Below are 286,556 nucleotides of genomic sequence, written 5' to 3'. Positions count from 1 at the left end.
AGGAGAAAAAAAATGATGGTGACTGCTTGTGTTGCGATCGAAACGATGTATTTGTTGTATGTTTTTGTTCCACGTGACTTTACCGAAAGACCCAAAGAATGCGTGGGGGTGGGGGGTGGGTGGTGGGGGGTGGGGGCCGGACGTCCGGCAGCCATGTTGGTTAGGTCAACCCCCCTCCTCCCCGAATCGAATCGCGTTTTGGGATCGACGTTTCGATTCGCTCGTGGCTCTTGTCCAAGGAGGGTTCCTGCCCAAGTAAAAACAAAGTTTAGTTTTAGTTTACTTCGTTTGAGCAATTTGTTTACCTTTCCTATACTTTGCACTCATATCGTGTTTTTTTAAAAAGATATATAGTTTCTTGTTGAAACTTTCTGACTTTGACGTCTGTGAAAAAAGAGCTTTACAGCTCATCGGATTCCTCCAGGACACACGAACACATTCTGATTCGGAAGTTTTCGCTGCAAGGGTGCGATGATTGGGATGTAACACTCCCGATAGAGTCTTTTGGGGGGTTAATCTTCAGTTTCTTCCTTTCACTCGGCGCGTGTGAGACGTGACGGCGGCGCTCGATGGTCAAATAGAGCAAGTCAAGATCTATAAGTATCTTGGGGTCATCCTGGATTCAAAACTGAATTTTGAAGATCACATTGATTATATTGGGAAAAAGACAAAAATTAAAATTGGTTTTCTATATCGACACAAGCACTGCTTCCCCCCTATGTTCCGTTTTGAATTGATTAAAGCTACCATACTGCCTCTACTTGATTACTGTGACATTGTGTATAAATCAGCCCCAAGTACTGTACTGAAGAAGCTTGACTCAATTTATCACTCGGCCTTAAGATTTGCATTGAACTGCCCATATAGGACTCACCACTGTGATCTCTACATTGGGTCAAACTTAACATCTCTGAATGTTCGACGGCTTGTGCACCAGATCTTATTTATTCATGATGTACTTGCAAAAAATCTGCAGATTACCTGCTGGATCTCGTCTCTGTTTCAAAGAACAAATTTGACCTAAGGTCTACACTCATTTACCAGCTTAATATTCCCTATTGCCGTACATATACTGGAGGAAGGGCCTTTGCTATTGATGCCCCCAGGGTCTGGAATGCTGTTGCAAATAAATTGAAACTTGAGTCACTACCTATGAGATCTTCACTCAAAACTGCTTTAGAGGAGTTGTACACCCCTAGCTGCCAGTGCTATTCAGTGACCTAAAATAAAATGTTTCGCTCCGGATGATCGCTACAAAGTATGACCTGTGTTTTGATTTAGTGTGCTGATCTTAAAGGTGCATTGAAAATTTACAATACTCCGATTGATGCTCCTGCTGTTGTGGGGTGACTCATGCAGCCAGCTATGGCTGCAGGGTTTTGGTAGTACATGTTGTTTATGCCATTTATTGTGAAAATTCCGTCACAGTTCCTATGATTGCTTTTTCATTGCTTTCATGGCTTTATTTTGGTGATTTCGAAAAGTGTATTGGTTTAGCCATGTTTGTTTGTTGTAGTACAGAGTTAGACTGATGGCCTTAATCTAAGTTGTCTTGTGGTTGTTGTTGTTGTTTGACTTGCATCCCACTGGGATTTTTGCACACAGCGTTGGTGTACGGTGTTTTTTCTGCAATATTTTTGCTGTCTTTTCTTGGATTTTCTGTTTGCACTTAGTCACATATTCACTTTAAGATGTTTTTTGTTCATGTTTTTGTTTTTTGTTTGTTGCGGTTGCACCCGATTCAAGAGCTGAATGGCTCACAGGGCTATACCTAATAAATGAACTTGAACTTGAACTCTTGCGACTGCCGCCACGGGGTCGCTGTCCAAGTAGCGGACGGGCCGCGCGATGGGAATGCGAATCGGTGTTTATACCGCGGGGGGAATCCGATGAGCTATAAAGCGCTTTTTCACGCATGTCGAGTAAGGGCACAGGGAGTCACAATGTTACAGCAATAATACAAAAATACACGATGGGTGTGCAATGTATCGAATAGAAAAGGCAGAAACTCGCTTAAAAATATACAAATAAAACTAAAAATGCTTTTTTTTATTTTAAGCAGGCAATGCCGACCGAGCTATTCACTTATTTTCCAGAAGCGACCTGGCAATCACAAATGATAGCTCAACAAAGTGGCTTAGCACGGGGACATTCATGACAGCCAAATAATCGATTAAATGTTCAAAAATAGCTTATTTTTGAACATTATTGTATGACATAGTTTTTTGTGTTTTATATTTGTTTACTATTTTAAATTGTCATAAACATACAAATAGACAAAAATAAATATCCTCCTGTAAAAAGTACTTACACGTACCGTGCCGACCACTCCAATCTCGAAGGTCCTGCATGTTGTGATGCAAGTGGCACCACTGCGTTCTTTGATTCAATACAACCGACGGTACTATTTGGATCTTGCGGTAAAATCACGTAGATATCAAATAAATAAAATCACGACGTTTCTATTGCAACACAAGCAATCATCATCAGGTGGGAAAACCACAGCAAGAAAATTGTTTGCTTAAGTGGGACATTTTTTTATTTTTGTGGTTTTCCCACCTGATGACGATTGCTTGTGTTGCAATCGAAACGTCGTGATTTAATTTAGTTTATAGCTACGTGACTTTACCGACAGAACCAAGGAGTATAGATCCCTGCAGTCACGAAAACTTCAAATCTAAATTATAACCGACGGTGTTTGACGATCGCCGGACCGATGCATCCTTTGAGAGCGGTGCTTCGGTGGAACTCCGAACGACACAACGCCGGATCGCAGTGTGTATATTTTATATTTGTATTACCGCGGTTATCAGTCACAAAATAATGTACATACGTGCATTATTGTCATCGTTTAACTCGTATGTATGGAGTGTATAATGTACTAACTACAGGCTACTTCAAAAAAATGTTAACACTTATATGGGACTATCGTTTTTAATGGAAAGAACGCATAATACACTAACATAGCAAATGTAATGTTAACAGTTTCAAAAGTCCACTTGTTCGCCATCATTGTGAACACATTCATGGAATCTTCTCCACGTGGTCTCTAGAGCCCAGAGGCACATTGCTTGTGGTATTGTTGCAAATTCTCAGAAGTGTTAAAAAAATGTTGAAGCACCTTGCAATTACAAGTTGCTACGAATTTCGCTGATCTCATTGTCGTGTGAGGCTCACATACCAGACATTGGAGAAGTATAATAACGATAATGCTAATTCATTGGTGGATTAAGGCCTCCCCCCCCCCCCCATGCCATGTTGGTCTGGGGTGGTCGGTTGACCGCAGTGTACTTCATTACGCGGTTCAAAGCAGGTTGGTGAAAGGGGATTAACCAGTTGGTGGGTGTCAACATTTTTTTGAAGCACCCTGAATATCTATATGTATCATGCACGTGGTGAAGATCGCCTTTGGAGCGGGTTTGCCGGTTTGGTTTGGGACCGCAGCCGGATAATGTTGGAAGCAGCAGGATAATCGCTGTTCATCTGTAAACCTGTTCTGAGTGGCCGTGTTTCGTCTTCTGCAGGCAAAAGACTTCACGCGAACCCGCCCCGTGCCACGAGGGGGCGCAACAGTCGCGCCGTGGCCACAGGCACCGCACAAAGCGTGGGGTGATGCAGCAACATCGTCGGCACGCTTCCAACTCCTGGGTGGATTGTTCGGCAGCATAATCGTTGTGTCCTGGAGGAATCCGATGAGCTATAAAGCTCGTTTTTACAGATGCCCAGTCGAGGCACGGGGATGAGAATTTTACAACAACAACAAACTACAAAACACGATAGGGTGGCTGGAAGGCTTTGATCTAGCAGTGGACTGATCATGGCTGATGACAGTCTGCTATATATATAAAACATCTACATGTCTCTGTAACTTCTCTATAAAAAAAACAATATCGCATCAATGACACCTACGTAACATGTGTTGTTTAACATCTCTGATATCGTTCTACACAACCACAGACCGCCACTCAATAGGAAGGAGACGATTATCTGCGCATCTAATTGGTTACATTCTCCAAAGCGACGCTCATGATCACTGTATTACAAAGTTATTACATTACAATATTGTTATGAAACGTAAGGTCGGCCATTCTAAGGCCATTTCATGTCTTCACTTGCTTGGCGGGTTTATTTGTAATAAATTGTACGATTGTGACAGAAAGCAGCATGTGATTGTCACACTCCTTGTAAAATACACGAGAAACTGGCTAAACGGGATAATCCGCGTAGCAAACAAACTTCGTTCGCATGAAAAATGGGAGCTTTTTGCCAGTACGAAAACACAAGTAAGTTTTACCCTTTCTGGCAATAAGGCAGGTGTTAAGATGTCCAAGCACCACATATAAACCTGTTTTATTGCCAGAAAGGGTAAAACTAATTCTTATTTTTTCATACTTATCATGGTCAGCAGTGTCGCCACAGTTAAATATAAACACTGCAGGACTTTCCAAGACAAGTTACGTTATCTTAACCGGTTCTGGGCAAAGCCACATTCAACCTGATTTCAAATGTATGGATGTTAAAGAATTACCACCATCCTTCAAATATCGAACAAATTATTGTTGACTAACGGTCTACTGTTTCGGTAAACTGATACATGTAATAATAGGGTTTTCATTTTTCGATTTAAAGCTTTCGTGACTGCAGGGATTCATCTTCTTGGTTCTTTCGATAAAGTCACGTAGAATGGAAATAATAAAATAATAAAAATAAAACATAATAAAACCAAATATATAATTAATTTATTAAGTTGTCTTTATTTATTTATTTACATTCTACGTGACTTTACCGAAAGAACCAAGAAGATGAATAGGGTTTTCCCTAATGATGGTTATACATGTACTTGATTAACCCCGCTAATTTTAGGAAATGTATTCTGAACACTGTATACTAATTCCCATCAGCAGTCAGACTTAACATATGCTGCTGGGTTGCCAGAAGAAATTGACAAAAGCACTCCATATCTAAGCGATGGGCCCTGTTAAACGCAATACATCAATAAGAATGCATGCGTTGCTGGCAAGCATTCTTTATAAAAGCAAACATTACCCCAGTGAGCGACATTAAACATAACTTGGCGAGGATTTTTAGATTAATTTAGTTTTTTTGTTTGGGGAAAAAAAGCAATTTAGTAAACTGTCCAGTGTAAATGACTCAAGTCCTTATTAATATCACACTTCATCACGTGTTTCTACTTTGTTTCAAATCGCTCAGGTTTAATTATATTAATGCAGGGTTTCCCAAACCCCAATCCTTACGATCCACACCGTGATGTCTTTCCGCGTTTACCAATTTACTAATTCAAATACAAACCAACTCGTTCCCCACTGCACGCGCCCAATGATTGTTAAACACGTCCCACGTGATGCGATTCAAATCAAGATTGATAACGCAGTGAGTGTACAAACTTGTTCCACGTAACGGAGAGTTAATTGCTTAACACTGCGTCACGTCAAACATGTTTCGCAATCATCGGACGTGTGCAGCTTGGAACGAGTCAATTAATATTTTGAATCGGGGGTGTAAATGGGTAAACGCGGATGGACGGAGCGCGGCGAGTCTTCAGGACCGGGGTTGCAGAAACCCTGCAGGACTCTGCACATCATTGTGCCCCTCCTAAAGGCGTTTAAAGCGCCCCCACGGGCTGAGAACCACTCACTGCTTGAGTTTCTGTTCTCTATCCATGCTGGAGTCAATCAAATACTGTGCCCATTAACTGAGAAAACATGAAGGAACATTCAAATCAAGATGAAGGAACATTCCTCTTAATTCAGTTCTGTATGTTACAAAAGGGATTTTAAGCATCATTCCAAAACACATTTTTTTGTTAGGAATGGAATAAAAATTAGCACGCGTCTGTTAAAATAGGAACGGAACAAAACTGTTCTTGTGAATCGGTCCCCATTAGTAATTAAGATCTTTAAACACTGGATGCAAACGGAAATAAACCGCAGAAACTGCGGCACACTTAAAAACCCTATGGTGGCATTACTGTTACAACGTGTTGCAATTGGCATATCCTTCCAGTGCTACAGCAGATTATTATCAGTTTCAATTAGCATTTGTCAGCCTCTTGAGTAGTATAAATAAAATTGCTAGCCGAGCTCTGAAGCGTGTCGTCTATCAGCTGAATACAAAATGCATCACTTCTATCCACCTTGTGTGCGAGGATATTGAGGTTCAGATTGTGACGATACCGTGAGCAGTAACAAGAGACCTAGGGATTAGTGTGGCAGAGACGAATAACACGGGGAGGAAAAATTCAGACAAAAGAAACTGGAATGTCTGACCAGATTAACTTGACCATGTGGCGACAAAGCACGTGTGCACAACACCAAGCCTTAAGGTGAATGCTGCAACTTTCCAGCACGTAAAAAAATTGACAGGGTCTATATTTAATAAACAAGACGTAATAAAATATCTCGCCAAGATGTTTCTCCCAAATGTAGTATTTTTATTTCTGGACGTTTCAACAGCCAATCCTGACACATTTTTACTCCTGTTAGTCCCTTGGCACTACACACTTTTACATTTTTATTTAAAGCTTTCGTGACTGCAGGGATTCATATTCTTGGTTATTTCGGTAAAGTCACGTAGAAGGGAAACAATATTTTTTATTATTTTATTGTTTCCCTTCGACGTGACTTTACCGAAAGAACCAATATGTATTACGTTAATTAGGCCATATGGTGTTCATGAAGGTCTCTTGCCGAAACAATCAGGAAACTCCGCAGCATTTATTGGTCAGCCTGCTCTCCCACTCAAATGTGTGGGTGCATTCAAACCCAGCTCTGGTAAGTGACAAGCCGATGATCACAGCAGGCGTGCGCTGTCTGCCCTCTGGTCGGGTGATCTCAGCAACCTCCAACTTCTCTCCTGGCTCCACCAGATCCATCTTCTTGCTTCACTCCACATGCTCCGTCGTGGCCTCTTTAGCCTGCCCCCACGAGTCCCGATTGGTCCGAGGTCATGGAATTTCACCACAAGATGTCATTTAATCCTGATCGAGATTACCTATACCATCTTTAGCACCAAATGTCAGTTATTTATATTAATTCCGTAACATGATCCTTATGGCGGTACCCCGGGGTACCAAATAATACAAACTGGCCGAGGCAATGAAATTTTTATTTCTGGGACACTATTTTTTCCCAGGGGTGTACTTAACTCCGCGACTGGGGTACCAACCAATCCGTTATCAGTGCCACACTCCGCGATGTCGAATCGCAGCGAGGACGATTGCGCCGAAACCCTGAACGCTCGTACGCCCCATCGTGGTGCATCGTGTACAGCTCGTCGAGATGAGTCGATTGCCGCATCGCCGACCATCAACAGACTGCATCACGGACATCGTACGAGAGCTGGGGTACTATGGTACCCCGGGGTTATCGCCTTAAAGTTCACGTGTAAATGTGCATACAGATTTAAGGGGCGTCGGGGGGGGGGGGCTGTGAACACAATTTTAGCCTGAATCAATGCACGGGTCTAAATTGAGCAAGTATCTCGGACTTTCTTCTAAGGCACACACACAAGCCCAGCTGGAATGTCTCTTTCCCAGACACAGCACTGACCACGTGTACATCATGTGTATTCCACCAGTGCTGACACCTCGACCGGGCTGCCGCTGAGAACACAGCTTACCACGAGCTTCTGCGAGGCACCAGATGTGTAATCATTCATTAAGAGCTTACTTGGTTCTAATCAGTTCATTGAATCAATCGCGACTCACACCCGACTACAAATAAATGGGAACGACCTCCTTGTGGATGGCGGTATTTCTGGCGATAGCCAAGCTTATTGTTGGTTGCTCCTCTGCCCATTGCTCAGAGATCTCATCCTTGACCCCTATTGAACTCAGTAGCTGTAGTGTGTGCAATTACTCATTATTCATGGACGTATTCTTTCTATGCACGTTTTTTCTCCCAAGGATCAGTGTAGTAAATAACGATATTGGTCCTGGACATCACCACGGACAAGAGATCTGTATAAACAGAACGTTGTGGGGTTAAGTTTACGTATCGCACTCCAGTCTGTGGCATGCGTTGTACAATCACCTACCACTTTGGGAACCCGCTCCAATTGCATCTCTTTCTGACGGGAACCATGAGGACAGGTACGACGCTCACGAATTGGTAAGCTCGGAAAATTGGGAGTGCAGCGTTGCACTGTTTCGGAAGAACGATCGCAATTGGTCATTAATATGCGTTTATTAATGCGCATTAAAATGTTGTGCACGGAAACAGGATACACACTACTGGCTGCTGAGAAAAATATCTTTAATGCAAGTTATGTCGCCACATCAGTAGTATTGTATAGTATATAAAATGCCATGCAAAAAGAGATGAGCATGGCTACTGAACATGGTAAAACTTTCAAAGGTCAGAGGAAGAAATGTAAAGGGTAGCGAGTTCGGAAAGTGTCGAATCTGGACGGCAGCAAGATGCCACGTTCTGTATGGAGGGGGTCGCTTGCAAATGAGGATTTCACCCAATACAAAACAATTCCAAATCAAGCTAAAATTGTATTCAAAGTGCTTCATAATGTCTCAAAGACTAAACTGGACTATTCTACGTCAAAATTGCTGGGTATGATGGTCCCTCTGGTGGAAACTCTTCGCCAGCAGTTGCATGAGCAAGCAATTGCAGGGCTGCACCATCACCTTTCACGGTGGTCAGAGTGGAGCTGCTAGTTCTGGCAGGAACTGCACGAGGTAAACACACATATATATCCAATCGAGCCTGAGGGGGAGGTTCTGCTGCAGTCATCACCCGATATCAAACACGGCCGCTTCCTCGCGAAGTCAGCACAGCAGCCGTCACGCACACCCACCCCCGCCCGCCCTGTCCTGAGACCTGCACCACGCCATGTATTTACCTACGGTTTACGCAACAGGTGAGAAGCAGTGGTGTGCATGCATGCATTTTCGGTGCACTAGAATTCCGGCGAGCGTGTCAGGGTTTTCAACGAGTTTAAAGGGTTTTAAAGGAATTCTTACCGACTTCTTGAATAATGTATTTGAAAAAAAAAATTGACTTATGACCACGTGTTTACCGGGTTTGCTATCAAGCAGACAGAAAACATTCATACACCAACACAAACATTCACGGCATGCACGACAACAGTACACAATACATTTTTCAAGGGCTAGTTAACGGGTGTTAACATAACCAAAAACATTTTTGTCCTAATGCATGTGCTCGTAGAAATGCAGTTTCTGCCAATATATCAATGGAAAAGGACATTTTCACTATTTTTGCAGATTTGGCAATTGTTGTTGGATACCGATTTCTCGCCACCACCAGCATTAGGTTCGATATCTTAAAGGCTTAAATCTACACCATTGACATATATTACCACACAACACTGCAGAAAGGCATAACGTAAAAAAAATATATAAAAGAATTGGTTCTTGTATCTAGGGCTCAAGCCTGTTCAATGACACAAAGTAGAAAACGCTGTGCAAGTACACAGTGAGGCAATTGTACATCAGGCATGTGACAGTGTAAGGTGTTTTGATGAATTTTATGTCAATTAAAAATGAAGAATTACACAGGCGTCACAGGAAATCAATTATTGGTAGACAGTGGGGTAAGTAGGTGGTGACCGATCTCATTTGCTCCAGAAGCCCCCTCCTCCCCTCCTGCACTCACAGCATCACATGGGCTGCATGAGCAGTTAGTCGGCTATGAATCACACACCACAACATTTAGGTCAATGCACAGAAAAATTAAGCCAGATTTATTGATTACACACAATAGGAGGCAAAGCCATGCACACACAATTAACTACACCATCGGGTGACATTTCCTTTGTACAATTTTCTGCATTATCTTTCTCATCCTCAACACACACACACATGCAGCAAATGAACAATTGATAGACTTGTTGACATGAAATGTTCACATTAGGTGTGCATTTAAGCAGCCTGTGTATGCCTTTGACCCTTTTTGATTGTGCAACACATTACTGCAGCCACCCAGTGAGCAAAGCCATGAAGACAACAAGCTTTTAAACTGGTTTGCCTACGCAAATTCGGGTCTTATAATCAGTCTGATGTAATTACAGATTAGTTCACAGTATGAATTATCTACAGTTTGTAACTGGATCTCTACATCGGAGTCATGTGTTAGCAATGTATATATACACTTAATGCTATGAAAAGTGGGATTTTCTTTAAATAATAGAACACACCTTGTACTCCCAATTATAACAAACACTGTTACGTTTAAACGCCTCTTTATCTGTAGCAAATTTGCTTCGAGGCACGGCAAAACTATTACAGTGAGTGCTGAGAGCAAAGAGATCAGTAGGTCGTCAAGGTAGCGTGGTCGCGGTTTGTCTCTGCGTCTCATTCAGACTGAGGAAGGCGGCAAGGGCTTGGAAGGGACAAGGGGATCAGGCGCACACAAACACAAATATACACACGCGCGAGTTCTGCAAAGGGGTGAGGCAGACACCCCTTCCCAAACACGCAGCCTATCGTCCGAGCCACAACGGTCCCCCCCCTCCTCAGTGCTCCTCTGCAGAGAAGCGGCGAATCTGCTGCAGGCGGTCGCTGGGCTGCACCCAGTTGTTGTCGTGCAGGCCCACCTTGCAGCCTGCGGCATCGCGGTCAGGCTTACGGCAGCACATCCAGTAGGAGCGGCCGTAGAGGAGGTCGCGGTGGTACGGCTTTGGATGCCAACGGCAGAGAGACACGTCCCCACGCTGGTACCGCTTTCGACACTGTTTGCAAGGGTCATCGCTGTAACGCGGGTCGTCACTCCAGCGAGAGTCCGTGGCTCGAATGTCGTACGCCTCGATAAGCCACTTGAAGTCGCGGCAGGTGCACTTGAGCGCCGCCAAGCAGCGTGTTGGAAGGTAACCGAACATCTGAGCGAGCACGTGGTCCGGTAGGGATAACATGTATTGCCGAGGCTCCAGAAGTTGCTGAATGCGGAAACGTGTTTCCAAAAACTCGTGCGACACGGCCTTTTTGCACTTGCTGGGTGACAGCTTTGGACTGCTTTGCTCTTCTATGCAATCACCTGATGTGACCTCCGATAAAGCCGGTGCTAAGCTTTTCTCCAAACCCTTTCCAGACACCGCAGGTGCTGCAAGCAGGAAGAGCTGGCCGGGAATCAAGTCGGCCAGCGAGGAGCCTTCATTGTTGGCACATCCGTCTGGTTCCGTTCTTGCCTCAGTGCAATGGGTGCTCTGCTCCGTTGCCCCGGCGACATCACCGTCCACAGCGAGCCGTATGGTGCTGGCGGCCTGCAAGCCAGTTAAGGCCATTCCCTTTGTGTCACCTGAAGAGGCGTCATTATACACCTCTGCGGGCTTTGTGGCAGTGCTTCCTGGAGGGCTACTGTCTCTTGTGCACAGGGACTTGCAGACAGATGAAAGGGCGACACAAAGAGAAGGCGAAGTTTTACAGACTTTTGGATCCTGACAAACGACGTCTGCAGGACTTTGACCTTCTGCTGAAGCCACATCCTGGGAACAAAATGGCCCCTTTTCGTGATCAATTTTACTCTCGCCATCTACTACTGCAGGAGAAGCAGGCGTAGAGGAAATTTGAACAAAGTTTTCTACAGTGGCACCTGCAGTCAAAGTGCATCTATCATTGCTTGGGCTGGTCTGAACAGCAGGAGAGCTGGCAAGGGACAATGAACAATCTTCACCAGCCAGTGCTTCTGCACTAAAAGTGTCAGTGGCGTCAGCGTCGCGTGCAGGCTGTGAGGCAGCCGAGGCAGAGGAGCAAGATGCGGCCGAGGACGAAATGGAGATCTTCTTGAAAGAGCGACGCAGGCTGCTGTTGCGAGAAAGGCTGCAGGATGTTCGGTCTCCGGGCTGCTGTTGCTTCAGGCTCTCCAATTCAAGCCGTGCGATTGCCTCCGTTACGCGCACAGACTCGGCAGGTAACTCCCCACACGCACTGGGCTGGGTGCCGCTGTCCACACGAACACGCTCGCACCACGTCTCCACGTGGGGCCTGTCGCACCAGGCCCTCGCTAAGCTGTCTCCCACAGAACAGGAAACAGGAGGTGAGCACGCAGCGTCTAGAGAATGTTTCTGAAGATCAGGTTCTTGGCTCACAGCCGCGGCATCAGACGCATGAGCCGACGAGCTGCTTCCAACTCGACTCCTGCCCACGCCTTCTCTTGCACTCTTACCCTCCAACAGTGCTACCTTTTCCAGCACGGACAGCATGTCACTCTCTGACAGCACATTCTCATTGCAGCTTTCAAGCCCGTCTGAGCAGGCATTTGCCATTCGCCCATCGGGCTCCTTAAACGCGCTTGTGGAGCATTGGCAGGCGGCCTCCGGCACAGACCGGGCATTCTGAGCCAACGCCACGTCAGAGTCCTGCGACTTGCGACGTCGCTTCGCCTTGGTGCAGCCCTGCTCCCAGGGGTTCTTCACCTTGAGCTGCCCGTTCCAGCTGTTACACTGGTTGCGAATGAAGAAGGCGATCTTCTCGCGAGTGTTGCCAGGCTTGATCACGGACAGTATATCCAGCTGCACGCGCTGCTCCTCTCCGCTGTGGGCTGCCGCCGCCGCCGCTGCTGCCGCCGCCATGCATGCCTCGCACACCACCTTGGGCTCCGCCTGTCGGTCCAAGCACCACTCGGCCGCGTCCCGCATCAGGCTGCGGCCGCCACCTCCGCCCGAACCACCCCCGTTGGCCTTGCCCCGGGCTGGCTTTCCACTGCAAGCCCTGCAGAAGGCGACGCCGCCGACCGCACCGCCCACAGCACCCCACACCACGCGACTCCCAAAGCCAGTGATGCTCATGCTAGACTGTGCGCTGCGGAAATAGCGCTTGGCCCGCTCGAAGAGCTGTGAGGAGGGGGACGCCGCCTTGCCATGGCTGCCCGCATATGGCTTCAGCTGCATGCTGAGCTGGCTGCGGAGACAAGGAAGAAGCACAGGAAACCGGCGTGAGCTTGAAAATGATGGTAAGAGTACAACAACGTTACATCCGAAATTATAATCACATCAGAACAGCACGCAAATAATAATTCATTCCATACGGAAACATTTTCATTGGTTAATGTCACTTTTTCATGCTTTTATTGAAGTAAAAAAAAACCCAAGTGGCTAAATGGTTAAAAAAAATGTTGCACAGTACTCATCTCCAACACCAATACCACGCTAGTGGTGGAAAAATTACACAATCTTACAAGAGGGCACACAGTTGCTGACGTCCCACCAAGTGGTTAACATTCATTGACCGTACTCATGTTCATGAACATGGATGGATGATGTGCAGATTCAACCCTGGCCATGATTTGAAAGTCATGATTTTAGAATTATGAGCTCAGATGTTATACCAGGTGTGCCATAAGTGAGCATGTACAGATATAATGGGCAAAATAGTTTAAACTACAGTAAAACCTTGGATTGCGAGCATAATTCGTTCCAAAAACGTGCTTGAAATCCAAAGCACTCGTATATCAGTTGTGATCACGTGACGCTCGGCAGACAAAGTGTATATGTACTACTCGTATTGCAAGACCTCGCTCGTTTACAAAATTAATATTTATTTAAAAATGTTGCTCGTCTTGCAAAACACTCACAGACCAAAGTTACTCGCAACCCAAGGTTTTACTGTATATGTAAGAACATTACGACCGATTCAACATTGCTCATCTTACAGAATGGTCCCTGCCATATAGAGTAATCATGGGTCATCCAACCCTGGCCTTTACAGATGACATGACCACAGTAGAAAGTATGTTTGGGTTTAAGGACTTTTAAACATGTACACAGGAGGACATATATATAACCTTACATTCCCACAGAGGTTTTGCACTTGGGTAAAATCTTGGTTCTTTAGGCCGTTCATCAATATTACTACATTACTGCCATATAACAGAAAACTAACATAGGCCGACACATTTCGGGGAATGAGAGGACTTACTAAATTTTGGTCAGAGACTACAATTTACACGGGGGGGGGGGGGTTTGAGAAAATGGGCAAGTTAAAAATAAGTTTATGAATGAACAGTTTTGAATCTACTGAAAATAGAACTTAAGTCACTGAGTTCACAGCACAGCACACGAACCTCTGCGCCACCGCTCACCCACCCCCATTTTTATTGGAGAAAATTTTACCGAAGCAAATTCATCAGCAAGAACATGACCAGTATTATGGCTGGTTAATTTGTCCATTGTACAGTTTATTTTGGATCAACTCTAGAATTATTTTTTACGTATTTTACTTTCCCCAGACTTTAGGCAGCACAGCTTATCAGCCTTCTGGAGGATGATGGGCACACAACATGCCTGCCAATAGGCCAGGGAAGTGAAAACACATTACTCAAATCAAAACTATAAATGATGTGAAAAATCCATAACAGAGCCCTTATTTGGATGAAATGGGTCTACATTTGTTGATCACTGCATCACTGTTGCTGTCAGTTGGTCACATTTGCTCAAATTGATCTAAGACAAGAGGACCAGACAGCACAGAGGGAATGCCGATGGGGTTTTTTTGGCCATATGCACAATGGCTGTGTGCTTTTTCACACGTCTTTTCAGTCTTGTTTGAAACGGAAGGTATCTTTACTGCACACAACTAAAGCATGGACCTGTGAACCTTGTCAAACATATCACCCCCGCAAGCCTGCCCTTGCTGCCCCCACAACTGCACTTAACTCAAAACCTGCAAAGAAAACCGAGACATCCCCACAGTGAGTGTACATTCGTTGCACAATAGCAGTAAGAATAGCAGGAAATCTACACTGCGCAGCACGCAACGGCTCAAACTAAAACAATGCTAGATTTGAAGTTTTCGTGACTGCAAGGATCCATACTCTTTGGTTCTCCCGGTAAGGTCACGTAGGTGAAAAAAAAAGAAAAATCGTGATTTCATTTGATTATGTCTATTTTTATTCTTATTTATTATTTTTCATCTACGTGACTTTTACCAAAAGAACGAAAGAGTATAAAACAATGCTCCGTACTTAACATATAAATTACAGAATGTACAAGTAATGTCACTCATCTGTCAGATCTTTAAATTTGGCAAAATGTTATCCCCTTAGAATAAAGCCACAGGTGCACGGTTTGGCTTGTCCTAAAATGCCGGTCACCCCGAGCATCTCTTTGAAGGTCAAACAAACGATTGTGAAAACCTCAGTCTACATGTGTCATCCACTAAAGGTAGAGAAGCTGTGGTTTGGCCAGCTTGTCGTTCCAACAAAGGCACATTTAATATTAAACAATGGTTGGCTTGTCAAACAGGTAACAGTATTATTAATATGTTTTAATATTATTAGTTTGTTTTAATAACATTTCTATTTGAGTATGTACATTGTGGGAGATGGAGTAAAAGTGTGCCACTAAAAGTAAAAATTAGTTTGTGCAAAATATGTTTTCCATCAAAAAAGTTTTTAATAAGGGCATGTTAACTGTGAGGACATACAGATTGAAAACTATGGACATTGTCAAAGAAAATGGGACAAAAGCACAACACAGTGTGACAATAAACATGGAGAGGTGCCCCGCTTTGGAGTTACAAAGCTACAGAACGAGGAGCACACTGACTAGAGAGCATTGCAAGTTACAGACATCTTTGAATGTTAAAAAAGTAAGTTGACTTGAGCAGGACACGTCCTTGTGAGGTTTGATGGCTGGTGGTCGAGACTAACGAGCGGCAGGCGAAGGAGGGAACACACCCGGAGAGACATCCACCATGGAAAAGGAATGATGAAATTAGTGTGTGCGCAGTAGATTAATTGTCGCATCACAATATTGAGAGATGGAAATGGCTTGGGGAACCCTTCATATCGCGGTGATAAAACTATTTGGAATGATCAAGAACGTATAGTAAAAGCAATCCCATCCCAAGACACTTTCCAATTAGAGATGGACTGACCGAGAAAGGAGAGAGAGCGTTTGTACATGTGGGGATTAAAATATTGAGGTATTGGATTACAGGATATAGAATGAAGAGTCTCTGGATACATGGTGGCAAGATATTAACTACTTCGCCTGGTATACAGGAGTTCGGAAGTTCGATCCCGACCCGGACTCCTGTATATTTTGAGTTTGCATGTTCACTCCGTGGTCGTGTAGATTTTTCTCCGGGTCCTCCAGATTTTCCCTCCACATTTACAAAGCACATGTTTAGAATATTTGACTGCTATAAATCTCCACCTGATGATAAGCCACTTCGTTGAGCTATCATTTGGGGCCAGGTCACCTTCTGAAAATAGATCGAGAGCTCAAGTGGGCCTTACCTGGTAAAATAACATTATTTTGTAAGTTAAATTTTCAAGAGTGCCACACGGAGGAGAAGGAAACCCTCAAAGTGTGGCTAGAACAGGTGAGGATAATGTGAATTACTTTATAAATGCAATGGTATTAGCTTCTCTACAAATTGCTCAATGGAAATTTGGAGTCACCAAAACTTTGTTAATAATTTTTCAAACATCGTTTTGCTGTAGACGACAACATTTTGACTCAGATGTAAAGACTTTCCAGAGGCTTCATTGGCTCAGAAGGCAAAACAGCATTTACTATTATACTCTCTCTGCACAAAACAACAACTGCTGCTATCACGCGATTGCATTTAATAATTATTATACGACATACATACAAACGTTATTGAGCAAACACCATCACGCTGATGATGGTGTACAACTGCCTTTGTGCAGAATGTCACTGAATTGGTTGTCAAAGCACGGTGCCAAAGTGTCACTCGCAGCCGCGTGGAAGCATTGCGGTTTTCGGAAACGAACCGGCTGGAGTTTGTGTTGCTCTAGCGTAAAGCTGTGATGAAATTCCTGGGGAAAGTCTTGTAGCCAATGAAATTTTTGATTGCGTGTTGCACATGGGGACACATGTATGCACACGTGAAAGCGACGTCAGGAAGCAGTTCATGTGATATAAGGACGGCTAAACAGACAATGCCATTAAGCCTAAAAGCTGAATCCATGAACAGCTGCTATTGTGGTGCTTTTATGGATATTACAAGTTTTTGTTGTTGTTTGGATTATTATCCACTTATGCTCAAGGTGTCACATCATTGAAATACATTTCCACTTGGAAATCTAACAGCAAGCAGTGCATCATGACCCATTGTCAGAGCAGCCCCTCGATGGCAACACCACAGAATGATCTCTGAAGTCCCTTCAATAGCCTCGTGTACACTCGGTGGTGTGCCTTTTTAGATGCCTTGTAGCATGGCAGTCAAACTAAAACACCATCTAGTTATTACTTTAAATATCCTGAATTAAATGGAATTATATTTCTAAGATTATTTTGTTATGCTGTTATGGGCGACTGGGCCAAAACCCTTAACTGGCTACACTTGAGAATCTGTTTTAATCATGGGTGGCTGCAGATTTTAACCCATGATCAGTGTCAGCTTAGTGCTCTGGCATGATATTAACCCCTCAGCTTCCCAGCCACCTCGCGGATCATAACATGTTATGGATACTATAATTGTTAACACTGTTTAATTACGACTAAAGATGAATATACGAGTGAGCGATAAACGGCAATAAGAGTGAACATTTACAATCGACTGCTGGATGTGGCCCTCCACAAACAACTCCATGTCTGTTGTGACTGTTGTCTGACCATACTTCAACATGATGGTGGCCAGAGCTGGTTCAGATATCATTTGCCACTGAGGGTTTGCCTTGGCCAGGAATCAAACTCAGATTTCTAGGTCCATAGCACAGTCCACCAACCACTGCCCTATCCAAATACAATATACACACCTAAAAAAAACTGTTACAGCTCTGACCACACCACCTGGAAAGCACCCAATCCCATCGAACCTCGAAAGCGAACGAGCTTGGATAGTGCTCGGATGGGTAACCACCAGGCACAACAAATCAGGTGTAATTCTAGATTTGAAGTGTAATAGGCGTTGGGGCAATTGAGGGCAGTGCAGCATAATCCATTGTAACTCTCCTCCTTCAAGTCGTCAATTTATTTTTGGTTCACACATGGCACCTTTCGGACAGCAATCTGTCCCCAAAAGCGACATCAACCTTCCCCAAATTGCACTCATCTGCATGGTGAAGTATGGTCAAATATTCCTCAAGGCCTGCAAAGCGTGGAGAAGCCCTCATCCAGCAATGAATTGACAAGATGGCTGTACACGAGCTTGATGCAGCTTCAGTAACGTTATGTGATATATAACAGACTAAGTACAATAACATTATTTTTTCTTGTACATATTTAAAAACTATCTTTTATAAAGCCCAATTGTGAAGCAATTAGAAAAAAAAGTGTCATAGTTATAAATGCAATAAGGTGATATGCACAGGTATCAGACCAACCATGTCATCAACATTGGTTCTTGTTTACAAGAAACCGCATCCAGTCACTCCTGAAATACACCACTGTTCCCAAAACAAACTGACAATGTTGCTGTATCAAATGTTCTTTCCTCTGCACAGAATATTCCTATTTCCACTGCCACTGGATATTTTTGGCCAGGTTACATCTACTTGCGTTAACACCCTCGTGGGCTACATTTCTAACACAGGCCTGGAAAATTCTCTCCACCACCTGTCCAATTCACTTTCACATTATGTGAGTGTGAGGCCCACCTCGAGAGACTCGCACGAATCCCTGTGACACTGCTGAGTCAGAATGTCTGCATGGTGTATTTCCTCCACAGGTGCCTACACATTAGTCTGACGGTGTTGGTCATAAAAGACATGACACCAGCGTGCAATTAGAATTTGGTAGCTGTGTCAAGCACAGATTTCGTCAACAGAAGCAAAACTGTAGGTAATGCTTTCAAAAAAGTTTGAAACTTAGTTACGCAGATAATCCAGATATAGGGTTGTAATCAAACACACTACCTCCTGCACCCCAGGCGAGGTAGTCAACATCTCGCCACCACGGCGCCCCAATTTCAGTAAGCAGTGTATCATCGTGTGTCCGAGACTTTCCTCGCGTAACTACTTCTGAAGTCGCTGTAATTGGGTCTCTTACCCACACTGCATGGCACTAGTTTAATTCCCTTCAAAGTGTTTGTTGCACAGTAAACATTCCACAATGTGTTACCATAACAAATTAAATGTCAAATTTAACTGAAAAAGTACATTTAATGCTTACTTTTTTGTACATCCATTAGTGACTATGTGAAATTGCTCAACTCCCTTCCCTTGAAACCCAGTTTCAATCTGACATTGCTACTCAGATTCAAACCCAGGAATTCTTTACCGTGCCAGCTCAGAGCTCTGATACAATGTGATGATATGTGATGCTTTGCTTACTTTTGAGTTTCAAATTTGTATTTTATCATAACCTGAGCAAAATAATAACTGTATATGACAATATAGAAAAATAGTAAAGTATATGAACCTGCCCTTGGCAACCTTACACTATACACAACCTAAAATGAGTACTTGGTATGGTGTGAACATCGGCATTCATGAAGACAATGACGGTGATTTGTAGTGTTGGTCACACCTTTTTTGTGTTGCGCTGAGCTTAATTGGTGCTTAAGAGCAATTGCCCAAGGAGGCCTTAAGATAATGTGCGGGATATTGCTTGTCTGTGTGTGCATACTGCTATAGGTACATGGTGCAGTGTCTTTGTGTGCCTTTCCAGCCTTCATAACTGCTTGCTCACAGAACTTGCCCCGACAGCTTGCATAGGAGCTACATGGGGATCTTTGTCTTGGTTTGTACCTGGATAAATACCTGCTGGTCTATGAACACAATACACTTGCCTGTGCTTGCAAGTGGCTGGTAGCGTTTTCCTCTGGAAAACAGCTGGTTATAATGTTTCAAGCTTCTAAGCCCAGTAATGATGACACCCAGAGCATGTCCCACTTCAATTACAACAACAAGATGACTCGTAACTCCCCCTCCACACCCTTTTCTGCTCCGTCTCTCGCCCTTCCTCCATTTTACTCAAGTGACAGCGTAAGTGAAACTATTTAGATAGATACGCAGAGAATAAGTGAGGTTAGAAGGTCATGTCACTCTATGAGTCTAGTTTCTCTGAAAACCAATACAGGTTGTCGAGGGCTATCTCCATACGCTAAAGAAACATCTGCAGGCGACAGCGAATAGTTGCCCGACAGTCAAGACAAACGAATGACTACAGCGGCAGTGTGAAAACTGACAAGCGCCTACCAAGACACGACAGAGAAAGCCAATGGAACGATCCTGAAAAACAAAGGCGCAGTGAGCTTGGGAGCTTTGCGTCGCCATGCTCAGTCTGACGACCGCACCGGCGCATTAGAACGAAGCCTGCGCGCACCTGCCATACCGCAAGCAGGGTCACCACGCCCAGCGAACCAGAGCTCCTCACGATCGTGCCCCGACTGGGAGGCCAACGGGCTGCTCGTCGTTGGCGCTCGTGCAGCCACATGCCACAGCGGTAACGCCCATGCGCACTTGCCCGCGGGTGAGCATACTAATGGTATATAAATAATGGCAAGCACACGGGAGGAACGCAGGACTTAAATAGAGCGCAGCTCTACTACGATCCACGGAGACGTACGCCAACTTAGCTTCCACATTTGACATCTATGTTATAATGAGCTGTTGGGTTTGTGCAGCATTTCAAGAAAATAGTGCATTGGAAACGTTTATTATGACTGCCGATGTGCTTTGAGACAGCATGCACAGTGAAAGACGCTTCGGAATAAGCCCAATGATGATGATAATGAGGAAAGGCTCCTGGTGAGCGTGACATCATGTGGCCACAGAAGCACCGCGACTCAGAGGGACCCTTGCGCCCTGTGGGCAACTTTTTGCCATAAATTTTATAATTCCTGCAAATTCATAGCCAATAAATCAGGGAAAGGTTGACTAATTATTGCGGATGGCAAACCACATGTAAAAACAACAACTCTCAAACGAGCATCACAGAAATAAATGTCAAATGTGCATCATCCTGAAATGCGTGGCTGACTTTATTTTTTTGTTAACCTCTCCACGAAAATAAAATTTGACAATGCCCAATTAATAACCGAATCAGAGATTGAGTAATATTTGGTAAATACATCCACGGCAATTTTACAACCTCCAGCCAAGGAGGGGCATGTTCCCCTTTGCTTGGTTCCCAGCCAACCTTCCCTTTCATCTCAATAAGACTTAATTACATAAATGTCACTCACAAAACAACAACGCCATTCATCACTACCGCTGTTGTCATTCCCATCACTATCATTATAATTTTAATGACCTCTTAAGTTACAAATGTGAACCTTTTCAACGGCAATGTCTTAAGTACTGTTTTCCCAGAGAGACATTCTTGTCACGGCTCTTTCTAAAAAAACAATCTAAATAAACTGTGGCGGAATGTAACCTTGGCAGATATCTTGATAAAAATAACATTTGTAATGGGCACGCACTTGTTTACACAGACATGTGGCTCTGTAAAATCTGCATACTGGCAGGGAAAGAAGTGCAATGCTCACTTCAGTCAAAAAATTATTCACACTGGATAACAGTAAATTTCCAATGTGTGATAAAAAATGTCCGAAAAATAGATGTTGATTTGGCGAGGTCTTTCACAACAGAAATGCCGGATAATGTTAAATTGCACCTCTTGTGAACTGCGCAGCTTGAGTAAGTTAGCGGTTTATGAATGCAAGGCTCCGTGTGGAGATTGTGAAGCTCTCGTGGGGATGTATAGCTGTGATTGCAAGTGTTGATTGAGGGGTCGCTGTGGGCAGAGACTATTCTTGGGGATATTTTCTGCGAGTTCTTAACAGCAACCGTGGACTTCGGTAAGCAATTTAATGGATCATTTTATAATAGGTGGTGCCATGTAATATTTATACATCAACGTAAACTACCCGCTGTTGCCTTGAAAGTGTAAATTTGGCATTAGGAAAAGCCTTGACTTGGTGTTTCTCTCATGGGAAGTTAGGTGCTGGAGGTACAGGGGGGGCTGGACTATGACATATCCACAGTGTTGAGGAGCATTAGAAATTCAATGAAGGCTTCGTGGGGTCTTGTGTCGCATATGGAGCTGGACGCCAGAAGCAGTGCCTTTTGAACAAATATGAGCATTGTAATTGGTTTAACTACCTTTTCATCACATTTGGATGATTATAACAGAAATGTTCGCATAGAAAGTGAATGCTTTCCTCCAATTGATTAGGCAGGAACTGAAATGGGCCTTGAAAGCAACTCTACTGAATCGAGTTAAGGCAGATCTCTGCGAGTGTTCACAATTTCTCTTTCGTACAGCGAGTGTGCACAGCCTCCTGCAGAGCCCAGGCTGCCCCTGCAGCGGCACTGGCAGACAGCCCCATGCTAACAAACTACGCTGCCACTAATCACTCTCGACACGACAGCATCAAACGATGCTTAATACAGCGTCTGCAACACTGGGTAAATAATCCCTCTGGGGAAACGAAAACAGCACATCCTTGCGTACAGAGGCGAGTGTGCGCCGTCAGCTGCGAGGAGCTGTGGGGCCGGCCAGGATGAAAACGCTACCCAAAAGTCATCTTTGCTAATTCTGTTACGACGCAATCTCCACAGATTCATAAATGTTAAATGCTTCACGCAGATATTGCTGCTGCCTCAACCACTTGCAACTTAACACGAAATCTGACCTCTCTATTCTTCACACTAGTTTGTGGGGTACAGGAAAATGTCCTCCTATGTGCGATGACATGCGGGGGCACCATCATTGGCCTTTAACTCCTCTCATTCGTGGGAAGAAGCGGAATATGGCTGAAAGGATTAACTTACCACCGCTTCCAAGTTACACATCTCATCTACGCTTGGATAACTTATTGGTCGGCGGGGGCCCTGGTGCAAATAATGAAATGGGGCCCCCTGGTGCCCCCAGTGCCCCGGTACGATCGCACATCCTGGACACTGGATGCTCCGCCACTGCGGCCAGAGCAGCGCACCACTGAGAAAGCTCAAGGCAAGGAGAGTAGCGGAGAGGGGGAAAGCTGAAACAAACGCAGTGGAGCCCGGGGCAATGTCAGGGCACGGAGCGGCAAGTGCGCTTGGGCCTCACTTCCTGGCGATGATGAAGGGGCTGCTGCAGGCCGAGGGCTGTGCGGGTGAGCGCTGGCCAGGACCATGGACCATGCCGAAAGCGCACGTCGTGAGAAGCCCACGCTGCACGCATCCGCAGCTCCTACATCGTTGACAGGAGTGGCGCCCTCCCTCGCTCGTGAGCCACGCGCACTCCCCGCGACGCTCCGCGCACTGCAGGACGGAACGCACACGCGCGCGCGTGCACATCGTCCGTCAGCTCGGAGCCGCGTACAAAAACTCTTCACGACACCAAGCCGATGGAGATAGGACGTCAAACGGCAGCGAGCTAAGATACATTCCACAAGGCTGTAAATATTTCTACAGCTGTTTCCACAAATGGTAAGACAATATTTATAAGACATTACTAGAGCTGAAACAGGAGAACAGGACATGTTCAGAAATACAGCAGCACGCTAAAGAAAATAACTATCAAGAAGGATTAATGTTCACTTAAGACTTTTTAGACAAGACATATGTACACGTGCATAGTAGTAACTAAAAGCAGGTCGATAGGCCACTGTGACAAATCATTTTGGAACGTTTGGGGTCAGACGCTTTCGGAAGACTTGATGTAGTTGTACCCAAAGATGATGACCCATTTTCCTGGCATAATACTTTATTCAGCTATGGGTGGTTCATTCTCAAATGAAATGAGTTTCAGAAACAACAGTGAACATGTCGCGTCTTAAGCCAAAAAAGGGGTTCAATGTGGGTTTGAAACAAAAACAAAGCCGATGTTTTTGGCGAATGTTCCTTATGCAAGCCTAATGGCGAAAGTCCATAGGCCTGAAGCATTAATTGTTTGATTATTTATATAAACTCTACCTCTAATTCATGCATAGAGCGGTCAAGCTCTTACACCTGATGCTTGAACGCGTGTAACCCGTACAACAAAATCAGGCGATGCCCATCTTCACTGACAGCTCTGAGCCAGTGGTGGAGATTCCACATTCCTATCATGATGGCCACTCCATAGGTCAACCATTGTGGACTTCAACAAAGTGGTATTTATTTTATTAACCCTTAAAAGGAAAGATGGTCTGATTCAGCCCTAGCTGATATTTGAACTTGGAACCTTACAGTTGTTAATAAAGCGCTTTTGACCGCAACTGCTTGTCTAAGTGCAAGAAAAAAGCCTTTATGCCAATTGACTGCTGGATGATGATCACTTGCCCAATGCCACGCGAGTCCTGGGGGTGAGTCGATCTACACCTAACCAGGCTGCTCCGTGTGGGTTAGTGAAGGTGGGGAGCATAGAAGTACAGGACAATAGATTTTGTTGCACTGCCCTTTGCTTTCTATTACATAAGCCCTGTATTTGTGCGGTGGTGGGACCACAGCGATATCCGACCAGACATGCCCTATTCCCTGTAATGTGGTACACACTGCTCTTATACACTGCATCTTCAAAATGCACAGATAATTATAACTGCTTCATGCATTCTCTGTTGCATGCAAAGTATGGTAATGCCCAAATGCTTTTTACACCTTGATTATTATTTTTAAACAGGCCAAGGTGCAAAATATTCCGGAGGAATGGTGACATTTTGTAAATATGGATTCTTTAAATATGTATCTAATTAATTATTGCTTATTTACATTATGGGAGAAGACACACTTTAATCAGCTCAAACATCACCATGATATCTTGGTGACAGTATAAATAATCGACATTGTTACATTTGAGGGATCATTCTCATAAAGTTAAGTTATTTCTGTGAAATGTACCAACCATTCCCTATATTACCTGTACTTTTTTTTCCGTCTTCATTTTTAAACCCTTGGACACTAACAGAATACCGAACATGGAGTTATCCAATATTTGGGCTACCAAGTGTCATTCTATTAGAAATATATCCCTCCAACAAAGAATGCACACTTACATTATTTAATGTTTCACTACCCCATTCTATTACGCATTTACAAATCATACAGAATGTACACTTACGTAATTTCGGGGTTGCAACAGCTAATGTTATATTAATAAATTGTGCAATCTGCTTCACTGTTTTCAGTGAACAAAAATATATGACGTACTCATTCATTACAATGAAAGAACAATCCTCTAGCAAGCTATAATCCTAGAGGCGTGGCTGAGTAAGAACTGGTCTGCCCGTGCCAAGTAAGCATGCTAGCTCATTGTAACAGCTCCTCCCCATTTGGGGAGGCCTTCATCCAGCAGCAGATTGATCATGGCTGATAATGATGGACCGACCGCCTGTTCAAAGGACATTTCTAAACTACTGTGTCTTCTGAACATTTCAAACTATTACATTTTGCAAACTAATCAGACGGACTCCATGTCTAAAAATTCAATTTAATTCAGTTATTTGCACTTTGGTTGACATTTAATAGAAATAGACTATGTGATCGCCATTCAGTGCAATTATTAGGTACTACACTAATATGGATAAAATAGCAAAAACAACATTATTTCAAACGTCTACATGTCTCCCACCAATTTCAAGAAACTAAGTTCATCTTCCATAATAATTGAGATGAGGTCAATCTCCTGATGAACATTGTCCAGCCCAGTTCCGGTGTCATTTGCTTACAACTTTCAATGATACATAGGCGAGGGTAACAGACCGCTTGCGGGTTTGTCGCACACATACACGATCTTTGATTAAACCACACAAGAAATCATCCATTGGGGTCATGTCAAGCAAATGCAGGGATCCACACAATTATTCCACCTTGGCCAATCCATCACACAGATTGTGTCATGAGAAATGTGGGGTGTCTAAAAACGGATCTCCTTGTATTATACACATTACTGTACGCTGTGCACATAGGTGGTTAAAGTGACTCATCTGCGCATGTAACAGCAGACCCAAGCACAGAACAATCCTCTCAGTCTATTCAATATTAACATCAATAACGATCAAGTAGAACTTCAAAGCCCATCTGAAAACATGCCATCTTGCATGACTCGATTACACATCAGATCACATTACTTAAAAAAATTAACCCGTAAAAACTAAGTTTTTCACTATAAATCCTTTATATGCGTGGCGGCTAGAGTCCTCTCGTCCTGGCTTGAGATGGCTGCCACCTATGGGTCAGATGATTGTCTGCCACCATTAAGCAATTGGTAATTAAATATTTTTAAAAAATTCCCTAAACAGTGTAACATTTTGGAAATTTTTTTCACGAAAATTAATTGTCACGCACAACGAGTCTGTGTGCAAAATGTCAGCTCGATTGGATCACGGGAAGTGGGTTAAAAAACGACCGAAAGGTTTGCACGGTCGTAAGCAAGCAAGCACGCAAGCAAGCACACTTAATATAAAGGATTTAAAAAGGGAGAGCCTTTTTTTATTCTGACTTTTGAGAAATCAGTTTTGTTAAACTCTTCACTAGCAACCCTCCCCAAACACCACAGCAAAAGAGTCCACAATGTAACCAGTGGCGGGCCATGTATTTTACATCTAGGCCTTCAGTGCTATCTTCCCGCAATTAAACCGCCTTCGAATAACCTCACCATGACACTAGGGCTATAGGCTATTTTCATTCGACGTAACCAGCCGATATTCAGTGACAGTAACCTTTATCGAGTGAAATAAAGTGTTTTAACACGAGGCTCAACACCTATGAGAGTTACGATACACTAATTGCAGAGAAATGAATACATGGTGACTGAAACCATCAAGGATGTACCACTATTACGCAGTATGACAGGATGCTGCATCACAAATAGACATCACATAGCCTAAATCGATGTCATTACCAAAGAAACAAGAACAAACTCACAACCAGTCACATTTACTCGTAGGACCACCAAGCAAGCAAAAATGCCGTAAAACACAAATAACACAATCATTATTCAACAGGCTTCCCCACAAAAAAAGACCTGAAGCACTACATCTAAAAATCTAAACGTCACGAAAGAAAGTTTAAATAAATCTGAGATGATGCTACGTTACGTTCTAGCTAGTTTTACTTCAGTTAGCCAAATGGCCCTCCGATCATGCCACACGAAAAATACCAACGTAGGCGGCTAGGCCAGCTAGAAGGCTCCGGCGTGTCAAAGAATCCACCCAACATGGCAAACTCGAAATCTGATTGGTTAAAGAATATGACAATCAACATCGTCCCCATTTGCTTCAACAGCAGAGGGGATTCACTCGACATTCTGAAGGCCTCAGGGTATATTTTTCACCCGGAGAGGTGGAAACAGCACAGGTGTAAAATCTGATTGGATAAAAGCTCTAATTTATGAGCTGGACTTGAAGCAGCACAACTGAGGGAGAGAGAGTAGCAATGAAATTACGTTAATAGACTGATTAAATTATACAAAATAAAATTTTCTGATTCTGAAAATCTCTAGGCCAGCAGAGAAGGCCTTGCTGGCCCTGACGGCCCACCTCTGGGCTTGACCCAGGTGACCACCTCCTCAACGGGCACAGCAATTCAGCTGGGGTGGGGACTCCACAGAAACAGCAAACCTTTACCACGGTAAAAAGACTTTCAATGTCCTCTTATCTCAACATTCGCCATGAGCTGTACACTTCCAGCTCAAGGCCTACCCAACCTGTCCATCACCTTCTTTTACGGTCTTGCAAAACAACAATCCATCTAGTTCCTGCACACGAGCTAATCTCAGCACTCCGTCTGCCCGGTTGATGTCGTGCCAGGGTGTGTTCCAATGCATTGGAAGGAAGAAGGCTAGAAGGCTGACAAAATTTGAGTGGTGCCAGTTATTTTATTTATTTTTTCCTCAGCCTAAAACCTCATTACTCTTTAGCTACCTCTTCCCTCCACCTGGCATGCGGAACTCTGCCATATTACAGCATCCTCCACAACGTGCGTGCGAGCGAATGCAGGGAAACAAAATCCCCATTGGACTGCTCGGCGAGGAGATGCTCCTGCTGGTGCCAACGCGTCGCACTTGCACGGCATTATGTTGTCAGCAACTTCCAATTGTGCAGCCCATCACAAAATGTGCTGTTGTTGTAAGAGCCCTGTTTAATCAATGAGAGATCCCATAAGCCTCGTTTTCATGTTTCAATCCCCAACGGCACTTGACGTATTCCAATAAGCATTCTTTCCTTGCAGGGAAGAAAATGGGTCTTTCATATTAATTTGAGTGTGTAGCTTTCTTTATCATGAATGAGGGATTCCTTGTTGTTAAGCATATGTCAGTGGCACTTTGTAGCTCAAAAACAAGGTTGAAAAATACCTCCAACAGACAAGAATACAATCACTCTCATAGAGCGCAGCTAAGTAAGGCATTGGGCACAGTAGTGCCCAAACTTTCCCCCATTATGTGTGCTGAAGTAATGGCCAAGAACAACACTAACACAGAATAAAACTCAAAAGGATTGTGTTGGCGGTGGTGTAGCAGAGCAGAATGAAAACACTTCACTAGGGTCGACTTTCACATTTCTCTATAAAATAGACCTTTATAAGGTAAATGTTTCTCAGAGATGTAGCGCAAACTTTTTAGAAGACAATGAGAGAACAAGTCACAAAGTGATATAAACAGCAGGGTCATCGGTCCATCCAGAACAAAGCACCAGGAAGTTCCGAATACATTTCTTGCAAAAGGAATGGAAACCCGCACTACGCCTTATTTGGCAAAGCCACTGAACGCAGCAGAAGCCACCACTTTGGCATAGACAGTAAGGCACGACACAGACTACAGTCAAACTCATACCACTATACAAATGTACATGCTCATGGAGTCCAAGTCCTTAGACGAGTGCTCCTCTGAAAATACCTGCCCTAATGACCCCTGCCAAGGCACAGGATTCTCCCTTCCGGGTTGTTTTAAGGAAATCTTCCACCTCAGAGACAATGAGTGACTGCTTAATTTTCTTCACAACACCACAATGCCAACAGCACAGAGGGAGTGAGGAAGGGTCTGGATGCAATGAAGAAAGAAAAGGCTGCCGGCAGAGATGGTATCCCCCCCCAGAATTCCTCCATCACTTAGGCCCTCGGGGACTCCAATGGCTGGCAAACCTGTACACAAAAAGCAAGAAATCCCAAAAGCATGGCGGGAGGCGATGGTCATTGCCATACTCAAACCAGGCAAGCAAACTGAAGACCTGGTAAGCTATAGGTCGATACCATTCCTGTGCACGGTCTATAAACTTCAGGAAAACATCATCCTCTGGAGAGTCAGCTTCCTCGTTGAGTCAGTAATCCCTGAAGAACAAGTGGGATTTCGGCCTGGACGCAGCTGCTTCGATCAAATTTTGGGCCTTGCGACACACACCGAGGTCAGATTTCAGAATAAATCCAAGACCGGCGCAAGCCTTTGATGATTTTTCATCGGACGACGACATAGTCTGGATTAAGGGCTTGATAAGTTCACAGGGATCATTGCCTGCCTCAAACAATACACCTGAAACGATGCTAAGCAATAGGTGACTGCGTGTGTATATTGGCAACAAATCCAGCTCACCCCGGTTCAATAATGGATTGCCACAAAGTTCAGTACTCGTGCCAATGCTCGTCAATGTCTATATGAGCGACATGCCACCCACCAGGTTACGCAAATTGGTATTTGCAGATGATCTTTCCAAGCAACACAAGCAGCCACTAACATCGAATCCACTCTGAACCAAGACATAAACACGATGGAGGAATATTTCCAGAAATTGAGGCTCAAGCCAAATCCCCACAAAACAACAGTTACTGCATCTCATTTTGATAATAGGAGCACCCAAGCACACTCTGAAAGCGATTTTCTGCGGCAACACTGTGCGACAGGACTCCACTCCAACATATCCTGGAGTGACCATCTGAAAAAGGTAGCTGCCAAGACCAAAACAAAACAAGGGATCAACCTGATCCAGACACTGGCAAGCACAAGCTGGGGAGCAGCAATCAGCACCAGTGTTACAGACATCAACAATTGCCCTTGTGTACTCTGGAATTGAGTAGTGTGCACCAGTATGGGCCAAGGTCACACTTGGCTTGTTGATGTCTAACTGAACAATGCAATGGGTTGTATCACTGGAATCCTCAAGTCGACCCCAACACCCTGGCTGGCCATGCTGTTACAAATCTCTCGCCCACCCATCTGCCAAAATGCTGCAACCCTCTGGGAACTCCTGCGAATCAAGGAAAACAGTTGTCTTCCAATTCGTCAGGACCTTAAAAATGTCCCCCGGCATTACTTGAAGTGACGCAAAACCTTTTTGGACCCATGACTTAACCTTCAACAATGCAAGTTCAACAGCAGTGAAGCTTGGGGAGTTGAGTGAAGTTCAAAATAACTTGCAAACAAACATCTTGTGAAAGACCCAATGCAGAAGAACTCCGAGTTTGATCTTCCACGAAGCTCATGGTCCACCCTAAACCACATCTGCACCAACCATGAAACCATGACAGATACCTGATGCACAAATGGAAAATGAAAAACTCCAGTGTTGTGCGACTGTGGTCATCCAGAACAGACCATACAACCTATAACAACGCAATGGCCGATCCACAAACACGGAAAAGACATCACAGCGATGATGATACACTCCGCTACTCCTGATGCGGTTAACTGGCTTGACCACCTGAATGTGAAATTGTAGTTGTTGCTCTGCATCTACATCAGCCGTACAAAAGAAGAAAACTGCTTAATGGCTGCCATTAAACCTCCAAGCCCAAAGGAGTTGTGACACACTATATCGAAGTTTACTAGCCTGCAGCACCTTTGGCCCTCCCCTTCCCCATGGCAACCTCCCAAAAAGCATCAAATTTTGGTGCCAAATTGTCTGTGGATGATATTGTTCAGACACTTGACTACAACTGGTAATAGGCCGGATCAGCTGACGCATGCTGCATTCCTTCAGGCCTTTCCAACTCATGCCGAGGCATTCCTTGAACGGCCCAGTACAGCATGGGTTGTCCCAATACGAGTTGTGGGCTCAGCCCTTCCCCTCCATACACTTCAACCCCTTGCCAATGGCATTTAAACGTTTAACATACACTTGGGTTAGTTTAAGCTGTCCCAATATAATACATACAAATTCGTGAATGTTTTATAATAAGAACATGGCTTTGAAGTCTAACCTATGCTACAGGCATCATTAACAGCTCAGTCTCTTCCGTGTTGAACCTGTAACATTTTCACTGATTCCGAGTGCAGTCTGTCTGACAGCGGCAGACCCCTAAGCAAAACGAAAAATCCACACAAATCGGTTGCTTGGTCTGGATACAGATCGCAGGCTGTTGTGAGAACGTGGCCTATAACGTGCTCATGGGAACTCGGCTACAGAAAGCGTCGGCCACTGTGTATATCCTCATCCCGTGCTTGTGTACGTTCAAACATGGCTACCAGTGTGATTGTACGGGGCAGCCTTGTGCCCCAAAGCAGGCAGCAACACAAAGGAATGGGCTCTGTGCCCGGGTGAACAGCTTTTCCAAACAGGAAGGTACCAACCTACACAAATCCGTTTTTTATTATTATGGTTGTTTTACACTTCTCGTTCGTCGCTGTTCCACTATGCAATCAGAAATATCTTTGTTTAATAATGTAGGGAACATTTTATAAAAGATATAACCTTTCCGTATGTGTGCATTTTCTAAATGTACTAAAATGTACTTAGTTTCATGGCACATTCTAGGATTATCAGCAGTGTCCTTAACTGGTTAAAATAGACAGAGGTTACAAGGTTATCAGAATACATTAAATGGTTAAAACCAGTGAAGAAGCCTTCCTAATCAGTCGCGATTGTATATGTGTTAAACAATCATTCACAGCCCTTTGCTCATCCACTGCTGGGGGATGTTTAATCATAATTCACATTGCTGGTCAGTGAGGTAGTCAAAGGGGGATTTAACTCAGGTTCCCTGGTTCAATGCGCAGGGAACTAAGCACTACACCACCATGGCTTCCCACAATAAACTGTGCAATAAACCTTTCTGAAATAGAAAGGCTTGTACTCTATGGGTCTTTCGGTAAAGTCACGTAAATTGAAAAATGATCAAATAAAAAATCACGACGTTTCGATCGCAACACAAGCAATCGTCTTCAGGTGAAAAAATACAGCAGGCAGACTGCTGAGGCAGGAATAAATATAGCGAGAGAGCTACTGGAGCCAAATGTTATATAGGTTTGAGATGGGTACAACCCAAGGGTAAGTGGGCGGGGCTAGAGATGGAATTTGCAAGTAAATGTAAGATCGCAGAGTGGCCATTGTATTGCAAGAGATTAGCATGTCAATCTGTTAATGTAACCCCATGGTTACGGTGCTGAAGAAGCCATTGTATTGCTCGAGATTAGAGATAAGCATGTCAATGTGAGACAGCTCCCACAGCAGCGGCTGTGTTAATAAGACATTCAGCCTATTAAACAACGAGCGCCACCGCCGCATCGAGGAAAAAGGGAGCAGCAGCTCGCTATGTTAGAAAGGTTGTACACAATGCATTAAACACAACCACATCTGTATTGAAAAAATAGACACACGATTGGCGTTGAAGGATTTTAAGCGGTTAAATAAATCAAAGCCTATTACTCTACATTGAGCGCATTCACATTGGTCGCCACATGTCAGCAGTCCTAAAGCTTCTGGACATTTTCCCCATCTCAACACAAATTACCCAGTTGGCAATTTGACAACGGTTCTCTTATGAGGTGGCATAAAATAAACCACACTGTCATGTTGTTCTAAGTGGCCGAACATCCGAAATAGCTTCGTTGTCTTCACGCTTGCCTGCCACAATGCAATTCAAAGTGGTTTGATTTGCGTCGGATATAGTTATTTTCGAAGGCACTGCTAAAGCATGCAAAGTCATGGACATTGAAGAATTAAGATAATAAGCATGTCTCTCATCGTGTAAATCAAAACCCTAAACATAACGTGTATCCACTAAATACATTGTAAAAAATATTGCCCTTTACTAACTAGTGACATGGGTAACCTTTGAAATTCAATTAATTTTAATGGGTTGTCGCGTTATTAAGGACACAACTCCAATCACTCTGGACTATATACAAAAGTTGCCTTTTCAACGAAACTCTAATTTAAAGATCATTCCTGTAGCAGTTACCCTGATTTTTTTTATAGACCATTAGTGGACCTAGTTGCAGCCAGAGCCACATCGATTTTTTTTTCCAGTTTTGCGTTCAATGCTCAACATTCAGCTAAAATGAGCTAAAGTGCTTTCCAGCAGCTTGACACAGACGTGAATTATGAGCGCAATAATTTTTGCAGTGCTTTGGAATCAGGGAATAATGATCCTGTAAAATATAACTTTAATGATTTGTACATACATAGCATGCATTAGGATAACAGAGCCAAGTAAAATATGTTCTGTTGTACATTGCCTTAAACCTAACTTTTATTTGTGTATGTACAGCATAAGCAGATGCATTTCACAAGCTGGTTAATTTCATGTTCTGCTTACATAATCCTTCCAAAAATCTGACATTGCAGGTTGGTTAAAATCAATATTGATCCCTCTTGCTTCCATGCATTTTCAAATCCCCATGTGGTGTCTAACGCTGCGTTCCCATGAGCACATACTAGAGCGCTTGGTTGGTTTGGGAACTAGTGAGTGGCTGAGCCCGGATCCCCTTGGCAGCCTGTGGGCAAGAGCTGAACGATTAATCGATTTCAAATCGAAATCACAATTTTAAACAATGTGATTAGCTAATCGCAAAGGCTGCCACTTTATGCGATTTGAAAAGTCCTATTACTTTCTTATTGGAATTGTTTTATTTGTTATATTATTTACTTTATTTATTTTACTTAACAATTGTTCTATGTTGGATTGTTCTATTTAAATTATGAGAATATATAGAGCAGTTCATATTTTGCAAGTATCATGTGGTAATGCTCCATAACATGTGTTAAATATATTACAAACTGAATATTGAACTGAAGCTTGACTTAAAAAAAATGTAATTGCAAATCAAATCGCAATATCTGTCAGAAAAATCGCAATTAGATATTTTCCCCAAATCGTTCAGCCCTACTATGGGCTGTATCCACACCACGCAACCCACTCACAATCTCCCTTTACTAAGGGGGGCTTCCCGCTTTTAGTAAAGCCAAACTCGGAACTAGTTGTGAGGGCGACGCAGAAAAGATGCACAATGTTAATGGTGTCCCTGTCTCGGGTTAGCTTCATTGGTGGAAATTACAAAAATAGCCAAAGCTGACACACAAGCTGAAACTCGTTAAAAATAAATAAAATACCATCGCTATCCCTGGCTGTGGATGGAGGCGATAGCCCACAATGGGACAGGACCCGAGCCATGCTGGTCTACTCCAGGAGTATTCCTGTGAAACACCGCCAAAGCTGAAAGTGGACAGTCTCCTCAGCAAAGGAGCTGCATCAGTGAGCTGGGCGGCCTGTGGGAATCAAGGCAATTGAGTGCCCGTGGGAACGCATCACTCGAAAAGACATCAGCTAGTTGTCATCATGACCATTTAGCAGGAAGACTTTGCACTGTTGGCTTAATCAGTAAATACATCCATGATTGGTGGGAATTACCATGTGCTTGTGGAGTAGTACATGCATCTCTACAGTGTGTATCGTTTTAATGGTACAAAACACATCCCACATTGTAAATTTAAACTATGGCACTGGTAGAAATGATCAAGCCCATAATGGACACGCGCAATACAGTATACAGAACACTTCCCTGTTCTATTCTGCCACTTCACCATGCTCGTAGGTTGTGAAAAAGGCACAACAGTCATCAGGTTCAACCTGCAGGCATGAGATAAAGGTCACAAACGCAGAACCACACGGTTCCTTTCTGAGGCTCGCATTTCGATATCTCGACAGTGAACGTCCCACCCTCATGTGCGAGCTGCTTGTGACCACTGCACACATGACTTTTCCTATCGAGGTGGGCAGCTTGGGTTTCCTAGTCAGCCATGCCAATGTACTGTACACACAAGGCTTCTGTGACTCCGGTCACTACTGTGCACAGACCCGAATGACAAGAAATCCTACCAAGGTTTCCCGAATACAACATGGAGCAACAAAACCGGATGTCTAAGTGCTATTGAGTTCATGCTAATTAATGGCAGATGTGTTAGCCAAGTATGAAATGCACTTTTGCCAAATATAAGTCTTGTATCAGTGAAAAATGGAATGCTGTGAAGGTGTGTCCATCACAAATGTTGAAGACGGAAGCTTGTGTTGCCTCCGAAACGTCGTGATTTTTATTTTATTTTACTTTTATTAATTTTAATGTTTTACCTACGTGACTTTACCGAAAAAACCTAAGAATATGAATCCTTGCAGTCACGAAAGCTTCAAATCTATAATAAATGTTGACAATAAATGCTTTTTGCATATCACACCTTGCTATGTTTAAGACTACGGTTAATTGACAATGCGATCATAAACTAATATTTTGACTACCTACGCAGGAATGTACAGGCTGAGGTTCAGGGTTTGTTTAATTTACTTTTGCTTATTCTTTGGTTCTTTCGGTAAAGTCACGTAGGTAGAAATCAAATCAAATAAATCACGACGTTTCGATCACAACACAAGCGACCGTCATCAGGCGGAACCGTTACAGCAGGACAACTGATGATTTAGAAGAAAGATCTGCTAACAACTTTTTACTTTTGCTTAGTCAGTAAAACGGACCACTGCATCCCATAATGGCACGTTACTCAAAATACATGTACTCATTAGGGGGCCACCAAAGCAATGGTACCAATGCTCCATCCCTTCCCGGATCATAAAAACAAATACAGTTTCAAAAACACACAATGTGTTCTTTACATTTTCAGTTGGTCACTTAGATTAACAGCCTGCTAGTGTAGTGGGTCCCATGGAGGCAGACACTTGTAACTTGGAGGCAACACGCTTATTATACACCCCAATAGAGTAACTACATAAACACTCGGGATAACTATGTGGTAACTACCACGAAGCCAGACCTCAACAAGGTCACTATATAAAGGGGTCAGGTCAGTAAAGTACTGCCTGACCCACGATGTCGAATGTGACGACCGAAGCCTGAAGAGCAAAGAGCGTAGTACGGCGGGTTGATTCCAGAAGACAGCCAAGAATGCTCCCGGGACTGCCCCTTTATCCTCCTGGGCGTGGCCTCGCCCCGCCCTTGACCGCACCCCCTTCGGGATCTTCCCAGAAGGTTCTGGGACCTTACATCTCCTATCACTTGGGTCCCCTTCTGGCCCCCGGCCTTATCCTCTGCAGGTCACGTGCCCTCTTGGGTTCACCTAGACTGTCACGTATGCCATACGTACTCTGGTGACAGAGAGAGGCTCTAAGACGCACAGTTACACTCTTCCCTCAATAGCTGGCGTAACGCCATTGTGACTCAATATATGTCCATACTCGTTGGTTCTTTTGGTAAAGTCACGTAGGTATAAAAATAAAATATACCTGACTTTACCGAAAAAAACAGAGAGTATGGATTCCTGCAGTCACGAAAGCTTCAAATCAAGATTCAATATATTTCACTACCTTAGTAACATGTTTTTTGGACTCAACACTTGTGCCAGGTATAAATAAAGTTGAACCAATGTGGTGACTCCTACTGGTTTAAATGTCACACCCAATACTTTTGCTTAAAATAAGGAAAGAACGGTCTTATAATTCAGAGAATATGTATAGCCTGTGAGGAGTAGAGCGCAGCTCTGGAAGTTCCATTATTAGATTGTACTTCTGATCATTGCTCCCTTTCTCCACAAACCGCAAAGCAGCAATTGAAAATATGGTAAAAAAAAATACAAGCTCCACGTGCTATCAGGGCTTCGGCAGTTACTGAAGAAGCTCGAACAGCACGTGGAGGTCAGAATAGAACATCACACCAAATTCAAGAGCTATGCACAGCGCAACTGTGGTAACCTACCCAGCATGGCCAAAAAAAACCCACAACCTGCAATGCTTGGGGAAGCTCTCACTGAGCAGCGGACTAACAAGGGACTGTACATGGAGTGCATCACACTATGTTACGTACAGTGTTCGTTTAAATAAAAGTATTGCACGAAGTTTCGCACCTGTGCGCAGCAAGTGCAGGTTCCACGCAGTTTCTAACAGGCACGAGTAATCTTGATGTGCCGTGTGCCAGTCTGTTCTCGCTTCACACTGCCTGCATACAGATGTTAGCATCCCACATAACAAGAGGTCCTCTGTAATAAGGCTCAACGGGTGGGACCGTTTGAAAGAAAAGCATTCACCCAGCACAACAAAGACGTCGCCACGTAACAACTGCCCAGCATACCATGACCACCAGCCAGGTGACACGATCTTCATCGATGCATTTCAAGCGATTCCACACTCTACCGCGTTTTACTTGGCTCCTCTGCTCAATCGTTTCCTTCCGTGTCGTGCCGGGCAGCGGCTTCAAACAGCGACGATTGCACACGCGCGGTAAGCGACAGCGCTGCCCCGGGTCAGATGCTACTCACATCTCTGCCTGCGCTGTTGTGGGGCACACAATGTCATCACTGAAGTGACGGGCAGGCGGGAGGACACCTTATCTGGGCCGGCTGCTGCCCGGGCAGCTCAAGTCTTGGCTGTCCTCTCCTTATCCACCGCACTCGTGAGCTTCATTCCACGGCTGCCATCAGTGGCGAGCTGAAGCTGTCCTGAACTCACCGCCATTCAACCCACACAGGGTCCAGAGTGGGTTAAAGTAGTCAAACGTCACCCATGGCTGGGCACGGTGGTGTAGCAATGTCTTCATCCAGGCAATTTACAAATGGATGACATTCATGATGTTACACATTTGCTGTTTGCTGTGGAATCAAAACATACCATTGCGTGCCCTTTGCGCTGTATGGGTTGCTGTTGGACTTGCGCTGTAACGCTAACCAATTAATTCTGCCACATTAAACACAACATCTACAACACTTGACAGTGCAACAACCGGTCGCCGCCGCTGACCGCGATAGGCAATGCAATTCAGCGAACACAGCAGCCACATGAGCAGTTCGGCCCCATAGAACGATGCGCACACGGACCGCATCACCACACGGAGTGTGTCCCATCTCGTTATTTATCATAAACTACGCGGGGTAGAGTATTAACATGGGTGCCCACCATGTACAAACAAGTTGTTGTGTTATCGGCTGCTACGTCGTGCGACTACGTAGTTCTGCACAAATTGCAGTGTCGTAAAATCAAGTACTGTACCGTACTTCTATGCTTCCACGTCTATGCACCCCCCACGCCGCCCGCCTTCACCAACCTGCTCGGAGCAGCGTCAAGTGCGGACGGTCAAGCAACCCGCACGGCGTAGGGAGTGGACTGAACAAGGGCTGTCGTCTACCATTCGTGCACTCTCAGCCAACAGCTCTCGCCGCACACCTCTCAGGCCACCCTGAACCATGACAGACAACAAAAAACCTTACACGGGTGGGTGGTGGGTGGGTGCAAGAGGCATTGCGCAAGCCGCTCGACCAGTAAACATTCGCGGGCGGCCGATCGCTACGGGCCTAATGGCTCGGCACCTAGCAAGCACCCTGCCGTGTCTCTCTCTCGTGGTGGTGGTGGTGGGGTGGGGGGAGACACACACCGGCGTTCAGGCCACGCTTGGCCGCCACCGGCCCGCGAGCCACCCGCGAGCCACGTACCTCGCGCCTCGCCCCGGGCCGCGGGCCCCGCTCACTCGGCTCGCTCCCAGCCGAGCGTGACGCCCCGCCCCCTGCACGAGACCACGCCCCCTGCACGAGGCCCCGCCCCCTACACGAGGCCCCGCCCCACAAGACGCCAACTCCTCCCACTTTGGGGTCCCCCCCCCCCCCCACCAGCGCGCGGTTGCTACAAGCGCCGCCCCCACGCACGCGAGGCCCCACCCACAACCCCCCCCCCCCCCCCTTTCGGTCCGGCGGACACCGGCGCGCTCGGGAACCAATGGGAGCGCTTTGTCTGCGGCGATTCCCTTATAAGGACCAGTGAGGCTCGGGAGGGGGCGGGGGGGTAGCGGAGTCCCCGAGCCTGCGCCCAAGCACCCAGCCCCCCCGCCCCGCCCCTCTCTCTTGTCCCGCCGTCCCCACTGCTTTAACGCGCCCGCCGGGCTCAGGCTGAGCGAGGAATGGCCAAACCAGTTGGGGTGAAGAAATAATAACCTGTGGTGGGCAGCCAACGCCGAGCGCCTGCGTTTGGGCTGTGCGCAAGAAGACGACAAGGGGCTGACCGGCGACACGAGCGTCAGTGTCGGGTGGACCCCCCCCCCCATAAGCCGTGGCACGTCCACGCGACTCGGCAAGGGGGAGGGAGTGCTGGGCCAGAATGACGCCCCCACTCACTCCATGCCACTTTTAATAAGCCGTTGCGTATCGTCAGCAGCCGCCACGGGATATTACGTCCGAGGTTCATGCACGGATGATGCCATGAATCACCAGACCGACATTAAACTGCTCCAATGAGCTGTGTTTATTACATTACCACGATACAGTGTCCCAACGAAAAATAATATCGGTGAAAACATGTCGAGGTCGCTTTGCGAGTTTGTGGCGGTGAATTAAACCATAGGGGAAGATGTCTGCATGGGTAAGGCGGCGACTCGTGACTTAAACAAAAGAGTTACTTTCTGCGGAGCCCAGCAGTAGCGCCTGGGGGCATCGCCACCACCCCACAGGAGGACGACACCCCTGGTGCTTAGCTGCTATCACATACAGTATGAATAAATCACACCGAATTAGCGCCTCCGCCATACATCAGCGGCTGGCTCCACGCTCTCGCCTGCCTGCCAACAGCGAACGTGGAGGGAAGGGAGGTCACGAGCCAATACCATACCCCACTCACCCACCCACTCACCCACTCCTCTTCCTGCAGGGCTCAAACCCTCGTGTCAGCCCAGATAGTGACGGCGCAGCGTGCCTGTGAACACGCGTTCGAATGCATCGTCAAGTTTCAACGTCACGCATCCGACCGTCACACACGCCCAGGACCCATTTGAAGCCACCACACACAGGGCAGCCTCTTTGCACGGCGTCAGAGTCGCTAATTAGGTGCACTTAGAACCCCACTCGCACGCGTGACAGCACGGTTTGCGGAGAGACGGTCATTGAATGTGTGCAAGTGCTGTTGCATTAACAAGTTAGGTCATTTTACAGCACCGCTAAAAATATCAGAGCACTTTCTTTCAAATAGACTGACAGCGTTATAGGAGGAAATAAAGAACTGCACGCGCAAATTACAAGAATATCTATGAAAAAAGCCCAGCGTTTCAGAAGGCCTGAATCTAAAGTTATAGAAAGTGCACCCCTCCCACCCCGATGTGGGGGGGGGGGTTGATCCAACAGGTTTACAACAATTGTCGACCCCCCCCCCAAAAAAAAGTATGTTGTAGGCATATATACCTACACACCCTCCATACAAGTCAGTAGTATCTGCAGACATTGGTGGAGAGGACATTTGTGGGGGCGACGGGAAAGGCGTGAAGCGCTGAGAAGCCCTGGGAATTTCGGCGGCGAGTGGCCGCCAAAATTCTAATTCACTAAAATGGGTCATACACTAAACATATACTACACTAATGGATGTAAACCAGACTTTTTGTTTATTGTAGCCGCAACAAGTTAACATACTTTACAGTGCCAAGGTCACATTGTCGTGGAAATGATACCAAACAATTCAGATTTCAATGACAAGGGGAATAAAGTCCCTCTTGGAATGTATGAGAACTTACTCTTTAGGATTGAGATCACTCCAGTGCTGAAAGTACACTGCGATTCAACATAAACCTTCCAAATTATCCCAGCCCTGCACACACCCATGGGAACGTACCCGACTGCCAAATACCTACGCCGAAACACGTGCATTGTGAGGTCAGAGCATTGCCTGATTGGTTGGCTCTTTGCAGGGAGAGAATGAGCCTTCGTACAGTACTTAAAATACCAGTATGTCTGACGAAGTTTGCAATCGGTGCATTATTACCCGCTATGACAAATGGATCAGAAACAGACACTTGTAAATGCAAATGTAACAACATCTTTAAAGTGTGTAAGGAAGGCTAGCTTGATGCAGGTTTGAAATTACAATGAGAGACAGGAAGAGGAATACGTGGATTGGGGAAACGACACACAAATTGGAAAGATTAAGGTAAGTGAGCTAGGGCAGGATGCACGGCGAGAATGAATGATGGCCGACAGACGATAATGGTCACAGAATGGTAACCAGAGGAGTAAAACACGCGAAAGACATGGACAACCCGCATGAAGTTGGAATCATGAGATCAGCTTGTAGACAGGAGTGAGAATAATTGTGGGATGGCATAGTTGCATGGGATGAAGATGGCGTGGGAGGGGTGATTCATCCCGCATCATGGCTGATGATGATGGTGATCAGATTGAATATGAAGCGCTATACTATATTAGCATGCACTGCCCAATAAGCGTACAGACTAACAGCACTACAAAGCAGCCCGTTTTACCAGCCTGTTCAGCAGAGGCTTGTGCTGTTCAAAGTTCGCACACGTGGCAAATAGCCATGACACACTTTTAATTTATGTAAAAATAGTTTTTTAGTACGGCACTGCATTGTACGTGTGTTGACCTTTTTCGCACCGTATGTAGACAATCGTGATAAACAGAGGTGCGGAAGGCCAACAATCATAATCAGTACGTGTTTGAAGAGACAGCACATGGAATTATTATTGATTTGTAGAGTATCTTGACTCCAGCTCACAACTGTGCTTAACAAGGCTTTACAAAAAAGCACTCCAACTTAAACCACTTCGATATGACACCAATGCCATTACAGTCATCATCATCAGCCAAGGTCAATCCACTGCTGGATGAATGACTCCCCAAGCCGCTGCCATATCTCAAGATCCTAAGATTCAACAGCCATTACAGTAATTATAAACAGCATTCTCCGTGTAGTGAAACATGAGCACACCATGCGTATCTCCATTCTGGTGAAGTGTTTAGCAGGGTGTGCTGCTGGCACTATTGAAGCCCGTGCGAAGAGTTAATATCTTGCAATTTGAGGATGTCCTATAGACATTTCTTCTTTCAACTGGTGTCCAAAAGAATGTCGAGTCTAAAATTAATTGTGGGAGTAGAGAAGTGGTGCGGTGGTTAGCGCACTGTGCTATTAACCAGGCCACCTGAATTGTATTCTCTGCCATGACTCGCATCAGTTATCAGGGTGACATCTGAACCTGTCCTGCCCCCACCCCATTCACCAAACCGCACTGGCAAGTTGAGTGAAGTACGGTGAGGGAAGACACTCATGCGGTAGTGGCTTTACAAAAGGGCTGTAAATCTTATTTACCAATATAAATGAAGATGGACAACACACAAATAATGTTGCACCAATTTCTCAGCCCTGAGAAAGCTGGAAAGCTGGGAGGTACTTAACAGTTGATTTATGCAAAAAATATTAGATGATCTTAATCTAATTCCATTTAAATAGGTATAGATAATAAACAGCATTCTCCAAACGAACCTTATGGCGGGACCCCAGGGTCCCATAAGCCCCCGGCTCTCGCATAAACTGCGTTGCGACGTCATTTATGTCTGTTTAAAGCGAACGATACGGCAATATATTCCCGTCGACTAGCTCTACACGAAGCGCTAATCAAATTTCAAAGTTTTGTGTATGACTATGGCAATTTTGGCAACGCCGGGTGCTTGGTGAAGAACGAGAGGATTGATTTCTGGTGGGTCGCGGTGTTTATGTGCGCGGTGGGACAGAGTCGCCCAAAATAAGTTAATTAATTATGATTTTGACTTCCGTTTGTTCGGGACCCCGGGGATCCACCATAAGGTTCAAATGTACAAACTAAACAAGCCGTGAAGCCAGTCTATTAAGGCATCCTCGACAGTGATGGGGGATTCGATTCGATCGCACAAAGAAATGCACGCGAGGGAAATTACAAAAACACAAATACAGGCTTATGCTGAGCATATACACTTACTAGTTACAGTAATGTTATAAAAAATACACATTTTAAATAGTATTTTTCACCAAACTTGCTCCAAGACAAGTTTAATTTTTGCTGAATTTCCCTGTGCATTTAATTGACGAATGCCACTGACATACCAGCTTTTGTAACGTTACGATTACTGCACCTCCTTGCTGGGCCCGAATGAAGCCGATTGTCCACGGCCACAAGCCATCTTCTGTTCCACGAGTGCGTGACCAACCAAGACACAAACCTGTCTGCTCAAGCAACCACCTCTGTCTCTTTAACACCCTGTCCTGCCTCCGTGCTTGTCTGGCATGATCATTTATTCTCTGAATATAAACCAATTCCATGGACACGTTATTACCAGAAAGTGTTGAAGATGCCAACAACAATAAAAAATAATATGGATTACTTTTACATTAATGACTATCACACTACAAGTGTGGCCACAACTGAAAATATTTTACTTAAGTACCAACTGGAAAGTTCTGAAATTAGGAGCATGACTAGGACAACCTCAACAGGTCTAAGTTGTGATGACTAAAGTAATTGTAAAAAATTGATATAAGCTAAGATTTGTCATAATTCCAATTCCAAAGCTGGGTTGAGACAATAACGCAGAGAACTTCAGGCTGGGTTAGGACCACTTGTACCGAAATTGTCAAAGTAAAAAAAAATAATTATATTCAAATTGTTACCACCAATAATGTACATTAATAACTATTTAACATGAATAATAAAATACACATTAAAACAAATACAGGAATCCCGCGCCCCTCTTTCCAACCAAGGTTTGATGTATACACGGTTTATTTGTATACCAATATACCAACCGCGGCCTGGATATTTGAGTGTCCACGGATTAGCACGGTGTTTAGGAACTCAAATTTCGTGTGTATTACGTCATTGCATCACAGCACGATATAATTGTAATGCGTGAAGCCATGAAAGAGGTGCCATACCCATACAGTAGTTTTATTTTTATATTCCAATTCCAGGAAAGGGTTAATTTGCCCTTAATCAAGGACCCGAAGCGTGGGGTGGGCTGAGCCCCTTCTCCTCCTTCTACCCAGCCCTTCCCCCATCATCTCATTGTCATCATCATCGTTCATATTCAAGGTATGTAAAGTGAATGTAATGTTTGCGTTTCATTGTGTTATTGTCTAACGTACTGTATGTTACTCAGTGTTTAGTTAATAAACAGGCAACTCTGTTAAGCTATGACGAGTCTGACCGTGGACGTGGTAACCTCTGACCCCCTATTTCCCATAGGCCCTGTACTTTACCGACTGCGGATTTGTCGACTGCGGCTTATTCCAGGAACCAAACCCCCCGTGGTTGGCGAGGGTGCGCTGTACTATTTACAGGACTTACCTCGGCCACACGCCGGCTAAAGTGCACGGAGGGTTGATGCAACGACGTCCATGTTGCATGAGTGACATCGTGGTGCTCATGTGACATGGTATGAAAAATATGGTTTTACCTTCACTGGAAATATTTGTCATACTTTGATACTGGCAACAAAAAGGTATCCCATGATATAGCTGCTCACCCCGAGCTATACATGCTCTGATACGTGCATTGTCCTTGTACTGTTCGCCTTTTGGCCTTCTCTGGTCTGACACTGGTGAGACTAGGCCATAAAGAAGGCTGCTGTCTCTGGTGTAGGCCAATCAACTTCAAATACAATGCCCATTATATTAATTATCAGAACACGTTTGTATGCATGTTCACCACAAGTACGTGCGGTTAATGCAGACTTGATTCCTTGCAAAATGAATCTATTTGGTGTTTGAACATCTTAACACCTGTTTTATTGCCAGAAAGGGTAAACCCTATTCATATTTTTCATACTTTGATACTGGCAAAAAGAGGTCCCATGATATGACATGTTGGTTGCCTTCCTGGCAGCTGATTGGCTGGTGCAGTGAGAGTGATGACGTATTCCCTAGAAACCGCTACCATGCCCCTACACTTGCACCATCACTAGGACACGCACATTTCCTTAGAATTACTTTACTTTACCTTATTAAATTTAATATATTTCTCCAATCGTAGGCTTCTGGATTGTAAGAGCATTTTCTGTAGTCTGCCACCAGAAGACTAAGTGCACATTACAGATGATAAGCCACTTTGTTGAACTATCATTTGTGGCCAGGTCGCTTCTAAAAAACAAGGTAATCCAGTACCTCAATGGGCTTTGCCTGGTAAGATAAAAAAAATATATAGTTGTATCTGTGCATTCTTTAAGTGATTTGGTTACCTTTCCTCTACTTTGCACTCCAATCGTGTTTTTGTATTGTTTGTTGTTGTAACGTTCTGACCCGCCCCTCCTGGACATCTGTGAAAAAGAGCTTTATAGCTCATCGGATTCCTCCAGTCTAAATAAATATTCTGATTGTGATGTTGAATGAAATTAAATTCGCTTATTACTTTAAATAACAAATTGTGATATTACACGAGTACTCTCCACACCTTAACACAATGCCTCAATGGGCTTGTCTGCACATGTAATCTCGAGGTTTCTTACAAAGTCTCTTGAGTCAACAGCTCAGATGAATAATCACAGCCGACACTGGAGGGGTGTTGCGGTGGGCCCTGTAACACTGTTTCACCCTTTGGCCCACCCAAAAACAAGCGGAGGACGAGGGCCATGACATTTCCTAGCTTCAGCTTGGAGACTCCCACAGACAGAATTAAAGACACTTCAGGTGGAAGTGCCAGCTGGACTCAGCCTGTATCTCCCTGTAGCTATTGTGTTAGGCCCAAGTTTCAGGGCCTTTAGTCTGTCTCTATATCTTCAACCATTCTCCTACAATACAAATCCTACCGTCTTACACACATTATTCCTCGTGTTTTAGATATTACCTCTAATCACTGACTAATCCATCACCATCAATGGGTAATCTCCCTTTCTCACAGAATAAATAAATATACATTATAAAATAATTGATCATCGTAAATTCATTATCCAGTACTATATTATGATGAACAATATTATTGTTATACAATTGTAGTAATTAGTGCCCAGTGACCAATTTTGCGTATGAGAATCAATCCGTGCACAATATAGGCTTTAACGGCTCGACCAGATCAGCAAACAATAGGCTTCTCAGCTAATAGGGTTACATATAACAGGCGTTCTACTGTAGATCAAACCACCCACCTGCCAGCACAATATACATTGACTTCATCCCCCCCCCCCCAACCTGCATTCAATCATCTGAACTTAGGAAATAGTCTATGTGCAATTACACATCCTACTGTCGTCTGTAAGAAAGGTGCAGAGAACCCCATCACGAATAAATGCTGTCAACCTTGAAGTACTGAAATGTTGTATGTTTATGCAAATGCGCATCTTTAGGTTTTGGAACGTTCACCTTGAAGCCTCAGTTTATTTCCTCGTATCTAAAAACTACAATGCCTCCCCCAAAGTCCAAGCAAATAAAGCTACATCATCTGCATACACCCAATTCTCTCAGGCGCAAATGCACTGCATCGCGTGCTTTCAGATGTGCTTCTGTGGCCGTCTGGAGTGCTCTTCTTATTTATTAAAATCTAATTAGAAAATTCAATTCTTTAGAACTTCTTTGTGTTTAGATTGTTGTCCTTCCCCCGCACCTCCGATGAGCACGGTTGGCTACGTACGGTCAGCTTATGACATTGCTGAAATTTTCCACCAATCTGATATCCTCCTTGATCTAAAAACAAAATATGATCGTTGAAATGTAATTCATTCCGAGGTGGTATCCACTCTGCAATATGGGCACCACTCAAAATTACTGGAGCACTAATAATTACCACATTTGAGCAAAATAATGACTCAAGACTACACGGGAAACAGACGCACGCCAAAGCACACAGATGGTGCAGCTTAAGTGTTGCAAGCTTTTTAAAAGCCTCGATAAACTCCCGCTCACCCCCCCGGTTTCTAACACTGGTCTCAATTTTCCATTTACCGCTGTCTGTTGTGTTAGTTTACATGTGTTTCCGTCGCTAGGACGTGGGCGCTAAAGTGTCGTGGGTGCCAGCATTGCCCCACCGGGCGGGGAGGGGAGGGCACGGGATGGGGGGCACGCGTCCCACAACCACCAGTGGAGTGGGGGCTGCTTTAAACCGACCGCAGGGTCTCATCACAAACATACTTTTATTTACGAAGCTTTGAACTGCACGCTTGCACTTTGAATCCGTATCCGCAAACATTACGTACGGAGTTCTTGTGTAAGAATAAGTGCACGTGCTGTTGAATAAGGCTCTTTACGTAGTTGCGTTTGCTAGTATTCTGAAAATTGTTCGTGCTCTTCAAATTTAAAACAAAATACACAAGCACACACAACTGGGAAGCACACAAATACATTTTCAAGCAGGTAGTACAAAAACTTTACGTGCATTGTAGAAATAATATTTTCTGCCAAAAGCAGTTATTACAATTTGCTATACATCTGGTAACCTGAGTTTTAGTTCCTAGTCAAGTCTAATATCAGACGTGTGATATATGAACATGTCCTGGGTCTTTCCATTTATCAACTCGTACTGGCCAGGATGATGAAGTATATGGCCAAACAACTACCATGACCGACATAGCATGGGGAGGCCTTTATCCAGCAGTGGATTAACAAAGTGGTAACATTTCATCATGTCTAAGAACATGTCCATAAAATATCAGAGTACTGACAGCATTAGCATTGATCTAAATGAAACTTGCTTACGAAGGTGGCAACCACATTTAAATAATGAGAAAACTCACAGTAAAGTTCACCCACAGACACATCAACCCGTGTTTACTCGTACAATATTGTGCTGGCATACATCATCTTTGCCTTTTTAAAGAGCACAATGCCGACACAGAGCCAGCCCTCTTAAAGACCTTATTTACAAAGAGCAGCACGTTTGGCACGCAAGCGGATGGCCGGAGAGATGGACTGAAATAGAAGCCGAGTGCTCATGGGCAGCACGTGCACAAAAGCCGAGAAGTGTGGGGCCCTGCACACAGATCCCTGGCCTTAATAGGAGCTGTCCCCGCTGCTGCCTGGAGCACGTGCAGTGGGCACTCCACGTGGCTCCGCTCACCATCTCCCACATCACTCACGCATTCACACAACTCGACAGCAGCACGCACTGCTCGAGATCAAATAAGTAAAATCTCTAAACTGAGTTTCGGAAACGAGTATGGTACAGATCGGAGGAAGAACTTCAGACACCGGATGTATTTTGATTATAATAATGTTAAGCAAATAATGTGACGGGTGGATGCAAACAATGTCCCTCGACTAAAATGATGGCCGATGGGAAAGAATGGTGACAGATTGGCTGCCAAAGAAGGGAACATGCCCGGGAGGATGACCACAGTGTAGGTCGAGTGACGAGATCACAGCTCGTGTCCACGAGTGAGGTGGATTGTGACATGACTTGACAGTGAGGGATGGTGACAACACGAGACAGCCTTCATCCAGAAGCGAATAAATCGTGGCTGACGATAATTGTAAACATTTACATGTGACAAAATCACTGTAATGTGGCTAATGAATATTACGAGCTGTTTAAAAAAAAACTGCTGAGAATGACATTCATTAAAAATTATCACCTACTTACAGATGGTAAAACAAAACATGAGCTTGCATACGCTCGGGAGCTGGATCTCCAAAAAGCATCACTGTTGAATTGTTAGCAAATAGCCACTCGCTGTATGGTGCTCGTGGTGGCAGGCTTAGGCCTGCAACATCATGCAGGGGTTGAAGACTGTGGAAGAGCAAAGCCACGGGTGACCCCAACAAGTCAACACACTCTGCCAGCCGTGTGACACCTCCCACCCCCAATCTCAACACATCCCTCTCATACTTTCCACTGACCAAGGACACACACACCGCAAATAAAGTAAAGTATAACCTCACGTGACATATATACAGTACATGTACACTCCTGTTGTCAAACCACTGCTGGATGAGGGTCTTCCCATGCCACGTGGGTCAAGGGGGTTATTCGGCCATACTTCACCACACTGGGTCAGTGTGGGTTGCTGAAGGCAAGGAGCATAGATGTGCCAGCATAGTACAGTATAATACTGGATTTTACAGACAGCTCTTTTCTGTTCACAGCATAGGCCCGCACCAGCCAATAACACCTGTTGTATACACCATGGTTGCCCACCTATCCAAGAATTATCCAGGCTCAACCTGCTTTGCTTCTGGGTTCTGATGGGACCGGGCATGTATACATTAAACGGAGACAATTGGGGTGTTTAGATTGTTCATATTAAAACTTAATGGGAAAATAAAATCAGAATGCATTGTTGTGGAATGAGCAGTACACTGTAAAGATGTTACACATCTCCCAATAAGCCGATGTATTGTTTCGTGCTTAAGTGACTTTTGTTGTCTTAGAAACACGCGTGGGTTTATTCAGGAGTCTGGGCAATGAGCCGAACATGGGGTGGCCCAGGGCACCAGTGAGCAGTGTGAATATCAGAACAAGAAAATGCCACCAGCGGCCTGAGCTCCATTCTCCTAAGACAACATTCTCTCCTTGGGCAGTCATGCCAATGCTAACCAATGCCAACAGGCGTATATAACCTGCACTCACATAAAGCCCAATAGCCAAACCAGTACTCTCCACAAATATCAATATCCTCTGCTGCCCCTGTGGTCTGCAACTCTCCTTGACCAGTAATCCATGCTGTCTACTCACAGCTCCTGTTAAAGTCCAGGCTCAAGCACTTCTTTTCTCATCTGCTGGTGACTGTTAATTTCCTTTCACAAAAGAACATTGTGAATACATATATGCCTCTTCTCCCAGTAAATCACATTAATCAATATTATATTGTTAAACCCACTGACATAGCCACGGTGTAAAATGAGTACGTTTCTACCCTTATCACCATCACCATACCAGAACCCACACAAAATATACTGTAATCCACACAAGCGCGCTATTATGGAGAGGGAAAAAAAACACGGTAAGGCACTTAACCAGGTGGGTTAACCTGCACAACCAAGCCACCCTTATCCACCGACAACACAGCGTTATCGACAATCGCACCCCTCCCCCCAGCGTCACGACACCATTACTTGGACAAATACAAGAAAAACGATTGTACGCACACACCCTTTCTTATAAACCCACCTTACCGGCTAAACCCAGGTGCATGCATCCGTGGTTGGTAGGGGGCCTGGGGGGGATGGCAGGGACAATATCGAAACACGGCTCACAGGGCAAACATTTATCTACCATTCGTACTCAGCTGTGCAAAAGAACATTTATCTACGAACACACTGTACGACTTCCTCGCGGCCCTGGGGTGACCCATTTGTGTTCTTTCCACACCGGAAACGCAGTCACAAAGCGCAGGCTCTACAGGTATGTAGCAGACTAGTGGGGGGGGGGGGGGTAAACCTGATGGGATTGCGTGACACTCCACTGACACGACCAAAGTTATTAAAAACCCGGGCGTTAAACGATAATAAATACAATCGAGTGCGGCCGGGTGGCTTCGGTCCGAGCTACTAAGGGGGTCTTCTTCAGCAGGGACTTGTGCCAAGGCCTCTGGGAGCCTGAATTCAAGGCATGGGTTTACCACTTGGGGTAAAAGTTGGTACGTAACGATTACCCCCTCGGGATTCGATGAATTGTCACACTTTTGTGAGTCACGGTTTAATAAATAAAAATACCGTGGTGAACGTAGGTAGCCCCTCTGCTGTCTGCAGTGGTCACGTAAGGCAATTATATACAGCGTATATACAATACAAATGTATTCTTCATATGCACGACACAATGCATGTTTTTTGAGCAGAAGAATCCATCTTAATTGATGAGTCAATGCATTGTCTAGGCGAAAGGTTCTCTCACCTTGATTCTCACAACTCATTCACCTGACATTGTATAGAACATGACCTTTTCCAGAAAAATGGCATTTGGGACCTAATTCAACCAAAACCAGGCATTGCACAACTACTAAGAACCTATTCAGCTATGAATGGACGAAGTAGGCTTGCTGGGGAAACGTTAATTTGTCGCTTTATGGCATTGTTCTACAGTTCTCCACGGTTGGCCGTCAGTAAGAGGTTTTTAGGTGAAGTGACACGTGACACCCCTCCACCCCGCTCCCAATTTTCTCCCGCTGGCTCCTTCGGCATCACAGAACTCACAGAACGAAACGAAGCCTACATTCAGGATCTCTCAGGGCACTGCCGCCGCCGCCACCATCTGCAGTGGGCAGCACTTTCCCACCCGCTCTGCTCCTAACAGTGACGGCGGTCAAACCGATTGTCGTTAATTCTCACAACTGAGATGTAGCCAAAGCAAGTGGCAAACCTAAATTTACCGCGATGCGTTTTTGCAGGGTTTGTTCAGAGCCATTGCTCAATCGAGCTCAGACAATGAAGTCACTTGAGAAGCTGGCTCAATCACTGGTGGCTGCCTGCACGTGAACCCAGGATTCTCAGCGGTGCCAAGCTCAGAACGCTGACCCGAGCCACCTGGCCACAGCTTGAGACGATTTCTGAAATAAACTCGGAAGGGCATCTGAGACTTGGGACAGCAAACAAAATTACAAGACGACTACACAATGCACTGTACGCCTGGCTCTACATCTATGTGCGCACACAGCTGCGTCTTACATAACAACTTCGATCGGGGGGGGGAGGGTTCCCCAAATCCCAATTGTTTCTCTGTACAAAAGAAAGAAAACACCAAGAAAACATGTTTTGCTATACAGAAACATTTAGTTACGTATGTAGAACTTCTTTCGTAGACAACCGTGCTAAATCGGAGGTTCAGGAAAATATTCGTTGTTCATAAAACGTTAGCAAAGGATAAAGACACGGATGAGTGATTGCTACTTCTATAATCGCAGTCACACAAGCCACTCTCTCTCCGATGACAAAATTTGCACTTTTTGTTTCCCTCGGAGATACAAAAAAAAGACATCTACTTGTAATCTGTGTAAACATTAACAGGTTATAAGTACCGTGACATTTCGCTTTGAATTTTAACACGATAAGGTCACTTTTTTGGCAACAGTGGTGGAATGGTCGCATAGATAAGAGGAGTTATATTCATGGTTTAACGTGAATAAAAGGTAACAGGCAGGCACTTTGAAGTATATTTAGTGTCTGAATTGCTGTCATTGACATACTGGTACTGCTCGTTCATCACATTAAGCCATGCTACAAATAAATCATGATTTAGTTTGCATCGTCTGATATTTTGCTACAAATAGCCTGGAGTCATGTGGCTTGCATGACATCTCGTGAGGTTGTGTGTATGCTTACAGAACAAGAAGTGTGGATGTAATCTTTGTCACTGTGGATTCATTCATTGGACTTGCATCAGTGTGTTGATGTGTATATAGGGTATTTTATTAACTGTTCTTGTGTCTCTAAAGACTATGCTAATAATGCTTTGTCCAGGAAAGACTTTGAATGACCTATCATTAAGTCAGCCTGCAAGGCCACGATCGGTGTTCCCACCTTTATAAATAATCCCATATGGCATGGCCATGAAGCTGACGTAATGAGGCCCAGGCGCTGGCCGAGTCTGTGAGTTGTCATGGCGGCATTTCAAGTTTAGGTGCATTAACTCCAAGCCAGATAGGGGTACTGATCACAAGCAACAAACCGAGATAACAGAGTACGACGCAGAACACACCACACATTCATCAGTATTAGAAGCCTGGCATGCTCACGGTGTTTAACTGTGGAACAATGATGGCATTTCAGTTCTCATTATTTTTTTTCACCAACAAAAAAAACAGGGCGTTAAATATTTAATTACTTCATGCAAACAGCCGGGAATCTTTTAACAGTGCTTTACTGCCTGGGTTGGGCTCACAGTAAACATTTTAATACGGGGTCCTACTTAGCTTGGCCTGACTTGTATCAGTCACCATTCTCTTCTGACAAGTAGGCACTCTTCACTCTTAGCTTAGTACTCCGTATATATATTGCCATATTCTACAAATATGCCAACACTTATTTTCCACACACATAGTAGTTTTCCTGCAGAGCCAGTAAAATCCCTCAAAACGCTGGCTTACTGCATCGACATTATGCATACTGCAAACACTGTCGTGGAAGTGTCCGGGGGACAGCCAAGGTAACTTCAGGAAGGCACGCAAATAAATTCGACTTCCCCTCGATTGGAAAGGTGCAACTTCACTTGGCAGGCCTGTTGCAGAACATGTAACAGGTTTGCAGGCATTTATGCTTTTCTTCACTCTCAGTGAAAGCTGTGACTTCGTGTTGGCAGCATTCGCATCTTGCGGGGGCAACACCCATTCCCCCCTGGAGAGTTTGAAGCCTGGATGAACATTGTTTTGATAGAAACAATAAAAGCCATTTTAATACCGCCTCTATCCATTACAAACCCACGTGGTACCATAACTCAAGAGCCACACACACTTAGCGGTAAGCCCGCACTTGTACAGCTCAGCATGAATCCGTGCAAACATTTTCAAGGCTTCATTTTGGTCTTGGAATTCTGCATCTTGAACAAGGACACTACAATGCTCTATTGGACTCAACGCCGCCACCATTTACAGCTTGCATTTAAATACAGCACTCTACTCATAATACTGTGTACGTTTATGTTTGTATGTGACCAACATCCACATTTTTTTGTAGACAGATTCACTGCTGTTTAAAAATATATAAGCATAACAAGTTAAAAACAAATACCTTTCGGGGATAATGTGGAAACACTATTTAAACACTTCCTGCTGGAGTTACGGTACTTGAAATTTTCTCCCCCACCTATTTAATATGTTCCCATCAGTGCCGGATTAAGCTAGTGCGGGGCCTGTAGCATATGTTATAAAGGGGCGCAAGATATAAAAAACGCACATAAATATGAAAACACAAATTTTTTACTTGCATAGTAAAGTAATTGTATTTTTTCATTTGCTATACAGCCAGATAATACGACAAATCGCTAACCTTAAACACCCAGTCGTTCATAAAAGTTGAAGGCAGTATAGGACTATAGTAATAGAGCAAGTGCAGAATCAATTAACCGGAATTAATAGCTTGAAAGCATTTAGCGCGGGGCACTTGAAAGTGCGGGGCCCGTAGCATATTCTACTTTTGTTACTTGGATAATTCCCATCCTGTACCTTGCACATGCAACAGCTTCCAGCAGAGCACACGAATACCACCAAACATTGAGGACACTCGCTCTCGTGCCTTCCAATCCTCATTCACCTGCATGCAACACCCAATCGGGGGGAGGGGGACGCACAGCGTCCACTGCAAAAGCAGTGCTGCTGCTGCACCAACAGCCTGACACTGGCCACAGCTGCGACTCATTTTGTACTCTCAAGGTACAGCACAGTGATGAATCACGCAAAACCATTTTTGTGAAATCAGGAAAGCATGGGGGCAGGATCATTAAACTCGGCGAACAATGAGAGCCATTTCAGAACGAGGAGGGGGTTTTTTTCACTTTAAATGAGCAGGACAGTTTTACTCACCCCACAGTGTTAGTCCAATGAGTCATCCAGTTACGTCTGACTGTTGTTTTAAATTGGTACAGTAGGGTGGGTAAATTTCACCCTGAAACAGGATCTGTTTCCGTTAGACAAAGACGTGCTCTGGCCATCCATTGAATCATTAACGAGAAAAGGCATTCGATACACATTTAACAAATACAACTTTTCCAGCCAAGACGAAAGGGTGGAAAACGTTGTCGTGTTTTTCGCAGTGATGCAAACTTGCAGACAAATACAATTTTAAATACCCCAAAGACTCCGTATTTGTCTAAACTATGCTGCGAAAATATTGAGCTTTATATACAACATAAAGTCCATTCTTAGCAGCGTAACGTGCGTTTCCAACTTTTAACATCCAGACCAACACTCGCTTACCATCTTCTACGTGTATTGCGTAACCTCCCTTGCAAAGATGTTTTGCTTCAGTAGGTCCTCACATGGTCAACGAAGACTAAAGCAGACATCAACGTTTCTAGTTAAGCAATTTCCCCCAAACAGCTTTCTTACAAAAATGGTGCATAGAAGTCTTAAGAAGTTTTTTTGTCTCGCTTTCCATTGTGTGCAACAGCATGCGCTGATGTCATATTGGTGGACAAGTGAATGAACGGCTAGCGCCCACTTTGTTGATTTTTGTTGGTGGCTAATCACGAGACCTATTAAAATTCCAGCAGCATCTTAGCAGCGGCGGTCACCCACGTGGATACTCTTGCACACGTCACGGACAAAAATCATGTAATTGCTACAATGCCACAGCCTTGGCCAATCAAGAACGCAATGCATCAACAACACAACGACATATCACAAACTGCCACGGAATTGTGCCACAATTAGTCTGTTTGGCAAGGTCAAAAGTATAAAACCCATTCGATGTTTACATCGAATTGCCACAACCTTACGCCAAAGCATGATTACACAGAGGAGGGCATTGTTAGGCACTTTGAGAAAAAACAATGGAAGCAATTCGAATGCATTAAGATGTACACGCGCACAAGTAGTATGCACTGTATATTTATTTCACCACCGGAGTGATACCATACCTACTTGACTTGTTTAAGGTGTAAAAACACACCTCGTCATAGATATTTGAGTGGGAGAAGCCCTCTTTCCTGTGGTCAACATTTTTTTGTTATACCAAAGGACGTATTAGTTTGTATACTCATTTCACGCTGAAGGCAATATGGTTGATGACCTGGTTACGGAGACGACACGATGAGATGAATGGTGAAGTAACCCGTGCCCTGTGTGTTGTGGCTCAGCGTCTGTACATTGGACTGTGCTCAAGATTCTGCGTGCTGGTGGTGCTGGGAGACAGCGTGCGGGCCATGCCACTCTCGAGGTCGCGGACTCTTTGGATGAAGCCATTATTATTCGTCTGGGCGATCACACGGCCCACTTCCCCTGCTTGAATGCTAGGAGGGGGGTCCACCACGGTACAACGCCACGCTGGTCTACCAGGCGGTCAGCAACGATGCCCGGCAGCCTCAAACCCTGAGGATTCTGTCGCTTGAAAAGGTCACAGACTGCTCAAGTACAACCACCACTACAGGAGAGGTGGGCACATCGGATTTCGTACGTGCAATTAACAAGGAGTGGACCAGTGGCGCATTGCATTGTCACGAACCCGGTGACCTAAGTTTGACTCCTGGCCACGGCTAACAGCAGCGGCCGAGTGATATCTGAACCAGCCTGAACTCCCTCGCACCACCACCCACTGACGAAGGTAATGAGGTCTGGTCAAATACATCCCATGACCGACACAGGATGGGAAGTTCTTCATCCAGCAGTGGACTTACATTTAACAAAAAAGTGGTTCAAATACTACTTCCAATAATAATGTGATGGGAACAATTTAAATAAATAGCTTCCATTAATTATTTGGAGATTGCTTAGTGATGCAACTACAGTTCAACAAATACCACGCAATCCTGGGTTAGTGTAAACTAAGTTCAGTGGCTGTCTTCCCTGCCCCTCAAAACAACGTTGCACATAGCGCTCTAAAAATATTAACTGGATACTTTTGCTGAAGGGGATAAACCTGATAGTCTTCCTGAAAACAATTGGATTTATATGAATTTGATTAGTGCTCGCTGAAGATAACGCAAATAAACTTTGCCTTAAGTTTTTGTACAAACAGAAACACGCCTTACGCTACGATATGCAGTCTGTGAGCAGCAGTGCACAAGCAAAATCTTGGCAGAAGCAGACATAGCAAAGGTCACACAGGTAGTCGACTACACAATGCATGGCCGGCTTGTCTGCTAATGGACTGGCATGCTACCACAATCGAGATATTTTTAACTCCTTTTTTTCAGCATTCAAAAATTAATCCCCACTAGGGGATTGTGTTGAGTATTTACATCGAATGTTAACAACACGGAACAGTGCACAGTAATTGACGTCACGAGCCACCAGGCCAGGGGGAAATGTAGGTGTGGTGCAGCGGCAGAAGAGTGCTATTTAGGAACCACTTAAGTCACCGAACCCAGGCAGATACCAGACCATTATGGAAAAGCATACCGACGGTCATCAGTCATCAGCTGCACGAGCCACGCCCAGGAAGGACATGAGCAAATCATCTCCTAGAATTATTATGTGAATTATCTCAAAGAGTTTTCCAGCTCCATCGAGGAAAGGCACAACGGGTGGAACAAATATTCATGCAGAGCAGCATTCCAGGGTGCAGTCTAAAGGACACGCAATATGCAACAACCTTTACGTTGGCGCAGTGTCATTTCCATTGCCTTGCCCAATGCTGTAAGAATGTAAAAATTCACCCACTTTAGATTATTTGTCAAGATTCTCGAAATAAACCCAGCTGCAGAACATGTGGACGAGATTCAAAAAACTTAAAAAACAACCATAAAGTCAACACATTCACCACTGGAGTGCTTTCGAATAAGTCCGAATATTAAACAAATATTTCTCTCAATTGCAAAATCCATATCCAATATAAAAACATTTCTATTGGTACCACCTTCCTCATCTTCATCAGTCTCTAATTTGTTTAATGTACAAACTAAAAATCCTCATTGGTCGGTGGCCCTGTGCCAGGAATAGTGAAGATGTATCTAACGCACATCGACTGCTAATGCTGTATTCCATGTGTTCTCTAATGCAGGACACATGCAGAATTGGCTGGTTGCTTAGCGGAGGTTAAAACTACATAAATGTATTGATCAATGGGCAGACTGTGAAGGGCAATCCACTCCCAGTCTGGATCCTGTCATGTGCACAATGTCTCAGAGTTGTCTTGTCCACACCAAACACGTCTCAACACAAACTTAAATCGACGCTGGCTCACGACCTACTAACATTCTATAACCCATGGCTCTCGGGCATGGCGAGAAGTGTGAGCTCAGATTTCCAGCCTTCAATTCAAGTACCTTCAGTTAAAGGCCCTTTAATTTAACACGGAAATATATGATGTAACTGTGCGAGATATCACGTGTCTTAATGATCCCAGTGCGGGAAAAAAACATTATGCGCTGGTCCATGTTGGGCTAAAGACAATCCATGAAATTCCAGAAGGTATATGACATTTGGAAATGACCCGTTGTCAGTCGCTTATGCGGCAGGGCACTTCATTTTCACACAAAGGATGATCGGTCAAGGTAACCACACACTGAGGACATCTTCTACAATTATGATGCAAACCAGCCTTAATGCGACCCCAAGTAAACAAGACAAAGGCGACGCTCATTCACGAATGTAGCAAGAAGCAGTAGCAATCGGTTTGAAATGTAGGAGTCCCTTTCTCATTGCTATTATTTCTGTTTTCTCTGCTGTTTGAGGAATCTTGTTTGGTCTGCCACTGGTGTCTATTAAACTCTTTGGCTTATTGTGGTTGTCTTGCTCCTGTTTGCTGTCTGTAGTTTAGTGTTCCAGCGATGTTTGTTATCCCACTGTTTGGTGTCTGTCTTCCGTTTGTTGTCCGATGTCTACTGCTTCACAGCGCATTTCACGTGGACACGGCGACAAAGCGGCGTAGGAGAGGGAAAGAGATACAAGACAGAGACACGGGGAGAGGATGGAGAGAGACACGGGGAGAGGGGGCAGAGAGACACGGGGAAAGGGGGGAGAGAGACACGGGGAGAGGGGGGAGAGAGACACGGGGAAAGGGGGGAGAGAGACACATGGAGAGGAGGGAGAGAGACACATGGAGAGGAGGGAGAGAGACACGGGGAGAGGAGGGAGAGAGACACGGGGAGAGGAGGGAGAGAGACACGGGGAGAGGGGGGAGAGACACGGGGAGAGGAGGGAGAGAGACACTGGGAAAGGGGGGAGAGAGACACGGGGGAGAGAGATACGGGGGAGAGGAGGGAGAGAGACACGGGGAGAGGAGGGACAGAGACACGGGGAGAGGGAGAGACACGGGGAGAGGGGGGAGAGGAGGGAGAGAGACACGGGGGAGAGAGACACGGGGGAGAGGGGGGGAGAGAGACACGGGGAGAGGGTCTGAGAGAGACACGGGGAAAGGAGGGAGAGAGACACAGGGAGAGGGGGGAGAGAGACACGGGGAGAGGGGGGAGAGAGACACGGGGAGAGGAGGGAGAGAGACACGGGGAGAGGGGGGAGAGACACGGGGAGAGGGGGGAGAGAGACACGGGGAGAGGGGGGAGAGACACGGGGAGAGGGGGGAGAGAGACACGGGGAGAGGGGGGAGAGAGACACAGGGAGAGGAGGGAGAGAGACACGGGGAGAGGAGGGAGAGAGACACGGGGAGAGGGGGGAGAGAGACACGGGGAGAGGAGGGGGAGAGGAGGGAGAGAGACACGGGGAGAGGGGGGAGAGAGACACGGGGAGAGGAGGGAGAGAGACAGGGGGGAGAGGAGGGGGAGAGGGGGGAGAGAGACACAGGGAGAGGAGGGAGAGAGACACGGGGAGAGGAGGGAGAGAGACACGGGGAGAGGGGGAGAGAGACACGGGGAGAGGAGGGAGAGAGACACGGAGAGAGGAGGGAGAGAGACACGGGGGAGAGGAGGGGGAGAGGGGGGAGAGAGACACGGGGAGAGGAGGGAGAGAGACACGGGGAGAGGGGGGAGAGAGACACGGGGAGAGGAGGGAGAGAGACACGGGGAGAGGAGGGAGAGAGACACGGGGGAGAGGAGGGGGAGAGGGGGGAGAGAGACACAGGGAGAGGAGGGAGAGAGACACGGGGAGAGGGGGAGAGAGACACGGGGAGAGGAGGGGGAGAGGAGGGAGAGAGACACGGGGAGAGGGGGAGAGAGACACGGGGAGAGAGACACGGGGAGAGGAGGGAGAGAGACACGGGGAGAGGGGGAGAGAGACACGGGGAGAGGGGGGAGAGAGACACGGGGAGAGGGGGGAGAGAGACACGGGGAGAGGGGGGAGAGAGACACGGGGAGAGGGGGGAGAGAGACACGGGGAGAGGGGGGAGAGAGACACGGGGAGAGGGGGGAGAGAGACACGGGGAGAGGGGGAGAGAGACACGGGGAGAGGGGGGAGAGAGACACGGGGAGAGGGGGGAGAGAGACACGGGGAGAGGGGGGAGAGAGACACGGGGAGAGGGGGGGAGAGAGACACCGTGTAGACGATGGGGAACAGAGACGAGAAGACCACGGGGGGCAAGGATGTGGAGGGATGCGGAAACCACGGGGCGCACTCAAGACACGACCACCAAGGAAATAGATACACGCAGGCCACGGTGCACGCAAACACGGAGATCGCGGGAGACGGAGGGGGGTCCTCACCACGACCAAAGCTCGGGCCTCACTCGATCCGGGGAGCGGGAGGCTCCAATCGACGGGACTCGGCTCGGCCGGGCCGCTCTGTGGCGGCTCCGTCTCGCTCCGTCTTCTCGCCCCCCGCTCGCGTGACGTCACGGACGCCGCTCGCGAGACGTCACGGACGCCGCTCGCGAGACGTCACGGACGCCGCTCGCGAGACGTCACGGACGCCGCTCGCGTGACGTCACGGACGCCGCTCGCGAGACGTCACGGACGCCGCTCGCGAGACGTCACGGACGCCGCTCGCGAGACGTCACGGACGCCGCTCGCGTGACGTCACGGACGCCGCTCGCGTGACGTCACGGACGCCGCTCGCGAGACGTCACGGACGCCGCTCGCGTGACGTCACGGACGCCGCTCGCGAGACGTCACGGACGCCGCTCGCGAGACGTCACGGACGCCGCTCGCGTGACGTCACGGACGCCGCTCGCGTGACGTCACGGACGCCGAGGTGGGGGGGGGGGTGCGAAAATTCTGAAAATAAAATTCCATTGGGAGCCGTCTATAAATGACGTCACTTGATTTTGGCCGATTTTTGACCCTCCCTCCCCCCCTCGTGACACCGCGTCACAAAAAGTCAGACCCCCCTCCAATATGACGTCACAAAGCTCTGCCCCCCTTCCTAAAACCAGACAGTATTTCCATTTTTAAAATAAAACAAGCTTCAAATCACTTTAAAATATTGTCATTGTAGTGCGTATTTAATGTGGCGCTGCACTCTGATGTTGTAGGGGAAAACATTTATTAAAAAGGAGGCGTTTGAAACTGAATTTAGCATAAAATTCACTTGAAAATATTAATCGTCTAACCAAAACTGCAGATGTTCAGAATATTACATTGAAATGCTCTTATAATTATCAAATATTAAAAGTAATTATAACTATTAAAACAAATACTTGAAACTTTATAATAGAACGAAGCAAAATGGAGTGTACAATTATAACAATCACATATTCATTTCACAGAATGAAAAGCCCTGGTCGAATCATTAGAATCAAAATGTTTAAGAACAATCATTTTTAAAAATGTCAAAATTTATGCTTCTCCATTCTCCCATGGAGAAGCAAAATGCTCCTTCATGGAATAAAAAAAAACTAAATTTTTTGCGCATGACATACTAAATTGTGCGCACGATATATACTGAATCGTGAGTGGTTTAAACAGAAAATGCATTTCCATAAGGGAATTCCGTCGTTAAATTAAGATCATAAATGGTTAAATTCAGTCACTCATGGTTCATAGTAGGACAATGGCGAAAAGAAGAATGACGACATTTTCTGGGTACAAAGAACTACAATTTCATGGAGGAATAACTAATCCTGGAGGACGCGTTGGCTATTGCACGCTTGCCGAATGACGTCGATTTAGTCGGTACTCGATGATTAATTATCCCTCCATGCTCAAAAATGGCTGTTTGATATCTTTGTACCCAAAAACTTCTCTCTATATTATCATAAATGTTATCGTAACATAATAGATAAAAAAAATTCATACTGATATTAAAAATTTATATTTAATAAACAAATGTGTGTGATTTTAAATTCTGTCGATTGATATGACAGGAATAATAGTACTTACGTTTAAAAAATCGTATTATAAACTATCAAGCGTTTTTAATATAACAACTGCATTAAAATTGTATTTGCACTTCCTCTTCCTGACGAAGTATTATTCTCTATTAAAGTGTGACGTAGTTTGACTTCCGGTTCATAAGTTTAACATTATAATATCTATACTAAAAATAAAAGGTGACCTTAATAAATGTAAATAATCAAAAAGTTAAATAATGAAAATTAATCAAAATTTGTGTTATTTTAACAATTATATTTAATTAAGTAGAACGTGTTGTTTATATTTATTTAAAGTTGCGCATTTTGATGTGACGTCACATTTATCAAACCTCCCCCCTCGTCACACTTCGTCACAAATGTCTGACCCCCCTCCCACCCCTAGGTGTGTGACGTCATTTATGGACGGCCCCTTGGGGCAATCAATAAAAAAACTTTGATTTATAAAAAAAAACACTGCGATTGAAATGAAAGGATTTTTAAGCTTAAATGACTTGCGTTTGCCTCTGGTCGTGTTTTGAGATTCCGCAATAAAGTGGTCAATGAACAATGAACAGGAGCATCCGTTCTAGGCATTGTGCGTGCCTACCAACGACCTTGTTACCGCTTAGAGCGTTTCACAACACAGCTCGGAATCCATAATTCAGGATTTTTGGGTTAGATCGCGTAAACATGTGTGTCGTTAAACCCGCTACCACCCGACAGCCAATTTAGTAAGGTTTGTCATGTCAACAGAACATGCCAATTCGTTACTAGTGTAAAGTAGGAGCCGACACCAGATTGCAGGGGTCTCGTCCTTTATTCCTTTCCTTCCATCCACACCTGTCCCCCAGCCGTCCCAATCTCGTTCCCGCCAAAGGCCCCCTCTTCCCGCCCGTTCTCTCCTTATATCTCTTCGATCACCCCTCCCACTAACCCATCTATTGGTGGGAATCCTTCCCCTGACACCCCTACATCACCCCCCCCCCCCCCCGGAGAAAAAATAACCGTCCTCGGTTCTGCCTCCCCCATGGACCATTTAAATCTCCCCATGCCTCCCCCCACTGACAGTGACGACAGCCCTTACCCCCCCCCCACAACCATACAATGCAACATAACACAACGATATCAATTGCGCGGCCTGCCCAGGTCTCCAGCCAGCATCCCGTAACAGCCCGGACATCCACAGGCAGCAGATGACCGTGGCGGCCCCCTCCTTCGAAGGCCCTCTCGTCGCGGTCCCTGGTTCGGTGGTGCCGGTGTCGCCTTGCCCGGCGCCGCTGTCTCTCCGGCCCCCGCTCGTGCCGCCGCTCCGTCAGGCCTCACATGGGGTGCTGTAGGTGACAAGGGAACACAGGGCACCGAACCCCCTGCCGGTCGGCGCGTGGTGGTCGGCGACCTTGGCCTGGGTAGGGATGATGATGATGTTGGCAGTGATGTTGGTGGTGATGTTGGTGAAGATGACGGTGGAGAGATGTATGGCTTAAGGCGGGTGGGGTGTACAAACCATCGTCGCTTACCCAGTTGGACCTGGACGCACTGCGGTCGGAGTGCTTTAATGACCTCGACCGGCCCTTTCCAGGGTCGGTGCAGCTTTGGTGAGAGGCCAACCGGCACCTGAGGACAGTGTAGCCATGCCTGGTCCCCGACTTTGAAGGGCTTGGCTGTCACTGTCCTCTCCCGTATCCGTACATTACTCTCTTGGCTCGTGGCCGATGCGGCCTCGGCTGCTTGGCGGGCCTCTCTCAAATAAATGAGGGAGGTCTTTAGTGCCTTCGGCCATGCGTCGGCTCTTGCGGGAATGTCCGTCAACTGCACCTCAATAGGCGGAACGGGATCCCGTCCGTACATCAGGAAAAACGGCGAGAACCCCATCGCCGCGTGTGGGGCCACCCTGTACGCCGCTAAGACAGATGGAATGTGGAGGTCCCAGTCGGAATGGTTTTCGTCCACCACTTGGGACAGCATGGCCGCTATGGTGCGGTTAAGCCGCTCTACCATCCCATCGGTCTGGGGATGATACGGAGATGTTCGGACCTTTTTAGTGCCCAGGATAGAGCAGACGTCCTTCAATAGCTGTGAGGAGAAATTCCTGCCCTGATCCGTGAGCAACCGCTCCGGTGCCCCCTTATCAAGGACATAGCCTCCCACGAAGGCATCGGCGATGGTCTGTGCCGTTTGGTCCGGGAGGGCCCACGCCATCGGCCACCTCGTGCAGTACTCGACTTCCGACCAACAGGTATTTATTTCCCCGTGGCGTGACCGGCAGTGGTCCCAGGATGTCCAACGCAACCAATTCGTTGACCCTGGTCACCGTGATGGGCTGTAGGGGCGCCCGGCTTACCCGGGGTGGCGGCTTTCGCCGCGCACATTCGACGCAGGTAGCGACCCATCGATGCACGTCAGCGGTCATACCTGGCCAAAAGTACCGACTCTGTAATGTGTACAGTGTCTTCCGCCCCGCCAGGTGCAGCAGCTGGCGGCCGTGTACGTCCATAACCAATTGTTGACGCAGCGACTCCGGAACTACCAGGCATCGTCGGCGCCCTGTCGGGTCCCATCGCATGAGGAGGTCCTCCCATACGATGTACTCCTCCCCCCCTGCCTCTGCTGAGGCGCGTAGCGTTCGCAGTGGGGCTTCCTCCAGCTGTAGCCGTCGCCAATCGTCCAAGGTCAGCCCCAGGTCGTGGTCGGTCAGCTGGACCTCACCCTGTGCGTCCTCCGCCGTGCGTACGGGAGCGATGACTGTCCCCTCCGGCCTCGCCTCCTTGCAGCGTGCCCCGCCTGTGGTGCATGCACAAGGGCCCTGGGGCGCCAGTCGGGACAATGCGTCTGCGTTGGCATGTCTGGTCCCTTTGCGATGCACTACTTGGTACCTGTACTCCTGCAGGCGCTCTATCCATCTGGCCAGCTGGCCCGAAGGCTGGTCGATGCGGAGCGAATACTGCAAGGCCGCGTGGTCAGTGCGGACCGTAAATTTGCGACCATACAGGTAGGGTCGAAATTGCTGCACGAAGTGAACGACTGCCAGGAGTTCCCTACGTGTGACGCAGTAGCGCTGCTCCGCTGATGAAAGCACGCGACTACCATAGGCGATAACCACCTCGCGACCCTGCTGGACTTGCGACAAAACACTGCCGATGCCCACATCGCTGGCGTCCGTGTCCAGGATAAAGGGGAGGCCAAAATCCGGAAAGGCCAATGGTGGTGCATCTGTCAGACGTGAGCGCAGCTGCTGGAATGCCTCTTCCTCCAGAGGGCCCCAATAAAACCTCTGGTTCTTCGCCGTCAACACGTGCAAGGGCTTGGCAATGGTTGCGAAGTTGGGTACGAACCGGCGGTAATAAGAAACGAAACCCACAAACCGGCGTACCTCTGGAACCGTTGTGGGAACAGCCCAGGCCCTCACGCAGGCCGTCTTTTCCGGGTCTGTAGCCACTCCAGACTCACTGACGACGTGGCCCAAGTAGCGTACCGACGACTGCATAAGGTGGCACTTCGACGGCTTGAGCTTCAAGTTCGCGTTCCGGAACCGCCGCAGCTGGAGACGGACCCCCGACGTCTGAGACGGAGCCATCGCTACGGGAGGTGTACGCGGCGATCCGGGGACTGGCGGAGCAGAGGGACCAGGGGCGCGACCAACCGCCGCGTCGCTGGCAGCCGCCTCTACAACATCGCGCCGAGCCCCCCCGACGGAACGCCCCGTGGGTCTGCCACCGTTGTGGTCGAGAGGGGCATGTGGCGAGGGGGTGCCGCACAGAGCCGGAGGCCGCCAACGTCACCTGGAACCCGCCGGGGCCGAACGCCGACAGGATCCAGGCGAGTGACGCCGTCCCGCCCGGCCTCTCGGTCGGGCCGAGCAATTATAATTCCGACGGCGCGACAGCACACTGATGTGTTGGGTAGCAAAGCCACTGCATTTCCAATCTGAGTACGACGTTTCGCCAGTAATTAAAACTAGCTTCATAAGGCGACAGCCTAAATAGAGGGGAAGTTGTGATGGCTATGTGGTGCCACGGCCGTGTAGCAACTCCGCAAATCCCCCCTGCCCCCCACTCTGAGCACACACACAGCACACACAGCGCACACACACACGCAGCACACGCAGCACACACACGCAGCACACACAGCGCACACACACACGCAGCACACACACACGCAGCACGCACACAGCACACACACAGCGCACACACAGCACACACTCACAGCACACACACACGCGCAGCACACACACAGCACACACACACGCAGCACACACACACACGCAGCACACACAGCACACACACGCAGCACACACACACGCAGCACACACACACGCAGCACACACACACACGCAGCACACACACAGCACACAGCACACACACAGCACACACACACAGCACACACACAGCACACACACAGCACACACACGCAGCACACACACACGTAGTGTCCCGGCGAGGGATCGCCTGGCACAACGGGTTTTCATCTGAGGTGGGAAGCAGTGACGTGCAGTGAGCTCAATGGCTGTGGAGGCACTGGCTCGTTTCAGAGCCAGATTCACACACTGAGGGGGGCGTGGCCTCACGGAGGGGCGTGGCCTCACTGAGGGGGCGTGTTAGACACCCCCCCCACCTCAGTGAGGCAGATGTGATTGCTGCCTCCCCTGGTGCTTTTTCATTGCAGTTTTATGACGAAACCAACGAGCCTAAATATCTTTATACACGCACGTGAAATAAGTTACCTGGAGTATGGATAGCGAGGACATGAAATTAAGGGGTCTACAAACATTACATTGGTGACATACTGAGATAGTAACAGACACACGCTTATTGCCCGCGCTCCATCCAGTTACTGAGGGGTTGCACAATCAGAGGGGAGGCTGAGCTCGTCGCTGCCTCACCTCTCGTCTCTTCCTGTATTTGCAAAGGAGCTCCACAAATGTGGCGATTTTGACTATAAAAATGATTGGAATCGTACAGAAATTACATTTCTAACACAGATCAGTGGAAAAATCTTAATATTTATTTTATTTGATTATTCTTTTTTTTTTTTATTTTCGGAACAGGTATTTTCATTGGAGTATGAGAGGTGAGGCTCTGCCTCCCCTGCCTCCCCTGACGGCACGATTCTGGTGGGAAGTCCCGCGGTTTCCCGGTGCCAGGAGCTTGGCCGACCCTCCCGGGACAAATCACATTGCGGCGCCCCTAAATTGCCTTGACATGGTATGGGCGCACAAAGGTTCACCGGGCCAGCCGCAATGAGTTCAGCACGACATCGGGGAGAGGGCTGGGGTGAAATATTAAGCGAGCAGAGCAAACGATGAGTTCAGGGGATCCCAGCGCCACAGACCAAGTACACACTAGCCGGGTGTGGATTCGCCAGCCGGACGCGCCCTTCCAGATTTAACAGGTTGAGTCACGGATTAATGAGTACGGGGCAGAGACAATGGGTCGAAAAATAACGTAACGTAACGCTCCATGTAAGGGTAGAGAAACGGTTGAAAATTACAGGTGGGCACACCAATGGCTGCGCAGGATAACGCAACTCTGGATTTCAAAAGTCAAGGGGATAAAAAGGGGAGCCAAAAAACAGTTCAAGTTAGTTATCATCTCCGACCGCTGTCCTGCCTCCTCGAGCCGCTCGCAGCGTCCGTGCGACGCCAGCGAGTGCAGCTACGAGACAGCGATGGGTCAAGTCTTCTCTCATCTCCATCCCTCCGACTCTGACAGCGTCCGTGCGATGCCGTGAGTGCGGCCGTGAGGTACGTAATAGGGCGTGTGAATATCTTGAGGAATTGGACAGTAGTAGGATAGGCTCTGCTCGCAGAATATTCTCTCCGGGTAGTGCAGGGTTTTGCGCCGCGAATAAAAACGTTAGCACAGAGCATCGGTGCAGTGTTTGTGATTTGAGTGTGCGTGGGACGACTGCCCGCTTCGCGTTAGTGGTGGTGTGTACGGGTGAGTGTGTGCTAACTCTGTACGGCGGTAAGCCAATAAGTCAGTCATGTCCTTCCGAGAGGGCGCTAGCGCGGGAGGGCCGATCACTCGTACCGCAGGGGCCCGGGGGGAGCTGAGCGAGGCGGTGGAGGGAGTGGAGGGGGCGAACGTAGCACCCTACCTGCCCGGCGAGGGCGGTGGGGTGGACGTCGGCCCCTACAGCATCACTTGTGAGCACTTCTTGCGCAAAGTGGGGGGGGGGGGGGGGGGGGGGGGGGGGTTAATGAATTTGTAATGACGACTTGACACACTTCTTTTGAGATGGCACTTTATTGAAAACACGTTCACTTGACATCAGGCGGAGACCCCACTGCCACAGCCCCGAGTCTCCCGCGCATTTCCCTTTTATACCAACCGAGGCCACGCCCCCCTTCTCGATCATTCTCGCTGACTGGACGCTCGCTCCACCGGCAGACTCTACCGTCCTCTTCCTTCACCTGACGACGTTCCCTCCCTTCTCGAACATTCCCGTAGCCACCAGTCCCTTTGCACTCACAACTGATACCCCTGTCGTTACCTCCCGTGGCCACGAGTTGATTCGCACCTCATGCAGGCTCTATTGTCATTACAAATGCATATAAATGACTGGGTATTCATTGCCGGTTGGGTTATTTATATGGTATTCAACGTATATTATGCATGTGCATAATGTACATTGCAATATCACTAAATTAGCTGTGACCGGACTGAGAGGTCGCTATGGAATCGGTTTATCATAGAATCTGAAAAGTTCAGACATTAAAGTTGGCTCAGTAAAATGTCGTGCTCTACTGTATCAATTCTTTTTTGATAGGTCAATCAAGAGGATGGCACAGAGGTGTTTATTACCAAGGTTGTTGAAGATAAAATGAAGACTGTTTAGCACTGCTAGGGTTGTGCTGAAGTTTTCCCTAAATCCTGATTGCTTGGGGTGGAGCAGGTTTTTATTTTGGATAAAGTCAGTAATTTGTGTTATTGTAGCTTTTTGAAGATTTTCATCAGTGGAGATGAGGTCAGAATTGGTCGGTAGTTATTTTGGTCATCAGTGGCACCTCCTTCGTGAAGACGACACAGTTCTCTATTCTTCTGGAACTGAAGAATCCGGGATGGAGAGGTTAAAGATGTGGGAGATGGGTTTTTGGCAATGTGGTTTGCCACACATTGAAGGGCAAAGGCAGGAGATCATCAGCACTATCCGAGGATGTAGTTAGCATGTTAGTGACATTTGAGGCAGAGATTGGTTTAAAGTCAAATATTGGAGGATTGGTGGAGGTCTTCGGAAGACTTGTGACAGGGATGTCGGAGGGGGCGTTTGATATTGCATTGGCAGTAGTGCATGAGGGCAAATAACAAACCAAACACATTAATCAATAACACTGCCTTAAGAGGAAACATAAAAAAAATATATAAATGTCCTATGAAGAAGAACCATTGTCCAAAAACATCACCTTTCATAACAGAGTTTTGGGCCAGGGCTGGAGTGAGGGAGGCCACGTGGAGCTTTGTGGTTGAACAAAAAGGGCTGTGGATACACCTGATTGAGAAAAGTGAAGGCAAAGTGGATTATAAAATGAGTGAGTGGGGAGGATTTGATAGGCACACCAGCATGAGTAGTAGCCATACCTGCAATGGATACTCATTGTCATTTATATGCATTCATTAATCCTCCCCCCCTACTTCACTCAAGAAGGGCTCACAAGTGACATAATCACATCTTCCCCTCTATTTAAGGAACGAAACAGGAGGATTTTTCCACAAATCTGGCTGCCGCCTGATGCTGCTGCTTGTAATTACTGGCGAAATGTCGTACTCAGATTGTAAATGTTGTCTCTTTGCTTTCCAACACATTGGTGTGATGTGCTAGTAACGAATAAGTATGTTCTGTTTACGTAACAACCCTTACTAATTGGCTGTGTCGGGTGGTCGCGGGTTTAACGACACATTTATATATTTACGTGATCTAACCCCCCAAAAAAACCTGTATTATGGAGGGTATAAGGACTATGTTGATTTGAAGTCTGTTCAGATGATTACTCTCTATTGAGAAGTCCTAAAAATGCAATACACCTATGAACTTCATAACCAGGTAAGAGCCCACTGAGGCAAGAGTCTCTTTGGGGCCTCAGTTCAGAATGACTTGTCATCACTCCGATTCAATGAGGGAGTTAAGATTATTATGTTTGATTAAACATTAGGAGAGATATTCGGGGTGGCTAGGACCATGATGACAATAAACCTAAAAACCTTTATTCTGAATAAATAATAATATAATTATCTCAGCCAGAGGCTGAAGCACATGAAGCTTGAACGTTACGTCACCCATGTTGCATGGGGTTGCATTCCTGACAGCTGATTGGCTAATCTATTGCTTTATCAATAGAAGAAATATAATTTCTTTGAAGTCTTTTACATTTTCTTTTCCGGCATTTCGGATCTTACTACAATCGCTGCCTACCATATTTAACGAGTAGTTTCTGTACTCGGGCCCCTTGGTTACAAAGTATGATAAATAAAACAAATCTCAGTGCAGAAAAACACACAAACCCCACAAAAATCAACGAAGATACGACCAATAATCCGAAGATTCATGTCTGATATGAGACACCAATAGTTACTGAGATGCATGAGCAAATTAAATAATATAATCAATTGTAGGTTCAGAATGGAAGAGGTTACAGTAGTCACACCAAATCAAACAAATTATTTGGCAACAATGTATTGGCAGTGGTGCATAAGCACAAGTAAAATGTATATTTCAACACACTGGTTCTAATACTACCTTGAGAGAATATATAATAGTTGACGTTTCAGGTAATTGCCCTTATTCATAGCAAAGAATATTTTAGGTCTGTTCAGATGATTACAATATTTTGAGAAGTACTAAAATTCAATACATGTGTAGTGAGCGACTTTCAAGACACGACGTGTAGAGGGCACCTTGTTTATTTCTCACACTTTACAGACACAATCACTGAGCAACATATATATATATTGGGCTGCGCATGGCTGACCCACTCATACAGCCCCATTGTCGGCGTCTATCTTTATAGCTGGCTGACTAATACAGCGACGACAAAGGGAGCCGTACAGTGGATCGGCCATGCGGCCGGGCGATGGAGAAGAGATGACGGTGAAGACAGCGATGGCAGCCAGGACCCGCACCCCCACGACAGCCCCAAACCTCCGGTTACGTCCCCCTTACATACTCTTCGGCGTGGCCAAGCCCCGCCTCCAGCCACGCCCCCTTCTAGAACCTTCGAGCAGGTTCCCAGAGTTTCCCGACTGATCCCCACCTCTGACTTTTAGCCCAGTTACGCCCCTCCTGATGGTTGGCTATTATATACGCACCCATACGCGTAATTATCTCTCCTGGTCAACAGATGGCACCCTGTCACTACACATATGTAAATCACAGCCACGAATTTAGAGCACAAGGAGCTAAGTCTCTTTGGCACCAGCGACTTGGGTTACAAAGTATAGTACAACACGTCTCAGTGCAGGAAAATGAACAAACACTCCTCAAAAGTCAACAAGATGAGAATAAAAAACCAAAGTCTTATGTCTGATACGAGACGCCAAGAGGTACTGAGATGCGCGTGTATTACACCACTATGCGTTGCAATATCAACGACCAATCGCTGTCACTTTGGCTGCAGGGAGACTCGGGGGGGCCCCTCGCCTGCCAGGGCACAGTGAAGGCCTGGTATCTGAGCAGTGTCACCAGCTGGGGCTTTGGCTGCACCCTCCCCAATCTTTTTTAGTACGGCTGATGTAGATGCAGAGCAACAACTCCAATTTCACATTCAGGTGGTCAAGCTAGATTATCTCATCAGGAGTAGCGGAGTGTATCACTTTGATGTTTCCTTCGTATTTGTGGATCGGGCATTGCGTCATTAAACATTAGTAATGAGTGGTCTCCGACACGGTAAGTAACTTTGGGTTGTTTATTTAAATAAAAGGTCGGTACAGCCACATGTCTCCATCTCTTCCTTTTTGCGGACGTCCACTCTCCGTGTGGCGCTCACCCGTTCTCCAACGCACCGCTGGCTGACAGTGCGCTAGGGAGCGGCTGGCGGCTAGAGGATGAGCCGTCACGTGGTGGATGGGGATGGCAGGGCAGCAGCGACGGGCTCCTCTTCAGTCTTCAACACCTGACCCCTTGTGTTGCTCTGTGTCCCGCTTATATCCCCCTACCCGGGCCTAAGCCCCGCCTCTGGCCACGCCCCTCCTGGAACTTTCCCGAACGTTCCCGAGGCTTCCCTGGTGGAACCGCCTCTCAACTTTCACCCAGATGTAAACCCCACTATGGATGAGCATGAACTGTAAAATTATATATGTCCCCTAATAATCCAGGCGATGGCGCTCTCATTACACATTGTATGGCCTGTTCTGGATGACCACAGTTGCACAACACTGGAGAGTTTTTAATGTTCCATCTGTGCATCAGGTCCATCACTGATGTCTGCAGCAGTAGTGCTGATGCTCCCCAGCTTGTGCTTGCCAGTTTCTGGCCCAGATTGACCCTTATTTTGGTCTTGGCAGCTACCTTTTTCAGTTGTTCATTGAAGGTTAGCGTATAGTCCAGCTTCACTCCAAGATATATTGGAGTGGTGTAATGGCACACAGTGTTTCTGCAGAAAGTCACTTTCAGAGTGTGCTTGATGCTCCTATTATCAAGATGCAATGCAGTGACAGTTGTGTTGCAGTGACAGTTGTTTTGTGGGGATTTGGCTTGAGCCTCCATTTATGGAAATATTCCCCCATGGTTACCTATTGCTCAGCATTGTTCATATCAGGCATATTGTTTTGAGGCAGGGAATGGTTCTTGCGAGCTTCAGTGTGAAGCCCTTAATCTAGACTGTATCGTATGCCGATGACACGTCCACAAAGGCCGTGCCCGTCATGGATTTCTTCTGAAATCCGGCCTCGATGTGTGTCGTAAGGGCCATTTTTGGTCACAGCAGCTGCGTCCAGGCCAGAATCCCACTTGTTCTTCAGGGATTACTGTCTCGACGAGGGAGCTGATTTTCTGCAGGATGGGTTCCCAGAGTTTATAGGCCATGCACAGGAGTAATATCAGCCAATAACTTCCCGGGTCGTCGGTTGGCTTGACTGGTTTTGGTATGGCAATGACCGTTTCCTCCCGCCATGCTTTTGGGATGCATCCTGTTTTCATGGTTATTGTGTACAGTTTTGCCAGCTATTGGAGTCTCCTAGGGCCTAAGTGATGGAGAAATTCTAGGGGGATACCATATCTGCTGAAAGCTTTGCCTGGCCTTCCCATGAAACCCGTAGTCTACACCAAGACCAGCAAGTTCCTACCGTTGATCAAGCAGCACACAGGCGTGCCTGAAGGATGAATGATGGTGGTATTTCTACAATGTCAATTTCTCCCCCTGACCACCAGATGGTGGTATTGACGAGCAGTTTGCGGCTTGCGTATATTGATTTTTAACAACATTCTGTGATATCTCAACAAAGTAAAAAAATATCATTTAAGGCTCAGACGCTAAGCATTCCTAACTTGATTTGGTGTTTTCCTATCTTAAATCAGTTTGGTTTTCATATCATTGTGTTCGTATATCATTGGGTGAAGGAAAATAAGCCCAATAGCTTGAAGTTTTTGGGACATTGATATAATATGCATCATTAAACTTCACATTCCAGGAATAGCATACATAACAGAAAACACACAGCCTCTGCTGCGGGGATATTGTCGGATTCCTGAGGACTGCACTGCTCCTTTCCAAGAACATCTCATTTCCAAATTGGTCTTACATAATTTTTGATTTTTCAGAAATAGTAATTCAAAGTATACATCATCTTAAGATACAAATAAATCAGGGAAGTATCGTTTACCTTTATTTAATTGAAAATATAAATAAGTGTTTTCACGCACATATAATGTAACTGCTGTTAGTGTAATTATCATAGCCGGAAATCTAAATAATTACGGATATTGCTTGTAGCAAGAAATGTCATGTTTACTGTTTTGTGTTCTGTTCATGGATCGATTAGTCAGCTAAAGTCTGTTTAATGCTACATTAGTGCCAGCTGCACCAGCTTAACCTAAATCGCTCAGGCTAATTGAAACTGGGCCTGCTATTAGACTTTATGGAAAGTTTTAGGCAGACGTAATTATTATAGTCCTAGCCTTTTGCCCGTCCAAGGACGGGTATATTGCAGTAAATCTGAAACTTGCAAGTGAAAAGCAGACCTGACGTGATATTCATTGCATTAATGCGTTTGCAATTTGTAAGGGCGCGGTGACAGAGATCTATTTCATTTAAAGGTTATAATCCATTGTTCATCATGACGTCCTTTTTACTTTCATGTCTCAACAGCGTGACGGAGATCGCGTGACGTGAGGGTTCTGCCTTTGTAGTGAGGGCTGTAAGTTGACGCCGAGGAGGGGGGAGGAGGCGCCTCGCCCCCCCATGTGGAGTGACGTCAGCCTCTAATTATTATGAATGGTGGGGGATGTCCATTTGGAGGACGTCACCTGATGATGATTATTAATTAGGGGCGCTGTTCGATGTGGAGTTATGTAACCTGCTCATGATTATTAATGAGGGGGAGGGTGCTTCATGTGGAGTGACGTCACCTGCTCATGATTATTAATGGGGGGGGGGGGTCCATGTGGAAGACGTAACCTGTTCATGATTATTGGAGTGACGTCACGAGCGATGCACACAGGCATTGTTGGCTCATAATAGTAGATAATAATAATGGGGGGGGGGGGGTCCATTTGGAGGACGTCACCCGCTCATGATTATTAATGAGGGGGGCTGGTCAATGTAGAGCAGGCATGTCCAAAGTCCGGTCCGTGGTCAGATTTCATACGGCCCGCAGCTTCGGTCTTATAATGTGTTATTTATGGCTCGCTAGCTCTGTCAGAATAAATAAATCATAAAACTTTAAAGATGTAATTCCTCCCTTCACCACACGGTGGCAGCACCATTCTAATGCTCTCTGGCTCTGCATCCGTGCCACGAACCCTTCTCGAATCATTTCTGCCATGGCGACTGCAAAAAAGAGAGAAAAGTTGACAGTGAGGACCGCCGCTTTCAGGAGCGGTGAGAATTACAATACTTCTTCAATGAAAATCGAGGCAATTGTGTTTGTCTAATTTGTAAAGAGACGGTTGCCTTGTTTAAGGATTTCAACGTAAAGAGACACTACGAGACTAAACATGATAAACATACGACAAGCTAACAGGGAGTGACCGCGCTAAAAAAGTGAAGCAACTCCAAAGTCAGCTACGAAGTGGCCATGTTAATAGCTAAACATGGCAAACCTTTTACTGAAGGTGCGTTTATCAAAGACTGGGTCATGAAAATGGTGGAGAACATTTGTCCCGAGAAGAAGCAAGAATTTATGAATGTTTGCCTGGCACGCAACACTGTGGCATTACTTATAACTCCTGTTTAAAATGTTCATGAGGCAAAGATATTTAACTCATGGAAATTTAAGGTATTCTATACAGTTTGTTTAATGTTATCTGACTGAATGAAAGGCAGAATTGTGTTTTTAGAGTTGTTCACGTCTGCCTGAGTGGCTTATATTTGGTTACATTGTCATTTGAAAAATAAAGGTAATTGTGACAATGAAAATTGTTTTATAACAGTGTGTATTTTCATGTAACTTCTGTGGTGAAAAAAACGTCAGAAGGAACTATTGGCCCCCGGGCATCTTCACTTGATCAAATTTGGCCTTCTTTGCAAAAGTTTGGACACCCCTGGTCTAATATGACCAGAGTGATTTGATTAATTACAATTAAGAACCCCCCCCCCCCCCCCAGTTCGCATAGCTGACCTGCGGTTCACATATAACATACATTAGAGTACAGTGTGATTCTAATAAGACCACAGCATACACACATACGAGCAGTGTGATTCTAAAAGTCTAATGCGATAATCCCTCACCTCAGTTTATGGTGTAACTCGTTGATAGTGTTATTGTGTAGAGGTTATAGTGTATTGTCAATTGAATGCAAAGATCATGAAAGGCAATGTCGAAAACAAAGGATTTGACTCTCCAGAGGGGATTGAGAGATAAATCACAAATGGGTAGGAAAATCCGAACCATGGTACACTTGAAGAAGACTTGATACACATCAAATTAACGAGTCAAATATTACGAACAATTCAATGCGTCTGGGGCATTAGTAGAGAATGAATTAGAATTGCGTGCATTGCTGTATTCAGCAGAACATACTTTCTTTGTTTTCCGTGCAAATGCCTTAAGACACACACAACAATTCAATGGCTTCTAGCACGTGTGCTTTTTGGTGCCTGTGAAGATGTGATTTACGTGCAAATGCCTTCTTGTCAGTGTGTGTGTGGCGCTCGGGAGAGACGTGGGGGCCGACATCCACCCCACCGCCCTCACCAGGCAGGTGAGGGCCCTCGCCGCGCGAGCGCCCGCGCTGAGAGACATGTTCGCGCTGCTGGCTCACGGCCGCACGGAGTTACCCCGCGCCCCCGCGCACACCACAGCTGCCGCTAACGTAGCCTCCAGCAGCACGCTCGCGCTCCCCAAGTGCGAGCGATGACCTCACCGCGCGCCCGTGCCGCGGCTCCGCGTGCACGCTCGCAGCGCGTCCCCCCACGCAGTCGCTGCACACACACATTACAGACACCACACCGATGCTCTGTATCTATTCGCGGCGCAAATACACACTCCCTGGGGGAATGTTTTGCGAGAAGTGTCTAGCCGACTGCTGCCTAAGTGCCCAGTCACTAAAACGTCCAACCACGTACCTCGAAGCTGTTGTGTATGGGCTAGGGTGTGTATAGCCTAGGCGCGACTGAAGGGTATGTGGAGGGAGATTGTCAGTATAATAAGTGCCTCCAAGCATTACTGCCTCCGAGTTGAACCACTACACATACACAGGAATGTGCTTAAACAGAGCAGTGTATACACACACACTCGTGTACATATAGAGCAGGGCACATACAGACATACACAGTAGTGTACATACACACGATTGTAAATACACGGTAGTGTACGTACACAAGATTTGCGTTCCACAAACACACGCAAGAATGTGCGAATAAACACGATTTTAATACATATTCTAACATGCTTGAACGAACACATGAGTGCATGTACAAACGCGCGTGTAATTTTTAACACATAGACTCTCGTGAACAAGATACATTATACAGGTTTTTTTTGGGTTAGATCACTTAAATATAAATGTATCGTTAAACCAACCACTACCCGACACAGGCAATGATTAAGGTATGTCACCCAAACATAACATGCCAATTCGTTAATAGTTTGGCATACCGGTGTGTTGGAGAGTAAATCTACAACATTTACAATCTGAGTACGACGTTTCTCCAGTAATCACAACTCGCAACATCATGCGACAGCCAGATATGTTGAGAAATCCTGTTTTGTTTCTTAAATGGAGGGATAGATGTGATGGCGTCACTTGTGAGCCCTTCACGAGCGAAGGTCGGAGGGAGCACATTGGGTATCCATCACCAAGAGGCATTCATATGCAAATAAACGTACATTTTGCATGCACATTATGCATGCACTAAAATAGTACCTGTTTTTGTCTGCTCACAGCTATTTCCAATTGGCGAATGGTGACCTGTATAGGCATGCATTTAAAGGGCATATTTTTTGTTGACTCGCTTCCAAGCAGCACTAAGCCTGTAGCTATCCGAAAGGTTAACATTATTTTTATTTCTCTCAAATTCGACAGATTATCTTGGCACATATCTTCAACTTTATCAAAATTATTCGAGCATACACACACAAACGAGTGTACAGCATTGTGCTATATACAGCAGTGTAGATACATACAGCAGTGTACATACACACGGGATAAAGTCTGCTACAGACTGAAAACGGATGGTTGCATTTATTGCATTATGTTGTAATGCTTACAAGCTAAACCAATCAGATGATTATTCTAAGTTCATGACAGCAAATGCAATCATTTTAATTGATCGAATATAACTATACCTTTAAGGAAAACCTGAAATCACCAGTATAATGATATTACGTGGTGAAAATGTGCTAATTAACTGAGTTATGCATGGAGATATTCAAACAAATGAAAGCGTACATTTATGCAGTGAGAGGTACATAGTATTAAGGCTTAAGCACGACGGCCAGATTAGCTGAGGTATGTTGCTAGATACGCGTATTGTAACTTCCGAAATTAACAATTGAATGCAAAGTTTATGAAAGCCGAGAGCAAAGGATTTGGATCCTCGCGGGGATTATGAGAAACATTCCGCAAATAATCAGGAGAATCCGAACCAGTGTGCTATGGCAAAGGCAAAAAACATGTAACTTTAAAAATACTTCACGCTCATTAATAAAACTACAGAATTTCCTACACTAATCGAACATACGGTGCTCCTTGATATTCAATGACGAGTGTACCAAGGGTTATCACGCTGAACGTGAGGCCAAGCTCAAGAGGAGGACAAATATGATAAATATTACGAATAATTCCATGCGTGCCGGGTATTAACAGAGAAGGAATTGGAATGCCACGCATTTTTGTCTTCAGCGTCACGTACTTTCTATAGTCTGGTTAACCTGTGAAAATAATCATATAAACCCGCTATCCTATTATGCTGTCCTGTGTATGTACTTGGGTGTGTACTGCTGTCTGTGTACATTCGTGTGCTTGTTCACTCGTGTAATTTAGACTCGTTCATGGATACATGTGGGTCTGTACACGCGTGTACAGTGAGGGAAAAAAGTATTTGATCCCCTGCTGATTTTGTACGTTTGCCCACTGACAAAGAAATGATCAGTCTATAATTTTAATGGTAGGTTTATTTGAACAGTGAGAGACAGAATAACAACAAGAAAATCCAGAAAAACGCATGTCAAAAATGTTACAAATTGATTTGCATTTTAATGAGGGAAATAAGTATTTGACCCCCTCTCAATCAGAAAGATTTCCGGCTCCCAGGTGTCTTTTATACAGGCAACGAGCTGAGATTAGGAGCACACTCTTAAAGGGAGTGCTCCTAATCTCAGCTTGTTACCTGTATAAAAAACACCTGTTCACAGAAGCAATCAATCAATCAGATTCCAAACTCTCCACCATGGCCAAGACCAAAGAGCTCTCCAAGGATGTCAGGGACAAGATTGTAGACCTACACAAGGCTGGGATGGGCTACAAGACCATCGCCAAGCAGCTTAGTGAGAAGGTGACAACAGTTGGTGCGATTATTCGCAAATGGAAGAAACACAAAAGAACTGTCAATCTCCCTCGGCCTGGGGCTCCATGCAAGATCTCACCTCGTGGCGTTGCAATGATCATGAGAACGGTGAGGAATCAGCCCAGAACTACACGGGAGGATCTTGTCAATGATCTCAAGGCAGCTGGGACCATAGTCACCAAAAAACAGTTGGTAACACACTAAGCCGTGAAGGACTGAAATTCTGCAGCGCCCGCAAGGTCCCCATGCTCAAGAAAGCACATATACATGCCTGTACGAAGTTTGCCAATGAACATCTGAATGATTCAGAGGACAACTGGGTGAAAGTGTTGTGGTCAGATGAGACCAAAATGGAGCTCTTTGGCATCAACTCAACTTGCCGTGTTTGGAGGAGGAGGAATGCTGTGTGGTGCCACAGCGACGGGGCCGCTCTGCCGAGCCAGGGAGCCGCCCGGCTTCCCCCACCGCACTTCTCCCCATCACCCCCCCCCCCCCCCCCCCCCACATAAGCACGCACCCGCACCCACATAGGGCCTCGTGGTCGGGTCACCTACCCTGAGTTTTCACCCGAGGGCCCCCTCGGGGGGTTACCCCACGGTTTCTCAGGACCAGGGAATTTGACAGGACCCTTCCCAGGCCAAGTAACACTGCGGCGCCGTGGGCGGATTTCAGATCGCACGACCACGGCGAGCTCAGAGAGCCCCGCAGTTAGAAACGCATACAAACACAAACACGGGACAGCATGAATAGCGGGACCGCATGGGCTCTGGCGGATAGTCATGGAGGGTTGGGATCATTACGCTTGAGCGCGCAGGCCCGATTGTTAGGAAGGGTAAGGGATTAATTAGGATTTACGCCTCCACGCCGCTCACTGATTAGCAGATCAAAAGCGCCCGGAACCGCCGTGCGCGGGCTCGAGGTGCACGAGCCCATTGTTCAGCGCAGCATCCCTTTGAGGTAGGGAGGATAAATAGGGGGGCGCAAAGGGGAAATCGCTCTCTTCTCTCCAGGCCAGCGGACCAGCAGCAGCTCCAGCCAGCGACCCGGACGTCCGTGCGACGCATCGAGGTGCGCGATCATAACGTGAGTGGAGTTGGAGTGCGAGGAGCGGCGTGTGTGTGGGAGTGCGCATACGTTCGTCACGTGTCGGATACGGATGCGCATTGGTAACGTGCCGCACAGGGCTATACTGCGAGCACGGCGTTTGATTGATGATGATGTGCGCACGTATGCTCGCAGCGTGGGAGCGCGGCGCGAGGCTGTAACAGTAGGGGCGTCGCGTTCGAATGCCGGCGAAACCGTAGCGGGTAATAGGGAGGTGGGGTAACGTAAACGGAATAGGGGATGCAGGCGGGAGGGACCCCGGGGGCCAACGGCCCCCACATATTGGTGTCAGAAGCGGTACGGACCCCCGCGTTACCTCACGCTAAAATAAGACTAATATTTACCGGCCGGGGGGCCCCTTCGTGGAAGGCATTCGCCCGCAATCTCTTGGGGGCCAAGGAAATTAATGGATGGACGGACGCGCAGGCAGTACGTCAACTTAATATGAATCTTGATGGGCGGGCAGCCGATTTTGTAGAAGCGTTACCCGCGAGCGCACAGACACAGCTAGAGGAGCTGATGCGCCGACTCGATCAGCGTTTTGGCACGCGTGACGAGGAGGAAGCAAAATCGGCCTTAGAGGCGCGCCGTCGCCAACCTGGTGAGGATTTACGTGATTACGCCGAGGATGTGCGCGAGTTAACAAAGATCGCACGCCCGGGGTACGCAACTGATGTTATTGAGGAACTGGCCGCCGAGAAAATCCAGCGGTACCTGTCTCGCACGGCGTGGTGGCAGCCAGACATGAGCTGCCCACGTCTTCCCTTTAACGCCCTTGTCGAGCGCGCACGTAAGTGTGAAAGAATTCACAGCGAACGCGCGCAGCTCCGGGGGCTGGGACGAGAGCGCGCCATTGCGAGCCTGCTCTCGGAAGACGAGGAGGAGGAACAGGAGCTCGCGAGGACGGTAAGGGGCCGGGAAAGAGAGCCTCCAGTGTCCCGCGAGACAACCCCGGGATGGGTTGCCGGTATACAAACGGGTATAAAGGATGTCTCCGGCCAGGTAACCCAGGTAGGCGACAGGGTAACCCAGGTAGGTGAAAGGGTAACCCAAGTAGACAACAAGGTAACCCAAGTACGGGCACACATGACTGCGCTGGAGACAATGGTAGAGACGGTCCAGGCCGAGGTAGGAGGATTAACTGGGAGAGTGGCTCGACTAGAGGCAGAGTCGGGGCAGCGGCGTGCCGGAGGGGGGATAGGGAACGGACGGGGGGGCTCCTACGGGACGGCCCCCCGTGCGTGTTACCTGTGTGACCGGCGAGGGCATCTCGTGAGAGACTGTCCGCAGATCGCCCGCGCTAGAAACGCGCCGGGGTTATAACCCCAACGCCCCCTAGAGAGTGGACCATCTGGGGGTGCAATCGAAGCGGTCCCGATGCAAAAAGACGGTAATAATGGCGAGCGAGTGATCCATAAACAGGTTACAACGACAACACCCAAGGGCGCGGGGACCTCGGGCGATTGGCTGCGGGAGCTGGTGGCAGGGATAACGGGAGCCACGTCGCTGGTGGAAGGCCAGGTGAACGGGCAGCGCACCCGGATCCTGCTGGACACGGGCGCCGTGGCCTCTCTCCTGAGCGCCGCGCACTGCAGCATGCTCGGGGTGGACGTGGGCTGCCTGCAGGCCCCGGATCGCGCGCTGCACACGGCAAGCGGAGCCGGGATGGGGTTGCTGGGGAAGGTCTCCCTCGAGGTCCGTCTAGGAAACCAGGTGTGCACACAGGAATTCTACGTTTCGAGTGTGTTGTGCCACGAGTGCATTGCAGGAACGGACCTCCTGGAAAAGTTGGGACTTAACGTACAGCCCCGGCAACGATGCGCTACGGTGGAGGGCAGCGGGGAGCGGATTCCGTTCCTAGGACAGGAGCCGAATCGCCCACGCTTCACACCCGTGGTTGCTACGCTGGTGTCGGCCGTCACCATCGGGCCTCTCGCCGAGATGCTGGTGCCAGTGGCAACCCTCTCCACCGACCCAACCCACCGACCATCGGGCGAGGTAATGCTGACTCCTCACCCGGAGTTGGCATCGCGATACGGGGTGGTAGGGTCAGCCACACTGGTAAACGCAGATGGGGGCCGGCTGTTTATACGTGTGTTTAACCCATACAGTACCCCGGCAATGATACGACGACGCACCCCGGTAGCCACCGTACACCCCCTGCACGCTCGCCACTCGAACGACTCGGTGTTCGCACTCTGGGCGGAGGACCCTGGCCGCCCCGAGGACAGCCAGGATCTGGCCTGGCGGGTCGGCCCGACCCCCCGAGCCGAGATTGTTCCACTGCAGGATGCGTTACATGTGCCTTGGGCAGCCTTACCTAAGGGGGAGGCCGATCAGCTGTGCGGGTTATTGCGGGAGTACGCCGACGTGTTCAGTGAGCACGATTCGGACGTGGGCCGGACCGACCTGGTCAAGCACCAAATTGACACAGGTGCAGCCCGACCCATCAAACTCCCCGCATACCGAGTGGGCGTGCCTGAACGGACCCAGATCAAAGAGGCAGTCACGGATATGCTACGCGATAACATAATCCAGCCCTCCGCGAGCCCTTGGTCTGCCCCGGTGGTACTGGTAACGAAAAAGGACGGATCGACTCGGTTCTGCGTTGATTACCGAAAATTGAACGCAGTCACCCTCGGCGACGCTTTTCCCATCCCACGCATCGACGACACCTTCGACAGTCTCGCAGGAGCGCGGTATTTTTCCACCCTCGATCTGGCATCCGGTTACTGGCAGGTGGAGATGACGGAGGAGGATCGGCCAAAAACAGCATTCACCACCCCGATGGGCCTGTTTGAGTTTCGAGTGTTGCCGTTCGGACTCACTAACGCGCCCGCGACGTTCCAACGGTTAATGGAGTTGGTGATGCGGGGCTTGCAGTGGGAACAGTGCCTGATTTACCTGGACGACGTAATAGTGTTCAGTAGGTCGCTGTCCGAACACTGGTCCAGGCTGCGGGAAGTATTCCAGCGACTGCGAGCAGCCCATCTCAAGCTCAAGCCGCGTAAGTGTTACATTGCGCAGCGCGAGGTGGGGTACCTCGGACACCGAGTCAGCGAGGCAGGGGTGAGCACCGATCCCGAGAAGGTGCGTGCCGTAGTGGATTGGCCGCGGCCGAGGAACCTGACGGAGATCAGGTCATTCTTGGGACTCGCCACTTATTACCGTCGATTTGTAAAGGGATTCAGTGAGATTGCACGCCCCCTCACCCAACTCACCTCCCCTAAGAACCCCTATCAGTGGTCGGAGGCCTGCCAGGCGGCTTTCACCACACTCAAAGACCACCTCACCCACACCCCCACCTTGGCTTTCCCAGATTTCACCACCGATTTTATTTTGGACACTGACGCCTGCAGCAGTGGGCTGGGCGCGGTGCTGTCGCAAGTGCAGGGTGGGACGGAGCGGGTCATCGCGTACGCCAGTCGGACCCTGAGCGGGGCCGAGCTGAACTATTGCGTAACCCATCAGGAACTGTATGCCGTGATTTTCGCGTGTAAACAGTTCTGACCGTACTTGTACGGCAGGAGATGTCGTGTGCGCACCGATCATTATGCACTGCAGTTCCTCCTTACATTCAAGGAACCGCGGGGGCAGATGGCTCGATGGCTGGCGCAGCTGCAGGAGTACAACCTGCAGATCGAGTACCGAGCAGGGCGGACACACGCGAACGCGGACGCCTTGTCAGGGCGGCCCGCGGTGCGCGCTGAGACGAGGGAGGGAGACGCCTGCCCGTGCTTCACGGGGGGACGCTGCCGACAGGCAGCAGAACCCAAGGAGCGCGCGGAAACTAAGCTCCCCCCCCCGAGAGAGAGTGCGGTGTGCGCCGCAGGAACCCCTGCAGCAGGAGCTCGGGGACAGACGAATCATCCCACCCCAACCGGCCGGATTCAAGAGGATGTCGGCTGCGCCTTCCCGGGCTTGGACGACGAGCAGCTGCGACAAACCCAGCAGCGGGATCCGGATCTGGCGGCGGTGGAGGCGGCACTGCGAGAGGAGAAGGATGCACTACCAGGGCCCTGGAGCGGTTTGTATGCCCAGTTGTGTGTAGAAAACGGGGTTGTGAGGGAACTGGCCGACGCTGGGCAGCCGGGGTGCATCTGCGTTCCCGCCCATGTGCGACCCCAACTACTACGACTGGTACACGACCACCCGCTCGGGGGCCATGATGGGGAACGGCGCACCCGGGAGACTCTGCGTCGCCAGTATCTCTGGCCTAAATTGGCGCAAGATGTGGCCGCCTGGGTGCAGGGCTGCCGGGCCTGTCAGCAGTGTGGGCATAAGCCGGCGAGGTACCAGGTACCCCTGAGGCCGTTCCGAGTCAGTCGGACGAATCAGTTAGTCGGAATCGACCTGCAGGGGCCCTTTCCGCGATCCCACCGGGGCAACCGATATATTCTCGTAGCGGTGGAGTACTTCACCCGCTACCCCGTGGCGGTGGCTATCCCGGATAAAACAGCCCTCGTAGTGGCCTGGGCCTTCGTGGAAAACTACGTACTTAAGTGCGGGATCCCCGAACGAGTCATTACCGACCAGGGTAGTGAATTCGAGGCAGAACTATTCCAGGCACTGTGCCGAGAGTTCGGGATCCAGAAGGACCGAACCACGGCGTATCACCCCCAGGCGAACGGGATGGTAGAGAGGATGAACCAGACTCTGGCCGGGAAGCTTAAATGCATGGCGGCCGCGAATCAACAGGATTGGGACGAACACCTCCCCTATGCCCTGTTCGCCTACACCACCGCCGTTCACACATCTACAGGACAGACCCCGTTCCTAATGATGTTTGGTCGCGAGTCTCGCCTACCCGCAGATCTGCTGTTCGGTGTCCTTCCGCCGCAACGGGAGGAAGGGAGCCACCCCGTGGAGCACTTGCTGGAGACCCTGCGAGGGGCCAGGGGCCGAGCCTACCCGCACGGAGAGGCCGCGCACCAGCGGCAAGAGCAGGGCGCCCGACCCCGCATGGAGCCCCCCTTCTACACTGCGGGCTCCGAGGTGTGGCTGTACACTCCCCGCGTCGGTGCCGGACAGGTGGGGAAGCTGACCACCTACTGGCGAGGACCCTGGATTGTGAGACGGCAGATCTCACCATGGACGGTGCTGATTCAGGGAGGAGAGAGGGGCCGGGAGATGGTGGTCAACATCCGCCGACTGAAGCCGTGGCGAGCAGCCCCCGAGGGGGGGAGCCCCGCCGTCCAAGTACCCCGAAACCCCGGGGTCCCCCCACCCCCCGTGCCCGGGGGCCTCGCGCAGTATATGGGCCCCACGGAGCCCCGGGCTCCGAGGGGCCCCGGGCGGGGCCGGGGGCGACGAGGACGGCGACCCTTAAACCCCACCGCCTCTGAGTTTGTTCCCCAGCCCGTAGGTGCCAGAGGCCGAGGGGAGCCGTTGGAATGGAGGAGGAGACCACCGCCGGAGCCCCAGGAGACGGAGCCGCCACCCCCGAGGCCAGCCACAAGGGCCGGGCGAATCCCGCGGACCCCGCGGCGATACCTCGTGGGGGCAACCCAGGCGAGGTGCTCCAGTCAACCCGGGACAGGGACTGGCACCCCGGGGGGCTATGTGGTGTCACAGCGACGGGGCCGCTCTGCCGAGCCAGGGAGCCACCCGGCTTCCCCCACCGCACTTCCCCCTATCACCCCCCCCCCCCCCCACATAAGCACGCACCCGCACCCACGTAGGGCCTCGTGGTCGGGTCACCTACCCTGAGTTTTCACCCGAGGGCCCCCTCGGGGGGTTACCCCACGGTTTCTCAGGGCCAGGGAATTTGACAGGACCCTTCCCAGGCCAAGTAACACTGCGGCGCCGTGGGCGGATTTCAGATCGCACGACCACGGCGAGCTCAGAGAGCCCCGCAGTTAGAAACGCATACAAACACAAACACGGGACAGCATGAATAGCGGGACCGCATGGGCTCTGGCGGATAGTCATGGAGGGTTGGGATCATTACGCTTGAGCGCGCAGGCCCGATTGTTAGGAAGGGTAAGGGATTAATTAGGATTTACGCCTCCACGCCGCTCACTGATTAGCAGATCTAAAGCGCCCGGAACCGCCGTGCGCGGGCTCGAGGTGCACGAGCCCATTATTCAGCGCAGCATCCCTTTGAGGTAGGGAGGATAAATAGGGGGGCGCAAAGGGGAAATCGCTCTCTTCTCTCCAGGCCAGCGGACCAGCAGCAGCTCCAGCCAGCGACCCGGACGTCCGTGCGACGCATTGAGGTGCGCGATCATAACGTGAGTGGAGTTGGAGTGCGCGGAGCGGCGTGTGTGTGGGAGTGCGCATACGTTCGTCACGTGTCGGATACGGATGCGCATTGGTAACGTGCCGCACAGGGCTATACTGCGAGCACGGCGTTTGATTGATGATGATGTGCGCACGTATGCTCGCAGCGTGGGAGCGCGGCACGAGGCTGTAACAGTAGGGGCGTCGCGTTCGAATGCCGGCGAAACCGTAGCGGGTAATAGGGAGGTGGGGTAACGTAAACGGAATAGGGGATGCAGGCGGGAGGGACCCCGGGGGCCAACGGCCCCCACAGCTGCCTATGACCCCAAGAACACCATCCCCACCGTCAAACACAGTGGCGGCTCCTGCAAAATCTCTCAGGGGGGGCAAATGTCTGGATTATTGATAAGGATAAGGTCCACCCATGCAATGGATAAATTAACAGCTTAAGCATGTAAAGGCAACTTCACTTCTTTAATATTAATGAAAAATAAAGTGACTCTTACAATACATCTTGTTTGTTTCTATACTCACTAATAAAACAAACCACTCAAGTTTATTTTATTAAAGATTCCACTAGGTGGCGACAAATTATATTGTTGGATGAAACGTGCTTACGTATGATGACGTAAGCACGTATGATGACGTAAGCACGTTAGGGCGAGCCCTCCCGGAAGCCATAGAGAATGCATTGCAGCGCCCCCGTTTGAAAAAAAACATCTTTGAATGTAAGTCTATGGGACCACTCTGGGCGATTCTCAGCTGGAGGGAAATCGCCCAAAAAGAGGCGGTACTCCACAGAACGTAGCATGACGCTGATTGGACTATATCCAGAGGCACAGTGACGGCTAGCGTGACTCTGTGGTTGAATGACATTGGTGGTGCGTCGCCCAATCGCCCTAATGAAGAAACCGCCCCTGGTCAAACATGGAGGTGGAAACATTATGCTTTGGGGGTGTTTTTCTGCTAAGGGGACAGGACAACTTCACCGCATCAAAGGGACGATGGACGGGGCCATGTAACGTCAAATCTTGGGTGAAAACCTCCTTTCCTCAGCCAGGGCATTGAAAATGGGTCGTGGATGGGTATTTCAGCATGACAATGACCCAAAACACACGGCCAAGGCAACAAAGGAGTGGCTCAAGAAGAAGAACATTAAGGTCCTGGAGTGGCCTAGCCAGTCTCCAGACCTTAATCCCATAGAAAATATGTGGAGGGAGCTGAAGGTTCGAGTTGCGAAACGTCAGCCTCAAAACCTTAATGATTTGGAGAATATCTGCAAAGAGGAGTGGGACAAAACCCGTTCTGAGATGCGTGCAAACCTGGTGGCCAACTACAAGAAAAGTCTGACCTCTGTGATTGCCAACAAGGGTTTTGCCACAAAGTACTAAGTCATGTTTTGCAGAGGGGTCAAATACGTATTTCCCTCATTAAAATGCAAATCAATTTATAACATTTTTGACATGCGTTTTTCTGGATTTTTGTTGTTTTTCTGTTTCTCACTGTTCAAATAAACCTACAAATAAAATTATAGACTGATCATTTCTTTGTCAGTGGGCAAACGTACAAAATCAGCAGGGGATCAAATACTTTTTTTCTCTCACTGTATGTACGTGCAGTTCTGTGTGTACTTCCAAGTTAGTGTATGCATGTACAATCGTGCGTGTTCTCATATTTCGTGTGTAGTGGAACGCAATCCCTGTGTATGCACACTGGTGTATATGTGCACTTGTGTTTATGTGCTTTTCTGCGTGTACTTACACTTGTGTATGTATCTACACCCTAATGTATTTACACTCATTTTTGCATCTCCACACGCGTGTATCCACGTGTGTGTGTGTACACTCGTGCGTGTACACTAGTGTGTGTGTACACTCGTGCGTGTGTATTTGAACACCGCTGTGTATTCTATTCTACTTAGGACGGTTGGGTGGAGCAGCTGTCAGTGAGGGAGGTGACGGAATGGATGGAGGGACATTGGCTGGGAATGGAGCTGATAATGTTACTGGCGTAGGGAAGGCGGAACAAGGTGGAATGTGATGGTGAGTGAGTCTGATGGGTGCAACGTGGGTGAGAGGTAGTGGGGAATGGGGGCACATGCGTGAAATGGTAAAATGGGCATGGCTGAGGGTAGGTGAAGGGTGGTAGGGGCAGAGGTGTAGTGGCCGGAGAGTTGAGCTGAATGAGGAGCACAGCGGAGGGCTGGGGTAGAGATGTAGTTAGGTGCACATAGAAAACGAGACGTGGGAGCCGGGTTAGGAATTAGGGTTGTTGGATGAAGAAGATCGGGGGACTGAGAGTGGGTTAGATGCGGGAGAAGAAACCAGTAGGTGGCGGAGGCAGTGGGAGAGAAAAATCAATGGAAAAAAGAAAGGACCTGTGGGCAGATCGAAAGGGGGAAAGAGAGGGTGAAAGTCTAATGTGGAGAGGGATTTTGCTCCGTGGTGCAACGGGGCAGGAAGAGAGAAAAAACGGAAGCGAGACTGGGCACAAGGAGGTGAAAGAACAGATAGGAAACGGGAATATTCAATTGTGTGTGGGTGTATGGACACGCCAGTGTATGTGTGTACTCGCGTGTGAGTGTGTAGTGCAGGGGTCCTCAAACTACGGCCCGCGGGCCACATGCGGCCCGCCGAGGACATTTATCCGGCCGCCGCTGCCTGTCTGTTACTTTTTTTTACATGAGAAGGACGGTCATTGGTGGAAGAGGGAGAGGGGGCGGAGTTCCCCCCAATCAGACTGCATTGATGGGCAGTGCAGTCTGTATGTCTCTGTGTGGGCAAAGTTATTGCTGGTATATTGTTTTTGTAGCGCTGTATATATATTGGTATTTTACTAATAGCAATTTTGACTACCTAGGAAACAATGATGTCAAGAAAGAGAAAAATTGACTCGGAGTGTAGGATATTCAAAGAACAGTGGACTTATGATTACTTTTTCATGCAGTACAAGGAAAGAGCTGTGTGTCTGATATGCCAGAATATAGTGTCTGTGTTCAAATAATACAATTTACGTCGACACTATGAAACTCAACATGAAAATAAATATGATTGTTTGGTCGGAGAAGTGATAAAAGATAAAATATTAAAACTGAAAAATACATTAACAACTCAGGAAAATACTTTTGTGAAGCAGAAGCAGCTAAATATTTCATCACTGCGAGCAAGTTTTCAAGTTGCCAAGCTAATAGCGTGCACTGGCAGACCATTCGTGGAGGGAGAATTTGTTAAAGAATGCCTTCTTTCTGTTGCCAAAGAGATGTGTCCAGAGAAGGCCGATTTATTTAGTACAGTGAGTCTTTCAGGACCTACAATTACACGGAGGATTGAAGAAATGGGAGACAATTTGCATCAGCATTTGCAAAACTCCACAAAAAAACTTTCCTATTTTTCCTTGGCACTCGACAAAAGCAATGATGTTCGTGATTCTGCACAACTTCTAATTTTTATTCGTGGGACGAATGACTATTTCGAAGTCACAGAAGAGCTTGCTGCACTGCAAAGCATCAAAGGAACAACTACAGGAGAGGATATCTATGAAAAGGTTTGCCAAACTGTGAATGGTTTGAAGCTGAACTGGGCTAAACTAGCCAGTGTGACAACTGATGGTGCTCCTAGCATGGTGGGGTCTAAGAAAGGAGTAATTGCTCGCATTAACCAAGAGATGGACAAACATAACCATTCTCATCCAATAGCCATACACTGCCTCATCCACCAACAAGCGCTGTGTAGTAAATCACTGAAGTGGGACTCTGTTATGAAATTTGTGGTATCTTGTGTTAACTTCATTAGAGCTCATGCACTAAACCACAGACAATTTCAGGAATTTCTGTCTGAGCTAAATGTTGACTATGAAGATGTTCTGTATCACACAGAAGTCCGTTGGCTGAGTCGAGGGAGAGTTTTGAAACGTTTCTATGACTTACTTCCACAGATTACAGCTTTTCTGCTTTAAAAAAACAAAGACGTACCAGAGCTCAATGATGCAGAATGGAAATGGCACCTTGCCTTTCTGACAGATGTAAAAGAGCTACTCAACAGTTTCAATGTGCAACTTCAAGGAAAGGGGAAGCTCATCTGTGATATGCAATCACATGTCAAAGCATTTGAAGTAAAATTAGGCCTCCTCATCAAACAAGTGAAGGAGGAAAACTTCTGCCATCTCCCCACAACTCAAAATCTGTTAGCGGAAAAACCATTGGTTGCATTCCCAAACAAAACATGTGTGGATTCACTGGAAAAATTGCAAAAGGAGTTCCAATTTTGATTTAAAGAGCTTCATCTCCATGAACAGGACATACAGCTTTTCCGTAACCCATTTTCTATTGACATTGAAAATGTGAATACAATTTACCAAATGGAACTGGCTGAACTGCAGAATTGTGACTCTCTGAAAGACGCATTCAAGTCAAGCAGCCTTCATAATTTCTATGCATCTCTCCCCTCTGAGACATATCATCATCTCAGGAACCATGCACTCAAAATGGCAACCATCTTTGACAGCACTTATGTCTGTGAACAGACTTTTTCCAGAATGAAACATTTGAAATCTCCAACCAGATCTAGACTAACGGATGCACACTTGCATCACTTGTTACGACTAGCAGTGACAAATATGGAACCGGACATTGACCATCTCATTAGCCAAAAGCAGGCCCATAGTTCCCATTGAAAGACTGGCAAGTTTGTTGATTTAACTTTACTTGTTCTTCATTTTAAATATTGTATATGTTCCCGTTTTGTTTCTTCACTTCAAAATAAGATATATGCAGTGTGCATAGGAATTTGTTCATAGTTTTTTTTTTAACTATAGTCCGGGCCCTCCAACGGTCTGAGGGACAGTGAACTGGCCCCCTGTTTAAAAAGTTTGAGGACCCCTGGTGTAGTGGGACGCACTACTTTTTATAGTATCGCCTCGTATGCAAAAAAATTGAAGGGATACGTGGTCAAGGATGCGGCACCACAACAGGGAACTACAGAGAAGAGACTCCAACTCGTGGTGCTGACTGAATGCAAACATTCGCACGGAGGGGACAGAGGTGAGGATACACTTGCGTGAAGGAGATGCTTCACGTGAAAACTACGCAATTTTATGCTATGAACATCGGAGCAATAACGGACGATCAGTCATCTTGAAAAAAAATCAGGTCTTTATTGATCTGCAATAATATCAGCGTTAAAATTCCTATCGAAATCTTTATTCATTACTAGACAAAGCCTTTCACTTCCACGAATTCAGTAAAAAAATCCAAATCAATACGGAAACAAAAAATGATGATTCCACATTGACTTCCTTATCGATTGAAGCCATTCGTCCAGAAATCCAAGCCACCAAACGTTTGACAAACGAAGGCGACATCCACAAATATCATGAAAACAATTATCTGAAGCAGTTTATTATTATTAAATAATAATACAAAAGTAAAACTTGAAAAAATGTGAGCTCACAACCGCTGCGCATCACACCACGTCAGCAAGTAATAAAACCACAAATCCTTAAACAAGACAGCACACCCAAGTTAGTAGCTTTGAGAAGATGACAACACAACTACCATACACACCACACATTTCACCGCCCCAATAAACCAACTACCACACGAAAGCAAGGAACTATCGAAGTATAAAATTTGTATACTCCTGAAATAAGATAACACTTCTGGGTCGTGAGTTACCACTGTGTGAAGAAGAATAACCCAATGGCATCCACAGGCGACTCTTTGTTTTTTACAAACACAGTGTGAACATTTGAAGACCGTGCAAATGCCTTCCCACACACCGAGCAATTGAATGGCATCTCGACCGTGTGTGTTTTCTGGTGTTTGTTAAGAGTTGATTTCCGTGCAAATGTCTTTCCACACACAGAGCAATTGAATGGCATCTAGACCGTGTGTGTTTTCTGGTATTTGTTAAGAGTTGATTTCCGTGCAAATGTCTTTCCACACACCGAGCAACTGAATGGCTTCTCGCCCGCGTGTGTACACTCGTGTGTGTGTACACTCGTGCGTGCGAATTTTAACACCGCTGTGGTTTCCAATTCTACTGAGGACGGTTGGGTGGAGCAGCTGTCAGTGAGAGAGGTGACGGAATGGATGGAGGGACATTGGCTGGGAATGGAGCTGATAATGTTACTGGCGTAGGGAAGGCGGAACAAGGTGGAATGTGATGGTGAGTGAGTCTGATGGGTGCAACGTGGGTGAGAGGTAGTGGGGAATGGGGGCACATGCGTAAAATGGTAAAATGGGCATGTCTGAAGGTAGGTGAAGGGTGGTAGGGGCAGAGGTGTAGTGGCCGGAGAGTTGAGCTGAATGAGGAGCACAGCGGAGGGTTGGGGTAGAGATGTAGTTAGGTGCACATAGAAAGCGAGACGTGGGAGCCGGGTTAGGAATTAGGGTTGTAGGATGAAGAAAATCGGAGGACTGGGAGTGGGTTAGAGGCGGGAGAAGAAACCAGTAGGTGGCGGAGGCAGTGGGAGAGAAAAAGCAATGGAAAAAAGAAAGGACCTGTGGGCAGATCGAAAGGGGGAAAGAGAGGGTGAAAGTCTAATGTGGAGAGGAATTTTGCTCCGTGGTGCAACGGGGCAGGAAGAGAGAAAAAACGGAAGCGAGACTGACACAAGGAGGTGAAAGAACAGATAGGAAACGGCAATATTCAATTGTGTGTGGGTGTATGGACACGCCAGTGTATGTGTGTACTCGCGTGTGAGTGTGTAGTGGAACGCACTACTTGTTATAGTATCGCCTCGTATGCAAATACATTTATGCAAAGAAACTGAAGAGATACGTGGTCAAGGATGCGGCACCACAACAGGGAACTACAGGGAAGAGACTAAAACTCGTGGTGCTGACTGAATGCAAACATTCGCACGGAGGGGACAGAGGTGAGGATACACTTGCGTGAAGGAGATGCTTCACGTGAAAGCTTCACAATTTTTCTGCTATGAACATCGGAGCAATAACGGACGATCAGTCATCTTGAAAAAAAAATCTGGTCTTTATTGATCTGCAATAATATCAGCGTTAAAATTCCTATCGAAATCTTTATTCATTACTAGACAAAGCCTTTCACTTCCACGAATTCAGTAAAACAATCCAAATCAATACGGAAACAAAAAATGATGATTCCACATTGACTTCCTTATCGATTGAAGCCATTCGTCCAGAAATCCAAGCCACCAAACGTTTGACAAACGAAGGTGACATCCACAAATATCCTGAAAACAATTATCTGAACCAGTTTTTTTATTATTAAATAATAATAAAAAAGTTAACTTAAAAAATGTGAGCTCACAACCGCTGCGCATCACACCACGTCAACAAGTAATAGGACCACAAATCCTAAAACAGTAGGTGGCGGAGGCAGTGGGAGAGAAAAAGCAATGGAAAAAAGAAATGACCTGTGGGCAGATCGAAAGGGGGAAAGAGAGGGTGAAAGTTTAATGTGGAGAGGGATTTTGCTCCGTGGGGCAACGGGGCAGGAAGAGAGAAAGAACGGAAGCGAGACTGGGCACAAGGAGGTGAAAGAACAGATAGGAAACGGGAATATTCAATTGTGTGTGGGTGTATGGACACGCCAGTGTATGTGTGTACTCGTGTGTGAGTGTGTAGTGCAGGCATGTCCAAAGTCCGGCCCGCGGGCCAATCACGGCCCGCGGTCAGATTTCATACGGCCCGCAGCTTCGGTCTTATAATGTGTTATTTATGGCTGTCAGAATAAATCATTAAACTTTAAAGATGTAATTCCTCCTTTCACCACACGGTGGCAGCACCATTCTAATGCTATCTGGCTCTGCATCCGTGCCACGAACCCTTCTCGAATCATTTATGTCATGGCGACTGCAAATAAAAAGAGAAAAGTTGACAGTGAGGGCCGCTGCTTTCAGGAGCGGTGGGAATTACAATACTTCTTCACTGAAAATCGAGGCAATTGTGTTTGTCTAATTTGTAAAGAGTCGGTTGCCTTGTTTAAGGATTTCAACATAAAGAGACACTACGAGACTAAACATGCTACAACATACGACAAGCTAACAGGGAGTGACCGCGCTGAAAAAGTGAAGCAACTCCAGCTGCTCTGGCATCGCAACAGCGATTCTTCACGCGAGCCTGTGACTCAAAGGAAAACATCACCAAAGTCAGCTACGAAGTGGCCATGTTAATAGCTAAACATGGCAAACCTTTTACTGAAGGTGCGTTTATCAAAGACTGGGTCATGAAAACGGTGGAGAACATTTGCCCCGAGAAGAAGCAAGAATTTATGAATGTTTGCCTGACACGCAACACTGTGGCACGGAGAGTTGAGGACATATCGTCAGATATTCAGAGACAACTAGGGGAAAGGGGAGTGGCTTTTGAATATTTCTTATTAGCCTGCGATGAAAGCACTGATGCATTTGACACTGCACAACTACTTATTTTTTTAAGAGGAGTTGATGACAACATGAACGTGACAGAGGAGTTGCTTGACCTCAAAAGCCTTAAAGGGCAAACCAGAGGAACAGATGTATTCGTTTCTGTTTGTGAAGCTGTTGATGATATTAAACTACCATGGAGTAAAGTTTCTGGGATCATAACCGATGGTGCGCCTGCCATGGCTGTTGAGCGAAGTGGATTGTCCATACTGATCTCCAATAATGTCAGCGAAAAAGCAGGTAACGCTATTAAACTTCACTGTATTATTCACCAGCAGGCTCTCTGCGCCAAACATCTCAAATTTGACGATGTTATGAAACCAGTGGCAAAGGCAATCAATTCTATTCGCTCTAAAGCTCTATACCACCGACAGTTTCAGCAGTTCTTGCGTGACATCCAGGCTGAATACGATGACGTAATATATCACAACGATGTGAGGTGGCTAAGTCGGGGGTCCGCACTGCAGCGATTTTTCTCTCTCAAAGAGGAAATTTGAGATTTTTGGGTGAGAAGGGACAACCAATGGAAGAACGGTCCGATCCTGTATGGCTGGCAAATCTGGCTTTTTTGGTTGACATAACGAAGCATCTGAATGCGCTGAAAGTTAATCTTCAAGGAAAAGTTGCAGTGGTGAGCCAGCTATACGCTCACATCAAGGCCTTTGGAACCAAACTGCAACTTTTCCAAAGACATTTGTCCCAAACAGAGCCCTGCACTGTGCACTTCCCAGCTTTGAAAGAGGTCATTGACAGTTTCCCACAGGACAACATTGGTGCGCAAATGAAGTTATGCAACAGCTATCGCATCTCTTTCTGTGGAATTTAACAAACGCTTTCGGGACTTTGCAGTTATTGAAAAGGACATATTGCTTTTCTCTTCTCCCTTCTCCGTGGACCCTGATGATGCTCCTCCACAGCTGCAGCTGGAGCTCATTGAGCTGCAGTGTGACGATGAGTGCCGCGGAAAACACCAGCAGTGTTCTCTTGTTGACTTTTACCGGCAGCTGGACAAAAGCAGGTTTCCAGAAATGCGGTCATTCGCTAAGAAAATGGTGAGCTTATTCGGCTCCACATATTTGTGTGAGCAAACATTCTCAGTCATGAATTTAAACAAGAACCGATTGAGGTCAAGGATGAGTGACTCCCACTTGCGTGACATTTTACGCATCTCAACCACTGCCCTCAAGCCAGACCTGGTCTCTTTACTGAAATCTAGATCTCAGTATCACCCTTCTCATTAGTGCCAGCAAGTTATCTGTTCCTTGATCAATCTGAAATTGAGTGTTTTGAACGGTAACATCTGTCACTATTAACAGTGAAAAGCCCAAAGCACACTAATGCACTTGGACTTATGGCACTTGTTTTATTAAACTCTTGAATAAGATTTGGTTATAACTATTGATGTTATGAACCTGTAGATGTGACACAAACTATTGCTTTCTGAAAGATCTTGTAAAACACAAGGGCAAACTTCACTTGTTTTAAAGTTTAATGATAACATACCACTTTGCATTACTTATAACTCCTGTTTAAAATGTTCATGAAGCAAAGATATTTAACTCATGAAAATTTAAGGTATTCTATACAGTTTGTTCAATGTTATCTGACTGAATGAACGGCAGAATTGTGTTTTTAGAGTTGTTCACGTCCGCCTGAGTGGCTTATATTTGGTTACATTGTCATTTGAAAAATAAAGGTAATTGTGACAATGAAAATTGTTTTATAACAGTGTGTATTTTCACGTAACTTTTGTGGTGAAAAAAAATATCAGAAGGAACTATTGGCCCCCGGGCATCTTCACTTTATCAAATTTGGCCCTCTTTGCAAAAAGTTTGGACACCCCTGATGTAGAGTGACGTCACGAGTGTTAAGGACATACCTGGGTGATTATAAGTAGGTATATCATAGTTGCTATTACATGGCTGGGATAACTTGTTATATATTACACCACGTGAAAATGATTCCGTCTTCTCAACAATTACTTATGGAAGTTGCACCATATAACAGGTAATGATAGCCGAGCCATGCGCTCTTGGAGGTTATGTGGTGGTTTTATTCGGAAAAAAATCACAGTTCATCAGAGGATTATTGTCTTTCAGGAGTTTGTTTCCAAATATGGTAGTTCGCCACACGTCTGCTCAAATACAAATGAAGTGATTACAAGCGTGGAGATCTCTGATTAAAATCGAGATGGAGATCGTGTGTGTACATGCGTTTGATTTATAGATGGGTCGTGGTGGGTGGCGAGGGCTGGAGTTTAAGAATCCATGCCATGGGCGATGCGTATCCTAAACACTTGCATCCTGATGCCACGTAGAAGCCAGACCTCGCCTGGAACAAAAAAGTGCGCAAGGCGTCATCTTCTACAGAGCTGGAGAGAAGACGATCCGAGCTGCAGTCTGCTGGGCTCGGAGGAGCTGATCAGTGGTGGACGGGAGTGTAGAGATGTTGGTCATACTTAGGGAGAATTATGTCTTCAAACATTTTGGGAGACAGAATCACGGACACAGGATCAGGTAAAACAAATCCTTATTGAATAATGCAGGTGTGCATGCGTGAGCCGTGCATCTGGGCCATATCCATTAAATAAGTTTGCAAATGTTATCTGTGGGTTCAGGGCAGATAGTGATTTTACATTAGTGATGTTTTAGGTTAACTGGTTAGGGTGTTTTCCAAATTTCAACAGGCGTACCTTGGTAAAGTACAGGCAGTCCCTGGGTTACGGAAGGGTTAGGTTCCCGAGAAATATCCGTAACTCGAATTTTCCGTATGTCGCAAAATGAACAATTTCCCCCCAAAATCAACGATAAAATCCCATATCCGGAAATAGTTGGGCCTCCAGTACCGTTTTCTCTCAGTACTGCATCGCGCTGTCGTCCATTTTCTACCGCCACCTGTATTTTATCGCAGTACATACGCTCTGCACTTCCTATATGATTATTGAATTTAATCGAATATCTACCCTAACACTACTCATAATTATACTAATGGAACATATACTGTGCTGTATCCAATTGTTTATGAATACCACGAAGCATAGAAAACAAACAATTACATAATGCTACAAAAGGAAAATAGACGATGTGGCGGATAGAGTATACTCAGGATAACAATGTAACAGCGTGTTGATCAGTACACCACTACCTTGATGAATATGCGGCCTCGCCTTACGCCTCGCTCCGCTGCATTCATCCACAACCTCACCGCGCTGCACTATTTGCACGTACATAACTAATGCAAACATTTACACCTACAGTTAAAAAATGAAATTGACACGATTTATGGGATAATTTCCATAAGTCCGTATTCCGTAAGTCTGGTCTCCCGTAACCCGGGGACTGCCTGCAATTTTTGAGGATGTTAGTTTTGAAAAGTACATTACTGGCCCATTTTGTGTGTGCCCATATTTTATATTTCAGTTATCAGGCAGAGAGAGTCAAATGAGAAACATTATTCACAGGTTGTTACAGAGTCCTTCAGGCAGAGAGTCTTGGAGCTGAATTTTCAGGTAGATTGTTTTACACAGGAAGTGTTTTGAACAGGTTTAAGTGTTTCAGGCCGAGTGTTTGATACAGGAAGTGTATCAGCAGGTTTCCAGGGTTACAGACCAGGTTGATGCAAGTGTAGAGGTGTAATTGCGCATGGCTACGAATGTTGAGGTGTGATTATGCATGGCCACGGATAGCCAACAAACACAAGGGGCGGGGTTACGGCCGTACACAAGGGTGGCGCTAGCACCGACGTCCGCATGTGTATCCCCCACGGGCCCCCCCTCGGGGACGAGTCCTATAAAAGGTGATGAGCTCGAGGGCTCGAGGTCGGGACTCAGCTTTAACCAGAGAAGACGGAAGACCAGCTAGTGTAGGCCCCAGAGCTCCCCTGGCTCGCTGTCCTTATAAGGGCCGACCAGGGCAAGCCGGTGGCGTGGCCCCGAGAGCCCAGACGAAGCTGGTCTGGTGACTCAGGGAGCCGGGATCCCAGCTTAACCAAGCTGGGACAGATAGCCTCCCCTAGTCCCGTAGTGGAGGAATTGGTATAGGTTAGAGGGGTTAGCTGTCGAGAATCCCTGTAGCCAAGTGACCTGTGATAACTGTGTTGGTGTAATAAATAAGTGTGCCTCCGATCCTGTCGTCAAGCCTCCATATATACTTACTACATCTGGTGTCAGAAGTGGGGTCTGCTGAGCGCCAAGCACAAGCCGTGACATCATCAACGCCGGCCGGCGCGTCAACATCGGAGCGACCGGCGATGCCATGTGCACGGCCCGCCCACACTGTATCATCGGCGGGGAGCGACGGAGAGCGTTCTGCGGCCACGGACGCCGCCTTACAACAGCGTCTGCCGCCTCTTAAAGAATTTGTCGGCGCTGACGGAGATTGGGGCGGCTTCAAGAGGCGGTTCATCGCTCATCAAGAGATGGCGAACTGGTCGGACGCCGAGGCCCTACGCGCGCTGCCAGCGATGCTGGACAACGACGCCCTGGCTACCCTCACCTCGGCGCCGAGGGAAAAGCGCGCCACTCTACACCTGGCGTTGCAGCTGCTGTCAGCCGTCTATGGGCCGCCTTCGGACTGCAGGCAGCTGTTCCACGATCGGAGTCGGGGCGCCAACGAGTCACCCCTGGCCTTCCGGACGGCCCTCCTGGCTCTGGCGAAGGCTGCTTTCCCAAGGATGGACGAGGAAGGAGTGGATGCCATGGTGGCCGAGAAGCTGCTGCTACTCGCTGACGAGCTGGACGTCAACGTCCTGGCTCAGGACGACGCGGAGATGTCGTCCCTGCTGGTCGCGCGCCACATCCACGGGGGCTTGCGGTCCCTGCGTCGAAAGGCGGCAAAGGGGGCGGCCAGCCATGCCATGGCGGCTACCGCCCTCCCATCGGAGGAGGTCTGCGGGGTGGAGCGGCGAGGGGAATGGAGAGCGGCGGCACCACAGGCTCGGAATGGACCGAGCCGCCAGGAGCAGCCCAGGACATCGGGGGCGCTCACACGCTGCTACAACTGTGGCCTGCAAGGCCACGTTGCGTCAGGATGCCGGGCTCCCCGTCAGCGCGGGGCGACACCTCGTCAGGACGCCACGCCGTCTCCTCCCAAGCTCCAGCAGAGAAATACGGCGAGTCGCGGCACCTCACACGTTTGGCCCACGCACACATCCGACACACACTCACGCGCTCAACCAAACAGGGCTCCAAATTCCCCGTCCGTCGCGCGCGATTGTTCTATAATGCGGCGAGCGCTCCAACCGGGTCAGTGGTCGGAGCTCGCCCATCGTGTCGTTGCTGCGTCGGCGGGATCATCGGTTGTGGTCGGTCATATTGATGGGGTAGAGGTGCGGATTTTAATTGACACAGGGGCATCGGCGACCATTATATCTGATTTGATTTATAACATCCTTCCCGTTCAAAGTCGTCCCTTGCTCCCTGTTGACGTGCCATGCTATGCTGCTAACGGGGCTCGCTGGGCATTATTGGGCAAATCCGCGCCACTATCTGCATTGGAGACATTAAATTATCCGGGCCTGTTTTGGTTTCCTCCTCACTCGCGGTTCCGTGCCTGTTGGGGACGGACTTCTTGGCCAAAATGCCCATCCGCATCCTGATTGACCAGGGGTGCATTGAGCTCCCATCGGGCCGACGCGTTACATTTTTGTCTTCCCCCACCACGGAGCGCTGGGCGTTTGCCACCGTGCAGGCGCTCGTGACAAAAACTGTGCGCGTACCTCCGGGGGCTCAGATGCTCGTCCCTCTTAGGTTGCGTCGGCCGTTTAATGAAGGGGTTGCGGATCGGGGGGTCTTGTTGGGACCATCTCGGGCCGGGGTAAATGGACCCGATTTGCTCGCGGCTCAGACCATGGTGAGAGGGGATGGGGACCCCTTCATTGCAGTCCTTAATGTGGGATCGCGAACGGCCGTGGTTCCTCAAGGGACCGTGCTTGCACACGCAACGCCGGTACCCTATGAGGAACCACTCGTGGGTCAGGTATCCACCGATCCTCCGTCGCGACCGCATTCGGACTGTGATGACGGATGGCTGGATGCGCTTTGCGCGGGTTCAGTGGACCTGTCCGACTCGCAGCGCGCGCAGCTGCGAGTTCTCCTGAGCGAATTTGCTGACGTTTTTAGTCAACACAAATTTGATATTGGTTGTACTAAATTGCTGCGACACCATATTGACACGGGTGACAGCGCGCCAATCCGCCAAAATCCCTTTCGGTTGAGTCCCGCCGAAAAGGATCATGTCAAATCGGCTGTTGATGACATGCTAGCCGCCGATATCATTTCCCCTTCCAACAGCCCGTGGGGCGCGCCGATCGTTTTGGTGAAAAAACATGACGGCTCACTGAGATTTTGTGTCGACTTTCGGCGTCTCAACAAAATCTCTGTGGCAGATGCGTACCCGCTTCCTCGGATGGATGAGTCGCTCGACGCCTTGGCCGGTGCGCGATTCTTTTCCACCCTCGATTTGCTATCAGGATTCTGGCAGCTTCCTCTGGATGACGAATCAAAACCTAAGACTGCTTTTCGTACACCGCAAGGTCTCTTCCAATTTAACCGCTTGCCGATGGGTTTACATTCTGCGCCGGCAACTTTTCAGCGGTTAATGGAATTGGTCTTGGCAGGTTTGCAATGGGATTCGTGTTTGATTTACTTAGACGATGTCATCGTCTTTAGCAAATCCTTCGAGGAACACCTCCAGAGGCTGCGTGCTGTTTTTCTCAAAATGCGGGCTGCCAATTTGAAATTTAAACCACAGAAGTGCCATTTACTCCGCGAATCGGTGCGATATTTGGGTCACATTGTTGGGCGCTCGGGGATATCCACTGATCCCGCCAAAACGGAATGCGTCAGCTCCTGGCCGACTCCCACCTCGGTGGGAGAGGTCAGGAGTTTCATTGGGTTCGCGTCGTATTATCGGCGATTTGTGGCTGACTTCGCTACGATTGCGAAACCATTGCATGCCTTGACGTCCAAGGGAGTCAGGTTTCATTGGGGGCCGGAGGAGGAGGCTTCTTTTCGCGCCCTCCGGAATGCTTTGGTGGGGGCTCCGCCGTTGAATTACCCGGATTTTTCACAACCCTTCTTGCTCGATACAGACGCAAGTAACACGGGCATCGGGGGCGTGCTGTCCCAGCTCATTGGGGGCGTAGAGCATGTGGTGGCTTACGGTAGTCGGGTACTGTCTCCAGCCGAACAGCGGTACTGCGTTACCCGTCGGGAATTATTGGCGATTGTTTATTTCATTCAGCAGTACCGCCCGTATCTGTACGGTCGGCGGTTCACCGTCCGTACGGATCATGCGGCCCTACAATACGCCCTGCGGGTTCAACAACCATCGGGCCAGTTGTCTCGATGGTTGGAGATTCTCCAAGACTATGACTTTGTCACCACATATCGTAAGGGTCTCCGCCACACGAACGCTGACGCCCTGTCGCGATTGCCACCCACTTCGGAGTGCGCGTGCCTCTTGGGTTCGGGGCGTTGTAGGTCTCCGAACGTCACCACCGATTCGGTCCTCGTGGCCGCTGCCGATGCGCCTTCGGTTTCGGGTCCTATCGAGCAAGAAGGGAGGGATTCGTTGCTGGGGTTGTCGGTCGCGGAATGGGGTCGCCTCCAAATGGAGGACACCTCCCTCCTCGCTCTGCGCCGTCGCGCCGGGGGGGTTGGCCAGGGGGTGAAAAACGTTGACTCGTGGGGGTTGTTCCAGGGACTTTTAATGCACTGGGATGGTAAAACCCGGCGCCAGCGGCTCGTGGTGCCTGCTGCTTTAAGGGGTAAGGTGGTATGGGCTGTTCATGAGCGGCTTCTGCACTTGGGGGTTCACAAGACCTTTGCCACGCTCCAGCTAGATTTTTTCTGGCCGGGCATGGAAAAGGACGTGGGGGATCTCCTGGGGTCATGCGCGCAATGCGCGCAGAGGAAGCCACCTGCTAGGGGGTCCAACCCTCCGCTGCAGTCCATAAAAGTTTCCCGGGTTAACGAGCTCGTCGCTCTGGACATACTTGGCCCATTTCCCGCTACACCCAGGGGCAATAGGTATTTACTAACGGGGGTTGAATACTTCACGAGATGGCCTATGGCCTGGCCCCTGGCGAACCAGTCGGCAGCAGCCATCGCGGAGGCCTTTGTCCAGGGCTATGTCCTCGACAAGGGTGCCCCGGAACGGCTGCTTACTGACCAGGGTAGGAATTTTTCTGGTAAACTCCTACGTGAGGTGTGCGACCTCTTGGGTACGGAGAAGGTTCGGACCTCTCCGTATCACCCACAAACTGACGGGATGGTGGAACGGCTGCATCGGACCATCACGTCCATGCTGTCCCAGCAGGTGTCGGTATCCCAGACGGATTGGGACCTCCGCATAGCCGGTGTGTTGCAGGCCTACAGAATGGCTCCCCATGCGGCCACCGGATTTTCCCCTTTCTTTTTAATGTATGGGCGCGAAGTTAACCCCCCTGTGGCGACCCAGCTGAAGCTCTCGGCGCTCCAGGCGAAGTCTAATTTGTCCGAACACGTTAAATTTAACATCGCTCAATTGTCTGAGGCGCGGGAAGCGGCCGTGCAAAATTCCGAACTCCGCCAGAAGGCGAACGAGAGGCTTCGGTTGGGGCGGGTGCAGGTGGTCAAATGGAAACCAGGGGACAGGGCGTGGTTGCACTGTCCCCAGGTGCCGCTGGCAACCTCGTCAAAATTGGTACGGCCGTGGCGGGGGCCAGTGGAGGTCGTACAGGTCTTGCGGCCGCAATGTGTTCGCGTCAAATGGGGGAGGCGCCGGTGGTATGTGCACCCCTCAAGGTTGAAACCATTCATCGCGCCGCCCCGTGGTTCACACACACACACGCATGGCCAAACGTGTGAGGGTTCCGCCGACTCCCCGACGTCGCTGCACTCGCCTAACCCGACATCAACTGTTCCGTCCCCAGGTGCAACAGGAGTGACGGGTCCACACCCACCAACCCCTCCCGGAGGGGTCGGGGGTCACTCGGCAGCGACGCCTGACTCTCTTGTACCCGGACCGTCAACAACCGTCACTGAGCGTGCCAGGACGGGCCCTTGTGACGGGCCCGCCGCGAGAACGCGCGCCAAAACGCGCAGACTATTGTGAGGTCGGCCGTTGGGGGGCCTTGCGGACAATGGGAGGGGTGGCGTCCGGAGTGTGTGTATATATGTTGGTTTTGGGGTATTTATTCGGGGGGGGGGGTGCGTCGGGTTATTTTTTTTCTCTCTCTCTCTCTCTCTTCCTGTTGTTGTTCTTGTTAAGGTTCTCTTGTTCTTGTTAAAAATTACGCGAGGCACACACACGGGGTTTTGTGAGGGATGCACCTTTATTCTGATTTTTTTTTGCAGCCAGGGACGGCTGCGAGCTGTACAGGGGGGGGGTGATGTAGAGGTGTAATTGCGCATGGCTACGAATGTTGAGTTGTGATTATGCATGGCCACGGATGGCCAACAAACACAAGGGGCGGGGTTACGGCCGTACACAAGGGTGGCGCTAGCACCGACGTCCGCATGTGTATCCCCCACGGGCCCCCCCTCGGGGGCGAGTCCTATAAAAGGTGATGAGCTCGAGGGCTCGAGGTCGGGACTCAGCTTTAACCAGAGAAGACGGAAGACCAGCTAGTGTAGGCCCCAGAGCTCCCCTGGCTCGCTGTCCTTATAAGGGCCGACCAGGGCAAGCCGGTGGCGTGGCCCCGAGAGCCCAGACGAAGCTGGTCTGGTGACTCAGGGAGCCGGGATCCCAGCTTAACCAAGCTGGGACAGATAGCCTCCCCTAGTCCCGTAGTGGAGGAATTGGTATAGGTTAGAGGGGTTAGCTGTCGAGAATCCCTGCAGCCAAGTGACCTGTGATAACTGTGTTGGTGTAATAAATAAGTGTGCCTCCGATCCTGTCGTCAAGCCTCCATATATACTTACTACACAAGTGTAGAGGTGTCGTGGGTGACATCACGTCACGCGCACCCTCGGAGAGAGTGGCGTCGCGGGACGTGACGTCAGGCGGGCCGTGGAGGACGATGACGTCATGGCCCGGGGGGGGGGGGGGTGGAGTACCTCACGCGTTGGCCTATGGCGTGGCCTCCTTGGGACGAAGAAGGTCCGCACCTCACCCTACCACCCCCAGTCCGACGGGATGGTAGAGCGACTGAACCGTACGCTCACGTCTATGTTGTGCCACCACGTGAGCGCGTCCCAATCGGACTGGGACCTGTTCATCCCTGGGATGCTGGCCGCGTACAGGTTGGCTCCTCATGGCTCAACGGGGTTCTCCCCATTTTATCTCATGTACGGGAGGGAACCCGAGCCCCCGATGCACGTCCAGTTGGACCTGGGGCTTTCCAGGAAGGGCTCGCCTGTCCCTGCGCCCATGAGGGTCACACTCGAACGGCTGCGCGAGGCGCGGCAAGCGGCGGTGGAAAATTCGGCCAGCCGGCAGGCAGCTAACGAGCGCCTGCCCAAACACCAGGCTGCCGGCCTACCGTGGGAGAGGAGCCAGTTAGCATGGCTGCACTGCCCTCAAGTGCCTGTTGGCACGTCCCCGAAGTTGCATCGCCCTTGGCAGGGTCCCGTCGAGGTGGTGGAGATTCGTCGGCCACAGTGTGTGCGTATTAGGTTGGGTCGCCGCTGGTGGTCGTTCACCCGGCTAGGCTCAAGCGGGTTGTACCGCCGGGCCTCCCGGATTCACCCCACTTCTGCAGCGGCCGCCGATTGATGCGCGCGACAAGCCGGGCCGTCTGGGTTCTGGTGACGAGGGCGATGCCCGGCCCGTGTTTGCGCCCACATAGCCCCCGCAGGTGAAGCCGGCGGCATCGGGCCATGCGGGGGGGGGGGGGTGCCTGCAACGGACCTGGGTCTGGCAGGCGGTCCACCTATTCCAACGGCTGAGGCCGCGTGGAGTAGCGGCCTGCCCGCGGGTGCGTCACCAGTGCCCCCACCGACAGCGCTGCCAGGGGTGCCTACACTGGTGGATGTGCCAGCGGCGCAGCTGCTTCCTGCCGACGCGCCGCCAGTTCCAACGGCCGGGGCCACGCGGGGTGGCGGGCCGGCGGCTCACACGCGCTCGAGGGGCATGCGTGTCCACTGACGGCCGGGGGCGGGACGGCTTCCCCATCCCCGACCCTCGGGGCCTCTTTCCATGGTCCGGGGGGGTGCCCGGTCCTTGTTTTATTACGTGACGCACTGCCCTAAGGTTGTGGGGTTCGAGTGGGCGCACGTGTGTCCCCGCTCTCGGGGTGATTGCAGCCGGGTCGGCTGTGTTTTTTCACGGCGGGGGGGGGGGGGGGGTTATGTAGTGGTGTAGTGGGTGACATCACGTCATGCGCGCCCTTGGAGAGAGTGGCGTCGCGGGATGTGACGTCAGGCGGGCCGTGGAGGACGGTGACGTCATGCCCCAGGGGGGTATTTAAAGGGGGACCCGGGATGGAACCGGGGTTCATCGGGGGTAGGAGTGGGGACTCAGGGAGTTGGTCCTCACACGAGGCTAGGGGAGCCTACTCCGTCCGACCGGCCGAGGTTGGGGGTAGTCTAGGGCCGGGGCAGGGTGGAGAGGCGAGTTAGCCGTAGTGTAGAGATCCCAGTACCCTGTTCCCTGGAGAGTTATTGGCTATGGGGGTATTGGTTCGGCGTAAGCCTTATCAACCTGGCGTAAGCCCTGAACAACCTGGCGCAACCCCTTAAATAAACGTGGCGTGAGCCCCTAACAGCAACCTGCCTCGGAGTCGTAAATTGCACCTCAACACAAGTTTAGTGAGTTCACAGGCGACAGAGACGGTGTAGTCGAGGCACACTATTTATTATAACTTTACATTCAGCACAGGGCAACGTATTCAAGACTTGAAGGGGTAACGGCCCCTTCACCTGTACTGGACTGGGATACACCCCTAGAGCTATTGCCCAACTGGTCTGCTCCCAGGTCCTCCGCTAGGGGTGCTAGGGGAGGCTATCTGACCCGGCCCTGGTCAAGGCACAGGTCACGACACCCAGCCAGACAGACTCGGCTCTTAGAAGAACATCGGCTCTGAGGCTCTGGGGCCGCACCACTGGCTTGCCCTGCTCGGTCCTGAGAAAGACGGCGAGTCAGAGGAGTTCCAGGGCCTATCTGCCGGTCTTCAGTCTTCACTGGTTCTTCACTCGTTAGCTTCCCAACACTGACCCCCACGAGCCCTCTCGCTCCCCGCCTTTTATACCAATTTGCCACCGAAGGGTGGGGCTGTGTGGGATCCCAGCATCCCCCCACAGCCCCCCAGGGTGTTAACCATTTGCGGACGTGGATGTGGACACCCCTGTGTGTTTGTCCGTTTCCCTCCCGTAAGACCCCTACATCACCCCCCCCCCCCTGTACAGCCCGCAGCCGTCCCGGCTGCAACAACATTTAACAATAAAGATGTAACAAACCCCAAAACCGTGTGTGCCTCATAACAATAACAACAACGACAACAACAACGGCTTCAAATGCGAGGGGTGCACGTACCAACGAGGTTTCCCCACTTAATACAGACACATTGGGGCCGCATGACTTGCACAACTTCCACGGGGCCCCTCCATGGCCGCAATAGTTTGGACGAGGTTGCCAATGGCACCTAGGGACAGTGTAACCACGCTTTGTCGCCCGGGTTCCATGCATGCGTATGTGACTGGCGCAATTTCAACCTTTCGTTCGCTTTTTGGCGGAAATCCGAGTTTTGGACGGCCGCCTCCTGTGCCTCGGTCAATTTTAAGATATAAAATTTGACATGGTCGGCCATTTTAGATGTAGCATGTGACGTGGAGACCCGCAGCTGGGTCACAACAGGCGGATCAACCTCACGGCCATACATCAATAAGAAGGGCGGGAATCCGGTTGCCGCATGAGGAGCCATCCTGTAAGCCGCCAAAACCCCCGGAATCTGAAGGTCCCAATCAGTCTGGGACTCAGACACTTGGTGACACAACATTGACGGGATAGTCCTATGAAGACGTTCCACCATCCCATCAGTTTGTGGGTAATATGGGGAGGTACGAATTTTCGTTTTACCAAGGAGCTCACATACCTCGTGTAGAAGTGAACTAGAGAAGTTCTTCCCCTGGTCAGTCAGCAGCCGTTCAGGAGCACCCAAGTCAAGAACATAGCCCTGGACAAAGGCCTCGGTGACGGCTGTTGCTGACTGGTTGGCGTGGGGCCAAGCCATAGGCCATCGCATAAAATATTCGACGCCAACCAGTAGGTACTTGTTACCCCTAAGTGTAGCAGAGAATGGGCCCAAAATATCGAGCGCAACGAGCTCATTAACCCGAGTAACCGAAATAGACTGTAGCGGCGGGCTGGCCCCCCTCGCTGGCGGCTTCCCTTGAGCACACTGGGTACATGCCCTCAGAGATCATCCACATCCCTTGTCATGCCCGGCCAGAAGAAATCAAGCTGGAGCATGGCAAGGGTTTTGTGGGTTCCCAGGTGCAGGAGCCGCTGATGAGCAGCCCACACAGCCTTACTCCGCAGCATAGAAGGCACCACCAGCCTGTGGCGGTGGGCCTTCCCAACCCAATGCATGAGGAGACCCTGATGTAACCCCCACAAGTCAATATTCGCCACCCCCTGAACGGATCCCTCTGCGCGATGCCGTAACGCGAGAAGGGAAGCGTCCTCCATCTGGAGGCGCCCCCACTCAGCAACGGACAACTCCAGCAAGGAGTCCTTCCCCTCTTGCTCAATAGGGCCCCCAACCGAAGGGCCTTCAGCGGCGGCGAAGGTGGCCAGCACCACGTCTGGCCGCCTTCTTCTCCCCCGTGGAAATGTTTTGTCCGCAAGAGCAGTAATGTAGCGGTTAAAGCGCTGCGTTACGAACCCAGCGACCCGAGTTCGATTCTCACTCACGGCTAACACCAGTGATGGTTTTCTGAACCAGTCATGCACCTCCCCGAGGTCGACTCAGCCTTAAATGAGTACCTGGTGCGATGTGTAAATGTTGCTACTAGGGAGACAAAGGCGGCCGAGTGTGGTGCTGGCTACGGTGCGAAATAGGTTCAACATACCCACTTCCTCATTTGCTGTGCCACCCTTCATAGATGCTCGCTAACAGAACTAGCCCAAAAATTATGGTTATAGGCTATATGGAGGGTCTTTGTCCCTGAGATGCTTGCAAATGTTGACGTGCCACTGACTGCTTCGCATCCATCGCTCACCGCGCACCACGGTATCAGTTAATGGTATGGTACTTCTGGGTACAGTATACTCGTGAAAGGCCAAAACCATCCCCGACAATAGCTAAATTTGTATACAAAGAGGTTTCCCACGATAGGTCAAAACCTCGAACGATAAACCTGCGATATTCAGTGCTCTCCTGTACAGTATTCAGTATTTATACGACTATTGTCGTGGAATGTTTTTGTATAGGGTTTTTTTATTTAAATTGTTTTGTTTATTTAGCATACAGTACAGTACTTATGTAGAGGAGTATTGTGAGTAATCAATGAAGGGGCGAGCAGAGGGAGGTGCGAACGGGTTGCCAATCAAGAATGACGTAACGTCACAGGTGATGGAACAGGCTTTGGAGAGCACCTTCGGGAACATAAGCAGAGCCGAGCTGAGGGGGAGGAGCCGCCCAAAGGGTTCTTAAGGGGAGCCCCGTGACGGAGGCGTGGTCGGCTGCAGAGGGTCTCTCCCTCCTCGTCACGGAGCGGTGTTGGCTGAACCCCCACTCCAGGCAGACGAGTGGGAGAGCCAAGGGGGTGGCCGAGGGTAGGGTCCCATAGTATTCATTAAGGGTCGGCTGGAAGAGGGTCTCTTTCTCCTCGTTGCGGAGCGGTGTTGGTTGAACCCCCGCTCCGGGCAGACGAGTGAGAGAGCCCAAAGGGAAGCCGAGGGTAGGACCCAAATAGTATTCTGTGTCCAGGGTAAAGGATCGAGATAGAGTGCACCTACACTGGTGTGAGCGTAGAATGTTGAGTGTAACAGTGTTTTATTAAACTGGCAACAGCTCTTATATACAGTGAGGGAAAAAAGTAGTTGATCCCCTGCTGATTTTGTACGTTTGCCCACTGAAAAAGAAACGATCAGTCTATAATTTTAATGGTAGGTTTATTTGAACAGTGAGAGACAGAATAACAACAAAAAAATCCAGAAAACGCATGTCAAAAATGTTATAAATTGATTTGCATTTTAATGAAGAAAATAAGTATTTGACCCCTCTGCAAAACATGACTTAGTACTTGGTGGCAAAACCCCTGTTGGAAATAACAGAGGTCAGACGTTTCTTGTAGTTGGCCACCAGGTTTGCACACATCTCAGGAGGGATTTTGTCCCACTCTTCTTTGCAGATCTTCTCCCAGTCATTAAGGTTTCGAGGCTGACGTTTGGCAACTCGAACCTTCAGCTCCCTCCACAGATTTTCTATGGGATTAAGGTCTGGAGACTGGCTAGGCCACTCCAGGACCTTAATGTGCTTCTTCTTGAGCCACTCTTTTGTTGCCTTGGCCGTGTGTTTTTGGGTCATTGTCATGCTGGAATACCCATCCACGACCCATTTTCAATGCCCTAGCTGAGGGAAGGAGGTTCCCACCCAAGATTTGACGGTACATAGCCCTGTCCATCGTCCCTTTGATGCGGTGAAGTTGTCCTGTCCCCTCAGCAGAAAAACACCCCCAAAGCATAATGTTTCCACCTCCATGTTTGACGGTGGGGATGGTGTTCTTGGGGTCATAGGCAGCATTCCTCCTCCTCCAAATACGGCGAGTTGATGCCAAAGAGCTCCATTTTGGTCTCATCTGACCACAACACTTTCACCCAGTTGTCCTCTGAATCAGTCAGATGTTCATTGGCAAACTTCAGACGGGCATGTATATGTGCTTTCTTGAGCAGGGGGACCTTGCGGGCGCTGTAGGATTTCAGTCCTTCACGGCGTAGTGTGTTACCAACTGTTTTCTTGGTGACTATGGTCCCAGCTACCTTTAGATCATTGACAATATCCTCCCGTGTAGTTCTGGGCTGATTCCTCACCGTTCTCATGATCATTGCAACTCCACGAGGTGAGATTTGCATGGAGCCCCAGGCCGAGGGAGATTGACAGTTCTTTTGTGTTTCTTCCATTTGCGAATAATCACACCAACTGTTGTCACCTTCTCATCAAGCTGCTTGGTGATGGTCTTGTAGTCCATTCCAGCCTTGTGTAGGTCTACAATCTTGTCCCTGACATTCTTGGAGAGTTCTTTGGTCTTGGCCATGGTGGAGAGTTTGGAATCTGTTGATTGATTGTTTCTGTGAACAGGTGTCTTTTATACAGGTAACAAGCTGAGATTAGGAGCACTCCCTTTAAGAGTGTGCTCCTAATCTCAGCTCGTTACCTGTATAAAAGACACCTGGGAGCCATAAATCTTCCTGATTGAGAGGGGGTCAAATACTTATTTCCCTCATTAAAATGCAAATCAATTTATAACATTTTTGACATGCGTTTTTCTGGATTTCGTTGTTGTTATTTTGTCTCTCACTGTTAAAATAAACCTACCATTAAAATTATAGACTGATCATTTATTTGTCAGTGGGCAAACGTACAAAATCAGCAGGGATCAAATACTTTTTCCCTCACTGTAATTCCTCGTCTCCACGCGGTTCTACTGCCCTACACTTATTTAAATTGTGATGTGTCTATTTTTTATTGCTGTGTAGCTAACCCCATTATTTAGGTAAGTCATCGTCGTCGGCGGCAGTCCCTCGGAGTTCGAGGATGACGTCCATCAGGTTTAGTGGTGGCTAATGAGGTAGCTGAGGAGTCCAATTCTGGATCCGTAGATCTTTGTCAATTGAGGGCATATGGGGAAGGACTTGAGGGTATCCTTGAACAACTTCCTTTGTCCTCCCCTCGTCTGCTGACCATTAGAGAGCTGGGATAAAAGGATCTGAAGGGAGAAGCGGTTCTCAGGCATGCGGATGCAGTGGCCGGTCCATCGGAGTTGTTTTTTTAGAAGTATCACATAAATGCTGGTGGTGTTAGCTTGAAGGAGAACACTCACATTAGTGCAGTGATCTTCCCACTTGATCCCTTGGCGGGGGCAACACTGTTGGAATTGCTCGAGCACAGTGACATGGCGCTGGTAGGTTATCCATGTTTTTCTGCAGTAGAGGAGTGTCGGGATGACAACGGCCCAGTAAACTCGGAACGTGTTCCCTTTCTTGAAGGTTGTTACTATGGTCGCATTCCTGAGGTCGCCGGGAAGGTCTTCTTCGTGCCAGATCCAGATGAACAGCTTGTAGAGCCTTGAAGTGAGCAGGTGGCTGCCAGCTTGGAAGACTTCAGCTGGGATTCCACCCTGTCCTTGCTAATAGTTCCACTCCAGACGCTGTGGTCACGCCCAACCCGGGCATTGAAGTCACCTTGTCGCTCCTTGGGATGGCAGTGAGGGTGTCATTGACATCGGAGTAGGACTGCTCTTTGATGCCGTTATCCACGTCGAGGGTCAGGGCATCGGTGCTGATGATAGTTGCGCATTGGTTTTGGCTGAAGTCGACGGCAGAGGATCATCAGCCTTTCGTTGACACCTGTGGGGAGTTCCAGTAACGCATCAGCAATTTTATTTTTGACTGCAAAGCCGACTCCATGGATCCGATGATTACTGTCCAGCTTCCCCTTCCAGAAGAAGGTATATCCTCTTTCTTCCTTCAGTTGCCCCTCTCCGGGAAGTCGTGTTTCACTGAGAGCAACAATATCAATGTTGTGTTTCGCTGACTCTCTGGATGCGATGGCTGTTCTTCACTCGGGGCAATCACTCTTGATGTTGTCCATGAATGTTCCTACATTTCAGGTGGCAAAATGTAACAATTTTTTGTTTCTTTTCATTAAATTTGTATTTAGTTTTTGCTCGACCGTAAGTATGGTGACCCCGCTGGGTGTGGTTTCCCAGCCAGGAAATGTGGGATAGCCTATGTTGATGGGACCTTTTCTAGCCCCTTCCTCCATTTGAGGGTGAGCAGAGGGCATCCTAAAGAGGACTGCTCTGCGGCGGATGTTGCTGCCGAAAGACACCTCTATCCCGGTGTTGGTGTCAAACGACCATCACACATCCACCGCATGCATGCAGAGTCTTAACTGAGGGCTTCTAGATTCACAGCCCTGACCCCTTTGCCAATCATCCATCGCTGCAGGACTAACCTGACGAAAACCTGTGCATGGAGTTGATTTACGTGGGGACCCCGGTGCGTGGGTGGGATCCACACAATCTTGACGGGTGAGTGGCTGGGTCCAGTGCCATGGCGAGCCGCGACGACTGGAGCCACTTTTCCCGCTGCAACCTTTGTCCGTCTTCACTGCCGTTGAGACCCAGAGTCTCTGCCTGTTCTGCCGTTGAGGATTTATTGAATCGCTTTTAGCCTGGAGCATCTCCTTTGACCTTGCCGCCATGGGTGACCCTACCAGGAGCACGAGGCTTCCGACGGCTTCGTTCTTGGGATCATTGAAACACGCAAACCTCTCCACCACAATAAGGTGGCGATCCTCAGAAAGGTAAGGCTTAAGTATTGAATATCGCAGGTTTGCTTTAGGGGCACTTTCCAAGAATGTAACCCCCGCGATATTCAAGGGTCTCCTGAAAAAAATTCTTTGTTTACAATATCAATTGTAAGTTATTCAGTATTTATGGTACTAAATAGTAAGTTGTGAAGGCTGGGAACGCATCTTCATCGTACTAATGTTAAATTATTTAATGTACGACTTCTGAATACTCGAATGAAGCTCCAGTAACGCTTCTACTTCGCCTATCGAGGTATTGCTGTTTGTTCTTCCAGAATGCCAGCTGACAGCCATGCATCCAAACAGGTCTTCTAAAACGATATTCCTCGAGTCACAAGATCCTGGATGCCGTTTAACGGCTAGCCAGGTGCCCGTGAACGTAAAGTTTGTTTACTTTCAAATCAGTTTCCCTGGTGTGACCGAGGGAAGGAACTAAGGCATTAGTCCTTTTATTTCAGTTGGAACGCATTGAAAAGGTGGCATAGTTATGGTTGTGTGCACCTTTATGACGCTCAGGTGACTCCATTGCTTTGACTCTGAAATATAAACACGTGCACGCGTGTTGTGACAAGCATGAATGTTAAACTCCTTGTGGATAAGCACAGCATGCTATGGTTATGACTCGATTTGAATATTTCCTCGTAGTTTTCTTTACACGATCACTAGGGCTCCTTTGTGAGCCAACCACTTCACAAAATCGCGTTGTATGCCAAGTTATGCCTTATACACAATAGTGATGTGCAAAGCACATGGGGATTCTTGCAAAGAGATGCAGTTACCTTAACGACGGCCAAACGAACGCACTCTATAATTCAAACAAGTGGCCGCACACAGTCTAAATGACACTATGCAAAACGCCACTCAAACGGTGCATGAAATAGCAACACATGATAAATTAATGTTTAAATAAGCGCATTTGCAATAACAATTAAAATGAAGCGACTTGAAAAATTAACCCTCCTATCCTGAGCACCCATACTGATAACACTATGTAACACAGTTTTTGTTCCTGGGTAGTAAGTGTTATTTCATAATTGCTTATGCCTAAAAAGTATAGAAAATGGCTATTATTCCCCACAAACTTTGCTTTTGTGACCAGGACAGTGATATTTTGAAATTTACCTATTTTCAATGAAAAAACGGGCGAATGTGTGTCTTTTAGTTCACGCAAAGTCATAAAAAAACAACATATGAATTAAAATTAACATGCATTTATACTAAAGTAATACAAAAATGACTACAAAAGCTTTAGGAGTAGTTTTTCGAGATTTACAATTATACTGTAAATCATTCACGAATCAGCCCCCAAATGTAGTCTCCCATCATGTTTTCGATATACTGTCCTTGGTAGCAGCGTTCAAAGTCCAGTATATCCTGGTGCTCCCATGTTCTCCTTGAATTTATCAAGATGAGCATCCTACAGCCCATTGTGCCGTAGTTCTTCACCAGTCTCAACCAGCTCCACATAGTTTTCGACCTTGTGATTGCCCAGGAAGCCACGAACCACTGTGACAAAGCTGTTCCAACCTGCTTTCTCCTTACTAGTGAGATTATTGGGGAATTCATTGCACTCCAGGATCTTCTTTATCTGTGGTCCGACGAAGACACCGGCTTTGACCTTTGCCTTAGACAGCTCAGGGAAGAAGTCTTGAAGGTACTTGAAGGCTGCCGACTCCTTATCTACAGCTCTGACAAATTGTTTCATAAGGCCCAATTTGATGTGCGGTGATGGCATCAGCACCTTCCGGGGGTCCACCAGTGGCTCCCACTTGACGTTGTTCCTCCTAACAGATAACTCGGTCCGCTGTGGCCAGTCCCGCCTGTGGTAGTGCGCCTTGATGTCTAAATCTTTTGTAGTCATTTTTGTATTACTTTAGTATAAATACATGTACATTTTTATTCATGTGTTTTTTTCTGACTTTATGTGAATGAAAAGACCCAAATACACCCGTTTTCTCATTGAAAATAGGTAAATTTTAAAATATCACTGTCCTGGTCACAAAAGCAAAGTTTGTGGGGAATAGACATTTTCTGTACTTTTGAGGCGTAAGCAATTAGGAAAAAACACTACCCAGGAACAAAAAAAATGTTACAGTGTAATTATATGCAATGATCACACACTTCTTCACACAATCGAGCCCCGTGGTGAAAGTTGCTAAACATTCGCTGTACTGTATATCTTAAACGTGTGAAGGGATATGCAAATAAATCTGAGATGTGACTTGGGTTTATAATTTAAAAAATACGAAATTCATAGGAGTGTCTCATTGAGTAGGGAGTTCCCCAGCATTGGTTCGAGCAAGCCGAACTCTGCTGATGAGATACACCGAATGTCAAAACCAGTCCAGAGTTTGCTTGTATTGAACCGTTTGTGTGAGAAAAAAAATTAGATTATTTCACGTGGAGTGACAGATATGTGAAGGAGTCATATTGTCTCCTTGTTGAGTGCGTTACTCATTGAGGAGGAATGCGTGGGCTGGATCTCAACGGCCTCACCCAATTATAACAAGGTGATGAGTGGTGAGGGTCGGGTGAGTTGTGAATGTCTGACGAAGGTCAGGAGTGCGCCATGTAACGCTGCCTCGTCCGTAGGACGGGATAACCGCCAGCATTGCTGCCATACGTGGGACGGAAGCGGGGGAACGAGCGTGGAGTCGTGGTGTGGCGGCTCCTCCCCCTTCATTTGCCTGTCGTCACCACTCAATAGAAACCGGGTTATATAAATGGAACCCAGTACGTGGTGTACACTTTAGAACTTGGCAGACTCAAGCTGTTCTGTGCCCTGAGCTGAGGCTGCAACTGAAGCGATTTCTTCCGCAGGTTCATGAGTCGAGATTAACGGAGGTAAGTCGAATTTAGATTGCTCGTTTCGTAATTTCCAAATGCCCCACCGCGTGGCTTTCTGAGTCTCATAAATATTCACGGCTCTTTGAGGAAAGCTGTATGAAAAAACATCGACAGACCAGTCTTCGGCCAGGTCATTCCACAACATTCGACAAACTAAGTCTCCTCTGATGGTTATTTTATTGCTAGACTACAGATCGACAAAATATAGTACAAGATACCCATGAATATCGTGGGGATTAAGTTCTTGGAACGTTCCGCGAAAGCCAAAACAGCGATATTCAAGACTTAAGCCTTATCAAAATGTAGAAGACCCTCGGGGGCGATAGGTCGAAACTGCAAACGACAGAACCGTGATATTCAAGGGTCTCCTGTATTGCCAAGTTAACATAAATAGCGCGAATAGATCTCTTTTAAGGGAGGTCTTTTTTTGCAGTTTTGAAATAGTTTGCAATATTTTCCAATGCAATCGAGGGAGTTTATGATAATGTGATGTTTTGTAAGCTGATTGGTAGAGCAGCAGGTTATCATGACCTTGTCAGTTTAAATCCCACTTGGGGTCAACTCCGCCCATAATGAGTACCATAGTCTAAGGCCCTACTATGCTGATATATATCACCATAATCAGCCGTGGTCAATCCACTACTTGATGGAGGATGTACCAATGGACAAACAATGCAAACACTGTGTGCTTTCCTTGGCTTGTATCAGCTCTGAACAGGGTCCCAGCTGCGCTCAAGATTTCCATGAGTTGAGCCAGAGCCGGCCCCATGCCTGAGCCGCTCATTTGAGATCAACTGAGTGACTCTAACCTAAGCTGAGCCGTGTTACAGGCCAATCAAGAGCCGAACCGCAGCTAAGATGCACGCCTTTATGTAAGCCTCGCATCTCTATGTTATATGGGTATGTATATTAATAATGGAACTTGTCATGTCTTTTAAGAGGTTATCATCTCAAGACTTGCGGCATGGACGGAAAGCAAGAGGCCACGTCTTCGCCAGCCTACACAGAAAGAGAGCAGGGTCCCGCCTCTGGCTACCATCAACCCCAGCAGCCGCCCATCACCAACCAATACCCAGTCCCCCCATACTCTAACCCAACACAACCGCAAGTGTATTTCACCCATCCAAATCAGGGAGTCATCTTTCCGCAGCCTCAGATGGTGATAACCACTCAGGCTATTAACCCCGGCCCGCCCGACTACCTGATTTTTTCCGTGTTCACGATGCTATGTTGTTTCTTTCCGACTGGGATCCCAGCACTGATTTTCTCCATCATGGTGAGTGCACACGCTTCGCGTGATCACGGCTGATGCGTTCTCATGCACCTAACGCATCTCGTACTTTGGCAACGCGAGATGTCCCTCCATACGAGTCCTAGTTTTACAGCTTTGGTGTAAACTGACACTTTTTCAACAAACTGAAGTCACGATCCAAATACCAGCTTGCTTATATGAATTAATATTTCCATTATTGTTTAGTACACTTTAGAGCAAAATCTGTTTTTGAGATCGACCATCTTGAATATGTCATGATGTCAGTAAAGTGTGGAAACATCTGAGTGGATGAAAAAGACATCTGTGAAAGAGAGCTTTATGGCTCATCGGATTCCTCTAGTATAAATAAATATTCTGATTTGACATCTGTGTCCATTGGGTGCCAACCAGTGCCGGATTAAGCTAGTGCGAGGCCTGTAGCATATGTTATAAAGGGGCACTAAATACAAAAACACATAAATATTAAAACACAGATTTGTAACTGGCATAGTAAAGTAATTGTATTTTTCTATTTGCTATACAGCCAGATAATACAACACATCGCTAAACTTAAACACCCAGTCGTTCATCAAAGTTGAAGGCAGTATAGTACTATGGTAATAGAGCAAGTGCAGAATAACTGAACCAGAATTGATAGTAATCTAGATTTGAAGTTTTCGTGAATGCAGGGATCCATACCCTTTGGTTCTTTCGGTAAAGCCACGAAGGTATAAAACAAATAAATTAAATCACGACGTTTCGGGCGCAACACAAGCGGCCGTCATCTATATTATACCTATGTGATGTTACCGAAAGAACCAAAGAGTACGGAATTGATAGCTTTAAAGAATTTAGCGCGGGGCCCTTGAAAGTGCGGGGCCCGTAGCATATGATACTTTTGCTACTAGGATTCCGGCACTGGTGCCAACAGTGTTAATAGAAGCCATTGAGCTCCCTGGATTCGCCTTTTGGCCAGATTCCTATGTGCAGTAAATGCAAGTTTTAAATATTCCTATTATTCATAACGTTTTCACCATTTTACAGTTTCATGCTTCGATCCATTTCATTTTTAGAAGACAACAGGCAAATTATAGCTCGCTGTTCTTCTAATGTGCAGTTATGCAACAGCACCAATAAATTTGACGCCATGATATGTTTGCTATCTTCCGACTTAATCAGGGAAAACGGTGGCTCATAAATTCAAGGTGTATGCCGCTTAAACTTAACCAAAATCGCATTGACATTGGCATTTGTCGAATTTAAACAACCTTGCACCAGCCCCAATTGATCTTTATTGCAAAAAATAACAATATAAGGAGTACAGGTCTGACATCACAATATTGCACTGCTTTTGTTACCAAACCTATTATTATTTTATTTAGTATTTATTATTTGTATTTATTTATAATTTTTTACCTACGTGACTTTACCGAGAAAACCTAAGAGTATGAATCCTTGCAGTCACGAAAGCTTCAAATCTAGAACTAGAAAGGGAAACAACGAAACGACAAAATCATGCATACTTGAACTTTAAATCTTGACTTAAAGCTTTCGTGACTGCAGTAATTAATATTTCTAAATTTGAAGCTTTCGTGACTGCAAGGATTCATACTCTTAGGTTTTTTCGGTAAAGTCACGTAGGTAAAAAAAATTAATAAAAGTAAAATAAAAATCACGACGTTTCGGAGGCAACACAAGCTTCCGTCTTCAGGTGGAACCGTCACAGCACGCTTGCTTTCGGTAAAGTCACGTAGATAGGTTCATATACGTGACTTTACAGTGATACCATGACGATGCAGGACACAGAGTAACATCAATGTGCTCCTTGTTTCTTGTACGCAGGTCCGAGACAACGTGTCGAAAGGAGACATGGAGCACGCCAGACACTGCTCCGTGACTGCTCGGAATCTCAACATCTGTGGACTCATTTTGGGATTGATTTGGATTATCATTTCAATTATTCTTTCTTTTGTATCTATTCGAAAGAGATGAGGTGATAATGAGTAATGATTGTAAGTGTGGCATGCGAGGAGTTACATCGTGCGTGGGCTAAATTGAATAATACAAGTGCAATTATGGTGATATTAATCATAAGTGAGCCTAATGTATTTGCTCGTGATATAATTAGTGAAAATGTTTCAATGTTGTGAAGGTAGAGATAATGCATTTATTATATTACGGTGGGGCCGATCGGAGCTAAGAGAATAGACGCAGGTGGACACGTGGGGGTAGTTGGCACAATCTGTTTTGTTTTAGATTGTTCTGGGTGAAGTTGATCATTGAGGGCCTTTGCTTTTCGATACGTTTGTGTGTGCGTTCTGTCCACCATGGAGGAATGCCATTCCGGGCCAGTAGCAGCCAGATTACACCACGGGCACAAATGGGTAGACGAGCCATGCTGTAATTAAGACACTCGATTGTCGCGTGGGAGGTGAGATGCATGGTTAGATAGGCATGATTGGTAAAGTTCATGTGCCAATGGTGAATTGTGAAGTCTGTCAGGAGATGGACGTTCTTAATAAGGGGTCAGGGTGGCGGTATTTGGGAATTCGAACACGGAGGCACCCTGTACTTGCTGTGTGGGTTGGAGCAGCCCCCCCTCTTTGAAAGTTGGGGCTGTCCTGCGTGTTTGTGTGTGTGCAGTGTGAAAGTGTATCATACAGTATTTAGACGCTGTAAAATCCAAATTACAGCGTATTGTATTTTATATTGACGAGTACAGTACTGTATGTGTTCGTGACTAGATTAAACATTTTTGTGAATTTTTTGGTCTGAACCCGATTTGGTCGTGGTCAGAAGCGTTCGTGACTAAGAGGTTCTACTGTATTGTTATACTGGTAGGAACGAAGTGGACCAGCCACCAATAGATTATTTCGTCCGTCCATCCGACCGTGTAGCAACATCGCCCCCTACTGCAAACACGTGGCATGACCCTACAAAAACATTTAGACTCAGTGACGCTTTCCTGGCTAAACAATGTAACATCCCCTTATAATTCCCTCAGATAGCTTTTAATTAAAACATTTAAATTAATGAGGCTTTCCTGGCTAAACACGTGTAACATTCCCTTATAATTCCCTGAGATAGCTTTTAATTAAAACTTTGAAATTAAATAAAAAACTCACAGCGCCCTAAAGCCTACAGCTAGGCCTAAAGCCTAGAACTAGGCCTGAAAGAGCCCTTCGTATCGTACCCCCGCGTGTGTGAAAGGGAGTTAATGTTTAACAATGTTACATTCCCTCATGTTTTTAAATAGAAACATTTACATTTAAAGCTTTTACATAAATAATTAAAACATTTAAATGAACAATTAACTCACAGCGCCCTAAAGGCTACAGCTAGGCCTAAAGCCTAGAACTAGGCCTCAAACTCTCCCTTCGTATCGTCCGATTTGGTGTAGCAACATCGCCCCCTACTGCAAACACTTGGCAGGACCCTACTTTGACTCAGTGGGGCTTTCCTGGCTAAACAAGTGTAATAATACATCTAACCTATATAATTCATTTTTTGTCCGTCCGTCCGTCCGTCCGTCCGCGTACGCTCCCTACCGGGGGATTTAGCTCTAGGACCGTGGGGTTCGGCGAGATTAAATTTTGCAGGTGGGCACGCCCCCGGCCCCGCGGTAAACTTAGGCATTTCCGATTTTTCGTCTCTAAACTTTAAATCGGACCGATTATCGATTTAGTGCGATTTATCTTTATTTATTTATTTAACGCTTTATTTATTTATTTACTCTTGCCGGCCGGCGCGGACCACGGCGGTTGCCCCTGGCAACGGGTAGACGCGTTCGCTGCGGGGTGGACGCCATTTTGAATTACCATTTAAAATATGCGCACGCATTAACACGCGATTCTGAGGTAAATTCATCAAAGTTTCACGTCCTCTTCACTCCCCTTCCACCCCAATGTGTGCAATTACTATTATAGGGTCGGTAGATAATAAAATTATAGCGATTAGACAGTATTATTGTAGCGCGTGGGGGGGGGGGGGTATTGGCCCCAGTACGGAGCCTCTGCTGGGTAGGCAATCTAGGCAAGGCCGGAGGCTCTGCACGGTACTAGGCATCGACACCCCACCCGTGTCAAGCGACGACTTTGTGGTATAAACTCGATATACCCGGCGTTGCCCGGGGGGAAAATACATTTAAAATCTTCTGAAAACTTTAAAACATTACATACCAATGAAAATACAAGTGTGTAATTACTTTTAAACCCGACGCGCCAAGAATCGATTCTCTGAATCGCGAAAAGGAATCGAAGGTTGTAGATTCCTTTAGATTCGGACGATTCCCGTTTACTATAAGTTGGTTAAAGTCGATATAAACTGCTACGAACGGGAAATATCCGGCGTTGACCGGGGCAAAAATGTTATTAAAAACTCCTGAAAACATTAAAACATAACATATCAATGAAAATAAAACTCTGTCGTTCAAAATGTAAACCCCCAACATGCCAGGAATCGATTCCTTGAATCGCACAAAGGACGAATCGAAGGTTGTAGATTCCTTTAGGAGGGGGAGAGTGGGGAGAGTGGTGAGAGTGGTGAGGGGGAGAGTGGGGAGAGTGGTGAGAGTGGTGAGGGGGAGAGTGGTGAGGGGGAGAGTGGTGAGGGGGAGAGTGGGGAGAGTGGTGAGAGTGGTGAGGGGGAGAGTGGTGAGGGGGAGAGTGGTGAGGGGGAGAGTGGGGAGAGTGGTGAGAGTGGTGAGGGGGAGAGTGGTGAGGGGGAGAGTGGTGAGGGGAGAGTGGTGAGAGTGGTGAGAGTGGTGAGAGTGGTGAGGGGGAGAGTGGGGAGGGGGAGAGTGGTGAGGGAGAGAGTGGTGAGGGGGAGAGTGTGAGGGGGAGAGTGGTGAGAGTGGTGAGAGTGGTGAGAGTGGTGAGGGGGAGAGTGGTGAGGGGGAGAGTGGTGAGGGGGAGAGTGGTGAGGGGGAGAGTGGTGAGGGGGAGAGTGGTGAGGGGGGAGAGTGGTGAGGGAGAGAGTGGTGAGGGGGAGAGTGGTGAGGGGGAGTGGTGAGGGGGAGAGTGGTGAGGGAGAGAGTGGTGAGGGGGAGAGTGGTGAGGGGGAGAGTGGTTGAGGGGAGGGAGAGTGGTGAGGGAGGAGAGTGGTGAGGGGGGAGAGTGGTGAGGGGGAGAGTGGTGAGGGGGAGAGTGGTGAGGGGAGAGTGGTGAGGGGGGAGAGTGGTGAGGGGGAGAGTGGTGAGGGGAGGAGTGGAGAGGGTGAGGGAGGAGAGTGGTGAGGGATGAGAGTGGTGAGGGAGAGAGTGGTGAGGGGGCGGAGAGTGGTGAGGGGGAGAGTGGTGAGGGGGAGAGTGTGAGGAGAGAGAGTGGTGAGGGGGGAGAGAGAGTGGTGAGGGGGAGAGTGGTGAGGGAGAGAGTAGGTGAGGGGGAGAGTGGTGAGGGGAGAGAGTGGTGAGGGGGAGAGTGGTTGAGGGAGAGAGTGGTGAGGGGGAGAGTGGTGAGGGGGGAGAGTGGTGAGGGGAGAGAGTGGTGAGGGGGAGAGTGGTGAGGGAGAGAGTGGTGAGGGGGGAGAGTGGTGAGGGGGGAGAGTGGTGAGGGAGAGAGTGGTGAGGGGGGAGAGTGGTGAGGGGGAGAGTGGTGAGGGGGGAGAGTGGTGAGAGTTGGTGAGGGTGAGTGGTGAGCGGTGAGGGTGAGTGTGAGGGTGAGTGGTGAGTGGTTAGGGTGAGTAGTGAGGGTGAGTGGTGAGCGTGAGTGGTGAGTGGTGAGCGTGACTGGTGAGCGAGAGTGGTGAGGGAGAGTGGTGAGGGAGAGTGGTGAGGGAGAGTGGTGAGGGAGAGTGGTGAGGGTGGTGAGTGGTGAGGGTGAGTGGTGATTGGTGAGGGTGAGTGGTGAGGGTGAGTGGGGAGGGTGAGTGGCGGTTGTTAGTGGTGATTAGTGAGGGATGAATGGTGAGGGTGAGCGTGAGTGGTGAGGTTGAGTGGTGAGCAGTGAGGGTGAGTGGTGATTGGTGAGGGTGTGATTGGTGAGGATGAGTGGTGAGGGTGAGTAGTGAGGGTGAGTGGTTGTTGTGAGGGTGAGTGGTTGTTGTGAGGGTGCGTGGTGAGGGTGAGTGGTAAGAGTGAGTGGTGAGGGTGAGTGACGGTTGTGAGAGGTGATTAGTGAGTGGTGAGGGTGAGTGGTGAGGGTTAGTGGTGAGGGTGAGTGGCGGTTGTGAGTGGTGATTAGTGAGGGGTGAGTGGTGAGGGTGAGCGTGAGTGGTGAGGGTGAGTGGTGAGGGTGAGCGGTGAGGGTGAGCAGTGAGGGTGAGTGGTGATTGGTGAGGATGTGATTGGTGAGGATGAGTGGTGAGTGGTCAGGGTGAGTGGTGATTGGTGAGGGTGAGTGCTGAGCGGTGAGGGTGAGTGGTTGTTGTGAGGGGTGAGTGGTGAGTGGTGAGAGTGAGTGGTGAGGGTGAGTTGTGAGGGTGAGTGGTGATTGTTGAGGGTGTGATTGGTGAGGATGAGTGGTGAGTAGTGAGGGTGAGTGGTCACGGTGAGTGGTGAGGGTGAGTGTTGAGGGTGAGTGGTGAGTGGTGAGGGTGAGTGGCGGTTATGAGTGGTGATTAGTGAGGGGTGAGTGGTGAGGGTGAGCGTGAGTGGTGAGGGTGAGCAGTGCGGGTGAGTGGTGATTGGTGAGGGTGTGATTGGTGAGGATGAGTGGTCAGGGTGAGTGGTGAGGGTGAGTGGTTGTTGTGAGGGTGAGTGGTGAGGATGAGTGGTGAAGGTGAGTGGCGGTTGTGAGTGGTGATGGGTGAGTGGTGAGCGGTGAGGGGTGAGTGGTGAGGGTGAGTGGTGAGGGTGAGTGGTGAGGGTGAGTGCTGAGTGGTGAGGGTGAGTGGTGAGAGAGTGGTTAGTTTTGAGGGTGAGTGGTGAGGTTGAGTGGTGAGGGTTAGTGGAGAGTGGTGAGTGGTGATTGGTCAGTGGTGATTGGTGAGGATGAATGGTGAGTAGTGAGGGTGAAGTTGAGTGGTGAGGGTGAGTGGTGGTTGTGACGGTGAGTGGTGAGGGTGAGTGGTGAGGGTGAGTGGTGAGGCTGAATGGTGAGGGTGAATGGTGAGAGTGAGTGGTGAGTGGTGAGGGAGAGTGGTGAGTGAGAGTGGTGAGGGTTAGTGGTGAGGGTTAGTGGTGAGAGTGAGGGGTGAGTGGTGATTGGTGAGTGGTGAGGGTGAGTGGTGAGGGTGAGTGGTGAGGGTGAGTGGTGAGGGAGATTGGTGAGGGAGGTTGGTGAGTGGTGAGTTGTGAGGGTGAATGGTGAATAGTGAGTGGGAGTGGTGAGTGGTGAGGATGAGTGGTAAGGGTGAGTTGTGAGTGGTGAATGGTGAGGGTGAATGATGAGTACAGTCAATATGCACTGCTGTTATCATACCAGGTACCACCACCACAATATGTACTCCTCTCATCATAGCAGATACCACCACAGCAGTATGCACTGCTGTAATCATAGCAGGTTCCACCACAATATGCACTGCTGTCATCATAACAGGTACCAACACAGCAGTATGCACTGCTGTAGTGATAGCAGGTACGACCTCAGTCGGTATACATTGCTGTAGTGATAGTAGATACTGCTATCGAGTTGGTAGATACCGCTATAGTAAATACTAAAACAGTCAGTATATACCGCTACAGTCAGTCAATACTGCTACAGTCAGTATATACTACTATACAGTCAGTACATACTACTATACAGTCAGTACATACTACCACGGTGAGTAGCTACTAGAGTCAGTAGATACTATTATAGAGTGAGTAGATACTGCTATAGATTTTGTAGTTACTACTATAGTCAGTGGATACAACTATAGAGTCAGCAGATACTATACAGTTAGTCGTTACGAGTATATAGTCGGTAGATACTACTGTAGGCCCAGTAAATACTACTATGGTCAGTAGTTATTACAGTCACTAAATACTACTACACAGTCAGTAGCTACTACTGGCTCAGTTGATACTACTGTACAGTCAGTAGATACTACTACAGAGTCAATAGATACCACTTCCTCTGTTGTATGTAAGGTGTTGTTAGTATATATACCTACGAGGGGTAAAGATATTTTTTGAGGGGGGGGGGGGGAGACCGCAATTTTCGGAAACCTTTTGACATCAACTATTTACCCCACACTTTCTACAACTTTTTGGACTTGTGAAAGCCTCTTATATATTTGTTGGTGGAGAAATGTACAAACAGCCCACCGGGCTTTGACAATACCTTAGTATCTGTGTGTATATATGTAAGGTTTTTAAGAAATATATTTTTCACCCGGGCAAAGCCGGGTACTTCCGCTAGTTGTTTATATTCTTTGGTTATTCGTTCCTACCAGCCCACCCCGCAGGGTCCTGTTTGGTAAAAGTTTCGTGGTTTGTTTGGGGATTTTTTACTTTTTGTGAAAAGAATACGGATTGTGCACAAACAAAAGAACGGACGGACACAAGATTTCCCCAGGATAACATTAAGTTGTCTGATGGTTCCCTTACGAACTGAAGGAAGAAGGGGCACGCGGCCACGCAGCACCACGCTGCTGCCGATGTCGCATCTGATGATGCCACATCAGCAACGAACGTCAGGCTGCGATGACCCCAGGCAATGCGCAGGCTGAATAAGACCTCATCCACCGGTGATGCGCACAACCATCAATCGGGCCCGGGTTGCCGTTTTATTTAGTGAATGCTTTTACACGTGACTTTCACACGGAGCACCAGATGTACAAGGAAATAAACAATGCAATAATACATACTGTATGCTTGTCAGTGTTATGTGTGAGTGGACATCAGCCCACGTCGCCACAAAGTCACGTGACAGCCTCCTCCTCCAGCACGTGCAGGACAACGAGTCTGCCCGGCACGCCCTGACGCACTTCACAGCCGGAGATGGTGTGCGCCATGGTCTCCTGCTCCCCGCATTCACACGAATGCCCCATCGATGTTTGAAAGCAGCGCACACAACCCCTGGTCACAGCGGAAGCGGTTCAACTGGACAGACGGATCACTGATGAGGTCCTTGTTCGCCAGTGTGGGTGCCCGCATACTCGAGTCCTGGGGCTGTGGTAATGGCCACACCGAGTGTCGGGCCTTCAGACGCACGGGTGGGAGGCTTGAAGATGTCGATGTGAAAGGGCAACTCCGATGCTGCATGTTCCTTAGGGGCCGTTCATAAATGACGTCACGCGATTTTGGACGATTTTTGACCCCCTCCCCCCCTTCGTCACACGGCGTCACAAAAAGTCAGACCCCCCCCTCAAATATGACGTCACAAAGCTCTGCCCACCCCCCCCCCCCAAATAAAACATGCTTCAAATCACTTTAAACTATTGTCATTGTAGTGCGTATTTAATGTGGCGCTGCACTCTGATGTTGTAGGAGAAAGCATTTATTAAAAAGTCTATTTAATTAAGTAGAACGTGTTGTCTATATTTATTTAAAGCTGTGCATTTGGATGTGACGTCACATTTCTCAAACACCCCCCCCCCCCCATCGTCACACATCGTCACAAATGCCTGACCCCCCCCCCCCCTAGGTGCGTGACGTCATTTATGGACGGCCCCTTATTTAGCAGCTTGGGCATTGCAGCTTGGCGGTAATTTTTTGGTGGAGGGATGTTGCAGAGTACGAGCAGCCACGGTTGTACTGATTGCAATGGAGATCGTTCTCATGGTGACATTCAGCTGAGTGTCTACCAATTTGGTGTGAGTTGATCGAGTCCATACAGGTGCGCAGTATTCTGCTACAGAGTAGCACAGAGAGAGGCCCACCGTACGTAGTGACCGGGCCCCTTGTTGAGCCAGACAGCCTGGCCAGAAGATAGTTCCGTGAGCTCAAAACTGTCTGGCTTGACTGGGGCCGGGACACGAATTGGCCAGTCAGGGCAAGTCGGTTCGCATGAGGTGAGAGCATTACTTGACGGAGCTGTGCGTGATTGGTGGAAAGTGAGCTCAACAAAAAGTCAGGGCTTATGTCATGATGTTACAGGGTTCTGATTGGGGGGTGCTGCACGAGCTAAGTTGATTGACAGAGGCTGTGAGAGCAAGATCACATTGGCGTATTTAAGTGAGCGCTATCCGTGTATGGGGGGAAGGGACGATCGACGCTGACGACGACCAAAGGACTCCAGTTCAAGACCAGCTGCTACTGCCGGGCGGGCGGCTCAGTGACCAACGCTGCAGCTGCGTTGAGTTCAAAGCGCTGTTGGAAGCACCAGCCAGGTCCCGAGAATGTCGCCGCGTGGATACATTTAGAGTACTGTTGTAAATGCAAACCAAGACCGAGGTTGAGTTGAATAGTGGGGGTGCTACACTACTGTTGGGTCCTGGGGAATCCCTAAGGTTGTACGCGACCTCGAGAACGGATTTGCATACCCTGGACTTCTGCTGAGTCTCGTAAGGTTTGGTGTCGCGGTTTGGTGCAAACGGTCGCGTTTTTCTGTATCTGTTTTGTTTCCACAGTGTTCTGTGATTGTTAACGCGGGGTGCTGTGTTTAGCTGGTGAACTACGAGGTGATACAAATGGGCTGTTACTTTTGCCGAAAGTTTGAAGAATTGTACTTGGTTAAGAATGTATCTGTCATAGTTGGTTGACGTCCTTGTGCAAAGTGTTTCAATAGTGCATAACGAATCAAGGCATAGTTAATACATTCCAAATCTTAAGATTCTTTGTATTCCGGATCGAGTTATTGTCCTTCTTTCTGTCGCCGTTAAAGCAAGTTTAAAAATCCGCATTGATACCCTATAAAACATATTGAGGGAATTGCATGGCAGAGAAAATGGATCCGAACTCCGCGCTCCGAAATATATTTTAACAACTCTCACCTACACTCTTCCATACACATACAGCACACACACAACATACACATGATCTGCATAACACAAATATAGTCCACTAGGACATGATGAACGCACAGGAACTTGCACTATACCTCTGTAGGTTAATTCAAACCCACGACATTCGTTTTGCCAGTCAGAGGTGAATAAAATCCTCACCTGTGAAGTCAATGTTACACTCCTGAAAATATTAGTCCGGCAAAGCCTGCCGGGTACGGTGGTGCTTCCATTGCAGATCTAGAGGCTGTCTCCAGTGCAGCCCTAAGATTCCTTAATACTGTGGGTAAAACTCTTTGGTTCTTTCGGTAAAGTCACGTATAAAGATAAAATAATAAATTTAATAATAACATACTGTGGGTAAAATGGGGTTATTATCATCAGTGGCGTCACTAGGGTTGGAGTCACCCAGTGTGGTAACTCATGGTGTCACCCCTCATGGACCTCCGCCCCTACTAGAACATTCAGAATCCTTAGCAATGTTTGTTGTACTGTTACTCGTAAATCGTAATTCCCGTATACCACTTAATGTAATGGCAATACTAGTAACAAACTAGCAAAATTAAAGCTTTAAATTACAATATTTCCTTTAATTACTACTTAATTCTCAAGCAAGTTATTGATATAGGTTCACAAATACTAATTACCACAATATTGTAGCTAAAACACCAGAAAATTAGACAAAATCAGCGACTATAAAAACGCCAGCAGCGACGATAACAGCGCGTGCTCGCAGCGCGTGCAGACGAAACCACGTGACTCGAAGCGTCATTGGAGTTGGAGCGCATTCGAAGGTTCAAAAAGTAAATTAGCACAGAGTTTTAGCCTTGTATGTATATTGTACATGTAAGCTGGGCTTACGAAAAATGGTTTTATTGTTATAATTAACTGCAGGGATATAAAAAAAAATTCTGCTGAAACACTGCACAAAAATTCTATAGCCATTTTGGTGTCACCCCCTGTGATGGTGTCACCCGGTGCGGTCCGCACCCATCTAGTGACGCTATGAGGTGAATAAGGGTGAAATAAAATAAGTATTACTAAAAGCCACTAATGTAGACTGCAGTCTATGTCGATTTATTCTTGTCGCAAAGTTTCGAACTTTTACCGTTAAAGAAAACGCCAGTTGTAATGTCCGTTTGCCCTGTGCTCTGCGTTCGTACCAGTGAGTCTGGAGATTTGTTTGTGAACTGTCCAAAACGTCCGTGGAGGTCGTGTCATATGGTCCTTTGACAATCTGGATATTTCCCAGATTATCATTAACCTCCCTTTGCCCCGGAGTTTATTATTTAATGGCTCTTTATGACCTTCCTCCAGTTGCTTTAATGTGGCAATGCAGCTGGGTGTGAGGGGTGGGGTGTGCCTTACCCTTTCATGCCCCATGCTCACCCGCATCGATTATAAAAAATAAATATTGGCAGAATTATTCTTAATGATTTTTTGGAAAAAGGCCTATATATACAACAGTACCACACCGTAATCCCCTCCGTGAGCAAGCGCTATTCCTTTTATCACATCGGTCAACTTCTAATAAGTTTAATTAGCGATTGTGATTTTTTGCGCTAGCTCTTTATTTATGACGCGTGCACGCCCATACCAACTCACGCGCCTTTGGTGGGGGGGGGGCATGCCAAGTCGCATGCCTTCGGTGGGAGTGAGGGGGACATTTTCTTTCGCGTTAAAAATGCTTTAAAAAATACATTAAACGCTGAGCTTAAATCTTCAGTCCCCTCCCCCCCACCCCGATGCGTGCAGTTACTAATCGCTAGATGCTACCACTATAGGCCGTAAATATTACCGGGGAGATCGTGGCTGGGGGGGGTCAGGTGTAGTAGTCCAGCCCCAGCCTGCCAAGGTGCCACCTCGGCCGGCTGGACAATCTAGGCGAGGCCGGAGGCTCTGCACGGGACTAGGCCTCACCACGCCACTCTGTCAGGTGAGTACTTTGTGCTATACAGTCGATAAATACTGCTATAGAGTCAGCATGTAATACTGTAGTGATAGCAGGTACAACCAGTCTGTATGCACTGCTGTAATCATAGCAGGTACCACCAGTCGGTATGCACTGCTGTAATGATAGCAGGTACCACCACAGTCGGTATGCTCTGCTGCAATCATAGCAGGTACCACCAGTCAGTACGTACTGCTGTCAGATTTTTAAGAGTAGTTTTGAAAAAAAATGTTGGCCCGGGCAACGCCGGGTATATAAGCTAGTTGTCAAATAAATCAGAAACAGTTTTTCCTGGATCATCAAAAATGAGGTATCCGGGATTTTTCGAGTTTTTGGATACATCTTAAATTGAGAAAAACATCTCAAGTACGGACTTGTGTTATCAACATCACATGCTGCTTGCAGTTTCATCGGTGTGCAGTATATTTCTAAACATTCTGCTGTAAGTTGTATGCTTCTTAACGAGTATATAAGAGTTTAAATAACCTGCAATGTTGCATACTCTACATTAAATCTAAAACTAAAAAAGTTAAATACCAATTTATTTGTAAAATTGTGGAGAAAAAAACATTGATGAACAAAATAGTTTGATAATTTTTGTAAAAAAATAGCTCAAAACACATGCTAATATTGCACACATTTCATTTTCAACTGAGGAACACATGCCCACAATGCGGTTTGAAATTACAAGTTTAAATTATAAAACAGTCATCAGTTTATTAACACCTCTCCTCTTATTACAAATCTCGAATTCTTTGACTTTTAACATGTAAACTTTACAATTACAACCACAAGACCTTATTACTTTCACGAATGGGAGTAGAGTCTGTTCATGTGCGGTGTTGGATGCTCTCCTGAAGCCACAGGCTGTCCAACACAGCAGGGTTCCTGAGATTCCAACACTGACCGCTGTATATCCAAACAATACCTATATTCCACGGGCAAGCGTCATTAAAACAGTTCAAGTTATAGAAACAATCAATATGGAAAAGATGAAAAATCGACTCGCTAATTTATGTTAATTGCACATGAGGTAAACACCAAGGAAAACCTAGGCACGAATAAAGAGACCAGTCTGCTCATAGTCCTAACGGGCTCGCAAGTGCTAATGTGTTCATGGCCACATGCGCAATTATGTACTCGATGGATGGACACCAGCAAGGAGGATCTGGGCAGAGCTGGGGTTGAAAGATCTATCATACTTGACGTGAGATCTCAACACCATTTTTGTTGCACAAACAATACATAACTTACTTCTGCGTTTACCCAAGTGGCCCAGACCTTGTTAAGTGTGAACACGTTTCACCAATTTATACTTAAAGAGTGCCCCTCTTCAGAGTAATCAGAGCCTTTGGAAAGGGTGCTCAAACTGTTCGGTTGGACAATGTTAATTTACATCCTGCTTTGGTTTACATTTTGAATTATTTACCAGCTCATGTAATAATCTCATGACCTTTCTAAAACAAGTTTCATCTTTTGAAATTCCAGTACATATGATTTGTGGAGTGGTGTTGCCACTGTGTTTGGTGTTAAGTGATGCTTCAGATGCTGTTAAGATATGGAACTGGCTGTGAAGTTAACTAAATTGTGTGCATTGACTTGAGTTGTAAGTTTATTTGAACTCTTAAAGTACACCTACATCAGTTCCAACTAACTTCACTGTGCCATTCAGGCCAGCTCAAAAGGTGGCACTACCAAGAGATGCAACTTCTGTAATGGTATAAAAACAAATGGCGCAACTGCAATCTGCTTAAAACCACTACTCTAAACGCTGCAACAGCAACCTCAACGAGATGTAATGACATCTACTTAAACGGCCACATAACAGTATAAGCCTAGAGAGCTTATTTCACCTGTAAGACACTGTAAAAATTGAAGAAAGTGCTTGGATGCACATGCTGTTATACATAGGTTCACCACTTAGGCAAACAAGTAGCTTTAAAGAAAGGTGACATGCTAGTAGGGCCCACCAATGTTAGTTTTCATTTTGATTAACTTTGTGAATAACTTACATTGGAAATGTTGCATTCCCTCGGGAGCAAATTTAAGTGCAAGATGTGATAACTTTTTTGTAAATTTCCCAAACATAGGGAACGATGGGTAAAAGTGTTTAAATGCAGTGTTCTGAGCATTTCCTTTAACATTGGTATGCATGCAACGCAAATGACTAAAACAGTCATGGTACTACCGCACAAAATCTACCTTGAATTCAATTGTAGTTTTGGCAAAAGGTATTTACTTTAAGCAAACCCAAACAAGTTAACATAACACTGATTAAACAAGTTATGAAATCAACATTTTACATTTAACAAATGTTTTAAATAAGCCCGTAACTACAATGTAAATGATTATTCCCCAATAGGAGGAAGATACCATTACGTTTAAGACATTTGTGCATAAAGTCCAGCACAACTGCCAAAATCTGTTCCACGCTGCTGAGAGCTGAAGCATCACAACAGCCAAAGTGCAAGGGCTGTGAAGAGCAGCAACTCACCTCACTTCATTCTTCATATATAGTCATGAGCACTGCTCAGACAAAATATAACGTCTTGGCCCAGAGACTAGCACACACCATAGTCACTTCAAGAGTGCGGTTCGCAAAAGCGTGCATCGTTATGCGCCACCAGCACTGGTTATAGCCAACACACACACGGTGGACACTGATGAAATATAATGCACACAACTGCAAACTGGTTTCGCGTTGAGTAGAGGGTACACACGAGGAAAAGCCACACAGGACAAGGTCTTTGCGATGCCGAGTCGCATCAGCGTGTGCCAGTGTACGCCCTCCAGATAGAGGCCATGGAGGCGACTGCGGAGGACACGAGACCGCCCGCGTTGCTCGCAGAGATTGGCCCCGAGTCCTGCAGGCTGGTGCCACCGGTGGTTGTGAGCGCAGTGCTCTGACTGGGGCTGCCTTCCAGTGCCCGTGACGGGATGTCCATGAAGCGTGGGTTGGGGACAGTTTCCCAGTCGAGCCCCAGGTCCGTCTCCTCGTCGGTCGTGTCCTCCCCATCGCTGCCCTCAGACTGACTGGCTGTGCTGGCGTCCACCAGCTCCATCGAGTCCTCCATGTCGGCCGTCACCTCAAATGGCCCGCTCCTGAAGGCAAGTGTGCGAAGCCAGTGAATTCAGAGGCGATACACACGCACTGCACTTTCGGCCCATGATAATACAGCCATGTGTTGTTTTGTTCGTACTACATGAAACAGTGTAGCATGTGAAAGGTTGCCAAGAAAATGTTACTTCAAAATTTTTGACAAAAACACGATGCTAGATTGGAAAAATATATTTGTTTTAACACTAAAAAGTTGTATCTCATGGCTAAAGGCACATACATATAGAATAAAATGTAAAGGATAACACAATGTAAAGGATGACATACTTTCAAGGATCTGCAAATCTCAACACGATCTGAAAATTGTCCAAAATTTTAAAAAATCCTAAAAATGGAAATCCAAAATCCATCCTTACTAGGTAATAATACAAATTATCACACTGTCATTGTATTCCAAGTACTCATCTGACAATTGAGTCATTGCACGAAGAGTACAATGACCACATTCACTGAAGGGACAAAGCATAATTGAAGGCAAACGTGCTAATACCATGCACAGAAAGTCTCACCTTCCTAGGCTGCTGTTGTCTGGCCTCACCATGTACATCAGGTTCTTGAGCGGACGTAATGGATGCAAAAGCTCAGGGTCCACATGCTGCAAGAATCAGTGTGGAGTGTGTCAGTAACTCATGGGAAACAGCAAGTGAAACAGGTGGCTGGCTGCTAATCTAAGACACTTGGATGTGAGCAATGCAGGTGTAAAGGTGGCTAAGAATGTACTGATCAATTTGCAGCATGTTCAAAATGTGGCTGCTAGGGTGTTAACCAGAACACCTTCACATCATATTACACCCGTGTTGGCCTCCCTGCACTGGGGCTTCCAGTTTCACATAGAATACCGTTTAAAATCCTATTGTTACCTTAGAAATCCGTGAACCATCTTGCCCCATTCTACATAATTGACATGCTGCACCCATGTCCCCTCAAGTTCCCTAAGATCTGTGGATGTAGATCTTCTCTTCATTGTCAGGTCAAGGCTTCGCTCTATGGGTGACCGAGCTTTTTTCCGTGTAGCCCCCAGGCTATGGAATGCTCATCCACGAGATATCAGGGATCTCCGAGTCTGTAGACATTTTAAAAATGCATCTTAAAACACATGTATACGCTTCCACTTATGAAACTTTAAAATTAATTTAGTAAGTGTATTTGTTTATGTATTTATAATATAAAAAATGTTATGCCGAGTGTCTGCTGCTGCTGTGTCCTGTACAGCACTTTGAGATCCTTGATGAAAAGCGCGACATTCATGGAATTATTATTATTAAATTCAACAGGGTGTGACTGGCACTGGAATAGAAATTGCAATTAAACAAAAAACTCAATTGACACATAAAGGGGGTCATATAATTAATTGTAGTGTCCTATGAATGCCTTTTGGCCAATAATAGAGTGTGCAATTCTCTATCCTCAACAGTGAGGTCTGGCAAGAGGTGGCCGGGTGTCTCAGAGGTCAGAGCGTTGAGTCCATGAAGCTGAGATACTGGATTCAAATACGGGTTTCGGCCACCCACGATTAAACTGGATACTAAAGTCGAAATGAGTGTTTCATCTTAGCCCAGTCACTGCAGAAAAGAAAAATCACGTAAAATTTGTTATTGAACATGAATTGGCTCAATTCAATCTGAGGAGTAAAATATCATTTTGACTGTGATGCTTACAATTGTACAATATGAAGTGTGCACCCCTACTGCTTGAAAACTAAAAAGATCACTTTAATGATTATTCAATAGTCATGTGAAAAATCTCTTCCACAGCCATTGTCTCATGCATGGAGCACACTGTCCAGTGTAATTTAGTTCATGCCATGATGCAGAGTATAATGGAATAAGTTGAGAAAAGAAAACCCAGAAACCTCTGGCATATGACACCTTATAATTTCAAACCAATAATTGTTTATAGCCTTTACATTTCTATACTTGTTAATTCAGCTTGCTTATACCAATTTGGCACCAACAATATTGATGCTAAGCAAACATTAAACTCTGGAAATGTAAGTGCGTCATCTGATAAACATGTGTGGTTACAACAATGCAATAACAGAGAATGTCCTGCTGGTTTCATGTTTAAAGGATGGCGCACTCCGATTGTTGTCCAACGAGTGTGGAGATATGAGCATGATTGTGTTTGGCAATGTCTTCTGTGTCATAATGAGTGAAAGGATAAAGTGGGGCAATTTACATCGACAATCTTGACCAGGCACCCTGTGAGAGTGGAGTGAAATGTGCAGGCCTCTTACGGCTGCTGTGGCTGTGGTTTACCTGGGAGCAGCAGAGGTGTAGAACATTGGTGTTGAGCTTCTGCACAGCCCGAATGAAGCGGTGACGGCTTATGTCCTCCCGGCAGAACTCACTGTGCACCAACAAACAAATCAGCATTACTGAAACATATTGCGACAACAGTAGTCTTCAGCTTCAACAGGCACACATGCTTTCAAGTAAATATATCAGTTTTGCTAAAGATCCATTTTATGCAATTGTAGTAGAGTTAACTACTCGATATTCACAAACTGGGAGAGCTAATCGTTGACAAGGTTTTCCCGCTCAAACTAACGGTCAGGGTCTCACAAGTTGTGAGAGCTGACCATAAACAAGGTTTTCCCGCGCCACCTAACGGTCAGGGTCAGATAGGGTGAATTGGGATCCTAAAGCAGATTGGGAACGACCAATCACAGGGTTCCACAAGGTGACCGGGGATTGGACAACCCGGCCACGAACAAGTATAAAGCCAGAGCGCTCAGAGCTCTCGGGGAGTTCGACTACACGAAGACCCAAGACGGCGGAAGAAGCCTAGGACCCTGGACCAAGCCCTCCAGCCCTTATAAGGGCTAGGGTTCAGAGTAACCAGTGGTCGGGGAGACATCTCCCTAGGTCCAGTCAGAGGACACTGAAAGAGCGGGATATTAAGTAGCCTGTAGGGTGCAGAGGCTTGTACGTTCTGAGTGTAACGGGTGAGGGGACCGTATACCCCTCAGTGCATAGGGACTGTGTTCATAAGACGAATAAAAGTGTGTGCTACAAAAGACGTTGAAGAGTCCGTCTGTACGACACTACACAATCATGAAATAGTGTTCAATATTCATACACAGTAGATTAGTAAATAATTCAATTTAAAACGTGAAACCGGCTAAGAAAATGTAATTCCTTTTGGATTTTGGAAAACAACCTTGATATATAATTTTTCAACCTTGTATCACTGATAAATGACATTCAAATTGATAAAACAGTGATACAATTGAGCAATTTTGGAATTGGCACAAGTTGTGCCTTAAATAAAGATAAAATTCAGATAGTTATCATATCAGGACAGATAAAATATCACATTCAAAAGACATTAGGAAAAGCTATATTTTGATAGTCTGTTGTTTTAAGAAACCAGTGTTAAATCCTGAGTGAGTGGGTGAAGGCTGGCCAGCCTTGGGACCTCACCTGTAGCAGAGCCTCTGGGGCAGGTTGATGCCCAGGATGTGAGACAGCACGGACACCAGCTGAGCCGTGTGGCACAGAGCGGCTGTGATGCGGTACGCCGGGCTGCCCTGCTCCAGCACTGAGACAGACACCCAGTCTCGTTATACAGGGGCATCTATCTATGAAGACTGGCTTTTTGCAGGATGGGGTGGTATGACCAGCAGCAACTACCTCGATTGACTCAGTGCTGATATAATGCACCAGGTACTCAATTTAGGCTAAGTCAACTTCCAAAAACGGCTGAGGTTATGTTTAGATCCCAATTGTTGGTCATCTTGACCGCAGCAGGGAGGTGAACCTCCATCGCTAGAACATATGCAAACATGTACCCTACAGAAGTATTTGCCCATTAGGCAGCACCATCATCACCATGAAATGCATGAACCCGCCAAACTCACCGGGTTCCTGCGTGGAATTCCTGCGTGCCTCCACCCAGCTGTAGTAAGGCGAGAAGTCTCCGTTTTGCGGCAGGAAGATGTGCGGCTGCACCACGGCCACACACACCTCCCCATTGCCCTCTGTGTAGACCCAGCGGCCAGACTGGTAATTGGTGCGCCGAGCCTCCGCCAGCTTGTCCACCGTGCTGCTCTGCATGGCCGCCTCTGTGCTCGTTCCCGCATGAGGCCTGCTGCACCGCCAGACAAGCGAGCACACGCACGACCATGCAAGCCATCACACACCCAGCACACAAGCATTCATGTTTGTGCACAAAAAACACAAAATATTTTTTCCGATAAATTCACGCATATATACATTTTCGTACATAATGAACAAGTGTACACATCTTATTATGTGGCGAATAAAAGCCCGGATATGCAAATTGATGGATAAAAAAGAGCGACCCAAAAAAACCTCTCAAACTCCTAGGTATGCACTTAGGCTGCATGCCCTTGGCTGTCCAACACGATTTAGAAGTCTCATGAATGAGAACTACACCAAATTAGTATGGCCTCCATTACAGTGTCCTAGTTGCCTAACAAACATTTACTATAGTGCCACTACAGCGGTTGTAATGGGGTATCAAAATTATTTTAAAGCATGTTGTTCTCAACGATAATTTCATGAAATTCTTGTTGTACAGCTCAAGACACATGGCCTAGGTACCTATCTACAAGAACTCTTTGATTTTATGGTTGCATCTTTATTCACAGACACAGCTGCTTATCGTTTTCATACTTAATTGCAACTCATTCAATGGCTAGAAAGCAGGAGTTAATTGGGATTCACTTAACATACATGAAGCTTAGGTGACTAGAACGGATAATACATCTTTGAATGAAATAATGCAAGTGGTATTACATTTCTCTCATTTTAATTAAACTTTATTATATGGAATGGATCATAGGCCTTTTACTGTAAACAATTTGCTCACTTCAGCAGCGGTAGGTTATGGATAACACAATTAACTTACCGTATCAGTGGGCCTCAGTTTTTATTTAACGTAAAAACATTGTATTTCAGATTAATCATATCACCTCAGTTACAGGATAATACTCATCGATGATTAATGTTGGCCTAAGGGATTTGGCATTAGACTATTAAATGATTTAAAATGTCTTATACCCAGAGATATTTCCCCTACTAGTAGCATTTATTTACAGGCTGTGTGTATTTAAACATAAAAATAGATAAGATCCATAACTACAAGGCCAACTGCAATACATTTGGCAGGTAATCAGATCTAGTCTTTGCAAACCCCAAATTTCAGCTCCTGAGATGGCCAAAATAAGGAAATCATGTCACCGCTTTACATAATGCAACAATACGAGAATGGACAGTGCACTGAAAGGAGGGGACAAAGTAAAAACGGCAGGCAACTAGCAATTAGAACCCACAAAATAAAGATTAAGAAAAAGAGGATTATGGAAATAGGGGAAAATACAAAATGGTAGAACACATAGAACTCTGCACAACCATTCGGAAACGACACACATTAAGATGCCATCCTAAGCAATGAGCATAAACGGTTGATGGTAGCCTTCGACAGCCAGATGAACCATCATGCACGACAGAGAATTATAAAACTAGTGGAGGAATTGTAAACAGATATCTATAAAAAACTCGCCATGGCATATTTGTTTGTATCAATATTGATGGTAATTAAACTCCCGCACGACTTAAATAACTGTTAATGGCAATGTGAAACAAAATGTGATCGCATTAAATAGAGGGGCACTCCTCCTCAACATGACCCTGTTACCTGCATTTCCTACGATTAGCTCAGGGGTCGGCAACCAAAATAACAAGAAGAGCCATTTCTTTCCAATTCGGTACAAAATTCAGTATTTAAAGAGCCGCAATGCATCTGAGTACATACTGTACATATTGCCAAGAAGCAGCCTGTAAAGAGCCGCATGCGGCTCCGGAGCCGTAGGTTGCCGACCCCTGGATTAGCTAATGAAATTAACACTGTATAAAGAGGTTTGCTGAAACCAATACATAGTGAATGTGCAAGTGATGTTTTAACGCATATGACAAATGAGCCCTCACAGTTGTATCCAACACCTTTCTTGGGATTTAAAATTTGCGAAATTATAGGTGGAAGCATGAAATAAAAAAAAACGTGTCAGGTTTCTCTTTTTTAAAACAGATTGATTATACCTTGGAAGAGCATTTCAATCTGGTGTTCCCTCTTAATAAAAATGCATTTGCACTACTTCATCATAACACAACATGGAGTAGAAGTCCATAATGGTTTTTACAGATACAACTAATCTATGAATAAAATACAATGTGCTGATTCCAAGAATTGTAACCACAAAACAAACAAGTGGTTTTAACGACATGTAAAAGGAACTAACATTATCCACTGAAAATGGTCCTTCAAAATTAGTGTAGCCTAGTGGCATTAGTTTTACGAAGGAAAACTTTGGACTGGTTTTCACTGTACTGGGTATTATCAACAGTGTGTGTTATTTTCAAAACGAATAGATGATGGGTCATCACTTGTGCAAGAATGGCAGAACTTCCCCTCGTATAAAGATGAGCAATATTCAGAACCATATGTGCGCGAGGCAAATCCTACACTCCACATCCAGAGCGACTGGCTGCTGTACAGATCTTCACACCTACAAGGACAAATCTTGGTCTATTGACAGTGATGGAGACTAGTGGCCACCTTTCTGATGCCAGATCAACGAGTCTTTCCGAGCACACCTTCCCATTTGTAACTCTGAAGAGTCAACGAGCTCGCGACCATCTTCCCAACCTCCTCCACCCACTGAAAACCCCAACAGAATATCACGGTGAGTAGGGTCAAGATGCGGAAGAACGAAAATTAAAATGTTGCAGTTAATGCACCAGTGTCACGCAAGTACGAAATCTCATGTTTCTCTTAATCAGCTTTCAGTAATTAGTGCGCCAGCATACTCAGAAGATTCCAACTCTGAGGTCTCCATATCAGAATATTTATTTATATTGGAGGAAACCGATGAGCTATAATCCTCTTTTTCACAGATGTCCAGTAGGGGTGGGTAAGAACGTTACAACAACAATACAAAAACACAATAGAAGTGCAAAGTATAGGAAAGGTAAGCAAATCACTAAAAGTATACAAATAAAATCTTGATTTGAAGCTTTCGTGACTGCAGGAATCCATACTCTTTGGTTCTTTCGGTAGGTAGAAAAATAATAGATCACGACGTTTCGATCGCAACACAAGCAATCGTCATCAGGTGGGACAACCACAGCAAGAAAAAACTGCTGAAGTAGGCGAGAGATCTGCCGTGGCACAAGGTTATATAGGCCTCGGCTGTAGGGGGGGGGGGGGAGAGAAGTGGGGGGGAGGGGAAGGAGGCGGGGCAGAAAGTGGACCCCGCAGCAGCACCCGGGTCACTGGAGCAAAGTGGACCACCACAGCAGCACTGCAGAGATCGGCTGTAGCGGGGGGGCGGAGAGAGAAAAGGGGGGGAGGAGGCGGGGCAGAAAGTGGACTCCGCAGCAGCACCCGGGTCACTGGAGCAAAGTGGACCACCGCAGCAGCACTGGAGAGATCGGCTGAAGGGGGGGGGGGGGAGGCGGGATAGAAAGTGGACCCCGCAGCAGCACCCGGGTCACTGGAGTAAAGTGGACCCGGGTGCTGCGGGGGGTCCACCTTCTGCCCCGCCTCCTCCCCCCCCCCCCACTTCTCTCCCCCCCCTACTGCCGAGGCCTATATAACCTCGTGCCACGGCAGATCTTTCGCCTACTTCAGCAGTTTTTTCTTGCTATGGTTGTCCCACCTGATGACGATTGCTTGTATTGCGATCGAAACGTCGTGATCTATTATTTTTCTACCTATGTGACTTTACCGAAAGAACCAAAGAGTATAAAATCTTGACCTAAAGCTTTCGTGTCTGCAGGAATCTATTCTATCATTTCATATTCTTATATTCTTTGGTTATTTCGGTAAAGGCACGTAGATAGGTTCAAATTAATAGAAATAAAATAAACAAAAAACTACGACGTTTCTATCGCAACACAAGCGATCGTCATCAGGAGGAAAAAAGAGGGGGAAAGCTGTTGAGGCAGGCTGTTTTTAAAGGTTTAAAATGGGTGTAGCCCAAGGGTCATACACGAAGTGGGCGGGGCTAGTGATGTTAATGTGAGAAATTATAAAGTTAATGTGAGATTGGAGAGCGGCCTCCATGGCGAGTATGCGTAGGTGGCTATGTTGGTGTGAGAAATTTAACCCGTTAATGTAAAATCGGAGAGCCGAAACCAAGCAGAAAATACTAAAATTTAAACTAACATCGGAAGGTGGCAGGATGGGTACATCAAAGCCACTTTCCGCTGTTAGTTTTTATTTTTCCCCATGGAACAATCAGTTTAAAAGACAATGCATATATTATCAGAGTATGTTTTTGTTTGCATTCTGACCACAAGTATTGTGGTTAATGCAGGCATGATTCCTTGTAAAATGTTTCAGTTTGGTGTTTTAACATCTTAACACCTGTTTTGGTGCCAGAAAAAAGGGGAAAACCTATTCTCATAATTATGAAATGGGACATAATTCCTTTCAAAAGGTTTATATTTGGTGTTTTAACATCATAACACCTGTTTTATTGCCAGAAATGTTAAAACTTATTCTTATTTTTTCAAACTGACATTTTTTAAAATCCATAATACATGTTTTTTTGGGTTAGATCACGTAAATATATGTGTCATTAAACCCGCCACCACCCGACACAGCCATTTAGTAAGGGTTGTCACAAACACAACATGCCAATTCGTTACGAGTACAGCACACCGGTGTATTGGAGAGCATGTCAACGAATTGGCATGTTCTGTTTACGTGACAAACCTTACTAATTGGCTGCGTCGGGTGGTGGCGGGTTTAACGACACATTTATATATTTACGCGATCTCACCAAAAAAACCTGTATTATGGATGATATTGGTCGTGAAAACGTACGTGTTAAACTATTTTTATTTTACCAGGTAAATCCCAGAGCTAATTGCTTCTTTTTCAGACACATGTCCAAGCCCAGCTTGATCAAAGTCTTTCAAGTTAGATAAGCCAAGGATTGTTTTGTTACAATGACATTTATTAATCTCAGCCATGATAAATCTTGCAGGTTATACACAGTATATACTAGAATAAGTTGGCCTCTGCACCTCCTTCAGCCATGGTCACATGCACACAAGCTTGGGAGCGCATGTTCTCAAACAATGATGCCTCCTCCTTTGTAAGCATTTACACCAACGCTTGCAACTTTAACACTTTCCCATTGCGATGACGCATGTACGTGTACGTCATTGGCATGGAATGGGAAGAAAAACTCAAATAAAATATCTGTATCTGTACGTGGTCGAAAGACGTACCAAGGCTCCCACAATGCCATGCGGGAGGGCATGTGGCACAGTTTGGCGCCAGCTATCGTAGTGTGATCGTGTCGCTAGTTCTCTCTAAATAAAATTTACACTAACCGCTTGCGCATTCCGAGATTCAGCAGTAATTGAGAAACCACCCTGCAACTTGCAGATGTCTCGGAATGGGGAAAGGGTTAAAAACAGACAATAAACTTTACATACATGAGGCTGTTCACATAACTCGTATGTGTATGACAAATAACAAGTGCACAACACAGACACAACGTACGAACGTCACACTCACATGTAAGTAGCCGTGCACAGAATGGGACAGCAGGCCAGCTCATTCACGGTGCACTTGTGAACAATATGGAAGGCAGTCTCAATTCTGAAACATCACACGCACACAAATACACGTGCAGATGAAAACTCAAGTCATTGTATTAGTGATCCCTATGGTCAGCCATGCACAGTGCAACAAACCGTTTAAATATTTAAGCTTGCAGGGCAACGTTAGTTTCTGCACCATGGAGCCACTTCTCTTTTTATCAACATGAGTAGATATGTGAGCAGCTTTCAATCATAATATGAAAACAAACCATCTCCAGTCAATCCAGTGCTTCCTGAACAGGGAATTGCTTGGGAGGGTCCTCGGATTTAAATTGGCAAAATTCAAACCAAAGTGAATCGTTGTTCAAGTAAGCCTCGGGGATATCATCTGCTGTGCGCAGCACTGAACCATTGGTGTAAATCCCACATTCCTTTCGCAGGGATGAGTCTAATCGGAGAAAAGCTAATGGTAGCTCTCCACAAAGTGCTACTCATCTTTTATTAACCGTGGAGATATGAAGGGCTCGTTCAACCAGTTTCTACCTCGAACTACGATGGGTTCTCCAACGTAGCTGCACGAGCTCTCCGCGAGTTACGCGCCATGGTGGTGTGCAGAAATGCTCTACTTCTCTCACTCCATTCATCTCCATGCCATATTGATGCTTCTCTCACTCCGTACATCTCCAAAATCTTACTTCCCACATCTCCGCACTACATCCGTCTCCGCCGCTCTATGCATGGCCTGGAGCTCACTTATGAAGCACCTCTATAAAGCTTCATGTCACACTGCGTTGTGACAACTCCAACTGTGATGCGCTATGATGAGATCACCCTGTGTCCTGCTATGTTGGGATGGCACTACTGTGTCTTTGTCAAGAGGACACCTGCTGTTTTGGGATGGCCCTGCTATGTCCTGCTGTGTGGGATCGACTCCTACTCGCAATATAAAACCAACTCCCGTTGTGTTGGAATAGCTCCTGCTTTGTCAGAACTCCTCCTGCTGTATTGAGCATCAAGCTGCATGTAGGAAATGGGGAGAAGAGCGTGGCGAAATGTATTAATAAAAATAGGTATATGTATTCAGAAGAGCTAGAAGACAGATTTATTTAATAGAGAGAAAATATTAAGAATAGAGATAGAGAGGAAAATAGAGATGTAATCATAATTGAGGTCGTAGTGAGAATGAATGTATGATTATAATAGCGTGCATATGCAGATCTCACGAATTTCATGTTGTGTGCATTGAATATTTTACCCGCTAGGCCATCTCCACTGACCTCCACCCCAAATCTCCATGTGCTATGAGTACAGACTACATGCTGGATAAGATGGTTATTAAATGAGTCTGCAAATAAAAACCTGTCCAGTTTCATAATAAAGGTTTCTGGGGCTGTTTGTGTAATGTGTTGTGTTTCTCTGATGTTTAACGACACGAACATCTGACTTGCAATGCAAATAATTGGATCTTGAATATTGGTCGCAAAAGCATGCATGTTAAATTGACCTCACGGTTTAACACATAGGCTTTCGCGACCAATATCATCCATAAAACATTTTTTTTTGGGTTAGATTGCGTAAATATATAAATGTGTCATTAAACCCGCCACCACCCGACACAGCCAATTAGTAAGGTTTCTTATGTAAACAAAACATGTCAATTCGTTACCAGTACAGCACACCGGTGTGTTGGAGAGCCAAGCCACAACATTTACAATCCGAGTACGTTGTTTCGCCAGTAATTACAACTAGCTTCATCAGGCGACTGCCAGATTTGTGGAGAAGTCCACCTGTTTCGTTCCTTAAAAAGAGGCGTAGATGTGATGACAACATTTGTGCGCTCTTCTTTCGCGAAGTGGGGGGGGGGGGGGGGATTAATGAATATGGTATTCAACGTAGATTATACATGCGCATTATGGGATTGTGTGTACGATAATAGCCTTACCAACGGTAATCGTTATTCAAGTAGGATGACCTGTTTAGGCATGCATTTAAACAATGTATTACTTGATGATTTGCTTCCAAGCAGCACTAAATATAAACGGTTAATATTTTTACTTCTCTCAATTTCGATAGATTCTCTAAGTCTTGGCCAGTAGTAACTAGCTTTGCACAGAACTTCAACATTATCAAAATCAATTGAGTGTCCTTGTTGGCACGCGTGTTCTGCTACTGCTGACAGTTGTATTTGGCAGTATTTAATATTTCTTTGGTGTTCTTTTTGTCTCGTGCTGATCATTCGTCCTGTTTGCTCAACATAGCATTTGCCACAAGTGCAATTAATCCGGTACACACCCTTTGTTGATAGCTTCAGTAATACATCTTTTGTACCAGATATTAATTTCTGTATTTTATGTACCATGCCAAATCTGACTCGGATGTTTTGTTTTTCCAAGCATCTGACTAGTTTATCAGTTACTCCTGCAATGTATGGTATTTTAATAGTTTTAATTACTTGGGCAGTTTCAATTTGGTTTTGGCATTTAATGCCCTGTTTATTTGTGCATCATTGTAACCATTCAATTGCAGCGCTTCTTTAACATGTTTAATTTCACTTCTCAGACTATCACCATCTGGCACTTTTTTAGCCCGATGATGGAGCGTATTGATGAGAGTGGACTTCTGTGCAGGGTGATGGTGCGACTCTGCATATAGATAGGTGTCAGTGTGCGTTTTCTTTCGTTAAACAGTACTTACTCATGATTGCGAAATCAGTCCTGCCAGGAGTTGACAGTTTCTAATTTTTTTGTTATCCACAGAAAGAAAGGATTGCCAGATTCCTACTAGATCCAAATTTAAACTGGATATTCAGTGTACCCCTAATATACAACAGAATAACTGACATGTCTCGACATAATGAATATCATTTGCAAAGGACCTCTCCAAATCAGGCAGCTCTTTGTGGTGTCGTTGAGGCACAAGTAGCCTAATAAATGTGGGGGTTTCCCATCCCAAAAATGTTCAAAGCCACATTGGCAACTGAAGTTCTGATTACAATATTACATGGTTCTAACTGAGAACTTGAGCAAAGTTCGTAACATTTCCATGGAGTGTTGTTTACACCTCCAAATGCTGTAAAAATGTAGATGCAGTTTGTAAAACTCTCATGTGCCAGAACCTCCCCAACTGTATGTTGATAAAAATAACTCTCCCTGTCGTTTGGGATACTCTTCATATCTTTCACACTCTCATTGAGGAATGTCAGAACTCATAATATCCACCATAACGTGCTGTTTTTGGGGAAGAATGTAATCCTTAATTGCTCAGTTCCAACAAAAAATGATGAAAGTTGCATTTTTTTTAACACAATGTAATTCACAAAGTCAAGCACAAATTATTCGTCATTAATCAAATTGTCACGGCTGTAAATACACATAGCATAAGAGCTGGATATGTTAAAATAACACTGAAGTTAATGATAATTTGTCATTCTTTTCTGATTTTATTACCATTTGGATTATAAGTGAGCCATTAATTTGCCGTCTACATATGTATGGCAAACACGGCATGTTGCCTTTTCCAAAGTTGCCAAATACGAGCACTTGGCCTCAGGATATTCTGCACAAACATGTCCTAACTCTCCGATACTGTGTTCAATAACAACACCACAAGTAAAAACACTGCTCTTTGTGATTTTTCCCTCACACTGCCCAACATGGGAATTCCCACTCATCGTCCTTTTCCGCAGGATTTTATAACCTTGCTCAATTCAAGAAACGTTTCAACTTAAGCCATTACAAATTTTACAGGATCGCTTGTGTTCGGCCATTTGGCATTTTTGGCCTCAGGGCCTGTCCTCAGTAGGGAGGGTAGTAATAAAAAAAACACCCCCCCTCCATCATGTGCACGCACGTACACATATCCACGCACAACGTCTGCACAAACATCCTATCCCGCTCACACGTGCACGTACACTTTCTGCTCACACACAAATAGCCCCGCGATGTACACGTCCGTGGGTGCACACACACATAAGACAGCAGGCCCTGTTCCACTTGCATCCCCCCCCCGCAGCGAGTGAGCGTACATACCCTGGGCGTGGCAGGGCCTCGGTGAGTGGGAAGATGGAGGAGGTGAGCTCACGGACGTGCATGCGCCGCGCCGTGCCCAGCGCCTTGAGGCGCTCAATCAGCTCCCGAAGCCGCGGCTCGAGCCAGTCCCGGCGGCGGCCTAGCCGGCGCCGCATCGTCTCCTCTTTCTCGGCGTGCTTGCGTGCACGCAGGGCATTCCGCACATTTTCATCCCGTTGGCGCTGCACGTGAGCGTTGTCTGGTGAACGCATGCACGTGCACACGCAGGCAACAGGGATGGAGGCCACACGAGCAGAAGGGTGTCCCATACAAGGGACTGCATGCGGGTAGAAAAATATGCATGCGCAGAATGGTATGTGCAGCTCTTTATCGCCAAATCTTAATGGTAAACATCACAATACATTCAATAGATTCTAATACTATTTGTAAACGATGAAAACCTCAATAGATAGAAAAGTGAGTGCAGGTCAAAGTCCCGAGAGTGATCATGAAGAGCTTGTCCATATAAAGTCCCTGAGGCATAAGACAACATAGGGGAATGACAGCTATACCCCATACTGATGTCACCAACAAGGATATACAGTTTATGCATGTTTTATCCATTTTCTTTCCGTCAAAAAATATAGCCACTATTTTGAGTTGTTGGTCGAAAAAAAGGCTGCGTGGATTGCACATGCATAATGGCGATATCACGTGACATGCAAGACATGATGGGAGGTGAGCCCGTGTTCAAAATTGTGCATTTTGCGGTCTAAAAATCACGTTTATTGTCTTATTATTACTATCAGAACATATTGGTGTGTCTGCTGTGTAATTAATGGCATAGACGGAGGCATTTTACAAGAGTCAAGACAAACGTGCATGAGGCAGCTTATTCTTGATAAAGGTAAACTTGATCGGTCTGCAATTGTGTGCTCAAGGGCATAAGAGTACCTTCAGTTAAAACTCCATCTTTAACGCTATGAAGTCTAAGCAATGCCTCCCAGGTGTTTTTGTAACAGCCAAATCCCAGTGGTAATGACTCAAGTCACGTGTGGTTCAAACAACTGCACCTTGCTGTTGCATGGTACATTTAAATACTGGTGTGGCCCTTTTGACAGCATGGGCAGAGTTTAAAAAAGACTTAGAAAGACAGAATTGTGCCTTAGTATAGCTGAGCACATGCTTCATAGGCATTCATGTCATGCTGGAGACTAATGTTGCACCAGCTCATGTTCAGATAGCCAATCCAAACAGAGTAAAAACAGAATAAACTTAAGTTATCTGGCATTGCAACAGGGTTTTTGCCAGGCTAGGATTGACCTCACAGGCAGTTCATAGGATAGATATATATATATATATTTTGGTTTAACTAAGGTAACTGGCAGATGTGCAACCTGTGCTCCACACTTTATCAACTCACTGTGCTTTAGCCACCTGATGCCCTGATATTTTGAGTAGTCCTTCTCTTCCTCCCCCCAACCATATGTGCTACCAACGCCCTGCCTCTACTACAGTCAAGGCTCAAGAACTTCTTCTTCTCATCTGCCTGTGACTGTCCCCAATCTTAAGTGTTTTCAAATGCACTTTACTTTATATACCTCCCTTTCAACATTGCAATGCATGTTTTGAAACACAGTTGAATTGTATGAAATATAACTTAAAATGTATGTTATGTGTACCGAATCGCCAGGTCCCAAATCACATCAGATCGTGACTCACCAATCAAGGTGTCTTTCTTCACTTGATCGATTGCCCTCTTGAGCAGATCAATCCGGCTCTTACAGCAAAGGATCTCCCACTTCTATGAAGACCACACGGGCACACATGTGGTCATTGGCATAAACATAGGTCCACATTCGTTTTTTGTACCTATGCATCGAGTCAGATTATAATAAATTATTTCACTCATCATACACGTTTCAAATTTTGCATATAGAGTATTTTAGTGGATTTAGTAGATAATCTTTTTTCCCCAAGAAAAACCACCAGCAAGTGGCCCTGATAAGACACCAGGGCCCTGGTGTTGTAGGGTTTTCCCTGGTGCCAAGAGAATATGCTGAAAGTAGAAGAGCCGGTGCTAACAAGATAGATTGGGAAAAATATCGATTACCAATTTATCCCAATTATATGTCGTGGACATCTATGGCAATGGAAAAAACAAGACATATAATACAATTGAGACAGGCAATACAAAGGAGACATAACATGAGACCATTTGTTTTATCTATGTGGCTTTACCGAAAGACCCAAAGAATATGAGAAAATAGATTCAAACAATTCAAACGTGACGAGAACATGAGTGAGTAAAGGAGACAACAGAGATAGACTGGTTGCTCCAATTCCAGGTACAGACTGGCCCTCCAAACCCGTGGATCTCAACCAGGGGTACTGCAAACCACTGGCGGTACGTGGCAATGTCCCAGGAGGTACGTGAGGTGATTTACAAATGTGTGAAATTATATCATTCATGAGTCATTGGTGACTAATCATGTATGAATCTGCCAAAATAAAATAACCACAGTAATATTAAAATCCATACGGTAACCTAGAAATATATCAAATACATTTAAAAACTCATTCATTTATTTGTATTCGCTTGCAGTAACTAACTAGTTAGTATACCTCACAAAATGGACAATTGGTTAAAATAGTGATGTTCATGTTCATTATTCATAAATGTATTTCTCAGAACCATGTTGGGTCAGGCACTGGGTTGAAACCAAATTCAACAAGGGGATACAGTAGCCATAAAAGGTTGAGAACCACTCCTCCAGACGATAGGAATACATTTTGCAGCATAGAAAAAAAACATTTGAAAGGTGTTTTGGATGGATTCATATAGCTTTATTACGCACCAACTTTTCCTTTTGTCTCTGAGCCTCAGCCACCTCACGAACCCTGCCAATGTCAAACACAAAGACAGCATGTAACCAAGCAGCTACTCAGTCATGCTGTCACTCATACACATTGGCATTATTACCACAGCACTCTGATTTATGCAAAATAAAATCACACTAAGTCAGCTGTGATAGGTTAACAATGCTCCTGCCCTCGGCATAATATCACAGCCATGCACAGCTGGAGGACAGAGGCTGGTGGACACCAGTGAAACGCACACTATGCAGGATAAGTTAATAGGAGTCCTGTTGTTTGTCCACAATTGGACAAAGGCTTCCCCACACCACGAGAGACATGGCAGTTGTATGATCCACTTCACCATGCTGGACATCTGTGAATACTGGACATCTGTAAAAAATGACCTTCATAGCTCCTCAGATTCCTCCAGTATGAATACATATACGGATTCAGAGTCAAAGGAAGGTCTAGGAATGGTGCAGGTATCACTCATCACTTATGTTTGCCGTGGCCGAGAATTGAGTTCATAGCAAATTGTGCTCGCACTACATCCCCGTTACACCCATAAGCATTCATAGCGTTATTTAAAACGCACTTCACAATCTTCGAGCATTGTTATTGATAAACATACAGGAATAATGGGTTGCTGTCTTCATATAGGGCACACTTATTTACCAAAATCCACAGATAACAAATGTACTGGTAATTGCTCTGAAGAGAATGTTAAAGAAAAATACAATTACTACCCCTACGACAAGGTTGAGTCAACACTGGACAGCAGCTATGGGACTGCCCTATGTTGGTTGGTAAGTCACCACGGTTGATCGGGGGTTTACTTTCAAATAATGTTGCGGAGGAATTATCATGTCACTCAATTTTCTTAATGCATTTATAGGATCTTTCAGCCCATGTGCAGCTGTATAAACAGTAAAACGTATAACTAAGTCACTTGTGCCCCTTACTTTTCCTGATATTGTTGCTTCTCTTTTTTTGCGATGTTCAGTTTCCCTTGCTTCTTGAAATAGCTGTAGAGATACAGGCACAAAACACATCTTACAATATAAATTCAATCCGCTAAAACATTAGTTTTACATATGTATTAATCATATTTACTATATGTAGGAATCTAATTATTCGGCATTCTCCTTATTGCTCATGTAAACCTCAATAAAAATAGTGTGATCATCAACTTCGAGCTTTAAATTGAATGTGGTAGCCAGATGACTCATAACGCTGAACCAGCGCTGCTAAAATCCTGGGTTTGAAGCTGGATTTCAGGAAACCGTAATGAAACCAGATTTCATACGTCTAGAGTTGGTTATTTCATAAATGAATGACTACACAAAGAATTACATGAAATGTATTTGTTAATTCAGTAAAATCCAGTTAAGAGAACATATATATGCACTTGTTGGAAAGTTTTCCTTAAGGCATAGTCTTGTTGCTTTACATTGTCCAATTCAGTCTTCCAAGAACACTGCATCCTACTCTTGTTGGCCTCTGTATTTCATATTGATCAAGACCAGGGGTCAGCAACCTGCGGCTCCAGACCTGCATACGCCTAAATAAGGATTGCTTCATGACATTATTTATTAAGGACCAACGTATCACATTCACCACTTGCATTGCGGCTCTTGAAATACTGAGTTTGTTGCTGAATTTGAAAAAAAATTCTCTTCTTGTTATTTTGGTTGCAGACCCCTGATCATGACAAAACTTTACTACCTGCCATAACTATACATATGATGCTGTGTTTTTCAGTAATGACCCTTCAAATTGATTATTTATGAGCAAATCTGTACGAGACTATTGTTTAGCTTTTGTCATTTATCTCACGTTCAATGTTTCAATCTTTTTTGTGAAATAATACATTATCATTGGTTGGTCACATATAAATACATACTATTAATTCTCGAATATCCAAATGGGTGAAAAATACTATGCCCACATTTTATCAACTCTGAAATGGCATTATAATTTAACAGTGAAAACTGAGGGAATAGTCCAAGTGCCAAAACAAAAATCAGCGAGAAGAGAGGATAAAATCATACATATCAGGAGTTGGGTAAGGAAGAGATTAAAAAAGAAACATCACAGCAACATTTAAATATCCCCCCCCCCAACTCCAAAAAAGAATGGGAATAGAAGCATTAACATAGACAAATAATTATACAGCTTAGATTTGTGGCCGTTTCTTACAGTGTCGTGAGGTCTGCTCAAATTTAGATGTTATACAAGTTACGATGACAACCATCGTCATAATCAACCATTATTATTCAGTCAGTCCGATGAACGTTTAGTGCCCTTAAATTTGTCTGCATGTTCACAGCATTACCACAGAAAAGATGCAGTATTCTGGTTTAGTTGCACCGTATCCACAGGACTGACAACAGTACTGTGGATAACACCATCGGGGCCACCATGAACATTAGGAAGATTTTAGTAAACAACAGAAAGGACTGATCTGCAGACAATAGAAAGACTCAATGAATGGCGCGACCCCACTAACAAGAGGAAGCATAGATGAAAAGGTTGCAGATTAAGAGTTACACAGAATGCACAGAGAGATGCGTGTACACACACACAGCTTATATTTTAATTTGAGACGTTTCGTTTGTAGTAAAGGGATCATAGTTATTGTATTCAGACTAAAATAAAAACGTCTCATTTTTTAAAATACTGTATAGGCACATCTGCTCCAACTTGTTGTCACGAGCTTGTACATTCCCAGCTACCCTCATTTAGGAGAGAACATCCCTATAATGACAACAGTTAAAAATAAGAATGGAAGTATTTCAACAATTTCTGTCGTATGTAACACATCCATTTTCCATTTGGATCAAATGTCTAATATTGGACTGGAGTTCCACAAAATAATAACTCAGCATTTTGACAGAGCAATAAACCACACAGCTGTGTGGAGGAGTTACCACATCCACCCATATAGGAGACCAAAGTCAAACATCAAAACATGCACATTACATAACACGAGCTATAAAAAAATATATATATAATCACCCTAAACAGCTTCTCTTTTTAGTAGTACAGTACGTGGCACGAAAGTAGAAATATTTAACTAAATAAAAAATAAGTTCACAGCAGTATTTTAATATAACGACTGATTTGTTCGAATTATCAGATGTGTGTGGTATTCCAAGGGGTAGAAATGTTAACATTGACAATGCTTACATTAATTTGCAAGTGGTTTTACATAAAGATATAGCACTGAAATGACAGGACCGTGTTCTCTAAGATATGTTCAAGTTAAATTTCGATTTAAAGCTTTCGTGACTGCAGGGATTCATCTTCTTGGTTCTTTCGGTAAAGTCACGTAGAAGGGAAGTAATAAAATAATAAAAATAAAACATAATAAAATTAAATAATTCTCACGACTGCTTGCGTTGTAGCCGAAACGTCGTGAGAATTATTTTATTTTATTATGTTTTATTTTTATTATTTTATTACTTCCCTTCTATATGTTCAAGTTATACAATTAGGTGTCATTATTAACACAAACGAAGCTATTTCATAGCGCTCCACTCTACTGATATACAAAATGTGATTAGAAGCCATATCGTTTCATGTTTTCTTGGAAAGCCATGGCAATCTGACAACTAAAATCCGAGCTATACGCGTGCGCCACGTGCTTTCATCAACATGTGAACATACACTTGTTGATGCTTTCACACTCCTGTCACGTGTATATATCACGAAATGCCAGACAAAAATAACATTTAAGTATCACCTCGTGAGACAAAACACGCCAAAAGTAACTCTGTTTCTCACACACACTCAGTGCTCACGTCAGAATACATAGCGGGCATTCCACCCCAACTCAATTCACGCGACACCCGTGTCTGTTGCTATCAGGTCCAGATGACCGCACAGTCAGCTTGACAATTCACAACCTCCTCACACCCCACACAGCTTGACAATTCACAACCTCCTCACATCCTACACAGCTTGACAATCCACAACCTCCTCACATCCCACACAGCTTGACAATCCACAACCTCCTCACATCCCACACAGCTTGACAATCCACAACCTCCTCACATCCCACACAACTTGACAATCTACATCCTCCTCACATCCCACACAACTTGACAATTCACAACCTCCTCACATCCCACACAACTTGACAATCCACAACCTCGTCACATCCCACACAGCTTGACAATCCACAACCTCGTCACATCCCACACAACTTGACAATCCACAACCTCCTCACATCCCACACAGCTTGACAATTCACAACCTCCTCACATCCCACACAACTTGACAATCTACATCCTCCTCACATCCCACACAGCTTGACAATTCACAACCTCCTCACATCCCACACAACTTGACAATCCACAACCTCCTCACATCCCACACAGCTTGACAATCCACAACCTCCTCACATCCCACACAGCTTGACAATTCACAACCTCCTCACATCCCACACAACTTGACAATCCACAACCTTCTTACATCCCACACAACTTGACAATCCACAACCTCCTCACATCCCACACAGCTTGACAATTCACAACCTCCTCACATCCCACACAACTTGACAATCTACATCCTCCTCACATCCTACACAGCTTGACAATCCACAACCTCCTCACATCCCACACAACTTGACAATCTACATCCTCCTCACATCCCACACAGCTTGACAATTCACAACCTCCTCACATCCCACACAACTTGACAATCCACAACCTCCTCACATCCCACACAACTTGACAATCCACAACCTCCTCACATCCCACACAGCTTGACAATTCACAACCTCCTCACATCCCACACAACTTGACAATCTACATCCTCCTCACATACCACACAACTTGACAATCCACAACCTCCTCACATCCCACACAGCTTGACAATCCACAACCTCCTCACATCCCACACAGCTTGACAATCCACATCCTCGTCACATCCCACACAGCTTGACAATCCACATCCTCGTCACATCCCACACAGCTTGACAATCCACAACCTCCTCACATCCCACACAACTTGACAATCCACATCCTCGTCACATCCCACACAACTTGACAATCCACATCCTCGTCACATCCCACACAACTTGACAATCCACATCCTCGTCACATCCCACACAGCTTGACAATCCACATCCTCGTCACATCCCACACAACTTGACAATCCACATCCTCGTCACATCCCACACAGCAAACAGACCGCACACATCTCCTGCACCATCGCTCACCCTCTCCATACCCCACATTTCACCGCTGTGACTCACATCATCACACAAAGACACCCTCCCCCCACGTATATCGTCAACAGAATGTTGGGCAAGTGCTTCTAGCGAGCACCTATGAAGGCCGGCACGGCACACGAGGGAGGAAGTGGCGATGTTTTACACTGAGGCTTAGTCGACCTCATCATCACACTCGCACACACCACCACATCCCACCACGAAAGGGAAACTCGCCACACGCCTCATGGAACCTGACGTCGCACAGCCCAGCGCCTGGCACTCCTCACACCGCGCCAGGCAAACCTCGTCTCGTCTCACGCCACTTCTCACACCTCGTCACTACGAACAATACTACAGAGGAGGCAAGTGCTGTTCGGGAGCACCGATCAACGCCAGAACGACGCCCGGCCGCCTTTGTCTCCCCAGTGGAGATGTTTACACACCGCACCAGCTACTCATTTGAGGCCGAGTCGACCTAGGGGAGGAGGCCCAGGACCGGGTGTTGGTGGCCGTGAGCGAGACTCGAACTCGGCTCGCCGGGTTCCGTGGCGCAGCGCGGCGCTCCCCACGACACCCCCGCTACTCGTCAGCCCTCACACCGGCGTGGGTCACCCCTCGTCACATCCACTCGTCACGCCGCGCCGCGGCCGCCTTTGTCTCGTCGCCGCGCACCTCTCGTCCCCCTTGCCGTCCATGTACGAGAAGTCGCCCTTGTGCACGCACGAGGCGCACGTCAGGCGGCGCCGCGAGCTGCTGCACAGCGGACATCGCTCCACGGCCACGGAGATGGCGAGCGGCGGCCCGTGCGGAGCCGGGGGCCGCGGCGGCCGCTGCGCGAGTCGCGCGCCGCCGCCGCCTCCTTCGCCTCCCGCTCCCCCCCGTGCTGCTCCCGTCGCCATCGCTCCCCCAGCGTCGTTCCACTTCCTCCTCCTGCTGCTGCTGCTGCCGCCCCCCACCACCACCACACCCGGGCAGCGGGCGTGCCCCCCCCTCCTCTCTCCTCCTCGTAGCCATTGGCTAACGCGCCGGCACGTGACCCGGCCCCGAGCTGTCTCCGCCCCCTCCACCAATCGCGACGCGCGCACGCGCATCGACACGCTCCCCGTGTCACGTGATGCTTTTGTTGTTGCCGCGAGACGGAAATTTGCGGTGACGTCGCCCGCGGGTCGCAGCCTCGCGTCGACGTCACCGGCCCGAGAGTGTAGTGGGTGACGTCACCCGCGTGGATGGGTTGCGGTGACGTCACAGGCGAGCGTGGCTGAGACGGCGCGTACTATCTACAAATTCTTACTTAGTGCTGCTGCGTCTGCGTTGGCAGTGGTGCACAAGCAACAAACTAAACACAAGTTTACCACGTCGTTTATCATAGCTCGCTCCTAATGACGTCACCGCCAAAAATGTAAGAAAGATCAACCCTGAAAATAGTGTCAGAATCTTTATTTAGAGTGGAGAAATCCAATGAGCTATGAGGCTCTTTTTTACAGATGTCCAGGTGTCCCCGTGTGGGAGCCGAGTATGGATGCCGACCCAGAGGTGTAGAGACCCGAAGAGGAAGGTTTCCACCTTTCCCATAGACCACATCCATACATATTCCTGTCAGCCAAGATCAGGAGTCGGCAACCGAAATAAGTTTTTTTTTTACAAAAAAACTCAATATGTCAAGAGTTGCAATGCATGTGAATAACGTCACGAAGCAGTCCTTAAAGATCCACACGCAGCTCCGGAGCCGCAGGTTGCCTTGATCATTGAACGCAGCACCACCAGATCCCGTAACAAATCGATTCCTGCCACCCGAACACAAATCCCAATTCCAGGATTAAACCCGGACAGGTGGCATCCTGCACGACGAAGAATCCCCAGTCACGTGGCAGGGCAGTTGTGCGACGCTGTGATGCCAAAACCACGTGGCAATTGGGACGGTTTGTGTGGCGTTGTAATGACATAGTCACGTGACAGGGCGGCTGTGTGACGCCGTGATGATTGAGTGTGGCTTCCTCCCACACTCGATAATGAAGTTGGCCAAATATCCCAATCGAGGACGACAAAACTTGGCAATTGTTAGCACCGGATCTGGCTGCGTTTCCACGTGTCTGTGGTTTCCCATGCTTCTGAATAGTTCTCACTCTGAGTGAACGAAAACTGTGCGCGCTACACATTATAAATCATGTTTTAATATGGCTTGCATATGGATGCTATTTCAGCTGTTATGTGGTATGTTCTCTGTGTGATTCAGCTCTTCTCTTCACCAAGGCTTCCTGGCTGGTATGCTCCTTCAGAGAGTCTCCATCCTGATGCTCCTGGTCCACCATTTCCTGCATCTCCTGATGCTAAGAGACCATACAGGTACTTCATTTAAACTTCTGGTTTAATCTTGACTTACAACAACGCTGATATTTACAAAAATCACTTTGCAAATGGATATGCAGCGGTTACTGATGTAGGGTACCTTCAATGCTTCCCTCCTCTGGAACTCGAGCTGTGCCATTCGCTCCAACACCCAATAAGGGATGTCAGGAATTGCCATGTGGATCACGTACTTAATAAGCAATGCAAAGTGCTGCACAAACACCAGACACCCAAACAGCACATAAACACTTCAGTATATAGCGTACAAGAGATTAAAGAGGGAAACCTGAGGCCTTGCTTAGAAATTTATAAAAATTTAAGGCAAATTATACCGTAGTTAACTGGTGAATATATAAAGGCTTTCTAGAGCTCCCTATAGAGAAGACCCTTCTGCAATCAGTGGCGTGAGCAGACAAATGCAGGAATGTTACCTTAACCAACTACTATTTGTAAACAAGTGGCTGCAGTAGAGCGAGCAGCTGGCAATCATAAGGTCGCAGGTTCAATTCCAGGTTGGGGTTGACTCAGTCTATTAATCCTCTGGGGTCAAAATAATGAATTCCACGTTGTGGGAAAGTGAAGTATTTGTCCTGTAGATACGCTTGCCCCACCCATAGGAAAGTGGAATTTCCATCAATGGCTCAGTGCGTAACTAGGATTTGAGCACCGCCCCCGTGTTCATTAGAGCAGGACATGACGTTGACTTTGACGACCGTTGGGTGCTGGGAAATGACATAATCACGAGCAGACACTCATCACAAAACGTAATCTATAAAGGTGAGCATTCGCAAAGCCACCGAGCAGTGTGTAAGTCGTGCGACTCACCTCCAAAGTCACAACCAGCAGCAGAGAGGTGTTGACCGGCAACCAGGGGAACAGCCTCTCTAGGTGGCCACCCTTGCTAATGAGTGCACAGTTCACCACAATGGCGATCACACCCATTGCCTCCATGATATTCTGGTTGTATGACAACAAAAGAATGGGAACAGAAACAGGTGCATAGCAGTCAAGTCAAAGTGTCTTCCTGCTTAAATGAGCAACAGTACTCGTCTACAGTCATTGTCCTAAGCCAATAGGAGGACATGCCAGATTTCCCAGCAATGTGTTCCTGAATTTTGGATTAATATTAAACATCCCAAAAATGTGAATGATCCAAAAAAAATTTCGTGCATTGATTTGAAGGTGTTATCATCACAGCACGGGTACATTTTGAATCACAACGTAATGTAAATGATTAGATGAAACCAATAAAAATACCAAAATAGTCCTAGAATTATCCTTAAATCAGATTTTTATTCGAAACGTAATTCATGCCTAACAGCCACCTAATATTCTGTATTTGCTTGATAGCTACAGATCGGCAAACCACTCACTGTATTTTAGGATATTTTTCCATTGCTTCAACTGCCGCGCTAGGACATCGAACGTCGACCTCCAGTGTGCCAACTTGCACCACAGCGGCAACTCATTTCTTTAGAACTTCTTTTTGTGTTTAGTTGTTGTCCTTCCACCCGCACCTCTGATTAGCACGGTTGGCTACGTACGGTGCAATAAAAGTTCAAAATACATACGTCCCCCACATATAATACCATACGTACAATCTAGATTGAAAACTAATTTTTTTAGAACTGCTTTTTGTGTTTAGTTGTTGTCCTTCCACCTGCACCTCTGATTAGCACCGTTGGCTACGTATGATGTTAAAGAAGTTAAACATACATACACACAAAACAATGACTATCGCACGTTACTCGCGGTCATGTCCACTAAGCCTGGACGAGCCACTGCACGAACGCACCTGCCACATGCCGATGTTCTTGACGCGCTGCCCGAACGGCCGCTGCAGGGCCGTGCACAGCTTGAACGCGTCCGTGCGAATCTCAGCGAGGTTGTTGAGAAACGCAAAGAGGGCCGTGAGCGGGAAAGTGGACGAGAACAGGGTGACGTAGCCAAACTGGATGAACATCTCGAGGTAATCCTGGAATGTGTCCTGCGCAAGCCACACGCATCACACGTAATATAAAGGTGCAGCCCTGCAAATGCTTGCTCATGCCACTACTAGCCCAAGGTGCTACATGACAAGAATCTTTAGATAGCCCCTCTGGTGGGTACTTGGTCTACACTGGCCATGCTTCTTGGAACATTATGTGCCGATCGATTTACTGTGGAGTTAGTATACTGTAAAAATTTAAACTTTTTCTTATTACTCTATAACACTATGAACTATATTTTATTTTTCTAAGTAAAGCTAAATGAGCTATATAGCTCTTTTCAGAAGAGACCTGGCCACAAATGATAGCTCAACGAAATGGCTTATCATGTGGAAATGCATTGCAACCAAATACTCTAAACGCACATTGATTCTAAATGTAGAGGGAAAAACCGAAGGACCCAGAGAAAAAGACACACGACCACGGGGAGAGAGACATGCAGACTAGTTAGTGAACACACGTCGAAGGGATTCAAGAAACTTTTACGAATGTTAAAAAATATTAACTAAATTTTATTTTACCAGGTAAAGCTCACTGAACTATGTAGCTCTTTTTCAGAACCGATCTGGTCACAAATGATCGCCCAATGAAGTGACTTATCATGTGGAGGGAAAAACCAGAGGACCCGGAGAAAATTCCACGCGACCTCGGACAGAGAGACACCGCAAACTCCAAATATACAGGCGTCAGGATCGGGATCGAAACAACAACCTCCTGTATACCAGGTCAGGTATTTGACATCTCGCCATCGGCAGTTGCAACTGCCGCGCCAGGAGATTAAACCGGTGACGTCAGGATGGCAAGTCCAATGTGCTAACTGCTAATTATTACACCGCGGCGGCAGCAGCATCCCCTACACATAATGGACGCACGTTGAATATCACACGTTGGATATCACACGTTACTCAAAGTGAAGTATGGGAATTGACGGCAGGAACTTCTTGACGGGTAACACACTTTTATTAAATCCTTTAGGTATCACAATACAACGTGTGGTCTTCCTTCTTCCTCCGACACACTCCACTAATCTCGTGTAAGCTCTAGGCCTCTGGCTACACACCCTATACTCGACTCGTGTAAGCCCTATGCCTCTGGCTACACAATACACTCGACTCGTGTAAGCCCTATGCCTCTGGCTACACAATACACTCGACTCGTGTAAGCCCTATGCCTCTGGCTACACAATACACTCGACTCGTGTAAGCCCTAAGGCTACACCCACTACACTCGCCTCTGGGTTACACAGAGTCCCGGTCCCCTTAGGACAGCGGGGCTAGGTACCGCAGGGCTCTAGGTCTTCATCCCCGTCTTCATTCTTCGCTGGTTACACACTGCCCTTACGCCTGTGTGCATCCCCTTTTATAGCCCCTGCTCACGAGGGACGGAGCTGATGCGGCGTCGACGTGTGCGTCGTTCCTTAATGACCCAATCACGACGCACTCTCTCTACGATCCGCTCTCCCCAGCGCGTGTTAACATTACTCCACCAATCACACTGCGCTGCCACCTAATCACTCCCTCTCAGCGCGTCACCGCCCACAGCCAATCGGTACCCCGTAACCCACGACCCCGCGCTGACCCCTGATCCTCCACCGTCAGCGCGCGTCACCACCTACACAGCCAATCATCACACACTGTGCATACGATCCTTAATCCCAGCGCGTATCACCTCTACATCACCCCCTCCCACATAGCTTGCAGCCGGCCCGGCTGTTAACCTACAACACAACATAACGCAACGCAGTAATAAAGAACTCCACATCCCAGTGTGCCCCGTAACACAACAACAACAACAACATAACACAACCTTAAATACGAAGCAATATACAGCCCGACGAACAACACAATAAAAGCGAACACCGTAAAACGAACGCGCCAAGTGTCACCGTGACCCACGCAGTGCCGAGGCGCTCCGGCTGCCTCGACTCCGCACGTGGTAGATTACACAAAGTAGCGCGACCTAGCGCGAGTCCGTCTGGCCGGTCCGTCGTACGGAACGGGACGTTGGCGACCGTCCGGTGTCTCCGGCAGCTCTAGACGGCACGGATCGGGCCTGGAAGGACCGGCCCCGCCGTGGAGATCCGGCCGCCGGTGGTCGGCAGCAGTCAGTTCCGAGACACCTGGGAGCGGGTCAGGCGGAGACATGTGAGGAGCAGGCAAGGACAATTCCCCCTCAGGGTCGTCGGTCACGTCACATGCTCGGCCCTCACGACACAAGGGGAGGCCATACGGAGGCGAGAACGGTTTCAGTCGGGAGGGGTGGACGTACCAACGGCGTTTCCCCCATTTTATCTGAACGCACTGGGGGCGCGCAACCCGCACGACCTCCACGGGTCCCCGCCACGGCTTCAACAATTTAGGCGACGTGGCCAAAGGTGCCTGAGGGCAATGCAGCCAGGCCTTGTCACCTGGTTCCCAATTGTGCACGGATACCTTCCGTGCCCGCAACCGCTCGTTCGCAATTTGGCGAGCCCGCGAATTAAGCCGTGCGGCCTCCCTTGCCTCTGTCAGTTTATGAATGTTAAATTTAATATGCTCTGCCAATTTAGAATTAGTTCGTGGTGCGGGCAGACCCAGCTGCGTTTCCATGGGCGGGTCGGCTTCCCGGCCGTACATTAGAAAAAACGGGGAAAACCCCGTAGCTGCATGGGGGGCCATTCTATACGCGGCAAGGACCCCAGAGACCTGCAGGTCCCAATCAACATGCGACTCACACACCTGCTGGCACAGCATAGAGGTCAATGTCCTGTTAAGCCTCTCCACCATCCCGTCTGTCTGCGGGTGGTACGGGGAGGTACGCACCTTTTTGGTACCCAACAGGTCGCACACCTCCTGCAGTAATTTACTCGAAAAATTTTTCCCTTGGTCAGTCAGCAAGCGTTCGGGAGCCCCCTTGTCCAGGACGTAGCCCTGGACAAAGGCGTCCGTCACAGCCGCCGCCGACTGGTTGGCGAGTGGCCACGCCATAGGCCACCGGGTAAAATATTCGACCCCCACCAACAGGTACTTATTACCCCTAGGCGTGACCGGAAAGGGCCCCAGAATATCGAGTGCAACGAGCTCGTTAATGCGCGAGACCTGAATAGATTGCAGCGGTGGATTAGCTGCCACGGGCGGTGGTTTCCGTCTGGCGCACTCAACACAACCCTTCAGAATATTCACCACGTCACCCCCCATTCCCGGCCAATAATAGTCACGCTGAAGCAGGGCAAGCGTTTTGTTAACTCCCAAATGCAAGAGGCGTTCGTGTGCGGCCAAGACAACCTTCCCCCTCACAGCAGAAGGCACCACAATCGAATGCCGCCGGGACAAACTGTCCCATCTCATCAACAGGCCCTGCTTAAGCTCGTAGGAGCCAGTTCGGTCGTGGCTACCTTCGGAACCCTCCGTCTTTCGGCGCAATGCCAGCAGGGAGCTGTCCGCCATTTGGAGACGGCCCCACTCAATCAACGACAGTGAGAGCAGCGAGTCCTGACCCCCTGGGGTAGCGGGACCATCCCCAATTGGTGTGCTCGCGGTCGCAACCAACGCCTCCCTACCTTCCGTAACCGGAGGTTTACAGCGCGCCGATCCCGATAAGCACGCACATTTGTGACAAGGCAACAACCGCGACAGGGCATCGGCATTCGTGTGTCGCAACCCTTTACGGTACGTAGTCGTGAACTGATAGTCCTGGAGGACTTCCAACCACCGCGACAATTGGCCCGAGGGCTGGGCAACCCGTAATGAATACTGGAGCGCCGCATGGTCCGTCCGGACCGTGAAATGACGACCATAGAGATATGGCCTGAATTGTTGTACAAAAAAAACAATGGCAAGTAGTTCACGACGGGTGACGCAGTAGCGCTGCTCTGCCGGCGACAACACCCTGCTACCATAGGCGACCACCCGTTCGACCCCTCCAATGACTTGGGACAGCACCCCCCCAATGCCCGTGTTGCTAGCATCCGTGTCTAGCAAGAAGGGACTCTCAATGTCCGGATAGCGCAAGGGTGGGGCCCTTACCAAGGCGTCCCGGAGGGAGCAGAATGCAGCCTCCTCCTCCGGTCCCCACCGGAACTTCACTCCTTTTGCCGTTAAAGCGTGCAAGGGCTTTGCAATGGTGGCGAAGTGCTCAACGAATCGGCGATAATACGAAGCAAAACCGATGAAACTGCGCACGTCTGACACTGACGTGGGCGTCGGCCACGAACTGACACAGTCCGTCTTCGCAGGATCGGTAGAAATCCCCGAAGAGTCGACAATGTGACCCAAGTACCTCACGGATTTACGAAAAAGATGGCATTTGGCCGGTTTAAACTTTAATTTAGCCGATCGCATTCGCGAGAACACCCCTCTCAATCGCTGGAGGTGTTCTTCGAACGTTTTACCGAAAACAATGACATCGTCAAGGTAAATGAGGCACGTTTCCCACTGCAAGCCCGACAAAACCAATTCCATAAGACGCTGAAACGTCGCAGGAGAGGAGTGAAGTCCCATGGGTAACCGGTTAAACTGAAACAGGCCCCCTGGAGTCCGGAATGCAGTCTTAGGCTTAGACTCCTCGTCGAGTGGCAACTGCCAAAATCCGGACAATAAATCAAGAGTTGAAAAGTATCGCGCACTGGACAATGCGTCGAGAGACTCGTCCATCCTGGGGAGCGGATACGCGTCGGCCACCGAGATCTTATTCAGGCGGCGGAAATCGACGCAAAATCGCAGGGACCCGTCCTGCTTTTTAACGAGCACAATAGGTGCTCCCCAAGGACTGGAAGAAGGCGAAATAATGTCGGCTTCCAGCATATCGTTAACTGCCGACTGAACATGTTCCTTCTCAGCAGGACTCAGTCGGAAGGGATTTTGCCTGACCGGTGCCGCATCGCCCGTTTCAATGTGGTGGCGTAGCAGGTCCGTGCATCCGATATCATACTTATGTTTACTGAAGACATCCGAAAATTCAATCAGCAACCCGCGCAACGCGCCCAACTGTACCGCTGACAAATCGTCAGAGTCCGCGCACAGCATATCAATCCAATCCAGGTCCTCCTTTGATGGTACGCTATTCGTGGGGCTCGGATCAACCTGCGCAACCAGCCTCTCCTCCGCAGGGACCCGTGCCGCGTGAGCCAGCACGGTGCCCTGCTGAATGACGGCCGGCCGCGCCCCAGCGTTTAAAACCATGACAAACGGATCCCTGTCTGCCCCAACCAAAGTGTGAGCCACCGATAAATCGAGACCTCCAACAGCCCTATTAGAAGGACCCAAAAGCATGGCCTGTTCCGAGGCCTCCTTCCCCCATGGCTTCCGTAACCGGAGGGGAATCAACATTTGTGAACCCGGGGGCACGTGCACGGTCTGTGTTGCTATCGCCTGAATGGTAGCGCACGCCGTCCGAATTACATTAGGGCTCGTCAAAAATGAAATACGGCGACCCGATGGTAGTTCAATGCAACGCTGATCAATGAGAATTTTGATGGGCATTTTCGCCAAAAAATCAGTGCCCAATAGGCAAGGAACCGCCAGGGAAGATGAAACGAAAACGGGTCCCGACAATTTGATATCACCAATGCAAATGGACGCCCTAATCTGACCGATAATGCCCAACGATCCCCCGTTAGCGGCGTAAAATGGCACATCCACCGGAAGAAGCGGACGACATTGTACCGGGAGAATATTATAAATGAGATCCGAAATAATAGTCGCCGATGCCCCCGTGTCCACTAACACCCTGACCTCGACCCCATCAATCGATCCGGTAACGACGGATGAACCCGCTGAGGCAGCCACAATTCTGTGCCCCAATTCCGACCATTTAATGTCTCCCCGGTCCCGGCCGAACCCCCCTCTCCGAACCGAATCTCCGAACTCTACTCGGCTCTCCCTCGTCGCAACGCGACGACCCATACGTGTCGAGTATGCGGGCCAAGCATGTGAGGTGCCGCGACTTGCCGGGGTTTGCAGTGATGACTTGGGGCCTTGGTCGTCGTCCCGCCGAGGTCCCATGGCGCGCTGACGTGGGGCACGGCAACCGGAGGCCACGTGGCCACGAAGGCCGCAGTTATAGCAGGTGATGACAGTAGTCGGAGATCTCGGTTGCTCCAGCTTGCGGGCCGCTCGCAGAGGCGAACGACCCCCCGACCTCCAGTCCCCCGCTCGTCCCGCGATGAACGCGTCCTCTCGTGGGCTGACGACTTGGGGCACGGTGTCAACCGGACCCGGAGTTGAGGCCACAGCAGCGTTGCAGACGACCCCCTGCTTTCGTTGAAGGACCTCGTGCGCTTGCATGCTCGTGGCGACCCGTAATGAAGAAATATCGGTGTCGTCGGCCGTGTTGATGGGGACCCCCAGGTCCTGCGCCAACTTGAGCAGCTGCTCCAAAACCATCGCATCTTGGCCCTCCTCGTCCATACGAGGGAACGCGGCGTCAGCGAGAGCGAGCAACGCCGTGCGGTAGGCGAGCACGGTCTCCGTGTCCGCCTTCCGTCTTGCGTAGAAATGATGGCGGCACGCCGAGGGAGGACCGTAGAGTTTTGCCATGAGAGCCAGCGCATCCTTGAGCGTGGAGCGGTCCGACCTGCGTGCGGACGTGAAGGCCGCGAGCGCGTTGTCGTCCAGCATGGCAGGCAGTGCCCGCAGTGCCGTAGCGTCGGACCAGGCGGACATCTCTTGATGCGCCAAAAATCTGCGCTGAAATAGGCTCCAATCCCCGCCTTCCGCCTTGAATGCTGACAACGTGGGAAGGCGCTGCTGAAAGATAAAGTCGTCCTCCTCCTCGTGCTTCCTCTCTGCACCCCCGTCGGTGTGTAAGATGGCGGCCCCAGTCGCGGGTGTGTGATGGCGGTCCGCCGCGCGCGTTGGTGACGTCAGCGGCCGCGCATGGAGAACCCCTGCCACGTGGTGATGGCCGTTCCCGCCAAAAGTTGGAGCGGATGAAATGGCGGGAATCGGCAAATCGTTTTGGCGGGAATCTGCAGGGCGACCATGTAGCACGTCGGCCGCCGTCCCCGCTCCTCCCGACGAGCTGATCTCCGCCAAGATGGACGCGGCGGCGAGCAGCAGGTCCGCCAGACGGGAGTGTGCCTCGCGAAGCACGGTGTCAGTCCCCCGTCGCTCGTCCGGCGCCGTCGGTGGATCCTGCCCCGTGGGCAGCTCCTCTTCCTCACCCCCTGATGCCCGCTGGCCCGCGTCGTCGAGGTTGTCCTCGTGGTCAATCCCGTGGGTCCGACGGTTCCTCCTTGTATCCATGCTTGGAGGACCGTTTCACTTCTGACGCCAGTTGAAGTATGGGAATTGACGGCAGGAACTTCTTGACGGGTAACACACTTTTATTAAATCCTTTAGGTATCACAATACAACGTGTGGTCTTCCTTCTTCCTCCGACACACTCCACTAATCTCGTGTAAGCTCTAGGCCTCTGGCTACACACCCTATACTCGACTCGTGTAAGCCCTATGCCTCTGGCTACACAATACACTCGACTCGTGTAAGCCCTATGCCTCTGGCTACACAATACACTCGACTCGTGTAAGCCCTATGCCTCTGGCTACACAATACACTCGACTCGTGTAAGCCCTATGGCTACACCCACTACACTCGCCTCTGGGTTACACAGAGTCCCGGTCCCCTTAGGACAGCGGGGCTAGGTACCGCAGGGCTCTAGGTCTTCATCCCCGTCTTCATTCTTCGCTGGTTACACACTGCCCTTACGCCTGTGTGCATCCCCTTTTATAGCCCCTGCTCACGAGGGACGGAGCTGATGCGGCGTCGACGTGTGCGTCGTTCCTTAATGACCCAATCACGACGCACTCTCTCTACGATCCGCTCTCCCCAGCGCGTGTTAACATTACTCCACCAATCACACTGCGCTGCCACCTAATCACTCCCTCTCAGCGCGTCACCGCCCACAGCCAATCGGTACCCCGTAACCCACGACCCCGCGCTGACCCCTGATCCTCCACCGTCAGCGCGCGTCACCACCTACACAGCCAATCATCACACACTGTGCATACGATCCTTAATCCCAGCGCGTATCACCTCTACAAAAGTATGTCCACCAACGGCGTCAGGCGGCACTGAATGTTGATGGGGATGTAATGTTGCGTATCATCCACATACTTAACATTCCGAGACTCAAAAACAATTAATCAGATCTAGTTATCTCATAAACACCCCGTTAAATCAGCTGCACTCACACTGCGAAGTGAATCATGAATAGGTCACCTGGTGTATGAGAACATGAGCAGACTTGGTCCGAATACAAGTGGTTAGAAATATAAAGGTGATTCAAATGAGTACGACTATGCAGATAACTAGTCCTGAAATATCACGATGCACAATTCCTGTTTTTTACATGTTTAGTGACATAGTGCTGACTGTTGGACAGCAGCAGCAACTACAGGTGGGTACTTAGCGCACACGCCGCTGAGCATATACGCCAGGGGTCCTCAAACTTTTTAAACAGGGGGCCAGTTCACTGTCCCTCAGACCGTTGGAGGGCCGGACTATAGTTAAAAAAAACTATGAACAAATTCCTATGCACACTGCATATATCTTATTTTGAAGTGAAGAAACAAAACGGGAACAAATACAATATTTAAAATGAAGAACAAGTAAAGTTAAATCAACAAACTTTCCAGTATTTCAATGGGAACTATGGGCCTGCTTTTGGCTAATGAGATGGTCAATGTCCGGTTCCATATTTGTCACTGCTAGTCGTAACAAGTGATGCAAGTGTGTATCCGTTAGTCTAGATCTGGTTGGAGATTTCAAATGTTTCATTCTGGTACAAGTCTGTTCACAGACATAAGTGCTGCCAAAGATGGTTGCCATTTTGAGTGCATGGTTCCTGAGATGAGGATATGTCTCAGAGGGGAGAGATGCATAGAAATTATGAAGGCAGTTCAGCCAGTTCCATTTGGTAAATTGTATTTACATTTTCAATGTCAATAGAAAATGGGTTGCGGAAAAGCTGTATGTCCTGTTCATGGAGATGAAGCTCTTTAAATCTAAATTGGAACTCCTTTTGCAATTTTTCCAATGAATCCACACATGTTTTGTTTGGGAATGCAACCAATGTTTTTTCTGATAACAGATTTTGAGTTGTGGGGAAATGGCAGAAGTTTTCCTCCTTCACTTGTTTGATGAGGAGGCCTTATTTTACTTCAAATGCTTTGACATGTGATTGCATATGACAGATGAGCTTCCCCTTTCCTTGAAGTTGCATATTGAAACTGTTGAGTAGCTCTGTTACATCTGTCAGAAAGGCAAGGTGCCATTTCCATTCTGCATCATTGAGCTCTGGTACTTCTTTGTTTTTTGAAAGCAGAAAAGCTGTAATCTGTGGAAGTAAGTCATAGAAACGTTTCAAAACTCTCCCTCGACTCAGCCAACGGACTTCTGTGTGGTACAGAACATCTTCATAGTCAACATTTAGCTCAGACAGAAATTCCTGAAATTGTCTGTGGTTTAGTGCATGAGCTCTAATGAAGTTAACACAAGATACCACCATTTTCATAACAGAGTCCCACTTCAGTGATTTACTACACAGCGCTTGTTGGTGGATGAGGCAGTGTATGGCTATTGGATGAGAATGGTTATGTTTGTCCATCTCTTGGTTAATGCGAGCAATTACTCCTTTCTTAGACCCCACCATGCTAGGAGCACCATCAGTTGTCACACTGGCTAGTTTAGCCCAGTTCAGTTCCAAACCATTCACAGTTTGGCAAACCTTTTCATAGATATCCTCTCCTGTAGTTGTTCCTTTGATGCTTTGCAGTGCAGCAAGCTCTTCTGTGACTTCGAAATAGTCATTCGACCCACGAATAAAAATTAGAAGTTGTGCAGAATCACGAACATCATTGCTTTCGTCGAGTGCCAAGGAAAAATAGGAAAGTTTTTTTGTGGAGTTTTGCAAATGCTGATGCAAATTGTCTCCCATTTCTTCAATCCTCCGTGTAATTGTAGGTCCTGAAAGACTCACTGTACTAAATAAATCGGCCTTCTCTGGACACATCTCTTTGGCAACAGAAAGAAGGAATTCTTTAACAAATTCTCCCTCCACGAATGGTCTGCCAGTGCACGCTATTAGCTTGGCAACTTGAAAACTTGCTCGCAGTGATGAAATATTTAGCTGCTTCTGCTTCACAAAAGTATTTTGCTGAGTTGTTAATGTATTTTTCAGTTTTAATATTTTATCTTTTCTCACTTCTCCGACCAAACAATCATATTTATCTTCATGTTGAGTTTCATAGTGTCGACGTAAATTGTATTCTTTGAACACAGACACTATATTCTGGCATATCAGACACACAGCTCTTTCCTTGTACTGCATGAAAAAGTAATCATAAGTCCACTGTTCTTTGAATATCCTACACTCCGAGTAAATGTTTCTCTTTCTTGACATCATTGTTTCCTAGGGAGTAAAAATTGCTATTAGTAAAATACCAATATATATACAGCGCTACAAAAACAATATACCAGCAATAACTTTGCCCACACAAGAGACATACAGACTGTACTGCCCATCAATGCAGTCTGATTGGGGGGAACTCCGCCCCCTCTCACTCTTCCACCAATGACCGTCCTTCTCATGCAGAAAAAAGTAACAGACAGGCACGGCGGCAAAAACACCCGGCGGGCCGGATAAATGTCCTCGGCGGGCCGCATGTGGCCCGCGGGCCGTAGTTTGAGGACCCCTGATATACGCTGATGTGCTGGCAGGGCAGAGTAAGTGGGGCAAGGGTCATGATAGACCTCATGTGGAAGCCCCTGGAACCGTCTAGAGGGTTCGAGAAGGTAGGCGTGGTTAGGGCGGAGCCAAGCCGCACCGAGGGGAATATAAGCAGGGGAGAGCGAGAGCTCTGGGCTGCCGGTTCTGGGATTGGACTGGTCTCGTCGTCGCTGTCATCGTCATCGCTCTCGTCGCTGCTGCTTTCATCTGATCACAGTAGTTGGCTGTCCCGATCGACACCGTCGGTGCAAAGCGGACAGGGTCGTGTTTGGGACGGGACGCACGGCAGCGGGGTCGTGTGTGAGAGAAAGAGGGGGCCTGAGTGGTGGCGTGAGCTCGGCAACAACAGCAACGAATAAAGAGAGCAGAGCGGTGCCTCCTGCGACCACCTTGTCTCCGGTTGACTGTGTGTGCAACGCACGCCACCCGCACGCCCAGACGACACTACACATGTAACATGTTTACATTTCCAGTAGAGTAAACGGAAATTATAATAGTGTACTGATGTCATTGTAATGTCATAGTAATCTTCATCTTCAATATTACTTTCCACGTGATTTTTGTTTTTAACAATTACAATATCACACTGCAGGTAGTTTCACTCACGATCTTTGTATGAATTTTAAACTCCATACGTCAGTGCATGTACAAATTGAATCCTCCTCACGTTTGCACCAAAAAAAGGCATCCTGGCGCATTCTCATTTGGTTAAAACACATTCCGAACCTCTATGCAGATATTTTCAATTCAAAGAATCGTAATTTTGTTCATTCAGAAACAGTTTTCAATTGCACAAATTTGAATGCAACTACAGTACTACACTCGGTGAAAGTGATCCGTGCAACGATGGGTTTTTACAAATTATTACAGATGTGGCAGATTTATAATAAGTTATTTATGGTTAGATCGCGTGAATATAAATGTGTCCTTAACCCATCACCATCCGACACAGCCAATGAGTAAGGTTTGTGACGTAAACAAAACGTGCCAATTAGTTACTACTTCAGTACACCGGTGTGTTGGAGAGTAAAACCACAACAATTACAATTTGGATATGACGTTTCCCTGGTAATTACAACCATACTCTTTGGTTCTTTCGGTAAAGTCACGTAGGTATAAAATTAAATAAAATTACAACCAGCTTCATTGGACGAATTGTGCCAGAATTGTGAGAAAGTCCTCCCGTTATCGGTCTTAAATAGGTGATGATATGACTGGTGGGTTAACGACACATTTATATTTACGCGGTCTAAACCAAAATAACATATCATGAATAACATTGTCACGAAATTCTACTTGCTAAATAGACGTAACAAACCGAAAGTCGGCACACCGTACCACCACCGCCTTACCTCGTACTTCTTCATGCAGCTCTCAATCACCACCTGGGACACTGGTGGAGCCTTTCCGTGCAGCTCCATCTCCGCCAGTAGCTTCACCTCTTGGTCAATCTCCACGGTCCGTATCAGCTGTATCTCCTCCATGCGTTCCTTCTCCCCCATCAGCTCTGCCACTGCTGTTAGCTGCTCCCCAGCTGCTGTCCCCTCACCAAGATCGTCACGGCTCAAGGGTACTGCCCCCTTTGACCTGGTCCAATTCACGATCTGCGCTGTGCCTATTTTGATCTCATTTTGCGTGCTCACATCTGAGGTGGAGCCATTTATTTTGTTGTCGTCGTTGTCATCGTCGATATTATCCTCGTGGGAGAGCATGTTCACGCAGGGGACAGCTCTTCCAATGCCATCCGCGCCCTGTGATACCTCACTACAACCACCGGGTTCTGAAACAAACAACGGCACTGCTGAAAGCATATCCCTTTGACCTACATTTAATCACTGGTTTTGTCCACCACTTTGCTTTCACTTTTGTGCAACTAATAATGATGCTATAGTAATGTGCATTCAACGTGCTGCGTGCTTTCACGTGTGTCACTGACGAGGGTCATAAAGCCATCAAGAAAAATCGCAATTAGATATTTTCCCCAAATCGTTCAGCCCTAGGTCAAGCAACGTCCGTGAATGAGGCCTCCATACAGTAGTGAACGGACGAAGCGATTAATAATATGATTATTGTCATTTAATTTTTTTTTACGATGGCACAGAGTCACTGACTGACTTCACAAGGCGAGGCTCACCGGTCTCGTGATTGTAGTACGTATGCGGTGGTGCTGCTGGCGTGGGGAAAATAGGTAGAGGGTTGGCGGGCCGGCAGCGTAGTGCAGCCAGGGCGGCGCTGCCCAAAGCGTGAAGAGCAGGCTTGAGTTGCCGCACGGTGATCCAGGGCATGCCTACGAGCTGCCAGGCACGGCACACGCAGGTACGCAGTGCAGAAACAGGCAGCCGTAGGTAGCTTTATAAACTACTAGCGGGAAGTACCCGGCGTTTCCCGGGGGAAAAATATATTTCAAAACTTCTCTTAAAAACATAACATATACATACACAAATACGAAGCTATTGTGAAAGCCCGACGTTCCGTTTGTCTGTCCATTTGTCTGTCAACAAAATTATAAGAAGCTTGCAGAAGTCCAAAAAGTAATAGAAAGTGGGGGGTAAAAAGTTGATCTAAAAGGTTTAGAAAATTATCGACCCCCCTCCTCAAAAAATATTTTTACCCCCGCGTAGGCATATATACCCACACATCCTACATACAATAGAATGAGTAGTATCTAGTGACTCTATAGTTGTTACTACTGACTCTGCAGCAGTATATACTGACTGTAGTGGAATCTACTGACTGTAGTATTATCTACGGACTATAGTAGTATCTACCGACTCTATGGTAGTATCTACCGACTCGATAGTAGTATCTACCGACTCTATAGCAGTAACTACTGACTCTGCAGGAGTATCTAATAACTATAGTAGTACCTACTGAATCTATAGTAGTGTAAGGGATGTCAGGGGAAGGATTCCCACCAAAAGGAGGGGGAGTGGGACGGTGACAGGGGAAGGGGGAAGAGCAGGCGAGGAGATATAAGAGAGGGAACGGGCGGGAAAAGAGGGAGAATTGGCGGGAACCGGATCGAGGAAGCTGGGGACGAGTGTGGACTGAAGGAAGAAATAAAAGATGAACCACATGCAACCTTGTGTCAGCTCTCCTTTACATCTGGTGGCAGCGGTGGGATCGACAATGGCTACAAGGAAGAATCTCCACGGAAGAGAGCCAACAGAAGTGGAAGCAGGGGCCGGGGATCCTCCACGTCCAGGGCAACAAGGGGGCTTGCTACCAGGAGCAGCAGCAGAGGTCCAGGACCCCATGGAGGACCCCAGGGAGGACCCCAGGGAGGACCCCTTGGAGGACCGCATGGCCCACTGGAGAGGGCACTCCAGGAGCTACTGCGTCGGCTCCTTATTGGGGGCCCACCAGTGCCGGGACCCCCTCTCCCACTCATACTACGGGAGGAGGCGCCACGGGACCCGGAGGCCGACCAGCCAGCCGGGCATGAGCCGCAACCAGCCCCGTCACGCCAGCCGCCGCTCCCGCTCCCGCCAAAGCCGCCAGGGCTAAACACCCAACAGGGGGAGCAGGTGGAGAAATTTGTGGCCGAGAGAGGTGATTGGGAGGCGTTTGTCCGCCGATTCGAGGCTGCATTCCACGCTCTCGAATGGTCAGACGAAGAAGCGCTACGAGTGTTGCCATCCGTTTTAGACGACGATGCGCTCGCCTCTTACACCTCCCTTCCCACGCACAGCAAGACCACGCTACAGGCGGCCTACGAGGTCTACTGCCCAGCTGAGGGCGCCTTTAGACGGTTCCAGGACTGCCAGCGGGGGACTAGAGAGTCCCCTTTAGCCTACATGGGTGCGCTGCTTGTGTTGGCGAGGAGGGCTTTCCCTCGCCTGGCCGACGAGGCGCTCGAGAACCTTGTGCTCGAGCACCTCATCGCCTACTCTTGCCGCGCCGGCGTCGTAATGCCAGTGGTCACGCCGGAGGAACATACCTCGCTGTGGGCCGCCCAGATCCTACAAGCCCATGAACAGGTCATGGGCCGGGCACTACCCGTGGGCCAGGTGGCTGGTGCGGCGGGGGGGGAGCAGCCGGGCCATTACCGCGGCGCTACCAGGGCCAGCGATGCCAATCGCTGAACCTGCACCATCGCCGCAGGCTGCCTATGTGGCAGCTGGGAACGGACCTCCAGTATCTGAGCCAGAGCCATCGCTGCAGGAGGTCTACATGGCGATCCGGGGGCTGGCAGAGCAGAGAGACCAGGGGCGCGACCAGCCGCCGCGCCACTGGCAGCCGCCTCTACAACACCGTGCCGAGCCACCCCAACGAAATGCCCCGTGGGTCTGCCACCATTGTGGTCGAGAGGGGCACGTGGCGAGTGGGTGCCGCATGGAGCCGGAGGCAGCCAACTCTACCTGGAACCCTCCGGGGCTGAACACCAACAGGAACCAAGTGAGTGACGCCGTCCTGACACCGCGACCTCACCGGTGGCCTCCTAGGGGTGAGCGCCATTGGTGTCGGGCCCCGGGCTCCACCGTCCTGGTCAGGGGAAGGGGATCGCGCCAGGGCCGGGGATCATGACGGGGACCGCGCCGGGGATGGGGATCGCGCCGGGGATGGGGATTGATTTACGGGCGGACGTGACGTCACGGCCAGACGTGACGTCACGGCCGGAAGTGGCTTCATGATCGGAAGTGGCCTCGCGGTCGGAAGTGACGTCGTGGCCGGAATTGGCATTGCGGTCGGAAGTGATGTCATGGCCAGAAGTGGCATTGCGGTCGGAAGTGGCCTCGCGGCCGGAGGTCACGTCGCGGTCGGAAGTGGCGTCGCGGCTGGGGGTTGCGTCGCGGCTGGGTGTGGTGTCACAACCGGGGGTGGTGTCACAGCCGGGGGTGGCGTCGCGGCCGCAAGTGATGTCGCGGCCGGGGGTGATGTTGCCGCGTGGGGTGACATCGCTATTTACCTGCAATGCTGGTTAGTTGCCAGGGGCAATTGCCTCGGGGCTGAGGCAGCACACGCAATTGCGGTGCACCGTGGAGCAGTTTCGCACACCGCCTCACCCTCGCAATGCGGCGGACCAAAACAGGACTGAGGGGGGCCACATCATAAAGAGGACACGCCCCCACGACAAAGGAAGGGGAGGGAGGAAGGGCTCACGGGAAGGCCCACCCCCTAATTCCCACCCCCCATTACAAAGGGGAGCACTTCGCACCACATGGAGAGCACAGCCCGCACCCCAGTGAGAAGCCCACATTCACCCTGCTGCGACACACCCTAAAGGAGGGAACCATATCTTCGGCCCGTTTAGACCCATCCCCCGTTATCTCGCCATACACCGCAGGATAGTGAGCCGCTGCCTGGTCAGTGGCCGGACTCAGACACACAATGGAGGAAGCTGGCAAGGCAGATGGTAGTGGCCGTGTTGGGAACCTCGGTCCTGGTCGGTGCGATCGCGAGAGTGTTGGCATACATACTGGTTGACACAGGGGCATCAGCCACGATCATCAGCACCATGCACGAGATGCTGCCGGATAAAAACCGGCCATTAGTCCCCGTCAAGACGGCGTTCGTCACAGAAAATGGAGGCAGCATGGGCTTCCTGGGCCAGGTAGAAGCCCCGATACAGATTGGGCAGCTTTCGGTAGCAGGACCCATCCTTGTCTCCGCAACGCTGCCTGTGACCTGCATGTTGGGGACGGACTTTCTGAGGCAAATGCCTATGAAAATCGATCTGGCCAACGGGTGGATGGAAGTCCAGGAAACACATCTCCATTTCCTGAAGGCGGAGGGGGCTCTGGTCAGTGAGTTTGTCTCCATTCCCCCGGCAGCCCAGATGCTGATACCGCTGCGATATCGGTCCTCCCTCATGACAGCCTGGCCGGACTCACTCACCCTAGTGTCTCTGGCACCAGCCGCCATGGATTGCCACGCACTGATAGAGGCTGAAACTATTGGCCAGGGGAACCAGCATCTGTTCATTAAAGTGCTAAACACCTCAAACAGAGCAGCAACGGTACAGGCGGGAACGGTTCTGGCCCACGTTAGTCCCTTGTCACTAGGAGCCCCCGGGATGGGGCCAGAGTTTGTGGGAAGTGTCAGCCAGTCCGAGAAAAGAGGGGACGACTCGTGGATAGACCAGCTGGCGGGGCCTGAGCCGGATTTGCCACCTGACCAGAAGCACCAGCTGCACTCATTACTGCAGGAGTTCTACAACGTGTTCAGCCGGGGACTGTTCGACCTAGGACGCACACATCTGTTGCAGCACCACATCAACATGGGAGACACCACACTCCTGCGCCAAAACACATATAGAATGAGCCCAATGGAAAAAGGACACATTCAACAAGAGGTGCAGGAGATGCTGCGGGCCGACATCATTTCCCCATCCTCGAGTCCCTGGGGGGCACCGGAAATCAGATGGGTCACTGAGATTCTGCATGGACTTCCGCCGCCTCAATGCCGTCACGCTTGCCGACGCATATCCCCTACCACGTATCGACGACTCACTTAATGCACTGGCAGGAGCAATATTTTTCAGTACGTGGATATATTGTCCGGTTTCTGGCAGGTCCCACTGGACGCGGACTCCCAGCCTAAAACAGCGTTCCGTACACCCCCCTCCCCCACCATCCCCCGGCTGCTCTACAGTAACATCTACTGACTATAGTAGTATCCACTGACTCTATAGTAGTGTAGTGTTGTGGATTCTGGAGACGTCGGACTCGGGTCTTGGAGGCAACACTATTAAGGTTTGTCACGTGAACAAGACGTGCCGATTAGTTACTTCACCACACCGGTGTGCTAGACAGCTAACCCACAACATTTACAATTTCAGTACGATAATATAGAATACATTTTACATGTTGCCGCTGTGTAAACAAAACCATGGAGATTCTTGCCTTGATCGATACAAATAGTGTCTTCCAAGAGAATGTGGCATTGTGTCCACCTACCAGGAGGTTATATCCCCGCAGGAAGTTAATGAGGAGGTGGAGCTTGAAGAGGAGGTGCGGTAGCAGCGCCGTCTTCACCTTGCGAGTTGCCTCGGTCACCAGAGAGAACGCCGCCAGTTGCTGCAGACAGAAAAAAAACTAAAACTAAACAATTTTTATTTTACCGCTTAAGTCCCACTGAGCTATACAGTATAGCTCTTTTTCAGAAGGGACCTGGCCACAAATGATAGCTCAACGAAGTGGCTTATCATGTGGAAATGTATAGCAGCCAAATACTCTAAACGCACGTTGATTCTAAATGTGGAGGGAAAAACCCGGGGACCTTGGGAAAAATCCATGCGACCACGGGGAGAGAGACGGACGCAAACTCCAAATATACAAGCGTAAGGGTCGAGATCGAACATACGACCTCCTGCATACCAGACGATGTTGTTAACATCTCCTAGCCACCATGGTATCAGTGCCCTGAGCAGTCATTTTCCAGGCCCTGCCACTCTCGAACACGACCGTGCAGACTCCTGTGTGGGCTGTGAGCTATTTCAACTCGATAAACAGTTCAACGCCTGTGACCTAATTGACCAGGAACGCGCCCGTGCCCATCAGATCTCGGAAGCTAAGCAAGTCGGAGCCTGCTCGTATGGGTGGCTCTCATGCACGATAAACTTGTCATAGGGTTGCACGGCTATGTTATGGGCAGAACAATTCATTGTTGTACCGTACTTCTGTGCTCTCCATCTTGACCAACCTGCAAGGTCTGTGGTCTTGTAGAGGAGGAATACCTGCTATGTATAATTCCAATTGGGTCATTTGTGGGTTATTTTTCTAATTTGTACCAAGACGTCCACTGTGAAACAGAGGATGTGTGTGTTTTTAATGGTTAATACACCCACCATATTAATCATGGCGGCCGCTGCAACAAGTGGCAAAACTCGCTTCAGTTAGGCACTGCCCCAGTGTCAACTCCATGCTCTGATACAGGCATTGGCTCTCTGAGCCCACCTCATTACCTCAACCGAATTACAATACTGTATACCATATTTAAAAGCAAGTACGGCAATTAGGGTGGTCCCCCTGCCTTGTTTGGTGCAGCTGGCTATGCTCTCCATCTTTCTATCTCCTGCTTTTCATAGCCGGTTTAGCCTACATCGACGGTTTGTGCACACGACACAGCGTGATGTAAGGTTATAAGAGTAACTGCAATGTAGCAAACACTGCCACCAGCTTCTGCTAAGTGACGAAGTTTATCACCTCCTTGAGCCTCTGCATGTCACCCAGGTAGAAGGCAATGTAGAAGAGGCTTGAGAAAGAATTCACAAACTGGAACTGGGCAAGAACAACAGACATTGCGTTAATGGCGAGTATACGCTGTAGCAGCAGTTTTTATTGACACCAGGTATAGACTGATAAATCAATCTTGATTTCACCAATTCAACAAAAACATTATGAAACATAATTCAATTGCAATAAAGAGAAATTTACTCTAAGTATCGCCAAAATAACATAAACGTACGAACCAAGAAACTACCCACTTAATCAATGTATGTATTGATGTTGAACTTCGTTCGCACCGTACATAGCCAACTGTGCTGATTGGAGGTACGTAGGATACCGCAGGGATATTGTTCACTCTCACCAAGTCGAAGCACAAAGCGAACTCACCGAGACGAGCTTGATTATCAGTTGCTTCTCATAAGCTTTCTGCAGTCTGTAATTTTCTGAGAAATTCGACAGAAAAAAATGGGTTGATGTTTTTAATGTTGTGCACATGTTTGTGCATGTGCACCAGGTGCATGTCATTATATACTCGGCAGGCACTTGAAAGGTTCACGATCTGCTATATATTTTAATTATGACGATGATTGTCACCACGGAAACAGCTATGATCGCACAGTTACCATATACACAGTAGTCATGTCACAGTCACCCCAGGAAGAGGCGCTTATCACCGTGATGTACCAAATATAAATTGTTGTCCTCGGCACGAGGGGTGCACTGCGCTGTACCGAGATGGTTGAGCCAGAACGCGATCCTCTTGTAGACCTCATCAAGGAGGGAAACCACCAGGGCCAGCAGCAGCTTCGGCAGGAACTGCATCAAGGGCGTCACGCCGTCAATAGCCTTCACGTACTCCTGTCGCGACCACGACCATGCGTGCACAGCACATGTCACAGTCTAGGAAATTCGATCGGAGTAATATCATAAGTCAACGGTTATTGCAACACATTTATAGTAGCCCCAGTGCAGAATTTGGTCCAAAAGTGGCTCAGTGTACCGGTCAGCAGACCACCAAAACAAACACTAACCTTTCCTTCATGAGCTCCCACACAATAACATATTTTGGAGGCTCCTGGTTCTAAAACATTGTTGGATCCTCCCTTTGACCTAACTATTCATTGTGGCCTCGCTGAGAGGGAGGGTTCCAGGGAGGTCATCTTTTATCCACCACAGGACATGACTCACCTGTAACTCAAAGCACGCAAACATGGCCAGAAAGACGGCCGACAGCGACAAGAGGCACAAGGGGATGCTGACGAGGTAGCGGAACATGCGTCGTCTCCACGGAGGGTAGTAGAACTCCTCGAGGCCTGTGATGGGGCTTATGCGCCTCCTGCCCTGTTAACATAGCACAAAGACAAAGATCCCAGATATAGCCATAACATACTTTTTTCGAGCAAGTCTGGTTAGAGAGCACCTATGAAGGCTTGCATGGCATGCTAAGAGGTGGGTGGCCAGCACCACGCCCGGCCGCCATTGTTTCCCTGGTGACAATGTTTGCACATTGCACCAGGTACTCATTTGAGACTGAGTCGGCCTAGGGAAGGCCCCAGGATTGGTTTAGATCACTGTCACTGGTGTTGGCCAGGAGTGGGACTCGAACTCGGGTGGGCGGGTTCGTAGCGTGGCGTGCTAACCGCATTCCATTCCGTGAGCATGTGTAATGACAATAGAGCCTGCATGCAGTGTGAGGGGACTCGTGGCCACAGGAGGTAATGACAGGGAAGTCAGCTTACAGTACGAATGCACTAGTGGCCACGGGAGGTAATGACAGGGGTATCAGTTGTGACTGCGAAGGGACTGGTGGCTACGGCAATGTTTGAGAAGGGAGCGTGGTCAGGTGACAGAAGAGGACGCTAGAGTCTGTTGGCAGAGCGAGCGTCCAGAGTCAGAGAGAATGATCGAGAAGGGGGGCGTGGCCTCGTGTTAATATATAAGGGAGATGCGTGGGAGACTCAGGGCTGTTGGAGTGGGATCTCCGCCTGATGTCAAGTGAACGTGTCTTCATTAAAGTGTCATCTCAAGAGAAGTGTATCAAGTCATCATTACATATGCATGGATCATATATTCCGCAACAGGGAGGACTTCCCATCGCCCATTATTGTCCATGAAAAAAAGGAACTGCGCAACAAATTCATCCACCTTTCCACATTTAGTCGCAGACCAGAAGGTGTTTTTTTGTGTGGCTACTCCTTTCATCTGCAATTTTCGTATCCGTGAACGACACCACCCATCTTCATCCCAGACAAGGGGGAGGGTCTCACTGCAGCTGTAAATGCTTATGTAGGTTGTGTCTCGGTGGCGGTGCTGCTGCTGATGATGCTGATGATGACGATGATGATGTTGTTGTTGTGCAGGTTGCCTTACACAAAACTGAGGGCGAGGCTCCTCCAGCAGGCCGGGCAGCGAGTCGAGGGTCCCCCACCTGTGAGAGGGATTCCACAGGGAGTCGGCGTCATTCCCGCTCACATGACGCCATGCCACGTCACGCTTCATCACAAGGCTTTGATTTGTTAACGAAGTCCCGTTGAAGTAATTTTACTCGTGACGATGTTACTGCCATTTGTCAATTCTGCTGCTGGATGAGCTCATGTGTGTATGCTGAATTTCTGTCACACCATATGTAGCCATCTGTGCTCATCGGAGGTGTGGGGGGAGGGATAACACACTAATCACAAAAAAGCAAGAAATTAGTATTTAATCTTGATTTAAAAAAACTCCATATCGGCCATGGGAATTCTGTGACCATACTCCCACCACGGTGACCTTTGAAGGTTGGCGATGTGAAAGCCCCGGCCCGTTTTGGATACAACTAGCCATTGATGGTAGCTGTGGCCAGGAATCAAATCAGGTCACTGGGTTTGCAGTGCAATGCAATGCTAACCACTGTGCCACTGCCCCACATTACTAAAATATGAATGCATGGAAGAATGTTGAGAATTTGTGTGGATTTTGACCATTATGGACCTTCAACTGCGAGGGTCAAACAAGCTATCAAAAATCATGGGACCTCCTTTGCCAGTATGAAAATATGAGAATAAGTTTTTCCCCTTTTATCTGGCAACAAACCAGATGTTAAGTTGTTAAAACACCAAACTTAAACATTTTACAAGGAATCATGTCTGCATTAACCACAATACTTGTGGTCAAAATGCAAACAAAAAACACACTCTGATAGTATATGCATTGTCTTTGAAACTGATTGGTCAACACTAGACACGGCTTTCTTTTGAGCCTCGTCTCAAACGGTGTTAGACCAGGGGACGCCAAAAGGCGTTGTTATCAGAAAGCTGTCTCTGGTGTGGACCAATCAGTTTCAAAGACTGCATATGCTACCAGAGTATGTTTTTTGTTTGCATTTTGACCACAAGTATTGTGGTTAATGCAGATATGATTCCTTGTAAAAGGTTTTAGTTTGGTGTTTTAACAACTTAACATCTGTTTTGTTGTCAGATAAAAGGGGAAAAACGTATTCTCAAGCTATCAAAAAACCTGCATAAAAATAAAGTATAATAATAATAATAGTACAATTTGTAACGCGCGCAAATTTGCAGACGTAGTGGCCGCAACTCAGAGGCGCGGAGCCAAGCTCAGAGTCGCTCAAAAGCATGATTGTAGAGGTGAGTTTTTAAGTGTCTCTTGAAGGAGGCGATTGAGGTGATGCTGCGAATGTGCAGAGGGATATCGTTCCAGACTGTTGGGGCTGCCACCGAGAAGCGGCGCGTAGACATGACCATCCTGGATCTTGGTATCAAGAGGAGGTCGTGAGTCGCGCTGCGCAGGCATCTGCCGTGTGCTGAGCTGCAAGTTGTCAGTAATGAAGAAAGATACGGCGGGCAGGCGGATATGAAGGCATTGTGGCAGAGGCAGGCGGTCTTGTATGTGACCCTACTGGCAATGGGGAGCCAGTTGAGAGCGCGGAGACGAGCTAGTGAGTCGAGGCGGGGATGAGTGTGGGCAATGACGACGCGTGCTAGGTTATTTTGTAGTCTTTGAAGCTTCCTTAGGTTGCCAGCGGAGGTCCGGACAAGGACGGAGTTACAATAGTCAAGGCGAGACCCAACTATGCAACATGCCAAAGTGTTGGCAATTTCAGTAGAGATGAGAGGACGTATGTGTCTAAGAGCCTTCAGGTGAAAGTTACATGAGCTGATGATATGGTTGGTTTGACGGTCGAAGGATAAAGTTGAATCTAGGATGACACCGAGGTAGCTGAAGTGGTTGGTGAACTTGATGCTATGACCGAAGATGTGTATGTGTGTGGGGAGTGCTGCTGAATTGAGACGTTGCTTGGTACCTAACATGATGGCCACTGACTTTTTCGGATTAAGGGCTAGGTTGTGTGCAGTGAACCATTGTTGCACGGCGGTGGTACATTCCGAGAGCCTCTCGAATCCAGATGCATTGCTAGAATCGATGGCGGTGAATAGAATCGTGTCATCCGCGTATGAGTGATGCTTAACACCGAAGCTTGCAATGAGTCGGCCGATCGGGGAAGTGTAGGCTGTGAAGAGCAGGGGACCTAGAACAGAGCCCTGGGGAACCCCGCATAATGCTCTTGTTTCAGGCGATGTGGACATGCCCACCCTGACTGAGGATTGCCGGTCAGAAAGGTACGAAGCTATCCACTTGAGTGCTGAGCCGCATATACCGAAGTCGGATTTCAGGAGGGAAGTAAGGAGCGAATGGTTGATGGTGTCGAAGGCTGACGAAATGTCCAGACTTACAAGTGCAACAGTTGAGCCGGAATCAACGATCGTTAAAATGTCATCGAGCACCCTGGTGAGTGCTGTTTCTGTGGAATAGTTTTGACGGTAAGCTGACTGGAAGTTGCAGTAGTTTGCGGAGGAGGTGACGTGTGGTTGTAGCTGGGCGAGGGCTAGTCGTTCAAGGAGTTTAGAGAGGTTCGAGAGGTTAGTGATGGGACGATAACTAGATGGGTCATCCGGATCTAGATTTGGTTTCTTTAACAAGGGAGAAACCAGGCCAGATTTGAGGTTGGACGGAAAACACCCCGAAGAGAAGGAGGCATTTGCGATGTTCCTGATCATGATGGCGAGTTCCGGAGCACATTGCTTGAACAAGGAACCTGGGAGCACGTCGAGTGGAGATGACTTCAAAGGAAGTGATTCAATTAAAGCGAAAACGTCTTTTGTAGACACAGGCTTTAGCATAGTTAGAAGAGTGTCTGGGTTAGTGCTTACAATTTTAGGTACCATGAGCGGGGTACAATGGTGCAATGTGTCAGTAGACGTGCACGAGTTTGCGACGGCGATTAGCTTGTTGTTGAAGTAAGTATTAAAAGAGGTGGCAAGTTTCAGTGAGGCAAGGGGATCGCTAAGGTGAGGGACCATGGTGCTACCAGGATGGAGAAGATCTTTGAGAGTTTTCCATAGAATGCGCGGGTTTCCGGTTGCTTTTTTGATGCGTTCCTCAATGTGGGAGGAACGTGAGACAAGGATCAGTTTGTTAGTTTTCCTGCAGGCGACTCTGTAAGCAAGTCGATCAGCAGGTAGACCACTGCGGGATGCGATACGTTCAAGACGCCTCCTGGTTCGCTTAGCAATGATGGCATCTCTTGAGAGCCAGTGAGTGTCGTGAGAAGACTGCCTAGCGGTTCGTGATTTTAATGGAGCTAGTTTGTCCAGCGCCGCCCTCATGTCAGCTTCTAGTTGGAGAGCGCAGACGGTTGGATCCGATGATGGGGATAACATTGAAAGCGAGTTTGCAAGGAGGTGACGAAAAGCAGAAAATTCGATACCCTTAAAATTACGCAAGTTGCGGGTGAATTTGATGGTGATTGGCTTCGGAAAATGGAGGGAAGAAAGTATAAGGCGGTGGTCGGAGTAACCAGTTTGGAAAACTCCCAGTGCAGTGATGCGTCGGTGCTGGTTAGGTTCCAGAACCAGGTCGAGCATGCTCTCAACGTTTGTTGACGAAGCTCTGGTGGGGCCTGAGTTTGTGATGACCAGGTTATGGCAGGCCAAAGTTGACTCAAGGTGACTATCGATGGAGGCTGGGGTATTGCCGGGGCAATTGAAGTCGCCTGTAAGCACGAGCCTGTGAGATGGGTTAGGAATCAGATATAGGAATTCCGAAAGCTCATTTACGAAGGTGTTGATGCTGCCATCTGGAGGGCGATAGATGGAAATAATGTTAAAGCACTCGTTGTTAGTAGTAAGGGATACGGACTGGACCTCGAATGTGGCCTGAGCCATTGGTAGATGGAGCTCTTTAATTTTCAAGTGAGCATTGTAAACGACCGCTAAGCCACCACCCCGCTGGTTAGTTGCGCGAGGTTTATGTAGAACCTTGTATCCTGGGGGCGCAACTTCCAGAGAGATAGCTGGCGGGGAGTCTTGCCTGCACCAGGTCTCAGTGATGAGCAAAAGGTCGATGTGGTGGTCCGAGATGGTATCATGAATCAGGGCTGATTTATTAGTGATGGAGCGTGCGTTGAGCAGACCGAGGCGGATATGTGAAGGTAGATGTGAAGATCCGTGCAGGTGAGGCGTCGAGGGAACAGAGGAGTTGGCTGGTTCGAGGTCGACCTGTGAACGGCGGCCCCTGCCACCTCTGCAACCACGGTGCCGATGCGGTCTCCGACGTTGGCCTCGGAGAAGCCCAAGGACAGAGAGCGTCCTCAGGAGTGCGGGTTGCAGGTGCAGATGATGAAGAGATGGTGCATGTCGTAGCCCTATTATATCAGCCCGTGCTGCAACGATGGTGCGGATGAAGGGGCCCGGATTCGGATGGACTCCAATCATATATGTTTATGTATATAAACATATATTCTGTGAAAGCTTTATGAAATGAACCCTCTTAGATTGTTTGATTTTTTTATAAAGAAAAATGTATACACTTTGAAAATGTTATTCGTTTGAAGTGCTTTGTAAGCAGAGAAATTAAATAGTGAAACTGGGGATCGAGGCATTCGACATTATTAACCCACCCAGAAATTGATAACATTTTCACAAATTAGGAATCGCGATTTGATAAAAAAAAGAATCACTCTTCTTTGCCTCATTTTACTATCTCATTTGTGTTGTTTCTCCAAATGTTTGTCTTAATTACACAATTTTTGTCACTTCCCAACTCTAAATTTTACCGCTTATAATATGCATGAATACTAAATATATAATAAATTCGAACACATGCACGATCCGATGCAGATGTAATGCGGGCGTAAACGGCCCTCCGGAGGTGACGTCAGGAGGGGAGGAGTTAGGTCACGTGGGGGGGTGAGGGGTTAGGCTATAGAAGGAGGGGAACCGGAAGAGGACGGGGAGTGACGGGGAACCAGGAACAGAGAGAGGCCACGAAGGGCGAAGCGGAGGGTGGCGAGATCGCCACGAACACGGGGGAGCGAGGATCGGCACCGTTGGCCAGCGGTGACCGACCCGAAGCAGCGAGGAGGCTGCAGTCAGCAGCGGGGCTGCATACAGAGTCAGCAGCGGGTCTGCATACGGTAGCAGCCAGAGGGTCTGCACATAGGGGTAGCAGCGGGAGTCTGCATAGAGGTAGCAGCGAGTCTGCAGGGAGGAGGTTACAGTAGATGAAGCAGAGAGTCAGAGGGAAGAAGGAGCTATAATAGCAGTGAATAGCCGGGGGCTACAAATACAGAGTTATAACAGAGTGCCGTGTGGGTGAGGACGAGAACCCAATAAAAGACACGAAGACAGAAGGAAGTGTCCGAGTCCTTTTATTACACTGGAGTCAGAAGTGAAACGGCATGGCGAAACAACTGAGGAAAAAGAATATTCCATCCCCGGCGTCGGCTTCATCTTCGGACGACGACGATCTTCCTCCTGAGGTCGGCTTCACTTCGGCGGAGGGAGAGATCCGTGAGGGCCCGGGCGTCGAGGAGGTGGCCCCTTCGTCCGACCCATCTGCGTTGAAGGACGAAGATTTAAGATGGATCCGGATGGCGGAGCAACTGGCAACCCTAAAAACCGTCATCACAGAGTTGTGTGACCTTGTCACGCCAAGGGCGGCGTTGGAAGGTGATGGTGGTGATCGGCAGGAGCCCGGGTCGTCTTTGATGGCGCCGCCATCGGCCACGCGGCGTGAAGACGCCATCTTGGGCGTGGCGCACCACGGAAGGCGGGAAGCCGCGATTTTGGGGCCGCCGCGAGGATCGTCCGCCATTTTGGCGACACAGCGTTGCGACGCCTTGCTGAACTTACCGCCGGAAGAGTCAGCGACGGACGGAAGCAAGCCAAGGAGTCGCAGTCGTCACCTTACAACCATCAAAGAGTTCTCCATCGGGGGCGATTGGAGTGCGTTCGCCTGCAGATTTTTGGCGGCGGTACGTACGGCAAGGTGGACGGACGCTGAGGCACTGGAGGTGCTCCCGACTCTTCTTGATGATGAGTCCGTTCGTTTTTTTCGCTCTATAAAAGCTGCGAAGAAGAAAACTCTGCGAGGGGTGTTCGAGGAAATGGCGGACGCGTACGAGCCACCCGATGACGCCCATCGCCGATTCGTGCAGCGGCAACGCGCACCTGAGGAGTCACCTGTAGCGTACAGGGGCGCCGTGTTGGAACTCGCTATGGCCGCTTACCCGGAGACGGAGCCTGACCTGCTGGAACCACTCATCTTGGGGAAGATGTTGGAGTTGTCCCGAGATCTCGGCATTCCCATGCAGGCATGCGGTCACGAAAAACTCACGTCCCGGACCGCGGCCAAGTGTTTGGACGCCCAGTTCAATCTCCGCCGCTGGAAACAGGTGACGGCGTGGACGGGCGGTCCTGTCGTCGATGGGGGGGCCGTAGGGTGGGACCCTACGAAGGCCGTGTACGTGTCGGATGCGACCGGCCCAAAGGAGTTGTCGGCCGCCTCCACTCCGTGGCCGGCTCGAAGCGGGCCAGGGCCGCGGGCTCCGCCGCCGGCGCGGCCGCGTCGGGACGGGGTGCCCGCTGCGCGCCGCCCCGACGTCGACTGCTTCCGCTGCGGCCGTCGGGGCCACTATGCCAGGGACTGCTGGGCCCGGGTTCCGGGGGCCGCCCCAGCAGGAGGCCTCGACAGCGGACGCCCCAAAGAAAGACCCTCCGGCACAGGCAAGTCGGTGCGCACCAGACACCCGGCAAGGCCTGACACCTCACTCATCGCCGTTGTTATGCGACGCGGATGTTGTAAAATACGGGAGGCCAGTAGCTGAGCCTTGTCGCTCGATAACGCAGTGGCGTAAGCTGGCTCGGCGGGTTGTCGCGGCCGCTACCGGTTCGTCCACTGTACCTGGGTCCATCCAAGGGGTGGACGTACGTATTTTGGTGGATTCCGGTGCGTCCGCGACCATTATTTCGGATGTGATATTCCATCTTTTGAACATCCCACTGGGGGCCGTGAGGCCGGCTTACGCTTCCTGCATCGCTGCGAACGGGGGTAGTATGGGCATCGTGGGACAGGTGGACGCTAACATTTCTATCGGGGGTGTCTCGGCCTCGGGCGTTGTGTTGATTTCGAGGTCCCTGGCGGTTCCTTGCCTGTTGGGTACGGATTTTTTGGCTAAGATGCCCATTCTAATTAGAATCAATGAAAATTGCATAGAACTACCGGGGGGCCGGAAATTGGAATTTTTACAGTCCGCCTGGGGGCGACCGGCTCCTGTCGCCCAGGTGCAGGCGCTATCGGAAGTTTCGGTTGATATTCCACCTGGCTCTCAGATGCTCATTCCCTTACGATACCGGAAGCCGGTTCCGGGTCGGCAGGGTGCTTTTGGGATTTTGCTGTCGCCGTCCGCCGCGGTTACGGGCGGCTTAGCGCTGGTAGGGGCGCAAACTATTGTCCGTCCAGATCAGCGCCCGTTTTTGCAGGTGTTAAATGCGAGTGCTGAAAGCGTGTGTGTGCCAGCTGGTACCGTTGTGGCACATGCCACTACGGCGTTTACGGCCCAGAGTGACCTGCCGGACGGGGGGCTTGTGGGTGGTGTTTCACACGATGGAGGGGTTGATGATCGTTGGATCGCCGAATTATGTGGGGAAAATTCGGCCCTTTCCACCGAGCAGCGTTGTGCGATTCATAAATTATTATCGAGCTATTCCGATGTGTTTAGCTCGGACGATTTGGACTTGGGACGCACCTCGCTTCTCTCTCATCATATCGACACGGGGGACGCTGCCCCTATCCGGTTGAACTCGCGTCGGATGAGTCCGGCTGAGCGTGAGCATGTTCGAGGGGCAGTGGAAGACATGTTGAAAGCGGATATTATATCTCCTGTCTAATAGCCCATGGGGCGCGCCTGTTGTGTTGGTTAAAAAGAAGGATGGTAAATTGCGATTTTGTGTGGATTTTCGGAAGCTGAATAAAGTGTCGGTGGCAGATGCGTATCCCCTGCCGCGTATGGACGATTCTCTCGACGCCTTGTCAGGGGCTAAGTTTTTTTCAACGCTAGATCTCTCTTCGGGCTTCTGGCAGCTCCCCCTTGACGAGCCCTCGCGAGAAAAGACAGCTTTCCGTACGCCGCAGGGGTTATTCCAATTTAACTGTCTTCCGATGGGGTTGAATGCTGCCCCTGCCACTTTTCAGAGGTTGATGGAGTTGGTGTTGACGGGGTTGCAGTGGGAGACATGTCTCATTTATTTAGATGATATTATAGTCTTCAGCCGCACATTTGATGAGCATTTACTGCGGTTGGAGGCTGTATTCGCCAGAATGCGTTCTGCTAAATTGAAATTCAAGCCTAAGAAATGTCATTTACTGCAACGCTCCGTTCGATACTTGGGACATATTGTTAGTGCGGACGGGGTGGCCACGGATCCAGAGAAAACTGCTTGTGTCCGGGATTGGGCAACCCCGGCCACGGTGGGTGATGTGCGTCGGTTTTTGGGGTTCGCCTCATATTATCGGAGGTTTGTTCCGAATTTCGCTACTATCGCCAGGCCTTTGCATCTCCTTACTGGGAAGGGGCATAAATTTGTGTGGGGACCGCCGGAGGAGGCGGCGTTTCGGAGCCTGCGCGATTTACTGGCTACTGCGCCGACGTTGGATTATCCGGATTTTGAACATCCCTTCATTCTGGATACTGATGCGAGTGACACTGGTATTGGGGCGGTGTTGTCCCAGTCAAAAGGTGGTGTTGAGCGTGTGGTGGCGTATGGGAGTCGGGTTTTATCTCCCGCGGAAACCCGTTACTGCGTCACTCGCAGGGAACTTTTGGCTATTGTGTTTTTTCTCCGACAATTTCGACCGTATCTGTACGGTCGGTCGTTTATTGTCCGCACGGACCATGCGGCCTTGCAGTACGCTCTTAAGATGGACCAGCCATCCGGACAATTGGCGAGATGGCTGGACACGTTGCAAGAATTCTCCTTCCAAATTCACCATCGGAAGGGTGTGCGTCACGCTAACGCGGACGCACTGTCCAGGTTGCCGCAACGATCCCCTTGTGCGTGTGCGTCGGGGACGCATAGGTGTGGACCGACTCAGCCCCCCCCTCAGCCTGTCGCGCTGGCAGTGGATGTTCCCGAAACTCCGCTTACACCGGGACCGGTTGATGGGGGACCGGCTGACGGGGTTTTGCGTCTTCCAAGGTCTGTGTGGATTCGGGAGCAAATGTTGGACGAATCTTTGGTGTCGTTGCGAAAACGAACGGAGAAGGCGGGTAAGGAAGTCGGTGCGGGTGGTATTTCGGAAACTGCTCTCCGAGATGGGTTACTGATGTGGAGGGAAGGGATACAGGAACACTGGCGTCTCGTTGTGCCTGCGTCATTGCGGTATGAGTTGATTAGATCTTTGCACTGTGACACACTTTTACACCTGGGGGTGCAGAAAACCCTATTGACGCTGCAACGAGACTATTATTGGCACGGCATGACGACGGATGTCGTCGGTCACGTTCGCGCGTGTCCCGATTGCGCCCGCCGTAAACCACCTAAACATCCATATGTTCCGCCGATACAATCGATTAAAGTATCTCGGGTTAATGAGCTGGTGGCGTTAGATATTTTGGGACCCTTTCCGCCATCCGCTAAGGGAAATAAGTATTTACTGGTGGGGGTTGAGTACCTCTCTCGCTGGCCGATGGCCTGGCCTTTGCCTGACCAGTCAGCGGCGTCTATCACTGACGCCTTTCTATTTGGGTATGTAATGGACAAAGGGGCGCCGGAGAGGCTCCTTACGGATCAAGGACGTAACTTTTCGTCCAAATTGTTGGGGGAGGTGTGTGCGGCTCTTGGAACTAAAAAGATACGGACGTCCCCCTACCACCCGCAAACGGATGGTATGGTGGAACGGTTGAATCGGACTCTGTCCGCCATGCTGTGCCATACAGTCGGGGAAAATCAATCTGATTGGGATTTGCATATCCCTGGGGTGCTTTCGGCGTATCGCATGACGCCGCACGCGGCTACTGGATACTCGCCGTTCTTCCTTATGTACGGCCGTGAGAATGTGCCGCCGATTAATGAACAGTTGGGAACCGGCGCGAGGGGGCCTGTTAAGCCTCTTCCTGAGTATATTAAGGACAACGTTCGGCGTGTCGCTGAGGCGAGGGAAAGTGCCCGCATGGCTACTGCCAAGGCTCAGGCCAGGAATGAGCGGTGTGCCCGACGATCAAAGGGGGAGTGCCCCTGGAAAAAGGGGGACCTGGCCTGGCTTCATTGCCCACAGGTGCGGCCAGGTACCTCTCCTAAATTACATAGACCTTGGCAGGGTCCGGTCCGCCTCATTGAGGTTCCCAACCCACAGTCGGCGCGTGTTCAGGTTGGTTCACGGCGCTGGTTCGTGCATACATCCCGGTTGAAGCCATACATTGCCCCGCGGCCGGATGCGTCATCTCCCGAAGTTGCCTTGCCGGGGTCTGTTGCTGCCGACTCGCCCTTGCCTGTGTCTGCTGACCTTGCGAGAGCGCCTGTCGTACCCTTCACAGACAAGCCGGCCGTGACAGCGCAGGGGGGAGGACGTTCCGCTCGTGGGACGTCGACTGGAGCCGCAGAACCCACGGGACCTGCAGCTCTTCCTATCCCTCCGCGGACGCGAGTACGGGATGTCTCTGGACGCGAGCGGGACAGTGGCGGGCCTCCAATGGCGACGGAAGAACTTGCGCCCGTCGCCCCTAAAACCCTTCCACGTTCCCGCTCGGCGGGTGGTCTGCCGACCGTCCGGGACGGCCCGGCTGCCCGTACTCGCTCGAAATCCCTCACGTTTCGTTAGATTGTGTTGTGTTGTGTTCTGGTTATATTGTTGTTGCATGCTTCGTGTCTTTTTACGTGTTGGCCCTTTACACCCGCATTTCTTGTCAGGTTGCAATTCAGCCGAGGTCGGCTGGATTTTCTTTATGGGGGAGGGTGATGTAATGCGGGCGTAAACGGCCCTCCGGAGGTGACAGTCAGGAGGGGAGGAGTTAGGTCACGTGGGGGGGTGAGGGGTTAGGCTATAGAAGGAGGGGAACCGGAAGAGGACGGGGAGTGACGGGGAACCAGGAACAGAGAGAGGCCACGAAGGGCGAAGCGGAGGGTGGCGAGATCGCCACGAACACGGGGGAGCGAGGATCGGCACCGTTGGCCAGCGGTGACCGACCCGAAGCAGCGAGGAGGCTGCAGTCAGCAGCGGGGCTGCATACAGAGTCAGCAGCGGGTCTGCATACGGTAGCAGCCAGAGGGTCTGCACATAGGGGTAGCAGCGGGAGTCTGCATAGAGGTAGCAGCGAGTCTGCAGGGAGGAGGTTACAGTAGATGAAGCAGAGAGTCAGAGGGAAGAAGGAGCTATAATAGCAGTGAATAGCCGGGGGCTACAAATACAGAGTTATAACAGAGTGCCGTGTGGGTGAGGACGAGAACCCAATAAAAGACACGAAGACAGAAGGAAGTGTCCGAGTCCTTTTATTACACATATGTAACACCGCCTAAATTTTGCTATATATAAACAGTAAGAAAACACTGACAATCGTGTATATTTTGTCCCCAGAATGGGTAACATAATTTAATACAATATATTATTTCACAATTGAAACAATCGGTAACTTGTTGTTTACACTAATATAGTTATTTATCCTATAACTTCCTATGGAGTTCTCACAACCTAGCCACTCCCATTATCTGCTCGAACCGACAGCCTCGTGGCTGCCCGTTAACTGCTCCAACTGATAACCTCGTGGCTGCCCATTAACTGCTCCAACTGACAACCTCGTGGCTGCCCATTAACTGCTCCAACTGACAACCTCGTGGCTGCCCGTTAACTGCCCCAACTGGCAGCCTCGTGGCTGCCCATTAACTGCCCCAACTGGCAGCCTCGTGGCTGTCCATTAATTGCCCCAACTGGCAGCCTCGTGGCTGCCCATTAACTGCCCCAACTGACAACCTCGTGGCTGCCCATTAACTGCTCCAACTGACAACCTCGTGGCTGCCCGTTAACTGCTCCAACCGACAGCCTCGTGGCTGCCCGTTAACTGCCCCAACTGACAGCCTCGTGGCTGCCCATTAACTGCCCCAACTGGCAGCCTCGTGGCTGCCCATTATCTGCCCCAACTGACAGCCTCGTGGCTGTCCATTAACTGCCCCAACTGGCAGCCTCGTGGCTGCCCATTAACTGCCCCAACTGACAGCCTCGTGGCTGCCCATTAACTGCCCCAACTGGCAGCCTAGTGGCTGCCCATTAACTGCCCCAACTGGCAGCCTCGTGGCTGCCCATTAACTGCCCCAACTGACAGCCTCGTGGCTGCCCATTAACTGCCCCAACTGACAGCCTCGTGGCTGCCCATTAACTGCCCCAAATGACAGCCTCGTGGCTGCCCGTGAACTGCCCCAACTGACAGCCTCGTGGCTGCCCATTAACTGCCCCAACTGACAGCCTCGTGGCTGCCCATTAACTGCCCCAACTGGCAGCCTAGTGGCTGCCCATTAACTGCCCCAACTGGCAGCCTCGTGGCTGCCCATTAACTGCCCCAACTGACAGCCTCGTGGCTGCCCATTAACTGCCCCAACTGACAGCCTCGTGGCTGCCCATTAACTGCCCCAAATGACAGCCTCGTGGCTGCCCGTGAACTGCCCCAACTGACAGCCTCGTGGCTGCCCATTAACTGCCCCAACTGACAGCCTCGTGGCTACCCATTAACTGCTCCAACCGACAGCCTCGTGGCTGCCCATTAACTGCTCCAACCGACAGCCTCGTGGCTGCCCATTAACTGCCCCAACTGACAGCCTCGTGGCTGCTCGTTAACTGCTCCATCTGACAGCCTCGTGGCTGCTCGTTAACTGCTCCATCTAACAGCTCCCGAAGCTGTCCACCGATCCCACTGCACCTCACACCCACGAACTTTAGGAACGGGGCTCTGTCCACTCAGTGGTGCTGATAACATTCACATTCAGCAACATAAGTCGAGAGCCTCATCCCCCAAGTTCCCTGCCGTGGCGTCACCTCCCTCCATAACACAGCCCCTCAATATCCAAATACATAAGTATTGTGTTTCACTACACATATATAACGAAAATTAACAACGTTAATCGACACATTTCTGCATCATTACACGCCGGTAAGGCAGTCATATTTACAGGTGTAATAACGATGAAGCAGAGGTTCTCGCAGAAGAGATCTCAATTTATATATTCCAGAGGACGGCGCAACGCTTCGCTCACCCCCACAAAGTGGAGGAGTGGAGCGTGAGTTCAGGGGCGCTGCAACTACCTATTTCAACGGGGGTATGCAAGATACGGATATTTTTAACCCGTATACAATAATATGTAGGATATAACACTCTCTATATATGTTATTTTAGTTGCACCGTGAATGGGGTTTAGAGGAAGACAGTCTCACAGTGACAATATTAATTAAATACAAATTGAAAGGTACAATATTCACAATTAAGTTATCGTGTGTCATGCCGGCCCCAATCGGTCTAAGCTTCTCTCAAAGGGGGTGGATCGTGCAACGTTATGCTGCTCTCTTGATATGATAGCCAGACGCGTTAGTTGGGCTTGGTGCATGGTAAACCACAGGTAATTTTTGAATGAACCTTTTTTAAAATAACTTTTCTTAACGTGTTTGTACTCGTTAATCTGTTGATTCGGGGCCTCCTTGTGGCCGACTGGAGCCCCTATGCATCGCCGCATAACACCCCCCCCCCCCACTCCGCAGTTGCGCCCCTGCGTGAGTTCACCTGTGAGAGAGCTCGGCACTGTGTCTCTTCCAGCCCTCCAGGAACAGCGTCGCCCACACCACATTGAACAGCGAGAACGCCACGCAGCTGATGTCCTGGCTCGTCTGCGGCACACGCAAGCAGAGTCCCACACCCGGTTTCCCATCTGCCATCACGAGGACGTTGCCGCCCGGGGTGTGATGGTGAGCACATTGGAGTTGCAATCCAGAGAACGACGGTTTGATTCGACCTCCCGGCGCGTCACTTGAAACAGTGATGCAAGGTTCTTAGATCCTCCCGCCCATGTCCACTCAGCAGGATACGGTAAGTGGGTGCACGACAGTCGATCGGCGGCAGGTCGCCTGTGGTGGGGTAAAGTGTGGGTACTCCCACCTCTTCCAAGATGAATGACCCAACGTGGAAGAGTAGGCCAAAGTATCCTCTAGAAGGGCTCTCTAGAGTTTCCACGAGTGGAGGACCTTCCGCCATCAGTGGCGTGAGCGAGCAATGGGAGGGCTGCGCCTTTACCTTCTAGCTGCACTTTTAGTCCATGAGCTCAAACACCAAACATTTTCACTTGTCGGTACCACCAGATGTGGCTTACCTTTTTCCCTTCTAATTTATTCACGCGGTCTGGAACGCCAATACGCCGATGACTAAATTATATAAAATGTATAACACCTGCATTTATACGGTGGTTAAATGCCTCAGAAACTCAAACTGCCTCTAATCACATCGAATATCAAAGATTGGAAGGACACCTCCAGTGGCAGCTGTCCCTGTGCAGCACAAGCTAACTCGGCAACAATCTGCCAGTGGGCGCTCGTCTGCCGGTAGCAGGGCATGACTGTGATGTGTTATCCATAATTAGCACTTTTATGTAGAGGCACAGATCAGAGCTCTCTTTGTACACAGAGTATGTTCGCATTCACATTAAGCACAGGTTCTATTCACAAATCACCTGGTCGGAGGTTGTGCAGAGCCAGAGCAGGAGCCCAAAGAATGCAGGGTAGAACATGGCCGACGTGTAGAAGCCCAGCCAAGCGAAGTACACGGCCACTTTCACCCCAAAGTACTCGCAAATCTGGTCTATTACACAAAAAATAGACAAGATCCCCCATATAGCTTTCAGCAGACTTGTTGGGGCAAGTGCTGTTAGCGATTGCCGAGGAGGTGGGTGGTCAGCACCGTGCCCGACAGCCTTTGTACTCCCTGATGTTTATGTTTACACACCCCACCAGGTACTCATTCAAGGCCGAGTCATCCTCGGGGAGGCCCAGGAGCAGTTCAGATATAATTACCACAAGCACAGACCACACAGTAACCAACATGCGTGCACTTTTACAGATGTCGATAATGTGACTTTGAGTCTGAGGAAGTGGGTCATCACTTTTCTAAACAGAGAGCATGGAATATACATGTTTTATGAGGAATATTCCATTATTTTATATATTTTTTTATCACTGATGATATTCCACTTATACGAATGGTAAAACCCTTTTAAAACACCACAAAGGCAGAGAGCATAATCTCAGAAGATGACAAAGTTAGAGATCAATAGGTATTTACTACCAACACTCAATAGCGCTGCTTCATACGGTGTAAGAAATGGTTTGTCAATATTTTTACGAAAGCCTTTTAGCCCTCACATATAAGCAGATTGCATTGAAGTAAGTAAGTAAATAGTTACTTGACATTTTCTTTTTGGTCCAGGAGAAAAGGCTGAGGTTGTCAACTCATTATAACTGATAAACTGGTTTCATCATAGGTAGCTGCCTGGATTTAAATTCAGACTCTGCATGGTGCTGACTCAGGGAATTCACGAGGCTAAGCCTGAGGACCCCTGGGTAACTAAGTCACTCGCCCATCCTGATTATTCTCTTCTTGTGCGCCATGTGTGCTCGAGTTTCCAACTTAAAATGTAACATAATATATGGACAGAGATCACACGTCAAATGGTTGTACTTCAAAATCACATATCGTGGCAATAGGTGTTTGAGGCACTGGTGTATTATACAGAGTGATCCAGATGTCTTGTGATCCTAAATACCATTCTCCAAAACTAAAAAAAATGTAAGTAAGGTTTATTTTAAACAGAAATTAATCTGCAAAGGGAAAACTGTTGGGGGTCAATTAATTGGGGTCACAAGACATCTGGACCACTCTCTATATTCGTGGTGGTGCTTGCTCATTGGGTCCAAAGTAGAACATGAGTACCGCACGACCCCCTTCCCCTTTTAATTTATAAACTCCTTGTGAGATGACAAAAGAGATATAGGCAATATTGATGTAGTAAGATTTGAGAAATGTAGACAAATATATAGATGAGTGTGATGTGGGAGAGACATGCAGAAAAGATAGAGGTCAGAGATATTAATGCGATTTAATTTAAATAGCTTGTTATATTGATTGGGATGTATGCCTCCACTGTTGTCCAAGCGCGTGTGCATGGGTGCCAACCGCAGTGTGGCAGTGTAGTTGTGGGGAGTGTTGACGGAGTTGTTACTTGCTGACCTAGCGGCTGCTTTTCCAAGAAGCCGTACATCCATGTCTTAGCGAAATGTGCCAGGGCCCGAGGCTCGTGGAGAGGGAAAATTTGAGCCACCATTCCCTTGGCCAGCAACTCTGGAACTGCACAAAATTACACGCGGAGGCGACGACCGTGAGCACAGAACGATGCAACGAGCGTGACGACGGCAGCCTGATTCGACTTCTTGAATTCAAACCCACTCGGTAAATTAGCAAAGACACAAAAACTGTTGCCTGCCCAAGGGGGCCGGGCGTGCGCGCTGCCACATTTCGCGCGAGTGTTTTCCTGGAAAGAGCCACCCGGGACGTACAGATGGCCTGTCCCTCCAGGAAGTTCACGTTGCCCACGCGTTCCCCTGAGCGGGCTCGCACGTTGTCCAGCGTGTGGCAGATGATGGCCTGACGCTCCTGTGGCACGCACACGCACACACGCGCGGCGGCACAGCCGGCTCTCTTGGTCGTCACGAGTGGCGGCACGCGCCCGCAGTTCAGTGGTTTGATGGCGGTTGTTCGTGTGCTATGCAGACACGTGCAATGGTGTCAGAAGCTATAATAAAGCAACGTGGCTCACTCCCTGCCCCCCCCCCCCCCTATACATCTTCTTGGTCTGGGGAGGGGGAAATAACTGGTTTACATTGCACGGTAGTACTGCTATTTATGGAGTGGCGAGTGTCTGTGTGTCTCTCTCTCCTATGTCCCAGTGTTTGTCTGCGTCTCTCTCTGGATGACAGATTTGCTGGGCCCCATACTTTGTAATCTGTACAGTCAGAGCATAGTACGGTACAGCATAATGTATCTACACATATAATTCGAATGTGTCAGCCTGTTGATATTTCCAAAAATAATGTTAACCAGCAGCAAGCAAACTCTGGGCAGGTTTCACCATTCTCGGCTTCATCAGCAGAATCATCTGATGAGCTAGATGCCAATAAGTGCCCTTTATCTCCACCATGTCCATTTTGTATTCTCAGCACTCACTAGTTACCGTAAACGGTGTTGCACGTGTGTGTTCTGTTGCTTAACATGAAGACTTCAACGCACCTGCGAGGTGAGGGGGTCCGTGTCGGGAGAATTGTAGGCGTGCACAAAGTTTGCAGCCTTCTTGGGAAACCAATTTTTTCGTAATTTCTGGAAATCGCAGTGCCTGTCCTTCCTCAGGCCCATGGTCTCCGCACCTCTCACCAGGCTACAAGCACGGAGTCGAGACGAAGGTCACGTGAGAGCCCGCTTAGTCTGATGACGCTTGTGCCAGATTGTGCTTTAACATTCGACAAACATTACAGTGTGATACAACAACGATGACAACAACAATAACAACCGCCAATTGCCACTAAGTGGCGGTGTAGTCACCACAGTTGTTGTGCCAAGTTAGGTGCACCTTCAGACCACATCAAGTGTCGACCGATCGCCTGTGTAACCTTAAATGTATTTATGATCTTACGATTAGGGATTTTTACCACACGCGCCACGCAGCGAAGACCATAAACTCATGATCGGTGTGCGAGGTAACAATAAAAACTGTCGTCTAAATGCTACGCGTGAAAGCAGCATACTTGAATTGTTTAAAGGTGGCAAATTTCCTCAAGAAAATCAGAGATTAATAATAATAATAAATATCTTAACATTAAAACATCCACGCCAAATGTGAGACAATGAGAAGCAGGGCAAGGTGGAATAAGAAGATGACAAGGCAAGGTGGGAGAAGGGTAAGGTGGGAGAAGGGCACGGCGGATTTCCTTACTCATTGTGGCTGGCCGTGAGGTGCAGCACGGTGCATGGGATGTGACTTATCTCCACCAATAGCTCCGGAGCCTTGGCCTTCAAAATGTCCAGCACCCACAGCACGGTGGGCATGGGAGTCTGGTCTGGGATGCCGACATGCAAATTGACATAGTACAGGGTGTAGAGAAGGGTTTTGCCAGCAGTTATGTACGAATATATGTTGAACTTCTTTCGCACCGTACGTAGCCAACCGCGCTAATGGGAGTTGCGGGGGAAGGACAAGAAACTAAACACAAAATGCAGTCCCTCCGGTCCTACATCCCATATCTCAACCAGACGTCACTAAATCTATGATTTTAAAATGTTAAAATATTAACAATTAGAATACACGGTCACCCACTATTTCAATGTTTTGACAATTATTTTGTTAACAATTTTATTTACTAGATTAGAGTTTGCATCGCTTCGTGATAACTGTGATCGGTCATTCTATGGCCGATCTGAATTCATCCAGTTCCTAAAGAAGCTCTCCAGCACGTGGAGCGAAACGTCGGACTTAATGCCAAACAACACGTGGTACAACCCCAAAAACACATTGGAGACCTAGCCAGCCGATTAACCCTCGCTAGAGACCATGAAGATGACGTCATATTATTATTATTCCCAAAGCACAAGACCAAATAATAACGTTGTTATTAATTTTAGATATTAAAGGCTGTCTGCAATAAACTTAATATGCAAATTGCATAACCCTAAATAAACTGGCGTTATTAAAAACAAAATAATCACCGAGTATTAGTGCTTGCAGCTGGTCTTAACACAGCCTGCCCATGTGGGATAATAATAAACTGTTGGTGCCGAGGGTTGCACAGCACTGCATTAGCCAAGTTTACATCAAGAGTCTCATATAATTCACCATTAGACCTCCTTTGCCAGTACCAAAATAAAATAATAGGGTTTTTTGGTGTGGACCAATCAGTTTCAAGGACAATGCATATATTATCATAGTGTGTTTTTTTTTTAATTTTGACTGCAAGTATTGTGGTTAATGCAGACATGAATCCTTGTAAAAAGATTTCAGTTTTGTTGCCAGAAAAAAGGGGAAAACCCCTATTATTAGTCTCATATAAATGTACAAATATGGACATTTGGCATCTAGTTAAATGTAAATAATTTAAATATTTAAGCAAACGTTATGACTATGGTATCGTGCACTGTGTTAATGATTGTAAATAGGAAAGTGGACTTATTTTTTTAAAACATTTGCTTGGACAATTATAGTAATGGGAGGAAAGAATTGTTGATGTGTTGCCATAAAACTGACGATGTTTACAGGGTGTTTTGAAAAATATAGACCCGATTTGAAATTGCAATATCTCTGAAACCACGAACCGCCCATGAATAAAACTCTTACCACTTGAAAGGGCGGGGCATAGAGTTTCAAATGAGTACTGCTAGATGCCTCTCCCAGCGCACAAACAGCCCCTAGCCCAGGGGTCGGGAACCTTTTTGATTGGGAGAGCCATAAAAGCCAAATATTTCTAAATATATTTAATTGAGAGCCATATAGTATTTTTAACGTATAATAAATTAAATATGTCTTACTTTTAATGCGACGTCTGGTGCTGCATAGTTTTGCTGATGGCCTTGTAGTCTGGTACATACGTGGTGAGGTTGAGCTTCATGCAGGCGTGACCCGTGAAATTTATCTTCAAAACTAATTTCTGTTCACTTTAAAATGACACAGTATTATTAAGTAATATCACAAGTATTTTAAAATCAGTTCCAAACAGATTTTTTAAAATTATTTTTTCAACTCAAAATTGTCTGGGAGCCATATGCCGTCACTGGAAGAGCCATATATGGCTCGCGAGCCATAGGTTCCCGACCGCTGCCCTAGCCTCAGTCATTTGCAAGACACACTGCTTCGATAGGTCGCACGGGACCCCAAGACTTGGCGCTACACTCTTGGCCCCCAAGATCCCCAGACATCACACCCTGCGACTTTTTCTTGTGGGGATACGTCAAAGAACGTGGTTTTGTGCCACCATTAGCGACTAATCTGGATGACCTCAAAAACAGAATCACGGCAGCGGTGACTTCAGTGGAAAAAGACACTTTGAGAGACGTTTGGGACGAATCAAACTATCGTCTCGATGTTGTCCGTGCAGCAGGTGGAGGGCATATAGAGCATTTATAAAATGGTTAGTAATACTTGATAACTCATTAAACCGTTTGTAACGTTTTGTGTAATTGTAACATGTTGCCATGGTGAAATATACTACTTTGAAATTTGGTTTATGTTTTTCAAACACCCTGTATTATAGATATACATTCCGTATAAATGGTAAGCGGCATGGATGAACAGAAATCAACACTTTATTTTTTACTCATGTATACATGAAGCTGCCCTGACCATAGTCCACAATCGAGGTCACACACGCACGGATGAAAAACAAACTTACCATGAAAAACGATAGCGACGTCGCACTCCATCCTGCTATTTAGAGGCACAGCACCCGTACCGCATGACACCGCGCGCCTTGGTATCTGCAATTCCTCCTGGATATGAACGAGAAATTGCACCAGGATAAAAACACATGCATTACAAGGATTCAAGTTGATGGGTTGCTTTTACATTGGACTGTTTTGATTCACATTGATTTAACAATTGAATGGTGAAATGTTTTTAAGAAAGTATTTTCCCCATCATTGTATTCACGGTGCACATTTTTCATCCTGCCATGAGACATGGCATCCATTCGGAACTCTTGATGAGCAATGTACGGGGTAGACCCGTGTGATGTAAGAGAAAAAAGTTTAGCTGGAAGCATATTATATTTTTTGCGACGTAGAATTGTAATGTATTACTTACTGTTAGTAGCTCAGCTTATTGGAAAGTATATTTAGTATACTGATGATACTATGTAGTTCATACTTTAGTTTTTTACGTGGTTGTTTAGTAACTGTAGCTACATACTATTCACATTCCTTCCCTTTGTTAATGCTACCCCCTTACCTTCCCTTTGATGCTGCTAATCCTGCATAATGCACGGGCATAATATGACTTTGAAACCTCCCGCCCACCTCCTACGCATTTTCCATAAATATGCTAAATTCCTCTTGATATGCAAATTATTTTGTCAAGGCGCTCTTCTTCCCCCCTCCAACCCAGCTTAAATATACGCTCCAAGCTTGGTGGTGTTTCATTCTTCACTTCTACGTGACCAAGAAGATCAATGTGGCCCTGTTTGTCCTGGAATGGCCGCACAACAGATTTTCATGGAAATTAATCTTAAACACATTCCTGCGGAGGGAGCTGGTAGGAACGTTGAGTTGCTCGGTCAATGGCCAGGGTCAACGGCGGCGTGGTCTATTCTGCAAATATGGCCGACTATGAGGGCGGGCACAAGCCGGCGTGAGTAGGTTAAACGTTGAGTTTTATAAGGGCACCACGGTGTGACCAGCTCCTCCCCTCCCTACCCAACCCCACCCCTCCCCCCCCTCTCCACTCAGCCCCACCCCTCCCATTTTTGGATGCACGACGGACGGACGGACACAATAATCCCCTGTGGGCTGGTGTAACCAGGAGGTTCCTACCAGTAAAAATGTAGCAAGTGGCCTCTTTTATCGTTGGACAATAGGGGGCGCAGATTCCCTGCAGATGCAACATTCAAACTGGATGTTGCATGATATTCAAACGGATACTGTAATTCTAAGAGTTGGACGTTGTATTTTTTGGAAACTTTTTTTATTCTGCAGAACAGTGGGCGTATTCACAAAATACACCCACTGTTCTGTACAATGTCTTGAAATATGGTTGCATTTAGAAGTTATGTAAGCCCACATTGTATTATAATGAAACAATTTCAGCCGCTATGATTTGTATTCAAACTTATTGTCTACAGCAGGGGTCGGCAACCTATGGCTCCGGAGCCGCATGCGGCTCTTTACGGGCTGCTTCTTGACGATGAGTACGTACTCAGATGCATTGCGGCTCTTGAAATACTGAATTTTGTACCGAATTGGAAAGAAATGGCTCTTCTTGTTATTTTGGTTGCCGACCCCTGGTCTACAGTAATTCTAGACATGATCACACTTGCAACGGGCATTCGGACTAATTTTATCTTTCACTCTTGCGCAGTTGAAACCGCACTGATTTGTGGTGTGTCAATTCTCACAATATATCCAGTGTCATCCACATAACTGAGGGTACTCTCACTCTTTTATTCACGATGTTCAGTCTCTCATTGAGTCCAACGGCTCACAATATCCTACCAGCTTCTCTTCCTTACCCGCTCCCCTTACAATTTTTCTGCACAATCATCCTCATCACCTCTCCAGCTGTGACCGTCTCAGAATATGTCCAGCATATGCCACCTTTCTTCTCAGTAATCATTGCTTGCGCAATTCTCTCTCAGCACATCTTATCACGTCAGCTCACTCATTCCATTCTTCCGTAACCCCACGTCTCAAGCGCATTTAGTTTGTGTTAGACACAGTCATTGACACTCGTTACGATGGTAATGTGGTGGTACGATACCAGTGCAGTGAGTTTCATCGGGGCATCGCATTTGGTGTTCGCTGAATTTTTCTTACAAATGCGAGGCTGTCGCGAAGGCGCTACGTTTAGCAGACGCTGTCTGTAGTAGTTTCACAGGAGTGGGCGATGTTGCTGCGTTTGATCCCAATTGAGTAATTTGCAGGTAATTAGCTAATTTTGCACCACAATACCTGTACGCAATGGGCTACTCCTTTTGAATGACGTCACAGGATCGTTAATGTCCAATGAAACAGACGAGGGGTATTTTAAGGTTAATACATCCGCAGTAATAACCAGGGCAGCCTACTGGATTGGAACCATGAACCTCTGCAACAAGCGGCGAACGCGCTACCGCTGGGCCAAGCATTACCACCTTGAGTGCATGAAGCCATTAACTGCTTGAGCATTCTGTGGTGATTTAATTTGTAAACTGTGCCATGGCATGTGAAGCAAAGTACATGAAGGTGTTATCGAGAGGGTTAGGATAGTTGTAACAATGGCGAGCGTTTGTTACGTCCTGGGATGTATAGCAAGTCATGCTGTGATTATGTCATGCGTGGAATTAGTTATTTTAGGATTGATCATGTCGGTATGATGTCAATTAGGGCTAAAACGCTCCACCACATCCAAACAAAACACATTCCTGGGGAGGGAGCTGGTAGGAACGTTGGGTTGCTCGGTCAATGGCCAGGGTCAACGGCGGCGTGGTGTATTCCGCAAATTTGCCCGACTGTGAGGACGGGCACAAGCCGGCGTGAGTAGGTTAAACGTTGAGTTTTATAAGGGCACCACGGGGTGACCAGTCCCTCCCCACCCAGCCCCACCCCTCCCACCCCCCACCCAGCCCCACCCTCCCCACCCAGCCCCTCCCCACCCTCCCCACCCAGCCCCTCCCCACCCTCCCCACCCAGCCCCTCCCCACCCTCCCCTCTCCACCCACCCCTCTCATTTTTGGATACACGACGGACGGACACAATAATCCCCTGTGGGCTGGGGGAACCAGGTGGTTCCTACCAGTATAAAAGTATCACCTGGACAAATGTGCCAGTTGAGTTTGTGTTTCAGCAATCTGGTTAATTTAAAAGCCAGCAAAATTTCACGCTTTTCTACGACGTTTCACCGGAGATTAAAATCAGCATCATCTGGTATTAACAAGATCGGGAATTTGCTTCCCGATCTTGGTCCTTAATTAAATGCACGTGTAATGAGTCATACTTCCCAGGAGAGCCTCTAGATAGTGCCTGAACTCACTACATATGCACTGTAGTGGTTATCCTTCTCTTGCATGTGCATGATCTCCTAATTAATCCCAGGACAAATCTTCACTGCATTTTAAATTGTATGCTCCCACTTTAAAGATCAACCGTGCTCGCAGATGTCTAATGTCGAGTGAGGTCTCCATCTATGTGACTCAATCAGGCTCAAGCTTGGATAGCTCCACCGTGTATCAGAATAATATGTATTTATACTGGAGGAATCTGTTGAGCTATAAAGCTCTTTTTCATATATGCCCAGTACAGGCGGGTCAGAAAGTTACAACACAAAAGCACAATTAATAGGAGTGCAATGTAAAGGAGAGGAAACTGGACTATTTGTTTGATTTTATTGCTCAATAATAATGATAATAATTTACATTTATAAGGTGCATTTCATCCGTAGATCCCAATGCGCCACAGTGTATGGAAAGCAGAAAATAAACAGCACCTAGAGGGTAAACGGCCAGAACGAGTGGGGATGAAGGCCAGTTTAAAGGGGCGCGTTTTCAATAGACTTAAAGAGCCCTAACGACTCCGATTGTCTTATTACCAAAGGCACAAAGCGTTGTTCCAAAGTCTGAGATCTGCACTGCCAACAGCCCGATCAGCCCAGGAACAGAGCCTTGACCTCACTGGAGTCCTTAGAAAAAGGCGATCCAAACATCTGAGGAACCCCGCTGGAGAGTAAACATGGATCAGTTCCTGCAAATACTCTGCCGATTGCACGGGGTGTTGAATTGCTTTATAAAATACGAGCAATGTAAGAAGTATTCACGAGGAAAATTGTTAATCACGCGGAGATAATAATAGTACTTCCATAATACAGGTTTTTTTTGGGTTAGATCACATAAATGTCAATGTGTCGTTAAACCCGCCATCACCCAACATACCATTAGTAAGGTTTGTCACGTAAACAGAACATGCCAATTCGTTACGAGTGTAGTGTGCTAATTCACAGACACTAGTAAGAGGTACTCTCACTCTTTTATTCCGGCCTTCACAGCCTTAGGGGGTAACCACACACTGGGTCGGGACAGCCAACATGCTGCCAGACCCACAGCTTGAAGAGGGCGAAGATCACAACGACGACTGCAAGACGCGTTCCACTCCAGATCGCAACAGCCCCGACTGTGAGTCGGAGCTCGCCTTATAGCCTGAACAGCGTGGCCAGGCTCCGCCCTCGGCCCAGCCAGAGGGCTCCGTGCCTTGCCCACAGGTGCAACTGGTAGAACGGGCTGTTACCCCGAATTTCATTGTCTACCAATCTCCCAGCGGCACGCGCTACAGTGACTCATCAATGTCACTACACTAGTACAGCACACCGGTGTGTTGGAGAGTAAATCCACAACATTTACAATCTGAGTACTTGGAGAGTAAATCCACAATATTTACAATCTGAGTATCACAATAAATATCTATTCGATAAAAAAAAATTCCATTCGATACAAAAATCTATTTAAAAATGTGTTCTCCTCTTCCTCTCCCGTGTTGTAACCCCCCCCTTCACCTCCCCCAACCCCCACGTCGTTCAACTTGAAGTGTCCGCCCAAGCTAACCCCCACAACACACAATGCGACTCAAAGGTCACTCAAAGGTCACAGCCCACTCGGGAGCCCCTCCCCACACCATTTACCTTTTGTGGTTGTTGTTTGGTACGAATGGGATCACATCCATCATAGCATTGGGCCATCACGCACTCACCTTGACCGCAGATAAACGCCGGGTGCCCTTGGGAAGACGATCATCGAGAACGTGCAACCGTGTTCCGTTTTAAAATATATACAGTATATAAATAAAGCTTAAAAAATAGGACATACGTTTCTTACGTGTCATTGTTCTTTTTCTATTATTCAAGGGCTGTGTATAATAATGTACTATAAGCATGATTATTACCGAAAGCGATGTATAATTTATAATTAAATATATGGTTACGGTGAAGTACATATCATTTTACAGCACCTCTATATATACACACACACGGTATGTGCTATTTTAAATGTTTCTAACTTAAGAGAAAAGTTAAAAGTAATGTCTATCATCAGTCCTTTATTTATAACATATTTGTTTAAATATATTGTCATATATGGCTAGATGATATATCACATGTCGCAGATGTTTAGTTAATAAGGCAATACGAATTGACGAAATTCTAATATAATACAGGAATGCAAAATACATTTTAGGAGGATGCACACGACAAACAACGGCCGTTTAAAGAGGGGACGCTGCCGTTTTGGATTTCGCCGGCGTCGACGAAGTTGTTTTAAAGAAACCACGAATGAGTCCCATCAGTGTACGGACACTCAACTGTCTGCCTTTTCGGTTGCTGCGCTTGCTCCCCGTTGCTGTTTGGGGGCAGGATAAATATCACCCGAGAGCGAGCCGCCATTGCCAGGCGCCACGCGTTCGTTCAACTTTGAAGTGGCCTCCAGGGGTGGTGCCACGGTGCCCCCCACACTGCCGCAAGCCCTCGACCCGCCTCAACTCCCGCAAACTCCGTTCACGCATTCGCTCTCTCTCGCTCGCAGAATGTTCTTCTTTTAAGTGGCACGGGCTGACCTCGTCCATCCGTTAAACTTAATATAGTAACGTGACGTTGCAAGCAACTATATTTTTCAGAGCACGTCTTTCAAATAGTTATTGTTAACCATACCTGTCAACCCCTTATTAGTGCCTATCTTATTACAGACCAATTCAGACCTTGTTGGTCACCCCCGTACCCCTTATACATCTCAACGTTCATCCTACAAAGTCCCATCACAAGGGAGAAACACACAAATAGACAAAACATGTTTTTTCCGTATTGAAACGGATGTACGCCGTATGGACCTGAAAACTACATTTCCCTGTACAATAATACGGTGTAAACCGTATAGGTTGACAGGTTTGTGTTATCCACACCGACGTTTTAAGGGATACTTTAAGGCATCGCCTCTGTTGCCTGGCTTATCGAGTGGACAACGCCTCACAGTGACCATCATTCATGCTTGTGCAATGTACGTCCTCTATGTTGAACTTATTTCGCACCGTACGTAGCCAACCGTGGTAATCGGAAGTGCTAATATAGGGTTACAAATGACATTATTGTTGTTATTATTGTAGGCGTGTTGCTGCCACGTCTTTGTGTGTGAGTTTCACGTTTTATAATCGTGCATTGTTCTTATCGTCGACCGATGTAGTCCGCATATCAAGCCTCAGCAAGCATCGCGGCACAACTAAACATTTGAGTTATTCTTTATAGTTAATGAAGTGTTCTTGAAGACGCGTGGACAACGGGGTAAGGCACACGTATTTATTTGCACAATGTCTTTACAATACTGGAGGGATGTATCGGCCCCCTCACCCGTACAACTGGGAATTCACCCCTAGCTAGCCTTCCTAGCTGAGTCCTCCGCTAACGGGCTAGGGGAGGCTGTCTGGCCCGACACTGGTTAGTCGGGCTACGGTACCCGGAATCCCAGAGGTCTGACTCTGGTTCCGGGACCACGCCACTGGCTCCAGCCTGCACTGCCCTTACAAGGGCGGCGTCCCAGGGGGAGTCCAGGGCCTATCTGGCCGGTCTTCTCTCTTCCCTTAACTACACTAAGACTGAGCCCCGAGCTCTCTGGCTCAACCCTTTTTATACCCCCCTAGAGGATCGAAACCCCCCTCACGCCGTCCAGTACGGACGTCGTTGCGGGCACCACCCCGTGTGCTCACGAAGTCCCCGCCCACTGTGTTTGTTATCCGTTAGCCCCTATGCAAACAGCCCTACACAAACAGCCCCTCTGTAACAGCCCTACATCACCCCCCCCTGTACAGCTCGCAGCCGTCCCGACTGCAACAACTTTAATAAAGGCTGTTTAACCCCTGGATACCCGCGTGTGCCTTAAAAAACGTTTTTAACGCTAACATGAAGGAACCAACAGCAACAACGACAACAACAACAACAATGACAACAACAAAACCCACAACCCCGAAGGGAACAATCCGACGCACCCCCCCTGAATAAATACGAATACCGTAAGAGTGACGCATATATACAGGTTAAGCAGGGAACTCGCAACACACATGCAACACAACACAAAGAAAAATGTGCTAGGAGCTCCCCACCGACGCAGCACCACGCAACCGTACGTAAGGGAGAAGAAGAAAAAAAAATGTTCGTCCAATGCGCTATAAGAGTCTGCGCATTTTTGCGCGTGTCCTTGCTGCAGGCCCGTCACACGGGGCAATCCCGGGTGGCGAACCCGCCGGTGGCGGTTGTTCGTTTTGTATAGAGTCCGCGTCTGACGTCGCGGGAACCGCGGCGTCCCTTGCAGCAGCAGGTGGGTGCGGGCTCGTCAGTCCCGATGCACCTGGAGGTGGCACGGCCGGCAAGGCATTAGGTGAGCGCGGTGGAGACGGAGCTAGCGAGTCGGTCGACCCCCCACACGTCTGGCCACGCATGTGTGAAGTGGGTTTGTGTACCGCGACGAAAGGTTTCAACCGAGAGGGGTGCACGAACCATCGCCGCTTCCCCCAACGAATGCGCACGCACTGTGGTCGCAAGACCTCGACCACTTCCACAGGGCCCCGCCACGGCCGCGCCAGCTTAGGGGAGGTGGCCAGGGGTACTTGGGGACAGTGCAACCATGCCCTGTCCCCCGGTTTCCACTGTATTACATGCGCCCGACCCAGCCTGAGGCGCTCGTTCGCCTTTTGACGGAGGTCCGAGTTCAACCTCGCAGCATCCCGCGCCTCTGTTAATTTAGCCAGATTAAATTTGACGTGGTCAGCCAATTTAGTTTTTCCTTGCGGGTCGGGGATCTGCAGCTGGGCGCGAACAGGCGGGTCGGGTTCGCGACCGTACATAAGGAAAAAGGGGGAAAATCCCGTAGCTGCATGGGGTGCCATCCGGTATGCCGCCAAGACCCCCTGAATATGCAGGTCCCAATCAGTCTGAGAATCTGAGACCTGCTGTGCCATCATAGACGAAATGGTGCGTTGCAGGCGCTCGACCATTCCGTCTGTCTGTGGGTGATACGGGGAGGTCCGAATTTTCTTTGTGCCTAAGAGGTCACAGACTTGTTTAAGCAATTTGCTTGAAAAATTTCTACCCTGGTCGGTCAGCAGCCGTTCCGGAGCACCTTTGTCCAGGACGTATCCCTGAACAAAGGCGTCCACGATGGCTGCTGCCGACTGGTTGGCAAGGGGCCAGGCCATGGGCCAGCGCGTAAAATACTCGACTCCTGTCAGCAAATACCTATTGCCCCTGGGGGTGGCGGGAAATGGGCCCAAGATGTCCAGCGCGACAAGCTCATTTATTCTGGACACCTTGATTGATTGTAAAGGCGGGTTAGACTCCCGTGCCGGCGGTTTCCGTTGCGCACACCGCGGGCATGAATTCAAAAGATCCCCAACATCCTTCGTCATACCAGGCCAAAAAAAATCTAGTTGTATCAGTGCAAGGGTCTTTAGAGTCCCCAGATGTAACAGGCGCTCATGCGCGGCCCACACCACTTTGCCTCGCAACTCCGAAGGGACGACCAGCCGATGTCGCTGCGATTTCGCGTCCCAATGCATGAGCAGACCCTGTACCATTTCCCATGCACCCGAATCACCTTTCACCCGGCCGGCACCCCCGACGCGACGACGCCACCCGAGGAGGGAGGTATCCTCCATTTGGAGGCGCCCCCACTCAGTGACGGGCAACCCCAACAGGGAATCCCTTCCCTGTTGTTCGATCGAATTATCAGGCAGTGGTTCGTCGTCGTCGGTGGCTGCCAGGATCGGAACCGATGCGTCCCCTGAAGGTCTGCAACGTCCCGACCCCAGGAGGCATGCACATTCCGAGGTGGTTGGCATGCGTGACAGAGCGTCCGCGTTGGTATGGCGAACGCCCTTACGGTAAGTGGTCTCAAAATCAAAATCCTGGAGGACCTCCAACCATCGAGACAACTGTCCCGATGGTTGTTGAACCCGCAGGGCATACTGTAGTGCCGCATGATCTGTGCGGACGGTGAAATGCCGACCGTACAGATATGGGCGATACTGTTGGATGAAAAAAACAATTGCCAACAGTTCTCTACGGGTGACACAATATCTCTGCTCCGCAGGAGACAACACCCGACTACCGTATGCGACCACCCGTTCAACGCCATCAACCACCTGGGAAAGCACACCCCCAATACCCGTGTTGCTCGCATCGGTGTCGAGCAAAAAGGGCTTCGAAAAATCAGGGTAGATCAAGGGAGGGGCTTTCACCAGGGCGTCCCGAAGGGAGCGGAACGCAGCCTCCTCCTCTTGACCCCAGTGGAACCGAACCCCTTTAGATGTTAGAGCGTGCAGGGGTTTAGCAATTGTCGCAAAATCAGCAACAAACCGTCGATAATACGACGCGAACCCAATGAAACTCCTGACCTCTCCCACCGAGGTGGGAGTCGGCCAGGAGCTGACACACTGCGTTTTGGCGGGATCGGTAGCAATACCTGAGCGTCCCACGATGTGCCCCAAATAACGCACCGAATCACGCAACAAATGGCATTTTTGGGGCTTGAATTTCAAATTAGCAGCCCGCATCTTTAGGAAAACCGCCCGCAACCTCTGGAGATGTTCATCAAAGGTTTTTCCAAAGACGATAACGTCATCCAAATAAATGAGGCACGACTCCCATTGCAGTCCAGCCAAAACCAATTCCATTAAGCGCTGGAAAGTTGCCGGCGCTGAGTGTAAGCCCATCGGCAACCGGTTGAATTGAAACAAGCCGTGCGGTGTACGAAAAGCAGTTTTAGGCTTTGACTCATCATCCAGAGGAAGCTGCCAGAATCCCGAAAGTAAATCGAGTGTGGAAAAGAATCGCGCTCCCGCCAAGGCGTCAAGCGATTCATCCATCCGAGGGAGCGGGTATGCGTCGGCAACCGAAATTTTATTAAGACGCCGGAAGTCAACGCAAAACCGCAACGAACCGTCCTGCTTTTTAACCAGGACGATCGGCGCTCCCCAAGGGCTGGTGGAAGGAGAAATGATGTCCGCGGCCAACATGTCATCAACAGCCGATTTGACATGGTCCTTTTCGGCGGGACTCAACCGAAACGGATTTTGGCGAATTGGCGCGCTGTCACCCGTGTCAATATGGTGACGCAGCAAGTGAGTGCAACCCAAATCATATTTATTTCGACTAAAAACGTCGGAAAATTCTCGCAGTAGTGTTTTAAGTTGTTGACGCTCTGAATCGGACAGGTCCGTCGATCCCGCACAAAGCGCCTCGAGCCACCCTTCATCGCTGTCCGAATGCGGTCGCGACGCAGGGACAGTGTTGACGCAATTTACGGCGGGTTCCTCACACGGCACCGGTGTTGCGTGAGCAAGCACGGTCCCCTGTGGGATCACCACCGTCCGCGAGCCCACATTAAGGACCGCGATGAAGGGTTCACCATCCCCTCTCACTATGGTCTGGGCCGGTAGTAAGTCAGGTCCACTAACCCCGGCCCTAGACGGTCCCAACAGTACCCCTTGTGCCCCAGCACCCTTAACGAGGGGCCGCCGAAGTTTCAAGGGTACCAGCATTTGCGTCCCCGGAGGAACGCGTACCGTTCTTTCCACGAGCGCCGGCACCGTCGCGAACGCCGTCCGAGTCGCAACCGGCGATGGCAGAAACGCCATGCGTCTGCCCGATGGAAGCTCTATGCACCCCTGGTCGATCAAAATTACAATCGGCATTTTGGCCAGGAAGTCCGTCCCCAGCAGGCACGGAACCGCCAGCGAGGAAGAAACAAAAATCGGCCCAGACAATTTTATTTCCCCGATGCAAATTTGGGCACGAATTTGTCCGATGATGCCAAGTGAGCCCCCGTTAGCCGCATAGAATGGTATGTTAACTGGCATCAAGGGACGACTCCGGACGGGGAGAATATTATAAATTAATTCCGAAATAATAGTCGCCGATGCTCCCGTATCGACCAGGATGCGCACTTCAACCCCGTCGATGTACCCCACAACGGCCGACGATCCCGACGATGCGGCAACCACACGATCGGCCAGCACGGACCACTGGCCGGGTTCGATATGGGTACCCGGAGTGGTGCGTGATGGTGCGATGGTGCGTGATACCGGCCCCCCTCTCGTCGCGGTGTTTGAGTGCGTGACGGGTGTGTGTGTGGGCCAAACGTGTGGGGTGCCGCGACTCGCCGGTTTTTGATGGTGGAGCTTGGGATGAGGCCCGTCGTCCCGGTGAGGTGTCGTCCCGCGCTGACGAGGAGAGCGGCACCCCGAGGCGACGTGGCCCCGGACGCCGCAGTTAAAACACCGCGGGAGCGACGTCGGAGGTGACGAATGGTCGGAACGGCCCGACCCGTCCTGGCCCGGCCGTGCACTCGTCGCCTGTTGCCGTCGGTGGTCGACGGCGTAGAGTTCCTCCGTCGGAAGGGTGGCTGCAGCCACCGCACGCCCCGCCGATGCCCTGCTGGCTTTTCGCCGGAGCGACAGGAGGTTTGCGTGGAGGAGCCGCGCCGCCTGGAGCGATGTCATTTCCGCGTCCTCCTGTGCGACGACAGCGATGTCAAGATCGTCAGCCAGGAGGAGTATTTTCTCCGTCACCATAGCGTCGATGCCGTCGTCATCCATACGGGGGAAGGCCGACTTGGCCAACGCCAGGAGGCTCGTTCGGTACGCCAGGGGCGACTCCTTTTCTCCCCGCTTGCGGTCGTAGAACTCCTGTCTACATTCCGCCGATGGTCCGTAGACCCCTCCCAGCAGCTGCAGCGCCATTGGTAACGTAGAGCGCCTTTCCTTCGGTGCCGATGTTAGAGCGGCAAGCGCGTCGCCGTCCAGGAGCGCCGGCAGGGCGTTGAGAGCTTCTGCGTCTGTCCATTTAGCCATTTCTTGGTGGGCGAGGAAGCGTCTTCGGAAGCCGCTCCAGTCGCCCTCTGCGCCCACGAATTCTTTAAGCGGGGGCAGCCTTTGATGCAGCGCAGCAGTTGCCGTGGAGTCCTCTGGGCTGCTGTCTCCCCGACCCGGCTGCGTCTCGGCGCGAACGGCAGATGGCATCGCCTGTCGCAGCTTTGATGACGCGCCCTCCTCCGTCGTTGATGCGGCAGCCCCAGCGCGGCCGATGTCGGACCCCAGGTTGAGGTTGGCCACGCCCCTAGCGGTCGCCGCGTCGATGGCGGGAAATTCAAAATTCGAATCTTCAGAAATGGCGGGAAGGCGCTCCGGACGCCGGTTCCCCTCGCCCCGCGGTGGACCACCAGCCCCCAGCCGTGTGATGTTCTCCAGCGTAGCGGCAGCGGCGTAGAGCAGTTCCGCCAGCCTCTCGTGAGCCAGCCTCAGGTGGTCTGTCCGCTGCTCCTCTCCATGGCGATGCTCCGGCAAGAACGCGTCCGGCCCCGGCTGCACGTCGTCTTGTTGAGCCATCTCGGGCTCGACAATTTCGGCGGCGTCTTCCGTTTGCTGTTCCCTGGCTCGAGCTGTTTGGCGCGTGTCCATGTTCTTGGTTCTTCTGACGCCAGATGAAGTGTTCTTGAAGACGCGTGGACAACGGGGTAAGGCACACGTATTTATTTGCACAATGTCTTTACAATACTGGAGGGATGTATCGGCCCCCTCACCCGTACAACTGGGAATTCACCCCTAGCTAGCCTTCCTAGCTGAGTCCTCCGCTAACGGGCTAGGGGAGGCTGTCTGGCCCGACACTGGTTAGTCGGGCTACGGTACCCGGAATCCCAGAGGTCTGACTCTGGTTCCGGGACCACGCCACTGGCTCCAGCCTGCACTGCCCTTACAAGGGCGGCGTCCCAGGGGGAGTCCAGGGCCTATCTGGCCGGTCTTCTCTCTTCCCTTAACTACACTAAGACTGAGCCCCGAGCTCTCTGGCTCAACCCTTTTTATACCCCCCTAGAGGATCGAAACCCCCCTCACGCCGTCCAGTACGGACGTCGTTGCGGGCACCACCCCGTGTGCTCACGGAGTCCCCGCCCACTGTGTTTGTTATCCGTTAGCCCCTATGCAAACAGCCCTACACAAACAGCCCCTCTGTAACAGCCCTACATTAAGAAAAAAATCATGAACGGGGTGTCCATTGGCTGAGGAAAGTTCTGCTGGTGTAAAATTCAACTTTCTGCGAAGACCAGCGTTGTCAGTTTGAGCAGAATTGTCAGAGTTCCTATCACGTCAGCGCCCCGTGGAATAACCTCCCACGTTACCAACCGGTCATCACCGCCGTCCACCCCCGCACAACGTAGAGGGCGTTCAATGAGTTAGAATGGACGAGCGCATCCGCCCACATTGCCGTTTATCGACACACCTGAGTGTGAATAAAGTTCAAGGTCGGAGCGTTGCCACCTGTCCAGATTTTCCCAGGATCATGCTCCTTTCCTGCATTTTCGTTTTGGGGTATTAGTCCTGGGAAATTAGAAAGTTTTCTCGGTATATATAAAAAAAAGTGTGAGTTGCATAATAAGACACCACTCAAGACAATGCATGTGCATGTTGTTCTCCCCTCTTCTGGTATTGTGAGATATTCTTAGTTCCATGATATGCCTCGAGTATTTTTGTGTATCTCAAAGGTGGCACCTTTCCAAGGGAAAGAATGCATCATGGACATTGTTGTTGTTGAATCCACGATCTCCACTGGCGATCCTGAGCAGCTGGGGAAATTCCAGATGTTTGAGGAAACCAGTCTCTCAAAAGGACATTGGCCTGGCCTACATCCTGACATGTAACCAATATCTTAAAAAGCTTTGACGTACGTTTGAATGTGGCCAGTAATTGTTTGAATAATAGTTTTAACCCCTTGCTTTTTTACGTAAAGAGCACGCCTAGGTTACTTCCCGGCTCTTACAGGTAGTAGGTGAAAGCTTGAAAATTTTTTACTGCGTAGACGGTGCTTAATATCAGCCGGAACGATCTCTGAAACGCTGTTCCGGAATTATGTTCGAACGCAGCATCCATCTCGCCTTATTTTATCCTCATAATACTGTACTGCGTGGTGTGTTCGGTGGTGGTGCTGGTGTGCAATGGATGGGCGTAGCTTGTATTCTAGTGGTAGTGCCTTAAGCCAGCCCAGCGATGTTGCAGGAAATATTGAATGAGAAAGTCTGTCCCGTGCAGAGACATAATGAGCTAGCGGTATTCATAAACACATTCTTAACACTTTATTTGTATAAAAACAGCAAGATTGAATCGCCTCTACGGGAGGGTTTCCACACATCTGTTAGAGCTTTTAACAGACTGCGAGACAAGAAGGCTCACCTGATCGAGTCGCTAACATTTCTCAAGAGATGCCGCGATAACAAGGTAATACCGATCACATTTTCACTCACATCTGCTGCTGTCACTTCTCCTAACGCTAAACGGATCTTGTTCAAAGCTAGCCTATCGCTACACTCAGAGAGAATAAAATTGCTCCGATTTGAACTTGATAATTTAGACAAGACTCTCTTACAATCACACTTAAAATTAACATAAAATGTCCACTTCTGATTGGGAACATGTAGAAAACATGACAGTCTCTTCTGCTACTTCAATGTCAACCAAATGTAAAGTTAACATGATTACTAAATTCAACCTCCTGTCAAAAAAGAAGCCAGAGCCACACGTTAAAAAGTTAGATGTTAACAAGATTGCCATCAATCAGAGTAACATCCCAATTTCCGACAGCCTAAAATTGGTACTAGCTAAAGGGTTGAATTTCGCAGTCATCCCCAAACATATCCCAGTGGATGATGTAATCGCCCAGGTTGACGTAGCCCTCAAAGGCTTGGAACACATCCCGGCAGACGTTGCTAGATCTGAAATCGCTGCTATCCTCAAAAACGCTAAGAAATCCATTAGCAACATCAGCAAGGACGAGCGTTTTGAACTCTCTAAATTAAAAAAAACAGATGACATTGTCAACCTCTCAGCTGACAAGGGCAATGCCACTGTCATCATGGATACAACCACTTACAACAACAAAATTCAGGACCTTCTTAATGATGGCAGCTATACCAAAATCAACAGAGATCCCACCAACTGCCTAGCTACAAAAACCAACAATATCATCACTAAATCGACTTCTCTAATCGATCAGACCAAGCAGAGCTCCCTAAACACTTCGGCTGCTAGACCACCCAGATTTTATGGCCTTCCAAAAATCCACAAAGTAGGTACCCCGCTCCGTCCTATCGTCTCCACCATTAACTCACCCACCTACAAACTGGCCTGATTTATGTCTGAGACCCTGCTTTCTTTCACGGGCAAGGCCACCTCAGCTGTACTTAACTTAGCTCACTTGGTTTCTCTAATCAAGGACATCTCACTGTCTCCGGATGATTTGCTTGTCAGTTTCGATGTAGTCTCTCTGTTCACCAATGTATCTGTACTTGACACCATTGCAATCATTGAACACTTGGTCCAACAAGGACTGAATCCAGATGTACCAACTTTGGTAAGGCATTGTCTTACCAACACATACTTCACCTGAAATGGTACATTCTACAAACAACGAGGGTACCCCAATGGGTTCTCCCTTATCGCCAGTGGTAGCGAATGTTTTCATGGAGAAATTTGAGACAGATGCCATCCAGACATCCACCCTACATCCTTCCTTGTGGAAGAGATACGTAGATGACACGTTCGTCATCTGGCCACATGGCCTGCCAGCACTGAACCAATTTAAAAAAAACACAAGATCCAGGTTCGTTTCAACACAGTATACAAAATCCGTGATTTAATCTCATCTGTAAAGGATTTGATTCCTGAAATGCAATACCCTGGTGTCTACAAACTGAGTTGTGGTTGCGGCAGCAGTTAGATTGGGGAAACGAAACGACATGTCTCGGACTGCGTTCGTGAACAGGCAGATCTGAAACACGGTAGGACTAATTCTAGATTTGAAGCTTTCGTGACTGCAAGGATTCATATTCTTAGGTTTTTTTTGGTAAAGTCACGTAGGTAAAAAATTCAAATTAATAAAAGTAAAATAAAATAAAAATCACGACGTTTCGGAGGCAACACAAGCTTCCGTCTTCAGGTGGAACCGTCACAGCCCGACAGCTGTATCAAGTAAATGAGAGATTACAGGAGATACCACTCCGTATATATATAATGTTTGAGGGGGGGGGGGAAGGGCCAGGACTGGCCCACTTTTTTATTATTATGGTAAGGTGCGGCTTGAGACTATGAATAGACTGCATAACAAAAGACTGAGCCTTTATTATGGAGAGGTTCGGTTTGTGACTACGCCAAGCCAACATAACAAAAGTGTGAAAAAAGAAAGCTAAACCTGGTAAAACCTTCTACAAACAGAATGAGGGTACCCCTATGGGCTCCCCCTTGTCACCAGTTATAGCCAACATGTTCATGGAAAAGTTTGAATCAGACGCCATCCAGACATCCACCCTGCGTCCTTCCCTGTGGAAGAGGTATGTGGATGGCACTTTCGTCATCTGGCCACATGGCCTCCCAGCATTGAACCACTTCTTGGACCACATCAATTCTAGACACCCATCCATTAGATTCACCATGGAAGTGGAGAAAGATGGTAAACTACCATTCTTGGATATTCTGTTTGAGAGGAGACCTGACGGATCCTTGGGACATTCTGTCTACAGGAAAGCCACCCACACAAATTCCTACTTGAAACCGGATTCCCACCACCACCCATCTCAAAAGAATTCTCTCATCAAAACGCTATACCACAGAGCCCATGGCATTTCTGACCAACACCACCTGGCCGGTGAATTAAGACATGTACATCGGGCCCTCAGGATGAACGGATACTCTGACCGCACCATCCGCCAAGCTGTTTCTCCCACCATACAGAAACAGCCACATGAAACTCCGACCAAAACTATCACGTTACCATACATAGCAGGCGTGACCAAAAAGATCTCCAAAATTCTAAACAAACATAAGATCCAAGTCCGATTCAGTACAGTGCATAAAATCCGTGATCTGATTCCATCTGTGAAGGATGTTGTTCCTGACTTACAGTATCCTGGAGTCTACAAATTGAGTTGCAGTTGTGGTGATTGCTACATTGGAGAAACGAAACGTCATGTTTCTGATCGTGTCCGCGAGCACAAGTCAGATCTGAAACACGGCAAAACTGATTCTTCGGCCGTTACCGATCATTGCTACAACTCTGTGGGCTCTCATGAAATTGTCTTTTCTGAGACCAAGGTGCTCTGCAAACCTCCTGGCTACCATCAAAGGTTTGTACACGAAGCCATACAAATATACAAACACATACATAATTTCAACCGTGATGATGGTTACAAACTGAGTAATCATTGGAAAGATGTGATTAACCATGCAAAAAAGATTTAACTACACTTATTTGGACCATCTTATTTGACAGAAAACTATTACAGGTTACTGATGAACAGCCAGTTTTGTTTTACCATGTTTAGCTTTCTACCAGGTTTAGCTTTCTTTTTTCACACTTTTGTTATGTAGGCTAGGCATAGTCACAAACCGAACCTCTCCATAATAAAGGCTCAGTCTTCTGTTATGCAGTCTATTCATAGTCTCAAGCCGCACCTTACCATAATAATAAAAAGTGGGCCAGTCCTGGCCCTTCCCCGCCCCCACTCAAACATTATATATACGGAATGGTATCTCCTGTAATCCTCTTATTTACTTGATACAGCTGTCGGGCTGTGACGGTTCCACCTGAAGACGGAAGCTTGTGTTGCCTCCTGAAACGTCGTGATTTTTATTTTATTTTACTTTTATTAATTTAAAATTTTTACCTACGTGACTTTACCGAAAAAACCTAAGAATACGGTAGGACTAATACCTCTGCCATTGTTGATCATTGTTTTAATGCTGTGGGCTCACATAAAATAGATTTTTCCAAAACGAAGGTACTCTGCAAACCTACCGGCTACCTTCAGAGATTTGTTCATGAAGCCATCCAGATATATAAACACGACACAACTTCAACGGAGAGGATGGGTACAAACTGAGCAATCATTGGAAGGACGTTATCAACCAGGTAAAGTCTTAACTGACTGTGATGTTTCCATCCTACCTGCCTATGTCAGCGGTTATTTCCGACTCTCTGTGTCTCTGTCTCTCTATGCCTCTCTCTTAGATCTCTCATGCTCACATGTCCATTGCATTGTACCTTCATGCCTTTGGATTGCACTCTCATACTCACATGCCCTTTGGATTGCACCCGTTGGGTTGCACTCCCTTGTCGAAGAGGCCGCTCTCCTTCTATCTTACAGTTACATGTTAATTTATCACATTAACATCACTAGCCCCGGCCACTTTTTTATGACCCTTGGGCTACACCCATTTCAATTTTTTTTAAAACAGTCTGCCTCAGCAGCAGACCATGCTTTCTCACCTGATGACAGACACTTGTGTTGCGCTCGAAACGTCGTGATTTATTTTATTTTATACCTACATGACTTTACTGAAAGAACCAAAGAGTATGAATTCCTGCAGTCACGAAAGCTTCAAATCAAAACTAGTAACTAATTGGCACTTTTGTTTACGTGATAAACCTTACTGATTGGCTGTATTGTATTTTTGTTAGTGATTTTACATGTTCAGGTCTTGCATGCAAAAATCTCACAGTGGCAATACCAACAGTCCATGCATCGCTTTGTGTTCCAGTCATTCACTCAGAGAAGTAACTTAGAATTCCCGCGATTCTTCACCTACTCATGGGGTGAATCTAACTCTTGTATTGTTTTCAGCAAAAAAAAAATACTAATTGAGGATTTTGATTGGAAAATCTGGCCTCCATGCCCCAATAAAAATACAATTTATTCATTTATTTTATCAGGTAAGGCACACTGAGCTGTGTATCCCTTTTTGAGTTGCGACTTGGCCACAAATGATAGTTCAACGAAGTGTCTAATCATGTGGAAATATATAGCAGCCAAATACTCTAAACGCATGTTTCTAAATGTGGAGGGAAAACCCGGAGGACCCCGAGAAAAATGCACACGACCACGGGGAGAGATACATGCAAACTCCAAATATACAGGCGTCAGTCAGGATCGAACCCACGACATCCTGTATATCAGACGGGGGAGATAACGTCTCTCCTCCGTGCCTCAATTTAGCCAAGCCACAATCCCCTTCACCACGGAGGGACAATGCTTTACTTCAAAACCTTACCCCTGACAAGACAAACATCGGTGCATTTATTGGTCAGAATGTGGGGGATTACAACATGTAATGTGGAGCAAGCTTTCCACTTTGTAATGTACAGGTATAGTTAATCTCATATTCTTAGGTTTTTTCGGTAAAGTCACGTAGGTAAAACATTAAAATTAATGAAAGTAAAATAAAATAAAAATCACGACGTTTCGGAGGCAACACAAGTCTCCGTCATCAGGTGAGACGGTCCCACCTGATGACGTTTCGGAGGCAACACATGTCTTCGTCATCAGGTGGGACGGTCCCACCTGATGACGGAGACTTGTGTTGCCTCCGAAACGTCGTGATTTTTATTTTATTTTACTTTCATTAATTTTAATGTTTTACCTACGTGACTTTATATAGAATATGAATCCTTGCAGTCACGAAAGCTTCAAATCTAGAAATAGTTAATCTCACTTTGACTAAAGGTTTGGATGGACATTCACAGCGGCCCCCAACTGTTGGGACTTAAGAAAAGCTTATCAGGGCAGTCTTCTTCTTCATCATCATCAGATTGAGTAGCAAATAGAAATGAGTCCCCACTCAAACTCGTGCCTTCGGAGAACGCTCGCAGTCAGGGCATCGCACAGTCGCATATCTGACTCGCTTGGAACTTAGGTGTAGGTAAATGTGTGAACATTAATGTCGAATACGTGAAAATCTATATAAAATTGCAGTTCACCATCGCACAAGTAGGTTACCGGACAGAAATAAAGTGCGAGATGCTGTGAACAATGGAAAGATGCTTTACCGTGAAGAAATGCGAAAGTGAATGCGAGATTACGCACGTATTTCTGAGTGGCAATAACGTGGAATTTGTGGACATCGACAGAGAACGATATTTACACCGTGCACCACAACTTGACTGGGTGTGGGCTGTTAATTGGTCCAGAGAGAATATGTTGATGGTTGGGTACGCAACGTTGCCCTCTCATACAATAACACAGATGACATGCATGGACACATTACAGTAATTTTACCATAATATTAAGTGATGTTAAATATATATACACTCTAAAATATCCCACGTACCTTATTAGCCTGTGCTGATTTTTTGCGCTAAAAGAATACACAACAAGAAACCCCCTCCCGTGATGAACTTCAGCCTTGGGTGCCGCAAATTATTTTATCAGAAGAAAAACGTGACTTTTTTTTACTTTGTGAACTCACTTTTAAACGACAAACTAAAAATCAGTTCTCCCGAGTCTGTGGAAATGCTTTTCGTATAATTCCGGGGCTCGTGTGGAAAAAAAAAAGAGCAACTGTCCTTGTTCGATCGGGGACAGGTTCTGCTGTAGAACGAGGCCGTCTATCGTAAATCTGTGCTGTGCAGACTGGGTGTTCTGTGTGTTGGCGGCAAGTGTCGGGAAGGGGATGGGTGCAATAGTGGGGGGCCTATCTTTAGCCCCTGATCCAATTTCAGTGGCACTGCACCCAGCCACGCACGTCGCACGTAAGCACATGCTGCAGAAATTGGCAAAACAGACACGTGATAATGATCGCACCGTTTATTAATTAGCTCACGGTCACCGTTTAGGCTGTTTCGTGTAACTTGCCTTGCCACTCAAGTCTCCAACGCTAACGATGATTAAAACATTGATTCTGCTATCTTGAATTAATTTTGTGGGTAAAAAAAACTAATTTGGTGACTTTTTTTCTTAACTGGAGCTGACACTCGATAATTTATTTAGAAGCAAACCTGCTATGGTGAAATAACAGTTCGGCACAATCTTGATTTGAAGCTTTCGTAACTACAGGAATCCATAGTCTTTGGTTATTTCGGTAAAGTCACGTCGTGATGTGTTTTATTTTATTTCTACCTACGTGACAGAAAGAACCCAAGAGTTCGGCACAACTCGTTAATTTTTGTAAAACAAATAATATAGTAATTTGTCATCCACATGCGGTAGGGTTGTGTGCGGGATGGTAACGGGAGACACACACACCCCAAACCCTGTTCAAATGCCTGTCACCACTCAGATGTCTCGGCTCACAGGATAGGCTGCTAACCGCTGCATCACCGCTCCACCCCCCTCATGTTTTTCTATGCTCACTGAAAATCGTGAAATAATCCAGATAAAGATCCGAAAAACACAGGCGTTGATGCATTTGTGGGGAAAGTAATCTAATGCTTGCAATGAGAACGAGTGCAGGTTTTGTTTGTTTCCTTTCCATACACGGTGGCGCATTGGGATCTACGGAGGAAATGTATGTTGAACTTCTTTCGCACCGTACGTAGCCAACCGTGCAAATCGGAGGTGCGGGGGAAGGACAACAATCTAAACGTGGTGTGAGAACCGTGATTGATAGGCATGTAAATTAAGATGCATTGCACAATCGTTGTTTTGGGTTAGATCGCGTAAATATATATATACCATCCGACACAGCCAAGTAGTAAGGTTTGTCATAGAGGCCGACCGAAACTGAATTTCTGGTTTCGGCCGAAACCGACAGTAAACCGAAAGTAAAAAAAATACTCTCGGCCGAAACCGAACTTTTCGGCTTCGGCCGAAACAGAAACTATGCCGAAAGACCCTTTGCCAACTTTCGGCGCTGAAACGGAAACAGATTTTCGGTCGGCCTCTAATTGTCAGACTTCGAATCTCGGTATCAACACGCGTGTAGACTGAAGCGAACGCAACACATCAAGCCAAGGCGGGCAGGCGGCTGGGAACAGACAACAGAGGCACTTTGTTGTCGTCCCACCAAAGAGACTCCACCCACGGATGGAGATGCAGGCTGCCGTCTGTTGACCGGTCGTATATATGTAATATTGTAAATTACGGCGGGAGACCACTTGACGGGTAGCACACTTTATTAACTCTTTCCTTGTGCACAATAACACGTGTGGACAACTACAGCTCACGCTACACGTTCCACCCGACACGTGTGGTCACTACAGCTCACGCTACACGTTCCACCCGACACGTGTGGTCACTACAGCTCACGCTACACGTTCCACCCGGCTACACACACACGGGCTCTCCAGCCCCGTAGCTTCCAGGGGAACCTACAGACCCACCCCAGCTTGGGTATGGGTCGCGACCACTGGGTCCCGTGGCCCGGCCCTCACACGGACGTCCGGCCCCGGGTCCCAAGGTCCCGCCTCTGAGCCACACAGGGTCCCGGCCCTTACAAGGACAGCGGGACTAGGGGTCTCAGGGCCCTATCTCTTCCTCCTCCGTCTTCCGTCTTCACTGGTCACCAACTCCCCGAGCGCCCGCGCGCATCGCCTTTTATAGTCCTCCGCTCCCGGGGAGACGGAGCCTATGCGGACGTCGATGTGAGCACCACCCTAGTTGACCAATCACCACGCGCTGCTACACGATCCCTTTTCCCAGCTCGTGTCAGCGCACACAACCAATCAGCACGCACTGCCACACGATCCATCACTGTCAGCGCGCGTCACCACTATACAGCCAATCACCACGCGCTGCCCCACGATCCCTACTGCTAGCGTGTATCACCCCTACATCACCCCCTCCCACATAGCTCGCAGCCGGCCTGGCTGCTAAAACAAAAAAAAAACCCCACTCCCCAATTGTGCCCCGTAACATAACCACAACGCAACACAACAACACAACACAACAACACAACACAACGTTAACCAGTAACAACAACGAACTATGTACAAACCGACGAGCAACAGAATAAAAGTTATTTTGTAAAAAAAAACCGACGTGTCCAGTGTCTCCTCGACTCCCGATCCCCCTCCCGCTTGCTCCTTGAACGGAACGATAGAGCGGTCGAACGAACGGGGAACGCCGTGACGAGACGATCCGGCCGACTCGTCCTGCACCTCCGCCTCATTTATTGGGTCAGGAAAAGTTGCGCGATCTAGCGCGAGTCCGCCTGGCCGGTCCGTCGTACAGGACAGGACGCTGTCGACCGTCCGGTGGCTCCGGCAGCCCAGGAAGGCACGGATCGGGCCTGGAAGAACCGTCCGTGCCGCGGGGATCCGGTCGCCGGTCGTCGGCAGCCGTCAGTTCCGAGACACCTGGGAGTGGATCAGGCGAAAACATGTGAGGATCAGGCGGAGACATTTCCCTCCCCGGGTCGTCGGTCACATCACATGCTCGGTCCTCCCGACACAAAGGAAGGCCATATGGTGGCGAGAACGGTTTCAGCCGGGAGGGGTGAACGTACCAACGTCGCTTTCCTCACTTTATCTGCACACACTGGGGGCGTGCAACCGGCACGGCCTCCACGGGTCCCCGCCATGGCCTCAATAATTTAGGCGACGTAGCCAAAGGTGCATGGGGGCAATGCAGCCAGGCCCTATCGCCCGGTTTCCAATCGTGCACGGACACCCTCCTTGCACTCAAGCGATCGTTGGCGATTTGGCGAGACCTCGAATTAAGCCGTGCGGCCTCCCGTGCCTCGGCCAGTTTTTCAATGTTAAATTTAATATGGTTGGCCAACTTGGAATTAGGCCGTGGCACGGAAAGTCCCAGCTGAGTCTCCATGGGCGGATCGGCCTCCCGACCGTACATCAGATAAAATGGGGAAAATCCCGTTGCTGCATGGGGGGCCATTCTGTACGCGGCGAGGACCCCCGGGACCTGCAAGTGCCAGTCAACCTGTGCCTCGCACACCTGCTGGCACAACATGGAAGTTAAAGTTCTGTGGAGCCGCTCCACCATCCCGTCAGTCTGTGGGTGGTACGGGGAGGTACGCACCTTTTTTGTACCCAACAGGTCGCACACCTCCTGCAGCAATTTGCTCGAAAAATTCTTTCCCTGGTCGGTCAGCAAGCGTTCGGGAGCCCCCTTGCCCAAGACGTAGCCTTGGACAAAGGCGTTCGCTACAGCCGCTGCCGACTGGTTGGCGAGTGGCCACGCCATAGGCCATCGGGTAAAGTATTCCACACCAACCAACAGGTACTTGTTACCCCTAGGCGTGACAGGAAAAGGCCCCAAAATATCCAGCGCAACGAGCTCGTTAGTGCGCGAGACCTGAATGGACTGCAGCGGTGGATTCGGCGCAACGCGCGGTGGTTTCCGTTTGGCACAATCCACACACCCCTTCATTATATTGACCACATCGCTCCCCATCCCCGGCCAATAATAGTCACCCTGGAGCAGACCTAGCGTTTTGTTTACACCCAGATGCAAGAGGCGCTCGTGTGCGGCCAGAACAACTTTGCCCCGCATAGCGGAAGGCACGACGAGTGCGTGCCGCCGGGACATATTGTCCCATCTCATTAGCAGGCCCTGCTTGAGCAGCCAGGAGCCAGCTCGCTTTTGACCTTCCTCGGGACCTCCCGCCCTGCGACGCAACGCGAGCAGGGAGCTGTCAGCCATCTGGAGTTGGCCCCACTCAACGAGAGACAGTGAGAGTAGCGAGTCCCCGCCCGCAGGAATAGCGGGAACGTCAACCGACGGTGCGTTCGCGGCCGCGACCAACTCACCCTCGGGCACAGCACTGGGCGGTTTACAACGCGCCGACCACATCAAGCACACACATTCGGGACGAGGCGACAACCGCGACAGGGCATCCGCGTTGGTGTGGTGCAACCCCTTACGGTAAGTGGTCGTAAATTGATAGTCCTGGAGGATCTCCAACCACCGTGATTATTGTCCCGAGGGTTGGGCGACCCTTAATGCGTACTGAAGCGCCGCGTGGTCCGTCCGGACCGTAAAATGACGGCCATAGAGATAAGGTCTAAATTGCTGTACAAAAAAAACAATAGCCAGCAACTCGCGACGGGTCACGCAGTAGCGCTGTTCCGCTGGCGATAAAACCCTGCTACCATAGGCGACCACCCGTTCAACACCCCCAACGACCTGTGAGAGCACCCCCCCAATGCCTGTGTTACTAGCATCAGTATCCAGCAAGAAGAGTCTCGTAAAGTCAGGGTAACATAAGGGCGGGGCACCCACCAAGGCGTCCCAGAGGGAGCCAAACGCCGCCTCCTCCTCTGGCCCCCATCGAAACCTGACCCCTTTTGCCATCAGAGCGTGCAAGGGTTTGGCAATGGTGGCGAAATGCTCAACGAATCGGCGGTAGTAGGAAGCAAATCCAATGAAACTGCGGACCTCAGAGACCGACGTGGGCGTTGGCCATGAACTGACACAGTTTGTCTTCGCGGGATCGGTGGAGATCCCCGAAGAATCGACAATGTGGCCCAAGTACCTTACGGATTTCTGAAGAAGGTGGCATTTAGCCGGCTTAAACTTCAACTTAGCCGATCGCATCCGCAAGAACACCCCCCTTAATCGCTGGAGGTGTTCTTCGAAAGTTCTACTGAAAACAATTACATTGTCGAGGTAAATTAAGCAAGTATCCCATTGCAGACCCGACAAAACCAATTCCATGAGGTTCTGAAACGTCGCGGGAGCGGAATGGAGCCCCATGGGCAAGCAGTTAAACTGGAACAGGCCCCCTGGGGTCCGGAATGCGGTCTTAGGTTTAGACTCATCGTCGAGTGGCAACTGCCAGAATCCCGACAGTAAGTCAAGCGTAGAAAAATACCGCGCCCCGGATAATGCGTCCAGGGACTCATCCATCCTAGGGAGTGGATATGCGTTAGCCACAGAGATTTTATTAAGGCGATGTAAATCTACACAAAAACGCAAGGACCCATCTTGCTTCTTAACCAGCATGATAGGTGCTCCCCACAGACTGGATGAGGGCGAAATGATGTCGGCCGTCAGCATGTCATTGACGGCCAATTGAACGTGTTCCTTCTCGGCAGGACTCAGCCGGAAGGGATTCTGCCGGACTGGTGCCGCGTCACCTGTCTCAATGTGGTTGTGTGACAGGTCCGTGCACCCAATATCATATTTGTGCTTGCTGAACACATCGGAGAATTCGATCAGCAGAGCGTGCAGCGCACCCAATTGCACCCTGGTTAAAAATCTGGAGTCCGCACACAGTGAATCGACCCATTCAAGGTCCTCACCCGATAGAATTTTCTGCGCCGGGACGGGATCAACCTGCGCAATAAGCCGCTCTTCCGCAGGGACCCGTGCCGCGTGAGCAAGCACGGTGCCCTGCGGAATAACGGCCGGCCGCGACCCAGCGTTTAAAACCATAACGAACGGGTCGCCGTCGGCCCGAACCAAGGTTTGAGCCACCGCCAAATCCAGACCCCCGACAGCTCTATTCGACGGACCCAAAAGCACGCCCTGTCCCACAGTCTCCCCACCCAACGGCTTCCGCAACCGGAGGGGTACCAACATCTGTGAACCCGGGGGCACGTGCACCGTATGGGTCGCTAGCGTTCGTTGCACAAGCCGTCCGTATTTCAGCAGGGTTAAACAAAAAGGAAATACGGCGACCCGATGGCAGCTCAATACAACCTTGATCAACCAGAATTTTGATGGGCATCTTGGCCAAAAAGTCTGTACCCAACAGACAAGGAACCGCTAGGGAAGAGGAGACCAAAACAGGTCCCGCCAATTTAATATCCCTTATGCAAATGCTCGCCCGAATCTGACCGACAATGCCCAACGAGCCCCCATTTGCGGCGTAACATGGCACGTCCACCGGGAGCAGAGGTCGACATTGGACGGGGAGAATGTTATAAATGAGATCGGAAATAATAGTCGCCGACGCACCCGTGTCCACCAACACCCTGACCTCGATACCGTCAATGAATCCCGTAACGACAGACGAGCCGGCCGATGCAGCCACTATTCTGTGGCCCAACTCAGACCATTTAATTTCCCCCGGGCCCCGTATGAACCCCCCTTTCCGAACCGAATCCCCGGCCCCCAATCGCACCTCCTCCACCGCAAGTGGCGGGCCATGTGTGTCGCGTATGTATGCCGAGCATGTGATGTGCCGTGACTTGCCGGGGGTAGTTGGGATGACTTGGGGCCTTGGTCGTCGTCCAGCCGAGGTGCCGTGGCGTGCTGACGTGGAGCGTGGCACCCGGACGCCACGTGGCCCCGAAGGCCGCAGTTGTAGCACGTGACGAGGGACGTCGGAGGTCTCGGTTGCTCCAGCTTGCGGGTCGATCGCAGAGGCGAACGACCCCCCGACCTCCAATCCCCTGGTCGTGCTGCAGCGAACGCCTCCTCCCGTGGGTGAATGACTTGGGGCTCGGCGTCCACCAGGGCCGGAGCTGAGACCGCGGCAGAAGCACAGACGACCACTTGTTTCCGCTTCAGGACCTCGTGCGCCTGGATGCTCGTCGCAACACGCAACGAACATATGTCGACTTCATCGGCTGTGTTGATGGGGACCCCCAGGTCGTGCGCCAACTTCAGCAGTTGTTCCAAAACCATAGCGTCCTGCCCCTCCTCGTCCATACGAGGGAACGCGGCGTGCGGTAGGCGAGCGCGGTCTCCGTGTCCGCCTTCCGTCGTTCGTAAAATTGGTGGCGGCAGGCTGAAGGTGGCCCGTACACCTTGGCCATGAGGCCCAGCGCAGCCTTGAGCGTGGAGCGAGCCGATCTCGGTGCGGACCTGAAGGCCGCGAGTGCGTCGTCGTCCAACATGGCAGGCAGTGCCCGCAGCACCGTAGCGTCGGACCAGGCCGACATCTCTTGATGGGCGAGAAATCTTCGCTGGAATGCGCCCCAGTCACCCCCTTCCGCTTTGAAGGCTGTCAACGCGGGAAGACGCTGCTGGAAAATAATGTCGTCCTCCGCTTCGTGACTCTCCCGCGCCGCACCGTCGACATGCAAAATGGCGGCCCCTGTGGCGGGTGGCTGATGGCGGCCCGTAGCGCCCGCTGATGACGTGAGCGGCAGAGATTGGAGGACCCCCGCCACGTGTTGCTCGCGATTCCCGCCAACAGATGGTCGCTCGCCAGAAATGGCGGGAATTTCAAAGTCATTTTGGCGGGAATCTGCAACGCGACCCCTTTCAATGTCCATCGGCGTTCTCGCTTCTCCAGCCGTGGTGATCTCCGCTAGGATGGACGCCGCGGCGAATAGCAGCTCTGCCAGGCGGGAGTGCGCGTCGCGGAGTCCGGCATCAGCCCCCAGCGGCTCGTTGGGCGCCCATGAGGGGTCCTGTGGCGCCGGCATCTCTTCCTCTTCTCCCCCCGATGCCTGCTGGCCCGAGTCGTCGTGGTTTTCCTCCCGGTCACGCTCGTGAGTCCGATGAGTCTTCCTGGTATCCATGGCTGGAAGACTGTTTCACTTCTGACGCCAGTTGTAATATTGTAAATTACGGCGGGAGACCACTTGACGGGTAGCACACTTTATTAACTCTTTCATTGTGCACAATAACACGTGTGGACAACTACAGCTCACGCTACACGTTCCACCCGACACGTGTGGTCACTACAGCTCACGCTACACGTTCCACCCGACACGTGTGGTCACTACAGCTCACGCTACACGTTCCACCCGGCTACACACACACGGGCTCTCCAGCCCCGTAGCTTCCAGGGGAACCTACAGACCCACCCCAGCTTGGGTATGGGTCGCGACCACTGGGTCCCGTGGCCCGGCCCTCACACGGACGTCCGGCCCCGGGTCCCAAGGTCCCGCCTCTGAGCCACACAGGGTCCCGGCCCTTACAAGGACAGCGGGACTAGGGGTCTCAGGGCCCTATCTCTTCCTCCTCCGTCTTCCGTCTTCACTGGTCACCAACTCCCCGAGCGCCCGCGCGCATCGCCTTTTAGAGTCCTCCGCTCCCGGGGAGACGAAGCCTATGCGGACGTCGATGTGAGCACCACCCTAGTTGACCAATCACCACGCGCTGCTACACGATCCCTTTTCCCAGCTCGTGTCAGCGCACACAACCAATCAGCACGCGCTGCCACACGATCCATCACTGTCAGCGCGCGTCACCACTATACAGCCAATCACCACGCGCTGCCCCACGATCCCTACTGCCAGCGCGTATCACCCCTACATATACATTAGCAGACCATGGTTGCAGTTGCTGACGTGTGTGTTTGCAGCCTATCGCATAGGATTGCCTAGCGCCGACTGACCGGGCGATAGGCAAAGTGATATCGTTATATTCTAAAAATAGATCTTCGGTTGACGAATGATGACCGAAAGTCAATATCAGTTTCGGCCGAAACCGAAACCAGATCGAAAGTAAAAAATTTGCTTTCGGCCGAAACCGAAAGTATGCCGAAAGAGGCAATTTGCAAACTTTCAGCGCCGAAACCGAATTTCGGTCGGCCTCTAGTTTGTCACGTAAATAGAACATGTCAATTCGTTACTGGTACAGCCAAATCTGGATGTCGCTTGATGAAGCTAGTTGTAATTACTGGCGAAACGTCGTACTCAGATTGTAAATGTTGTGGCTTGGCTCTCCAACACATCGGTGTGCTGTACGAGTGTAATGACTTGACACACTTGTCTTGAAATGGTTTCTTTATTGTAGGCACGTTCACTCGATCGGGCGGAGTCCCCACTGCAACAGCCCCGAGTCTCCCACGCATCTTCCTTTAATACGGTCCGAGGCCACGCCCCCATTCCCGAACCTTCTCGCTGGCTCTAGACCGCTCGCTCCACCAGCAGACTCTACCGTCCTATTCTGTCACCTGGCCACGATCCTATTCTCGATCATTCCCGTAGCCACTAGTCCCTTCGTACTGAAAGCTGACACCCGTCATTACCTCCAGTGGCCACTAGTCCATTCGCAGTGTCGGCTGACTCCCGTCATTATCTCCCGTGGTCACGAGTCCACGCACACCGCAGGTTGGCTGCCATTACACTAGGTGACTAGGGGGCTATCAATTTAGTACGTACGCAAAAATCTGTCAAAACTTGACCCTTCCCCCCCTCCCTGTACGCACACGTACTTTTTACACGCCCCCCCCCCCCCCCACCTGCGTACATACGCTTGACGCACCCCCCTCCCGAATCCCATAGAACTTCCGATATTCAATCCACGCAGAAACGACCAAGGATTAATAATATCAACGTGTTTAAGCAACAGATAGTGCACCGCCGGACTATCTAATTTGAAGGCCAATGCTTCACCCCACTTTCTATGCGTACGCACATTGTCAGTAGACCCCCATACACAAGCGTACGCATTTGGCTTAACTCCCCCTCCACACGTACTTACTAAATGGATGGCCTCTAGTAACGAATTGTCATGTTTTGTTTACGTGACAAACCTTACTAATTGGCTGTCGGGTGGTGGTGGGTATAACGACACATTTATATGTTTACGTGATCTCAACCAAAAAAACCTGTATTATGGATATTCGTCGCGAAAGCCGACGTGTTAAACTGAAAGATGCATGGATTCATCGATTTAAAATTGATTCCAATACTCCCACCTTGTCATAAAAGTCCTTGGTAAACGCACATGCTGCACTTACATATTACTACTGCACAGGAGTTATCTTGCACGCGCACGCCCCAGTGTGGCGTACTCTGTTACTGCAAACCTCTAAGTTATTTTAACGGAGCAAATTACAGTACGGTATTTACTACTTTCAAGTGTCATATCTGGAGCTTTCTACTCTTCAATCCGAAAAAATAAACATTTAAATTCCTGCAGCATACTATAGGAAAACTAAATCATCATACAACTTAAGACTCAGGGACCTTTGCACAATTGTGATCAAGTTACTTTATAATTATTATTAAAGCAGTGAACAATTCAAAACAAGGATCCGAAAACATTTTGGTTTGCCACCAGAGATTTATTCACAACTCCATCATCATTGCATTGTCTCCTTCAGCCTCTGCAAATGACTATGCCGCGTGTGAGAGAGCATCTTATACAGGTCCTCAATACTCATTGCGCGGCCTCGTCACGGCTCTCCACGGGCTCGAGCCGTGGAGGCAACCCACCTTCAGAAACCGCAGCTATTTGTCACCTTACGTTACAACCCCCTTTTAGGATAGCTCATGCCCTAGCCTCTTTGAATCATTACCATTCGGCTGGATTTGATGCTATACCACCGACACTTGCGATTGGCAGTTACATTCCAATCCCAGTAAAACGTTTTTAAAGTCAATTAGTACCCAAACTGTTAGAATGTACTTCTGATCGCGCAATACATAAAGGTGAAACAGACAATCTAGAGTCTGTGAATTTGTCAGAAATATTTGAAAAAGAAATAGTACAAAAGCAATGTTTACATTTAGGGTCAGGGTTCATACAACTCAAGCCGTTGAGGCTTTATATCATGGCCACCTGTAAAAAAACAGCCACCTCAAGTTCAGTTACCTTTCCAGATAAGAAAAATGTTCGGTTCCTTACATCAAAAACATTTGACACTGGTGACTCAAAAATCAACCCTCAAAATAAACTCCGAAAACAGAAAAAGGCCCTTGGTTTGGTTTCCAACTGCATAAAGACAAGAAAGCGCTTACAATTCTAAAAGATTTTCTCTTCGACCCCCAAGCGGGTTCCTCTTGGTGCAGTACAATTACCTCTACTTTTGTTTTACATTTACATAAATAATGTCGACACAAGATTTATATGCTCAGAAATGCACTTGTATGCAACAGATGTGATCATACATAAACCTACCTCTGGGTAGTTGAAGTTCAAAATACATTTGAATTTCACTCCAATCCTGTTCAACAGGATCTCATTTAAAATGTATCCTGAAAGCAAGTAGAAATACATGTATTTTCTTCGCCGCAAGTCCCCTGATCTCCGATCATGGCACAATTTCCATAAGCACACCGTGTCTGTCTCTAGCCTCAAAAATGTTAAATCCTACAAACATCTGGGAATCTGACTCTACTCTCATTTGTACTTCAGTACACAAACAAAATATCACAGAACAATCAAGTTATGTTTATTATTCACATATTTCCCATTCTCCACTCGCAAACACATTGTTGTAAGCACCTTCATTGCCAATGATTATGGTGTAGTGATTGACAAGGTCCGCTCACAGCACCGCTCTGAATGGCTTAGACACCATGTGTACGATTCTAAATAACGACTGCTGTTCTTGAATGCGATTCAATTCCAAACCACGTTACCTTTCCTTGTTCCGACAGAAAAATAAATTGGTTGACATGTTTTCAAATCAATCAAGATCTACTTGTACGTTTACCTTGTGTGCTTATACAGAAAATACTCCGATGTACGTCTCCCCCTTCTAAGTCGTTTCCCAAATACGGTCACTTTATTAATAGCACGGCCCGATTTGCGCCGTCTCAGCCCACACTTACGTCTCTGACAGCACCCGTCGCCTCTCAGCCTTCCGCTTCCACAGCTCACCCTGTAAATCGCTTCCATTAACGTGGTTTCGATATTTGTCGTCGCACCTTTCAGAAACGCATCCCCAACGTAAACCGGGGTATTACTCTACTGGACTTCACCTGATGTAAATCTCAATACAAAAGTCCCACTTCCATGTACCAAAAGTTAGCACGAGATTTGAAGAATGTTCACTCAAGTACGCAGCGCATTCTGGAAACAACCCACGTCCCTACTTGCAGTCAACATTTATTCCCTCTAAATTGGATGTGACAAACTGGATACTTTATATGGTATGTCCAAGAGCAATTGTTTTATGATGGTGATATGTTTTTACATTTGATATGCTTCGATTTTTTTGCATGCTTGAGAGTTGTGTTCAACTCCGTTAAGCATTTCAATTACTCTCTGTAGAACTGTCGATCCCTTAGCTCTGCATGTTCTTCTGTTGCAAGTATGCTGCAATGTACTCATTACAGGTTGCTTTCAGAAGCGACTTTATGTCTCACCTTGTGAAAAAGTCAGTGTGTCTCGAGTCCCACGTGAGAACACTTAAATCTCTGTCCAGATAGCTTGTCAATAACCTGCTGGTAATACTGCCCCTTATAGACACCACAGCCAGTACAGCAATCAGGCAGGCTTCAAATCTACCTGTGCGTAATAGGTATAGGCAATGTTCTGGTATGCCTTCGCATTATTTACAGTAATATATTGCAAGAGAATGTGTTACAATGAGTTTATTAGTAATTGCAGGCCTATTACACTGTCCGAGGAGTGAGGAACAAAGTAGATTCCACATCATGCCACAACATTCAGTCACACTTGTTTCTTTGGAACGTAGGCAGAAATGTAAAATTAAATTTGAAAACAAGTAAAAAAAAAGTCTAAAAAGAAACAAGTGGCAAATAAACATCCAAATGCTACCAGTGTCGGAAAGCTAAACCCGACGTAGGTAGCGTTTGTAAAATGATCGCTAACATTGTCTTCATATTAAAGTACAAAAGTGTGTTATAGACAAATGTACATCCAGATCCGATCTGTAGGCAATACTTAAGCCTCCATGACTTGTGCTTGACAGATCACTGGTGAGGAATTCTGGGTTTTATTGTTTCCATCCCAGTTGATTTATGTTACGTTGTTTTTCGAAAGCCCTTCAGAATAGGGTAGATGTTTTCAAAGGCTTCGTAGATCTCCCCGCGTACCTTGGCACCTGCATGCATAAAACATTGCAAGCAAAATACGTAAATAATAATATAAACTTTAAACTCATAACACTTCTAGATATGACCGTATCTCAATACTTTAGAAGTGGCAACAAGACAAATTCTGACATGAACAGTAAGATATTGCAGTGTTAGAATATTGCATAAGAGAGAGGATAACAGAGAATACAACACATGATGTGTAGAGCAGAGAACATGGTGAAGGGAAAGAGGTGGAAATAGCAGGACCAGGGAGACAAAGAGGGCACAGATACAGAAAGAACAATATAAATGATGGGTGACCTATATTTCCACGTGTGGCAGTCATGTTTAGGATATATAGGGCACCAAGTCTAGTACCAGTCCACGCTGGTGGACATTAAATACATTGAGTGCATACATTGTCCCACTGGACGTTGTGAACCCAACTTGATTTCCACCAATAATTTTTAGAGCGCCACCAAAAGATGTGAAACGTATGATAACGTTCAAGGAATTTGACAAAGTTGATTAACTTTACCAGTTAAATTACTCGATTGTGACAGAGCTTTATAACTATTTAGAATTAAGTGCTTTGGTACAAGTGTATTGTCAGTGGTGTAAAATAAATACAATATTATTAAATGTATTCATCATTAACACTATCTTATAACAGAAAAATGCATTGTAGTTTAATGTTCTGAGCGGTGATGGTCCTTCTGTATGGTATTGACTAACAGTTTGATACCACATTTTACATTATTGAAAGCGATATTGCCAACAGTTTGGATAACACATGCAAACTACTTAACATTCAAATAAACCTTGAGAGGATAAACATTTATTAATTTTAAAGTTCACTGCACTTATTCAACGATAAAAATGTAGTGTTTGCAAGGCAGACATAATGCACACTTTTCTCAAACATAATTAGCATCAGGCTACCACTTCCCAAACCATCCCTGGCATTACCTGTGAGCACCACCTTTCCAGACACAAATATGAGCAGCACAATCCTAGGCTTCACCATGCGGTAGATGAGTCCAGGAAAGAGCTCCGGTTCGTAGCTATGACACACCAGTGGAAAGGGGACATATTTGAACTTTAACATGGGCATTATTATTATTTTTTAATACATATACAAAACATATCTACCTATGGCCTAATCACCCATAAATGTGTCAAATCTTGTTAGATTTTAGAAGCTAAGCAGGTTTGAGCCAAGATAGTGCTTGGGGAGTCATCGTGCAACAAACAGGATGTCATCGAGCTTTGCGGGGCTTCTTGGTGGGCATCAGAGGGCAGCGCAGCAACATATTTTGTTGTACTGTACTCTTCAGCTTCCACATCTATGCCCCCCCGCCTTCACTGACCCACGTGGTGAGATTGTGTCAAGTAAGCCCCATGACCTGCACAGGCTTCAGGAGACCCTCATTCAGCAGTGAATCAACAACAAAAAATGTACATGTGTAAACACACACTTGTGGCACAGGGGAGGAGATCCCCGGGACAAGCGGTATAAATTACATGAACCAAGGACAGTTCATAATCTCCAAGGGCAATTCCAATTATTCACAAATTCTCTTACCAGGTTCTCTCGTGACCCCATGCAAAACTCTATCTAATTGTTGATAAGCAGGTTAGGGTTACATTCCAGAAAAATCGACAGAAGCTAAGCTAAATTGGCCATCCAGCTTCCTGCCAATAAACGAACCGTTTATAAAGAGTCCTCCACGATGGTGAGTCAGCTGACTGTTCACCAATAAGCATGGAAAAGCTGAGCTCTGCAAAGGGCTACGGATACCAGTGACTGCTCACCTGCTGAACTGCTGGTGTGTAAGCACCAGCCCTTCCAAGCGGATAGGAAACTTGACATCGCAGCTGCCCACCATATTCTGGATCTTGAAGTCAAGGAACTTGGCGGGGAAGCCCAACTTCTGTACAACGCGTGCGTACTTGCGTGCTGCCAGACGGGACTGGTCTTCACTGCGTTTGTAAAACCACAACCACAGATAGCGGAACACGCATTAGAATTCGCGGCGAGTGAACTCCTAGCAGCACATCAGTGCTATAGATGGGTGTCCCTCAAACGCTGGTCCTCACAACTCTTCACAGTTCACCTTTTAATGTTTACCACTCGTTTGTATTCATTTGAAAATTAACCAACTGCACACTATGCACCTGATGGTTGGTAATCATGGACAACTATTGCGGGGTGTCAAAGACTGGAGTTTGATAAACAACGTTCGAGATAATCCTTAAAACACGAACGTTCAAATGGTATGCAGATACATTGTTTTCAAAAGACTGACAATATCGCGGGTAATCAAGTTTTATGGATAATTTAATCATAGACACACACACATGACACGTGGCGAGGCAGAAGTATACCTTTTGGCACCTGTGCACACCATCTTGCCGGAGCTAAAGATGAGCGCCGTGGTCCTGGGTTCACGGATCCTCATGATCACCGCGGCAAAGCGCTGGGGAAGACACCGCAGGCCGGTAGGTTAGTGCCAACGGGACCAAGCTGCCAGGGCTCCACGTGATCCATGTGCCACGTATAACCTAGTTCCAAGCTGTAATAACGATGAACTCAAATAACCTTATCTGATATTTGTACCTTGGGATTGTACTCGGCGTTTCTCGCGTGAAGTGCAATTTTCTTCAAGTCCAGCTTACAACACAAGTTGACTGTGGATACTATGTTCCTGGTAATGAAACAAAAACAAGATATAGGTGAGCATATTTACTACCATTCACAAATACTCTTAAATGTTACGGACATAATTAAATAAAAAAATGGAATAATTGCAATCAATTTCATGAAACGATGGAAATTGCTTGTGGTTTTACATTCAACTCTTTGAGGAGCATCCCACAACATTTGGCCAATTACTTAACGAGCATTGTGTACGTGGGAGAAAAGCAGGAGTGCCCGGAAAAAAGCTCACAAATGAAGGAACGCTCAGAATCAATCACATACACAAAGGTCTGTAGTTTTCTGTACTACCGTCTACTGGCCAACCACAGCCCAGAAGATTAGGATCTACCGTTTCTTTCCATCCACACTGCGGTCAACCACCAAAAATTGAGAGACGCAACATTTTTCGCTTCCTCCATCTGTTTGTCCTCAACTTTGGAACTCCCTCTCAGTCTCTTTTCCTAAAACGTGCTCAATTCAAGAAAAGTCTTAGCTCCTAGACCGTAACTCAAGGGTGATCTCCCTTGTTGGCCACATTGCATAACAGGCCTTTGGGACTGTCTTCAGCAACTCTGAGAAATAAATATGTACAAATAAATAAAACACATAAATGCATACACGTGCATGATAAGAGTACACACAGCTTAAATCTAAAACTCACATGTAGAATATCCACGACAGTAACATAAAATATGCCATCTACACAGTCACAAACAATTCATGCATGCAAAGATTCCACCTTTACAGAGGCCTAGACCCCCTCCTGCTTCACTTCCCCCTCGCCCCTACCTCTGACAGTGCACAATAAATTAATGGATCCAATGAATTCAGGTCCTTGGATCCAAATCTGGTGGATCATAAAAAAGAACTAGGATGCAGCTCTATATTTGTATCCATCCCATTATTAATACCAGCACACACACAACCCACATTTGGCCAGCTTCTTTGAACATATGCTCAGTCTCAACAACCCCATTGTTAGGCTAATGCACCAATTTTCCCGACATTCAGCGTCGCAGCAAAATGCCAAACATGGCCTTTGAGGCCAGTACATCACTTCCAAATCCATTTGGCCACCAACAGAACAGAAACCTGATGTTGAGCAGACACCAGATGGGGGGGGGGGTGTGGAGCAGAAGAAGGGTGTTCTGGATCCCAGCAATATTTCACTTGCATCTAAAGCATAACAATTTACATTCATAACTGCAAGTATTACTGTCTCATCGGGATATTGAGCCGGGGTGCTGTGTTACGTACTGTAGCTGTGGAACGATACCCGAGCTCTCAGAGGCCGGCGTGATAGGTGTCATGGGAGTCATGGGCGTCATGGGAGACTGGTAGAGGGGGGCGCAGCCAGGCAGGGCTGTGGTGGTGCTGCTCCCTTGTGTCTGGTAAACTTGCATCTGTGTGCCAGACAAGGGAACAGCCGAAACCCTGCTTATTCATATAATGATGCTGCAATAAAGTCAATCTTGTACATGCTAGTACTTATACCAACATCTGAAAATGCAGTCAAGTGTTGAAATGTATGCTTGCCAAATCAAACATAAGTCAAATTTAAATACCATGTCATAGCCAACACTCCGCTATACATGATGATTGTAGATTTTTTTTCAGGAGGGTCATGCCAAGATTGTGCAGGAGGGGGTGACGATTGCTATGTACAGGTGACTGGATTATCCACGCTAATGATGTGGAGGACAGCCGCGGATAATTCAAAATTGTGGTAATCCAAAAATATTAATTTTCCGTGGATTTCTGTGCCAAAAACCGCAAATATAGGTATAAATTACTGATCGATGCACATGCTCGGTGATAACACTTACCTGCTACCACTCATAAGACTCAGCCCAATTAGTGGATAGCAGAGCCATGCCAATCAACGTCAATCAAACTCCGCTAACTGTTGTAAAGCTATGCAATTACTGTGCTGTAGAGGTGATCACATGGATTTCGGATCAACCGGAGCACATGCATGTCTGGTTTAATTACGTTACTTGTAATAAACATTTACAAGAATAGCAATGTATAACTGTTTTCAGATTATTAATTTGGGCTGAAGGGAAAATCCATGATTTATAAATTTGTCAAAAACGCAAGTGCTCGGTTAATCCGCAAATTGGATAAACCGCACGCGGATAACCGAGAGTCTACTGTAACTTTGACCATGACGCCGACACGAGGCACCCTCACGAATGACACCACAGAATGTTTCACGTTCACCGAAGCAGACGGCGCATAATATTTGGTTAATGCACGCGCAGTAATAATCAGGGTAGCTGCTCGATTGGAACCGTGAATCTCTGCAACAAGTGGCGAAAGCGCTACCACTAGGTTATGTCACCACCTCTATAATGGAGTTATGAGAATTTATATTTAATAGCAAACGTCAAAGCAAGTAAACAAACAAGCACGTGGCCAATATATACAGTAAAGGAAAAAAGTATTTGATCCCCTGCTGATTTTGTACGTTTGCCCACTGACAAAGAAATTATCAGTCTATAATTTTAATGGTAGGTTTATTTGAACAGTGAGAGACAGAATAACAACAACAAAATCGAGAAAAACGCATGTCAAAAATGTTTTGATTTGCATTTTAATGAGGGAAATAAGTATTTGACCCCTCTGCAAAACATGACTTAGTACTTGGTGGCAAAACCCTTGTTGGAAATCACAGAGGTCAGACGTTTCTTGTAGTTGGCCACCAGGTTTGAACATATCTCAGGAGGGATTTTGTCCCACTCCTCTTTGCAGATCTTCTGCAAGCCATTAAGGTTTCGAGGCTGACATTTGGCAACTCGAACCTTCAGCTCCCTCCACAGATTTTTTTATGGGATTAAGGTCTGGAGACTGGCTAGGCCACTCCAGGACCTTAATCTGATTCTTCTTGAGCCACTCCTTTGTTGCCTTGGCCGTGTGTTTTGGGTCATTGTCATGCTGGAATACCCATCCACAACCCATTTTCAATGCCCTGGCTGAGGGAAGGAGGTTCTCACCCAAGATTTGACGGTACATGGCCCCATCCATCGTCCCTTTGATGCGGTGAAGTTGTCCTGTCTCCTTGGCAGAAAAACACCCCCAAAGCATAATGTTTCCACCTCCATGTTTGACGGTGGGAATGGTGTTCTTGGGGTCATAGACAGCATTCCTCCTCCTCCAAAAACGGCAAGTTGAGTTGACGCAAAAGAGCTCCAATTTGGTCTCATCTGACCACAACACTTTCACCCAGTTGTCCTCTGAATCATTCAAATGTTCATTGGCAAACTTCAGACGGGCATGTATATGTGCTTTCTTGAGCAGGGGGACCTTGCGGGCGCTGCAGGATTTCAGTACTTCACGGCGTAGTGTGTTACCAACTGTTTTCTTGGTGACTATGGTCCTAGCTGCCTTGAGATAATTGACAAGATCCTCCCGTGTAGTTCTGGGCTGATTCCTCACCGTTCTCATGATCATTGCAACTCCACGAGGTGAGATCTTGCATGGAGCCCCCAGGCCGAGGGAGATTGACAGTTCTTTTGTGTTTCTTCCATTTGCGAATAATCGCACCAACTGTTGTCACCTTATCGCCAAGCTGCTTGGCGATGGTCTTGTAGCCCATTCCAGCCTTGTGTAGATCTACAATCTTGTCCCTGACATTCTTGGAGAGCTCTTTGGTCTTGGCCATGGTGGAGAGTTTGGAATCTGATTGATTGATTGCTTCTGTGAACAGGTGTATTTTATACAGGTAACAAGCTGAGATTAGGAGCACTCCCTTTAAGAGTGTGCTCCTAATCTCAGCTCGTTACCTGTATAAAAGACACCTGGGAGCCAGAAATCTTTCTGATTGAGAGGGGGTCAAATACTTATTTCCCTCATTAAAATGTAAATCAATTTATAACATTTTTGACATGCGTTTTTTTGGATTTTGTTGTTGTTATTCTGTCTCTCACTGTTCAAATAAACCTCCCATAAAAATTATAGACTGATAATTTCTTTGTCAGTGGGCAAACGTACAAAATCAGCAGGGGATCAAATACTTTTTTCCCTCACTGTACATTACCCCAAATTGTAAACATTGTCAGGTAAAAGAGAGTTTTAAACAGATATGTTAGCAAAATAAAAAATATACTATTTAATTGCACCCATTCGATTTTGCAAACATCTGCGAAAAACTTGTCAGCAAAGATGTGTTTCTTATCGTGTTACAAAATTACGCAAAAATACATATTCTGGGTCTGCAAATTATGGGTTTACAATAGTTAAATGTGCTTTGCAAATGGCAGTTCAATACAAATTCCTACATCTCCATCTTTTCCACCATAATGAGATAAAACTATATAGGCATGATTTGGGAATTGGTGGAAACCCCTTTATTACCATTTTTGGTGGAATAATGACCAGATCCACTTGAATTACTACCATTTGGGATATTATTATTCAAATATTGGCTGAAACAGTATTTCTATTAAAAAAAAACGTTCATTTACATTTGTAAAGACATTTTCTTTGTTGGTTGTAAGACACAGTCAGATTAATGTGTTGGCAGCAAATCTATTAACACCGGATTCTGGTAGAGAATAATCAGGCCAGTGAAGAAAAAGTAGAAATGACAATGTCTGCCATATATTGGCAGAAACTCCTTTTAAAAATATCTTCACACTGTGAGGTCACAAGTTGAAATGTCGGTCGGGGACAGACATAACCAATCACCCCACTGGGATCAATAAAAAGAGTACCCATTAGTGGCAGGGCAGTGTTTGTTATTGTCAATGGCAGCTTATTAACAAGCATATTGCAGGTGCCCATGAATAGATGCACTCAAAACACACTCATACCTGTGAGGCTCCATTGTCTTGCTGCGATGTCCCAGCCTGGGGCTGCTGTTGATCGTCCGCCATGCCCATGGAGGAGCCCTGCACGGGCTGTGGGGTGAGGCCCGTCCCGTAGGGCATCATGGGACTGAAGAGCGGCATCCCAGGCGTCATCCCACCCTGCCCGCAAAGCGCACACCCATTAACATGCACAACACATTTGGCCTGGTCAAAGATGTGTTTGTAGTATGATGTTAACCACCAGCAAAAAAATATAAGCACATACAAAATGGCATTATGGAAACTGGCTGCATTGTTGGTAATTGTTTTAATAACGAATTGATAACCGAAAAACCAGTGCGTTCATTCTGTAATGACTTTTAGGCATTGCTCTTCACTGCTAGCAGCGGTGGAAAAACCACATCACAATTCTGGGGGCCAGTATTCTTTTTCATATAAAAAACAATGTTGCTGCGTGCAGAACAGCAGAGGCTTACATATTCCAACAAGCGGGGGATAATTTAACAATGATACTTGTGCGAAGCTAATTGCACTTTTAGATTTTTTTTCACGAACATATCAGAGCCAAGGTCCTCACGACAAATTAGGAGTGATTTTATTTTTACCCAGCGATTTGCTGTGCCGACCCGGAAACAAACCGTGGGTGAACCACCACAGCTGCCCTGTAACATCTGCAGGGAATTATTTTAAAAAATGTGTCCTTCTGATAAAACCCAGATATTAAAGCCTGTGACATTAGGCACTGAAAATACTCAGGGTGGCTGCAACAAAAACATTGGAAAGCACCACACTACGCTTGGCCCAACATGACCGCACGTTCTCCGGTTACTCGTGCTGTACAAATAAGAGATTTTCTGCAAATAGATTTCGGCTTCTGTGTAAACACAAATGCCATCGCGTTTTGGAAGCATATTGTCTGCGCAATGGCCTTACAAAACGGGAAAAGGCTGGGTTGTTACCCAAGCATGCAAGACCATCTGGAAACGTCAGCCTTTCTTTCACGAGTGTAAATAAAAAAATAAACTTCAGCTGGCATTCCAGGAATTGAACACGAAGGTGTTAGTCTTCAAGCTCGGTGGTAGCACGTCTGTCTTCATATGAGACTGTAAATGAATGACGAATCTCTTATTCATTCGGGAAGTCACTTAGAGGCTATTCCTCAGCGAAAACGACGTGAACACTGGCAAATGGAGGCATTACAATCTAAATATGAGGCAAAAGGCTTAAGCCTCCACATGTTCAATACTTCAGTGTTAACAGAATGATTACCTGCAATAAGACCAAATTAATTTCTGAATGGATTTCGCACAATCAGCGCGTTCAGAGCTCTACTTTTTCAATACGCGTCATGTCACATTTACAGGGCTACGAAAATTGGGAACAGAAGAGAAGCAATCATGGGACCGAATGAAGAGACGGAAAGGTTCAACAAGTTAATTTTGTTAACCAGGTGAGAACTCAAGAGACCAGGATAGCCTGTTTGTAATAGTGAAAAGTGTAGAGTGGAGGTTAATATGCAGAGTTGCATATTAGGGGGAGAGAAGCATAAGGGAGAGCAGCAGGGGGAACGGAAACAAGACGGGGAGATTCACGAGAGGTGAACATAAGAGACGTGAAGACGTAAGAGATAATATGGGGTAGACAGTGGGAATCCTGTACGGCGAGGGAGACGAGCGATGAGACAGGAAAGATGAGAAAAGAGATCGCAAACAGGAGAGACAGACAGGGTACAGACAGAAAACACGAGACGGGAGGGCGGAGAGGGCTAGAGGATCCAGGAGGTAGTGGACAGGAGGTTATGATGAGCCATGCGAGAGAGAACACGAGAGCCCCAGAGGAGACGCGAGATTGGGAGACACCGGCCACGAGACGGGCCCTGCGCCTCAGGCGGCGCACGCACTTGCTGCGAGCCGAGGTTGGGAGAGAAGCCCGACATGCTGCCCGACATGCTGCCCGACATGCTGCTGCCCGACGGGTCCATGGTGCGCCGCGATCCTAGAGGGGGCCGCGCGCGACCAGCGGGGCCCGGGCGAGGAGGCGGCGGCGGCGGCGGCGGCGCGCAGCCGAGCGGGGCCGGCTCCCAGCACAGGGTGGGGGCCTCAAGGCCCGGTCCTGTGGAGGAGACGACTCGGTGGGATTCAGCGGAGCGGGACTCTGCTGGGTGGTGCTGGGCAGTGTCTCGGCGTGCCCGGCTCGGCGTGTCGAGCCGCGGGCGGGCTCGGCTGCACGGGGAGGCGACTCGGCGGGGCTCGGCTCAGGCCAGGCGCGGGTCTTCGATCGCCGCGACTCGCCGCTCACAATCCCCACTGCGCATAGGAGTGGCGCGCTCTGTGCCGCCGCCTCATTGGTTCGATTTGTTCGACGCCAAAGCGCGCCGCAACCAATCGCGCGCCAGAGCCCCGGTCTGTCTGCGCGCGCGCACTGACACGCGCGCGGAAGGACCAATCGCGTGGCGCCTCGCCACGCGTGCGCTCTACGGAATTGAATCGCGGGGCGGGGGCTTAGAGAGCAGGATGGGGGGGAACCCCTCCCCCTTCTCCCTCCCCCCCTTCCCCCGCTACCCCAGTCGTATGACACGTGACCTCGCCTCGGTTCAAGCCCCGCCTCCACAACGACGGGGCGGGGCTGATAGTGGGCAGGGGGGCGGGGTTGCAGTTGTCGCGAGGGCTGAAATAGGGGGCGGGGCTCCTGGGTAAGGGAGGCGGGGCTCCTGGGATAGGGAGGCGGGGCTCCGGGGTGAGGGGCGGGGCTCCGGGGTGAGGGGCGGGGGCTTCGGGGTGAGGGGCGGGGCTCCGGGGTGAGGGGCGGGGCTCCGGGGTGAGGGGCGGGGGCTTCGGGGTGAGGGGCGGGGCTCCGGGGTGAGGGGCGGGGCTCCGGGGTGAGGGGCGGGGCTCCGGGGTGAGAAGCGGAGCTCCGGGTGAGGGGCGGGGCTCCGGGGTGAGGGGCGGGGCTCCGGGGTGAGGGGCGGGGCTCCGGGGTGAGGAAGGCGGGGCTCCTGGGATAGGGAGGCGGGGCTCCGGGTGAGGGGGCGGGGTGCATGGAGGAGGGGGCGGGCTCCTGAGTAATTAAGGCGGGGCTCCGGGGTGAGGGGCGGGGCTCCGGGTGAGGGGCGGGGCTCCGGGTGAGGGGCGGGGCTCCGGGTGAGGGGCGGGGCTCCGGGTGAGGGGCGGGGCTCCGGGTGAGGGGCGGGGCTCCGGGTGAGGGGCGGGGCTGTTTCTCGCAGTGAGGCAGAGCGAGGAGGAGGAGGAGGCGAGATGGCGCTGCGAACGTGGGAGCGGCTGTCGCGCGTCTACCAGCAGTACCTGCTCGTCACGGCGCTCTACATGCTGGAGCCCTGGGAGCGAACCGCCTTCAGTATCCGCGCCACGGCGGCCCTGACGGGAGGCGCGCTCCGTGTGGTGGTCACGCCGCGTGTGCGTGGTTCGTGCGGGCCGCGTGTGCGCCGCGGCTCGAACGCGCGGGTCCGCTACGTGGAGGCGGGGGTCGCCGTGAGGCGGTCGAGTCGCGGCGGGGCTGGGGCTGGGGTAGGGGCTGGGCGAGGTGATGGGAAAGACTGCCAGCGCCACGCGGTTTCTCTCGCTTATCGATTAACAACCACGACGACGACGACGCTCACCAGAGGCGGGCCCCGCACGGTGGCGAGGACACAAACACGCGCCGAGTCGCTTCAAGAAGAGTTCCACAACCCGCGGTGCTGAGCATCGCCGACCAGACAAGGGTTGCAAACTCTTCACTGAAGCTAGCCCGTGCGTATTTTGTTTTCTTACAACCATCACATTCTAATCGCCTTGTCATTCCCGGTAGAGCCTCCTCCCGGCTGGTCCGGAGAGGGTCGGCAACCCGCAGCGAAACGTGTATCGCGATGGCAGCAGCAGCAGGGGGGCACCCGACCGTGCTCATCGGAGGTGCGTAGGAAGGACAACAAGCTAAACACAGCAAGTAGTTTGTTTAAAAAGTGCATAGCTCCTCCAGTTGCTTCATCGTGTCGAAAGGAAGAACGTTCCAGACGGCCGCAGCAGCAGCGCATCTGAAAGCGCGCGATGCGGTGACCCCCCCCCCCCCCATCGTCTGTGTTCGATGGCAGAAGCCGCTGCGATGATGACCGGAGTTGGCGTGACGGTAACCCCGGCCGATCTCGCAGCAGCAGCAGCATCGCCCCTATAACCACATCGCCCCTATAACCACATCACCCGGAATGCGCCCGAGCCTCATGCATAACAGCCGTCGCGGTTATCAGATTGTTGTCCAGGCAATTCCATTATAGTGTGCAATGCCTCTGCTTCCACGTGTATGATTCCCGCATTTATTAAGCCGCACTTACCAGCGTGGTGAAATAAGGTCAATTAACACCCACTCAAATTCCGAATATGCGTGGGTCGACCCCCACCCAGCTAATACAAGCTGCACGTCGAAAAGACGATGGTTGTTGCAAGAAGCTTGCAGTTAATGTTATCATTGGTTTAACTATGTTCAAGCGTATGGTATTTGATGCAGGAACGGGTCTTAGCTAAACAGACGTATGCGGCTGAATGCATCCTTCACGGTCAACGGCTTTGCCTTATTAGGGCCCTCTGCTGGGCGAGTTCCTGATAACCAGCGATTGGAATGCCGCCACACAGTGGCCATCGCAGCTGGTGACGCCTCGGCAGCAGTATTTCAATGTCCAGCATGCCCACCCTTGTTCAGTGAATCAACAAATATGTGGGTGGTCATGAACTTTGAGCTTGGGGCTGAGTTACAGGACTCTTTTGGCATGTTTATGATGTATTGTGGATAGAGTGCCTGACTCCCGAGATGCCTTGGGGGCATTGGCTATTTGTGTAAACAAAGTCCTTGTCATTTATTCAAGCCGCGTGCTTGGAAGTTGCTAATCGTGGCCGTAATATGACATGGATGCAATTACACTGTTTTTATTAGGTAAAGAGGTAAGCTACATGTTTCTGAAAATATTTAGGTACAGAATGATAGCTAGTTACACAAGTATATAAAAAATCGAAAACTGTCCATATAAGGCTGAGACTGACTACTAAAGAAATTTATAACTTTGCCAACAAACATACAGAACATAATTTTAAAAAAACGTTACCACAACTGATGGCATGGTCCACTTGTCAACTGGTGACTGAAACTTCACGTTCATGTTTTTCCATGAACTTGACCAATCCTAATCTTCCCCTCGGGTTAGATTTTTGAAAACAGTCAAAGCCAAAATGAATAATATCACTGTAGAGCACTTATTGCCCTGCCAGCAAAGATAATGAGTTGGACTGAAGGATAAGTTCCACTTATCGCGTGACTGTCTCTTCAGACTTTGCTTTCAGCAGTGGCCGTGTGTATGCTCTTAACGAGTTCTTTGCTGTGGTGGAGTGGTGGTGCAACGGTTTTCACCACGATCAACATCATTGGCAAATATCTGAACCGTCCTGGGCCTCCCTTATGTCAATTCAGTCTTATACGAGTACCTACCACGGGGTGTGAACAACAGCCAGGCATGGTGCTGGCCACACCACCCCATCCATCGTGCACTGTATGGCCTTAATATGTGCCTGCGAACAGTACTCGCTGCAACAGCCTGTAAAATACTATACGGAGGATCTTTGTGTGTTGTCGGATGCCGTCCTCGCGTGTGCAGCCTTGACTTAACGCTCAGATTCGTTCCTGCTGGCGGTGCTGGGCATGGCCGTGTACACGGCCTACGTCTTCATGCCACAACACATCTCTGCAGCGCTACACTACCTGCAGCTGATGTGACCATGGCTGTCCGGCCAGAGCCGTCTCTGTGCGAGGGGCCCCCAAGAAGTGCGCACGACCCGAGCGAGCGTGCAAGAGCCAGCCCAGCCTGTTCTCCCTGTCCCGTTGGAGACCTGCTCAAAATTTCCATCTTCACCAAAACACATGCCTTGTTATGCTATCGCATTGAGGACCAACTGTGTGCATTTTTACAAGTCTGTTGTACAAGTACAGATATATTTTTCAGGAATCCCCCCCATCCTGCCCATGTTTTCTGAAATAGTATTTGTATGACTGACTACATTGTTAATTTTTATTTATTGTTTATTCAGAGGGTTTCTGAATGTTGCATGCAGTGGCTGTGCTTTTTTACTTTAGGTTTGTGAGTGATCCAAATCGCACGCTTGAAAAGGTGACGACGCAAGTTTCTAACATTTTGTGGTGCTTTTAAACAGCGGTTAACTGTAAAGCATTCCAACAAAATTGCTGTATTCTAAGCGGTTATCTAATTGTTTATTAAAATGCTTTACAATGAAATACTAATTTATTACATTGCTGCATTTTAATAAATTATTTCAATGCCTTGTAGCGAGTGATTTATACAAATGTAACCAGAAACTAATGTCACCAGTTTCTTGTAAATAACGGCATTGTAGCTGCTGTTGATTGGGAGCCGGGAGGAATTTCGACTCCCCCATAACTTCGCTTAGTTTCTGACTCGCTGCAGCGAATCGCATTCACTTAATGATGTGGACAAGTAATCGTCGGCAGTGCAGAAATGTGAAAATACGCAGCCTTTATACCCAGTGTATGATATATTTAAGAAATGTGTAGCGTCTGGAGAGTAGTGTGAACGATTTCATTTTGTGTAACTGTTTTGTGTCTGAATTGACAGAATTGCCCTGATGAGTCAGTCGCATGTCAATAAATCATACCTGTTCCAAGCAGAGAGGCATTCTTGAGTAAATGTTTTCATGTGGCCGTCATAGATTTAGGACGATTGACATTATTTTCGGTGGTTAAAAATGTTTTGTACAAAAAGGTGCCGTAAAGGAGAATTTGATTAACTGATATTTTTTTATGTTAGACAAATTAATTGAATGAGTCCATTGCTCGTTTTTATTAATGAAAAAGTTAATTTGTTTTTAAAGTATGATGAATCGTTTTGAAAACTGAAGTGGGGGGTTTATTTCAGTGCACATCAGTAGTCAAATAATGAGTCCTTTCATGTAAATGGGAAGTTGTCTGAACGTTTGTTTTCGTACACTTTTAAGAGTCGAGTCCACGAATACCCGCAATGTTTTATTGCGACAGATAATACATCGCTGGAGGCGAAACATACCTATTATAATCACCCAGGAATGTCTGTCCTTAACGCTCGTGACGTCACTCCACATCGACCAGCTCCCTCCAACATTCATGAGCAGGCAACGTCCTCCTAATGGACACCCCCCCCTCCCCTCAATAATCAGGAGCAGGGTGACGTCACTCAATATGGAGTACTCCCCCCCCCCCCCCTTCACAAATAATCGTGCACAAGTGACGTCACTCCACGTCAACCAGCCCCCCTCAATAATCATGAACAGGTTACATCCTCCACATGGACCCCCCCTCATTTATAATCATGAGCAGGTGACGTCACTTCACATCGAACAGCCCTCAAGAATCATAAGGTGACGTCCTCCAAATGGACACACCCCCTCCATTCATAATAATTAGCAGCTGATGTCACTACATGGGAGGGGCGAGGCGCCTCCTCCCCCCTCGGCGTCAACTTACAACCCTCACGACAAAGGCAGAACCCTCACGTCACGCGATCTCCGTAACGCTATTGAGACATCAAAGTAAAAAGGACGTCATAATGAACAAGGGATTATATCCTTCAAATGAAATAGGTCTGTGTCACCGCGCCCTTACAAATTGCACACACATGGATGCAATGAATATCACGTCGCGGTCTGCTTTTCACTTGCAAGTTTCAGATTTACTGCAATGCACCCGTCCTTGGACGGACAAAAGGCGAATTAGAAAGAAAAATCTAAATAACGCTAATTGTTATGGTTGGTAAATGCATATCAGTTGTCTTGCTGTAATTATAGTATTTAAATTCAGGTATCTTGAGGAACTCAACTGAATCCGAATCAATATTTATCCTGGAGGAATCCGATGAGCTATAAAGCTTTTTCGCTTACCTATTTACAGAGGTCATACAACCAACTGTTGAGGTTCACACACTGGTGAATTGCAAGGCTTAAAAAAAACAGCAGGTGTGTATGGGCCATATTTTTTTTGCTCGGAAAAGCTTTGGTAAATTAATAGTGAACCTGCTGACCACCTCACCACCCTTGTTGAATACTCATGAGTCACTTGATCCTCGCCAGCATTCAATGCTCGCTAACGCACTTACCCTACAGTCCATAAGCATGTTTTTTTATATTATTTGGGTCTTTCGATAAGGTCACGTAGATAGAACAATAACATAATAAAAATGAAAATAAAGTGAATAAAAAAAATAATATCACGACGTTTCGATCGCAACACAAGCAATCGTCATCAAGAGAGAAAAGGGGGGTGGGAAGCTGCCGAGGCAGGCTGTTTTAAAGGTTTGAAATGGGTGTAGCCCAAGGGTCATAAACGAAGTGGGCGGGGCTAGTGATGTTAAAGTGAGAGAGATTAGCATGTCAATGTAAGAGATTAGCATGTCAATGTAAACGGCGGCTGTGTTAGTGTGAACCTGTTAATGTAAAATCAGAGAGTCGAAAATAACTGCTAACATCGGAAGGTAGAATGGAAACATCACAGCCAGTTATGACTTACATTGGTTAATAACGTCCTTCCAATGATTGCTCAGTTTGTACCCCTCTTCTTGGTTGAAATGTGATCCCTGACATGCAATACCTCGGCGTCTACAAATTAAGCTGTGCCTGCGGCAGTAGTTACATTGGGGAAACTAAGCGACATGTTTCGGACTGTGTTCGTGAACATAAGGCAGATCTGAAATACGGTCGGACCAATACCTCAGCCGTGGCTGATCATTGTTTTAATGCGGTGGGCTCACACAAAATGGATTTCTCCAAGACGAAGGTACTCTGCAAACCCACTGGCTATCAACAAAGATTCGTTCATGAAGCCATCCAGATATATAGACACAGACACAATTTCAAGGAATAAATGTGGGACCCCTTCAACCGATGGCACAACGCGAATGTTATATTATAATTATTGGTAACGACCCTCGGCCACATTCCAATGATTGACCCAAAGTACAACCGGCATGTCGTTAATTCATGATTGGCAAAGTCTAGATTTGAAGCTTTCGTGACTGCAAGGATTCATACTCTTAGGTTTTTTCGGTAAAGTCACGTAGGGAAAAAATAAATAATAAGAAAAAATAATAGAAAAAATAATGGAAATAAAATAATAAATCACGACGTTTCGGAGGCAACACAAGCTTCCGTCTTCAGGTGGAACCGTCACAGCACGATAGCTGTATCAAGTAGTAGTACTTGATACAGCAATTGTGTTGTGACGGAAGCTTGTGTTGCCTCCGAAACGTCGTGATTTATTATTTTATTTCTATTATTTTTACTATTTATTTTTATCATTTATTTTTTTCCTACGTGGCTTCACCGAAAAAACCTAAGAGTATATTGGCAAAGTCGACAATTCATTTACGGAGAACATTCGTGAGTTGCCACGACTGCACAGAGGTTTTGTGAAAGTTGGACAATTGAAGTGGATAATCTCGTGAATATAATCAGTGACACTGGGCTTGCTCCCTTTGTCGCCGGAAAAACACGTCCGATAGAGCTCCTATTCACACAAGTAGACTCGTGGAATGTATAACCAATAGATAATATATTTTCACAAGTTATGTAATGCTCGCCAATCTACCTGGGTATTTGCCTTTTCCACTTTATTGAAACAAACATAATTAATGAATGCCTGTATTTGCTGCACGTGCACGAACTCTTGGGTTTGCAAATAATGTCATTGTTGCGTTTTAAACACTGACATTATGGGAGGAGGTGGCTGCTAGTTGGCTATTCCCAAGTCAACAGAATGGGCAGTTGTGCAACATGTGGCGGAGTGTCATTGCCGACGAGCCAACAATAGCCAATGGGCGAGTGTTATAGACGCCAATGGACCGCACACGACAAGCATAGATCACACATGGGAGGCGGTGGGGGTGGGTTTCCGTTACAATGCACAGAAAACTTCCATTACATCAGTAGTTGCGTCATTCTTTCGGTAACAATCCCCCACCCCGTCACCCTCCCCACCCCTTCACCCTCCCTTCAGCACAAATACAACTGTGTTGTTTAAATAAACATTTCAGCCTTACGAACCACCATAAAAATATATAACTGTCTATATTCGAAATGAAGAAATAATCGCGATACTAAAACACTATACAGCAGGGTTAAATTGAGTAAATGATTATGGTAGGAGTGGGGGGGGGGCGTCCAATGTATTAATGTTTTGCAAACATGTGTAATGCGAGCAAGGAATGAGGGGGCGGAGTCTGGGTCACGGGTGGAGGAGGAAGAGTCAGGGTCACGTGAGAGAGAGGATTTAGGGGGAGAACCGGAATGGATCTGGGAGTTGAGAAGGAGTGGAAACAGGAGGAGGCCACGCTCGGCAGTGGCGAGAGGGTGGCGCGATTGTCACGTGGTGGAAGGCCACGGCACCGTCGGCCAGCGGTGTACGTGGGGCACAGCAGAGCTAGTGGAGTGTGGGAAGCTAGCCGGGCATGAAGAGCTAGCAGAGTGTGCGGGGCACACAGAGCAGCAGTGTGGCTGCAGAGCGGACCAGCGGTGTGGCTGCAGACGGAGCAGCGGTGTAGCTGCGGAGCGGAGCAGCAGTGTGGCTGCAGGGTGTACGGTGGAGGTGCGGGTCTGAGCGAGGACGCCGTAGGGGCGAGAGAGAGACAAGAACCCGAATAAAGGACAACGGAGATCTACACTGTTGAAGAGTCCTTTATTACACATGGAACACCCCTGTATTTAAGGGCACAAAGGCAAAACCAGCTACACACAAGAACTCAATGTTCTACCACCTGGCTACCTCAGCCGAGCAGATTATGCCTTAAGCCCCCCGCCCCCGCCCCTCTAGTGCAGCAAGTTACTGGCATGCACCACCACCACAAAACTTCAAACTAATCACATATTCAGGTATTTATTTTTTATCGCTTGGACTTTGACTGCTGGATGAAGGCCATCTCACACCGTGTCGGGTCATTGAGGATCTACACCGCATTTGATCAGTGTGGGTTGGTGAAGAGGGGACCCAGGCCTGGTTCAGATATGCCAAGATGTTTACTTCTTTGCCTGGTATACAGGAGGTCCTGGATTATTCGATCCCGATCCTGCATCCTGTATATTTGGAGTTTGCATGTTCTCCCCGTGTCTCGTGGATTTTTCTCCGGGTCCTCTGGTTTTTCCTTCTGCATTTTTTACATTCGATTAGAGTATTTGGCTGCTAGATATTTTCACATGATAAACCACTTCATTGAGCTATCATTTGTGGCCAGATCGCTTCTGAAAAAGAGCTGTATAGCTCAGTTGGCCTGACCTGGTAAAATAAAAAAAAGTTATATTTATTTGCCACTCATGTTCGCAGTGACCAGGAATATAACTCATTGCAGGTCCATCGTGAAATTTGCTGCCCATTGTGCCACATTCAGGTATACAGCAGATAAAACTCTTCTGTGCACAATTTATTGTCTTCACATGTATTGTCCTAACAATATTAAATATAAACAGCATATCTTGATTTGAAGCTTTTGTGACTGCAGGAATCCATAATTTTGGTTCTTTCGGTAAAGTCACGTAGGTATAAAATAAAATAAATCACGACGTTTCGGGCGCAACACAAGCGTACATCATCAGGTGGGAAAGCACCTACGTGACTTTACTGAAAGAACCAAAGAGTATAAACAACATACATTAAAGTGTAATATAGTATTAGATGAGGCCACATTCTACTGATGAGACTCAATGAATTTAAAAAAAAACATTCCATGGTTATGCCCACTGAGATACATGTAGAAAAATACCAATTATTCGACAAATGTTATTTTACTTTGGCATTAAAACAACTCACCTGTTTAATCCTCAGGAAGTGCATATTCTAACCATCAACATTGCATCAACATGTTATATGACTTGAACACATCAATTACGGTTTGTTGGATATTATTAAGAATCAAATATGTTTGCATATTTTTACGGAATTCATCTGTGCTGATGAGTTTAGGCTGAAGTTGGCCTCTTATTCGCAGCTCAAATTATAAATGCGGGACAGAATGCCATATCAAGGATCTTGACTCATGCACTCTCGGTGGAGTGACCAGGGTTGTAGGCAGATTGCAAAGGGAATTAATTGTGTGAGAAGGTAATATGGTAATTGATTCTTGACAGAACAAGACATTCTAAGAGTTTAAAGATGGTTCATGACCCCTCGCCAGACAACGCCACAATACTGGAAAGAATGGTCAAAACCACACGCATCGTTCTTATATCACATCCATCCGAAACGGAGAGGACCCCTCATTAACCAGAACTAGAGAGATTATTACATTTTTAGTGACATAGCGCTGACTGTTCTACAGCAGCTGCAACTGCAGGTGGGCACTTAGCGCACACGCCGTTGAGCATCTCAACGGGTGTGCTGGCAGGGCGGAGGAACTGGGGCAAGGATCACGGTTGACCTCGTGGGGAAGCCCCTGGAACCCTCTGGTGGGTTCGAGAAGGGAGGCGTGGCTCGGGCAGAGCCAAGCTCCACCGAGGGGAATATAAGCAGCGGAGGGCGAGAGCTCCAGGCTGCCGGTTCTGGGATTGGACTCGTTTAGTCGTCATTGTCATCATCGCCGCCCTCGTCGCTGCCGCCTTCACCCAATCATTGCGCGGCCGGACAGTAGTTAGCTATCCTGGTCGACGCCATCAGTGCAACGCGGACAGGGTCGTGTCTGGGACGGGTCATGCGACGGCGTGATCGTAAGACAGAGGGGGCCCGAGTGGTGGCGTGAACTCAACAACAATTAAAGGGGAGGATGGTGCCTCCTGCGACGACCTCTTCTTTGACTGAGTGTGTGTGCGACGCGCGCCACCCGCACGCACACACAAGCCTCGAGCGGGAAGGAAGAAGAGACATATGCCACTACACATTTTTAAAGATATTACGAATCCCTATAAAAGTCCAACGCCCCATCCAATGAGCATATTAATTCTCTTTTAGACAAGACCTCCCTCCCTAAATCAATCCCAGAGCTGAGATCGGAGTTGTGTAGGCCTATTGCCCTGAAGGAGTTCCTGGAAGCTATGACTGCATCCCCTCTCACCCGCAGTTACAGATTACCTTGGACACAGCTCTATTATTGGGATACCTTCCCCACTCCATGAATGAAGCCAGCATCTCGGCCCTTCATAAGGCAGGTTCCCTGGAAGATGCCTTGGGCAGTTACAGGCCAATCTCCCTTTTAAAATAGGGACTGCTGAAAATGTTAAGACCCTAATTAATGCAGTGGATATAGCCACAAGAAACTACCTCTGCGTATGCCATAGTGTGGGATGAGGAAAATACGTTCAATAGAGTTGAGTGGGCTTTCCTTTTCCGGGTATTGGACACATTTGGATTTCTCTCCAAATTTATGGACATGTGCAAACTACTCTATGCAGACCCCATGGCCTCAATCATAATGAATGGACGAGCATCCGATAACTTCACACTGGGCAGAGGAACGAGACAGGGTTGCCCTCTTTCCCCACTGCTCTTGACTCTGGCTATGAAACCACTTGCTGAAAGCATCAGGAGGAACCAATCTATCACTGGAGTGACATTTGACACAACAATTCAAGGATGAAGAGAACTATTTAGAGACGCATGTTTATATAGGGTACTAGGGGGGGGGAGGAGCCAAGGGGTCGGGGGGGGGGCATGCGGCAGGCCGTGTGGCGTCGTGGGCGGTTGGGCAGGGGATTAGCATGAGTTAAGCTGATAGATAACCATCTTTTTTCTTTGTGATGCCAGGGGAGGGTGAGTGTGAATACGGTGCCTGTGTGACAAATGTTGTGGATGGGGGAAACGGGGGGGAGATGGGAATAGTTGGATGGGGGGGACAATTTTTTGCGCTATTGAAACACTGTTGTACATCAAAATTTCTTAGTGAGAAGAAATTTATTAGTGAATTAGCTTAAAATTGTATGGGCACGACGAGCTCACCGAGCAAACCGCAGTGAGAACACTCCCAGCACAGGGGAAGAGAGCCTTGGGGAAGCAAAACACCCAGCGAGCAACGCGCGAGAGGAGGTGGGAGGGAAATTCTTGAGCTGACTAAAGCTAAACCTCAACCGGAGTCGGGGGGGAGGACGGGTGCGCAAATAATGGGTGAAGGCACGCTGGCGGCACCGCGCCAGGTAGGGGGCGGGGCATCAGCCCTGCCCTCTGCCCTGCCCTGCCCGATCGAAAGGTAGGCGCCCGATTGGTTGGCAGGGTAACACCACGTGACCCTGGATTTTTTAGATTCGAAGGAGACAAAGGGAGGCAAAAACATTAGTCAGTTCTCCTCGAGCGGTTGAGCTACCCGGTCAGACTCCCAGCCACTCGCAGCGTCCGAGCGACACGGGCGAGCGCTGCTACGACTCGACCCCAGGCAGAGACCTCTGGGACCCTCGTCCCTCCGACTCCCACTGCGTCTGCGAGACACCGTGAGTACGTCCGCCGGGTGAGAAGTAGCGTAAGAGTCCACCTAGGGTTTGAATAGGAATAGGTTGGGCGCTGCTCGCTGAGAATTTTGCTCCGGGCCACACAGGGTTTTTCTTCAGGCGCGCCATTAATAAACTTTAGCACAGAGCACCGACGCCGTGTGATTTATGTGTGTGTGGGGAGAGCGTAGGCAGAACCGGCCCTAGACCTTTGGGGGCCCTAAGCAAAATTTGGTTGGAGGCCCCTTTGATGTATGATTTTTTTCACCCACGAGCTAGCAGTGACTCTAGGGGGCCCTCTGCTGGCCACGGGGCCCTTTGCAATTGCAAGGGTCGCTTAGTGGCTGGGCCGGCTCTGAGCGTAGGTGTGGTGTGAGTACGTGCTTACGTGTGAAGCGCGCGTGTATTCAATCATAAACGATCGCTGACGTCGCGTGCATGTTTACATAGCGCGTTTTACGCAGTGTGTTCATGTAGCGACCATAGCACTCAGCGGTGGAATGCGCGAATATTATCGTCAACCCGGCCGTCGTTTTTGCCCGCGTGCCCGTGCCCGCGTGCGTACATATTCATACGGCTATTTTTAGCGCGAGCCGTGGCGAGCAACCTGTGCAGGCACGCGCGAGCACGCAGCCACCCCAGGACATTTGGGGTAATGTACGTGGGGAGTGTGTGGGATAACCCGAGGCGGTGGGGAGCCAGCCACTAGCCATGTCCCACAGAGAGAACGCTGGTGCGGGGAGGCCAATCACCCAATCGGCGGCAGCCAGGCGAGAAGGGGTGGAGGAGGAGGAGAGGGGAGAGGAGGAGGGTGGCGTCAGCTCCCACAACGACACCGCACGTGCAGACGACACACCGCACGTGTAGATGTGATGCCGCCGCCGCGAAGCCACTCTGCGGGCGCCCCATCTACAACCTCGCCACCACCAAGCGATGGGGCCGACACTGCTTCCCCCTCACCACCCTCCACATAAACACACCCTCACACATTTTCCCCCCATAGAGCTCCGAGGGGAGGTCACCTGGCCGACAGGTTTTCACCCAGAAGTCCTCTCATAGGGATAATCTTCACGGTTTCTTGCGACCAGGGAATTGGGCGATCTCCCCCGATGCTAACTCGCACCGTGGCGCTGTGACTTGGGTTGAGATTACATGGTCACGGCGGGGCTGCCCAGCCACCGCGGTTAACACACACACCCCACACACGGATCGGCAGGCAGGTAGGGGGGCAGAGCCACGAACGGCGGGAAACCAGGGTGGGCATCTGATTGGCAGGACGAATGTGCTTGTGCACGGCCGCCGGCACAGCAGCCAGCGACGGTCCCTTTGATATGGAGACCGGGATGTGGACGGCGCTGAGAGCGCCGAATTCTGCGGCGCAAGACGAGCAATCTGATTGGCCAGGAAGGCCATCGGATCAGCGACGGCTTTTCTTTGATGTGGGTAACAATAAAAAGGGGCCGCAGAAAGAGGAGAAGGTCTCTTGCTTCTCGAGTCAGCCACCGGGGCTGTCGTCTCTTCAGTTCAGCTAATCGAACGTCCGTGTGACGAGTCGAAGTGCTGCGAGGACAGGCGCACCGGAGCGTCGAACCGTGAGTAAGTGAGAGAGAGCTGGTATTGAGCGTAATAGCCAAAGAAGTTTAAGTCACAACAGACTAGAGTTCAGACCAACGGGAGATAATTTTAATCCTGCTTTACCGATTCCGATTAATTCAGGAGAATGGCTCACAGTCGGCCGGTAATAAATCGTTAATAACTAATCACAGCCTCGTGTGGATTCGACGAGCGTGTGGAAGCGCGTGGTGCTGTGTGTATGTACGCTCACAGCGTGTGTGGTCGGTGCTGCACGGGTGTGCGCTTCATCTTGCTGCTGCGGACCCCGCACTGCGTGCGGACTAACTCCCCTTGCGAACGCCCGTCCCACAGCCCTTTAAACCACCCGTAACGAAAACCCCCAATCGGCAACGCGGACGCGAGCAACGTCATTCGCCCTCCGACCCCTGACCCCCCGTTCAGAGCGTGTGATTGCTGCGCGGGGTTGTGTGAGGGGAGGCGTCGCGTTTGATTGGTGGAGAGGCAACGGAGTGTTTTCAGGTGGCCGTGAGCCGGCGACGAGCCATGCCCCTCTCGCGGACTCACGGGGGTGCGACCCCGGGAGGAGAGCCGGCGGGCGGCAGCCCTTCTCCCGCGAGCGATGAGCACAGCAGCAGCAGCTGTTCACACACGAGCGAGGGATCGGGAGACGGCGGACCCCCTGCGGCCGGCGCCCAGCAGGGAGAGGCCTCGGGGGCCAGCAGCCTCAACATAGACAACACCTCGCACGTGTAGACGACACACCACGTGGAGGTAACACACCACACGTGTAGGCACGGTTCCGGGGGTTCACATGGCGAGCAGTGGACGGACTCATTTCCGCTTCCTCCACTGAAGAATCCACGTGCCTCTCCTCACAGTGAAACCCCGATTATCCGCTACAGACAATTAACCAGTGGTGGCTCCTGCAAAATCTCTCAGGGGGGGCAAATGTCTGGATGATTGATAAGGATAAGGTCCACCCATGCAATGGATAAATTAACAGCTTAAGCATGTAAAGGCAACTTCACTTCTTTAATATTAATGAAAAATAAAGTGACTCTTACAATACATCTTGTTTGTTTCTATACTCACTTTTCGATTTAAAGCTTTCGTGACTGCAGGGATTAATCTTCTTGGTTCTTTCGGTAAAGTCACGTAGAAGGGAAGTAATAAAATAATAAAAATAAAACATAATAAAACAATTCTCACGACGTTTCGGCCACAACGCAAGCAGCCGTCCTCAGGTGAAGAATGAGACAATGCCAAGCTAGGAGCTTATATATAAGCTGCGTTGGAGGTGGAAGAAAGAGCGCCTTAACAAAAGAATGTGCATATGAAGAGGAATTTAGCATATACATGGAAAATGCGTAGGAGGTGGGCGGGGGGGTTTCAAAGTAATATTATGCCCATGCATTATGCAGGATCAACAGCACCAAGGGGGGGTGCAGGGATTAGCAGTAACAAAGGAAAGGAATGTTAATGATATGTAGCTGCAGTTACTCAACAACCACGTAGAAAACTAAAATATAAACTACATAAAAAACTAAAGTATAAATTGCATAGCACCATCAGTATACTTACTATACTCTACACTAAGCTGAGTTACTAACAGCAAGTAATACATTACAATTCTACGTCATAAAAATTGTATAATATGCTTCCATCTAAACTTTATTCTATTGTATCACACGAGCATATACCGTACTATATACTGCCAACATTAAATTATATACTGTATTGCTGTAAACCAACCTATACCTTATACATTTAATATAACACTATGTATTATTCTACCCACCCTAATGTGTGTCGAAATGGTTTATTACGTCCTTCCAATGATTGCTAAGCCAGAATCCATCTTCTCGGTTAAAATTGTCTCTGTGTTTGTATATGTGGATCGCCTCATGAACGAATCTCTCATGATAGCCAGATGGCTTGCAGAGAACCTCTGTCTTGGAGAAGTCAATATCATGTGAGCCCACTGAGTTGTAACAGTGATCTGCCACGGCTGAGGTGTTTGTCCTACCGTGTTTCAGGTCAGCTTTATGTTCACGGATGCGGTCCGAGACATGTCGTTTGGTTTCCCCAATGTAACTGCTACCACAGAGGCAACTTAGTTTGTAGACGCCAGGGTACTGTATGTCTGGAACCACATCTTTTACAGAAGGTACCAGATCACGGATTTTATGTACTGTGTTGAATCGGACCTGGATCTTGTGTTTAATCAGGATTTTGGAGATCTTTTTTGTGACCCCAGCAATGTAGGGTAAGGTGATGGTCTTGAAAGGCTCCTCAACAGGATCCTTCTTGATGGTTGGAGTGATGGCTTTGCGGATTGTGTAGTCGGAGTAACCATTAGCCTTAAGAGCTTGGCGTACGTGTTTGAGTTCACTGGAAATGTGTTCATGGTCGGAGATGCATTGGGCTCTATGATATAGAGTCTTGATGAGGGAATTCTTCTGGGATGGATGGTGGTGGGAATCCGGTTTTAGATAAGCATCCCTCAAAAACGCTAAGATGCCAGCTAGCAACATCAGCAAAGATGAGCGTTTTGAATTAGCTCAATTAAAAAAGAGGGATGACATTGTCATCCTCTCAGCCGACAAAGGCAATGCCACTGTCATCATGGACAAAATAGAATACAACAACAAAATTCAAGAACTACTAAACGATGGCAGCTATACAAAAATAAAAAGAGACCCCACCAACAGCCTCGTCTCCAAAACCAACAACATAATTTCTGCTTCAACCGCATTAATTGATCAGACCAAACAGTTCTCGTTGAAACCTTCTGCAGCCAGGCCACCAAGATTGTACGGCTTGCCAAAGATACATAAAGAAGATACACCTCTTCGTCCCATTGTCTCTACTATCAACTCCCCCACTTACAAACTGGCTCGTTTTTTGTCCGAAATCCTACGGCCTTTCACTGGAAAAACCACCTCTGCAGTACTAAACTCTACTGACCTGGTATCGACAATCAAGGGGATTGCCCTGTCCCCAGACGACCTGCTTGTCAGTTTTGATGTGGTTTCCTTGTTCACCAAGGTGCCTGTGCCTGACACCATCGCAATCATTGAAGACTTGGTTCATCAAGGACTGAATGCTGGGGTACCCCCCCTGGTGAGACACTGCTTAACCAATACATACTTCACCTGGAATGGAACCTTCTACAAGCAAATTGAGGGCACCCCAATGGGCTCCCCCCTATCTCCGGTTGTAGCCAACATCTTCATGGAGAAATTTGAGACGGACGCCATCCAGACTGCCACTCTACGCCCGACCTTATGGAAGAGGTACGTAGACGACACTTTTGTCATCTGGCCACATGGTCGGCCTGCTCTAGACCAATTTCTCGACCACATCAATTCCATACACCCAGCCATCAGATTCACCATGGAAGTCGAAAATGATGGCAAGCTACCCTTTTTGGATGTCCTAATCAAAAGGAGACCTGATGGCTCAATGAGCCACTCTGTCTACAGGAAAGCCACCCACACGGATGCTTATCTAAAACCGGATTCCCACCACCATCCATCCCAGAAGAATTCCCTCATCAAGACTCTATATCATAGAGCCCAATGCATCTCCGACCATGAACACATTTCCAGTGAACTCAAACACGTACGCCAAGCTCTTAAGGCTAATGGTTACTCCGACTACACAATCCGCAAAGCCATCACTCCAACCATCAAGAAGGATCCTGTTGAGGAGCCTTTCAAGACCATCACCTTACCCTACATTGCTGGGGTCACAAAAAAGATCTCCAAAATCCTGATTAAACACAAGATCCAGGTCCGATTCAACACAGTACATAAAATCCGTGATCTGGTACCTTCTGTAAAAGATGTGGTTCCAGACATACAGTACCCTGGCGTCTACAAACTAAGTTGCCTCTGTGGTAGCAGTTACATTGGGGAAACCAAACGACATGTCTCGGACCGCATCCGTGAACATAAAGCTGACCTGAAACACGGTAGGACAAACACCTCAGCCGTGGCAGATCACTGTTACAACTCAGTGGGCTCACATGATATTGACTTCTCCAAGACAGAGGTTATCTGCAAGCCATCTGGCTATCATGAGAGATTCGTTCATGAGGCGATCCACATATACAAACACAGAGACAATTTTAACCGAGAAGATGGATTCTGGCTTAGCAATCATTGGAAGGACGTAATAAACCATTTCGACACACATTAGGGTGGGTAGAATAATACATAGTGTTATATTAAATGTATAAGGTATAGGTTGGTTTACAGCAATACAGTATATAATTTAATGTTGGCAGTATATAGTACGGTATATGCTCGTGTGATACAATAGAATAAAGTTTAGATGGAAGCATATTATACAATTTTTATGACGTAGAATTGTAATGTATTACTTGCTGTTAGTAACTCAGCTTAGTGTAGAGTATAGTAAGTATACTGATGGTGCTATGCAATTTATACTTTAGTTTTTTATGTAGTTTATACTTTAGTTTTCTACGTGGTTGTTGAGTAACTGCAGCTACATATCATTAACATTCCTTTCCTTTGTTACTGCTAATCCCTACACCCCGCCTTGGTGCTGTTGATCCTGCATAATGCATGGGCATAATATGACTTTGAAACCCCCCCGCCCACCTCCTACGCATTTTCCATGTATATGCTAAATTCCTCTTCATATGCACATTATTTTGTTAAGGCGCTCTTTCTTCCACCTCCAACGCAGCTTATATATAAGCTCCTAGCTTGGCATTGTCTCATTCTTCACCTGAGGACGGCTGCTTGCGTTGTGGCCGAAACGTCGTGAGAATTGTTTTATTATGTTTTATTTTTATTATTTTATTACTTCCCTTCTACGTGACTTTACCGAAAGAACCAAGAAGATCTATACTCACTATTAAAACAAACCACTCAAGTTTATTTTATTAAAGATTCCACTAGGTAGCGATAAATTATATTGTTGGATGAAACGTGCTTACGTATGATGACGTAAGCACGTTAGTGCGAGCCCTCCCGGAAGCCATAGAGAATGCATTGGAGCGCCCGCCGTTCGAAAAAAAACATCTTTGAATGTAAGTCTATGGGGCCACTCGGGGCGATTCTCAGCCGGAGTGAAATCGCCCAAAAAGAGGCGGTACTCCACAGAACGTGACATGACGCTGATTGGACTATATCCAGAGGCTGACAGTGACGGCTAGCGTGACTCTGTGGTTCAATGACATTGGTGGTGCGTCGCCCAATCGCCCTAATGAAGAAACCGCCCCTGCAATTAACAAAACAAATTAAGCGTGCCAGATTTAAATGGAATGTCGTGCGAGTGTGATTGGTCTTGTTTACATTTAATAGTTTGAGCAAAACACACGTTCAGTGTCCAGCCACTGGGAAAACAAGCTGGAAAGCACCTGAATCAATTGATATTTTTTTTAGGTAGATCATCTATTGCAGTGTTCTTCATTGCAAGGCCCGCGGGTCACTGCTGGCCCCTGGTGGCCTTTAGTGCGGCCCCTGACGTGCGGTCCCCGACAAAACACAAAGAGTGAAAACACCCCCCATCATCACCATCGTGCTGTCAAACCCCAATGGTTTCAAATGTGTGGCGGCCCTCACACTGATGATGTCTTATCGTCGATAGTGGCACCCCTCTGCAAATTAGTGAAGAACACTGGGCTATTGTCTGTTGGGGAGGGGGGGATCTGCACTGCACATCTCTGGCGTGAGGCTGGGAACCATCAGTGTGTCACAGCAGTACGAGTCTGTGTGCGAGTCTGGCTGTGGTGGAGCACACCTGAAACCCAGCACCGCGGAGACAGCGAGCATTGGTGGATCACACAAACGTGAAACTCCCCGTGGGAGGTGGTAGTAGACCAACGTTTGAAATAATTTCCATCTGTATGAGAGAGTATTGCTCCCTCAAGTGCATAGTCACTCGTTAATTGGCTGAAACTATCTTTATATGCAGATCACTGCAGAGCTTGGACAATTCGTGCCTCTGAGTCGTCTCTCTATTCGAGAGTGAGAGAATACTGGGCGCGTTACACATTTAAATAATGATTAACAACACACTTTTAAGAACCCTCAAGCGCCTTCGATGTTATGAGCGTTGAAAAACACCACCTCCTTCTCAGAATGCCAATGGTGTTTTTGTATTGTTCTTTAATAGCTCTGGAATTCATTCGGAATGTTTAGAATTTAAAGAAGCTGCCCAGTCTGGCGTCATGGTGATTTATTTCATAAGCTGTGGCCTCCAAATCCATGCCACTATTTCCCCAATACAGGAACATACACACTACGTATTGTAGTTTTATAAATTCAGAAAAAAACAATCACACTAAATTCCAGTATATTAAAGTTTACAAGGCATGCAGGATTCCCAACGTAGTCACGGCAATGTCCCAAAATGAAATATTAAAAATTATGTCAACTTTTGTAATCTGTCGACAATTATGGAGAGATTACACTATTTCTGGAGTGACATTTCTCCTTTAAATATAAAAATGAAAAAATGTATTTATACTGTAGCCTTCAATCATGGGCGTTATATGCTGCCCTATAGTGTAGCGGTTAACATTGTCAGCAATGCATTGTTAGATGATACGATGGATTTCCTTGAGATGATAGCAACAGTGATATAAAATATATATTTTTTTTATTAAATGCACTACATTTTTAAGTGAATGAGAACATAACCCACCATCTATTTCGACTCTTCTTGCACCGCTTAAAAATTAAGAATTAAGAATCCATTTAGAAGTACCCTGTTTGCGTTTTCAAAAGCCCTTCCAAACAAATGGTTTCATGTAAAACATATCTTTGTGATTTTAAACTTTCTGCAATTGTATCGTAATAATCTTGCGTTAATAATCAAAGAGTTGCAAATATTTGCCTCAACGCAACAACTAACGTACGCGTATTACTGTAGCATGGCCGAATTTTGATTGTGAAACAACACGTAAATACTGAATGAGCCGAGGCATCCTAATACGCATGGTAGTTTTGTTTGCACGCGGCATCGTGCACACTCATTGCGTCACATTTATAAACTCGAGCTCAGTGGCAGTCACATTTCCATCGGCCTGAGAATCTCCATTTCTCAAGGGGTTCTTGGTATTGAGCTTGCGGGACCGCAGCATTTTCTGTTTCCTGTGCGAAAGTGAATGTTGCCGCTGTTATTGTTCAATTACAGCTCTTCCTTCCCAGGCACGTTCTACTGGACATCTATGAAAAAATATCTTTACAGCTCATCGGATACCTCCAGTATGAATACATATTCCGATTCTTAAAATATGCTGATTCTTGTATGAGAGAGTGCACTGCAACACAGCACTTGCTATTGTTTTACAGTACGGTTCACTATATACTGGCTATCATATAATTACAGCATAGTTGTATGATATTAATTAAAAAAATATTCAAGTCTTTTTTTATATTAACGGCACGTGTTTGGGAAAGAAGTTACAATCGAGTAATCAAATAATTTTCGGTTTAACCAATTGTTGTGAGTGCAAAACTAGCGTGACTGAACGCGAGTCTTTGACAGATACACTGTTTGTCTTTAACTCGAAAACGAATATTAATTATTTGACAGAAATTACCTCCACGTGCAATAATTAGTGAGTTATTATATCATTCCATGTCTAAAATAGCTCAATGTATTTTTTTTTATTGCAGCTACTGTGTACACATTGGCATACTTTTCAAACGTAAATTCGATTAAATTTCACGTGCACTTTCTTTTTTTGAGTGAAATCGAAAAATGTTTGTGGTCAATTGTATCCAATAAACGCTGCCGGCATCATCAAATCAACATACTTGGAAATGTTTTCTGCATCCTCGGTGGTTTCTGGTAGAGGAAGACCGTTTGTTTCTGGCAAGAGCAGAATCACGGACCCGCCAATAATCGCAAGGATTCCTACAGAGTGCACACATTCATTCTGCCTTGTACATCTGTGACTGAATGTACATGGAAGTGCTGTACTCTTTCTCGGAATGACGTAAAGAAACCCGAACTGCAGTAAAACTAGTTTCTGGATATCCTCAAGTGCGATAAAAGTTGAATGCCCCTTTCAGTCAGCTCAAGTACCCGAAAAATGTAATTATCAAGAAAAGTATTATATATTTGAAATCAACACCCTTCAAAACCTCTCGAAACTAGTGCGTGTCGGTATAAATGTCTTTTTTTAAACCATTTAAAGGCTCATAAAATGTTATTAACCCATAATTATCACTCTGGCTTTGCAAACCTATCCTGTAGATTGAGCTCCAGGTGCAAAATTCAGTCAGCCGAGGTAAAAAGTGTAAAAGTTGCACATTCTTTTTAATGTCAAATTTATGGGGCCCAAAATCAAATGTCAGCTTTGTAGCCCTCTTTCAACATCAGTCACTCACAACCAGCTAATTACAAAGCTTACTCAAGGTTGACCTTATTTTCGTTTTCGAAACCGTTGAAGTTAATGTAACTTATTGTACGTTTTTAGGTATTCCCCTTTTATACGTACTCATTTGTTCCATCGGTGTGATAACGCCTTAACACCAGAAGTACATAATTCACGATGACGCGTACGCAAGCGATTCCAGAACATCCACGGTTCCATCTTCACTTTTTACTGACGCACGTCCAATTTTAAGCCTAATATGGAATTTTGAGATTCTGTCTTTATTAATTAAGTGTATGTTACTGACAAGTTGATTGTTGCTAATGTGCGTGTATTTCGTACCAAAAATAACCATGGGTAGATGCCTCCAAATGGTGTAAAGACGGTAGAGGACAAACGGAGCGACTATTCCACCGATACCAGACAGTGATGAACAAGTGGACATGGCCATGTTCCTGCAAACGAGACAACGGTGTTGAGTATCGTGAGTACTGGTTAGTATAGTACTGGTCAATATAGTACACATGCAGCACGAGTGGTATTTGAGCTCGATGCAAGCCTCAGAAGTAACGGACCATTTCTAAATTATTAAGATGTGCCCACCAGTTTTCATAGTTGTATTGTGAACAATTTTCTTTGGTACTTGACCTTTCGACCTTATTTCACGTTAATTGCATTATTTTCTGTTTAATTCAGTCTAGTGCTATGGTGGCAGTTGAGAGTTGTTTTCAGCCCGACATATGTGCTTACTTAAATGTGACTAGCAGACAAATATGGTGACCCAATAGTGGCCAACAGGCATTGATAGGATATTTATAGGTGTATAGGATATTTCTAAGTGTATATTTAGGTTTGTTGGTTATGAATGTGGAGGATACCAAAAGGGGCTGAAGGTGAGAGTGAGGAGTTTTTTTTCGGGGTTTAGTGAGGAAGTGTGAGGAGAGTGCATGAGATCGTTACAATGTGCAGTGCTGAGAATGAGAGAATTGCCGTGTTGAGATTGTATGGCTTATTGTTCGATAGGAAATAGCAAAAGAATCAGGTAGATAGAACAATAAGATATTGTTATTTTTTTTAAGAATGTCAATTATTTAAGGATAGATTGTCTTCAGTAGAACCTAAACAATTAGGTTTATTACAATTGCCTCGTTTTCTTCTGTAATGCCAAGTTGCTGGGCGTATTTATGGTTTTATTTCAAATGCATTGCTGCCACGGCCAATAACATGCGGCGCTCGCCCTAACGTCATCCGTGTCACCGGCGCTTGTGCATGAGATGCGCATTTCACCTGTGATTGGCTGCCAGGTAATCTGCAGAAGGGCCAATCACGTTACCAGCTCCGGCTGATCAAAGATGGGACTCCGTTGTCAGAAATCTACTCTTTTGTTGGGATGTCTTGACATTGGTGGGAAATGCATCCTTTGAAGTATTCAAACGATACAGATTGATGAGCTGTTCACATTAGCCTACTTCATACACAGGTCGATTTACTTGTCATAAGTGAGAGTTGGGATGTGATAAGATGCAAATATAAACAGTATTACGCAAAAATGCTTTCTCCACAATTAAGCACAACATCATTATTATTACATTTGTTTTTATTTATGATTTTTTTAAATGAATACGCGCTCACCACAGAATGTTACAAGTTAAATCCTGTGGCTCTCACAAAATAAGTTGTCGCTCCGCCAAGGCTACATTTTCTCCATCAATCGACCCAAACCCCATGAACGCAGTGTTTCATTTTACCACGAGATGTAGTGCATGTGTGCAAATTGGTAGATCTGGAAATTAGAAATCAGAGGGGAGACATCTCATCAGTAGAACTTAAACAATTTGCATGGTATATTGTTCACGAGCCCACACGTGACTCACGTCTGCTTACCTGAGGTGTGTCGGATAGAGCTCGTTGTTAACCAGGGTCACCATCTCATAGGCCATGGTCAGTCCAAGGCGGCCCAGTGTCACCAGAGTGATATTCAGCCACTCAATATCTGCAACAGGTCATACTTTATTAAGTGTTGTAAGTTTTAAGTTAATTGATACAGACACACTGTGTGTCAACGCCACAAACCAACCACTCTAGAAAGTCTAGTGAATTTTGTCATTCCCACCTTCCCCGATGCACCTGTTACCTTTATAATCGAGTTGTATCTAAGCAATGATCCTCTGATAGATGTAGATTTTTTTCCCCCGCTCATCATATATGCAAGGAAGCGAGCAGGAATCAACGTGTTTTATTCACATATGTTGCATGTAATATGTTCACACGAGAGCTGAAATTACGAGTAGTAGCCAAATTCATCACAATGTTTAAAAATGTATTCTTGTATCGAATGTTGACCATGAAATGCGACAATTCTTTGAATCAAAAGTAAGGGAGTTAATGGTCATGCCTCTACTGATCTACTCTGAAGACTCCCTTAATTTATAGCCACTAACACCAGGAGACATACGGAACACTGCTGCTAGGTTCCTCGTGTTAACCCGATAAAATAAAATTCGCATTCCCCCCCACTGAATTCCGACTGAACCTTGAATGATTTCCATGTAATGAGGTAAGGGGTACAGACACTCCTTGGAAGGTTGGGTGTGCCCTACCAAGTGAATGCTTCCCAGCGGTTATTGGTTACGTTACAGATGGGTTTAATTCGCCCACATATCCGTGTGAGTGTGCTGTTTATGCACTTCTGTTTTTTAAAGGTTCTGTCTTCGGCATTATCGTATTTTTGTCACCTTGTTCAAGGGATAGAAAAAAACGTGATTTTGCCAAATATTTTGTGGTTGTCTTGGTCATATCTAAGAAAGTTCTGGATGCCCGGACACCGACGGCACCCACCAGTGGCAGCACGCCACCGAATAAGACGCTGGCGTGTCCCGCACCGCTTACCATGGGGGACGAGAGCAGTGGCGAGGCAGGCGAGACCCGAGAGCCCAGGGGCCACGCACATGGGGAGACGCCTCCCGACTCGATCGATGAGCGCGATCACCATCAGGGCTCCGGGAATCTCAGCCAGCCCGCCCATGAGGAAGGCCAGGTAGACGTTATCACCGATATTCCCCGTGCTCATCGCCAGCCCCTGGTACACAACACCAACCACGAACCTACACGTGACAGACAAGATCATTCATGTCGGTTTTCTGCAGTTGTGTCAGAATAACTTTAGCGACGCGCTGTCGGCTTGTACTGCGTGTTGTTACGGAACGATGTCCGACGTTTCGCTCCACATGCCAGTGGCTTCTTCAGGAACTTAATTCACGATTCAGTGGAGCGAAATGTCAGACATGCCGAGCAACATGCGTTACGGCACGAAAACACATCAGAGATAATTATCGATCAAGATCACCATCATCAGCAGCCATTGTCTATCCGCTGCTGGATGAAGGCTTCCCCATGCCGTGTCCGTCGCGGGGGTTGTTTGACTGTGCTTCGCCACATTGGTCCCTGTGGAATGTTAAATGAGTGGCCCAGGAATGGTTAAAACATCACTCAGCATTGATATTAGCCATGTGCCAGGATTCAAATTTAGGTTTGAATAAGGTTCATAGCACAGTGCACTATCCACGGCACCGTATGACCACTCGTTTATTAAATGTATGCAGTATATAATATGTTAAAATACACTTTGTATGTCGTTAGCTTTATTTATTTAGAAACAAGTCAGATGTCTAGGTTGTTTGTCACAGTTAGCTGAAGGAATGCTGTAGAGTAGTTGTCAGTAAGATGAAAGCCAGTGCAGGGTCTCCAGATCTGTCAGCTGTTTGTGCTTTCAGTTGAAAACATTGCGAGCGCATCCAGGAATAAAACACCGATGAGACAAGAACATGAACAGAAAAGGGAGGATGTGAAATGTCATCATCATGGGATGACATCATCAATATTTAGCCTCGAGATGGTTTTACCAAGAGGAAAGAAGCACATTCAGAGAAAACTATAATTAACAGTTTGATGAAGTAGGAAAGCAAATATATGATATAAAGTGGAAGAAAAACGCATTAAAGTAGACATGAAATAAAAATGTAAGGTACTCGAGAGGAAAGTGTAATTCATGTGTTTTTGTATCCTGAGAGTGTAGCAGGAGGCCATAGAGAAAGCACCTACCAGTAAATCATCAGTACCACCGTGTACTTGCGAATCTTTGGGGACCTCATCAAGTCTGCAATTGATGGGCTGCCAGCCTTTTCATCGGCTTTTGTCACCTCCTCAAAGTTCTAAGCAATGCAAAACAAAATTACGAACTATGTTTTCACATTCGTGAGCATCGGCTTCGCAATACTCTCACAGCTAAAGTATTATTAGGATTTAACATTCGCGTCGTCCAGTGGCGTAGTAACTACATTATCAGCTCAGGGGGTGCAGCAATCGGTCAGATGGGGCCTCAATACTTGATTTGCGCAATTTGCGTAAGCCGAACACTACTGCCATAAGTAAGGTAAAATAAAATACGGAACGTTAATGAAAGCGTTTTCATAAAAAAAAATGTAAATCGCGTTTTAATTAACTTATTGTTCTTTTACGCTGTTGTTGAAAACATATCTCATGGTGGATGTCAAGGGGGCCCCAACTCGTAGCTTTGGCCACCAGGGGGGTGCCAAGGCACCCCCTGCTCCTACACCAAGTGACGCGACTGGTGTCGTCCCAAGGCCCAGTGATGCTGTTCTGGTGAAATGGCTATAACATTCGACTTCAAATCCAGGTCGCGGGATCAATCTCCCGGCACGGCAGTTGAAACAATGAGTAACATTTCCGAAATCCCCCCCCACCCGCCACTTCTTCCCCACCACCTCTGTCCACTCAGTAGGATTAGGGTTCACCATAGTTGCTTGATTCGCAGGTCACACGTGACGTCTGGTCAGCGTGGAAGAGGAGGCCAAATTCCCTCGAGTGGACTCTCTAGATTTCCCTCTAGCAGTGGCATAATTGAGTATTTGCAGGGCTACATATTTACCTTTTACCTAAGGCCCAGCTGCATACAGTATTTGCAATAAGACAGTAAAAGCAAAACATATTAGAGTCAACAAATCGAAGGTAATTTTGTGGGAATGTAGCGGAAAAGCATTTTGTATGCCTGTGAAGCCTCACAAGGTATACCTTTCGAATGTTGTCAGATAACTCCCGTCCATTCACATTCGATATCTTCTTTAAAACACCAAAAGCCTGCTCTTTCCGATTCTGGGAAATAAGCCATCGTGGTGACTCTGGCAGCAACCTGCAGGGAACATGTGTGTAGTTGCACAATTGTGTACTCTTCATTATTTACGACAGCAAACTGGATATGTTCTTTAAATCAGATGCTCATACTCAAGAGTGCTGAGTGGGACGTCTTCTACTCTGTGAGATTGCAGACAATATCACTATCTGTCTTAGTGTCCCTGAAATATATATAGTGGCTTGATTATGCTACAGTGATCATGCTTCTGTATTACTTTGCCACCATGAAGTTTAAGGAGCCCATACCGTCATATTTGTTTTGTTTTTTACAGATCACCAACTCCGGCTATGTGCATGCACTGTAATTGTAGACACCATCTGATTGGGTTTAAAGTTTAACTTTTTTCCCGTATGTATAATGCTGCACATCTTGAGTGGTATTTTTTTATGTATTTTTCCTTTGCTTTGAGACAATGAACACTGCAGGGAGTACTGCATATTGTGCAGATTTTGGTGTGCCCGCAATACAATATTATAGTCACCGCTGTACCAGTAGTAGGAAAAGAGGACGACGTTTGGCAGCGTGAGAGCCAGTTGCAGGTAGCGCCACGTGCGTAAGCAGTAAGCGATACCAGACAGTATGATGACTCCAAAGCTGAAGAACATCTGCAGCACCATGTGCACCACCCTGCGCTGGCCTGAGCCCACAAACTCGGTAGCTACATGCACACGAGGCATGGGCAAAGCCGGGGAGATGGAACGTGGGGGGAAAAACGACATCAGGCGAATGTATCTGCATTATTAGAAGCTTAATTTGTCTATCTGTGAGTGAGTAGGTCAGTCTCAGCACTTACTCGAGTCATATTTATTTAGGTTTTGTTTTGGCACAGATAAAACCCATTGGGCAATCGATGTGCGTGTTCGATGGGGACCACGTTACAACGAAGACACCTCGTTACGGAACGTAAAAACACACACTAACAAAACAATCCAAAATCAACTTTACATGGTCAAATTCCAAATGGCCAATGTAGTGCATGAACATGCTACACTCAGCACAACAAATACGATGTTTATGGAACGCATCTCATAGAAGAAGAAGAATGTATAACTGAAAAGTCTGCAAAACAGAGCGATACAATTCTCCTACACATGTGCATCAAGTGATTGGAGGTAGGACAAGGATGGGAAGGTTTTTTTAAATCCCAAACATTTTGGCTAGGTCATTCCAAAGATTAGGGGCTCACAACACGGACTACTTTAAAACCAAGTTTGGTTCTCACATGTGGGGCAGGGGTATTAACAGGAACGGGGAGTATGATAATTGACTTGCGGTATTCAACGATCCAGAAGATATTTAGCAGCAAATATGTAGAGTCACTTAAAGGCTCATTCTGGCCAGAAGGAACCAGGTACCCATGGTATTGATGATGATGATGTCGAGCACCACGTGTGTCAGGTGGGGGTCTGAGAGAAGCTCGCCCCTCCCCCGCTCCCCCCGCCACATCAACTCTCACTCACCATCCATCCCCAGACTCGCCCATTACCCCCCCCCACGCCGTTATAAATTTGCTTTCAGGTGCAATCAATTTGCATCCCTAACCAACATGGCCAGCCGGGCCTCAGTGCAGTCCATACACCACCCGGCACGCACGCACTGTGGTCTCCCCTATGATATATCTGGACCCGGTCCGCAGTCAGTCCCAGTTGGGACCTGTGACAGACAGACGAATGCACCACGTGGACCGAGAGGCCGAGTGTCACGCTTTTTTTTTACAGGTTTCAAGTTATATTTTTCTCTGTTTTAGGCATGGTTAAGAGTTTTTTTCAATGTTCCTTGAGTCCACTTCACACAATCGTTTTTTTTAAATTACATTTTGAATACATGTTTTTTCTTTGGGTATGATCGCGTAAATATATAAAAGTGTCATTAAAACCCGCCACCACCCAACACAGCCAACTAGTAAGGGTTGTCACGTAAACAGAACGCGATCTAATAAAAAAAAACCTATTATGGATATTGGTCGCGAAAGCCTACGTGTTAAACTTACATTTAGAAGATAGTAATGCGTGACATTTTAGCTTGTACTTTCTGCCATTTGATTGAACCCCTGTTCTTACATGTTGAATATTGAAAGTAATCTTTCAAGGATTTCACATGGAGATTTACGATTGTGTTTTCAAACATACTAGAATGGCATTATAACAAATATATTGTTTTAATCACGAGGAAAGCATCCAGTTTTTTTGTATGTTGTCCGACGCGTGGTGCAATTCCAAAAATAAACATCCTGCCCCAAGTTACAGGTCGTAAGTAGCATTGACTGCGAAGCCCATTGTTGAAATATCACACGGTTAGCCGTGTCCAGAAGAATGAGCAAGGTGATTTACCGATTAGAAACATTGTCATCCAATGGACCTTGTAAAAATATATATTTTTAAAGAATGAGAATATTAAAAAAGTTATGAAAAAAATGGCGTTAAGAATGAGCAAGGACAAGGTACCGATCACAAAGACGGTAGTCCAGCTGCCCATGTTGAAGATCCCTTGCAGAGTCCGCATGCACACAAAGGCGGCGTAGTTGGGGGCAAAGGCAACCAGAACTCCGAAGATGGTCTGCATCAAGATAGACACCATCAAGCTCCATCGGCGCCCATACCTGTGGCGGAGGGTGCAAATGAACACGCTTATGCCGAACCCGCAAGTGGCATATTCACGACGTCACTGTGTGTATACAAAATATATTTACCGCACACTCAGTAGGGGGTCATTGCTCTACATGTTCGCCTGCTGCGCATACACATGTTACAGTTCTTTGCTCAGTCCACTGCTGGACGAGGGCCTCCAAACGCCTGCGTGCCAATTCACCTGTCGGAAACGTAACCCATGAGGATGGCTCCCACCAAGAGTCCTACATTGAGGAGAGCCTGAGATAGATCCAGCAGCCAGGCGTTCTCGCACACCAAGTCAAACTGCACACCCAGACATCGGAGGGGGAGGACACAGCGTGCGTGAGCGACTTGTACTACTTCATTAAAGTGGATGCAAGATGTTTTATTTCCTGTGGTGAATGTGAAGTCAAGAAAACAAGTAAACGCAATTGAAAACATTTGCAGTGATGCTGAGCACGTATACATGTATGTGACTACAGGTATGTGACTACAGGTATGTGACTACAGGTATGTGACTACAGGTATGTGACTACAGGTATGTGACCACATGTATGTGACCACATGTATGTGACTACATGTATGTGACCACATGTATGTGACCACATGTATGTGACCACGTGCAGGTGTGTGGTGGGGTACACATAATTATATTAGTGCAATGCTTTAACTTAACGTGTTTTTACGCCACATCTACACCTAATTTACTCATGTACATGTTTGCTAAACAAACGAAGATATCTCTCCGATGCGTTTTTCCTCAGGAACTTGAGCTCCGGGCACGTGGAGTGAAACGTCGGATATCGTGCCGAAGAACATTGCGGTTCAAGACGAAAACAACATCGGACAGCTCGACAATACAAATGGGGGGAAAATATGCAGCATTAAATGAAGATATGTCTGTTTTTGTGGGACCATAACTTAAAAACACAGCAGAGTGTAAAAGCCTGTGGAAATTCATTATCGTAGCCGTAATTTCATTCGAGATCAATGCCCTCCTCAAAAGACAGAAAGCATATAGTTGGCAGCATACTTTGCAATCCGACCACAAACAAGAATCCCAATAATCAATCGATGGTCTTCCATTACAAATAGTAAAACCGCTTATTAGTACCTGCATATATCCGTCTTCAATCACTGATACCAAACAGTACACTTGCCTTACCTGCTTGGTAGAGGATTCCCCACATCATGTGGTGTTCATGTTTATATGCCTTTCTTCGTATCAGCGATCCAACTGTAGTCCAATTCTAGTTGCTCAGATGGGTAGTAGGCAAGGCCCAATTACGAACTTTACCCAAGTGGAATTTGTGGACTTTATTCATTAATTCATGGCGTGTCTGAGCCGGGGTGGGACATTTTACCAGAGCGCATGTAACGGAATGCGCCTGATCGCATCGGATCCTGGAATCTACTCGGCATTGAGCTTTGGAAATGAAGGGCAACGAAAAAAAGACATTTCCTCCTGCGTGCATAAAAAGCAGAAGCTTTGTCCTGCAATTACCAATTCACGCCGCTGCCGGCAGAAGGGTCTTCGCGAGATGGAGCTCTAGAAAGTCCCCCTGGAAGGTATTTTGGTCTCCTCTTCTACACTGGCCAGATGTCTTGGAGGAAATGGGAGTACTCACATTTGATCACATCACACACGACATGCCAATCGACTAACTGTGGCGCAACAATTTATACCATCACTCGAACTCCGGTCATCCTCGCAACTTTTGGCTAGCCATCAAACAAAGACGGGCACTGCATCGAGCACTTTCAGATGCGCGTCTGCGGTCGTGTGGAATGCTCTCTACCTTCTGATATTAGGAAGCCACTGGACCTATGCACTTTTAAATCATCTAGACTGAAAATCAATTCTTTAGAACTGCTTTTCGTGTTTAGTTTGTTGTCTTTCCCCCGTACCTCCGATTATCACGGTTGGCTATGTACGGTGCAAAATAAGTTCAACGTACATGTGTAGTGCTCGAACCGACACGACAGCTTCTTGTCTTTCCTCGTTACTTTATTTCACGTATTTCGCTCAACACTCCTCCATCCAACATCGCTCAACATTCCTCCCGCTAACACCGATCCACAGTTCTCCTCCACGCTCTCCACTCGCTCGCTGCGTTCCACCGGCCTCACTCGCTCCCCTTCACTCCTCCGTCGACTCTCCTCTCCACTCTCTCCGCCACAGTTTGGCTGCTCTTTATCAGCTCCGCCGTCCCACTCCGTCGTAACTACATCAGCTTCTCTTCCCACACTCCAGCCGCTTCCTACTGCTTCGTCGTCTCACTGTTACTCTACACTTCTCCACTGTTACCCTACGCTTCTCCACTGCTACCTTACGCTTCTCCACTGCTACCCTATACTGTTACTCACTCTGCTCCTCCGACTCTCCATTCTCTGTCTCCTCCCAGGCGTGAACTCCCGTCTCCTCCGAAAACCCCTGTCTTTATCCCCGAGCCAATTAATTCCCAATTAATCAGGGGCATCCCTCGTGACGCCAATCGCTCCCAGCCCCTCCTGCCACGTGGCATGTTTTTCCAGACACTGCGGCGCCATTCTCCGACAACAACACCCTCTTGGCCAATCAGCGCCCTGCACCCTTAATTACTCTCTGCCACCTGCTACCATCCTCAGACATCACGTCACCTCCTTTGGGACAACAACAACGACCAGCCAATCAGCGCCCTGTGTCCTCATTTGCTCCCACTGTACGCTGTGTGCGCGCACACTGATGCACTGTAAAAACCGAGACTGGGGTTAATTAATGTTTAGTAAATATATAGGAGTAGCCTAAACATAAAAATAATGACTATGTGTAGTTTAGAATCACATTGAGCTGAATTCAACACATTTCTATTATTTATTAATTGTATTTTACTCAGTTTTGTTCAAATAAAATCAGCCATCAATAACTGAGTAGAATTTAATTGTATTTTATCAGGAAAGTCAAAAATGCCAAAAATTGATTAATTTTACTACCTGGGAGGTTTTTGAATTTGATAACGTTACACTCCCGCCCAAACTCGAGGCATTTTTTCGCGCCACGTGCAAGTCAACCATCTTCTTCAACAGACACGTTTCAGAGACCGCCGTTCTCCCAAAGGTAAGACATGTTTTATTATTTTAGCGAACAATTTTTTAACAAAGGTGTGGTAGCAGTTGAACATTGTTTTATGTTACTGCATGTTACCAGCATGCCAATTTAACTGGCTGTAACGTATATCAGAATTAACTAGCACAACGTTAGGCCTTTGGAAGTCAGTCTGATTCGACTAAAAGCACGAGACTATAATTTTTGTTCCGCACACGAAAAAGTAACGTGCGTGATTAAAACTAGACTATATTCATTCGGATCACAGCGTGTACCGAACCAAAAGTCCTGTACCTGCCGTTACACCTCCAGTATATTATATCTTGGTGTTGATGTACGTACAGTATGCTAACGTTAGCTTGCTTGCCACCAGTCAGCGTCACCTCTACGTTGTGGTTAGCTTGTTGTGTAGTTGCTAGCTAGCTAGATGATGTGAGTGACAAGAAGTTGATGTGCTAAATTTGAGCATGAAAATTTGAATATTAAAAATAATAAAGAATTATCTTGTAAATGCGATTCTATTGTCCTCATGTGATTAGAGACTTGGTGGCCTTGCATCTGATACATGGACCTTTTTCTGCCTCAGGTTTTTGCTTATGGAATGGAAGTGTAAGATCTGCAAGTCTTTGTCTGCCACAAAAGGAAATCTACTAAAGCATTACAGACATCACGCAATATTTGGTCGTGGCCAATCCCAGCCATGCCTATATGACAGTTGCCCTTGCACATTTAAAACGCAGAGTGCCCTTCGCACACATTTGTCCAGATACCATTCAGATGAAGAAAGTCTACGGTCAGGAAACATCTCTGCTTTTAAGTGTTTAGTTTGCAATGCTTGTTGTTCTATAGAGAAGGACTACTTTCAGCATATTGGAAATCATCTGAAGAGCCACGAAACTCTCTTTTGTGTATTTGAAGGATGCAGCTTTCAGACAAATATATACAATACATTTCTAAAAAACAAAAGCAAAAGACACAAATCCTATTCTTTGAGTGATTTTAAGAAAGATGTGTATGAGAGTCGCCATAATCAGACTGTTGACCATTCTGATTTACCAGAGGCCAATGATGGTGAGGGCACTAGTTTAGATTGTGATCAGGAAAGTGCATCATACTTAGTTCTTCAAAGAATTGGCTTACTTTTGCTGAAGCTAGAAACCATCTATAATGCCTCAGTGAAGTGCATTGATGCCTTGGTTGAAGACCTTCAGTTCATTTCATCTTCAGTATCAGTTGCAGTTGTTAGGAACATACTAGATTCAACATTGAAGGTGAATAAATGCATTGTTGACCAGGCTATCGTAACTGAATTGTCAGCAGTTGTGCAACTTCCATCCCATTAGTACAGCACTTGGAGCAGGTGGTCCACTTGGTTCGGCTTTTAAGAGAAGAAAGTATTTTAAGGTGCATTTCCAGTGTGTTGATAGCATTGAATATATTATTGATACTGAAAAGAACAAGACCTTTAAATATGTGCCTATTCTCCAGACTTTGCAGGAAGTCTTGAAGAATGAAGACATTGCAGAAATAATTTTATCCAGAAAATCAAATAGTACTGGATATATTAAGTCAATTTTTGATGGAAAATCCTTCAAGCAAAATGTATTTTATGCTGGGGAAGAAACAAGACTGTCTATAATCCTTTACGTTGACGACTTTGAATTGTGTAACCCACTAGGAACTTCGAGAAAAAAAACACAAAATAACAGCTGTTTATTGGGTTTTGGCAAATGTTCCAACAAAGTTTCAATCTGCATTAACGTCAATACACCTAGCTTTACTTTGCAAAGCTGTTGATGTCAAACAGTTTGAATACAGAGCAGTTTTGGAACCACTCTTGAAGGATCTTGTCATTCTAGAACAGGAAGGGATTTTCATTTCCAGTGTTGGAAAAAACACTAAAGGGACAGTACATTGTGTTGTAGCTGACAATCTCAATGCACATTCTATCAGTGGACTAGTTGAATGTTTCACGGGGCCGTACATCTGTAGATTTTGTCTTGGACATACTTCAGAGTACCAGACACACGAAGTGCGGACCGGAGTGTTTCCACCTCGGACAAAGAAGGAACATAGTTTGCATGTGCAAACTGAGAGAAAATCCAAATGTTACTCATTGCTTTGGCGTAAAGCGGTCGTGTCCATTGACTGATAAATTAAATCACTTTCATTTTGAGTCTGGGTACCCACCAGATGTACTACATGACCTTTTGGAAGGCATAGTCCCAAGGGAACTAGCATTGTGTTTTCAGATTTTCACCAAGAAGAAGTACTTCAGTTTGACTGAGCTTAACGAGTTAATAACTGAGTCTGACTGTCAAAGTTCTGCGTTATAGGCCTATACATCTGATAGACTATCAGAGAATGCACTGATTTGTTATTGAAAGCTATCTTTATTTTTGTTTAATGTTTCTTGGGTGTTCTAACATTGTGCTTTCTTCTGATGTGACGCTGATCTAGGCCATTGCAAGTGTTTGTTCTAAAGGAATAGATGTAAGATGCATAGAACATCTGTAGGCTGTGCTAGTTTACTTGTTAGAAAGCCATGCTTGTACTGTAATTATGCATGTTAAAAAAGATAGGTCCACCCGGATTGTGGATTATGGCTACTAGTATAAGTACAGGGAATGCAAGTCAATTCACGTGATGTTTTAATATCTTTTAGCTGTTTGAAAAACATATTGGTCCTTAGGATTTCAATTTGCGCATATAAAAAAGAAATAATATAAAGTTTTTTTACAGATTTTTTTTAAAACATTGTCGTAATTTAAATGTGCTAAAAAGACTAAAACTTGAATCACATCCAAAAAAGTAATCTGTGCCTGTAATGCCCACAAATTATAAATACCTCCAGTATTGTATCCCTATTGTACACATACATGATTTCTGTCTTTGTTTTGTACTTGTAATATGTTGGATAAACATGTTGAGACAAAATTGCACGAATAAATGTTAACCTGCTGTTCCTTTTCATGGTTCTTATCTTTTTCATGGTGATCGGTTGACTTAACGTAAGTGAATTGTGGCACCACGAAGGCATGATATTGGGTGGATTAGAAATAGAAAAGTTATGGCAACAGACATTCAATATAAGTATTTTATTTAGTAAATCCAAATCATTTTGATCCAGATATTTAGTAAGCTTATATCAATTTCACCCAGACAATTAGTAAATGTAAATCTATTTCACCCAGATCATTAATAAATATTAATCAGATTCCACCAGATATTTAGTAAATCTAAATTACCATTGCTCAGATATTAAGTAAATATAAATCACTTTTCCTTGTAAAATCTATTTGGATTTACACAATTTTTTTAGGCTATATAACTCATCATTTGGAATCATATTACTAAATCCAACACATTTTAACTGTTGCTTTTATTACCATGTACTTATTTTTTATTATTATTTTTTAGTTAATTTATTCAACACTTTTTATTCAAAGTTGTAGTGCTTAAAATCTACTCAATTATATTACGTGTCACTTTGTTGCCATAATTTTTTTAAGTAACAATGTGTCACATTTTTTACAGTGTGGTGCATTGTCTTTGAGTTGTGCGCCTTTTGGCGTCATCTGGTCCAACCCATGTGAGACTAGGCTCTAAGGAAAGCTGTCTCGGGTGTGGACCAATCAACTTCAAGGACAGTGCATATATTATCAGAGTTATGTTTTTTGTTTGCATTATGGCTGCAGGTATTGTGGTCTATGCAAACATGACTCCTTGTAAAAAAAGGTGTCAGTTTTGTTGCCAGATAGAAGGGTAAAAAAACAATTATCATAAACAGAACCAGTTGGGTAAACGGCCAGAACTAGCGAGTAAAGGCCAGTTTAAAGAGGCGAGTTTTCAAGACAGACGTATATAATGGTGGATTGCAATATGCCTATATGTCAGGGTCAGGTTGTTAGCGATTGATTGGCCATCCTTCATATCGAGAATGAAATCGGTGTAGATTTTTCCACGCTTGGCGCACCACGGCGAGCCCGGCCCGATTCGGTGAAATAATGTACGTACCGTACTCATCCAAGAATGGCATATGGCGGTATTACCGCATAGGTAACAGAATAACACACCGCTATGTTGCCGAATTCGCACGACATAGAGTTGCATGAGAAATAAGCACCCGTCAAACACAGTCCGCCGCTGCGCGTTCAGCGCCTCTGTACCTACCTCTGACACTAAGGTCAGTCCCGTCTCCTCGGTGTCAAACTCCCAACCGTGGTCGCACGCAATGAGGCGACCAGAAAAGGACGCGTTGGGCACCTCGTCTCCCTGGCCCCATGGAGACAGCCCGCACGGAGCATTCGAGTCACTCCAGGTGGTAGTGTTGACGCGCATGCACTGAAGGTTCCATTGGTCTTCCACCGAGCCCGATGCGCGACTCCGGTTTCTGTGTGCCGCCTCGAGGCTTGCGCCGCACCGGGAAGACGTTCGTCTCGTCTCGGTGGGCACCCTGCAGCGGTGTTCAGGGACTTGGCCCAGGAAAACGATGTTGAGGTACTGGAAGGCAAACAGGGTGCAGGGTAGACACAGCATCGCAAACACGCGGTGCTGGAAGGGCCCGAACTCCCCGACGCCTTGCAGAAGACTATCGAAGTCTGCCATTCCTCTTCGAAATGCTCAACCGTATCAATAGCAAAGTCAGTTCAATAGCCGTGCAAGACCAGCTGTGTGTGATTGTATTCAGCAATGGTTCCTAATGCCGAGCAGATGACATAAATGCAGGACTGCGTGCAACTAGACAACTTGTGGTGCAAAATGCAATCACAAACTAAACCATAAGTGGCACGGGGGTTATTTAATGTGTCAAATCACTGGATTGGGAAGTGCTAAAGTCCATATGTAAACATTAAACACACGAATAGTTGAGTCACTCATAGCTGGGTTATTTTAATGATTAAAATAACCGTAATCATATTCACACAAAGTAGCTTACTCCTGCAAAATGTTACAGGTTCCATTGAAACTACTGCAGCACTTCGGGCTGACCGATGATATAACCGCTATGTGTGCAACAGGCTAGCAGGCATTATTTTTTGTATAATTATTATTTTGCACACTGATATCAGCTCTGGAACGTATTTTAGTATTCATTTCTTTTGGTAACAATTTTACTCATAACCACTGTCCTGTAATTTAGCCAGGGTGGAAGCCCGTTGTGCTTCAACTTAGTTTCAACATGATGCACGGTGCGGTGGCGAGATGTTAACTACCTCGCCTGGTATGCAGGAGGCCGTGGGTTAAATCCCGGTTCTGACGCCAGTATATTTTGGAGTTTGCGTGTTCTCCCAGGGGCCGAGTGGATTTTTTTCCTGGTCCTCCAGGTTTTCCCACCGCATTTAGAATCAACATCACGCGTTTAGAGTATTTAGCTGCTATAATTTCAGCATGATAAGCCACGTTGTTGAGCTATCACTTGTGGCCAGGTCGCTTCTGAAAAAGAGTTATATAGCTCAGTGGGCCTTACCTGGTCAAATAAAAAAAATTGTTGTTGTCACCTGCGTTTGTTACTTTAATTTCCTCACCCATATTTAATGCCCCAACATATATTTCATTCCAGTTGAGGGGATCGACTCGCTTAATCTCTCTCTGGAGTCGATACACGCGACTTTAAAACTGTCGTGGCGAGTCAATAGTGGCACTGGACCCTTTACTGTGAACGCTGCCCTCTCTGTCCACCGGCTCCGTGCAGAGGCCACATCGAGCGCGTCCAACACCACGGCCCCATTGGCCACATCACCCGGCACGCCCCCAAATCTCATCACATCTCGTAACCTCAGCAAGCTTGCATCTGGATAGCGCCTGGGTGGGCAATCACCAAGCCCAATGAGCTATAAAGAGCTTTATAGTTCATCGGATTCCTCCAAGTATGAATACATCTTCTCATTCTGATAATAAAGGTTAGCTCAAGTTTATTTGTTTGACCAACCGAGAACAGGATAGTTTCATTTGCAAGAGTGACCATGGGTGTTGTTAGCTGCTTGCAGGGCTACATTGCAAATACTCCAATGTCTAAGCTCCCCGCCAAGTAACCACCATGACCCATACAGCCCTGGCGATCATCCAGCAGTTGCTTTGACCAAATATAGGCGACTCGCAGTGCTGCAGGTGATTCTTATGTCACTCCCCTGAACTTTCAGCCAGCATTACATCTGCCCTGGCAATCGTACCTCACCGAGTTGATAATTTAACAAATCTGTCACCCGTGTTGGTGGATTTTCAAATTGGTCAAATATTTGCGAAGAGAATGTGACATGGAGTTAGTTGATCTCGTCCCCTGGACATAAACTCAAGTGACTTGCTGGAGACTTGGACGAATTATAATTATTTGTAAAGTAACCCCCCCCCCCCCCCCCCCCGTATGGAAGTTAAATCTGCTGCTGTAATCATTCATGTGCAGGGTGATCTTCTCTATGTCTATGGGCCGCGTCCTGCAACAGAGAGAAATAATCCTCAACGATACATTATGCAATGAATTGTATTGCGGAATTCGGAAACAGCCCACTTCTAATGCGCAATTCAGTGCCCTAACCAACATTCTGCATAGAAAAAATGTTGGCATCGTTGCTCATAATATTTGCACTTCAAAAAATTGCAGCACATGCACAACAAACCGTGGTAAAATGTGTAAAGGTGCAGCCCTGCAAATTCTTACTCGCGCTCCTGCTGGTGGAAGGGTGTTCACTAGCGAGCTCCCTCTAGAGGATATTGTTTGGCCTACTCTTCCACGCTGGCCATATGTCTTAGAAGAGACGAGGGTACCCACACTTTACCCCACCACGTGCGACTAGCTGAATGACTGAGGTGTACCCATAGATACTGCTGGGTGGACAGAAGTGGGTTTTGTTTACAAATTTTTGCCCCCACTGTTTCAACTGCCACGGTGGGAGAACAAAACTGGCGACTTCTGGATTGCAAGTCCACTCTGACATCCATTACACCACGGCAGAATCAGTACAGCAGTAGCAAAGTCTTTTGAGTTGCTCTTGAATCACGGTTGTTGAGCGCAGGCCCAAACCAGGGATGTGCGGTCAGGGGAGGCAGGGGAGGCAGAGCCTCACCTGTCATACTCCAATGAAAAGTAAAAAGAAAAGACTAATCAAATGAAATAAATATTTAAAAAATTCCACTGATCTGTGTTATAAATGTCATTTCTGTACGATTCCAATAATTTAAATAGTCAAAATCGCAAATTTGCGGAGGTCCGCTGCAAATACAGGAAGAGACGAGAGGTGAGGCAGCGACGAGCTCAGCCTCCCCTCTGATTGCACAACCCCTCAGTGACTGGATGGAGCTCGGGCAATAAGCGCGTGCCTGTTACTATCTCAGCATGTCACCAATGTAATGTTTGTAGACCCCTTAATTTCATGTCATCGCCTTCCATACTCCAGGTAACTTATTTCACGTGCGTGTATAAAGATATTTAGGCTCGCTGGTCTCGTCATGAAACTGCAATGAAAAGCACCAGGGGAGGCAGCTATCACAGCTGCCTCACTGAGGGGGACGTGTCTAACACGCCCCCGTCAGTGAGGCCACGCCCCCTCCGTGAGGCCACGCCCCCCTCAGTGTGTGAATCTGCCTCTGACACGAGCCAATGCTTCCCCAACCATTGACCTCACCGCACGTCACTGGCCCAAACGCCACACGGCCAGCAACAAACATCAGTACTGCAGGTGTAATAGCGATTTACCCTCGAAACTGATCCCGTAAACATTTTCAGGAGGGTCCCAACTGCGATGATTAATCCGATACCAATTCCAGTACACCTGTTTTAGTGTAGGGGGAACTGGATCACCCCTTCAAAAGCCACATTCAAATAGCCCGGGATTGGCATTCGAAACATATATGTGGATACATCAGGAATTGGGCTTGCTATAATTCCCATTGCAGACACCTCACTACCACTAGAGACTGGCGTGTCTCAAACATGATATATGCACGATCTACAACCGCACACCCAAAGTACTTCGTTTATCTAAATCAAACACACCAAGGCAAGCTGGTTGTCAAACGCCCCCTTCAGTTATATTCATTATTAAAGTGTGTCCCTCCTTTCCACTACCATAAAACAAAACTAAAACTAGAAACCATTTTTATTTTACCAGCAAAGGCCCACTGAACAATATAGCTATTTTTCAGAAGCGACCTGGCCACAAATTATAGCTCAACGATGTTGCTTATCACTCTATAAAAGGCGTGTTTCTAAATGTGGAGAGAAACATCGGAAGACCCGAAGAAAAATCTACGGGACCACTGGGAGAACATGCAAAATCCAATATACAGCAGGGGTCAAGGTCGGGATCAACTCCACGACCTCCTGTATACCAGAAGAGGTTGTTAACATCTCGCCACCGTGGCACCCTATCATAGTCTCACACTTGTGGGGGCCGTTGGCCCCCGGGGTCCCACCCGCCTGCATCCCCTATTCCGTTTACGTTACTCCACCTCCCTATTACCCGCTACGGTTTCGCCGGCATTCGAACGCGACGCCCGTACTGTTACAGCCTCGCGCTGCGCTCCTACGCTGCGAGCATACGTGCGCACAGTATCGTCAATCAAACGCCACACTCCCCCTCTTTACACCGCTACGTGCAGCTCTCGCACACTGCGAGCGTGTGCCCGTCTATAGCCCTGTGCGGCACTCGCCTCCACGTCGAATAACCATGTTACCAATGCGCCTCCGTATCCGACACGTAACGAACGTATGCGCACTCACGCACACAGCTCCCCGCGGCACTCACTCACCACTGAATACTCGCGTTATGATCGCGCACCTGTATCACCCACGGGGTGAACACACGCGACACCCACTCTCGCACCGCTCTGCGCAGCGCTCCCCCGAGGCGAGCCGCAGCACTACAGAACCACTGCGTACACACGCTCACCCGCGCGCTCAGCTCCGCGCAGCGCTCACTCATGTGGCGAACCACTGTGCACACACGCGCACCCACACGCTCACACTGCTCGACAAGATCACGCGAGGCCACGCTTCGCTATTAATGATTTATTATCTGCTACCTGGAACTATATGTTAAATCAGTGTGAGTCAACGAGGCTGGCCTACGCTGATACCTTTATACCTATTCCCGATTTATCTTTCACGAAATACTTTTACCTCCTTACTCCCGGTTTGAGGCACTCGACGTTCCGTGGATTTTCCTCGCTGCTTGCCTCGACACGTCGCACGGACGTCCGGAGGGCAGAGCTGGGGGCCGTCTTGGACGCTGGCTTCTCGGAGTAAGAGAGAGCTCTACCTCGCTACGCTCCCTTTTATCCTAATTCCCCGGACTCAGGCCCCTACCCCCTTCCCACGTACCGTGGGCCTTCGATATGCTAATCGGATGTTCGGCAAGTTAATTCCTTTCTCACGCATGCCTTTGTTATTGCAGATTATGCGGCGGCGTCCATTACAAAGGTGCGCCGTGGGAATTTGTGCACGGCTGCCCGCGTGACCCCGCTCTCCAGGTTATTTATACTAATAGCCTTATCCTTTAACTCCCCTAACAATG

General features: G+C 47.6%; 6 protein-coding genes and 1 long non-coding RNA gene across 19 annotated transcripts; 2 read left to right on the top strand and 5 right to left on the bottom strand.

Annotated features, from left to right (window-relative positions):
• Positions 1-8,256: 8,256 nt before the first annotated feature.
• On the bottom strand, positions 8,257-60,125 carry LOC133346974 (F-box only protein 34-like). 8 transcript variants are annotated; one of them, XM_061558829.1, is made up of 4 exons: positions 38,110-38,240; positions 37,328-37,507; positions 22,954-23,147; positions 8,257-12,886 (listed from the first exon to the last, which is right to left on the bottom strand). In XM_061558829.1, the coding sequence occupies exons 3-4, from the start codon at positions 23,025-23,027 to the stop codon at positions 10,507-10,509; spliced, it is 2,454 nt and encodes an 817-aa protein (XP_061414813.1). In that variant the 5' UTR covers positions 23,028-23,147; positions 37,328-37,507; positions 38,110-38,240; the 3' UTR covers positions 8,257-10,506. The 8 variants fall into 8 exon arrangements, with proteins under 8 accessions (XP_061414813.1, XP_061414812.1, XP_061414816.1 ...); XM_061558828.1 differs by lacking the exons at positions 37,328-37,507; positions 38,110-38,240 and adding an exon at positions 59,968-60,125; XM_061558832.1 differs by lacking the exons at positions 37,328-37,507; positions 38,110-38,240 and adding an exon at positions 38,495-38,560.
• Positions 60,126-115,657: 55,532 nt separating this feature from the next.
• LOC133346901 (uncharacterized) lies at positions 115,658-118,975 on the top strand. The gene is made up of 3 exons (XR_009755656.1): positions 115,658-115,743; positions 116,686-117,022; positions 118,841-118,975. It is a non-coding gene; the product is annotated as an uncharacterized LOC133346901 (long non-coding RNA).
• Positions 118,976-130,739: 11,764 nt separating this feature from the next.
• Positions 130,740-155,485, bottom strand: ATG14 (autophagy related 14). 5 transcript variants are annotated; one of them, XM_061558823.1, is made up of 11 exons: positions 155,211-155,485; positions 150,283-150,345; positions 149,320-149,362; positions 148,184-148,265; positions 146,483-146,798; positions 142,429-142,512; positions 136,733-136,962; positions 136,296-136,413; positions 135,129-135,219; positions 133,380-133,465; positions 130,740-132,854 (listed from the first exon to the last, which is right to left on the bottom strand). In XM_061558823.1, the coding sequence occupies exons 1-11, from the start codon at positions 155,435-155,437 to the stop codon at positions 132,518-132,520; spliced, it is 1,677 nt and encodes a 558-aa protein (XP_061414807.1). In that variant the 5' UTR covers positions 155,438-155,485; the 3' UTR covers positions 130,740-132,517. The 5 variants fall into 5 exon arrangements, with proteins under 5 accessions (XP_061414807.1, XP_061414808.1, XP_061414809.1 ...); XM_061558824.1 differs by having other exon boundaries at positions 136,733-136,959; XM_061558825.1 differs by having other exon boundaries at positions 146,483-146,720.
• A 485-nt stretch (positions 155,486-155,970) lies between these two features.
• Positions 155,971-221,310, bottom strand: LOC133346972 (anoctamin-8-like). Of its 2 annotated transcripts, none has more exons than XM_061558820.1 (20): positions 221,009-221,310; positions 200,542-200,638; positions 198,096-198,219; positions 197,396-197,540; positions 196,666-196,762; positions 196,340-196,456; positions 194,787-194,914; positions 193,847-193,950; positions 180,121-180,178; positions 178,939-179,091; positions 178,482-178,608; positions 178,138-178,193; positions 177,727-177,801; positions 176,479-176,598; positions 171,714-171,873; positions 170,932-171,359; positions 158,680-158,871; positions 157,710-157,841; positions 156,985-157,095; positions 155,971-156,865 (listed from the first exon to the last, which is right to left on the bottom strand). In XM_061558820.1, exons 2-20 carry the CDS (start codon positions 200,570-200,572, stop codon positions 156,743-156,745), a joined length of 2,481 nt encoding a protein of 826 aa, XP_061414804.1. In that variant the 5' UTR covers positions 200,573-200,638; positions 221,009-221,310; the 3' UTR covers positions 155,971-156,742. The 2 variants fall into 2 exon arrangements, with proteins under 2 accessions (XP_061414804.1, XP_061414805.1); XM_061558821.1 differs by having other exon boundaries at positions 221,147-221,293.
• An 11,473-nt stretch (positions 221,311-232,783) lies between these two features.
• On the bottom strand, positions 232,784-244,079 carry LOC133346971 (TATA-box-binding protein-like). Its single transcript, XM_061558819.1, has 8 exons — positions 243,667-244,079; positions 241,770-241,925; positions 238,213-238,358; positions 236,875-236,962; positions 236,643-236,734; positions 236,070-236,237; positions 235,224-235,318; positions 232,784-234,280 (listed from the first exon to the last, which is right to left on the bottom strand). Exons 1-8 carry the CDS (start codon positions 243,745-243,747, stop codon positions 234,201-234,203), a joined length of 906 nt encoding a protein of 301 aa, XP_061414803.1. The 5' UTR covers positions 243,748-244,079; the 3' UTR covers positions 232,784-234,200.
• Positions 244,080-244,976: 897 nt separating this feature from the next.
• On the top strand, positions 244,977-248,443 carry SPTSSA (serine palmitoyltransferase small subunit A). The gene is made up of 2 exons (XM_061558818.1): positions 244,977-245,120; positions 247,417-248,443. The coding sequence occupies exons 1-2, from the start codon at positions 245,021-245,023 to the stop codon at positions 247,515-247,517; spliced, it is 201 nt and encodes a 66-aa protein (XP_061414802.1). The 5' UTR covers positions 244,977-245,020; the 3' UTR covers positions 247,518-248,443.
• A 15,572-nt stretch (positions 248,444-264,015) lies between these two features.
• On the bottom strand, positions 264,016-281,787 carry LOC133346900 (solute carrier family 22 member 3-like). The gene is made up of 11 exons (XM_061558730.1): positions 281,218-281,787; positions 274,159-274,262; positions 273,795-273,949; positions 271,840-272,008; positions 271,230-271,347; positions 270,240-270,349; positions 269,028-269,242; positions 268,023-268,131; positions 266,481-266,593; positions 265,576-265,675; positions 264,016-264,906 (listed from the first exon to the last, which is right to left on the bottom strand). Exons 1-11 carry the CDS (start codon positions 281,650-281,652, stop codon positions 264,786-264,788), a joined length of 1,749 nt encoding a protein of 582 aa, XP_061414714.1. The 5' UTR covers positions 281,653-281,787; the 3' UTR covers positions 264,016-264,785.
• Positions 281,788-286,556: the final 4,769 nt, after the last annotated feature.

The sequence above is a fragment of the Lethenteron reissneri genome, chromosome 25 (genome assembly GCF_015708825.2).
Source record: "Lethenteron reissneri isolate LAM-NWPU_2019-01 chromosome 25, ASM1570882v1, whole genome shotgun sequence".
Lineage (NCBI taxonomy): Eukaryota > Metazoa > Chordata > Hyperoartia > Petromyzontiformes > Petromyzontidae > Lethenteron > Lethenteron reissneri.
The sequence above is the reverse complement of the archived record's forward strand: the minus strand, read 5'-3'. Positions and strand labels throughout refer to the sequence as shown.

Coding starts and splice junctions, on each gene's coding strand:
- LOC133346974 (XM_061558828.1), bottom strand. CDS start 23,027: ATGGTCCATGGTCCTGGCCAGCGCTCACCCGCACAGCCCTCGGCCTGC. Junction 12,887..22,953: donor CCCTTCATCATCGCCAGGAA/GTGAGGCCCAAG, acceptor TTGTCTCCGCAG/CCAGCTCAGCATGCAGCTGA.
- SPTSSA (XM_061558818.1), top strand. CDS start 245,021: ATGGCGCTGCGAACGTGGGAGCGGCTGTCGCGCGTCTACCAGCAGTAC. Junction 245,121..247,416: donor CTGGGAGCGAACCGCCTTCA/GTATCCGCGCCA, acceptor CTTAACGCTCAG/ATTCGTTCCTGCTGGCGGTG.
- ATG14 (XM_061558823.1), bottom strand. CDS start 155,437: ATGGCGACGGGAGCAGCACGGGGGGGAGCGGGAGGCGAAGGAGGCGGC. Junction 136,963..142,428: donor CTGTGCACGGCTACTTACAT/GTGAGTGTGACG, acceptor CTGGCGGTGCAG/CAGGCCTCATGCGGGAACGA. Junction 135,220..136,295: donor CCCCAGAGGCTCTGCTACAG/GTGAGGTCCCAA, acceptor GTTGGTGCACAG/TGAGTTCTGCCGGGAGGACA.
- LOC133346972 (XM_061558820.1), bottom strand. CDS start 200,572: ATGGAGTGCGACGTCGCTATCGTTTTTCATG. Junction 193,951..194,786: donor TCTGCACAACCTCCGACCAG/GTGATTTGTGAA, acceptor CGTGTGCCGCAG/ACGAGCCAGGACATCAGCTG. Junction 157,096..157,709: donor TGCTGGTTGTGACTTTGGAG/GTGAGTCGCACG, acceptor GTGTTTGTGCAG/CACTTTGCATTGCTTATTAA.
- LOC133346971 (XM_061558819.1), bottom strand. CDS start 243,747: ATGGACCCGTCGGGCAGCAGCATGTCGGGCAGCATGTCGGGCAGCATG. Junction 236,238..236,642: donor GTGTGCACAGGTGCCAAAAG/GTATACTTCTGC, acceptor TTACAAACGCAG/TGAAGACCAGTCCCGTCTGG. Junction 234,281..235,223: donor TGGAAAGGTGGTGCTCACAG/GTAATGCCAGGG, acceptor TTATGCATGCAG/GTGCCAAGGTACGCGGGGAG.
- LOC133346900 (XM_061558730.1), bottom strand. CDS start 281,652: ATGGCAGACTTCGATAGTCTTCTGCAAGGCGTCGGGGAGTTCGGGCCC. Junction 269,243..270,239: donor GTGGTACTGATGATTTACTG/GTAGGTGCTTTC, acceptor TGTCACGTGTAG/GTTCGTGGTTGGTGTTGTGT. Junction 266,594..268,022: donor CTCTATCCGACACACCTCAG/GTAAGCAGACGT, acceptor TCTCGTTTGCAG/GAACATGGCCATGTCCACTT.